This window comes from Schistocerca americana, chromosome 3, assembly GCF_021461395.2.
Source record: "Schistocerca americana isolate TAMUIC-IGC-003095 chromosome 3, iqSchAmer2.1, whole genome shotgun sequence".
Lineage (NCBI taxonomy): Eukaryota > Metazoa > Arthropoda > Insecta > Orthoptera > Acrididae > Schistocerca > Schistocerca americana.
In genome coordinates this window covers 958,608,924-958,852,716 of record NC_060121.1, presented here as the reverse complement: position 1 = coordinate 958,852,716, position 243,793 = coordinate 958,608,924, and the positions used below count along the sequence as shown (strand labels likewise).

The window sequence follows — 243,793 nt, the reverse complement described above, 5'->3', positions numbered from 1 at the left end:
CAAAAAAAAAAAAAAAAAAGTGGTTCAAATGGCTCTGAGCACTATGAGACTTAACATATGAGGTCATCAGTCCCCTAGACTTAGAACTTCTTAAACCTAACTAACCTAAGGACATCACACACATCCATGGCCGAGGCAGGACTCAAACCTGCGACCGTAGCAGGAGCGCAGTTCCGGACTGAAGCCTCAGCGGCCAGCCACTGACAGTCAAGATATACCAAGTAAACAGCACGGGAAATTTACGTCCAACTTGTGACTGATCATGTAGAAAAAATATCTTCAAATAATTTAATTATTAACTGTGCTCTCTTGCTCAACAAGTATCGGTTGGGGCAAGCTGGTTAAACTGCACACACTTCAGCGTCCTCATCGGTGATTGGCTGGCGTTTTGTGAGCGTAACTCTAAAACTGTGCATTTCTGAGTGCAGTTAATTACAAAACTTTGCTGTATCCAAGACAACCTACTCCGTTCTCACCTTATAATTAGGGTGTTTTTCTCGACCCCCAATACTCTGTATGAACTAACAGAAATTTATTGTAATAAGTGATGTGCTACTAATGTAACACGGAGCTGACTGTCATATACACTGATGAAAAAAAATCGCAACACAAAAAAATTTTTACAGTAATGAAATTTCGGGAATGCAGTCAACTAGGTATTATATCCAAGTGATTAACGTTGCAGGGTCACAGGTTAAAGTAAACGTGAGATAAGCCCTTGCAAATGTGAAATGCTGGTACTTTAATAACAGGTGTAGTCGCCAAAATATTGAATGCGAGCATGCAAACGTGAACGCATTGTGTCGTACAGGTGCCGGATGTCAGTTTGTGGGATGAAGTTCCATACCTGCTGCACTTGGTCGGTCAGTACAGGGACGATTAATGCGGTTTGTGGATGACGCTGGAGTTGTCTTTCGATGATGTTCCATACTCGTGTGTGCTCGAATGGGGACAGATCTGGTGATCGAGCAGGCCAAGGCAACATGTCGACACTCTGCAGAGCATGTTAGGTTACAACAGCGGTATGTGGGCGAGCATTATCCTGTTGGAAAACACCCCCTGGACTGATGTTCATTAATGGCAGCACAACAAGTCGAATCACGAGACTGGCGTACAGACTTGCATCAGGGTGCGTGGGATAACCACGAGATTGCTCCTACTCCAGGTGTAGGTCCAGTGTGTTGTAAATAAATAAATAAATACATATATATGTAAATATGATTATTTATATTATATTGTTTTTTTTCATAATTTTTGTTGAACTGAATTGAGATGGATGGAAATATTTAAAAATCAGTTAATATATTTAAACCATGATAAGGTGGCATCGGACATATACTTTGAGAATTTCGTCGCCGTTAGAAGGAGGTTCGTGGGCCACGTTATTTCTGAGCTAAAATGAGATAAATACTGAAAATCCAGTTTACATATAATGTTGAAATTTTAGGATCATGGATTAAACAAATAATGATATCACAATAGCGTCAATCATAACTATAACTACTGAAGTGCACTGTGCTACTTACATTGGAAATACAATGTTAATCACTAGTTGGTTGGTTGGTTGTTTTGGGGAAGGAGACCAGACAGCGTGGTCATCGGTCTCATCGGATTAGGGAAGGATGGGGAAGGAAGTCGGCCGTGCCCTTTCAGAGGAACCATCCCGGCATTTGCCTGGAGTGATTTAGGGAAAAAACGGAAAACCTAAATCAGAATGGCCGGACGCGGGATTGAACCGTCGTCCTCCCGAATGCGAGTCCAGTGTCTAACCACTGCGCCACCTCGCTCGGTCTAATCACTAGTGATATGTTGATTATCCGCACGTTGGTATCTCGTCCGTGCGCAGTGTAAATTTCCTTATATAATTACCAGTATGCGCGAGTATGCGCCCTGCAGTACGCAGTGACTTTTTATAAAATTAAAGAGTTTAAATTAGAGCGGCCAGTCTAACGCGCGGGGCTCTCCCTCGACTCCATTCCAGAACAGATAACAGAAGAAGTAATTAACAAAAGACTAGACATCCTTTCTGTGTGTCACCAGCGATCACATGCGACTGCGCACAAGATAACTTGCATTGGCTTTCATGCTTTATTAAACAGGGTTCTCTGACAAAAAAAAAAAAAAAATAGATTTACATGCTATGGCTAAAAATGTGCCTTTAAAGTGTCTAGCATGCAGACCAACACAGGGGTATCACTAGCACCGAGGCAGAACCCGTTTTCATCAGAAAACACAACAGGCCTCCACCCTGCCCTGAAATGAGCTCTCGCTTGACACTAGTGAAGTTACAGATGGCTGTGTTTGGGGTCGGTGGAAAACACGCTACAGTGCGTCTGGCTCTGAGCTGACCTTGAAGTAACGGATTTGTAACAGTTCGTTGTGTCACTGTGGTGCCAAGTACTGCTCGAATTGCTGCTATAAGTTCAGTACGATGCGCTAGAGCCATACGCCGAACACGATGGTCTTCCCTCTCGGTAGTTCCATATGGCCGTCCGGAGCCCAGTCTTCTTGCGACCGTACATTCTCGAAACCACCGCTGCCAACAATCATGTACAGTGGCTACACTCCTGCCAAGCCTTTGTGCAGTATCGCAAAAGGAATATCCAGCTTTTCGTAACCCTATTACAAGACCTCGTTCAAACTGGTGAAGTGTCGATAGTGTTGTGTCTTTGCCACCTTAAAAGCATTCTTGACTAACACCAACTCACCACGACTAGTCTCAAAGGTAACATGCTCACGACCGTTACGACGTGTATTTAAAGCAAACCTGATACGCATCCTCATAGTGGCGCGAAATTTTAATGATCATCTTTCAAATGTGGAAACACGCCTACAGACGTTTGTTTATATCTCGCAGCTCCTTCCTGGTGTTGTTATTTTTTCCGTCAGTGTGCGTATACCAAATGCCAATAAAATTAAATAAAAGTGTTAAATAAATGTCAGACTGTGGGCTTGAGCTTTCCGTTGGAATCATCCATCCCTGTGAGCCTCTCGCCTTGGGTCACTGGCGGCCAGCGGGTTATCGACCGCAGGGTCAGGGTCGTCTCAGCTGGACACACAGATAATGTCGAATCCTGCATTCGCCGTGTTGTGTCACACGCGATCAGTGCTCTGTGGGTTGTCGAGTGTCTCTTATTGTGTCTACCATAGAGTCTCTGTAAGTACTGCGATTTTTCACGCGTTTATTTTCCGTGATTTTTATTTAAAACTCGTGATTACATTTGGAGATAAGAGCTAGCGACAGTGGAGTGTGTCCACTTGCATTCAAATATGCACACAGTGTCTAGACGAAAGTATACAACAACAAGGCGTAAATGAAAAATATGAAAGAGTTAGAAAAAGGTGTCGAATATTTTGAGAGATGGTAGTAACAATCAAAACAAGAAAAGAGTCCAGTAAACGTGGGCTCTAAAAGAGATATGAGAACTTATTTATCTTCGGTGCTGTGAAACAATCTCTCTCTCCGTTAGCACTTTGTTTTTCAAAACTTGGGAGGGGGTAGTATGGACCAAAATAAGAAAAAATGTCCAGCAAACATAGGTTCCAAAATGCATACCTTAAGAGCTATGAGCAGTTGTTCATCTTCGCTAGTGTGAAACACACCTCTTCCATAGCTTTCTTCTTCTTTCGATGGTTACTACCACGTCTCAAAATACTCGACTATTTTTTTGACACCCTGTGTTTCAGTGCGAAATCGATGCATTTGACAGTCGGAGAACGAACTAAAGTACTGCTTTATTTTTTTTCGAATGGATGGAAGGAGCGGTTAGAAGCTACGTGCAAGAGTACCATCGTGCTGAATTAGGCAAACAAAGCTTAGCTGTTTGGAGTATGTTACGGCATAATCTTGCTATTTCCGTCAGTGTCGTGACGTTATATAGGGTGTCCCAGGAGGAGTGGTCAATATTCAGGAATATGATAGGAGCAATGATTTGAAGCAAAAAACTTCATATGGACATATACCCCATTCCGAATGGTTTCCGAAATAGGACACATTTAATGTATATTATTATTTATTTTCTGTATTATTCAATACATTGTCAGGTTTACGGAAGCACACATGTGCAGTAGTTAGTAAACATTACAATATGCGTTCTACAAAATCTCAATTGACAAATATGCTTTTTAACACATTCACTTCTAAGCATCATCATACACCATGACGTTACAGCTCTTGTACAATTCACAATCAATGTTCGAATATCCCACCGTCAACTTGTAACGCCCACGCTCTCGCGTACGTTAACTCTTTAAAGCCTGTTCTATGATAAGTTGACGGGCTTCACCTTTTTAAGAAAGGATTTTAGTACATATGTTGACCACGTGTACCTAAATGGAAGCAAAATCAGACTTATACCCAGTCAGTAACAACAATGATACGTCAAGCAAGTATAAGCGCAATTACACATTAGGACAGGTAAGAAACGTACACTGCAGATGCTACTAATAGTTAATAATATGGTCGCCAGCCTAATTAGGCATTGAGTGAGTTTTTCCCTTGTACAAGTAGATGTACGTACAAGCATAACCACACGTAGTAATACTGTATTATATGGTGGATTTTAGTGCCAGAAAAATCTACTGAATTAAGATTTTCCCTTTTTTTACTAGTTTGAACAAGCTATAAATACACAACATTACACTACAATGATTACTACGCACTGCGTTTTGTCTATTGATCCGACTGAAATCGGACATAGGTCACCCTAGAAATAGCACTTTTGACACGCACACATACAATGTCAATTTTAATAATAGTAAAACACTGATAAATTTTGGTTTTATCTTGACTTTAACTTTGCTGGTCAAATCAGTGCAATCACTTCAGAATTTAAATGAATAGAAAAGAAAAGAGTGAAAGAGGGGGGGACCCTGAAACTGTTATGATCACAATGTTGAAACCATTAACTATTGGAAGCATTAATTACTCAAGATTTAAAAAATATGAATTATTACTCTTATTGTCCAATTACTTCCTCATTTAACTACCATTATTTGTGTCTCAAATCAATTAAACTTCCTTACTAAGTCAATTCCAAATTTATCTTAGTACTCTGTCAGACCTTTGCTCTTTACTCATATTTTCATTAACAATAAAGCTCATTAAGATTCATTCTAGCATAAATAGGTCTGCAGTTAATCCTAATTAACATAAACTTTAAATCTTCATTTCGGGACACTCGGATTGCACAACATGTGGAAAGAACCCTGTCTAGGTTAGTGATTAGGATAATTCATTGAGAGAACAAATCTGGTAAAAGTTAAGTTATTATTGAACAGTCAGGAACAAAATTAACACTGGTCCACACGAATACAATTCTAAAGATTCAACCTGTGCGAGTCGATGCGGCGGTTGGCGGGCGGCGAGATGGCGAGACGCATAGCACACATACAATCACAGCTATGGCTTTTGCTGTAGCGGCACTTTGCTTCTTCTTGGCGTCGTAATCCTTTTCAATCCAGTGCCATTAGAATATAGCCATGCTGTATAGTCGTCGGACACGGCACATCCGAGGCTCAATGGAACCACTTTTTCCAGGATAGCCTCCTCCCGGTACGTGTTCCTCAGACCGATGCCCAACTCCGACTAGTACCGCTGCTGAGCCCGTTAAGCCGTGCCGCGCCCGTGTGCATTTTCCCGCGCTCACCTGCCATCCACCTTTTTCCGCTCCCCTACAGATAGGGTATTCACTAAACGTTTTACATTCCACATATCTTAATACATTGCCTACGCATGGACCAGGCGCACAATTATAATTTCAAACATGTTACAATAGATTCAACAGGGATTACAGTTCAATTTTGTTATAGTATTGCTTGAAATCTGACATAAATACTACTATTCACATCTAAAGTTGCTTACATTTTCTTTAACATAATTACACGAAAATAAAAGGAAATGAAATTAAAACATTACGTACGTAAATTCATCGAAATTGCAAAGAAAAAATTTATTATATGTTCAGTAGTTGTTGTTACAAACTTCGATGCATTTGTGCACTCTTGGGAGAACATGTTGTGTTGCTTGTGTGAGTGCATCTGCACGTTCTCTAATGGGGACAGCAGCACCCATCATGCGCTCCACTAGGCCTGATAACTGTAAATGTCGTGTGAATAGGGCCTCCCGCCAGGTAGACCGCTCGCCGGGTGCAAGTCTCTCGATTTGACGCCACTTCGGCAACTTGCTTGTTGATGGGGATGAAATGCTGATGATTAAGACAACACAACACCCAGTATCCGAGGGAGAAAATCTCCGACCGAGCCGGGAATCGAACCCGGGCCCTTAGGATTGACATTCTGTCGCGCTGACCACTCAATTACCGGGGGCGGACACTAGCCCAGATCAAATGTACATTAAATGTGTTCTGTCTCGGAAAACATTCGGAAAAGGGTATATTTCAAATGAGCGTTGCTGTCATATCCCTGAATGTTAATGGGACGCCGGCCGGTGTGGCCGAGCGGTTCTAGGCGCTACAGTCTGGAACCACGCGACCGCTACTGTCGCAGGTTCGAATCTTGCCTCGGGCATGGATGTGTGTGATGTCCTCAGGTTGGTTAGGCTTAAGTAGTCCTAAGTTCTAGGGGACTGATGACCTCAGAAGTTAAGTCCCATAGTGCTCAGAGCCATTTGAACCATTTTTTGTTAATGGGACAAGATGTATAGTCAGTGCCACAGGAAGACGACGAATAAGGTCTGCCTTTCACTTTGGTGTTGTTTTCCATCTGCAGTCGGTTGTGGTACACTATACTGGGTTTTCTTGTTGTACAGTGTTTCTGGTGAGTAGCTGTAGCCAGAAAGTGTTCCGGATCGAACGGCTAAAAGCGATTAAAAACGGTTTTAGAATAAGGAGGCGTGTCTGTTCTGCCGCCCAACACTTATCAGTAAAACCCTGCATTTGTGTACAACCGATGTCTGAAGGTTAACCAATCTGACGACTGCATAAGCACAGGCATGTGGTCAATATATCATCATCCGTCTTAACTCTGTTATCTACAAGCAGCTTTCTGTACTGAAATACATATCTAGCTACGAAGCTGATATTTCTGCTGGGTCATTTGATAGTGTCGTCACTGTGGTCTTTGATATTTTATTACTCCAAAAAAAAAAAAAATGTTCAAATGTGTGTGAAATCTTATGGGACTTAACTGATAAGGTCATCAGTCCCTAAGCCTACGCAGTACTTAACATAAATTATCCTAAGGACAAACACACACACCCATGCCCGAGGGAGGACTCGAACCTCCGCCGGGATCAGCCGCACTGTCCATGACTCGCAGCGCCCTAGACCGCTCGGCTAATCCCGCGCGACTTACTGCTGCAGTAGGGACAGATCGGAAATGGCGTAACACTACCAGATGTTGCTCTTCTCAAGTGTGTATACTGTTATGATCCACTGTGTTTCAATCACTTTGCTGAAACTCCACATTAATACTCAGATTACGAACAAAGTAAGAACGAACGACAACACAGCATATTATGTTTTGGAAAATATGACTCTGTAAATATTGTTTTTGTTAACTTAAGAAGGACGTTCACAAGTAATGCAACATTCTTTTCTGAAAGCAGGTCGGTTTTAATCAGGCTTCCAACACACCATATCATTCCCCACTCTTTTGTCCACAAAACTCTGTTTTTCAACATAAACGCCGTTCTGTGCGACGGTCTTAAGATACCTTAATGGGAGGGCTTCTATGCCCGCATGGCACCACTCTTCTGGCTGACATTAGAGCCAACGACTTGCTGCATCAAGAACCTCCGCATTACCCAGGTACTGCTTCCCGGAGAGCATTGGACCAAATAGATGGAAGGTGAGAGGGGAGAGGTGGTTTGGCGCCACTCTGTGGATTGCCGTTACTTTTCGATTCGAAGTGATGAACCCATGTTTCAACGTTTGTGACGATGTTCGGGAAAAAAATTGTCGATATCAGCCTCGTAACACTCAAGCAATTCTGCACAAACGATCCTTCGCTGGCTCTGTGGCCGAGTGGTTCTAGGCGCTTCAGTCCGGAAACGCGCTGCTGCTACGGTCGCAGATTCGAATCCTGCCTCGGCCATGGATGTGTGTGATGTCCTTAGGTTAGTTAGGTTTAAGTAGTTCTAAGTCTAGGGGACTGATGATTGCCCGCATCTCGTGGTCGTGCGGTAGCGTTCTCGCTTTCCACGCCCGGGTTCCCGGGTTCGATTCCCGCGGCGGGGTCAGGGATTTTCTCTGCCTCGTGATGGCTGGGTGTTGTGTGCTGTTCTTAGGTTAGTTAGGTTTAAGTAGTTCTAAGTTCTAGGGGACTGATGACCATAGATGTTAAGTCCCATAGTGCTCAGAGCAATTTGAATTTGAATTTGGACTGATGACCTCAGAAGTTAAGTCCCATAGTGCTCAGAGCCATTTGAACCATTTGAACTATCCTTCGTTGTTCTTCCTAGTCTTCTGTTACGTGGCGAGGAACCCAGGGAGCACACACCTTTGAGTACCCCAACTGATGGTCGAGTGCGTCAGCATTACCAACAGAGACGTCCAGTTGAGAAGCGAGGTGTTTGATTGTGATCCGTCGATCACCTCGAATGAGAGTGTTCTCACGTTCCAACAACGCAGGAGTCACACAGATGTGTGTGGCCTGCAAGCCCAGAAGAGCATGGGAGGTCTGCACGCGTAGTGTAGGTGTGGCGTCTTTAATTAGTAATCAAAACGTCCTCAGTCTTTGGTTCGAAACTCGACACTGCTTGAGTTTTGATTAATAATCAGCATAGCGGCCGAAGATCGGCGTAAGAAATCACCCTCATTCTGCCAATGGCCTTGTCAAAAAGGTTCAGAGCACTCTTTAGAGCTTTGGATAGGAAACTGCCCCTAAAGGCGGAAGAATGAGCAATGATCAACGGCATGAGGATGCAGAAGGCAATGGAAACAACTGCATTAAAGACACATAACGAGTATCCACAGGACATGTGGCCTGTAGCTGAAAAAAGTGTCATGATGATCTCTCCATTGGCAAAAGATTCCGTAACAGTCGCCCGTTCGGATCTCCGGGAGGGGACTGTCAAGGAGGAGGTGCCCATTACAAAAAAATTGAATAACCACGGAAAGGATAACATTATATGAGTCAGGGCGTGGAATGTCAGAAGCTTGAATGTGGTAGGGAAGATAGAAAATTTGAAAAGGGAAATGCAAAAGCTCAGTCTACATGTAGTAAGGGTCAGTGAAGTGAAATGGAAAGAAGACGAGGATTTCTGGTCAGATAAGTATAGGGTAGTATCAACAGCAGCAGAAAATGGTATAACGGGAGTAGGATTCGATATGAAAAGAAAGCTAGGGCAAAGGCTGTTCTTGTCAGAATCGACAGCAAACCAACGCCGACAACTATAGTTCAGGTATACATGCCGACGTCGCAAGGTGAAGATGAAAGGTATATGACGATGCTGAAAGGGTAATACAGTACATAAAGGGAGATGAAAATCTAGTAGTCGTGGGGGACTGGAATGCAGTTGTAGGGGAGGGAGTAGAAGAAAAACGTCACGGGGGACTATGGGCTTTGGACAAGGAATGAGAGAGGGCAAATCCTAATTGAGTTCTGTAATAAATTTCCGCTAGTAAAGCGAATACTCTGTTCAGGAATCACAAGAGGAGGAGGTATACTTGGAAAAGAGCAGGTGATACAGGAAGATATCAGTTAGATTACGTAATGGTCAGATAGAGATTCCGAAATAAGATACTGGATTTTAAGACGTACCCAGGACCAGATATTGACTCAGATCACAATGTAGTAGTAATGAACATTAGGCTGAAGTTTAAGAGATTAGTCACGCAGAATCAACACGCAAAGAAGTGGGATACCGAATTGCTAAGGAATGACAAGATACGCCTGAAGTTCTCTAAAACAGCAATGACAAATATCTCATTAGGCAGTATAGTAGAAGAGGAATGGACATCTCTAAAAAGGGCAATCACAGAAGTTGGAAAGGAAAACATAGGTACAAAGGAGGTAACGGCAAAGAAAGGAGGAGTAACAGAAGAAATACTTAAGTTGATCGATGAAAGAAGTAAGTACAAAAATGTTCAGGGAAATTCGGGAATACAGAAATACAAGTCGCTGAGGAATTAAATAAATATTCTACAGCGAACCTAAGATGAAATGGCTGCTTAAAAAATGTGAAGAAATCTAAAAAGAAATGATTGTTGGAAGAACTGACTCAGCATGCACGAAAGTCAAAACAACTTTCTCTGACATAAAAAGCAAGGGTGGTAACATTAATAGCGCAACAGGAATTCCACTGCTAAATGCAGAGGAGAGCGCGGATAGGTGGAAAGGGCACACTGAAGGCCTCCATGAAGGGGAAGATTTGTCTGATGTGATAGAATAAGGAACAGGAGTCGATTTAGAAGAGATAGGGGATCCAGTATTAGAATCAGAAATTAAGGAGCTTTGGTGGACTTAAGATCAAATGAGGGAGTAGGGATAGATAACATTCCATCAGAATTTCTAAAATCATTGGGAGGAGTGGCAACAAAGCGGCTATTCACGTTGGTGTGTAGAATGTATGAGTCTGGGGTCACACCATCTGACTTCTGGAAAATATCATCCACACAATTCCGAAGACTGAAAGAGCTGACAATTGCGGGAATTATCGCACAATCAGCTTAACAGCTCATGCATCCAAATCTCTGACAAGAAGAATATCCAGGGTGGTCCATTGATAGTGACCGGGCCAAATATCTCACAAATAAGCGTCAAACGAAAAAACTACAAAGAACGAAACTCGTCTAGCTTGAAGGGAGAAACCAGATGGCGCTATGGTTGGCCCGCTAGATGACGCTGCCATAGGTCAAACGGATATCAACTGCGTTTTTTAAATAGGAACCCCCATTTTTATTACATATTCGTGTAGTACGTAAAGAAATATGAATGCTTTAGTTGTACCACTTTTTTCGCTTTTTGACAGATGGTGCTGTAATAGTCACAAACATATGGCTCACAATTGAAGACGAACGCCTGGTAACAGGTAGGTTTTTTTAAATTAAAATACAGAACGTAGGTACGTTTGAACATTTTATTTCGGTTGTTCCAATGTGATACATGTACCTTTGTGAACTTATCATTTCTGAGAACGCATGCTGTTACAGCGTGATTACCTGTAACTACCACATTAATGCAATAAATGCTGAAAATGATGTCCGTCAACCTTTCCCCCTTCAAGCTAGACAAGTTTCGTTCTTTGTAATTTTTTCGTTTGACGCTTATTTCGTGAGATATTTGGCCCGGTCACGATCTATGGACCACCCTGTATATAAAAATGAGGATGTGCTAGATGACGATCAGTTTGGCCTTAGAAAAGGTAAAGGCACCAGGAGGCTATTCTGACGTTGCAGTTGATAATGGAAGCAAGACTATAGAAAAAAACAAGACACGTTTATAGGATCTATCGACCTGGAAAAAGTGTTTGACAATGTAAAATGGTGCAATATGTTCGAAATTCTGAGAAAAATAGGGGTAAGCTATAGGGAGAGAAGGGTAATATACAATAAGCACGAAAGACAAGTGGGAATTTGAGTGACGACCAAGAACGAAGCGTTCCGATCAAAAAGGGTGTACGACATGGATGTAGTCCATCCCTTCTTCTGTTCAATCTGTTCAGCGAAGAAGCAATGATGCAATTAAAAGTAAGGTTCTGGAATGAAATTGCAAATCATAGTGAAATCAATGATGGGATTCGCTGCTGACATTGCTATCCTGAGTAAAAGTGAAGAAGAATTACATGATCTGCTGAATGGAATGAACGATCCAATGAGTACAGAATATGGACTGAGTGTAAATCGAAGAAAGACGAAAGTAATGAGAAGTATCAGAACTGAGGAAAGCGAAAAACTTAACATCAGTATTCATGGTCATTAAGTAGATGAAGTTAAGGAATTCTGCTATCTAGGCAGCAAAGTAACCAATGACGGACGAGCAAGGAGGATATCAAAAGCAAACTAGCCCTGACAAAAAGAGCATTTTCGTGCAACAGAAGTCTACTAGTATCAAACATAGGCCTTAATTTGAGGAAGAAATTTCTGAGAATGTACGTCTGGAGCACGGCGTTGTATGGTAGTGAAACATGGACTTGGAAAAACCGGAACAGAAGGGAATCGAAGCATTTGAGATGTGGTGCCACAGGCATAAGTTGAAAATGAGGTGGACTGATAAGGAGAGGAATGAGGAAGTTCTGCGTAGAGTCGGATAGGAAAGGAATATGTGGAAAACACTGACAAGAAGAAGGGACAGGATTGTAGAACATCTGTTAAGACATCAGGGAATTACTTCCATGGTACTAGAGGGAGTTATAGAGGGCAAAAACTGTAGAGGAAGACAGAGATTGGAATACACCCGGCAAATAACTGAGGACGTAGGTTGCAAGTGCTACTAATCTGTGATGAAGAGGTTGGCACAGGAGAGGAATTGGTGGTGGGCTGCATCAAACCAGTCAGAAGACTGATGACGCGGAAAAAAGAAAGAAATTGCGATGATGACAGACGCCTCGCCCAACGGTCACTGTTCTTTTCACTGCCAGGTCTCTGTAGACATTCTGTAAGCGCCTATGAATATCTACGATACTCTGTTTTTTCGTCAAAGGAAACTTAATGACAGCTCTCTGTCTGGAATGCATCTTCTTTACAGACGCCATTTTGAAGGTGCATAATAGCGCCACCACTTACCGGAATTTAATGTAACTATAGGGGCTGAAGCGGGGATATTCCACGATGTTCGATAGCAAATTTCGCATTTCTGCAACCGAAACTGTCCGAGAAAGAAATGTTTTACGTTTCTTATTGAACGCCCCTCGTATATTGTTTCAAGCAAATGTTTTGCTTCTTTCCAAATGATACGTCATCTGTGACTTGTAAATCAGCTAGTTGCAGTTGTTACACTGAGTGCTTTCTTCAACGACATGTTCTTTTCTAGCCTTTAGGGTTATTTGCAGAGATTTGTTTCCTTCTAAAGAAAATTTCCTTATAGTCAGGGCGCATTACATTATCCTGGATGGAGAGACATCCAAAACACTGAAATAATGTCTGGTGTACCCTAAGGGAACGTAAGGGGGACGTTGCTAATTCATGTCATACATTATTCACTTAGCGGATTTTATTAGTCCCAATCTGAGGATTTCCGCAGATAATTCTGTTGTACACGACAATCAGGCAGGTGCAAAGACTGACACTTGCTCTTAATATGAGGAAGGGCGAAGCTGAGTTCTTCACGAAACTTTTCCGCCTCATCTTTAGACTACTGGAATGATGAGGCACAACAGGAGTCAGACATGTCAAATAAATACTGTATTTGGGAGTAACAATACGTAGATATGTGGAGTGGGACGACGATGCGCGCTCAAGTGCGCGCTGAAACAAATGACAGTCCTTCGTTCATTGGTAGAATGCTGCGAAACTACAGTATACCAACAAAAGGTGTTGCATAAAAACGTGAGCAGTCCATACTTGAATTATGATGAAGTATATGGCTACCGTATCATACCAGACTAACAGTGGGAATCGAAAGAGTACGTAGAAAGCAGTTGTGAATAGTCACAACTAGTTTGACTGGTGAGACAGTGTAACACAAATGTTGAAAAATGTTAACTGTCAGACACTCGAAGAAAGTCGCAGTATATCCCGTGTGAACCTACTTAGAAAACTTCGTGGACCGACCCTCAGCGTCGAACTATGATTATTTATAGTCCTCAGTTCCCCTCCCAGCTCTGTACAATGCAGTGCGTTTAGTCTCAGAAACTTCTTCCGCGCGGTCTAGGCGCCTTGTCACGGTCCATGTGGCTGCCCCCGTCGGAGGTTCGAGTCCTCCCTCGGGCATGGGTGTGTGTGTTGTCCATAGAGTAAGTTAGTTTAATTAAGTATTGTGTTAGATTAGGGACCGATGACCTCAGCAGTTTGGTCCTATAAGACCGTCCCACAAATTTCCAATTTCCAAACTTCTTCCTTGATACCATCTTAACATTGGTCACCAGTGGAGCTTTTTCATTGTTGGAATGTTTTCCTCGCTTCTGCCATCTGGGGTACTCTCACTTCTCAGATACCAGAAGTATCTGATTTCTTCTACTGTGACTTCTCAAATTTTGAAGTTTACCAATTCCCCTTCTCCTTTCTCCTTCTCTTCGCCATTCTTGACTTTATTTTGTTTTTCGTTAACTCACATCTTGTCCTGACTGCTGTGCCAACCTTATGGATGTTGTGATTTTAGTTAATGAAAGCTAACAACGGGATGGTAAGAAGAAGAAAGGGTTTGTGAACAATGGCTGAGTGGATCAGCTATCACGAAGCAGCAGTAGCTGTCCTCTCTTGTAGTTCTTTCATTTATTTAATTTTTTTATCCGTACAGTACATCAAAGGAACCCGTATTTTCAGCGAGGCGAGCACATCGCTCGTATTGTGTCAGAATGGTCTGAGGACATTTCGTGGCCATGAGAGAGCTTATGTGCCAGGCAGATCAGCTGACCTCAGTTCTCGTACACCACTGTCGACAACGTGTGCGCCTTAGACTCACCAACGACTAACATCAGTAATTTGAGGGAATGGATCAGTGGTCGTGGATGAGGAGGCTACTTCAACTCTTTTGTTGCCTCGTAGAGTCCATGCTAACTGCACTTCTCCACATGATCTCTTCTTCTCTGGATTTTTGCTGAAGGTTCAGCTCTACGGGCTGTTGCCTTAGAGGTTTGATCTTCATTTCAGTTCTTCTTTTCTCTTCGACGGACCTTTTTGGGGTCTATTTGAAACACAAGGAAAAATTCTACGTTAATATTTTACAAGGATGTACGAGGGCCGTTCAGAAAGTAACCTCCGGTTGATTTAAAAAAATACACCAAGTTAAATAAAAATATTTTAATATATACATCTTACAACTACATCTTTGCACTATTTTTCTACGTAGTCTCCATAGCGATTGAGGCACTTATCGTATCTCTTCACAAGCTTTGAAATTCCTTCTGCATAAAAATCACCCGCTTGTGCCTGGAGCCAGCCTGTGACCGCATCTTTGAGCTCTTCGTCGTCATCAAACCGCTGTGACCCGAGCCATTTCTTCAAATGCATGAAGAGGTGATAATCACTTGGCGCCAGGTCTGGGCTGTAAGGTGGATGGTTGATAACGTCCCACTTGAAGGACTCAAGAAGGGCCGTTGTTCTGCGAGCAGAGTGAGGACGGGCGTTATCGTGCAAAAAAACGATACCGGAAGTCAGCATACCACGGCGTTTGTTCTGTATAGCCCGTCGTAACTTTTTTATTGTTTCACAGTACACGTCTTGATTAATGGTCGTACCACGTTCCATGAATTCAACCAACAACACCCCTTTGGCATCCCAAAACACCGTTGCCATCAGTTTTCTGGCAGAAAAATCTTGCGAGGCTTTTCTTGGTTTGGTAGGCGAATTTGAATGTGCCCACATCTTTGATTGTTCATTTGTCTCAGGGTTCACGTACTTAATCCAGGTTTCGTCACCGGTCACGATTCTGTTTAACAATGGTTCTCCTTCGTCCTCATAACGTGACAGAAAGTCTAATGCAGAGGCCATTCTTTGAGTTTTGTGGTGGTCGGTAAGAATTTTGGGCACCCATCGTGTACAGAACTTACGGTAACCCAATCTTGCTGTCACTATCTCGTACAAGAGAGTCTTAGAAATCTGTGGAAAACCAGTAGGCAACTCCGACATTGAGAAACGTCGATTTTCACGAACTTTTGCATCAACTGTCTGAACGAGTTCGTCAGTCACCAATGATGGTCTACCACTCCTCTCTTCATCATGAACGTTTTCTCGTCCACTTTTAAATAAACGTACCCATTCACGGACAACCCCTTCACTCATAACTCTTGGTCCGTACACGGCACAAAGCTCACGATGAATAGCTGCTGCAGAATATCCTTTGGCTGTAAAAAACCTTATGACAGCATGCACTTCACATTTGGAGGGGTTTTCTATTGCAGCACACATTTCAAACTGCCACAAAAACTAAACTAGTGCAGGTACGACGTTCACTCGACCACGCCTTGATGCCGACTGACCTGTTGAGTGCGTGAACGCACAGATGGCGTCGCTACTCCCCCCACAACCCGCACTGTGACCAATCGGAGGTTACTTTCTGAACCGCCCTCGTATATTCCGTTAATAAGTGTGGCAGCTGGTGGCGTTACGGCGCTGCACCCTGATGCCCACGTCGGGGGTGTGTCGGTTCTGAGACGTCCTATATTTCTCGCAGCAGTCACCGGACGATCACCTAAACGTCTTCTAGAGGTAAGGTATTCCGACTACATCTACATCCATACTCCGCAAGCCACCTGACGGTGTGTGGCGGAGGGTACCTTGAGTACCTCTATCGGTTCTCCCTTCTATTCCAGTCTCGTACTGTTCGTGGAAAGAAGGATTGTCGGTATGCCTCTGTGTGGGCTCTAATCTCTCTGATTTTATCCTCATGGTCTCTTCGCGAGATATACGTAGGAGGGAGCAATATACTGCTTGACTCGTCGGTGAAGATATGTTCTCGAAACTTTGACAAAAGCCCGTACCGAGCTACTGAGCGTCTCTCCTGCAGAGTCTTCCACTGGAGTTTATGTATCATCTCCGTAACGCTTTCGCGATTACTAAATGATCCTGTAACGAAGCGCGCTGCTCTCCGTTGGATCTTCTCTATATCTTCTATCAACCCTATCTGGTACGGATCCCACACCGCTGAGCAGTATTCAAGCAGTGGGCGAACAAGCGTACTGTATCCTACTTCCTTTGTTTTCGGATTGCATTTCCTTAGGATTCTTCCAATGAATCTCAGTCTGGCATCTGCTTTACCGACTATCAACCTTATATGATCATTCCATTTTAAATCACTCCTAATGCGTACTCCCAGATAATTTATGGTATTAACTGCTTCCAGTTGCTGACCTGCTATTTTGTAGCTAAATGATAAAGGATCTATCTTTCTGTGTATTCACAGCACATAACACTTGTCTACATTGAGATTCAATTGCCATTCCCTGGACCATGCGTCAATTCGCTGCAGATCCTCCTGCATTTCAGTACAATTTTCCATTGTTACAGCCTCTCGATATACTACAGCATCGTCCGCAAAAAGCCGCAGTGAACTTCCGATGTCATCCACAAGGTCATTTACGTATATTGTGAACGGCAACGGTCCCATGACACTCCCCTGCGGCACACCTGAAATCAGTCTTACTTCGGAAGACTTCTCTCCATTGAGAATGACATGCTGCGTCCTGTTATCTAGGAACTCCTCAATCCAATCACACAATTGGTCTGATAGTCCATATGCTCTTACTTTGTTCATTAAACGACTGTGGGGAACTGTATCGAACGCCTTGCGGAAGTCAAGAAACACGGCATCTACATGTGAACCCGTGTCTATGGCCCTCTGAGTCTCGTGGACGAATAGCGCGAGCTGGGTTTCACATGACCGTCTTTTTCGAAACCCATGCTGATTCCTACAGAGTAGTTTTCTTGTCTCCAGAAAAGTCATTATACTCGAACACAATACGTGTTCCAAAATTCTACAACTGATCGACGTTAGAGATATAGGTCTATAGTTCTGCACATCTGCTCGACGTCCCTTTTTGAAAACGGGGATGACCTATGCCCTTTTCCAATCCTTTGGAACGCTACGCTCTTTTAGAGACCTACAGTACACCGCTGCAAGAAGGGGGGCAAGTTCCTTCGCGTACTCTGTGTAAAATTGAACTGGTATCCCATCAGGTCCAGAGGCCTTTCCTCTTTTGAGCGATTTTAATTGTTTCTCTATCCCTCTGTCGTCTATTTCGATATCTACCATTTTGTCATCTGTGCGACAATCTAGAGAAGGAACTACAGTGCAATCTTCCTCTGTGAAACAACTTTGCAAAAAGACATTTTGTATTTCGGTCTTTAGTCTGTCATCCTCTGTTTCAGTACCATTTTGATCACAGAGTGTCTGGACATTTTGTTTTGACCCACCTACCGCTTTGACATAAGACCAAAATTTCTTAAGATTTTCTGCCAAGTCAGTACATAGAACTTTACTTTCGAATTCATTGAACGCCTCTCGCATAGCCCTCCTCACACTACATTTCGCTTCGCGTAATTTTTGTTTGTCTGCAAGGCTTTGGCTATGTTTATGTTTGCTGTGAAGTTCCCTTTGCTTCCGCAGCAGTTTTCTAACTCGGTTGTTGTACCACGGTGGCTCTTTTCCATCTCTTACGATCTTGCTTGGCTAACTGAGGGAATTCCGCCATCGGGGAATGCCGAGGTAGGTGCAAGATGAGCGTGATAGCTCCATTTTGCCCCTTCTGTAAGCGATAGATATGAGCATAGGCCGCATTCTCCCAGACAACAGCTGCGTACTCCAGAACTGGGTGCAGTAGCGTCTAGTACAGAACAACCCCATGGTCCTGTTGGAGTGTGGACGTCGAGTTTAATAAGGAATATAGATTGTGCAGTCGGTAGTCTGACGACAAAAAACTTGTGACCATAGGCGCGAAGCAAAGGAAATTTATTCTATATTCGGGTCACTGTGCAATACGAGACTACGTCGCAGCTCGTGAAAGTTTTTAGTTCTTGTCGTACACATTTAGCCTTTAAGATGGCAAGGTAACTCTGAGACTCATAGTTCTGTCTGTAGGAATCGGTTTTAAAAATGTGCTACGATAAAAGTTGCATCCAATGTGAATGAGATGACAAAGTTTAATGAAAAGCACATTACATTAGATTTTACGAAAAAATGAAGCGTCAGCGTTAAAATGAGCAGTGGTTTATTCACGTTATTAACAGGAAGCGTGTATTATTTCGTGTTACATTATGTATAAATATTGTTCACCGTCATAGTATATGAGGTGTATTGCCAAAAACAGGAACCAGTCAATGTTCACTTATACCATGTAGAACAATGGCGTGCCCACACTCCACTTGAAAGAACACGGGTTGTGTACGCTATTACTGCCTTTCCTCCCTATTTATTGCGTGTCAGCGCAACAGTGTTGGCCAGATCTACAATTTTCTTTGCTCAGTAATACGTGGACGGTCGTGGTAGATGCGCGAAGCAGCTGTGAAGGGCAACACCATATCTATGTGGCTTTTGTAAAGCCCACTAGGAGCAGCACGCCGGATATCATAAGACAGAGAAAACAACCACCAATGACACCACCACCTCTTGATGGCTTTGGCAAAACCCACTGGGGGATGCCTACAGTAGATCAAAAGACGCAGGAAGGAACCGCAAAAGACATCACCTCTAGATGGAGGAATACACCGCCGTTTGACTGTACATTTCTGTATATTTCCTGGGTACACTTTAGATTTCGGCTTCCAAGCCAAAATCGAGTATGATGATTTTAGACTATTGATGTATTTTGGTGTGTACTGTACACTATGAAATATTATTTCAGACCATTATCGAGTACAACGTTCTTAGACCGTCAACATCATTTTGCTGTGTACTGTGCCGTATGACATATACATAATACAACACATTTGCTTAACGTGATATGAATGGTACAAAATAAACATCTTGTAGGAATGCAGCACATTATTATACAAGCACATCATATCTGGGAAAATCAGTCCAAATCAGGCACACATAAGAATAGCACATGCCTAACGAACTAACATAACTACGAAAGTGATGTCAAAGAATGAAATATTCGGAGGTAAGAAAGACTTTTATATTACAGTGGTGAATATATTGGACATAACTTAAGCAATGAAGTATTTTATCCACTGTATTCAAAGTTTTCTAGCATGACATGAAAGTCTGTAGGATCCTATCTTGCAGGGAGCATGTGTGCAACGGCGATATAGATTGTATCAAGTGTCACCTTCACAAAATGCATTAATCGCATTAGTCATTCTCAAGATATTCGGAAATCAGCATGAGTCTCAAAGCTCTTTGTAGCTTAGATCTACCTTATTCTTGCTGTAATGTCGGTGCAAAGAAATAACTGTATAATATGCTGATGGGAGCTTGTACCCAATTCCACTGAAGGCAGTATGGATTCAACTAAATGTGCTCACATCGGTTATCACTCTGGACAAAGAGTAAATGAACACTTGGGAGCTGACTAACAAAGCATAATGAATTATGTTTTTGGAATGAGAAGTAATTAAAGAGAAATAAGTATAACTGTTATAATAATGGATCACATATTGTCACAAGAGATCCAGCAACTCTTCAGATTTTTTATAATGATTATTACTAGCCTCCTCTCTATGACTTCACTTGCTTGTTAGTTCGATGCACACACATCCTCCTCTCCCTCTCTGTCCCCCTCTCCTCCTTCTCAGTCTCTCTGTCCATCTCATCCTCCCCCTTCCTCTCTGTTCATTCCCTACTTCCCCATCCCTGCTCATCTCCTTGTCCCACCTCTCTATTCATCTCTGCCTCACCTGCTCTTTCCCACCTCCTCTTCACCCTCTTTCTGTCCATATCCTCTTCCTTCCCCTTGTCTCTTTGTTCATCTTCTTCTCCTCCCATTCTCTGTCTATCTCCTCTTGTCCCCTCACCCTATCCATGTCCTCCTGCCTCCCTCTCTCTGTCCATCTCCTCCTTCCAATCTCTCACTTTTCATCTCATCCTGCCTCCTCTCTCTGTCTGCCTCCTTCTCCCCACATCTGCCTATTCATCTCCTCTGACCCCCCCTCTCTACCCATCTCTTCCTGCACTCTCTCCGTATCCATACCATCCAGCCCCTCTCTGCGTTCCTCCCTTCATTCCCTCTCTCTCTCTCTATCCATCCCCTTCTGCCACAACTCTCTTCATCGACTCTTCTATCTATCTCCCACTTTCACCCATCCACAGGTGTAGGCTGTCCTGCAAACCAGGTCAATAAGCCGAGCTGATTCTACTTCCACACAACATGCTAGTTGTGCAGGGCAGTCTACATATCAGAAGATGAAAAAACCTTTATTTGCCTATTTCTCTGCTCCTATGGGATCTAGGAGGTTCTTACCCCATAGTGCTGACTCTCGTGTAAAGAGCAGTATGTCTGTCAAAATTGGTTGAAAATGATGCAATGGTTTGGGAGGAGATGCTGCACCCACTTACATGTTTGACATGTTACACGCATCTCTTCCTCTCCATTCTCTTGACCCATCTCCTTATCTACTCTCTGTCCATCTCCTCCTCTCTCCATTTCTCAGCCAATCTCCTCTTCCTACTTCTCCCTGTCCATCTCCTCATCCCCCCTTTCTTCATTCATCTCCTCCTGCCCTGAGCTCTCTGTCCATCTGCTGCTGTCCTCTCTCCCTATCCATCTCCTTCTGACCCCCCTCTGCCTATCGGGTTCATCCCCTCCTCCCCATACTTGCCTCCACCTGCCCCCTTCCCCTTTTAAAGAATTTAAAGAATTTTCACTTCTCAGAAGTGGTGATTAATCATATCTGAAGGTAATCATTAAATGTTATTGAAACTAGTCATCAAGTATAATATTTGCTGCTGACACTGTTACGATAAATATTTTAAAGAGGGAATAATGTTTTTTTTTATTATTCAAGAAAAGCAACACGATAACTCCGCAACAAAATTACAGAAGTTCTCCGTGGGACCACATGGAATACAATGACCATAAGTCATCAAAATCAGAGAAAAAGAAACCCCCCATAGCTTCTATTCTCCGTAGTAATATTAAATGAGGAGGGTTATTACGTGAGCCATAGCCTACATTCAGGGATTAGTTAATGAAAGACCGATATGTATCGTTGAACATGATACAAAGTGTTTTACTCTGAATAACGGATTTAGCCTTAGTCACGAAGAAAGCACACCTATAAATCTCAAATATATGTAGAACATTACGCAAAGTGCACGAGCAGGGAACGCTATAAACACAGATTCTTGTAATTGACCACATAGAAATGGTCATCAATGCGAAAAATTAGGCAAAGTCGTCGAATATGAACCAGTGGAAATGGAAATGAGCGTTTGGCGTCAGTGGCCGGGAGGCCCCTCGCGGGGCAGGTCCGGCCGCCATATCGCAGGTCTTATTACATTCGGCGCCACATTGGGCGACCTGCACGCCGGATGGGGATGAAATGATGATGAACACAACACAACACCCAGTCCCTGAGCGGAGAAAATCTCCGATCCAGCCGGGAATCGAACCCGGGCCCAGAGGACGGCAATCCGTCACGCTGACCACTCAGCTACTGGGGCGGACTATATGAACCAGTAGAACCATGAAACACTTTTCAACACGCTCTCGCATATGGAAGAGTCATTAAAAATTAGAGTAAATCATTGCTTCATTCACATCAATATAATTTCCACGTCCAGTTTCGGCCACGTGTTCAGAGAGCATTTAAAGCAACAGGCATTGTGAGTTCACCAGTGTTCGGGACACACTTGTGTTCACAACTAAACTTCAGCTGTGTTACAGGGTTCCTGAAAGCTTGAGAAGATGGTTGTGGCGAAAAGCATACATTGCTGGCCATTGTAAGTGAGATGTCAAAACGATGATTAAATTTGTGGGTGCTTTTGGTTATGTAGAGGGTGAGAAGTTAATATACCAGCTGGCCCCTCTGAATGCAAGAGTGGTTCTAATCCCGCTGGACATCGAGTCAAGCTAAGACTGGATGTCAGGTAAGAGTACGTTATCTCATGCTGCTGCAACTCAATGCCAGAGCTCATCAGTAATAGTGACTGGTAAGTGGTGGCATGTCAGTCTCTCGGCAACCCATGATCGGACGTTTTCAGTCGGTGAGAGGTATGGAGAACGTGCTGGGCAAGGAAACAGTCGAACACCATCTGTATCGAGGTAGGTCAGGGCAGTTCAAGAACATGAGGTTTAGCTTTGTCTTCTGGGAAGATGACGTAATTGAGGTGTCGAAGATAGATTTCGGCCTTAACACGTGAAGAATATAATGTAAACAAAATCATGCTCCGTGTCCTGGCCCAGTTGGGCAAATCTGGACCGACCGATCGCCGTGTCATCCTCTGCCAACGGCGTCATTGGATGCGGCATGGAGAGGTGTAGGGGGGCACACGGCTCCTCCAGCCGTTCTCGGCTTTTTGGACCAAGGAACCCCTACATCGCACTCAATTAGTTCCTCTGTTGGCATAACTAGCGTGAGTGCACGCCTTACAGTCCTACTACCAAGGAAAAAACCCTGACGTTACCACGAATCAAACCCCGATCCTCCTCACAGCAAGCAGACACGCTCACCATTGAGTTACAGCGGTGGGCAGGATTGTAACAGCAGTTGTCGAAAATACCGGCTGTTCTTACCAGAGGTGATCATGTTGTGTACCCAAAGACGCTCCATACCATGGTGCTAGGTCTGGTCCTGTATGATGAAGGCAGTCTGGCAACCCTCGTTCTTCTTCACCCCTCCACTCTTGGGTAAGCCCGCTGTGGTGGTGTACGTATACGAGGCGTTCAAAAAATTTCCGTTCGAGGACGTTGCTGCGGCTCATGTACAACGTAGAGCAACTCCGAAGCGTGCATATAAGTACCGATATGTGCGCAAGGAGGTAGTGTGGCATTCGTGTCTTTCCGACGTGCGAGCGGTAAATGCAGAAATGTGAGCTATGGTCACGTTATCACCAAATGCACCCAAACAGGACCAACGTGCTGTTATTATTCTTTTGACGTAGACATCCATCGGGGAACGAAGAATGTGTAAGGAGCAGCATTTCTATTGAAAACCATCTTTGTGGAATGGTGCGCCAAATTTTGTGTTGGTTGCAATCCTACACAAGATGCCGATCGATCTTGGAGGCCAGACTCGTCCATTGTTATCGATTTCAAGGAATCTGGTGTCTCCATCACTGGAGTACGAAAGTGCACAACGCAGGAGAAATTACGGCGCGCAGTCAAGGAGAAGCGTCCAGAAAAACTGCGAGAGGGAGTGCTGCTGCTTCATGATAACGCACGTCCCAATAGAAGTAGATGTTCTCAGAGTAGTGAAGCAACTAAAATCACTTGATAAAAGCAAGCCATCCGGTCCAGACTGTATGAGTATGCTTATGCAATAGCTCCATACTAAAAAATCATATACAACCTCTCACTCGAAGAAAGATCCATACCCAAAGACCGGAAAGCTGGACAGATCACACCAATATTCAGCCAAGGTAGTAGGAGTAATCCATTAATTTACGAGCCCATGTCATTAATGTCGATATGCAACAGGATTTTGGAACGTATATTGTGTTCAAACATTTTGAATTACCTCGAAGGAAACGGTCTGTTGACACACAGTCAACAACGGTTTAGAAAACGTCGTTCTTGTGAAACACCACTAGCTCTTTATAGCTCTTTACTCACATTATGTGTTGAGTGCTATTGATAAGGGATTCCCTATTTCTGGATTTCCAGAAGATTTTTGACACTGTGCCACACAAGCAGCTTGTAATCAAATTGTGGGCTTATGGAATATCGTCTCAGTTATGCGATCGGCTTCGTGATTTCTTGTCAGAGAGGTCACACAGTAACTGATGGAATGTCATCGAGTAAAACAGAAGTGGTTTCTGGCGTCCCCCATGGTAGTATTATAGGCCCTCTGCTGTTCCTTACCTACATAAACGATTTAGGAGGCAATCAGAGCAGCCGTCTTAGGTTGTATGCAGATTATGCTGTCCTTTATCGTCATCGGAAGATCAAAACAAATTACAAAGCGATTTAGAAAAAATATCTGTAAGGTGCAAAAAGTGGTAGTTGACCCTAAATAACGAAAAGTGTGAGGTCGTCCACATGAGTGCTAAAAGGAAGGCACGACAAATCAGTCAAATCTAAAGAGCGTAAATTGGACTGAATACCTAGGAAGTACAGTTACGAACAACTTAAATTAGAAGTAACACATAGAAAATGTTATGAGAAAGACGAACAAAGACTGAGTTTTATTGGCAGAACACTTATAAAATGTAATAGGTCTATTAAAGAGACTGCCTACACTATGTTTGTCCGTCCTCTTTTCGAATACTGCTGCGCAGTGTGGTACCACCTTACCAGATAGGATTAACGGAGTACATCGAGAAAGTTCAAAGAAGGGCAGCACGTTTTGTACTATCGCGAGAGAGGGGAGAGAATGTCACTGACATGATACAGGATTTGTGGTGGACATCATTAAAACAAAAACGGTTTTCGTTGCTGCGGAATCTTCTTACAAAATTTCAATCATCATCTTTCTCCTCCGAATGCGAAAATATTTTTTTGACGCCGACCTGTGCAAAGAGGAACGGTCGTCATTATAAAATAAGGGAAATCAGAGCTCTCACGGGAAGATATAGGTGTTCGTTTTTCCTCTCGTTGTTCGAGAGTGGGTCGCGCGGGATTAGCCGAGCGGTCTGAGGCGCTGCAGTCATGGACTGCGCGGCTGGTCCCGGCGGAGGTTCGAGTCCTCTCTCGGGCGTGGGTGTGTGTGTTTGTCCTTAGGATGATTTAGGTTATGTAGTGTGTAAGCTTAAGGACTGATGACCTTAGCAGTTACGTCCCATAAGATTTCGTACAGATTTGCAAACTTTTTTTTTTGTTCGAGAGTAGAATAATAGGGAATTATTGTGGATGATCCCTCTGCCAGGCACTTAAGTGTGATTTGCAGAGTATTCATGTAGCTGTAGATGTAGGTCGCAAATGTCACGGAGAAGTTACGCCAACTCAAGTGGGAGTGACTCGAGAATCATCCGCCCTATAGCCCAGATCATCTCCCTATGCAATTATCACTCCTTCGGTACCTTAAAAAATACCTCGAAGGGCCGACGATTCCTGTCGGACCAGGATGTGCAGCAGGCATTTACGGACTTCTTCACACAGCAGGACACGGGTTTTAACTAAACGGCTCTCTTCAATCCGGTGCGTCAGTGCTCGCGGCAATTTTTCCTGAGTGGCTTACCGATTCTGGAGTGTGCGGCCTTCGAACGGAGACTTTTTGTTTTCCCATTATACACTCCTGGAAATGGAAAAAAGAACACATTGACACCGGTGTGTCAGACCCACCATACTTGCTCCGGACACTGCGAGAGGGCTGTACAAGCAATGATCACACGCACGGCACAGCGGACACACCAGGAACCGCGGTGTCGGCCGTCGAATGGCGCTAGCTGCGCAGCATTTGTGCACCGCCGCCGTCAGTGTCAGCCAGTTTGCCGTGGCATACGGAGCTCCATCGCAGTCTTTAACACTGGTAGCATGCCGCGACAGCGTGGACGTGAACCGTATGTGCAGTTGACGGACTTTGAGCGAGGGCATATAGTGGGCATGCCGGAGGCCGGGTGGACGTACCGCCGAATTGCTCAACACGTGGGGCGTGAGGTCTCCACAGTACATCGACGTTGTCGCCAGTGGTCGGCGGAAGGTGCACGTGCCCGTCGACCTGGGACCGGACCGCAGCGACACACGGATGCACGCCAAGACCGTAGGATCCTACGCAGTGCCGTAGGGGACCGCACCGCCACTTCCCAGCAAATTAGGGACACTGTTGCTCCTGGGGTATCGGCGAGGACCATTCGCAACCGTCTCCATGAAGCTGGGCTACGGTCCCGCACACCGTTAGGCCGTCTTCCGCTCACGCCCCAACATCGTGCAGCCCGCCTCCAGTGGTGACGCGACAGGCGTGAATGGAGGGACGAATGGAGACGTGTCGTCTTCAGCGATGAGAGTCGCTTCTGCCTTGGTGCCAATGATGGTCGTATGCGTGTTTGGCGCCGTGCAGGTGAGCGCCACAATCAGGACTGCATACGACCGAGGCACACAGGGCCAACACCCGGCATCATGGTGTAGGGAGCGATCTCCTACACTGGCCGTACACCACTGGTGATCGTCGAGGGGACACCGAATAGTGCACGGTACATCCAAACCGTCATCGAACCCATCGTTCTACCATTCCTAGACCGGCAAGGGAACGTGCTGTTCCAACAGGACAATGCACGTCCGCATGTATCCCGTGCCACCCAACGTGCTCTAGAAGGTGTAAGTCAACTACCCTGGCCAGCAAGATCTCCGGATCTGTCCCCCATTTAGCATGTTTGGGACTGGATGAAGCGTCGTCTCACGTGGTCTGCACGTCCAGCACGAACGCTGGTCCAACTGAGGCGCCAGGTGGAAATGGCATGGCAAGCCGTTCCACAGGACTACATCCAGCATCTCTACGATCGTCTCCATGGGAGAATAGCAGCCTGCATTGCTGCGAAAGGTGGATATACACTGTACTAGTGCCGACATTGTGCATGCTCTGTTGCCTGTGTCTATGTGCCTGTGGTTCTGTCAGTGTGATCATGTGATGTATCTGACCCCAGGAATGTGTCAATAAAGTTTCCCCTTCCTGGGACAACGAATTCACGGTGTTCTTATTTCAACTTCCAGGAGTGTAGAATTGGTACTCGTCTGAAAAGACTACGTGCTGGCACTCGTGTGCCCGGTGTGGATACGTCATTGTCGACGCGCCTCTCTCTGCAATGCAAGCTGCAACAGCAGTCGTCATGCTGAGGGTCCGTGATAATTCAAATGTTGGCGCACCGCCCAGGTGGATACTTGTATTGCGCTAACAGCCATTTTTTCTGGCTCAAGGCAGGTGATGTCGCTGTGCTAGCCTAAACGGTCGTTTCTCTCGGGCGCTACCCACGTTGGCCGTTTAGGACCAGCATGGCGTTGAGTATGAACCTGCTAAACGCATAGACTGCAAATTCGCACTACAATCATGGAATCCCGGTCAACACGAACAGCGTTGTTACAGAACGATAAATCGCAGTGTTGTTGCGAATTGGGAACCGAGCAACTTCATTCTACACTATTGGCCATTAAAATTGCTACACCACGCGGATGACGTGCTACAGACGCGAAATTTAACCGACAGGAAGAAGATGCTGTGATATGCTAATGATTAGCTTTTCAGAGCATTCACACAAGGTTACCGCCGGTGGCGACACCTACAACGTGCTGACATGAGGAAAGTTTCCAACCGATTTCTCATACACAAACAGCAGTTGACCGGCGTAGCCTGTTGTTGTGATGCCTCGTGTAAGGAGGAGAAATGCGTACCATCACGTTCCCGATTTTGATAAAGGTCGGATTGTAGCCTATCGCGATTGCGCTTGATCGTATCGCGACATTGCTGCTCGCTTTGGTCGAGATCCAATGACTGTCAGCAGAATATGGAATTGGTGGGTTCAGGAGAGTAATACGGAACGCCGTGCTGGATCCCAACGGCCTCGTATCACTAGCAACCGGGGTGACAAGGCATCTTATCCGCATGGCTGTAACGGATCGTGCAGCCACGTCTCGATCCCTGAGTCAACAGATGGGGACGTTTGCAAGACAACAACCATCTGCACCGACAGTTCGATGACGTTTGCAGCAGCATGGACTATCAGTTCGGAGACCATGGCTCCGGTTACCCTTGACGCTCCATCACAGACAGGAGCGTCTGCGATGGTATACTCAACGACGAACCTGGGTGCACGAATGGCAAAACATTTTTTCGGATGAATGCAGGTTCTGTTTACAGCATCATAATGGTCGCATCCTAGTTTGGCGACATTGCGGTGAACGCACATTGGAAGCGTGTATTCGTCATCGCCATACTGGCGTATCACCTGGCGTGATGGTATGGGGTGCCATTGGTTACACGTCTCGGTCACCTCTTGTTCGCATTGACGGCACTTTGAACAGTGGACGTTACATTTCAGATGTGTTACGACCCGTGGCTCTACCCTTCATTCGATCCCTGCGAAACCCTACATTTCAGCAGCATAATGCACGACCGCATGTTGCAGGTATGTGCGGGCCTTTCTGGATACAGAAAATGTTCGCCTGCTGCCCTGGCCAGCACATTCTCCAGATCTCTCACCAGCTGAAAACGTCTGGTCAATGGTGCCCGAGCAACTGGTTCGTCACAATACGCCAGTCACTACTCTTGATGATCTGTGGTATCGTGTTGAAGGTACATGGGCAGCTGTACCTGTACACGTCATCCAAGCTCTGTTTGACTCAATGCCCAGGCGTATGAAGGCCGTTATTACGGCAAGAGGTGATTGTTCTGGGTACTGATTTCTCAGGATCTATGCTCCCAAATTGCGTGAAAATGTAATCACATGTCAGTTCTGGTATAGTATATTTGTCCAATGAATAGCCGTTTATCATCTGCATTTCTTCTTGGTGTAGCAATTTTAATGGCCAGTAGTGTACATTATATTTACGATGTCTAAATATGTGCCTTTGTGTTCTGTTCGTTGACGTTGATTTCAGACTTTACTCGAGCTCTACAAATGTAATTTTACAGTACAAACAATATTGCTACACACTGAAATTTCAGCTACGAATATGGTAATGTAGTTTTCTGATCAACACGGATTTGATTGTGGTGAGTCGCCAAACCATCGGAATGCTTCATTTCGGTGGCCACCCTCGAACCTCACCATGAGCGTGACGCATCGATGTGTGTTTTTCCATCCAACCGCCGTAACTCTGGCGCTGGCAGCTACGCGGTAACCGGAGGAATACAAACCACAGCCACTGTAATAAGAAAAAATGTAAATGAAGTGATTGTGACAATGCACGTGTCATAGATACTCACCGACATCAAGCACCCTAGTGGTGAGAGCCAAGTGGACTCACTGAAATCAAGTACCGCAGTGATGAACGGGAAGGGGACTTTCTGATATCAAGCACCCAGACGGGAACAGAAAACTACACTCCTGGAAATTGAAATAAGAACACCGTGAATTCATTGTCCCAGGAAGGGGAAACTTTATTGACACATTCCTGGGGTCAGATACATCACATGATCACACTGACAGAACCACAGGCACATAGACACAGGCAACAGAGCATGCACAATGTCGGCACTAGTACAGTGTATATCCACCTTTCGCAGCAATGCAGGCTGCTATTCTCCCATGGAGACGATCGTAGAGATGCTGGATGTAGTCCTGTGGAACGGCTTGCCATGCCATTTCCACCTGGCGCCTCAGTTGGACCAGCGTTCGTGCTGGACGTGCAGACCGCGTGAGACGACGCTTCATCCAGTCCCAAACATGCTAAATGGGGGACAGATCCGGAGATCTTGCTGGCCAGGGTAGTTGACTTACACCTTCTAGAGCACGTTGGGTGGCACGGGATACATGCGGACGTGCATTGTCCTGTTGGAACAGCAAGTTCTCTTGCCGGTCTAGGAATGGTAGAACGATGGGTTCGATGACGGTTTGGATGTACCGTGCACCATTCAGTGTCCCCTCGACGATCACCAGTGGTGTACGGCCAGTGTAGGAGATCGCTCCCCACACCATGATGCCGGGTGTTGGCCCTGTGTGCCTCGGTCGTATGCAGTCCTGATTGTGGCGCTCACCTGCACGGCGCCAAACACGCATACGACCATCATTGGCACCAAGGTAGAAGCGACTCTCATCGCTGAAGACGACACGTCTCCAGTCGTCCCTCCATTCACGCCTGTCGCGACACCACTGGAGGCGGGCTGCACGATGTTGGGGCGTGAGCGGAAGACGGCCTAACGGTGTGCGGGACCGTAGCCCAGCTTCATGGAGACGGTTGCGAATGGTCCTCGCCGATACCCCAGGAGCAACAGTGTCCCTAATTTGCTGGGAAGTGGCGGTGCGGTCCCCTACGGCACTGCGTAGGATCCTACGGTCTTGGCGTGCATCCGTGCGTCGCTGCGGTCCGGTCCCAGGTCGACGGGCGCGTGCACCTTCCGCCGACCACTGGCGACAACATCGATGTACTGTGGAGACCTCACGCCCCACGTGTTGAGCAATTCGGCGGTACGTCCACCCGGCCTCCCGCATGCCCACTATACGCCCTCGCTCAAAGTCCGTCAACTGCACATACGGTTCACGTCAACGCTGTCGCGGCATGCTACCAGTGTTAAAGACTGCGATGGAGCTCCGTATGCCACGGCAAACTGGCTGACACTGACGGCGGCGGTGCACAAATGCTGCGCAGCTAGCGCCATTCGACGGCCAACACCGCGGTTCCTGGTGTGTCCGCTGTGCCGTGCGTGTGATCATTGCTTGTACAGCCCTCTCGCAGTGTCCGGAGCAAGTATGGTGGGTCTGACACACCGGTGTCAATGTGTTATTTTTTCCATTTCCAGGAGTGTATTACATCTATGTCGTGGTTCCTGGATCACGTGAAAAGTACACTACTCGTCATTAAAATTGCTACACAAAGAAGAAATGCAGATGATAAGCGGGTATTCACTGGACAAGTATATTATACTGGAACTGACATGTGATTACATTTTCACGCAATTTGGGTGCATAGATCCTGAGAAATCAGTACCCAGAACAACCACCTCTGGCTGTAATAACGGCCTTGATACGCCTGGGCATTGAGTCAAACAGAGCTTGGATGGCGTGTACAGGTACAGCTGCCCATGCACCTTCAACACGATACCACAGTTCATCACGAGTAGTGACTGGCGTATTGTGACGAACCAGTTGCTCGGCCACCATTGACCAGACGTTTTCAATTGGTGAGGGATCAGGAAAATGTGCTGGCCACGGCAGCAGGCGAACATTTTCTGTATCCAGAAAGGCCTGTACAGGCAGCATGCGGTCGTGCATTATGCTGCTGAAATGTAGGGTTTCGCAGGGATCGAATGAAGGGTAGAGCCACGGGTCGTAACACATCTGAAATGTAACGTCCACTGTTCAAAGTGCCGTCAATGCGAACAAGAGGTGACCGAGATGTGTAACCAGTGGCACCCCATACCATCGCGCCAGGTGATACGCCAGTGTGGCGATGACGAATACACGCTTCCAATGTGCGTTCACCGCGATGTCGCCAAACGCGGATGCGACCATGATGATGCTGTAAACAGAACCCGGATTCATCCGAAAAAATGACGTTCTGCCATTCGTGCACCCAGGTTCGTCGTTGAGTACACCATCGCAGGCGCTCCTGTATGTGATGCCGGTCTCTAGTGGCCGACCGGTTCTAGGTGCTACAGTCTGGAACCGCGCGACCGCTACGGTCGCAGGTTCGAATCCTGCCTCGGGCATGGATGTGTGTGATGTCCTTAGGCTAGTTAGGTTTAAGTAGTTCTAAGTTCTAGGGGACTGATGACCTGAGATGTTAAGTCCCATAGTGCTCAGAGCCATTTTGTCTGTGATGCAGCGTCAAGGGTAACTGCAGCCATGGTCTCCGAGCTGATAGTCCATGCTGCTGCAAACGTCATCGAACTGTTCGTGCAGATGGTTGTTGTCTTGCAAACGTCCCCATCTGTTGACTCAGGGATCGAGACGTGGCTGCACGATCCTTTACAGCCATGCGGATAAGATGCCTGTCATCTCGACTGTTAGTGATACGAGGCCGTTGGGATCCAGCACGTCGTTCCGTACTAACCTCCTGAACCCACCAATTCCATATTCTACTAACAGTCATTGGATGTCGACCAACACGAGCAGCAATGTCGCGATACGATAAACCGCGATCGAGATAAGCTACAATCCGACCTTTATCAAAGTCGGAAACGTGATGGTACGCATTTCTTCTCCTTACACGAGGCATCACAACTACGTTTCACCAGGTAACGCCGGTCAACTGTTTGTGTATGAGAAATCGGATGGAAGCTTTGCTCATGTCAGCAGTTGTAGGTGTCACCACCGGCGCCAACCTTGTGTGAATGATCTGAAAAGCTAATCATTTGCATATCACAGCATCTTCTTCCTGTCGGTTAAATTTCGCGTCTGTAGCACGTCATCTTCGTGGTGTAGCAATTTTAATGGCCAGTAGTGTAGTTTCTAACCGGACGTTGAAACAACTATACAGTCAAATGTACAACACTACAGTAAATTTCGAACATAAAATCAATCGTTAGAGCACAAAGGTTTACATTTACGTTTTAAATGAAATGTAGAACAAAATGCGTCGGTTCTTGATTGCAAAAAAAAAGGGCACATTTTCTATTGGTCAATTACAACTATAGAAAACAATGGCTTAAGTAAACCGTACCTATTTTTTGGCGTAGAATCCTAATGTTCAAATAATATGGGAGCGGGGTTCCCATTTGAAAATACAAAGTTGAACCCTCCCCCGCAGTAGGAATGGTAGCACAGACAGATGTCCCCTTTACTAATATTAACTTTTCACTTAGAACATTTTTTTCGTGCGATGCGTCTTTTTTGAGGTATTTCGTTGTCTCAGTTTAAAACAGACACGCTGCATATAGAAAGTAGATGCAGGGAAATGCTAAACTTTTGCAGTTACAAACGTGTAGTACATTTTATGTCAATTTAACGTTGGATGCACACCGATTTCATGGTGTTGCAAATTTAATCGCCAGCAATGTACTTATGCAAGTGCTCCTTAGATTTGTTCCCATAAAGAGGATTCATCTGAGCTGTGCAGTTATCAGTGCAACGCATAAGAGGCGTAGTCATGATTATTTGATTACCAGCTCGGAGAAGCAAAATTACATATTTATTTTGTTATTGTTTGTACTTCATTACCCGTCTGGATTGGCCTGACCCAGCTGCACGATTTCTGCTACTGCCGCAAGCAAATTACCGCACGATATTCCACTCTGTAAACAGGCAATAACATTTTGTTTCAACCTCACTAGTGGCACGCCACGGTACTGTGGCGCAGGTATTCGAACGTGTACCTCCATACTTTCAAAAATTATTTATGAGGATATAACTGGAACTTCATCAGCATTAGTCATTTTCGTCAGTAACTGGGGTCATATTCCCTTTCCGGCTGTATCGATTTTGATGCTACACAGTTTTCCAATGTCACTTAAGTTCAAATTAACCGCGTGGTTAGTATAAAAGGCCCTCACCAATTTTGCGCCACATCCTTGTACAACCTGTGTTCGTGTGGTGACAGGGACTGGAATATGTACACCGCTTACAGTTCCTACACCACCTTCTGCTAGCCTCTAAGAAATTCCACCGGTAATCTCCACATAAGAATACATTTCGACATCAATAAGAGAAGAGTCGCACAAAAATATCGCTTATAAATTGCCACTGGTAGTAATATAATTTACTGGATTCTAAAAGAACGTAGTATATCTTTCACTAAAACACCTCTGTCCATTTAGGTATTTGCTCCATGATTGGCGATCTGGTACATGGAGTCTGTCTGACAGGCACACGCACGCTCACTTCAAGGGCAACATTCGCCTAGGAAATTGGAATGTACCTAAGCAGAATTCGAAATTGTCTCACGGGAACATATTGAAAAAGAAGTTGACCACTCAGGATCACCAACTACTGACTTCGGTTTTGAACACCAGGTCTACTCCAGAGGCCCACTCTACCACAAACACCTGGGAGGGCTGCTAGTCGATGCCCAGATTTGTTGAGCTCCAGTCCGCTTCACGAAGTTGTTTAACATGTAGCCATCCCAACCACTCAGAACCAGGAGCATAATGTAAGCGGTTCCTGCTCCCATTTATAATGCTTCTGCAAGGTGCTGCTTCCTGCTGGGACTTCTTGTAAGTTTCTCTGCAACCGGTTGGGACCTGGCAATGATCTGCTATTTCACTGACCAAGTCTTCTTAAGTTTTGCAGTCAAGACAGTCGATTAATATAAGGAAGAAAGGTGGAGCATAAACTGTATGTTTGTTTTCCTTTATTTAAGATTGATTGCTGCAAACCGCCTCGTGATCCGACCTTTGAATAACGAGATATTTAAATTTTAATCAAACGCTGAAATCAGAATTCTCTGTAGCATGTGATGGCTGAATGCGAACATTATCTTGCGGTGGGCAGCTGTGTACCCAGTGACTTGCAAGTTACCGTGGTGGAGGCTGGTAGTAGGGTGTCGCTAAGTTCGTGGAACATTGGCACAAGGATGCAATAGGAAAGAAGTAAAAGTTAGATGCAGTTTGGAGGGGCAGACCCATTAGCAGCTAGCGGATGTATCTACATCTACATCTACATCCATACTCCGCAAGCCACCTGACGGTGTGTGGCGGAGGGTACATTGAGTACCTCTATCGGTTCTCCCTTCTATTCCAGTCTCGTATTGTTCGTGGAAAGGAGGATTGTCGGTATGCCTCTGTGTGGGCTCTAATCTCTCGGATTTTATCCCTGCTTGACTCCTCGGTGAAGGTATGTTCTCGAAACTTCAACAAAAGCCCGTACCGAGCTATTGAGCGTCTCTCCTGCAAAGTCTTCCACTGGAGTTTATCTATCATCTCCGTAACGCTTTCGCGATTTCTAAATGATCCTGTAACGAAGCGCGCTGCTCTCCGCTGGACCTTCTCTATCTCTTCTATCAACCCCATCTGGTACGGATCCCACACTGGTGAGCAGTACTCAAGCAGTGGGCGAACAAGTGTACTGTAACCTACTTCCTTTGTTTTCGGATTGCATTTCCTTAGGATTCTTCCAATGAATCTCAGTCTGGCATCTGCTTTACCGATGATCAACTTTATATGATCATTCCATTTTAATTCACTCCTAAAGCCTACTCCCAGATAATTTATGGAATTAACTGCTTCCAGTTGCTGACCTGCTATATTGTAGATAAATGATAAAGGATCTTTCTTTCTATGTATTCGCAGCACATTACACCTGTCTACATTGAGGTTCAGTTGCCATTCCCTGCACCATGCGTCAATTCGTTGCAGGTCCTCCTGCATTTCAGTACAATCATCCATTGTTACAACCTCTCGATATACCACAACATCATCCGCAAAAAGCCTCAGTGAACTTCCGATGTTATCCACAAGGTCATTTATGTATATTGTGAACAGCAACGGTCCTACGACACTCCCCTGCGGCACTCCTGAAGTCACTCTTACTTCGGAAGACTTCTCTCCATTGAGAATGACATGCTGCATTCTGTTATCTAGGAACTCTTCAATCCGATCACACAATTGGTCTGATAGTCCATATACTCTTACTTTGTTCATTAAACGACTGTGGGGAACTGTATCGAACGCCTTGCGGAAGTCAAGAAACACGGCATCTACCTGTGAACCCGTGTCTATGGCCCTCTGAGTCTCGTGGACGAATAGCGCGAGCTGGGTTTCACACGATCGTCTTTTTCGAAACCCATGCTGATTCCTACAGAGTATATGTCTCCAGAACAGTCATAATACGTGTTCCAAAATTCTACAACTGATCGACGTTAGAGATATAGGTCTATAGTTCTGCACATCTGTTCGACGTCCCTTCTTGAAAACGGGGATGACCTGTGCCCTTTTCCAAGCCTTTAGAACGCTACGCTCTTCTAGAGCGTACTCCTTCTAACACCTGCAGCCAGGGAGAAACAAAACAGTCCAGCCAAAATATACATTTTAAGGCTATAGCATAATTATTTCAATGAGTGCTTCGAAAGAGTCTTCACTAGAAGAAACAGTTGGTACAAAGTCGAGTTACATTAATGTGATCAGCTTCGAAACGCGTGAATAACCACCTTTTGCAGCACAGATGTGGAAGAAGAGAGTCAGTGAGGTTCTGGAAGGTGCCGACAGGGATGTGCAGCCGTGTCGACTCCAGTGCCGTGGTCAGGTTTCTCGGTTGAGTATCTACGGCACGGGTAGCCCAGTCGCCATGTTCCCGCAGATTCTCGATTGGGTTTGAATCCGGTGAGTCTGGTGGCCAGGGGAACACAGTAAAGTCATCCTGGTGCTCTTCGAACCACACTCGTACACTGTGAACTGTGTGACGTGTGGCATTGACCTGCTGGTAGATGCCATTGTGCCGAGGAAAAACAAACAGCATGTAAGGGTGGACACTGTCCCCAACCATAGATGCTTACTTTTGTTGATGCATTGTGCCTTCCAGAACGACGAGATCACCCACGGAATGCCACGAAAACATTCCACAGACCATAACGCTCCCTGCTCTGGTCTGGACCCTTCCAACGATTGTTGCCAGACCGGACACGCCAACGGCCACCTGTCCAATGAAGCATAAAACGTGACTAATCTGAAAAGGCCATCTGTCGCTACTGAGTGGACGACCAATAGCGATACTGGCGTGCAGATACCACCCTTCGTTGACGATGAACAGCCGTCGGCATGGGAGCATGTACCAGGCCCATACACAGTAACTTTGCGGAACAGCCGTTAAGCAGACTCTGCTGGTTGCCCCTTGGTCCATCTGGGCAGTCAGTTGCTCAACAGCTGAACATCTAGAGACGAGGTACTGGCGGAATTAAAAACTGCGAGGACGGGGCGTGAGTCGTGCTTGGGGAGCTCAATTGGTAGAGCGCTTGCCCGCGAAAGGCAAAGGTCCCGAGTTCGAGTCTCGGTCCGGCACACAGTTTTAATCTGCCAGGAAGTTTCAGCTGAACATCTATTCGTCTGTGCATATCTTCGCAACTGTCGTTGAACCCTCTCATCTATAGCCCATAGTGCACCGCAGTTGCCCTGGCAATGGTTTTCTGGTGTCATATTTCCATAACTGCCTTAGCGATTGTTTTGGATGGCATCACATTTCCATGCCTGGTATACCTCAACCACGTCAGCATGCGAATAGTATACAAATGTACCCGCTTCAGAAATACTTCCACCCTTAGCAAAAAAGTCAATGATTATGCAAGTTTGAACATCAATAAGAGAAAAGTCACATAAAAATATCACTTACAAATTTCCATTGGAAGAAATATAATTTCCTGGTTTCTAAAAGAACTTAGTATCTCTTCCAAATGTGTGTGAAGTCTTATGGGACTTAACTGCTAAGGTCGTCAGTCCCTAAGCTTACACACTACTTAACCTAAATTATCCTAAGGACAAACACACACACCCATGCCCGAGGTATCTCTTCCACTAAAACACCTCTGCCCCTTTAGGTATTTGCTCCATGATTGGTGATCTGGTACAAGGAGTCTGCCTGACGGCCACAAACATTCGCCTAGGAAATCGGAATGTGCCTAAGCAGAATTCGAAATTGTCTCACTGGAACACGCTTTTGATTACCAGTAGATTTTCCATACTGGAAAAGAAGTTGGCCACTCAAGATCACCAACTACTAACTTCAGTTTTAATCACCAAGTCTACTCCAGAGGCCCCACTACATCACATACACGTGGGAGGGCTGCTAGCCGATGCCCAGATTTCTTGAGCTCCAGTCCGCTTCACGAAGTTGTTTAACATGTAGCCCTCCCAACCACTCAGAACCAGGAGCATAATGTAGGCGGTTCCTGCTCCCATTTATAATGCTTCTGCAAGGTGCTCCTTCCTGATTTCTCTATTTCCTCCACTGCTAGTGCTGCCACCTGCCATCTGTGAGTGGTTATTGCACGTTGACATCAACACAGGTGGTGGTCACATTAATATGACTGGACAGTGCAGCATCAAGAGTGTAAATATTAGCAAAATGTCTATCTGATGTCATAGACAATTACAAACAATAGCGACATAAATTGCGTGTGGGAGAACGCGTCGGGTGTTTGCTGAGGCAGGACCTGTGCCCAAATAGCCTTTCCATCTCAGTTGCACAGTAAGCTTTGTAAGCGTACATTTGATGTTGATAATATCTGGATACGAGTAATAGCGTAGGCAGTGTTTTCAGTTAGTGTTTTGAAGTTGTATTTTTATTGTGAAAATAGCTACAGACTTAGACATTGGGAATGTAAATGAACAATGCTTGCGCAAAATCATTACATCTCTCACCCTGTTGTTTCTTAAGCGGGATGACGCTTATTATGTAGCTGTCCGTTTTCTCAGTGGTGTAATTAGATCGTCGCTCATGATCTGGTAGCGATTGTGGGGTAGACTGTTTTTCATCGTGGAGAATATAGTGAGACTTATTCCCAAGCAGATCCAGAACTACCTGGAATTGCGTTTCCAAGTTCCGTGTAGCAGCAGCAGTGTTCTTGTAATTTCATATTGGAGTCGCTATTTAGATGAAGGTAGATATGTCTTGTCTGTTGGAATTAGAATCTCCCGTATAAGATCCTCGAATTCTGATGAATGTCACTTGTAGCTTTGAGCATTAGTTGTAACTAATGTACACCAAACACACTGGAGGGTATAGGGCCGCAAAAATATAATTTTACTAGATTAGCTCGTTACTAGGAAACTTCCTCCTTCCCTCTCCCCACCAGCAAGTTTTTAAGGAATCGAGCTGCCATGTGTAAAACAGCTTGAATGCCTGATTACTTTACAAATGAGTTAATGATCGAAAATACACGTCTGATATAAACTACTATATGTTTCCGAGAGTTTAAAATGGGAGAAAATTCTTCTCTTGCAAACAGACTGTACGAAAAATATTCTTTCTTGGATACAGATGATCATCCCTGTTCCAGATTTTTCTTATATATTTACATTGTGTTTCATCCATATGTCGTACAATGACATAATTTTCCAGTTATCTTCCGTGGTATATGGGCATATTGTGTGCAAAGTGAATAGCAAAAACAGTTAGTAGTAAAGAAATGATGAATTAAAAAGCCATTCTTGATGCTGAAGTTTTACCAGATGAGCAAGGAACATTTAGCAAGGATTAAATATTTTGTTTTCATTATTTTGCGGTGCTGTAGCCGAGAGAAAGTTTAGAGAATATTTGAAATTTTGTTTGAAGTTTATTGGAAGTTGCTAAGTGCTCTCATTATCAAACACGACTTTTTCCTAGGGAATTTGCGCTCCATTGGAAGAAAAGCTTAAGTTTTATGCAATTCAGTGTTTATGACATCGTATCTCTTGAACTATATGTCATACAAAGATATAATTTTGTAAGTACATTCCGTGGTATATGAGGATACTGGCTCCAAACAATTTTGCAAATAGACTTCATAGTAAAGAAGCAATAAATTTAAATGTTATGCCTGAAGCCTAAGTTTTACTGCATGAATATCTATAATGTATACTGTAGTAACAGGTAAACATTTTTCCGTTCATCATTTTGTGGCGGGCTGTCAGCGATAAAAGGTTTCGAAAAGGCTTGAAACGGTGTGCAACCTTTGTTGGAAGTCGCCAGTAATGGGGCAAAGTTTGTCTCAGGACAGTCTGCATTTTTGCAAACTTATTCAAGATGGTGGCTGTGCCTGGGTTGTTCTTCCACCATCTCTCCAAGGGGGTAGCATTATTGATATCACCACCACAACTTCTCCCCCTCCTTCTCCCCCTCACCCCTTTCCCTGTACCTACTACCAATTCACTCTTCCCCCTATTTCCCCCCTCTCCTCCACTAAATGTGCTGGAGTTGTTCATGATTTTTGAAATAGTCAGTCAATCCACAATGCAGAAGACAACCTTCATCCTATTCCACTACACCTGACTGAATGTACCAGAGGTGCTCCCCTTGGTGTATGGGGCTCGACTGAAGACGCTTGAAGCGGGTTTTGTTCCCATTTACAATGCCACATCTGACACCTTGCTGTGTGCCCTAGTCCACCACAATATCACTCGACATTGGGGGGGGAACTGTCCTACAATTACTGCCAGAGCAATTGCCACTACCCTACCTATCTACACGTGTATAGCTGTTGAGGAACTTGTACATAGATATACAGTAAGAAAGGATAGGACAGAGAACTATTAATGATTTGTAGGAAGAGTTGCCATCTACCGACCTACAAGTGAAACAGCTGCTGGGGAACTCGTGCATACATACAAGGTAAGAAGTGTTAGGACAGCTATCTGTCTCACTGAAGTGTAGGAAGAGTAGCCTCCTACCGATCTACAACTGAAGTAGCTACTGTGAAACTTGTCATAGTTACGTGGTAAGAAGGGATGGGAAGGAAACTATTACTGAAGTGTAGGAAGAGTTGCTTCCTACCGATCTACAACTGCTGAGGAACTTGTACATAAATGCATGGTAAAAGGGACAGGGCAGCACTTAGATATAGGAAGGCCAATACGTGCTACCTACAACTGATGGAAAATGCTTCACTGCTCTAATTAGACATTGAAAGTGTCATGAAAAACAGTGGAATGGATCATAATGCAACACAAGCACTGGAAATTAAGAAAAATCATTTTAGTAAGACAACTACAACAAAAACAGACTCCAAAAGATCACCTCAGGAGAGAATGATGGTAGCTGCATGTGTTCACCTCGGTGTGTGGATACAGACTAAGCGCCTTAGAACCAGTCTTACCTCACCTCCTACATCTCTTCCTTCCTCCCTCTCCTCCCCCATTACATAGGGATACTGGTTTTCCAGGCCTGACCTGTTGCTCATGGCACACAAAGATGTCCATCCACTGCAGTTGCCCTGCTTTGGTCTATGTTGGGTTGACAATGATATACTGTTTCCAGTCTGCAGCTGGACCTTCCCACTGATAGTGATTGTGCTTTGCCAGGCTAACCTCTCGCTGACTATCCATCGCGGATGAAGAACTGAATGGTCAACAGCAGCGTGCTTTCAAAAGTTCTGGATAGGCAAGCACTCTCTGAAAGCGGTCCTCGACTAAGTAAAATCAGTTTCATGTAGGAAAACTATTGTTTATTATGTCCCGTGTACAAGAGATACACACGGATCTTTACACTAGTCATCTCACTGTGTGCACACGCTAGGCCCGGCGGCTGCGTGCAGTTATAACCCGTCATTGCTCGCATTTATTCTACTTCTGCAGGTACACTCACTGAGGACTGTCTGGTAGAGGTATCAGACACTCCACTGTACCAAAGAACAGCTTTGTGTGTTTGTGCCTGTGTGTGTGTGTGTGTGTGTGTGTGTGTGTGTGTGTGTGTGGTTATTCTCAGTTCTGTGGAAGGAAGAGATTGTTGCTGTACAGACTTCAGAGTCAGTGGAGGAATTTCAGACAGGTCAGTTGCTTCTCGTAGAGTGACACACTGCAGCTCTGCCTAAAGTATTCCCGTTCAGATGTGTGTGAAATCTTATGGGACTTAACTACCAAGGTCACCAGTTCCTAAGCTTACACACTACGTAACCTGAATTATCCTAAGGACAAACACACACACCCATGCCCGAGGGAGGACTCGAACCTCCGCCGGGACGAGCCACAAAGTCCATGACTGCAGCGCATCAGACCGCTCGGCTAATCCCGCGCGCGCAAAGTGTTTCCGTTCTTGACAGTTCAACTGCTGTAATGTCAGCTCATTTATTTAAAGAAAGTGACTGAATAAACACAATACTCATTTGCTGCACAAAGTATTACCAGTGTGTATTTTCCAGGTGTGATTCTTATGCTTGCTACAACGAATATTGTACCAACAGATCTCACCTCACATCATGTAACGGGTGTATCTTAAGCTTGAATGCTGTGACAGTGCAAATAGTCAATGTAGTGCTAAAATCAATGAAATTTCCAGCTAAATAAGTGTAAACACACTCTCCAGGTGTGATTCTTGCGGTTGATACAACGAATATCGTACAGGCAGATATGAACTCACATGGACTGTGACGCCAACAGTGCAAATAGCGGATATAGTACTATAATCAATGAAATCTCCAGCTAAATAAACGTAAACTCACTCTCATGGTATGAACTTGTGCTTGGTACAATGAATGTTGCTCCGAGAACATTGAATCTTGTGTTGAATATACTACAAAATTAGCACTTAAAACCATCCAAAACTCCTTAAACATACATCCAGCTAGCAAATTTCACACACTATGGTGAGTAGAAGACTTCGCCGATAACATAATGCTGGTGGGACCAAACAACAAAACGGTAACCAATATTGAGCGAATTTTCCAGAATGGATAGACGCGTTTTTCTTGTGACTGGTACCAGTGAGTCTTAGGGGGAGAGAGATGTAATCCTCTTATACATGAGTAACTATTAAAAAAAAGAACACACACACACACACACACACACACACACACAGTAGCAATGACTATATTACGCTATGTGCGCATCCTGGCCTTGTTCCTACAGGAAGACAAAACACTGTAGTAACATCACACAACTACCGGAAAAAAACCTTACAGCAGAACAATGCATGTGTCTTTACCTCGAAGTGTGGCTGCAACTACGCAGTTTAGAACCAGTCCTACCTCCCTCCTACCTCTCCTCTTCCCTCTCTGTTCTACTCCTATACATAGGGATTCTGGTTTTCAAGGCTTGTTCTGATCTGTCGCTGATGGTATACAAAGAGGTCCATCCACTACAGGTGTTCTGCTTTGGCAGGTGCTGGGGTTGACAGAGATGTATTATTTCAGGTCTGCAGAGATCAAACGTATTTCTAGGAAATGCCAATCTCAGGAACAATAGTGTAATACTTGACTATTCATCACCTCCCCCTGCTGCTGACAGCCTCAGGTGTCAGTGGAATGAGGGAGAGAGGGTGTGAGAAGTCCCAGCTTCGGGACCCAACACACGAACTAGCGTAACTGTGATCTGCTATCTGTCAACAGAATAAGGTCAGCGCCCTGTCTCACCACAGTAAAAATGAAGTGATATCAGGTGTTCCCCAGGGAAGCGTCCTGGGACCTCTGCTGTTCCTGATCTATATAAATGACCTGGGTGACAATCTGAGCAGTTCTCTTAGGTTGTTCGCAGATGATGCTGTAATTTACCGTCTAGTAAGGTCGTCCGAAGACCAGTATCAGTTGCAAAGCGATTTAGAAAAGATTCCTGTATGGTGTGGCAGGTGGCAGTTGACGCTAAATAACGAAAAGTGTGAGGTGATCTACATGAGTTCCAAGAGAAATCCGTTGGAATTCGATTACTCGATAAATAGTACAATTCTCAAGGCTGTCAATTCAACTAAGTACCTGGGTGTTAAAATTACGAACAACTTCAGTTGGAAAGACCACATAGATAATATTGTGGGGAAGGCGAGCCAAAGGTTGCGTTTCATTGGCAGGACACTTAGAAGATGCAACAAGTCCACTAAAGAGACAGCTTACACTACACCTTACCAGGTAGGATTGATGAAGGACATCGAAAGGGTGCAAAAAAGGGCAACTCGTTTTATATTATCACGTAATAGGGGAGAGAGTGTGGCAGATACGATACGCGAGTTGGGATGGAAGTCATTAAAGCAAAAACGTTTTTCGTCGCGGCGAGATCTATTTACGAAATTTCAGTCACCAACTTTCTCTTCCGAATGCGAAAATATTTTGTTGAGCCCGACCTACATAGGTAGGAATGATCATCAAAATAAAATAAGAGAAATCAGAGCTCGAACAAAAAGGTTTAGGTGTTCATTTTTCCCGCGCGCTGTTCGGGAGTGGAATGATAGAGAGACAGTATGATTGTGGTTCGATGAACCCTCTGCCAAGCACTTAAATGTGAATTGCAGAGTAATCATGTAGATGTAGATGTAGATAGGTGAGGAACTGAACAGCCAACAGCATGCTATGGCCCTCGGCTACGTCTTGTGGTGCGAAGAGGCAGCTCCAACGGCTGCACTCACCAGGGGGTCAGACACTGCGACCAGAGACAATTGTGATCACTGCAGGTGGTCGCTATTCAATATGCTGGAGCCGATCACCTCCCCCTGCTGCTGACAGCCTCAGGTGTCAGTGGAGTGAGGGAGAGAGGGTGTGAGAAGTCCCAGCTTCGGCACCCAGCACACGAACTAGCGTAACTATGATCTGCTATCTGTGTATTTACAACAGAATAAGGTCGGCGCCCTGTCTCACCATAGAAATCCATTTGTGTGTGTGTGGAATTTTTTGATTGTTTGTAGATATCATGTCTGGGTTACTGGGTTACATATTGGAGGTGGATGGTATAATTAGAAATAGCAAGCTACATCCAGTAAGCAATAAGTGTATATACATATCGATAAATATCGAAAGTAAGGAAAAATGTCATAAAATCAGTAAAATTCTGCCACGACATATTCTTGCTGGATATCTGTATTTACATTTAGAGTTTAGTGGAAATGCATCAGTTCACAGAATAACTGCCTGGGATTTTAGCTACGTTCTGCATGTCTGTGATTGAAGTCGTTTCCATAGACATATCGAAGACCTGTGTTACATTTCATCACATGTACTGGAGAAAAACCAATTTAGTAAGGGGCGTTCTTGTGTGGTGGAGGAACTGAGAGTTGTCATGATGGATGTTGTAGTTTTGGAAACAGGTTATTGCAGTTTGGATATATTTGGTAGAAGTTTTGACGGGGTTTGGGAGCATTTTAACATAGTGTCAACCTCTCAGACACTTAAGGCAGAGAAAAGCTTATAAATTATGCTCCTTTGCATTTAGTTTTAATTATCAACCTGTAAAATGCCTGGAAATTCGTAACAGCGACTCCAGAAAATCTTTATTTTAAAGAAGGAGAAACATATTTTCCCCAATCTAGGACAGTGTTCTCCACCATACCATCGGATACAGATATTACTGAATTAGAGTTGGTTCTCGCAAACGATGTTTTTCCCACAGGTATTAAGAAAAAGAACCAATGTATCGAACAGACTTAAACCATTCCTTATTAAGGAAATTACTCCTCTAAGTATAGTTAATGTATTATGTGTTCAGAATGAAGCTACACAACATCAGGGTAACGAAAGGAGAACGCGGCTATATGGTAAAGACAACTGTAACTAGAAAAAGAGGCAAATGCAGATGTGCTAGCAGGGTTTATGTATGACTTTAAACATTGTGTGTGGGGGAAATTTTATATTGGGGGACTATTAGCATTTACAGTAAACAGTAACAGAAACTGGGCATATATTGGAGTACTGGTGGAAATGAATAAAACTGCTTGTTCTGGGGTGAGAGTGGACTGATTTATATACGAGGGTTGGAACTTAAATAGTGGCAACCATTTATTCACAACCGATACAAAAGAGTTAAATGTTTGCACCTGTTACTGTCCTTCAAAGTAGTCACCAGCGTTGTGTAGATCCCGTTGCCAGCGATGTGGAAGGCGTAGTATACCGTTAGCAGAGCCTGTTCTGTTGATGGTGCGAAGACCAGTAAGGAAGTCATCTGTATTATTTACTCGTAATGCTGTCTGCCCCTCTTCTTTTATGTTTCCACCTGTCTCCTCCTTCACCATGCCCCATATTGTGTTTATTTTGTTATCTGATGTGATTATTTTTCTCGCGTAGTACATTTCCTATGATGTCCGTATTACTATCATCAATATTTTGCAGCGTGTCTTGTAATGTGCTATAGTGTCAACAACAGATTTGTTTCTAACTGACAGATGCAGTTTACTTTTTATTTTACAAGAAACCTTTCTTCCATGATTAGTCCATGGCTTTGTAGACTGGTCCCATCTGTGCTAGTTTTGAGGGCTGTACAAGCAATGATCACACGCACGGCACAGCGGACACACCAGGAACCGCGGTGTTGGCCGTCGAATGGCGCTAGCTGCGCAGCATTTGTGCACCGCCGCCGTCAGTGTCAGCCAGTTTGCCGTGGCATACGGAGCTCCATCGCAGTCTTTAACACTGGTAGCATGCCGCGACAGCGTGGACGTGAATCGTATGTGCAGTTGACGGACTTTGAGCGAGGGCGTATAGTGGGCATGCGGGAGGCCGGGTGGACGTACCGCCGAATTGCTCAACACGTGGGGCGTGAGGTCTCCACAGTACATCGATGTTGTCGCCAGTGGTCGGCGGAAGGTGCACGCGCCCGTCGACCTGGGACCGGACCGCAGCGACGCACGGATGCACGCCAAGACCGTAGGATCCTACGCAGTACCGTAGGGGACCGCACCGCCACTTCCCAGCAAATTAGGGACACTGTTGCTCCTGGGGTATCGGCGAGGACCATTCGCAACCGTCTCCATGAAGCTGGGCTAGGGTCCCGCACACCGTTAGGCCGTCTTCCGCTCATGCCCCAACATCGTGCACCCCGCCTCCAGTGGTGTCGCGACAGGCGTGAATGGAGGGACGAATGGAGACGTGTCGTCTTCAGCGATGAGAGTCGCTTCTGCCTTGGTGCCAATGATGGTCGTATGCGTGTTTGGCGCCGTGCAGGTGAGCGCCACAATCAGGACTGCATACGACCGAGGCACACAGGGCCAACACCCGGCATCAGGGTGTGGGGAGCGATCTCCTACACTGGCCGTACACCACTGGTGATCGTCGAGGGGACACTGAATAGTGCACGGTACATCCAAACCGTCATCGAACTCATCGTTCTACCATTCCTAGACCGGCAAGGGAACTTGCTGTTCCAACAGGACAATGCACGTCCGCATGTATCCCGTGCCACCCAACGTGCTCTAGAAGGTGTAAGTCAACTACCCTGGCCAGCAAGATCTCCGGATCTGTCCCCCATTTAGCATGTTTGGGACTGGATGAAGCGTCGTCTCACGCGGTCTGCACGTCCAGCACGAACGCTGGTCCAACTGAGGCGCCAGGTGGAAATGGCATGGCAAGCCGTTCCACAGGACTACATCCAGCATCTCTACGATCGTCTCCATGGGAGAATAGCAGCCTGCATTGCTGCGAAAGGTGGATATACACTGTACTAGTGCCGACATTGTGCATGCTCTGTTGCCTGCGTCTATGTGCCTGTGGTTCTGTCAGTGTGATCATGTGATGTATCTGACCCCAGGAATGTGTCAATAAAGTTTCCCCTTCCTGGGACAATGAATTCACGGTGTTCTTATTTCAATTTCCAGGAGTGTATAATAAGGTAAGTACTTTATTAACAAAAGTGTTATATTTTTCATTCACGCTACGAGCACTGTGTACATCACTGCTGTTCATGTCTTTGAGGAGTGTCTTAAAACACTCCTTTTTTGGCTTCACTGACTAGCCTATTGAATTAAGATTTTATAGGTTTTATATACTTTTCCGTATCAACGTTTAACAAAAAGAACTGCATGTCATAGTCTGGGAGGCCTTGACTTCTGGTTATCAGACGTCTACAAGGAGTTACAGAAACTGGTAATTGGCAGGAAGTCCTACTGCTGCTTGATAGTCATAGGTGATTCTGACGCAAAAATACGAGGAAAGCCAAAGAAATATTTTTCAGTGGAGAACTTCAGATATAACACCAGAAATGACAGAGCGCATACGTTAATAGAAGTAGGTGAGAACAATATGCTCGTTCTTAAAATATCCTTCCAAAAGAAAAATAAGACACAATAAAAAATAGGCAGAATACTACGGTCCTACGTTTCTGATGTAATTTAACCATCTTCTTCTATGTGTTTTCTTATCGATATGAATCAACCGAAGAACTTTCTTGGCCAATCTTCAATCTATTACCCTGGCAACATGTCTCACCCATCTCAATTTCATTGTCATTATAGTCATAATTCCGTCTTCCACTCCGTGCTGCCTTCTGTTCTACTTGTCCGTTTCCCTGTCTCTTCTACTAACTCGTCTCTCTATCGCTCGTTGAGTCACTGTCATATTTAGAATGGTTTTTGCTTGGGAAAACTACGGATCTCCACCTCAAGTCAAAACTGGTAATAAACAATTATCGCAGATGTTCCCTTTAAGACAGGTAGGAAAGGTACCCAGGAACAGATATAGACTCAGATCACAATATGGTAGTGATGAAGATTAAGCTGAAGTTTAAGAGTTTAGTCGGGAAGAACCTACATGCAAAGAAGTGAGATACGAAAGTGCTGAGAAATGACGGGACACGCTTGAAGTTCTCTAAGGCTGCGGAAACAGCAATAAGGAATAGCTCAGTAAACAGTGGAGTTGAGGAGGAATGGACATATCTAAAAAGGGCAATCACAGAAGTTGTAAAGAAAAACATAGGTACAAAGAAGGTAACTGCGAAGAAACCATGGGTAACAGAAGAAGTACTTCAGTTCATTGATGAAAGAAGGAAGTAGAAAAATGTTAAGGGGTGTTCACGAATACAGAAATACAAGCCTCTGAGAAATGAAATAAATAGGAAGAGCAGGTAAGCTAAGACGAAATGTCTGTATGAAAAATGCGAAGAAACCGGAAAAGATATGATTGTAAGAAGAACTGACTCAGCATATAAAAAGTCAAAACGACCTTCGGTGTAATTAAAAGAAAGGGTGATAACATTAAAAGTGGAACGAGAATTCCACTGTCAAATACAGAGGAGAGAGCGAATAGGTGGAAAGAGTACATTGACGACCTCTATAAGGGGGAAGATTTGTCAGATCTGATAGAAGAAGAAACAAGAGTCGATTTAGGTGAGACAGAGGATCGAGTTTTGGAATAAGAATTTCAAAGAACTTTGCAGGGCTTAAGATCCAATAAGGCAGAAGGGATGGATATCATTCCATCAGAATTTCTAAAAACATTGGGGAAGTAGCAACAAAACGACTATTCACGTTGGTGTGTAGAATGTATGAGTCTGGCGACATACCATCTGACTTCCGGAAAAATATCATCCACATTCCGATGATTGCAATAGCTGACAAGTGCGCCAATTATCGCACAATCAGCTTAACAGCTCATGCATCCAAGTTGCTGACAAGACTAATGTTCAGAAAAATGAGGATGTGCTAGATTACGATCAGAATGGCTTTAGGAAAGGTAAAGGCATCTGAGAGGCAATTATAAAGTTGTGGTTATTAATGGAAGCAAGACTAAAGAAAAATCAAGACACTTTCATCGGATTTGTCGACATGGAAAAAACGTTCGACAATGTAAAGGTGCAAGATGTTCGAAATTCTGAGGAAAATAGCGGTATGCTATAGGGAGAGAGGGATAGTAAGAGTGGACGACAAAAGAACGAAGTGCTCGGATTAAAAAGGGTATAAGACGGGGATGTAATCTTTCCCCCCTACTGTTCAATCTATACGTCGAAGACGCGTTAATGGAAATAAAAGAGCCGGCCGCGGTGGTCTAGCGGTTCTAGACGCGCAGTCCGGAACCGCACGACTGCTACGGTCGCAGGTTCGAATCCTGCCTCGGGCATGGATGTGTGTGATGTCCTTAGGTTAGTTAGGTTTAAGTAGTTCTAAGTTCTAGGGGACTGATGACCACAGTAGTTAAGTCCCGTAGTGCTCAGAGCCATTTGAACCATTTTGAAATAAAAGAAAGGTTCGGAAGTGGAATTACAATTCGAGGGGAAATGATATCAATGATATGATTCGGTGCTGACATTGCTATCCTGAGTGAAAGTGAAGAATAATTACATGACCTGCTGAATGGAATGAACGATCCAATGAGTACAGAATATGGACTGAGTGTAAATCGAAGAAAGACGAAAGTAATGAGAAGTATCAGAAATGAGGACAGCGAAAAAACTTAACATCAGGATTCATGGTCACGAAGTAAATGAAGTTAAGGAATTCTGCTACCTAGGTAGCAAAACACCCAATGATGCACAGAGCAAGGAGGACAACAAAGGCAGACTAGCACTGGCAAAAAGGCCATTTCTGGCCAAGAGAAGTCTACTAGTATCAAACATAGACCTTAATTTGAGGAAGAAATTTCTAATAATGTACGTCTGGAGTACAGGATTGTACGGTTGTGAAACATGGACTGCGGGAAAACCGCAACAGAAGAGAATCGAAGCATTTGGGACTTGGTGCTACAGACGAAAGTGGACTGATATGGTGAGAAATGGAGAGGTTCCGAGCAGAATCGGAGAAGGAAGGAATATGTGGAAAACACTGAAAAGGAGAAGGGACAGGATGGTACGACATCTGTTAAGACATGAGGGAATGACTTCCATGGTGCTAGAAGCAGCTGTAGAGGGCAAAAACTGTAGAGGAAGACAGAGATTGGGATACATCCAGCAAATAATTGAGGACGTAGGTCGCGAGAGCTATTCTGAGATGAAGAGGTTGGCACAGGAGAGGAATTGTGGCGTACGGCCTCAATTTGGTTAACGCGTTTATTTGTTTACGTTCTGAAGTAATCATGCGTTCCTGTGTCAGTTGGAAAATATGAAAATAATCTAATCTCTCAAACAGGGATAGTGGCCAAGTTCCATGAAAAGCATATCAAGGAAATTCGGCTAAGGCTTCAAGCTGCAAGAAAATGCTATAATTTTGTATGTAATTTATAGTTTTCTCAGTAATAGCGGAGCACGGAAAAGGTAATGTTCGTATTGCAGACTCTTTGGACATGCAAGCCATAGCGGAGACGTTGTCGCCTCCAAAGGGTGCATCGATGAGGCCGTGACCTGAGTGGAACGAGGCGGTCAGAGTTGAACGATGTTTCCTCCGCAGAGTGCGACATAAACCTATTAGACGATAGGGAAGTGTCCTGGTGGCAGACGTTTCGGCAGGCGACAGCAGTAGGCGGTAACAGCATCAGCCAAGCGCACAAGTGAGGCATAAACCAGTTTATGTTCCTCGAGCGTACAGCGAGCGGCGAGCCATGGCATTTGAGGAAACTATCACAGCGGTACACGAAACGCCAGAAATTTAGAAATCTAGTCATTCTTAGTATAAAAACAGGTCGATTGGAAAGGAGGATATGGAGTGAAATAGTCGGCCAGTGTGGCCGAGCGGTTCTAGGCGCTACAGTCTGGAACCGCGCGACCGCTACGGTCGCAGGTTCGAATCCTGCCTCGGTCATGGCTGTGTGTGATGTCCTTAGGTTAGTTAGGTTTAAGTAGTTCTAAGTTCTAGGGGACTGATGACCTCAGAAGTTAAGTCCCACAGTGCTCAGAGCCATTTGGAGCGAAATAGCAAAGAAGCGTAACGTTGTTCTGGCAACACTAATTTACAAGCGTGTCTCGCAAATTTCTTGGCACTAGTGATGTTAGATGGAATTGTTTGAATTGTATAATACTATTTTCGTTTATATAAAATTTAAAAAAATGACCTGACTTTTACTTAAATCAAGGTCACTGTAAGTTTTCCCTCTTGCGATATACTTGAATGGAAATTGATTCAGGGCACTCTCGAGCGTGCATCGATCTTTTTAAGAACGTAATCAAATGTAGACACACACATTTTAGTGCATTCATGGGATTTACTAGGATCTTATCGTAAAGTCTTGTGCGATTCTCTCCGTTTCAATAGAATACTTGGATAATTCCTTATACCGAATAAATCGACTTTCAGAAACGTATTTCCTTCTAGTATCAAATCGGGTAACAAAACTTCCGTTTGTGTGTCTCTGCAGAGCGCCATTACGCACCGCTGTACAAAGAACTGCTACTCAGGACACTACTGCGTCGGCTCACATTCTGACGTCATCGGGAAGCCAGTTGCTCCGACGTCGTCGGGAAGTAAGTTACTCTTTAGGTATTGATACGTGGGTTTGCAGTTATCAAAATGTGTGACATAAATAGCCGTACCTTTTTATTTTACTGACTTAGAAGTTAACGTTTATTATACCGTCAAGGGACCATCGACATTAGTATGTCACGCAGATTTCATCTTGATAACGTCTACCCCTTCCTGACTAAAACAGGTCTTAAAAGAGGGATGCACAACAGACAGATAGCAAATGAAAAACTTTTTTTGTGACATATACTCACAAATTTAGAGTTTTCTCATTTTTTTCCTTTGGTTTTACCGTAAAACTTCGCTTCTTGCCAAATTTCATGAGTCTAGTCCAACGGGAAGTATCCTACAGGGTTTAATGAGTGAGTTTGCGAGTATCAAAATGTGTGACGTAATTGCCCGTGTCTTTTGACTGCATTGACGTAGGATTTCAATTTTTCAAAATGCCAGTGGACCTTAGGCTTTAGTACGTGACATAAATCTCAACTCCATACATATACCAGGTCCTAAGAAAAAGGAGTCTTAACAGACGAACAGACAGACAGACGTACAACAAGAAGTGATCCTATTAGATCCTGTAAGTGTTCCGTTTTTACCGACTGAGGCACGGAACCATAATTAATTATGTAACATAATTTCTTGGAGGTGTTAATTAAACTTTTTGACTACGTCTTTCGCAGTTCAAGAGTCTAATGAAAGGTCAACGCCTACCAATTGATGCCGGACGTCACCTCAGTTCTATGCGAGTTGCTAGGGCTTTGTAGCAGCCTTAAATCAAACTAATAGTTTCAGAACGAGAGCACATATTCAAAGCCGGACGCCGACCTCTCCTACAGCTTTCCACTTTGGCGCGCCCAAAACGAACCGGCTCAGCCCACTACCCACCGTATGCCAGCCGTCCTTTATTACAGAACAGAGACAGACCCTTTGTCTGGAATGCTATATTTTACGCGAAACGGCATCGGGGTTCCGCACATTTCCTATCGTCTCGACTGAAGTGGCCTGTTCTTTTCAGGTAGGAAGGGCTTGTCGCACAAAGGAAATTCACTCTACAGTTCCGCAATTCCTGCCAGGGGCGTAGTTAGAGGGCTTCCCCGGCACCATTCGCCAGCTCACGGTTGCTCCTTTTCAAGGCGATAGCGTCTCAGTCCAAGGCTTGCATGTTCGAAAAGTCGGGAACACGAAAATTACCATTTCCATCCGCGGCTGTTATTGAGAAAACTATAAATAATAATACAGTATTATTATTTTCTTTGGTAGCCAAATGTCCGTGTTATACTTTTCACGAAACTTGGATACTACACCTGTTCACTGGAGTTGATTAAATTCACACGTACCAGCTGGCACAAGAGCGCACAGTTAGTTAAGGCTGTAAACAGAGAAATATGTTAACCAAATTAACCTTTCGTCGCAGTGGATTTTTAAAGAAGTAAACAGCAGTGTAAAAATGGACCTGAGCACACTTTAAAACAAAATAGGCATTTCAAAGCCAGGCTTCCTACGGGTGTGAAAAAGAACGCTTCCAATGAGTGTTTACTACTAGTTTTGTCTGAGGATGGAGATCCATGATGTTTACCAACAAAACTATTCGAAATCAGACAATGACTCAACGAGCGATAGACTATGAGTTAGTATTGGACTCAGGAAGACAGACAATTAGATCAGAGTGCAGAATGGAGTGAAAGATAGAATTATGACTAATAAAAATGAAATGGAGATGGTTGGGACATATAACCAGTAAACAGATGTGAGGATGGAAGATGGGCAAGGAATTTCTTCGCTTGATTACGATCGGCAAGAAAAGACCTATAAGATGACGTAATGGAAGATGGATTAATAGCATTAGAAACAGAGGATCTTCATGCCTTGTTCAATTTTTATTCTTTCCATTTTCTATATACATTCTCTTGGAACGGTGAGTGAGGACAAAAGTACCGTTTCCGACAAACTGTGGTACTGTATGTCCTCTGTCATTTCTGGTGTTCAAGTTCTCCACTGAAAAATCTTTATTTGGTTTTCATATTACTTGTCTGACAGAAACCTCCAATATTATCAAGCGGTAGGAGGACTTTGTGCCAGTTATCAGTTCCTGTAACCCTTCTTAGAGATCTTCTGTTTTCCCATACTAATGTAAGCCCATTGGTGCACAGACTTGTATGATTACCACGTAATATATTTAGTTCCTTTTTTTAAGCATGTGTTGTTGTTCAGCCTGAGATTCCGTCAGTTAATATTCTTGTATTTTTTTTGTTTCTAATAAAATTTATAGTATAGTTTCCTCCCTACTCTTTAGTTCTGTAATAAAAACATTTGACCAAATTTTGTTTAATTTAATCTTCATTTTATCGTCGCACGTATAACACATTTTACATCACTTCTGTTAAATTCTTTTAACCTGTGTCTGCGTGAAACAATGTGAGATTGTTCGTCCACCTTGATGGAAACACTTTTTGTTTATTTTTATTTTGTTTTATTATATCCCATTTCTTCTTTTTTAATTACTTTTCCTAATCCATTAACCTAATTTTGGACCATAAAGTCATGCAATTTACTGTCAGAAAATAAAATTTAGAAATAGTTTGCAATAGGTGACCCTACTGAGAAAACCGAGCGAGATTGCGCAGTGGTTAGCATACTGGACTCGCATTCGGGAGGACGACGGTTCAATCCCACGTCTGCCCATCCTTATGTAGGTTTACCGTGATTTCGCTAAATCGCTTCAGGCAAATGCCGGGATTGTTTCTTTGAAAGGGTACGGCCGACTTCCTTCCCCATCCTTCCCTAATCCGAAGAGACCGATGACCTCGCAGTTTGGTCTCCTCCCCCAAATCAACCAACCACCCTACTGAGAAATATAAGGATAGGTGCCAATGGGCTGGGGAGTGGGAGGAGGGTGTGATCCGACTAGAGTAATTCCAGTGACAAATACGGAAATCCAAGCTTCGCATCTGGTGATACCCACGTGGTAACCATCAGAAAGAAGTACACGCAGCCTGATCACTACTCCCTGCACTGCTAAAAGCTTGGAGAGTGTAGGTTTGTTACGCTCAGGACTTCGTGGATGTTACTGAAGCTGGCAGGTTACTGAATGACAACACAAACACGAAATATCTTCTGGGACGTAAATAGGAAACAATCTGGTAACGACGATTCAAGGTTCTGAGATTTAGAAATACTGAGACCTGGACTGAGACAGCAATGTGCACAGCTCTTCATAAGTTCAGTACAGTTCAAGTATTACTGCGAGCTGAAAAAGAGAGAGTGATGAGAGGGAGAGAGGGGGTGACTATGGTAAACCTCTTCCCTCCAAAATACACTCCTGGAAATTGAAATAAGAACACCGTGAATTCATTGTCCCAGGAAGGGGAAACTTTATTGACACATTCCTGGGGTCAGATACATCACATGATCACACTGACAGAACCACAGGCACATAGACACAGGCAACAGAGCATGCACAATGTCGGCACTAGTACAGTGTATATCCACCTTTCGCAGCAATGCAGGCTGCTATTCTCCCATGGAGACGATCGTAGAGATGCTGGATGTAGTCCTGTGGAACGGCTTGCCATGCCATTTCCACCTGGCGCCTCAGTTGGACCAGCGTTCGTGCTGGACGTGCAGACCGCGTGAGACGACGCTTCATCCAGTCCCAAACATGCTCAATGGGGGACAGATCCGGAGATCTTGCTGGCCAGGGTAGTTGACTTACACCTTCTAGAGCACGTTGGGTGGCACGGGATACATGCGGACGTGCATTGTCCTGTTGGAACAGCAAGTTCCCTTGCCGGTCTAGGAATGGTAGAACGATGGGTTCGATGACGGTTTGGATGTACCGTGCACTATTCAGTGTCCCCTCGACGATCACCAATGGTGTACGGCCAGTGTAGGAGATCGCTCCCCACACCATGATGCCGGGTGTTGGCCCTGTGTGCCTCGGTCGTATGCAATCCTGATTGTGGGGCTCACCTGCACGGCGCCAAACACGCATACGACCATCATTGGCACCAAGGCAGAAGCGACTCTCATCGCTGAAGACGACACGTCTCCATTCGTCCCTCCATTCACGCCTGTCGCGACACCACTGGAGGCGGGCTGCACGATGTTGGGGCGTGAGCGGAAGACGGCCTAACGGTGTGCGGGACCGTAGCCCAGCTTCATGGAGACGGTTGCGAATGGTCCTCGCCGATACCCCAGGAGCAACAGTGTCCCTAATTTGCTGGGAAGTGGCGGTGCGGTCCCCTACGGCACTGCATAGGATCCTACGGTCTTGGCGTGCATCCGTGCGTCGCTGCGGTCCGGTCCCAGGTCGACGGGCACGTGCACCTTCCGCCGACCACTGGCGACAACATCGATGTACTGTGGAGACCTCATGCCCCACGTGTTGAGCAATTCGGCGGTACGTCCACCCGGCCTCCCGCATACCCACTATACGCCCTCGCTCAAAGTCCGTCAACTGCACATACGGTTCACGTCCACGCTGTCGCGGCATGCTACCAGTGTTAAAGACTGCGATGGAGGTCCGTATGCCACGGCAAACTGGCCGACACTGACGGCGGCGGTGCACAAATGCTGCGCAGCTAGCGCCATTCGACGGCCAACACCGCGGTTCCTGGTGTGTCCGCTGTGCCGTGCGTGTGATCATTGCTTGTACAGCCCTCTCGCAGTGTCCGGAGCAAGTATGGTGGGTCTGACACACCGGTGTCAATGTGTTCTTTTTTCCATTTCCAGGAGTGTATTTCTCTTCTTCATACCCCATCTGTATTACCACAGATGACGTTTCACTGATCTCAGCCGGCCGTTGTGGCCGAGTGGTTCTAGGCGCTACCGTCTGGAGCCGCGCGACCGCTACGGTCTCAGGTTCGAATCCTGCCTCGGGCATGGGTGTGTGTGATGTCCTTAGGTTAGTTAGGTTTAAGTAGTTCTAAGTTCTAGGGAACTGATGACCTCAGAAGTTAAGTCCCATAGTGCTCAGAGCCATTTGAACCATTTTGAACTGATCTCATTTGTACTAAGATTGCAGTACAGGCGAGGTGCCTATTTGCTTCCTCCACCCTTAGCGGAATGGACAAGTTCTAATGAATCTTCACCAACCTATAATCTTCTATAGTTGTTGTCCCCTGCACAGAAAACAGCACGTAGGTCGTGGATCCGTTATCTTGAGGCTGCAAGAACTTTTTAGCGAGGAACCGTTATTTTAGAAATAAATAAATTTCTAATCAGTTTGTTTATGCAGGATGCGACTCGCTTTTTATTGGCAGAACAAAAGAAACTGCACGTTACATTCCACTTTAGTGTCACAAATAATTCCTATTCTTCAACAAACGAATTATCTGCGCATTTCCGCAATTACTATCACACTGCCCTCCACTATATGTTTCAAATAACCATACATTGCTAATAAAGTCTTAACTAACACTGACCGCGGTAGACAACACGTCTGTCCTCCGTTGCTTCCCAACCAGCTCTGATCTTATAGCCGAACCTCTTCGCCCGCCATCCAAATTGGGCACGATCCGAAGATCACCGAAGTGCTTCGTCTGCGTCTGCGTAGCAGTTGTTTATTATTCTGCTGATTGTTAATGCTTGTGAAATAATGGAGTGATAACACGCTGTGGAGAGATGCTTTAATTGGAAATTGAAGGAAATACGCAGTTTAATTTGTCTAATATTAATAAAGGAAAATTATAATTTGGCGCGCAACTTCCGAATACAGCAGCCAATCGCCGAGATGGACCACGATTTAGGCGGTGTTTCTCACTATACCCATACGAACAAACTATCTGTCATTGGTACCTCACACTACATTACGTCATCTTGCCACTTCTGACCTCTCAATTGCTCTAAGAAGAGCTTCTTGTAGCTGAATATGATGGCTGCAAAGCCAGAAATATTACAGTACCTCATCAAATTTCTGCAAGTATTCAATGTTGACTGGCGTTGGTGTGATACTGAGACAAATGCTTTTCGGAAGTTAATAAATACTGCATCTACCTGGCTGCTTTGATCCATGGATTCAAGGTGTCACGTGAGAAAAGCACGAGTTCGGTTTTGCATGACTGATGTTTCTGGAATGCATATTCTTTGGAGTAGAGGAAGTCATTCTGTTCTAGAAAGTTTATTACGTTTGAGCTCACAATATATTCTAAGTTTATACAGCAGATGGATGAAACAGACATTGGACGGCAGTTTGTGGATCACTTATACTACGCTTCATGTAAACGAGTGTGACATAAGTATTCTTCCAACTACTGGAAACATTTTTTCTTTGGGGTTGATATTCATACCAGTATGCTGTAAATTTTTAGGCAGTGTCAATTTGAATAACGTCTTTGGAGTGTAAGGAAGTATCATTTCAAACGCTGAAACAACCACACCAACGACGTATCGACCGTCTTTGCAGCGGTTATCTGTGGAGTGACCGACTGCTAGGTTCTGGCGATGGTCAGTTGTCAGGTGACTTTCGACGTCGCATTCTTGGATGCCATTAGAGAGTGTATTGGGAAGACCATCCTCCAGAATCTAGTAGTTAGTCGCTCTGCTAATGAGCTCTACGAGGACGGTCAGAAATCAGTAAAATAATCGTACTAGTGTGAGACCTTACCTTTCCCGGCGAATTGAATGTTCAAGTAACTTACGGGTTTGCTGCCGGGCGACGTCGTCGACCACCGCCGATATTTCGACAGGAGCTCACCCCGCCATTCTCAAGGCACAAATGCAAGGAGGAAGAAATGTGCAAGGGAATTTAACATCTCGGTTCACAGAGGAGAAACAAGGAAGATACCACACACAGAACAAGTGTCAACACAAACAAAGATAACCAATATAAAAAATATCGATAGTGACTATTAATAAACAGGTGAGGTAGCACTAATTCTGTCCCTCTGTTTTTTGATGAGAGACAGAGCCGGATTCCAAGCAGCATTTAAACAACATCCACCATCTCTGTTTATAAGGTTGCTTGATAGTTTGATTCCAACACCTTCCTTAATAACACTAACCCAATAGCTGGACGTGCAAGCCAGTTCTCCCTGTTGTTGTATTCCATAGGATAACCAGTGTCAAGGCAATGTTCTGCAATAGCTGATTTGCTCGGCTGTTGTAAGCGTGTGTGACGCTTAAGTTCAATACACCGGTCTTCCACAGTTCTGATTGTCTGACCAATATATGACATGCCACAACTGCAAGGAATACGATAGACACGAGTCTTACGCAAACCAAGGTCATCTTTTACGGACGCCAACAGGGCCTTAATCTTAGAAGGTGGTCGAAAAACACATTTCACATCATATTTCCGCAAAATACGGCCAATCCTGTTGGAAATGATTCCTGCGTAAGGCAAAAAGGCCGTAGACTTAGGTGCCACTTCGTTGCTATCGTCACCCACCCGTTGCACAGAAGGCTGATAGCGCAAAGTACGTTTGATCTGCCTCTCACTATAACCATTCTGACGAAAGGTGATTGCAGGGATTGCGTTGAATGACTCTGATATTTTAGTCAGGTTTGATGTGGTTTCTCTTTTCACTCGCGTTACTCTCTCTGATTCGATGCAGCTAATTGAGGTTAAGTTTGGTGTCGAATTAAGAAATTTGTTTCGACATGTGCTGACTTCCCCTTACTTTTTATTAAATGGTCAGTACTACGAACAGACTGATGGAATTGCAATGGGAAGCCCGTTGTCACCTATTGTGGCCAATTTGTTTATGAAGGACTTTGAGGAACGTGCATTGGAGTCAGCGACATTGAATCCTGCGTGTTTTTTCAGATATTTAGACGATACTTTTGTTGTTTGGCCTCATGGTAGTGAGAATTTCAACCGGTTTGTGGAACACCTGAATTCAATGCACCCGAATATTCAATTCAGTATGGAGGTGGAAAAGAATGGATGCCTTCCCTTCCTTGATGTGTTGGTCAGAAGGAAGACTGATGGTACGTTGGGACATTCTGTTTATAGGAAGCCTACTCACACTGACTTGTATCTGCGAGCTGATAGTCGTCACCATCCAGCTCAGCGCGAAGGAGTACTTCGTACCTTAGTTCACAGGGCCCACGTTATCTCAGACCCTGAAACAGTGTTCGATTTGTGCTTTTACGAGTGGGGAGGGGGGGGGGGGATGTCTTAGGGGGTTAGTATAATTACATATGTTACTAGCTTGGACCGTGGCATTACCCATGGTTAAACAGTTATTTATAAATAGATGTTAATGTCGAAACTCACTATTCACGCGTATGCACTATCAGAAAAGCCATCCCTTGTTATATCTTTAAAAGTACATTACAGGTAAAGCTTTGTTACGAAATCATCTACATACAGGTATACGACGGGAATTCAAAAAGTAAAGGCACATCTGTAAAAAGCTGCACTTATTCTGATGATAGAAAACTGAAACATGCGTTATTTTTCTACGTAACCTCTCTGGACTTCAATGCAGTTTTCCCGACGTTTTACGAGTTCTTTTTTATTTTATCAGAAAATACGTTTATTGGTTGCATCTGTAACCAATTTTGCACCGCAGCAATGACGTCTTCATCACTTTCAAACCTTCTTCCCTGTAGTGCTTCCGTTAAGGGTCCAAACATGTGAAAATCACTTGGAGCCAGGTCTGTACTGTATGGTGGATTTTCCACCATCACGAATCTCAACTCCTTTATTGCGTCAGCTGTCCGTTTGGCAGAATGTGGGCGAGCGTTATCTTGCTGCAGGATGACACCTCTTCAGAGTTTTCCACGACGTTTGGATCTGATTGCAGGTTTTAGTTTCGCAAGCAACACGTCACATCCACCATACAATACAGACCTGGCTCTAAAGCCTCGTTTACGCTGGGGCGCCGTCTTGCAACATTGTGGCAAGCTACGGAAATGTGGCGTGCGTCGTCTTGTAGCATGCTACAACAGGAAACATCTTGCGGCGTATGTTGCATGCGGCAGGTTAATTTATACCGGAGCAACAGAATTTGTGCCACATGTGTGTCGGTCTTGCAGTATAAAGGATGATAAAGTATCGCAGCGGCGGCCTACTTGGTACTTGCACATGCAGCTAACAACGGAAATGAAAACCGAAGGAAAAGAAACCGATGGTGGAAGAGAAGAGTATTTAAAGAAGGTCCACGAAATAGTATCCTAGGAACTAGAAGCACACGATGGTGCGTTATCTAGTAAGGTGTGCTTTCGTCCCAGGCACGTTAGTCCGCGCCATACCGTTGCCAAAAGGTAGCCTAACGGTAAATGTTCGCTCAGGTACCTGGCCGGTCGCCACCCTGTGTCAGGGCCCGGGGTGGGACTTTCAGCCCCCAGCTCACCCAACTCTGCGGTACGACTGCTGCGGCTTGACTGCCACACTACTTCCCTCGTAAACTCGCAAGTAAACGGATGACGCACCTTAGACGAAAGCAACAATGACAACATGAGAATGATGATTTAGTTCTAAATGTTTTGAAATGCTTAACTACTACATAACACTTTTTCAAAATTGATAAGCAAACATATTAATGGTATTAATAGTAAGACTATATTAAAAACTTTCAGTGTTCGGCTCCACAAATTTAAATTATATGTAAAGTTTTACTCCAGTGCGTGGGAAATAAACATCCCAGGTAGGGATGCATAAACTAAAGCCAGAGGAGGGGATGGTCTGATGCAGAGTGGGGGAAATCTCCCCCATCCCCCCTGAAAATCGCACACTGCCCTGAAAGATCGGCAGCTGAGCTATTACATCTCGAAGTCACCTTTCGTCAGACTGGTTACAGTGAGAGGCAGATCAAACGTGCGTTGCGCTATCAGCCTTCTGTGCAACGGGTGAGTGACGATAGAAACGAAGTGGCACCTAAGTCTACGGCCTTTTTGCCTTACGCAGGAAGCATTTCCGACAGGATTGGCCGTATTTTGAGGAAATATGATGTGAAATGTGTTTTTTGACCACCTTCTAAAATTAAGGCCCTGTTGGAGTCCGTAAAAGATGACCTTGGTTTGCATAAGGCTAGTGTCTGTCGTATTCTTTGCAGTTGTGGCATGTCATATATTGGTCAGACAATGAGGATTGTGGAAGGCCGGTGTATTGAACATAAGCGTCACACACGCTTACAACAGCCGAGAAAATCCACTGTTGCAGAACATTGGCTTGACACCGGTCATCCTATGGAATACAACACGGAGATTCTGGCTTGCACGTCCAGCTATTGGGATAGTGTTATTAAGGAAGCTGTTGAAATCAAAATATCAAGCAACCTTATAAACAGAGATGGTGGATTTTGTTTAAATGCTGCTTGGAATCTGGCTCTGGCTCTGATAAAAAAAAACAGAGGGACAGAATTAGTGCTACCTCACCTGTTGATTAATAGTCACTATCGATACATCTACATCTACATCTACACACATACTCCGCAATCCACCATACGGTGCGTGGCGGAGGGTACCTCGTACCACAACTAGCATCTTATCTCCCTGTTCCACTCCCAAACAGAACGAGGGAAAAATGACTGCCTATATGCCTTTGTACGAGCCCTAATCTCTCTTATCTTATCTTTGTGGTCTTTCCGCGAAATATAAGTTGGCGGCAGTAAAATTGTACTGCAGTCAGCCTCAAATGCTGGTTCTCTAAATAACTTCAGCAGCGATTCACGAAAAGAACGCCTCCTTTCCTCTAGAGACTCCCACCCGAGTTCCTGAAGCATTTCCGTTAACACTCGCGTGATGATCAAACCTACCAGTAACAAATCTAGCAGCCCACCTCTGAATTGCTTCTATGTCCTCCCTCAATCCGACCTGATAGGGATCCCAAACGTTCGAGCAGTACTCAAGAATAGGTCGCACCAGCGTTCTATAAGCGGTCTCCTTTGCAGATGAACCACATCTTCCCAAAATTCTACCAATGAACCGAAGACGACTATCCGCCTTCCCCACAACTGCCATTACATGCTTGTCCCACTTCATATCGCTCTGAAATGTTACGCCCAAATATTTAATCAACATGACTGTATCTAGCGCTACACTACTAATGGAGTATTCAAACATTACAGGATTCTTTTTCCTATTCATCTGCATTAATTTACATTTATCCATATTTAGAGTTAGCTGCCATTCTTTACACCAATAATAAGTCCTGTCCAAGTCATCTTGTATCCTCCTACAGTCACTCAACGACGACACCTTCCCGTACACCACAGCATCATCAGCAAACAGCCGCACATTGCTATCCACCCTATCCAAAAGATAATTTATGTAGATAGAAAACAACAGCGGACCACACTTCCCTGGGGCACTCCAGATGATACCCTCACCTCCGATGAACACTCACCATCGAGGACAACGTACTGGGTTCTATTACTTAATAAGTCTTCGAGCTACTCACATATTTGGGAACCAATCGTATATGCTCGTACCTTAGTTAGGAGTCTGCAGTGGGGCACCGAGTCAAACGCTTTCCGGAAGTCAAGGAATATGGCATCTGGCTGATACCTTTAATCCATGGTTCGCAGGATATCATGTGAAAAAAGGGTGAGCTGCGTTTCGCAGGAGCGATGCTTTCTAAAGCCGTGCTGATGCATGGACAGCAACTTCTCCGTCTCAAGGAACTTCATTATATTGGAACTGAGAATATGTTCTAGAATCCTGCAACAAAGCGATGTTAAGGATATTGGTCTGTAATTTTGAGGATCCGTCCTTCTACCCTTCTTATATACAGGCGTCACCTACGCTTTTTTTCCAATCGCTCGGAACTTTACGTTAGGCAAGAGATTCGCGATAAATGCAAGCTAAGTAAGGAGCCAATGCAGTAGAGTACTCTCTGTAAAACGGAATTGGAATCCCATCAGTACCTGGCGATTTATTTATTTTCAACCCATTCAGCTGCTTCACAACCCTAGAGATGTCTATCACTATGTCCTCCACACGGGAATCTGTACGAGACTCAAACGGCGGTATGCTCGTACGATCCTCCTGCGTGAAAGATTTCTCAAATGCTAAATTTAAAATTTCAGCTTTCGTTCTGCTGTCTTCCGTTGCCAGGCCAGACTGGTCAGTGAGTGACTGGATGGAAGCCTTCGACCCGCTTACCGATTTTACGTAAGACCAGAATTTCCTTGGGTTTTCAGCAAGATCTTTTGCTAAGGTATGACGGTGGTAGTGGTTGAATGCATTGCGCATCGCTCTTTTTACAGCAGCACGAATCTCTACTAACTTTTGACTGTCCGCATTCTCCCGATCTTTCTTGTAACGCGAGTGCAACTGTCTTTGCTTCCTGAGAATTCTCCGAATTGCACTGTTAAACCACGTGGGTCTTTTCCGTCCGTAACCCACTTTTTCGGCACATACTTCTCCTATGCGTGATTTACAATGTGTTTAAAATTTACACATATTTCTTCCACGTCCATCGTACCGGAAGTAAATGAGGTCGATTCATTTACTAAGTGGGATGCTAACAACTGCTTATCTGCTCTTAATAGTAAGAATACTCTCCTTGCCTTCTTGACCGACTTTTTAACTTTCGTAACCATACTCGTAATGACAACATCATGATCACTAATCCCTGTCTCAACACTGACACCGTCGATGAGGTCTGGTCTGTTCGTGGCTACCAGATCTAGAATATTTCCATTACGCGTTGGCTGTCGATTTAGCTGCTCAAGACAGTTTTCGGATAATGTGTTCAAAAGTAATTCACACGACGGCTTGTCTGTACCACCTGTAATGAATCCATAGATATCCCCGTCTATACTAGGTAGGTTGAAGTCGCCTCCGACTAATACAGCATGATCCGGGTACTTGTCCGATACCGAGTGTAGACTCCCTTTGAATGATTCTAGAACTGTTACGGTGGAACCTGGTGGCCGGTAATAACACCCCACAATTAACGTTATTTCCCCTAGCCCTGTTAAACGCGTCCAGATAACTTCACAATCACACTCTACTTCGACCTCAGTAGACACAACTTTTTGTCAAGTGCACTGAAGACACCACCTCCTACGGTGTCTAATCTGTCTTTCCGATATACGTTCCAACCCTCACTAAATATTTGAGAACTTCCTATCTCAGGGTTCAGCCAGATCTCAGTCCCGAGAATAATTTGCGTGCCACACGCTTCCTGGAGGGCAGTAAATTCAGGAACTTCCGAACACTCTGAAAATTTGCTGCTAATATCTTGACAGCTGAAGTGTCTTTACACTGAGTGCGTCCTGATTTCCCTGCCTGCACGTCGACTGGTGAGTGTTCATCAGGACATCTCGCACTACTGCCTAGCCTAAAAAACCCACATGTGCACGCCACAAGTACTCTGCTACCCGAGTAGCCGCTTCCTTTGTGTAGTGCACCCCTGCCCTATTTAGGGGCGTCCTACAACTCCCTACCTAATAGCGAAAGTCTAGAAATCTGCAGCCAAGACCGTCACAGAGTTCCCTTGCACATTTTTCCTCCTTGCATTTGTTCCTTGAGAATGGCAGGCTGTGCTCATGTCGAAATATCGGCGGTGGTATACGACATCACCCGGCAGCAAACCCGTAAGTTATTTGAACAGTCGTATTAGTGTTTATACAGGGTGTTACAAAAAGGTACGACGAAACTTTCAGAAACATTCCTCACACACAAAGAAAGAAAATATGTTATGTGGACATGTGTCCGGAAACGCTTACTTTCCATGTTAAAGCTCATTTTATTATTTCTCTTCAAATCACATTAATCATGGAGTGGAAACACACAGCAACGGAACGTACCAGCGTGACTTCAAACTCTTTGTTACAGGAAATGTTCAAAATGTCCTCCGTTAGCGAGGATACATGCATCCACCCTCCGTCGCAAGGAATCTCTTATGCGCTGCTGCAGCCCTGGAGAATAGCGTATTGTATCACAACCGTCCACAATACGAGCACGAAGAGTCTCTACATTTGGTACCGGGGTTGCGTAGACAAGAGCTTTCAAATGCCCCCATAAATGAGAGTCAAGAGGGTTGAGGTCAGGAGAGCGTGGAGCCCATGGAATTGGTCCGCCTCTACCAATCCATCGGTCACCGAATCTGTTGTTGAGAAGCATACGAACACTTCGACTGAAATGTGCAGGAGCTCCATCGTGCATGAACCACATGTTGTGTCGTACTTGTAAAGCCACATGTTCTAGCAGCACAGGTAGAGTATCCCGAATGAAATCATGATAACGTGCTCCATTGAGCGTAGGTGGAAGAACATGGGGCCCAATCAAGACATCATCAACAATGCCTGCCCAAACGTTCACAGAAAATCTGTGCTCATGACGTGATTGCACAATTGCGTGCGGATTCTCGTCAGCCCACGCATGTTGATTGTGAAAATTTACAATTTGATCACGTTGGAATGAAGTCTCATCCGTAAAGAGAACATTTGCACTGAAATGAGAATTGACACATTGTTGGATGAACCATTCGCAGAAGTGTACCCGTGGAGGCCAATCAGCTGCTGATAGTGCCTGCACACGCTGTACATGCTACGGAAACAACTGGTTCTCCCGTAGCACTCTCCATACAGTGACGTGGTCAACGTTATCTTGTACAGCAGCAACTTCTCTGACGCTGACATTAGGCTTATCGTCAACTGCACGAAGAATTGCCTCGTCCATTGCAGGTGTCCTCGTCGTTCTAGGTCTTCCCCAGTGGCGAGTCATAGGCTGGAATGTTCCGTGCTCCCTAAGACGCCGATCAATTGCTTCGAACGTCTTCCTGTCGGGACACCTTCGTTCTGGAAGTCTGTCTCGATACAAACGTACCGCGTCACTTCTATTGCCTCGTGCTAATCCATACATCAAATGGTCATCTGCCAACTCCGCATTTGTAAACATTGCACTGACTGCAAAACCACGTTCGTGATGAACACTAACCTGATGATGCTACGTACTGATGTGCTTGATGCTAGTACTGTAGAGCAATGAGTCGCATGTCAACACAAGCAGTGAAGTCAACATTAACTTCCTTGAATTGGGCCAACTGGCGGTGAATCGAAAAAATGAGCTCTAACATGGAAATTAAGCGTTTCCGGACACATGTCCACATAACATCTTTTCTTTATTTGTGTGTGAGGAATGTTTCCTGAAAGTTTGGCCGTACCTTTTTGTAACACCCTGTATTGACACGGACTAACATCCCAATTGATGATTTTCAAGTACGCTGTGAGCTTCTAACCAGATACGCGAACCTCCTCGTGTACAGGGAGGATGCCCCCACGCTGGCCTCCGCTGTGCCTCCAGCTGCTGGTGCTGGTTTCGCTGTCCTCTGCTGGCGCCGCCATCAGGTGCCCGGAGGCTTGCCGCTGCATCCAGTCTCGCACGCGCAACGCCGCCGACTGCTCCAGTTCGTCGCTGAGCAGCGCCCCGGCCGGCCTGGACTCCGCCACCACCATCCTGGACCTGTCCTACAACCGGCTTGCGGCGCTGCGCAACGGCTCCCTCACTCGGGTGGCTTCCAGCCTCCAGAAGCTGGTGCTGCTGGAGAACGTCATAGCCGAGGTCGAGTCGGGCGCCTTCCAGGGTTTCTCGCAGCTGTGGTGGCTCAGCCTGGAGAACAATGCCCTGCACAGTCTGCACCCTTACACGTTTTCGGGCGCACCGAAGCTGTGGAAGCTGATCCTCAGTGGGAACCCTCTGCACCTCCCACTGGATGGTGAGCGACATGTCTGCTTTCATTACACATTTGCTAAATCTTGCTACACACTGAAAACATCACTGTTTTATGGCATTTGCATTCAGGCTGTTTATACAACCCGCATAATCATTTTATCTGATCAAAAGTATCTGGCCGTTACAGCTACATGTACAACTACATGGATACTCTGCAAATCACATTTAAGTGCCTGGCAGAGGGTTCATCGAACCACCTCTGAAACCTTCCCTTAGAAAAATTTATGAATTATTGTGCTGATAAATCCCTTACGTTAATTGATTTTCAAACAGCTGAGCAGAACTGAAAGTACTCAGACATTTCACTAAACTGACACACAATATTTTTAGCGCAACGCAATCTGACTTTCAATAATCTCTACAAAAGAATGGCCCTGACTAACAATAACCTATACCTTTCATGAATCACTTACCTCACGAAAATCTTCGTTACTCGAACTACTGCAATACAGCGAGCGCCAATACTGCCAGCTAAATAAAAGATTCTAACTACTGAAGGCATTAACTACTGATAGGCATAGTTAGTAAATGAAAGATTTTGATAGAGAACAAACAATGTATTTACTTTAATAGTGTTCAAAAGTCATAATATATATAACAGTTCATGACATCCAGGCTTACAAATTTACTGTCTCTGGTGGACACACGTCCAGATCATCCGCTCTCAAAACTCCGCCATCGCTCTCCCCACATCCACCACGGCTGGCGGCTCACCTCCAACTGCGCAACGCTACGCACTGTTAACAGCCAACTGCCCAAATTCCAACAATGCAAACCAGCCACACACTGCACACAGCACAGTCAGTGATTTTCATATAGAGCGCTACGTGGCGTTACCAACATAAAAACCTAAACAGGCTACTTACACTTTCACAATTCTCTATTATTCCAATCTCGTATAGCGAGCGGGAAGAATGAACACCTATATCTTTCCGTACGAGCACTGATTTTCCTTATTTGATAGTGGTGATCGTTTCTCCCAATGTAGGTCGGTGTCAACAAAATATTTTCGCATTCGGAGGAGAAAGTTCGTGATTGGAATTTCGTGAGAAGATTCCGTCGCAACGAAAAACGCTTTTCCTTTAATGATTTCCAGCCCAAATCCTGTATCATTTCTCTGACACTCTCTCCCATATTTCGCGATAATACAAAACGTGTTGACTTTCTTTGAACTTTTTCGATGTACTCCGTCAGTCCTATCTGGTAAGGATCCCACACCGCGCAGCAGTATTCTAAAAGAGGGCGGGCAAGCGTCGTGTAGGCAGTCTCCTTAGTAGATCTGTTACGTTTTCTAAGTGTCCTGCCAATAAAACGCAGCCTTTGGTTAGCCTTCCACACAACATTTTCCATCTGTTCTTTCCAATTTAAGTTGTTCGTAATTGTAATACCTAGGTATTTAGTTGAATTTACGTCTTTTAGATGAGACTGATTTATCGTGTAACCGAAGTTTAACGAGTTCCTTTTAGCACTCATGTGGATGACCTCACACTTTTCGTTATTTAGGGTCAACTGCCACTTTTCGAACCATTCAGATATTTTTTCTAAATCGTTTTGCAGTTTGTTTTGATCTTCTGATGACTTTATTAGTCGATAAACCACAGCGTCATCTGCAAACAACCGAAGATGGCTGTTCAGATTGTCTCCCAAATCGTTTATATAGATAAGGAACAACAAAGGGCCTATAACACTACCTTGGGGAACGTCTGAAATCACTTAGTGTTACTTAAACATTGATAGTTGGCACATCCAATATTATGGATAGTATTTGTGAAAGCTATCGACGCATCGATTAAATATCGATTGTTTTGGTCAGGCATTAAAAATGAAAAATAACTTTCCAAAATTTTTATTGCTTAAAATACAAAAATACAAGATTTGTGAGTTTTGTTTTATATAAAGTCAGGTAAAGTATATTCTTGTCCTTTAGTCTGTTGTTTAAAATACAACATTAAAAGATACACGTAAGGTGTTTAAATTCTGCTCCTTTAGTCTGTTGCGTTTTTAAGCAACTATTTATCGTGCCTTGGAGAATACCTCCTCTGCAAGAACTCAAGTCGCTGGACACCACAAAACTTTAAATACGAATATGAAGCTGGTCCCTGTACAGATACCATTGCAGCGCTCGAAGAATGAAATAATTATGAAATCCGGACCTATGTCCTTTACACGAAACATACTATTAGATTTTGCACATTATTCTGATACACAAACATGCTTGTCTATTACAGGTTTTTCAAAATATTGATGTAGGTCAATTATAGAATCACCGACTGGCGTAACGTGTAAGGGATCCGTGATTCCACGAACATATATGTTAGTGCCCAACACCCACGTCGATAGCAGACAGGAGTCAATTGTCGAGCGCTGCAGGAGGCTGTAAGATGAGTATCGCGTGAAAGCAGTTGTGGGAAGACGGGCATGAATGGCAGTCAAGCTGAGTACGGTGTCAATGGCAGATGTGCCGGGTGAGGAGTAAATTGCAAATTCACCGGAGTGTGACAAATGAGCGCGTCCCCCTTATCGTCGTGGGGCTGACCTTCATCAATACCGATTCGCGAGTGATACAAAACCAGAAGTGATCAGTGCCGAATTACGTGTTTCGTGTCAACCGCGTCGCCCAGCAACAACCACAGATTGCAGTGATGATTGTTGTGAATGTTAACAATCATAGTTGCATGTGACGAAGTACTTAAAACCAGCAACCAAATAAAGATATAATCGTAATTAAACGTGTAAGGCGAAGGCAGCAATTGCCACATCAGTTTGTATATCGCAGCCTTTGTGACCTATAATAACAGAAAAACTTTCAATCATCAACTATTCCGTCTCAGAACAGCCGCACTCGGTTGAAATACCTCCGAAACCACAGCAGAAAAGCCGATGGCCTTTCATCCATTAAGCACACGGTCATATAATCATAATAATTAACTGTTTGGCGGCTTCGGTAAATCACACAAAACCCAATAAATGACATAACGGGGGTGTTTCAAACGACATCGACGTTACGCTGTTTCTAATTCGGCAAAAAAAAGTAGATAATCGGATTTCAAACTGTTAGACTATCGACGTATTTGCACTGCTCATGGAGGTTCCTGTTTCAGATATCATTCTAGTAGCTTATGTGATGATAGCAGCATATTCTTTCTGAAGTCCTTGTGCAGCGTTTTCTGCCTTCTGGAATGTCCTGAAACAAATTTTTAAGACCTACGATCTAATAATGGCACAAGAATATTAGCAGTCAATGTGTTAAATGGTTTCACTCTTTCATTGACTAATTTAATCATGGAATCCAGAACACTTCGTCCTTCATCAGTTTTTAAGGTGCTTTACTAGTCTGAAAACTTTGCAGCAATACCACGTATAAGAAGTATAATTTTGGAAACAGTGATGTATTATTTCCCTGAGATTGTTGTTGTTGCTAGTTCAAAAGGTTCAAGAAGATCTATTTTCTCCTGTATAGCCAAGTAATTTTCTGCTCTGAGGGTAGGCAGTGCTTTTGAACTTTCACTGCTCGCAATCTCAAGCTCACTTCGTACTTCCAAAATTCTTTTGAGCTGTTCCATCGAGTCGGCACCTCTTGTCCCCCTCTCAGTTCTTTTTTGTTTGATCTTTTTTGAACATTGCGCAGCTTGTCACTGGCTAGTGTAGACTTATGAAAGAAACTCAAAAAAATGACTCTGAGCACTATGGGACTTAACATCTATGGTCACCAGTCCCCTAGAACTTAGAACTACTTAAACCTAACTAACCTAAGGACATTACACAACACCCAGTCATCACGAGGCAGAGAAAATCCCAGACCCCGCCGGGTATCGAACTCGGGAACCCGGGCGCGGGAAGCGAGAATGCTACCGCACAACCACGAGCTGCGGACGAAAGAAACTCACAAATGAGCTTTGTTTTCAAAGAAATTTTGGAAAATATTTTTGCTTTGAAACAATCTTGTACTGTTAAATTAATCCAGTGGGTAAAACAGGGTGAATTTCGAATCCTTAAGATTTAGGCAGCTCTTTCGTAACTGCAGCGTTGTCTGTAACCACTACTATTGTCTTATCATAGATATTGTATTCTAATAAGATTCGATTGCTGACCTGAAAAAAATTAATGTTTAAGTAACCTGCCAGTATCTCCGAAATTTGGTGTAATATTGTCAAAAAAAAATTTTTTTTCAACGTTTTGTTATCTGAAAAGTTGCTCTCATATGTATATAAATAATTCTCATGAAAATTGGTGTGTGGGTTACAAACGCAAGTACAAGAATAGGGACAAGAAAGGAGGCATGAAGGGCGCCAAAACAGAAATAACAATCATTCTTTTATTGCACCATTACACACGCACATCATGATATATGAGACATTATGACAAACAGTGTGCATAATGAAGCCCGCACAATTTTACCAATGTAAGAAATTAAAATAATACTAGCATAAAATGAACTAAAAAATGGTTCAAATGGCTCTGAGCACTATGGGACTCAACTGCTGTGGTCATAAGTCCCCTAGAACTTAGAACTACTTAAACCTAACTAACCTAAGGACATCACACACATCCATGCCCGAGGCAGGATTCGAACCTGCGACCGTAGCGGTCGTGCGGTTCCAGACTGTAGCGCCTTTAACCGCTCGGCCACTCCGGCCGGCAAAATTAACTAGAGTGCCTTGAAGGAAATGTTTATGAGAAGAACAAGACAGGGCCGCAAGGGAGGAGGTAACACAATAGTTAACCCAGGTGCACCAAAACAAACAACGGACACCAGCCGCGCCAACAACGGACACGTAAGGCACGCAACTACCCTCTCCGTTGCGGTTCCGCGCGTTCCACCCAAGTAATAGCTACCTGAAACATTTTAATACTTGGAACAGTACACCAGTGATCAGCAAATTTAAAAAACAATAACATGACATAAAAATACAATAATTTAAGAAAATCACATCATATGACTATGAGCTTAAGGTCTTTCGGTAATTAACAGATTACGAAAGGTAAAGCGGCATGTGCCACTATTAAATCTTGCGTAATTACACTACTAAATTTCTCAGTGCCCAAATTGCAATTGACGCAACAAGAATTAAATCATTTAAGTGATAATGTTACTTTAAAATAATAATAAAATTATTTCATACAAAAGAGGATCAAGAATGGCCCGATCAGTACTCCCCAGCGAAGCAGTTCGCACAAATGGTACTCCACGGCTCCGAGCACACAGCCCCATACAAAATGCAACACAACCACAGCCACCCGGCGTACCACCAGAACCACCAGGCAGTAAACCAAAATCGTACTAAGCCAAAACAAGGACCGACTCTTAAAATAACGAGACCTGGCCCGGGCCGGACAACAGACCAAATGCCGGGAAATCCATAAGAAACCTCAGCCAACTTAATACCAAAACAACAATTTATGAACAATATGCAAAACACTAGACCTCTCAGTCTAAAGGCTTCCGTTTAGTCGCGAAGGTGGCTCCGACCCGCCTGCTGAGGTGCCAAGCGTCGTACGGAGTGCCGAATCAAGCTTAACCTTCGTTAACGGAAAGCGGAAGCATCACAAGACAAAATAAACTCCAATCTAACTGCGCAAGGCAAACTCTAAGGAGTGCCACTCGAAGACTATGCACTTGAAGATCAAACATAAAGCACCCAGACTAATGTGCCGCTGAACGACGCACTTCCATCACCAGCGCCTAGTAGGGTACGGAGAGCAGCTTAGCCCCTCGATATACATCCATGGTACGGTAAACGAGGATAGCAATCCCAGCGACGGAGAGACAGGAGGACGAAATGACATCCCGCCGCACATAGAAGCTATTTCAAACTCAGGCTCGACAAACTACAACTGGCGAGATTTTGCTCCCCTTGCGAATCAAGTTAAACGGCACACCACGCCGCTGTCCACACCATTAACCGTAAAATCACGGTTCGGTCTTCCCATCGGGCCCCACTCGGCGTCCAGACGCAAACAACCCCAGCCGATCCGAACTGTCTTCACGCCAAGGCAGTACCCTCTTTCCTCCTCACACCCCTCCAGCTAAGCCCCGGCCAGCGATCAAACACGGAAACAACCGCCTAACGCCAAAGCGCCATCTGAGTGAAAACTCAGCACTAAGATCGATACGGACTTGGAAATAAGCAAGCACCGTAACAATTTTGCGAGTCGGTGTTACGTTGAGCTTCAACGTCTTAGAAGCACGGGGAAAGGAGGAAGACGAAGGAGAAGATGGTCACAGTAAGGAATAGGGACGCGAGAGGGGAAGTGTTTACTGGTCTGCCATGCAGTGCTGCTACTTTAGGTGTACATGCATGCTGATGAACTGAAGCAGATACGGTATAAACTGCACACGCGAATAATAAAATTGAAACTGCGTTGAAGAGATCAAGGGTGGCTTCTTGGCTCTCAGCACTATGGGACTTAACTTCTGAGGTCATCAGTCCCCTAGAACTTAGAACTACTTAAACCTAATTAACCTAAGGACATCACACACATCCATGCCCGAGGCAGGATTCGAACCTGCGATCGAAGCGGTCGCGCGGTTCCAGACTGTAGCGCCTAGAACCGCTCGGCCACCCCGGCCGGCAAGGGTGGCTTCTTCATTCATGTTTTTTCTCAGTTGAGTTGACACTCAGTACAAGCACCGAGTGAGGTGGCGCAGAGGTTAGCACACTGGAATGGCATTCGGGAGGACGACGTTTCAATCCCGCCTCCGGCCATCCTGATTTAGGTTTTCCGTGATTTCCCTAAAACGCTCCAGGCAAATGCCGGGATGGTTCCTGTGAAAGGGCACGGCCGACTTCCTTCCACGTCCTTCCCTAATCCGATGAGACCGATGACCTCGATGTTTGGTCGCTTCCTCCTAACAACCCAACCCAACTCAGTACAAAACAAAAGGGCCATGACTCTACTGCAGTGCTACAGCTGCTGCATCGCTGAGATCGGCAGCACGTGTGATCTTCGTGCAGTCGACATAAAGTGTGTAGCTTGTAGAAGTTTTGTTGGGTGTTTCACCTTCTTTCAGGGCAAGCGCGCGGAATGGTACGAGTATAAAGAGCACAATACGGTATTAATGAAGCATAAGGAAAGGTGTGGCGAGAGACTGCAGTGCTGGCACCTTCACCCATCATACCGACGTATTCCTATAATAAACCCCCGCCGCTCAAAGTCTGCACGTGACAGAACATGACAGATAACTTCTCGTCGGCTTCACTGTAGTGGCGATACAGCAGCTTTCATTACACAGCAGCTAGAGTTTTCTATTACCATTGTTTACAACTTGCCAGGTTTATCTCTTTTTGGTAAATATATGCATTAATATTGACGCTGTTTTATAAGCCCCGAAAGTTTTAACTCTGTTCCGATTCGCTATAACAATGGAAGCACTTCCGCATAAATCGCCACAAGAGCGAGTTGTTTATATACTCGGAAGTCAGCATCACAATAATTGTAACGCCACTGCCAGCTGATTTTGCTAAGCTGTATTAATTTTAGTTCAGGCGGTGTTTGGGTTCGTTTCTCACTTGTTAGCCTGCTATCGCACAAACTCACAAGAGAAAACTTTAGGCGCGGAAGTAACGATGTTTTGAGAAAGCGCATTATAGAGTCATCTATGTCCAAATGTGTTCCTTATATGTAGTAATGAATAGGAAAATATATTAAGCCTGTAGTAGCGCGGTTATTCAATGATTTCTTACAGTTGGCAGTGTCCGTAAACAGAACATAAATGACACGATGGTTTCAGGTTTCTATCGACAACAGGGGTGAGGGTATGTGTGGGGCCGGCCGAAGATGGGAGGTCTCAAACTGCCAAGAAATACCTTACAAGTTACGTCGGGGTGACTTACACCGACATGTACCAATCACAAGAATGAAACGAAACTCAGTACGACACTGACGAGTTAAAAAAAGAAACATTTTAGAAAAATGTTAGTTACATGTGCACAGATTCTGCGTTGCAGTTTTTGTCAGTTTTAATATGGTCGAAACTAATTTTTCGTCTATAATAAAATGGCAAGTCAATGGCAGTATGCCTTCATTCGCGTTGATTCTCCACAAGTCCGTTGTAACGCTAAAAAATTTACATATTGTAAGCACTGAAAGACCTGAGTCGAAACAAGGCCCCGGTAGTAGACAACATTCCATTAGAACTACTGATGGCCTTGGGATAGCCAGTCCTGACAAAACACTACCATCTGGTGAGCAAGATGCATGAGACAGGCGAAATACCCTCAGACTTCAAGAAGAATATAATAATTCCAATCCCGAAGAAAGCAGGTGTTGACAGATGCGAACATTACCGAACTATCAGTTTAATAAGTCACAGCTGCAAAATACTAACGCTAATTCTTTGCAGACGAATGGAAAAACTGGTAGAAGCCGACCTCGGGGAAGATCAGTTTGGATTCCGTAGAAATATTGGAACACGTGAGGCAATACTGACCCTACGACTTATCTTAGAAGAAAGATTAAGGAAAGGCAAACCTACGTTTCTAGCATTTGTAGACTTACAGAAAGCTTTTGACAATGTTGACTGGAATACTCTCTTTCAAATTCTAAAGGTGGCAGGGGTAAAAGATAGGGAGCGAAAGGCTATTTACAATTTGTACAGAAACCAGATGGCAGTTATAAGAGTCGAGGGGCATGAAAGGGAAGCAGTGGTTGGGAAGGGAGTGAGACAGGGTTGTAGCCTATCCCCGATGTTATTCAATCTGTATATTGAGCAAGCAGTAAAGGAAACAAAAGAAAAATTCGGAGTAGGTATTAAAATCCATGGAGAAGAAATAACAACTTTGAGGTTCGCCGATGACATTGTAATTCTATCAGAGACAGCAAAGGACTTGGAAGAGCAGTTGAACGGAATGGACAGTGTCTTGAAAGGAGGATATAAGATGAACATCAACAAAAGCAAAACGAGGATAATGGAATGTAGTCGAATTAAGTCGGGTGATGCTGAGGGAATTAGATTAGGAAATGAGACACTTAAAGTAGTAAAGGAGTTTTGCTATTTGGGGAGCAAAATAACTGATGATGGTCGAAGTAGAGAGGATATAAAATGTAGACTGGCAATAGCAAGGAAAGAGTTTCTGGAGAAGACAAATTTGTTAACCTCGAGTACAGATTTAAGTGTCAGGAAGTCGTTTCTGAAAGTATTTGTATGGAGTGTAGCCATGTATGGAAGTGAAACGTGGACGATAAATAGTTTGGACAAGAAGAGAATAGAAGCTTTCGAAATGTGGTGCTACAGAAGAATGCTGAAGATAATGTGGGTAGATCACATAACTAATGATGAAGTATTGAATAGGATTGGGGAGAAGAGGAGTTTGTGGCACAATTTGACAAAAAGAAGGGACCGGTTAGTAGGGCATGTTCTGAGGCATCAAGGGATCACCAATTTAGTGTTGGAGGGCAGCGTGGAGGGTAAAAATCGTAGAGGGAGAACAAGAGATGAATACACTAAGCAGATTCAGAAGGACGTGGGTTGCAGTAACTATTGGGAGATGAAGAAGCTTGCGCAGGATAGGGTAGCATGGAGAGGTGCATCGAACCAGTCTCAGGACTGAAGACCACAACAAGGGCTTCTTCTAATTTATTTTTAACTCTTCCTACAGTTTCGAGATCAGTAAACATTTAAGTGTGGTTTTATCTGGCAACTCATATCTGCTGTGTAAGGCATTAACAATTTTTTTCAAACCTTGATGGTCGGAAGATCTGTACGGCAGCATACCGATAGCAATCATTTATGCATAAAGAGAATCAAGTTCTTTTTTTACTTTTGGAGTGCCATCGTATAACTGACTTCTGTTAAAATAATCTTTCATAGAGCTTGTCGATTCTTTTGGTTACACCTCTTGCACTTGGTCTAGCTCACAAGTCGATCCCTCACGTTTCAGTTCTATGAATTCCTAGTTTTTCACCATGCTTTCTTTGTAGTGGCCTCTTACATTAGTCCTATTGTCTGATAATGTTTATAGTCTTTAATGCAATGGTACAGTTTACAAACTATTATCGCCTACATTCCACACTTTCTTAAAAATTCCACACAGATGATTGATTTTTACGGTTCTTTTCATAATAATAACAAAAAACTCTATTTACTCATCTCTTGCAATGGTACAGTTTACAAACTATTATCGCCTACATTCCACACTTTCTTAAAAATTCCACACAGATGATTGATTTTTACGGTTCTTTTCATAATAATAACAAAAAACTCTATTTACTCATCTCTTACGTAAGCAAGATAATCTTGGAAGCGCGGAATTTCCTCAGCCAACAGAGACTACCGGTGGCGTGCGAAAAGCACTGATCGTTTCATGTCGTCTCCATTCGGAACACTTCTTCGCTGCTGTGCTCTTTGTCTCACTGCTGCCAATGACAGAGAGATTCGGCAGTTGTGGCACTATAGTTGTGTGATGAAGAATAATCGTGTTGTTGTGTGGCGTTTAAATAACGAAATGAGTGACGAAGAAGTCATTGTTGGCACATTGAAGTCACCTCCTACGATATCCCGTAGAGCTAGATGATTTTGGGGCAGACTCGAAAAATTGCAGAATGATGTAATCTCGAAAAAATGAAAAAAAAAATTAATGTTGTGCTTATTCGCCTGTTGCACAAGTTTCAAACAAGTGGAATCAGCATTAACGGGCAACAGCAGGAACAATTTAGGATACTCCTGGGGTTTTTGCCCGTGTCAGACAGAACATGCTCTAACAGTGTAACCTTTCTTTACATGTCAATGGAGGCATTTTTGAAAATCTACTGTAATTGAAATTGGGCTGTGTTAATGTGTTGTCTCATGGTCATAAAAAAATGGAAAAGTGCTTGTTGGTTTAATTAATTTGCCACCAGAGAAATCTTCCTCTACCGGTTTAAATACTCCTGATTGGAAAAAATGACATGGGGAAAAATATTTGTTTTGATGTTACCTACAACCTCCCAGAGCTTGTCGGTTTAAATACTTTTCACCCTGTATTTGTGCTCCTGCAAAAGCAAAAGTGACGCAGGGGCATTAGGATTACGTCAGCATTTTGTATTTTCGAAACACTTTACATATTAACATGTACAACTGAAAACACTTGTAAGTACAATGAGGACTCAGAAACAGAAGAGGACAGTTGCAGGTGTGTTTAATTAAAAACGACAATAATTGTATTTATTTTAAAATGCATTATACAGTAAAATCAGAAACAAATCTTTAAAATGTCGCTGGCCGCTGTGGCCGAGCGTTTCTAGGCACTTCAGTCAGGAACCACGCTGCTCCTACGGTCGCAGGTTCGAATCCTGCCTTGGCCATGGATGTGTGCGATGTCCTTAGATTCATTAGGTTTAACTAGTTCTAAGTCTAGGGGACTGATGACCTCAGATGTTAAGTTAGCGCTTAGAGCCATCTGCCTTGGCCATGGATGTGTGCGATGTCCTTAGGTTCATTAGGTTTAACTAGTTCTACGTCTAGGGGACTGATGACCTCAGATGTTAAGTTAGCGCTTAGAGCCATCTGAACCATTTTAAAATGTCATTTTTTCTCTACTACCTGCGTTGTACTACAACAACCTTATTTACATTTGCATTCTTTGTTACAAGCAAGCAAGCTCAAACATTTGAAGGTGAAAATCAGTATAAAGTGCATTCACTGATCCATGTTATTTACGTGTGTAGTTTCTACCATAAGCACATATCCGGTAGGAGATGCGCACGACCGTGAGTTGCCATCACTGGAAGACAAACGAGAAAATTCTCTTTTTCATGACCCCTCTCCCACAGCGACCAATCTATTAACAACACAGTTTGTAAACAAATTAGACTGGCTTAAGCGCCACCATATTTGTTGTTGATTAAATACCTCCACACAATTTACTTTCCCTCTGCGCTCCAAACGCCATAGAAGTAATAAGAAGCGACCATTTTTCAGGTGCCATTTTAAAAAGAATTACATTAAAAACGACAGGACTATCGATAGTTAAGTCAGCCTACCAATTGTGAAGATAGTGGAGGTACTATCGATTAATCGGTAGTTAATCGATGTTTAAGTAACACTACTGGACGTCTAGTAGTGGAAATTAATGTAGGATGTGTCCACCCTTCACATTTCTGTTGGCTTGAACTCTGCTGGGGACACTTTGAGCCTCTGAATGTCTATGGAGGAATGGCAGCCCATACTTCTTCGAGAGGCGAAACTAGAAAAGTAGTGATGTTGGACCCTTGGGTCTGCAGTAAGGTCGATGTTCTGACTCATTCCAAAGGTGTTTCATGGTGTTCAGGTCGTGACTCTGGGCAGGCAAATCTATTTCAGAAAAAGTCATGATTAATTGAAACCCTCAGCTGCCGACAGGTTTTGTTGATATGCCTCGATGGGGACAGCTGGAGATGTATGCCCCGACCGGGTCTCGAACCCGGAATCTCCTTCTTACATGGCAGACGCTCTATCCATCTTCATTTTAAATCTGATTTTGTTCGTTGCATCTGCTCGGGGCGGATGTCGTAAGACATCTGTTTAAGTTCGTCGTTGATCCTTTAACTCAGGTCTTTTATTACAGAGAGCAGCTCACCCTCTGACCGAAAACGCTGAGCTACAGTGCCGGCGTCCTCTATCCACCTGAGCCACCGAGGACACAGATGAATAGCGCGATTGCAGGGACTTATCCCTTGTGCGCCTCCTGTGAGACCCACTTTCCCAACTGTCCACAATATACATACGTAATGTTCCTAATAAATATTTGCCCATCCACTCATTACTCGCGCCAACTAAGGCGGCATTTCCCGTGAGAGTTCGGGCAACCTGTGCGCATTTGCACAGACGAAGCTCAATGGCCGGTTAGCCTTTAACTATATATGAAGATAGTAACTGTTCTTGAATCATGAAAGAAGGTTGTATACCTGGAAGGGTCCTGGAGATACTAAAAGGTATCAGATAGATTACATAATGGTAAGACAGAGATTTAGGAACCAGGTTTTAAATTGTAAGACATTTCCAGGGGCAGATGTGGATTCTGACCACTATCTATTGGTTATGAAATGCAGATTGAAACTGAAGAAACTGCAAAAAGGCGGGAATTTAAGGAGATGGGACCTGGATAAACTGAAAGAACCAGAGGTTGTACAGAGTTTCAGGAAGAGCATAAGGGAACAATTGACAGGAATGGGGGAAAGAAATACAGTAGAAGAAGAATGGGTAGCTCTGAGGGATGAAGTAGTGAAGGCAGCAGACGATCAAGTAGGTAAAAAGACGAGGGCTAATAGAAATCCTTGGGTAACAGAAGAAATATTGAATTTAATTGATGAAAGGAGAAAACATAAAAATGCAGTAAATGAAGCAGGCAAAAAGGAATACAAACGTCTCAAAAATGAGATCGAGAGGAAGTGCAAAATGGCTAAGCAGGGATGGCTAGAGGACAAATGTAAGGATGTAGAGGCTTGTCTCACTAGGGGTAAGATAGATACTGCCTACAGGAAAATTAAAGAGACCTTTGGAGAAAAGAGAACCACTTGTATGAATATCAAGAGCTCAGATAGCAACCCAGTTCTAAGCAAAGAAGGGAAGGCAGAAAGGTGGAAGGAGTATATAGAGGGTTTATACAAGGGCGATGTACTTGAGGACAATATTATGGAAATGGAAGAGGATGTAGATGAAGATGAAATGGGAGTTAAGATACTGCGTAAAGAGTTTGACAGAGCACTGAAAGACCTGAGTCGAAACAAGGCCTCGGGAGTAGACAACATTCCATTAGATCTACTGATGGCCTTGGGAGAGCCAGTCATGACAAAACTCTACCATCTGGTGAGCAAGATGTATGAGACAGGCGAAATACTCTCAGACTTCAAGAAGAATATAATAATTCCAATCCCAAAGAAAGCAGGTGTTGACAGATGTGAAAATTACCGAACTATCAGTTTAATAAGTCACAGCTGCAAAATACTAACGCGAATTCTTTACAGACGAATGGAAAAACTGGTAGAGGCGGACCTTGGGGAAGGTTAGTTTGGATTCCGCAGAAATGTTGAAACACGTGAGGCAATACTGACCTTACGACTTATCTTAGAAGAAAGATTAAGAAAAGGTAAACCTACGTTTCTAGCATTTGTAGACTTAGAGAAAGCTTTTGACAATGTTGACTGGAATACTCTCTTTCAAATTCTGAAGGTGGCAGGGGTAAAACACAGGGAGCGAAAGGCTATTTACAATTTGTACAGAAACCAGATGGCAGTTATAAGAGTCGAGGGACATGAAAGGGAAGCAGTGGTTGGGAAAGGAGTGAGACAGGGTTGTAGCCTCTCTCCGATGTTATTCAAAAAAATGGTTCAAATGGCTCTGAGCACTATGGGACTCAACTGCTGAGGTCATTAGTCCCCTAGAACTTAGAACTAATTAAACCTAACTAACCTAAGGACATCACAAACATCCATGCCCGAGGCAGGATTCGAACCTGCGACCGTAGCGGTCTTGCGGTTCCAGACTGCAGCGCCTTTAACCGCACGGCCACTTCGGCCGGCTCCGATGTTATTCAATCTGTATATTGAGCAAGCAGTAAAGGAAACAAAAGAAAAATTCGGAGTAGGTATTAAAATCCATGGAGAAGAAATAAAAACTTTGAGGTTCGCCGATGACATTGTAATTCTGTCAGAGACAGCAAAGGACTTGGAAGAGCAGTTGAACGGAATGGACAGTGTCTTGAAAGGAGGATATAAGATGAACTTCAACAAAAGCAAAACGAGGATAATGGAATGTAGTCAAATTAAATCGGGTGATGCTGAGGGGATTAGATTAGGAAATGAGACACTTAAAGTAGTAAAGGAGTTTTGCTATTTAGGGAGTAAAATAACTGATGACGGTCGAAGTAGAAAGGATATAAAATGTAGACTGGCCATGGCAAGGAAATCGTTTCTGAAGAAGAGAAATTTGTTAACATCGAGTATAGATTTAAGTGTCAGGAAGTCATTTCTGAAAGTATTTGTATGGAGTGTAGCCATGTATGGAAGTGAAACATGGACGATAACCAGTTTGGACAAGAAGAGAATAGAAGCTTTCGAAATGTGGTGCTACAGAAGAATGCTGAAGATAATGTGGGTAGATCACGTAACTAATGAGGAGGTATAGAATAGGATTGGGGAGAAGAGAAGTTTGTGCCACAACTTGACTAGAAGAAGGGATCGGTTGGTAGGACATGTTTTGAGGCATCAAGGGATCAGAAATTTATCATTTTAGGGCAGCGTGGAGGGTAAAAATCGTAGAGGGAGACCAAGAGATGAATACACTAAGCAGATTCAGAAGGATGTAGGTTGCAGTAGGTACTGGGAGATGAAGAAGCTTGCACAGGATAGAGTAGCATGAAGAGCTGCATCAAACCAGTCTCAGGACTGAAGACCACAACAACAACAACAACAACAACAACTGTTCTTGTAAGAACAGGTACGTATGTAGCTTGTGGACAGTTGGGAATGTGGGTCTCACGGGAGGCGTGCAAGGGATAAGTCCCTGCAGTCGCGCTATTTATCTGTGTCCTCGGTGGCACAGATGGATAGACCGTCTCCCATGTAAACACGAGATCCCGGGTTCGAGAATCTGTCGGGGCACACATTTTCAGCTGTCCCTATCGAAGTATATCAACAAAACCTGTCGGCAGCTGAGGGTTTCAATTAATTATGGTTTATTCTAGAGAAGCTGCAGGGTCATCAATGGTATCTGTTCTTTCGAGAACAGTTACTATCTTCAAAGATTTTAGAAAAGTTATTTTCCACAGTCCATACCCTCACAATTTCTTCTTTATGACGTGTTGGATAGCCATGATGACACAATCGTCGTCTCCGAACTGTTCTTGTACTATATGCGGTACACGTTGCTGTAAAAAGTTTAATGTCTTTCCGTATTTCGCGTTTTCTTAAGCGCGATAACGGGGTCACACCCTAACCGCGAAAAACACTCTCATACGATAACACTGTCTCCTCCACACTCCACTGTTGCCAGTACACGTGATGACAGGTACCGTTCTCCAGGTATTCACCAAGCCCAGAGCCTTCCCTTAGACTGCCAAGACTGCCACAGGAATCAGCGTGACCCATCATTCCAAATCACTTGCCCCAGTGGTGGCGTGTTTGTCGCTGTTAGTAGTAGTTTATCCTGTAGTGAAGTAGAAGTGGATACTTCCTGTGAATTATTATGGGTGGAGGTTAACCGAGCTAGGTTAATAATTGGCTCCTTTTACCGACCTCCCGACTCAACGGCATTAAAGGCAGAACAACTGAGAGAAAGTCTGGATTACATTTCACATAAAGTTTCTTACAAGGGAACCTCCCCATCGCACCCCCCTCAGATTTAGTTATAAATCGGCACAGTGGATAGGCCTTGATAAACTGAACACAGATCAATTGAGAAAACAGGAAGAAGTTGTGTGGAACTGTGAAAAAAAAGCAAAATATACAAACTGAGTAGTCCATGGGCCACATAAGCAACATCATGGACAACGTCTGTTTAGAAGCGCCGTGGTCCCGTGGTAGCGTGAGCAGCTGCTGATTGAAAGATCCTTGGTTCAAGTCTTCCCTCGACTGAAAATTTTACTTTCTTTATTTTTGCATAGTTATTATCTGTCCGTTCGTTCATTGACATCTCTGTTCACTGTAATAAGTTTAGTGTCGGTGTTTTGCGACCGCACTGCAAAACCGTGCGATTAGTAGACGAAAGGACGTGCCTCTCCAATGGGAACAGAAAACATTTGATCGTAAGGCCATAGGTCAACCGATTCCTCCACAGGAAAACACATCTGATATATTCTATACGACACTGGTGACGGCATGTGCGTCACATGAAAGGAATATGCTGTCGACCCACCTAACATGTACACTTGGCGAATGGGTAAAAAGATTCTTCTACCTTGCCCGATTTAGGTTTTCTTGTGGATGTGATAATCACTCCCAAAAAAGTGATGAAAACATAAGAGTTTGTCACATAAACTGAAAATAAAAAATTAAAATTCACACTTGATGGAAGAATTGAACCCAGGACCATTCGTTCCGCAGCTGCTCACGTTACCACGAGACCACGGCGCTCCTGCGTTCCTATCTTTCTTATTGTTGCTTATCTTCACTTGAACTACTCAGTTTGTATATTTTGCTTATTTTTTCACAGTTCTACACAACTTCTTCCTGTTTTCTCAATTGATCTGTGTTTAGTTTTTCAAGGCCTATCCACTGTGCCAACTTATAACTAAATCTGAGGGGGGTGCGATGGTGAGGTTCCCTTGTTAGCACGCTATAGTCTTAGGTGGAGATTTCAATTTACCAGATATAGACTGGGACACTCAGACGTTTACGACGGGTGGTACGGACAGAGCATCGAGTGACATTATACTGAGTGCACTATCCGAAAATTACCTCGAGCAACTAAACAGAGAACCGACTCGTGGAGATAACATCTTGGACCTACTGATAACAAACAGACCCGATCATTTCGACTCTGTAAGCGCAGAACAGAGAATCAGTGATCATAAGGCCGTTGCAGCATCCCTGAATATGGAAATTAATAGGAATATAAAAAAAAGGGAGGAAGGTTTATCTGCAAGAGTAATAGAAGGCAGATTTCAGACTACCTAACAGATCAAAACGAAAATTTCTGTTCCGACACTGACAATGTTGAGTGTTTATGGAAAAAGTTCAAGGCAATCGTAAAATGCGTTTTAGAAAGGTAGGTGCCGAGTAAAACTGTGAGGGACGGGAAAAACCCACCGTGGTTCAACAACAAAGTTAGGAAACTACTGCGAAAGCAAAGAGAGCTTCACTGAAAGTTTAAACGCAGCCAAAACCTCTCAGACAAACACAAGCTAAACGATGTCAAAGTTAGCGTAAGGAGGGCTATGCGTTAAGCGTTGAGTGAATTCGAAAGTAAAATTCTATGTACCGACTTGACAGAAAATCCTAGGAAGTTCTGGTCTTACGTTAAATCAGTAAGTGGCTCGAAACAGCATATCCAGACACTTCGGGATGATGATGGCATTGAAACAGAGGATGACACGCGTAAAGCTGAAATACTAAACACCTTTTTCCAAAGCTGTTTCACAGAGGAAGACCGCACTGCAGTTCCTTCTCTAAATCCTTGCACAAACGAAAAAATGGCTGACATAGAAATAAGTGTCCAAGGAATAGAAAAGCAACTGGAATCACTCAACAGAGGAAAGTCCACTGGACCTGACGGGATACCACTTCGACGTATATCTCTGACGTCGATCTGTTGTAGAATTTTAGAACATGTTTTTTACTTGCGTATCATGTCGTTTCTGGAAACCCAGAATCTACTCTGTAGGAATCAACATGGATTCCGGAAACAGCCATCGTCTGAGACCCAACTCGCTTTATTTGTTCATGAGACCTAGAAAATATTAGATACAGGCTCCCAGGTAGATACCATTTTCCTTGACTTCCGGAAGGCGTTCGATACAGTTCCGCACTGTCGCCTGACAAACAAAAAAGAGTCTATGGAATATCAGTCCAGCTGTGTGGTTGGATTGAAGAGCTTTTAGCAAACAGAACACAGCATGTTGTCCTCAATGGAGAGACGTCTACAGACGTTAAAGTAACCTCTGGCGTGCCACAGGGGAGTGTTGCTTTTCACAATGTATACAAATGACCTAGTAGATAGTGTCGGAAGTTCCATGCGGCTTTTCGCGGATGATGCTGTAGTATACAGAGAAGTTGCAGCATTAGAAAATTGTAGCGAAATGCAGGAAGAGCTGCAGCGGATAGGCAGTTGGTGCAGGGAGTGGCAACTGACCCTTAACATAGACAAATGTAATGTATTGCGAATACATAGAAAGAAGGATCCTTTATTGTATGATTATATGATATCGGAACAAACACTGGTAGCAGTTACTTCTGTAAAATATCTGGGAGTATGGGTGCGAAACGATTTGAAGTGGAATGATCATATAAAATTAATTGTTGGTAAGGCGGGTTCCAGTTTGAGATTCATTAGAAGAGTCCTTAGAAAATGTAGTCCATCTACAAAGGAGGTGGCTTACAAAACACTCGGTCGACCTATACTTGAGTATTGCTCATCAGTGTGGGATCCGTACCAGGCCGGGTTGACAGAGGAGATAGAGAAGATCCAACGAAGAGCGGCGCGTTTCGTCACAGGGTTATCTGGTAAGCGTGATAGCGTTACGGAGATGTTTAGCAAACTGAAGTGGCAGACTCTGCAAGAGAGGCGCTCTGCATCGCGGTGTAGCTTGCTGTTCAGGTTTCGAGAGGGTGCGTTTCTAGATAAGGCATCGAATATATTGCTTCTCCCTACTTATACCTCCCGCGGAGATCACGTATGTAAAATTAGAGATATTCGAGCGCGCACGGAGCCTTTCCGGCAGTCGCTCTTCCCGCGAACCATACCGGACTGGAACCAGAAAGGGAGGTAATGATAGTGGCACGTAAAGTGCCCTCCGCCACACACCGTTGGGTGGCTTGCGGAGTATAAATGTAGATGTTGATGTAGCTCTTTACACAACCTCAAGAGTCGCTCAGCATTGACTACAGAAATGGGAGGCTTACAAGGAGCTGCTCGATCACTATACTCCATTATCCCTACAGCCCATGTACTATCTGGACTGCTGGTAGCCCTCTGGAACTCCTTCCGCTGATTTAAGGCAATTATTTACAGCCACTCTTCGCAATGTTCGACGGTTCCCGTTCCTCGTGCGAGAGGTCTCCCTGGTCTCGTTTCTCTCTGGTCGTTTCTTCCGTTCTCCACTTCATAGTCACTTTACTAAACAGTCGACATGGGTAGCCTTAGAACCGTTGAAATGTCTATGATGGATGTGTTACTCAGGTGACATCCAGTGACTAGTCCAAATTAGAAGTCACTGAGCTCTCGCGACCTACCACTTTTGCTTTTACTGCTTCTCTTCTGACAACACAATATTCCCCACATCCTTTTATAACAGGAGATCCACGTCTCCTGACATCTAGCGATCAGTTCCGCAGTACCTATTGCTGTGCCGTTACTTTTGATCAAATAGTGTATTTTTCTTGGCCAAACCTCTTTCATCACCATTGTGCCATCATCAGTGGGGTTCAAATCTGTTGCATATCATGTGAATATCGTTACTGTGTAACGGGTACCCGACGAGAATCAAAGTACCGTTTCGTCACTGTCCAAAACGTTTAGTTACTTGTTTGTAATACGCAGAAGTTGAAATAAGCAGTTCACATAATGTGCAAAAAACTGGTGATTTCTCAAACTGGGGAACAATCAAGAACGGGGTATAGCAAGGTTCGGTCTTGGGTTCTTTGCTGCTCTTAATATATATTAATGACTTGCCATTCTATATTCACGAAGAAGTAAAGCTTGTACTTTTTGCTGATAATACAAGTATATCTATCACACTCAACAGACAAGAATTAACTGATGAAATTGTAAACGAGGTTTTTCAGAAAATCATTAAGTGGTTCTCTGCAAATGGGCTCTCATTAAACTTTGACAAAACACAGTATATATAGTTCCACACAGTAAATGGAATGACACCATTAGTAAATATAGACTTCGATCAGAAATCGGTAGCTAAGGTAGAATATTCAAAATTTCTAGGTGTATGCATTGATGAGGGGTTGAACTGGAAAAAACACACGAAACGTTTGAATTCAGCTACTTATGCTATTCTAATTTTGGCGATATACATCTCAGTAAATTAGCTTACCACGCCTATTTTCATTCTCTGCTTTCGTGTGACATCATATTCTGGGGTAACGTATCAATGAGTAAAAGAGTGTTCATTGCACAAAAGCGTGTAATCAGAATTATTGCTGGAGCTCATCCAAGATCATCCTGCAGACACTTATTTAAAGAGCTAGGGATCTTCACTGTAGCCTCACAATATATATATTCACTCATGAAATTTGTTATTCACAATCCGAACGAATTCAAAATTAATAGCAATGTACATGCCTACAATCACGCTTGCAACTGGAGCATCAAACAAATGCCGCGCGCGGTAGCCGCTCGGTCTGAGGCGCCTTGTCACGGTCCGTGCGGCTCCCCCCGTCGGACTTTCGAATCCTTCCTCGGGCATAGTGCGTGTGTTGTTCATAGCGTAAGTTAGTTTAAGTTAGATTAAGTAGTGTGCAGGCTTAGGGATCGATGACCTCAGCAGTTTGGTCCCACAAGACCTTACCACAAATTTCCAAAAAGAATCAAACAACCAAAGGATGACCTTCTGTATTGTAGTTGAAACTGTTGAATGTTGACTAGTGTACTGGACGAAGCTCAGTGTTATCTCAGCGCACCAGGATCGAGGCCTGCAAAATTAAATCGTATAGCTGTAAGACGAGCCCTTTTTAAGGATTTAAAATTTGAGGAAAATTAATAGACGACAGTCCGCGGTGGCATAGCCCGTTTTGAAATAACTGGCTATAAGCCTACATTTTGTTTACCTCTAAAGCACAAAATATGATCTAAACTACAACACGCAGCGCTCTAACTGACCCGAATTTTCAATATTCGTCCACTACACCAGGACCCGTTAGACGAATTGTGATTTATTATTAATTTTAAATTTTATGAAACAATAGTAAGTGATGAGACTTGAATCACTGGAAGATTTTGTTTGAAACATCTCTGTTACTTCCTCTTGTGTTTGAGGTTGATTTGATTAAGCCTTTTTGGTGATAAAACTAAACAAATCGGTTTACAACCAACAAGATACCATGAACAAACTGCCTATAACAGGAATCGGAAGTCTAACAGGGGTCAGTGATTCAATTTAATCTCGGGTCTACCTGTTGGTACTTCGTCTTTGAAGACCATCCACACATCCTCCACCTGTTCATCTTACCTGCCCTCACCTGCAGTGCAACTGCTAGTAGGTTGTGCTCCAAAATACGAACTCTGATAATAGGAGGGGTTGGTACATCCACAAGTGCGTAGTAGACAAATCTGGTAAAGTCTGATTATACAGTCAAGATCCAGTGTCTTACGGCTTTTGCAATTTTTAAACGGCATCGGTACTTAATCCGTTCAGAATTCATACACAATCAATTCTTATACTCATCACATTTTCTTTGTACGCGGCAGCGATGACCATCGTTGAGAAAACACGGCTTCCCTTTCGCTGTTGTAGTTATTTCCGGTACTCATGGTGTATAGAACGGAAGTATGGAACAGCATGGGAACGACGCTGTCGAGGTGAGCACTACCTGACCGACGGTGAAAAAACGTCCGCTGCTGTTGAACGGCTGACGAAAATCAGCAGTGGGGGGGGGGGGGGGGGGGGGAAGCCTCTTGTAAGTCCCACAGTACCTGAGCGCTTACAGCAGGGTCGAAACGCCTCGGCCGCAGCTCCTAGTTCATCAAGCAATACCAACTGTGACCTGAAGTCATTACCCAGTGGCTCCCCACACTATGACTGTAGGAATAGCACCATTGTGCCTCTCTCCGAGGTCGCCACCATTCTCGCCGACAATGGTCATGCGAGGTAGTGCAGAATCACAACTTATTACTGAAGAAAATGTGACACCATCATCGGCAGTCCATGCTTCCCGATTACAGCACCTCTGCAAATGCAGCCGTTTGTGGTGCGGTTTTGACGGCAGCCTATGCATAGACTAGTAACTCCGTAGTCCAGCTGGTCCTAGTCTCTGACCAATGGTGCGGGATGACGCAGAAAGTGACCCACTGTCCATTACTTGTTCTCGAATGGCAGGCGCAGATGTGAGGTGGTTACGATGTGCTTGGTGCACAACATGGCCATCCTCCCTTGCAGTGGTCATACAGTATCGACTGGAATCTGTATGATGAGTATGCGTGCCCACTCGTCCCCATGCTACCCATTGGGCCACTGGCACATTTGAGTACCACACAAATTTGGATATCGACAGCCTTCATTTCTGTGCAGTTTTGTACGCTACTTGCATCCTGCACACTGTGAGTACGGGAAATACACTGAAGCTCCAAAGAAACTGGTATAGACATGCGTATTAAAATACAGAGATATGTAAACAGGCACAGCCTGTGTCTGGCGCAGTTGGTTGATCAGTTACTGCTGCTACAATGGCAGGTTATCAAGATCTAAGAGAGTTTGAACGTGATGTTAAATAGGCGCACGAGCGATGGAACACAACATCTCCAGCGATGAAGTGGGGATTTTCTCTCGTACGACCTTTTCACGAGTGTACCATGAATATCAGGAATCCGGTAAAACATCAAATCACCGACACCGCTGCGGCCGGAAAAAAAATATCCTGCAAGAACGGGACCAACAACGACTGAAGAGAATCGTTCAACGTGACAGGAGTGAAACCCTTTCGCAAATTTCTGCAGATTTCAGTGCTGGGCCATCACCAAGTGTCAGTGTACGAACCATTCAACGGAACATCATCAATATGGTCTTTCGGAGCCGAAGGCCCACTCGTGTACCCTTGATGACTGCACGACACAAAGCTTTAAGCTTCGCCTGGAACCGTCAATACCGACATTGGACTGTTGATGATTGGAAATATGTTGCCTAGTCGGACGAGTCTCGTTTCAGATTGTGTCGAGCGGATGGACGTGTGCGGGTATAGAGACAAACTCATGAATACATGGACCCTGCATATCAGCAAGGGACTGTTCAAGCCGGTGGAGACCGTATAATGGTGCGGGTCGTGTGTAGTTGGAGTGATATGGAACCCTGATACATCTAGATACGAGTCTGACAGGTGACACGTACGTAAGGATCCTGTCTGATCACCTGCATCCATTCATGTCCATTGTGCATTCCGACGGACCTGGGCGATTCCAGCAGGACAATGCGACATCCACACGTCCAGAATTGCTACAGAGTGGCTGCAGAAATACTCTTCTGACTTTAAACACTTCCGCTGGCCACCAAACTCTCTAGACATGAACATTATTGAGCATATATGGGATGCTTTGCAACGTGTTTTTCAGAAGAGATCTCCACCATCTCGTACTGTTACTGATTTATGGACAGCCCTGCAGGATTCATGGTGTCAGTTCCCTCCAGCACTACTTCAGACATTAGTCGAGTCGGCGTCACGTCATGTTGTGGCATTTCTACGTGCTCGTGGGGACCCTACAAGATATTATGCAGGTGTACTAGTTTCTTTGGATCTTCAGTGTAACCACAACAAGAAAAGGGAAGCCATGTTTTCTCGAGGATGGTCATCGCTGCCTTGTGTAAGGAAAATGCGATGAGTACAAGAACTGACTGTGCATGAATTCCGAATAGAGTAAGTGCTGAAACCGTTTAAAAATTACGAAAGTCAGAATCATGGCTGAACAGCAAGCAACCTGTCTGCCAAATGGAAATCCACAATGAGGTCCCTTTCAAACTCTGCCAGATGCTGATAGCACTGTCTGACACATGGCATCTCCGTCACCTTCACAGTGATTAGTCAGCTCCTGACCCTCTCACACCCCTTCTATACCGAGGCCTGGTAACAAACACTAAACACGAGCAATACTTAAGCACTATGGAGGCTATTGTACCAGGCACAGAAATTTGCAACTCTAATCATTTATAGAGCCACCAGTGGAGTGTACGTGTACGGAGTTACATTCACATCCGACCAAGTCTTCTGGGTGCTTCACTTTTTTTAACAGGCAGTGCACATCCTACTGTTATAATAACAACCTTTCACAAACTTGAAATAATCTCAAATACCAAACAGAAATCTACTACTTAAAAGGCAAACCGTCTTGCCGGAGGAACATCCTCAACTGAGCATTATAGGAGAGTTTGAAAATACCGCTTCAGTTGTACCGGTTTTTTTTTCCAATACTTAGACCACGACCGGTTTCGGGCTATTACATGACTATCATCATGTGTGATACATGTACAGGGTTATTACAAATTACTGAAGCGATTTCACAGCTCTACAATAACTTTATTATTTGAGATATTTTCACAATGCTTTGCACACACATACAAAAACTCAAAAAGTATTTTTAGGCATTCACAAATGTTCGATATGTGCCCCTTTAGTGATTCGGCAGACATCAAGCCGATAATCAAGTTCCTCCCACACTCGGCGCAGCATGTCCCCATCAATGAGTTCGAAAGCATCGTTGACGCGAGCTCGCAGTTCTGGCACGTTTCTTGGTAGAGGAGGTTTAAACACTGAATCTTTCACATAACCCCACAAAAAGAAATCGCATGGGGTTAAGTCGGGAGAGCGTGGAGGCCATGACATGAATTGCTGATCATGATCTCCACCACGACCGATCCATCGGTTTTCCAATATCCTGTTTAAGAAATGCCGAACATCATGATGGAAGTGCGGTGGAGCACCATCCTGTTGAAAGATGAAGTCGGCGCTGTCGGTCTCCAGTTGTGGCATGCGCCAATTTTCCAGCATGTCCAGATACACGTGTCCTGTAACGTTTTTTTCGCAGAAGAAAAAGGGGCCGTAAACCTTCAACCGTGAGGCATCCAGAAGCTTTAAACTGCGCATACCATCGCCGAATGGAGTTAGCAGTTGGTGGATCTTTGTTGAACTTCGTCCTGAAGTGTCGTTGCACTATTATGACTGACTGATGTGAGTGCATTTCAAGAGCGACATACTCTTTCTCGGCTCCTGTCGCCATTTTGTCTCACTGCGCTCTCGAGCGCTCTGGCGGCAGAAACCTGAAGTGCGGCTTCAGCCGAACAAAATTTTATGAGTTTTTCTACGTATCTGTAGTGTGTCGTGACCATATGTCAATGAATGGAGCTACAGTGAATTTATGAAATCGCTTCAATCATTTGTAATAGCCCTGTATATGTTCATTTAGTTCATGACTGCAACACGTTATTCTACGTCACCTTATGCGTCTCCACTTAATAAAAATCTGCATGCCACTCAAGGAAAAGGGGAAAACATTAATTTAGTTTTACGTTTTTTGCATAAGCTTTAAGCTGCTGGCTCCCAGTTAGATTTAAAATGGTTCTGTACTGCCCCTGTTTCAATATCTTTCTTTACCTCTCATAATGCACTCTAAACACTTTCCAGCAACATTTTTGTAATGTTTTTCCGTTTTGTATGTAAATCACCAATTCAAATTGTGAACAGCCGGGTTAGTTGGACCCGTGTTCTGCTTCCCGTCAACAGCCGGCAGTGCTAATGCCAATCTAGTTCACCAGTTTACTTCCTCCATTGTGTACACCACGCTCTGCGCTCGCTGGTGGTACTTATCGTAGTATACTCCCCATTGCGGCTGTCCGGGTCGCAGCACAGAATGTGAGTGTGCTGGTGTTCATTCCATAATTCTTTACCTACGAAATCGTCCATCGTATTGTCTGGTGTCGCTTTGGCACTGACTTACGTTTTACCGCACCTACCCAGACCGATGTTTTCTAAAATGTTATATGGAGCTCCTTTTTTGTTTTCTCATGTGTGCTAACGCATGTGAAAATTATCATTGGGTTCGGTCTCTTGTTTATTTCCCATCTCACACCTGACGATGGGCGTGGAAAATAGCCCGAAATCGGTCGTGGTCTAAGCACTGAAAAAATAAAAAACCTTACAACTGAAGCGGTATTTCCATCACTTAGAAGAACATACAGATTTCTTTTGGAGCTCTGTAAACTGTGAAGAACTGGTACAACTCGAGCACTCACGTAAATGTGGCAGTGAAGTGGTGTGTGTGTGTGTCAACTTTAAGGGGACCAGCGCGGTAAGATGGCTCGAAGTGGCGACGTATCACAGTGACAGAAAGGAACTATCGTGTTTGGACTTGCCCATACTCACACCGTCAATGAAGATTTCAGATTAGTTGATGAAGCAGCACCGCAGTCCAATTTTTCGACAATTACTGGTGTACTACTCGCGACGGTGTAACATGGACTAAGAACGTTGACCGTAAAAATATCCTAACAGCCAGGGAGCAGAGACGAATGTGTCAGTGACAATGAGTTTCAAACCCGACAGTAATCGCTGCTGTCAGTGAATTCAGATCCATCTCAACAAGTTTCCAACCGAACATTGCTTGCAGTGGACGTTCGGTTGTCGTTGTTGTTGTTGTGGTCTTCAGTCCTGAGACTGGTTTGATGCAGCTCTCCATGCTACTCTATCCTGTGCAAGCTTTTTCATCTCCCAGTACCTACTGCAACCTACAGCCTTCTGAATCTGCTTAGTGTATTCATCTCTTGGTCTCCCCCTACGATTTTTACCCTCCACGCTGCCCTCCAATACTAAATTGGTGATCCCTTGATGCCGCAGAACATGTCCTACCAACCGATCCCTTCTTCTGGTCAAGTTGTGCCACAAACTTCTCTTCTCCCCAATCCTATTCGATACTTCCTCATTAGTTATGTGATCTACCCATCTAATCTTCAGCATTCTTCTGTAGCACCACATTTCGAGAGCTTCTATTCTCTTCTTGTCCAAACTATTTATCATCCATGTTTCACTTCCATACATGGCTACACTCCATACGAATACTTTCAGAAATGACTTCCTGACACTTAAATCAATACTGGATGTTAACAAATTTCTCTTCTTCAGACACGCTTTCCTTGCCATTGCCAGCCTACATTTTATATCCTCTCTACTTCGACCATCATCAGTTATTTCGCTCCCCAAATAGCAAAACTCCTTTACTACTTTAAGTGCCTCATTTCCTAATCTAATTCCCTCAGCATCACCCGACTTAATTAGACTACATTCCATTATCCTTGTTTTGCTTTTGTTGATGTTCATCTTATATCCTCCTTTCAAGACACTGTCCATTCCATTCAACTGCTCTTCCAAGTCCTTTGCTGTCTCTGACAGAATTACAATGTCATCGGCGAACCTCAAAGTTTTTATTTCTTCTCCATGAATTTTAATACCTACTCCGAATTTTTCTTTTGTTTCCTTTACTGCTTGCTCAATATACAGATTGAACAACATCGGGGAGAGGCTACAACCCTGTCTTACTCCTTTCCCAACCACTGCTTCCCTTTCATGTCCCTCGACTCTTATAACTGCCATCTGGTTTCTGTACAAATTGTAAATAGCCTTTCGCTCCCTGTATTTTACCCCTGCCACCTTTAGAATTTGAAAGAGAGTATTCCAGTCAACATTGTCAAAAGCTTTCTCTAAGTATACAAATGCTAGAAACGTAGGTTTGCCTTTCCTTAATCTTTCTTCTAAGATAAGTCGTAAGGTCAGTATTGCCTCACGTGTTCCAGTGTTTCTACGGAATCCAAACTGATCTTTCCCGAGGTTGGCTTCTACTAGTTTTTCCATTCGTCTGTAAAGAATTCGTGTTAGTATTTTGCAGCTGTGACTTATTAAACTGATAGTTCGGTAATTTTCACATCTGTCAACACCTGCTTTCTTTGGGATTGGAATTATTATATTCTTCTTGAAGTCTGAGGGTATTTCGCCTGTTTCATACATCTTGCTCACCAGATGGTAGAGTTTTGTCAGGACTGGCTCTCCCACGGCCGTCAGTAGTTCCAATGGAATATTGTCTACTCCGGGGGCCTTGTTTCGACTCAGGTCTTTCAGTGCTCTGTCAAACTCTTCACGCAGTATCGTATCTCCCATTTCATCTTCATCTACATCCTCTTCCATTTCCATAATATTTCGGTTGTCGGTTACCTCGTAAAAAGCTAATGCTGATAGTAATGCTATTGCTGACAGTAACGCCTAAAGCTGTACGTCTTCAATGGGACATGCATTATGGAAACTAGACAGTAGATGGCATCCAACGAGTCGCACTTTTGCGTCTTTTCAAACAATGTGAAACGTCGAGTGTACTGACGACACCACGGGACGTTTAATCCACAGTGTGTGGATGGTATAGTTAAGGCCGGAGCTGGAGCTGTGATACTTTGGGAGTCTTGGACTCACTCATTTACGTAACCGTAAATACGAAACGGGATGTGAAACCTGAGCTTATCATGGCCACTACGATGTTCAAATAACTTACGGTTATGCAGCCGGGTGACGTCGTCGAAAATCACCGATATTTCGACAGGTGACCATCCAGTCATTTTCGAGGCAAAACTGTTGCAAGTAAGGGTTGCGCAAGGGATTTGAAACCTACATTTTTTTCAGATACCCTCAGAAAAAATATGGTCATATACAGACAAAGAAATGATTACAGTTTCAGAAAAAAATTGGATGGTTTATTCAAGAGAAAGGGCATCACAAATTCAGCAAGTCAATAATGAATTGGTCCACCACTGGTCCTTATGCAAGCAGTTATTCGGCTTTGCATTGGTTGACGGAGTTATTGCATGTTCTCCTGAGGAATGTTGTGATTCTGTCCAGTTGGAGCGTTAGCTCTGCAAAATCCCGAGACAATTGGACGGCCCTGCCTACAGTGCTCCAAACATTCTCGACTGGGGAGTGATCCAGCGACCTTGTTGGCTAAGGTAGGATTGGACAATAACGAAGACAAGCAGTATAAATCCTCAACGTATGCGGGCGAGCTTATTTTGCTGAAATATATCCCCAGAATGAGTTGCCGTGAAGGGCAACAAAATGGGGCCCAGAATATCGTCGACGTACTGCAGTTCTGCAAGGGTGACACGGGTGACAACAGAGGGGCTCCTGCCGTGAAAAATAATGGCACCCCAGAACATCATGCCTGGTTGTTGCTCCGTATAGTGGACGGAAGTCAAGTTGGTATCCTATCGCTGTCCGGGGAGTATTCAAACACAATTCGGCCTGAAATGTGATTGACTAGAGTAGAATTGTCTTCAGTGATCAGTCCCGCTTCGGACTGAGCCCTAAAGACTAGCGAAGACGTGTCTTGGAGGCGCCCCAGACAGTGATGGGATCAACCTGACTGTCGCTGGTCATATGGCCCAACAACTAGGAATGATGGTCTGGGGTACCATTTCTTTTCACAGCATGACCCCTTAATTGTCATTCGCGCCACCCTTAAGAGCAGCGTTACGTCGACGACGTTATAAGCCCCATTTCGTTGCCCTTAATGGCAAGTCATCGTCGACTTACCTTTCAGCAAGAAAATGCCTGCCCGCACATGGTGAGTGTTTCTATTGCTTGTCTTTGTGCTTGCCACTCCATACCTTGGTCACCAAGGTCACCGGATCTCTCCAAAATTGAGAATGTCTTGAGCATTACGTGCAGGGCCCTCGAACCATCTCGGGATCTGACGATCTAATGCGCCATTTGTAGATTCTGGCACTATATTCCTCAGGAGGATATCCAACTGGTCTATGAATCAATGCGAAGTCGAATAACTGCTTGCATAAGGACCCGACGTGGAGCAAAGATTTATTGACTTGCGCAATTTGTGAAACTTTTTCTCTTGAATAAATTATCCAATATTTCTGAAATTGTAATCATTTGTTTTTCTCTACATGTAAATAACATCTACTGATTTCCGTCCCTTACAGATAATTACTTCGTGGTGCGTCGTTTTTACTGCTTTACAGTCTGTTTAGACGATTCTTTTGTTGTTTGGTCTCCTGACAGTGAGAAATTGAATGTCTTTTTAGAGCATCTGGATGCAATGGACCCGATTATTCGTTTCATGTTGGAGGTCGATGTGCTGGGCAGGAAGAAGGCTGTTTACAGGAAGCCTACTCACAATGACTTGCATCTGTGGGCTGATAGTTGTCATCATCCGGCTCAGTGTGAAGAGGTAGTTTGCACTATTGTTCACAGGGCCCACGTCATTTCAGACCCTGAGAGCTTGTCAGCGAAGTTAACACATCTTCAGGGCAACTTTCGTCAGAATGCATATAGTAAAAGATAGATTAGACGAACGTTGCGTTCTCGACCAAAGGCGCACAGGGTGAGTGACGATAATACCGAGTCGGTACCAAGGTCTATGTACTTTGTACCTTACTGGGGGAACATTTCCAACAAGACTGGTCGTATTTTGCGGCAATATGATGTGAAATGTGTTTTCCGCCTCCATCTAAGATTAGCGTCCTTTTAGGTTCAGTTAAAGATGATTTTGGTTTGCGTAAGGGAAGGTATGTATCGTATTCCTTGCAGTTGTGGCGTGTCATATGATGGTCTGATTATCATGACAGTGGAGGACCGGTGTACTGAACACAAGTACAACAGCCAAGCCAATCGGTTATTGCAGAACATTGTCGTGGCTTCGGTAATCCTATGGAATACAACAACAAGGAGATTCTGCCATGCACTTTCAGCTATTGGAATAGTGTTATTAAGAAAGCAATTAGATAAAATTACCAAGCCTCCTTGTAAATAGAGATGGAGATATTTCCTTAAACACTGCGTGGAATCTATCTTTCTTTTCAAAAATAGAAGTACAGAGTTAATTCCCACGTCAGTAATTTTCATTATAAATAACTTTTAGCGCTGGGTACCTTTGGTTATGATGGTGCTAGTGTTTGTAGTTTGTGTGTGTGTGTGTGTGTGTGTGTGTGTGTGTGTTGTCTTTCCGGAACTGCTCTGCAAACCGAGGTTTTTGAATTCTCTCGCACAGCGCTTACTTGTTGCAGATTCGCCCTGAAAACGACAGGGTGGTCACCTGTCGAAATATCTAAGGTTATCGACGACTTCACCCGACTGCATTCCTGTAATTAGTTGAATATGAACTAGAAGGTTTATTTCAACATTCTCGATGACCAAATTGGATATTTGTAGTAAGGACTATAGGACCAAACTGCTGAGGTCATCAGTCTCTAGGCTTATGCACTGCTTACTCTAGCTTGAACTAACTTACACTAAGGACAACACACACAACCATGCCCGAGGGAGGACTCGAACCTCCGACGGGGTCAGCCGCACGAACCGTAACAGGCCGCCCGAGACCGCACGGCTACCCTGCGTGGTCTTGATGACCAAGTGTTGCTCTTTCTTCTACATCTTATGATGAGTGTGCTGTGGACACTTCAAGCCAGCTGCCAACAAACCCGCGCCTATCTCCTTCTTGATGCCACTACGCCGGCATCGCTAACTATTTTAAGTCTGCAGCGGGGCAACGAGCGACACACGGGTAACATCACAGACGCCTACCGTACTGTCCTCCAACTTGGTGGCGGGTTCACCTTTCTATACCCGTCATCCCAGAGTGTGGTCACTTGTTTGAACCATACCATATTTGGCCATCATCATTTTGAGTGTGCCGGTCGCTGTGGCCGAGCGGTTCAAGGCCCTTCAGTCTGGAACGGCGCTGATGCTACGGTCGCAGGTTCGAATCCTGCCTCGGGCATGAAGGTGTGTGATGTCCTTAGGTTAATTAGGTTTAAGCAGTTCTAAGTCTAGGGGACTGATGACCTCAGATGTTAAGTCCTATAGTACTTAGAGCCATTTGAACGATATGAATCTCCTGGGGTAACTAACAAACATTTATATTGTCATTGACAATAGGGACTATTTTCCGCATCAAAGAAAAGAAAAAAAATCATACATGTCGTGTTTGCTTAGGAGTGTGTTACATGTGTCACAGGTGGGCCATTTCTGGTGGCCCCAGAACTGAGGATTCTGGAACTCAGCCGATGTGGCATCTCTACTGTGCCGCCTGCTACCTTCCGGAACCTCACCGGCCTGTGGACACTGCGTCTCAAGGAGAACCGCCTGCGTGCAGTGGACGGCCTGACGGACCTTCAGGAGCTGGAAGTTCTCGATCTCCACGGGAATGAGATCGTCTCCATCCGACCGGACGCGTTCGTCACTGTGCCCAAGCTGAAGCAGCTGAATGTGAGCAGCAACCCACTGCTGGTGCTGTCCAGTGGAACATTTCTGAACGCGGCCCACCTGTCCTTTCTGGATCTGAGTCAAACTAACGTGACGCGTCTGGGTCCCGATGTCTTCAGTGGAATGCCAGCACTCACTGTCCTCAGGTCTGTACTCTCACTCGAATCACTGGTTGAAGTGGCCAGCTTGGCAAGACAGGGTCACGTCTGTCTTGCGTGGCATCACCCAGTTAATCACAGTAGTAATACCAACAGTTTAAATTTAATCACTATTTATGTGTTTTGTAAGATCGTGTTTATCCACAGCGCATTTACGACGGCGGCTGAGTTTAGGTTCGTTCTGCGCATCTGACGTCACAAAACACAGTCAGCCAATGAACAGAGAACGGCGTTGCCAGAGCTCCGCTGTAGTGCAGAGCACGGACGAGTGTCTTCAGTTTTAGAAACTTTCAGTCATAGATAGAGTAATTGAACAAAAGCAATGTCTTGATAGCAGACTTTATATAAAAGAAAGTTTGGAAAAAGCATTCTTTATACCAACTGCTTCATATTCTATTAATTAATTAAACCAAACAAGCAATAAGCCTCCTAATTCAGGCGATAGCAAGGAAATTCATTCTCACTAACCGCTTTTTCGCAATAAAGAACAGTGGTAATTGTTTATTTCCTATTGCACTTCGACGAAACGTGAGAAATTCATTCCAACAGTGTTTGTCGGTCGTTTGCGTGATGCTGTATACTACTCCAGGAATTCTATTGCAAGGTGAGCTGTGTTAGGTTAATGGTTAAGGTGTTTGTCTGCTTAGTGAAAGGTTCCAAGTTCAAAACTTGACCAGTGCTTAATACTTTCTTTATTTAAAAACAATATCGAAGTGTTTTAATTCATGAATTTTATTCGTTTGAATGTAATTTTTTGAAATTTCTAGTGGCAACTAAAATCGACCATACGGAAAGTATACGCTGTGGACTTTTTCCTCTGCAAAGTCTTCAAAATTTCGTGCAATGGTTTACTACATTTAATGCTGCACAATAACTGCGTTAAACATCGAAACAAAATTAAGTCATTTATGGGGGGAAGGTATCAGTCAACAAAATGTGTAAAAATCAAATTTTTGGACCAAATAGTTTTTGTGAAATCGAATGATAAGTGTGTCAAAGCAGTGGGAACACCATGTGTCTGCACAGGCGAGCAGTGCAGTGATGACAAAATCGCGCACAGCGCGGAATGCGGGGAGCACGTCTCTGAAGCAGCGAAAGGGTTAATGCGGCCGTGGTGGCTTTACTTCATAAACTGCGCGCTCCCCCCTAAACGTAAGTTTGGCAACTATACTATGGCGCTGCTTCTCTTGGCGCGTGCAACTGGCAACACAGCAATCTCCTGCGTCTGGGCGGGCATGCGCGAGCTGCCAAGATAAAATAATTGAACTATAGTGTCACCAAGCGTCCAGAAAGTCGAGGATATGCGCGCAAGATTGGAACGTTCCTCCCAGCGGCGCCTAAGGAATTTAAGAATAATCTTTGATGTCACCGATTTTGAGGAATTTTATTATGATTATTCTTCCTGCCATTAATGTTATTGCAACCTTGAAACAGAATTGAATACTTATTACAATATGTTATGGTCATTCTACGTTCAGAACAAGTATATAGCCGTGTATATACCATTCCCTGTGATGACGCAGCTCTCTTTACTGAAAGTTGGGAGCCTTTCAGTGCCTCGAGAGTAGTAGGACGGGAAATCACTTGAAATCTGCTCGAAGAGTGAAAAAAAGGTCGGAAATCGGTAGATGAGACGTACATGTACAGACAAATGATTACAATTCCAGAAATATTGGATGATTTGTTCAAGAGAAAGCACTACACAAATTGAGCAAGTAAATAAAGCTTCGCTCCACCTCTGCCCCTTATGCAAGCAGCTATTCGTTTTGGCATTGATACATAGTCTTGTTGGATATGCTCCTGAGGGATGCAGTGCCAAATTCTATCCAACTGGCGCGTTAGACAGTCAAATCCAGAGACGTTTATAGGGCCCTGCCAATAATGCTCCAAACGTTCTCAGTTGGGAAGAGATCATGCGTCATTACTGGCCAATGTTGGGTTTGGCAAGCACGAAGACAAGTAATAGAAACTCTAGCTGTTTGCGGGTAAGCATTATTTTGCTGGAATGTAAGCCTATGATGAACTGTCATGAAGGGCAACAAAACGGGGCTTAGAATATCGCCGACGTACCGTTGGCTGTAAGCGTACTTCAGATGACAATGAAAGGTGTCCTGCTATGAAAAGAAATGGCATCCCGGACCAACATTCCTGGTTGTCGGGCTTTATGGCAGGCGACATTCAGGTTGATATCCTACAGCAGTCCATCGCGTCTTCAGACACGTCTCCGGACTGGAATCTCATTGACTGGAATAGAATTGTCTTTAGTGATGAGTCCCGCTTCGAACTGAGCCCCAATGACCAATAGAGACCAATTTTCGAAGCTTTTTCTCTCGAAAAAATAGTCAAACTTTTCTGAAATTGTAATAGTTTGTCTGTATGTGTACATCACATCTATCGATTTCCGTACCTTTCGCATAATTCCCTCGTAGTGCGTAGTTTTTTTTTTTTTTTTTTTTTGTCTTAAAGTGTGTGTGGTAATTCTGGAGCACTTCATTCCCAGTCAGCGTGCTAAAATTCTGAAGAGAAAATTAGTGTTGGAGATGTTCCATCTTCAAAGTGCTTCAAACAAGAAGAAACGAACTTGAAGGCCAATTATAATTTAACCTGTGAAGACATAAGTTTCGAAATTGTAGTTATATTGATAAATGTGTGCGATATTTCAGCGTCAGAAAGCATAAAAATTTCTGGAAACTGCTGGAAACGTTTGCGTTCTTTCGACGGCTGATGCAGATGCTGAACGTATTTTTCACTAATTTTGGCATAGTGGATAAATGAAAGAAACAGTTTAAAGAATGGAACTTGCTCAGAATTTTATTATTATCCTATCTGGCAAACCCGTCAGTGTTCGAGTATTCATTTTGGCAATTTTCTACGAGAAACGAAAACTTAAAATGAAGTGTGTTTGTAGCGCAATATAGAAAAAAATTAATTTCCATGTATTTGTGAAAACACCTTTGAAATTATGAAATAGTTTCTGCACGATAGGCGCATCTACATCGCCTGTCCACAACGAAATTTTTGTAAACGTTTCCATGGCAACGTCTCTTCATTGCTCTATAGACAGCTATTGTTTTCGCCTACAGTCCTTTGCGGTTCGCAGCTGAAAACCGTCAAAAGCGCTGTCAGGTGTCAAGGATTTATTTAAACTGACTCGATTGTAGGAGTGTCTTGGTAGTAAAGAATAAATGATGTACAGAAAGTTTATGCATGATGTGACATTTTTTCACGCATCTCAGTGCTCACTTCATGTCTCTTGAACTATGTAGCGTACATTGACATACTTGTGCAGCTAAATTCAGCGAGATATGTAGATACTGTCTGCGAAATGAATAGAGTTTGCAGCAAAGAAGTAATAAATTTAAACGTCATTAACAATGCAGCACTTCTTCATTCTCAATGTTTGCTATGTTATAACTCCTGAATTGTGTGTGGTAGCTATGGTATAATTTTGTTGGTGCATTTAGCGACATATGTGAATACTGTCTGCGAAATTTGTTGCGAATAGTCAGTAGCAGGGAAGCAATAAATTTAAACGTCATGAAAGTTGCGGCAGTTTATCACGCAGATAGTTGTTTATGACGTCATATCTCCTGAACTCTGATAGGTGGGTAGTTCCTACCCCGCAGCGAGTGTTTCAGACAGTTAAGCGATATGTATACCAAGTTTGGTTTACGTCGGTTCACTCGTTTGGGAGGAGGAGGTATTGAACATATACGTACAACCATTTTTATGATATGTATGGCTTTCAGAGCTAGCAGAGATTTTAAATAAGGTTCGCTGATAAATAAAACTCGAAGGAAATTATCAACGTCCTCATATACGGTATACAAAGTACTTACATAATAAAATAATTTTAGCTTCCAACATTTGATCATCTGCTGCGTATCGGCGTTCTACATTATGTTCAACATTTTGTCTTCATGTTCTAGATATCATTAAAGCGATCTTCCAACCTTATCAGCCACTTATTAATGTAAGTAAATCACTTGAACGTTTCAAAAAATGTAAAAATACGACCAGTTCTATTTTAAGTTACACGTAAAAGGTGCAATGATTGATCTCAATTCTTCAGATTTTTCTTCTTCTACATGTCATGGGTTAGGCATTGAGCTTTTTTTGCCTTCTGAAATTGTCTATCCATCTTTCCGTACGACTCCCAACATTTATTTCTGCTGGTTTGTAAGCTACGATGAGTTTGGAAAGCTTTTTACTCTCCATCCGTTGTACGTGTTCGTACCAGATATTGTTGTATTTGGTTAGTCTGCTTTCAATTGGCTCTACTTTTAACACTGTTTCTTTATGTGGTCCCTTCTTGAGTACCATTTTGTCCTCCTTAGAAACTTCATTCCTGCACTCCGCGTTTTACTTACTGTTCCTTTTGCAGGTAAGCAGCAACCGAGAAGTGCTGCAAAGAACATAAGTCTATAAAATTTTACTGTTGTTTCCCGTCTGGACTTATTTTAACATACATTGTCAGTAGAATCACAAATATTCCCAAATGTAGCCAATTTTCCATCTAGATCTTTAATATTGTCTAGGCCCATTTTAACATCCTAAATAAGTGAAAGATGACGCTTGTTCTAAAATCATATTATCTACGATAATTTTTGAATCAGACGGGATCTTTTCCCCAAAAGCCATCACCACAGTATGGTTTTAGAAGTATCAACATCGTACTGTTTACGGAGGTGATTCAGTTGGTAAAGTACACGTTTAAAGTCGTCATCTTTTTCTTGCAATATCATGACAGCAGCCGCACAAAGTAAAAATTTAACAAGGTACGTAATATGCGGCTTTCTCGGCGTATGTACCGCTTCCAAGATTCTCGGATGTACTGCCGGATTCAAACGTCGAAGGTCCACGATATTTCGGCGAGGAAACGTTCCGCCATCTTCAGGTGGTACTGATGGAATGAAGTGCCTACTACGTGCTGGCGGTGTTTATATATCCTGGTCCTTAGGTCGGCCCTAGTTGGCCCCGGAAAAAAAAAAAAAAACATATTTGAGCAACTACCCGCACAATTGAAGATTGATGTACAGAACACGAGCACCACACGCGTTTACTGCGGCCCAACAAAACTGTGAAAGCGGAACATTGTATCGTAAAAGGGACATAAAATGAATTACCTGCAAACGAAAGTCCTGGCTACCACCGATAAATTCTGGGACTGAGTTTTCAAAGAAGCGACCTAAATCCGGGTGTCGGATTATTTAATTAATAGGGAGACGGTCTTCCAACTGAGCAAGGCATGGGGACTAATACTAAGCTCTTACAAAAGAGAACGTGACATCCGGACGCGAAAAGCGATAAAGACAATGGGCAACTGAGACTCTCCCCGAAATTCGCAGCCGCACGCTCTTTCATCACCTATCACGGTGCTGGTCCGGAGAGACCCGAACTCTAGACCGACAGGTATGCACTGAGGTGACAAAAGTCATCAGATACCTCGTCATATCGTGTCGGACCTTCTTTTGCCCGGCGTAGTGCAGCAATTCGGCGTGGGATGGACTCAAAAAGTCGTTGGAAGTTCCCTGCAGAAATATTAAGTCATGCTGCCTCTATAGCCGTCCATAACTGCAAAACTGTTGCCAGTGTAGGATTTTGTGGATGAACTGATCTCTCGATTATGTACCATTAATGTCATATAGAATTCATGTCGGGCGATTTGGGTGGCTAAATCGTTAGCCCGAATTGTCCGGGATGTTCTACAAACCAATCGCCAACAATTGTGGTCCAGTGACATGGTGCAGCATCATCCATAACAATTCCATCGTAGTTTTGGAACATGAAGTCCATGTATGGCTGCAAAAGACCTCCAAGTAACCGAACATAACCGTTTCCAGTCAATGATCGATTCAGCTGGACCAAAGGACCCAGTCCTTTCTATCTAAACAAAACCAGCACAGTTCCGTAATTGCCCAATGCCTTGTTGAGAGCTTGGGTTCGTGGCTTCGTGGGCTCTGCGTGACACTTGAACCCTACCATCAGCTCTTACCAACTGAAATCGGGACTGATTTGACCAGACCACGGTTGTCCAGTTGTATAGTGTCCAACCGATATGGTCAAGAGCCTAGGAGAGGCTCCACAGGCCATGCCATGCTGTTAGCAAAAGCAGTCGTGTCGTTTTCCTGCTGCCATATCCCATTAACACCAAATTTTGCCGTGCTGTCCTAACGGATACGTTCGTTGTACATACCACACTGACTTCTGAGGTTGCTTGTCTGTTAGCACTGACAACAAACGCCGCTGCTCTCGGTCGTTAAGTGAAGGTCGTCAGCGACTGTGTAGTCTGTGGTGTGAGGTAATACCTGAAATTTAGTGTTCTCGGCACACTCTTGACATTGTGGATCTCGGAATGTTGAATTCCCTAACGATTTCCAAAATGGAATGTCCCATACATATAGTTCCAACTACCATTCCTTGTTCAAAGTCTGTTAACACCTACCATAATCACGTCGAAAACCTTTTCACATGAATTACCTGAGTACAAATGACGGCTCCGCCAATGCACTGTCCTTTTGCACCTTGTGTACTCAATACTGCCGCCATCTGTATATATTCAGATCGCTATCCAATGACTTTTGTCACCTCAATGTAAATACCACCTGATGATGGCGGAACGGTCGTTCGCCGAAATATCGTGGACTTTTGATGACTGGCTCCGACAGTACATCCGAGAACCTTGGAAGCATTTTGCACGATGTCTTTTTGTATTGTAAATACCTTTCTGTATGTGCCGCTCCCCATGCAGGATAATGTCATTAAAGTAATTGTTAAAAAGAATGGTTGATATTCGACACTCTTGTCCTAATCCTTTATTTATTAAAAATTTCTTCTGTTGTTATTGTATTATGTGAAGGCTTCTTGTCAATTTTTTTTTTCTTTATTGTATTTCAATTCCCCATCGGGGCCGGCTGGCAGCGGCATATGCGCTGCTCTTCAGCTGAAAGACATAGAACAAAACAATAGAAGACATTTAAAAACAGCAAAGGAGAGAATAAGGTGAACATAGATACAACAAAGGGGGAACATCATGGAAGGCAATAGACAAAAAACGCGGTGACTATAAAATGGAGATAAAAAACTGTTTAAAAGTAGCACACACAAAAAGCCACACACTGCGACGATTAAAAGAACACAAGGCACAGTATGACTGGAGCATAAGGTATCGACGGATGGCGTAGCACATAACGTAACACTGACGGCGGACCTCAAGGCAGTACACAATTAAAATCACACCTCTTGACGCACAGGAGAAACAGCACTAAACACAACACTGACGTGGGACACTGACGATGATCTAAACGGAGGATCTGCCAGGCGCAAGGAGATGAGGGAGACTGGAAGAAGGGAGGGAGGGGATGAGATGGGGGAGATGAGTGGGGGTCGCGCTGAGGGGGGCCAGGTAGGGAGGGATGTGGGAAGGAAAGAGGCAAGTATGGGGTGCAGGGCCTCAGGGGATGGGGGAATGGAGGGCTTCTTGTCAAATACGGACAATGTATTTATTCTGAAACAAGTAATAGAGAAAAGACGAGAACAGAACCTACAACACACATAGCAATTAAGATTTGGTCAAAGTATTTGACAATGTGAACAGAAACAAGATTTGAGGGTGCAAACAGGGTCGATTTACGGCACAAGCGGCACAAGCCGCCACTTGGGGCGCCAAGGGAAGAGGGGCGTAAGACGCGTCACAAATCGTAACATGTCCCTAACCAGTTTTCCGATATATGCTAAGACAGAAGTTAAAGTTTTGCATAAAGTTGTGACTATTAAGAGACGAGATCTTTTATTAATTTTATTACACACGTTCTCACGTTACGACGTTCTTTCATTTTATTTTGTTCCTATAATTCGTTTGCAACTATACTTTTAAGTTTGTTGGAAATTGGAAATTTGTGGGAAGATCTTATGGGACCAAACTGCTGAGGTCATCGGTCCCTAAGCTTACACACTATTTACTCTAACGTAAACTGACTTATGCTAAGGACAACATACACACACCCATGCCGAGAGAGGACTCGAACCTCCGACGGAGGGAGCCGCGCGGACCGTGACAAGGCGGCTAAGACCACACGGCTACCCAGCGCAGCTAAGTTTGTTGGAATTGTCGCAGAGCATTTCTGAAGATGTCCCGTAGTATTCTCGGAGTCTCAGCAATGCTACTGCAACTTTGTTTAGAATCTATAGACTGAAAAATGAAATGAAATGATCGAATGGCGTTGTTGGCTGGGAGGCCCCATTCGGGGGAGTTCGGCCGCTGTGTTGCAAGTCCTTTTTAGGTGACGCCACATCGGCGTCTTGCGAGTCACTGATGATGAAAATGATGAAGAAAGACACAGAACACCAAGTCCCCTGCCGGGAATCGAACCCGGGCCCCCTGCGTGGTATGCGACAACGCTACCGTTACGCTACGGAGGCGGACTATAGACTACAAGAATGCGTTGATGGATCTTCATAGACCACCCGGAATCCGCCTGCGCTCTAGTACGGCATTTTCGATGGAAAGTGGTCGATAGTCGTCTAATTGTCGTAGATAATAAAATGTTCGTAAAGATAAACATATTTTCCAAAGAACGATGATTGCAAGTTTAAACTCTACATCCATTCTTTATAGATCCAAGTGATCTGTGAATCGCCGAACGACATGCCACCCGTGAATAAGTAAAACACCAACGTATGTTATGAATACTAAGCGAACTATATTCTCAAATGAGCTTTACACTTCTTCCATACATGATTTTCCTCTTACGTAGTAAAATCGTCATTTCTAGGAGTAAACGCCGCAGTCCAAAGGCTACTTAGCTCTCTTGCAGGCGTATTGTTAAAGCTCACTTTTTATATGTTACGGCATAAGTGAAAGGCACGATAGACTACTTGGCAATGGAATCAAGATATCACGCTTGTAAACGCTAACTGCATCAATACTTTCGTGATATAGGAGTATGTTTTCTCTCCGCACCTTACTATTTGTTTGGCAAACAGTGAAAACAATGACACAGGCAATATTCCAAGAATACTTTAAAGGATTTGAGAAGATGTAGCAGACTGATATGTTTAAAACAAATTATGAGCAATGCTCAGTCAACTCCCACAGAAAAGACAATGTTCTCTACATCGACCAGATTTTCATCTTCTACAGAAGACGAATATTTTGTACATCAACAAAATTCCAAGATCGCGACATAACGTCATCAAGACCACTGAATAATGTGAAGATATATAAACCGAACTGCAGGCAATCAACCCCAGCTGCAGTTTTTCCGACCAAGATGCTGTTCTCTCAACCGTAAGGCAAATGGCGGGATTTGGAATGAAGGAAACAGTGAACAACATCTTCCTCCCGACTATGAATTTATATGAAATTAAAGACCGAACAAAATGAAATAAGCATCCACTTGTCATGAATAATTGGTGTCACAACAGCACAAACTACAACTATTGGCTGAAAAGGGCTGTGCTTTCATTCAGCCCACTGTCTTCTTCAGAGGTAGAGTGAAAGATTTACAAAAAATGTTATTGGTAAATACCCCTCAGAATGGGGGGAACAATACAAATATCAATCGCATTACACACTTTGCCACTCTCGTAAGATGTTTATGCAGGGTGTATCATAATTTGTAGTTGTCTCGCTGAGAGGGGCGCCTAAGTGCTGGAATGTATAAATGTATACAGTACATGCCACAATTAACACTGAAAACTGAAACCGATGAAAATGTTCTAGGGATAAAGGGGGAAGAGGGCGCTAAAAGATACTTCGCTTCTGTTAAAACAAAAAATCGGATCGGTCCTGGGTATAATGGAAAGCAACGGATATCGAGCAAATTAGTAACTCCTCGATTTTGGAAATAATTAAAAGATAGAGCAAAAAATCATTCACGCAATTAAAATACACCTAGTCGTCTCTATATCAATGTTTTTAAGCACTATGTTACCTAGTGAGATCCCCAATTGCTGATGTGGTTGTCGAGTTCCTCTCGGATGTTTTCCATACCACCGCTAGTCATTTTGGGCGGAGTAAGGCCACTTCCCCATCTTCAGAAATGTGACTGTTTGGGCTGATTAGTTAATCGGTAAACAATGGGTACAATATCAAGGGAAATCATTGAAAGTACCTGGTCTGGTCAAGGAGACAACGCATTTCGTTTTTGTACTGAGGCAATATTGCTGCATCCAAAATTAAAAGTTATGCAATTAATACTTTTCCATACTTTTAGGGAAGATTTCTAAAATCAAAATAAGGAAAAATGTCCATATTAATTTAGGTCCGAATATCCGAGATGAGCAAGGAGCGTGGATTTTTCGCCTGTGCAGATCTGACTGCTGCGGCAGTTGAAAAGCATCATCACGATGAACCATAACAACCGTAATAAGTCCAGCACTGCGTAATCCATTGATAGAAGGGGGCCGTGAGTTCAAAGTTATTTGGCTAATATGCTTGCACACAAGGTTTACAGTATGTGTATAACTGCCACTCCACTTGAACTCTTCAAACTATATCCAGTCTTTTCTGAGTTCTTATTGAAGTAAACAATTACGATATTCTGAAGTCAGAAACTCATTACAGATGTTCAAAATGTTTGGAATAACTCCATTCAGAACACTGTCCCAGATTTATAACAGGATATGGCCTCGCTAATAAAAGGCGTATTTCTTTTTTTTTCATATTAGGTCTCCTGCACTATTTGAGTCACAATGTTCGGTGGACATCGGATGGTATCTTATGTGTCGCACTCGTGGGTAAGGAAGGACCATTTCTATGGCTCACACGTCCAGCCAATCTCATTCCTACGACTTTTTATGTGTACGGCAAGTTGAAACAACTGATTTATACAGCATACATTCGCAATACAGAGACATTTCATTAGGCATAATTTCACAGAAGCTGGTGAAATTCTTCGACACCGTCTACATCTTCATTACCGTCCCACTTTCGAACAACACTTGGGAGAAATGAACACCTAAATCTTTCCGTGCGAGTCTGCTTTACCCTATTTTATCGCAATGGTCGTATCTCTCCAGAACTGAGAACTTTTGGAGCATATTGTGCAGTGTCCTCGAACCAGCTCGGAATTTTGACGATCTAACACACCAACTGGACAGAATTTGGCACGATATCCCTCAGGAGGACATCCAGTAACTCTATCAATATCCAGCCAAATAACTTCTTCCATAAGGGCCAAGGGTGGGCCAATGCATAACTGACTTGCTGAATTTATGAAGCGCTTTCTCTTGGATAAATCATGCGAATTTTCTGCAACTGTAATCGTTTGTTTGTCTGTACATGTACGTCACATACCGATTTCTGTCCCACTGTGTGTGGTCATTTGCAAACACTCCAACTGTAGCTTACGGGTTACATAAGATACACGTTCGTGCATAGGCTTCCACTGCCTATTTGCAAGTGGGCGGTGATCGTTCACAACAGATACCCCACCACTACGTTATCGCCTCCTCTACCACGCCATCTCCGTAAACACAGGCCAGGTTACAAAGCCTGAGAAAAAAAGTGAAGCATGCAGGAGGGGAGGAAGAAACGAAACGGAACTTTACGGGTTGAGAGGGTACGTGATGTTAGTTCAGCGACTGCAAATTCGAGTAAGTTTTACGAAGAGCCTGGCAGTGTAAGTCCACTTATTACTATGATACTGGGCCACTTCTTGCGTGGATGCATATACTGATTCAATTGCAAAACTTGTCGTAAGGCCACTGTATCTTCTTGCGAGGCAGCCCAACCCACAACTGTCATAACTGATCATTAATGTTCTGGATACTGCGTTGGGACAACTGCCCCACACATACGATGGGCGTTTGAGAAGTCCGTGCATAGTCCGAGAGATGGCACCACCGGCGCGTATCGAGGTCATGTTTAGTTAGTAGCATCTTTGGAAAGAACGCACACCAAGTTTCAGCCATATGTGTCTACTTCTTTGTGTTTGGCATCCGTGTGAATCAAGGAAGTCGAATGATTGTCAAACAATGGACGAAAAAGAATTTCGTGTTGTGATTAAACATTACTTTATGCAAGGCAAAGCGCCTCAGGAGACTAAAGAGAAGCTATATAAACATTACAGTGACTCTGCACCTTCGATTAGAACAGTTTATAAGTGGTTTCAAAATCTTCGGAGTGGCCATATGGGCACAAGTGATGCTGAACTTTCTGGACGCCCTGTGGAGGTTACGACTCCAGAAATCATTGATAAAATCCATGATATAGTGATGGATGATAATATTTTGCATAAACATTTGGAAATGAGAAAGCTATACGCAAGATAGGTTCCGCTATTGCTCACGCTTGACCAAAAACGGAATCGCGTGAAGTGTTGCTAGGATGGTTTGCAGCTGTTCTGGAAGAATCCGCAGGACTTTAAGCGTCGTTTCGTCACTGTGGATGAAACATGGATACATTATTATACGCCTGAAACCAAATAACAATCTAAACAATGGGTTACCAAGGGAGAATCTGCACCAAAAAAAGCGAAGACCATTCCTTCGGCCGGAGAGGTTTGGCGACTGTGTTTTGGGATTCGCAAGGGATAATCCTCATCGACTATCTGGGAAAGGGTAAAACTATTAAAGGTGACTATTATTCACGGTTATTGAACTGTTTGAAAACCGAGCTTCAAGGAAAACGCCGGCGATTCGACCGCAAAAAGTCCTTTTCCATTATGACAATGCGCCAGCACACACACACCTCAGCAGTTGTGGTCGCAAAATTAATGGAAGTAGGATTCCAACTCGTTTCACATACTCCTTATCTCCAGATTTGGCTCCTGCGGACTGCTATTTGTTCCCCAATTTGAAGAAATGGCTGGTGGGACAAAGATTTTATTCAAACGAGGAAGTGATTGCAGCAACTAATAGCTATTTTACAGACTTGGACAATTCCTATTATTCGGAAGGGATCAACAAATTAGAACAGAGTTGGACGAATGTATAAGTCTAAAAGCAGACTAAGTCGAAAAATAAAAAAGGTTTACCCCAAGAACATAAGTAGTTTTTATTTTTGCACGGACTTTTCAAACGCCCTTCATATTCTGTGGGGGGATAGATATGAGGATGTTGCTGGCCACAGCAGTACGGCATCACGCAGATAGTTCACGGAGACACGTGACATATGTGACCGAGCATTGTCCTGTCGAAAAATGGCACCAAAAACTGTCCCATGAGGGGTAAAACGTGGGAACGTAGGGTGTCTCTGACATTTTATTACGTAATGGCAACCTAAGTATTGGACAGTAATTCCCTGGCCTCACTGCTGTTGGTTTCTGACTGTGGTGGGAGATGACACCGAATGTTGCACCAAGTCCATTACCTGTTCTCAGATGACAGTCGGATATGTAAAGTGGTTACAATGTGCTTGCTGCACAATACATCGATTCTCCCTTGTGATTAGATATGGGCGACTGGAACCTTTACAATGCGTATGCCTGCCACCACATTCCCATGCAGTCCAACACTAGGCCATTGTCACATCTGAACACACCAAAAACCTGATTGTCACGGATTCCACCAGACAGCCAAATGGAAACCAAAAATGAAGCTCCATCCAACATCTACATCTACATCTACACTTATACTTCGCAAGCCACCCAATGGTGTGTGGCGGAGGGCACTTTACGTGCCACTGTCATTACCTTCCTTTCCTGTTCCAGTCGCGTATGCTTCGCGGGAAGAACGACTGCCGGAAAGCCTCCGTGCGCGCTCGAATCTCTCTAATTTTACATTCATGATCTCCTAGGGAGGTATAAGTAGGGAGAAGCAATATATACGATACCTCATCCAGAAACGCACCCTCTCGAAACCTGGACAGCAAGCTACACTGCGATGCAGAGCGCCTCTCTTGCAGAGTCTGCCACTTCAGTTTGCTAAACATCTCCGTAACGCTGTCACGCTTACCAGATAACCCTGTGACGAAACGCGCCGCTCTTCTTTGGATCTTCTCTATCTCCTCTGTCAACCCGACCTGGTACGGATCCCACACTGATCAGCAATACTTAAGTATAGGTCGAACGAGCGTTTTGTAAGTCACCTCCTTTGTTGATGGACTACATTTTTCTAAGGACTCTCCCAATGAATCTCAACCTGGCACCCGCCTTACCTACAACTAATTTTAAATCATCATTCCACTTCAAATCGTTCCGTACGCATACTGCCAGATAATTTATAGAAGTAACCGCTGCCAGTGTTTGTTCCGCTATCATATAATTATACACTAAAGGATCCTCCTTTCTATGTATTCGCAATACATTACATTTGTCCATGTTAAGGGCCAGTTGCCACTCTCTGCATCAAGTGCCTATCCGCTGCAGATCTTCCTGCATTTCGCTGCAATTTTCTAATGCTGAAACTTCTCTGTATACTACAGCATCATTCGCGAAAAGCCGCATGGGACTTCCGAATCTATCTACTAGGTCATTTATATACAGGGTGTTACAAAAAGGTACGGCCAAATTTTCAGGAAACATTCCTCACACACAAAGAAAGAAAATATGTTATGTGGACATGTGTCCGGAAACGCTTACTTTCCATGTTAGAGCTCATTTTATTACTTCTCTTCAAATCACATTAATCGTGGAATGGAAACACACAGCAACAGAACGTACCAGCGTGACTTCAAACACTTTGTTATAGGAAATGTTCAAAAGTCCTCCGTTACCGAGGATACATGCATCCACCCTCCGTCGCGTGGAATCCCTGATGCGCTGATGCAGCCCTGGAGAATGGCGTATTGTATCACAGCCGTCCACAATACGAGCACGAAGAGTCTCTACATTTGGTACCGGGGTTGCGTAGACAAGAGCTTTCAAATGCCCCCATAAATGAAAGTCGAGAGATTGAGGTCAGGAGAGCGTGGAGGCCATGGAATTGGTCCCCCTCTACCAATCCATCGGTCACCGAATCTGTTGTTGAGAAGCGTAGGAACACTTGGACCGAAATGTGCAGGAGCTCCATCGTGCATGAACCACATGTTCCAGCAGTATCCCGTATGAAATCATGATAACGTGCTCCATTGAGCGTAAGTGGAAGAAACTAAAATGAGCTCTAACATGGAAATTAAGCGTTTCCGGACACATGTCCACATAACATCTTTTCTTTATTTGTGTGTGAGGAATGTTTCCTGAAAGTTTGGCCGTACCTTTTTGTAACACCCTGTATATTGTAAAAAGCAATGGTCGCATAACACTTCCCTGTGGCACGCCAGAGGTTACTTTAACGTCTGTAGACGTCTCTCCATTGAGAACAAAATGCTGTGTTCTGTTTGCTAAAACTCTTCAATCCAGCCACACAGACGGTCTGATATTCCGTAGGCTCCTAATTTGTTTATCAGGCAACAGTGCGGAACTGTATCGAACGCCTTCCAGAAGTCAAGGAAAATGGCATCTACCTGGGAGCCTGTATCTAATATTTTCTGGGTCCCATGAACAAATAAAGCGAGATGGGTCTCACACGATCGCTGTTTCCGGAATCCACGTTGATTCCTACATAGTAGATTCTGCGTTTCCAGAAATGACATGATACGCGAGCAAAAAACATGTTCTAAAATTCTACAACAGATCGATGTCTGAGATATAGGCCTATAGTTTTGCGCATCTGTTCGGTGACCCTTCTTGAAAACTGCGACTACCTGTGGTCTTTTCCAATCGTTTGGAACCTCCCGTTCCTCTAGAGACTTGCGGTACACGGCTGTTAGAAGGGGGGCGAGTTCTTTTGCGCACTCTGTGTAGAATCGAATTGGTATCCCGTCAGGTCCAGTGGACTTTCCTCTGTTGAGTAATTTCAGTTGCTTTTCTATTCCTTGAACACTTATTTCGATGTCAGCCATTTTTTCGTTTGTGCGAGGTTTTAGAGAAGGAACTGCAGTGCGGTATTCCTCTGTGAAACAGCTTTGGAAAAAGGTGTTTAGTATTTCAGCTTTACGCGTGTCATCCTCTGTTTCAATGCCATCAGCATCCCAGAGTGTCTGGATATGCTGTTTCGAGCCACTTACTGATTTAACGTAAGACCAGAACTTCCTAGGATTTTCTGTCAAGTCGGTACATAGAATTTTACTTTCGAATTCACTGAACGCTTCACGCATAGCCCTCCTTACTCTAACTTTGACATCGTTTAGCTTCTGTTTGTCTGAGAGGTTTTGGCTGCGTTTAAATTTGCAATGAAGCTCTCTATGCTTTCGCAGTAGTTTCCTAACTTTGTTGTTGAACCACGGTGGGTTTTCCCCGTCCCTCACAGTTTTACTCGGCACATACCTGTCAAAAACGCATTTTACGATTGCCTTGAATTATTTCCATAAACACTCAACATTGTCAGTGTCGGAACAGAAATTTTCGTTTTGATCTGTTAGATAGTCTGAAATCTGCCTTCTATTACTCTTGCTGAACAGATAAACCTTCCTCCCTTTTATATATTCCTATTAACTTCCATATTCAGGGATGCTGCAACGGCCTTATGATCACCGATTCCCTGTTCTGCGCTTACAGAGTCGAAAAGTTCGGGTCTGTTATCGTTAGGTCCAAGATGTTATCTCCACGAGTCGGTTCTCTGTTTAATTGCTCGAGGTAATTTTCGGATAGTGCACTCAGTATAATGTCTCTCGATGCACTCTGTCTCTACCACTCGTCCTAAACATCTGAGTGTCCCAGTCTATATTATTCTTTTTATTGATTTTTATCACTATAATGCCTTTTATACGTTATAACCTTATTACAGACTTCAATTATTACATCCTCCTTTATTTTCGCTGTTTTAATTAATTATTGAAAACTAGTGTATGCTGCCATTAGCGACATCTGGTGAACTTACAACACAAACATCTTGTGGCTACTGTACGGCAGCTTGTTTTAAACAGTAGTACTACTGACAACATGGCTCATGCACGTGATGTTATTTATATGGATTTGACGATGCTTCTGCTGATTCCGCATTTAACATTCGACGATGCCACTATGGCTGCAGTACATTAGGACTTTGTTTTAATGAAACAGGTATGCCTCTTCATATTTAAAGCGCACAAATGTAAACTTTGTCAGAACTACTTTTCATTATGTTCTATGTATTGTTCTTAAGCTGTAGACAGTTTGCGGGTGTATTTATGTTTTTCTTATTTTTACTGCAGATCTGATGTTGTTGTTGTTGTGGTCTTCAGTCCTGAGACTGGTTTGATGCAACTCTCCATGCTACTCTATCCTGTGCAAGCTTCTTCATCTCCCAGTACCTACTGCAACCTACATCCTTCTGAATCTGCTTAGTGTATTCATCTCTTGGTCTCCCTCTACGATTTTTACCCTCCACGCTGCCCTCCAATACTAAATTGGTGATCCCTTGATGCCTCAGAACATGTCCTACCAACCGATCCCTTCATCTAGTCAAGTTGTGCCACTAACTTCTCTGCTCCCCAATCCTATTCAATACTTCCTCATTAGTTATGTGATCTACCCATCTAATCTTCAGCATTCTTCTGTAGCACCACATTTCGAGAGCTTCTATTCTCTTCTTGTCTGAACTATTTATCGTCCAAGTTTCACTTCAATAGACGGTTACACTCCATACAAATACTTTCAGAAACAACTTCCTGATACTTAAATCAATACTCGATGTTAACAAATTTCTCTTCTTCAGAAAGGCTTTCCTTGCCATTGCCAGTCTACGTTTTATATCCTCTCTAATTCGATTATAATCAGTTATTTTGCTCCCCAAGTAGCAAAACTCCTTTACTACTTTAAGTGTCTCATTTCCTAATCTAATTCCCTCAGCATCACCCGACTTAATTCGACTACATTCCATTATCTTCGTTTTGCTTTTGTTGATGTTCATCTGATATCCTCCTTTCAACACACTATCCATTCCGTTCAACTGCTCTTCCAAGTCCTTTGCTGTCTCTGACGGAATTACAATGTCATCGGCGAACCTTAAAGTTTTTATTTCTTCTCCTTGGATTTTAATTCCTACTCCGAAATTTTCTTTTGTTACCTTCACTGCTTGCTCAATATACAGATTGAATAACATTGGTGATAGGCTGCAACCCTGTCTCACTCCCTTCCCAACCACTGCTTCATGTCCCTCGACTCTTATAACTGCCATCTGGTTTCTGTACAAATTGTAAATAGCCTTTCGCTCCCTGTATTTTACCCCTGCCACCTTCAGAATTTGAAAGAGAGTATTCCAGTCAACATTGTCAAAAGCTTTCTCTAAGCCTACAAATGCTAGAAACGTAGGTTTGCCTTTCCTTAATCTAGCTTCTAAGATTCTTCTTCTTCCGTGTCCGGATGCACCAATTTTGGTGCTCCGGTGTTTGCAGGATTGGCCGACTAGGTCGTTTCCAGGGGACGCCCGATTGCTTGTTGTTCGAGTGGTGAACGCAATCTTCGTGGAGGCTCCTGCAGTGTCCCGCTTCTAAGATAAGTCGTAGGGTCAGTATTGCCTCAAGTGTTCCAATATTTTTATGGAATCCAAACTGATCTTCCCCGAGGTCGGCTACTACTAGTTTTGCCATTCGTCTGTAAAGAATTCGCGTTAGTATTTCGCAGCCGTGACTTATTAAACTGATAGTTCGGTAATTTTCACATCTGCCAACACCTGCTTTCTTTGGGATTGGATTTATTATATTCTTCTTGAATTCTGAGGGTATTTCGCCTGTCTCATACATCTTGCTCACCAGATAGTAGAGTTTCCTCAGGACTGGCTCTCCCAAGGCTGTCAGTAGTTCTAAGGGAATGTTGTCTACTCCTGGGGCCTTGTTTCGACTAAGGTCTTTCAACGCTCTGTCAAACTCCACACAGAATCATATATCCCATTTCATCTTCACCTACATCCTCTTCCATTTCCATAATATTTTCCTCAAGTACACCGCCGTTGTATAGACCCCCTATATACTCCTACCACCTTTCTGTTTTCTCTTCTTTGCTTAGAACTGGGTTTCCATCTGAGCTTTTGATATCCATACAAGTGGTTCCCTTTTCTCCAAAGGTCTCTTTAATTTTCCTGTAGGCAGTATATATCTTACCCCTAGTGCGATAAGCCTCTACATCCTTACATTTGTCCTCTAGCCATCCCTGCTTAGCCATTTTGCACTTCCTGTCGATCTCATTTTTGAGACGTTTATATTCCTTTTTGCCTGCTTCATTTACTGCATTTTTATATTTTCTCCTTTCATCAATTAAATTCAATATTTTTTCTGTTACCCAAGGAGTTCTACTAGCCCTCGTCTTTTTACCTACTTGATCCTCTGCTGCCTTCACTACTATATCGCTCAAAGCTGCCCATTGTTCTTCTACTGTATTTCTTTCCCCCATTCCTGTCAATTGTTCCCTTATGCTCTCCCTGAAACTCTGTACAACCTCTGGTTTAGTTAGTTTTTCCAGGTCCCATCTTCTTAAATTGATGATGGTCATTAAAGATCGAAACCGGTAATCTGTTAACAAAAAGTTTGTGACCATAGACCTAAATTAAAGGAAAATTATTACAAATACGGGTCTCTGGTTTCTGGCGACAATGTCGCAGCTTGTGAAAGTTCCTACATTTTTTGGTTTCAGGATAAGCAAGACGCCGCTGAGCTGGATCGACTCACGAGCGTTCTCCAACCTGTCCCAGTTGGAGAGGGCCGCTCTCGACAACAACGCCATCTCGACGCTGGACGCGAGTACTTTCTCGAGCAACGGCCAGCTGCTCGAGCTGGACTTGAGCGGCAACGGGCTGGAGGTGGAGGCGCAGAGGGTGCTGCTGCGGGCGGCGGCGCTGACGCGGCTGGAGGTGGGCGGCGCGCGCATGCCCGCGCTGGGGGCCGACACCTTCCGGGGACTCCCCGCGCTCAGCGTGCTGGGCGCGCCCGCCTGCGGGTTGGCCAGCCTCGAGGACGACGCCTTCGCCGCCCTGCCCGACCTGTACGAGCTGCACCTGCAGGACAACCTGCTCACCGCGCTGCCGGACGCCGCCTTCAGCCGCTGCCACCGGCTCGCCGAGGTAGGCCGGCTGACGGCAACGAATGCCGGACATTTGCCACTCTTGCCCCTTCACCAGGTAGCGATCCCTCAGGCAAGGGACGCCCTTCCTTGTACTTCTTCCGTCCGCTTTCAAACCGCCGTCTCCACATCTTACTCGGTACAACCAGTAGGTAAGGGACCTTCTTCTTCGACATCTTGGCCAAATACAGAGCTTCTTTCCCGAAATCGAATTATTTATAACTTTTGGGAAACGAAAACAATACCGACGATTATGTCAGTATGTAATTAGTTCTGCCAAGTATACTCACTGGTCATACCGGACTCGAGAGTCCATTACCGCGGCAACGTATTTTCGCCACCTGCCCCTGTCTTGGGCTATTTCCTTCCATTCACCTTCAATACCTAGGCTCCTCAAATCAGCCTTCACATTGTACTCCCATCTACGCCTCGGTCTCCCCACGGGACGTTTTCCCTCTAGGTGCCCTACCAGTACTCTGCGCGCTGCCCCGCCCTCATCCATTCGAGCCACGTGACCCGCCCATCGCAGCCTACGTGATTTCATAATACTGATTATGTCAGGGCTTTAATAGAGTTCGTGAACCACTTCGTTATGCAGTTTTCGCCACTCTCCGCTAATGTCATCCCTTTTTGCTCCGAAAATTTTCCTCAAAATTTTGTTTCAAATACTGGAAACGGCTTTTCATTTTGCACAGTGAGAGACCAAGTCTCACACCCATACAGCATAACTGGTAGAATAATAGTTTTGTATATTCCAATATTTAAATTCCTAGACAATATCCGTGATGAAAGTAATCTATTCAGTGAGAAGTAGCACGCATTTCCCACCCGAAATCTCTTCTTCAGTTCGGATTCAATCTCATTTCTCGAAGTGATGTCCACGCCTAGATACTTAAATGTGTTCACTTTTTCAAACTGCAAGTCTCCAACTCTTAACTTTTCCTGATCTACTGCTGTTGGCATTCTAGTAGTAACCAGGTATTTAGTTTTGTCTTCACTTATCCTTAGACCTACATCTTCATTAGCCTTGATTAACGCATTCACATTTGCTGTTACAGATTCTTTCTTATCGCTAATGATGTTTAGATCATCTGCATACCCTAATATCTTAATATTTCCATTTAACTCCACACCCTCTGAATTATCTGCTGCCATTCGTACAATATATTCTAGGACTAAATTAAAAAGTAGCGGAGACAGGGCATCTCCTTGCTTAAGTCCGTTCTTTATTACAAATTCTTCTGACTCCAATTTCCCCACGCGCACTCTACCTTTTGTGTTTTTCAAACTCACTTCTATAAGTCTGACATACTTCTTTGGTATTCCAAGTTCCAAAAGAATTCTGCACTATTTTGATTGCAATACTGAATCATATGCTTTTGTAAAATCTATGAAAAGACTATGAACTGGCTTATTGTATTCCCATTTCTTTTCCAAAATTTGACGCAGGGTGAATATTTGGTCTATAGTTGATCTGTTCCTCCGAAAGCCGGCTTGGTAATCCCCCACAATTTCAACTGCGTATGGTGTAAGCCTGCTTAGCAGAATATTCGAGAAAATTTTGGAACATACTGGTAATAGCGATATCCCTCTATAATTGCTACAACCCATTTTGTCGCCTTTCTTAAAAATTGGGATCAGAATCGTCCTGCCACTCTAGATATAGATTCCTCTGTCTGTACGGTAGCTTCCTTTCACGTTTACTGATTGCGATAGAAACAGTCCATCGCCATGGGAGCAACAAGAAGGAACGATGTAAAGAGAATGCGAATGTACACTGATCATTTCTTTTTGATCACTGCATTTGTGCCTACTTTAATTACTACAACTGCATGCCCAAAAGACAACAAGGAAAGAAGAAATGGGTATGTGAATGTTTGAAAAGAAGAACGACGTACTCTATATTAATTTACTCTCTAGAATGCGATATCCCTTGCTGCGAAACATTAGTTAATAAAGTGTAGCAGGACAATGTTCAAAACATGACCGAAAATACGTTCACTAAATAGAGATAAGAACATCTATGATTGACATGTCATCTAAAGTCGACGTACAATTTTAAAATGTTAGAAATAAGGAAATGAAGTAATACAGAATGCTATGCTTGTAACGTACGTTGTTGTTCTACATTGTTTAGCTCTGGCATTTACAGGGTCACACAGAAAGTATCCTAGGTTTTGGAGGGAAAAGCTGTAATTGTAATGATCTGCACTACAGCAGAAACAGGAAACATACATAACTTAAGGAAAAATAGTGTAATGTGTGTTCCAGCTCACAAGCGACATTGAAGCAGATAGTTCCTGCGGCTTACTATGGGTAGAGGTTATATTCGACAACCGGAATAAATTAATAACTGACTCCTTTTACCGACCCCCGGTCTCAGATGAAACAGTTGCTGAACAGTTCAAAGAAAACTTGAGTCTCACAAATAGGTACCCTTATAGTTGGCAGTGACTTTAATCTATCTTACGTATGTTGACAAAAATATATTTTCAGACCATATTGTAGATAGAAAACAACTTCCGTAATTCTTCTAAATGCTTTTTATAAAATTATTTTGAAAAATTAGTTCACGAGGCCATTCAAATTGTAAATGGTTACGAAAACACACTTGACCTCTTAGCCACAGATAATTCTGAGCATCACCACGGATCCAGGGATTAGTGAACACACAGTCGCAGTGAGGCTCAATTCCGTATCAAAGAAATTCATCGCCGGCCGCGGTGGTCGTGCGGTTCTAGGCGCTCCAGTCCGGAGCCGCGCTGCTGCTACGGTCGCAGGTTCGAATCCTGCCTCCGGCATGGATGTGTGTGATGTCCTTAGGTTAGTTAGGTTTAATTAGTTCTAAGTTCTAGGGGACTGATGACCACAGCAGTTGAGTCCCATAGTGCTCAGAGCCATTTGCACCATTTGCAAAGAAATTCATCAAAACTAAACGCGAAATATATCTATTTATAAAAGCAACTAAAAATTCGGTTGACATCTTTCTAAGAGACAGTCTCCAACCCTTATAAACTATGTAAGTGAAGACCATATGTAGCTTAAGTTCAAAGAAATAGTATCAACAGCACTCGAGAGATTCATACCAAATAAATTAACAAGAGACAGAACTGATCCCCCATGGTACACAAAACACGACAGAAAGCTGCTGCAGGAGCACCGAAAAAGGCACGTATCATTTAGACGAACGCAAAACTCCAAGATTGGCAAAGTTTTACTGAAGCTCGAAATTTAGAGCGGATTACAATGCGAGATGCATTTAATAGTTTCCACAAGGAAACTCTCTCTAGACATGTGGCGGAAAATCTAGAGAGATTCTGGTTCTACGTTACGTAAACTAGCGGAAAGGCTCAGTAAGCGATGGGGAGGAGGAGGAGGAGGGGGAGATAAGGGACCCAACCCTTAGGAGCAGGTAAAAGAGTGGCAAATGTTCGGCGTGGCAAATGTCCGCACACCGACGGCAGCGGGGGAACTCGAGCAGTGCAGAATCGAGAACGTGCTACTTTGTTAGTTACATCTTCCAGAGATCATTTGAACCATTCTTTTACCGAAACGATATGAAACGAGACAGTTTACAGCATTAATGTTGACATTAATCAATACATTATGATGTTTAGCCCTACTTATGCAGCTACACTTATTTTGTATCCAAGTTTCTCGGCTGTCTAGCCGGATCTGATCGTCGAAGTTCCACGATATTTCTGCGAATAACCGTTCCGCCATCATCAGGTGGCGCTGATGGAATGATCTGTCTGCTGCTCTCATCTGTTACTTTCCCCTCTTTGGGGAAGTGTGAGGGGGAGTTTGTAGCCTTTCGGCTTTTACTCCCCTCTGTACGTGTGTGTGTGTGTGATTATATCTTCAGTTTTTTGGTGTCTGTGAAATGTGATGACTGTTCTGTTTGTGTCTGGTATTTGCCTGAGGTTGGCGAGATGTTTGGTGTTATATGGGAAGGAGCAGAATTAGGGATTGGATATTTGGGATTTTCTCTTCGACTTAATCGTCGAAGATCGTCACGGGGCGCTTGTGCTTGTCGTGGGACATATCATGCCGACCTAGCGAGTGGATGAGGGCGTTCCCTGATTTGGAAGAGCCCTCATAGAAGGCCCTTGCCAGATCTTGGAAACGCTCTCTCAGCAGTGGGATTTCAGCTGCGGCGTGCAGATCATCTGTGGGGAATCGAAGAGGTAAATGCAATGCCCTCCTGAGGGCGCGGTTCTGCAGCCTCTGGAGTTTGTCCAGGTGCTGTTTTGCTGTGTATCCCCAGACAGGGCACGCATATTCCAATACTGGCCGGATCAGGGCCTGGTACACATTTACTCCTATTGGACAGGGAAGGGAGCTGGTTGAGTTCAGGATAGGGTATAGGATGGACGTTCTGGCGCAGGTCTTCCTGTGTACCTCGTCTATGTAGGGTTTCCAAGTAAGACGAGAGTCCAGATTACGCCAAGGTACTTGGCGGTTCTGCGACAGGGGAGTTTGGTTCCGGTTAGGTGAAGGTGAAGGGGGAGGGGGGACGTTGAGGAGGCTCGCGCCTTCCGAGCCTGCGGGTAATCACCATAGCCTGCGTCTTTTCAGAGTTGATGGTGATGCGCCAGCGACGGGCCCAAGTTTCTTTGTCGTCTAAAGCCCTTTGTAGCCTACGAATGACCAGGTCCTTGTTGGCATTTCTCGTGTAGCAGGCTGTGTCGTCCGCATACTGTGCAGTGTGCACCAGGGGGAGATCTGTCTGCGCTGTGTCCGTGGTATTTATGTCCGCGGGGTCCCGAGTCGTACCCCGGCGCGGGCGGCCGGCGGGGCGCCACGTGGTGGGAGGGGTGGGGGTAGCTGCAGCCACGCCCGGTGGTAGGCGCAGTACATCTCCGTCCGCCGTGGCGGAAGGATCTCGCGTGCGCTCGCTCCGTTGCTCTTTGATGGTGTTTAATAATGGTTTCCTGGCCTTGCTAAGTTGAAACACGGTGTCCCTGTTGATGAGGTTATTTGTTAGACGAATTTCTATGGCCTCCTTATAGATACTGTCCCAGTAGGCACTTGTGCCCGTCAGGATTTTTGCCTCTTCGAATTTCGCTGTGTGTCCGGTTTCAATGCAGTGTTCTGCTAGTGCCGAATGGCTGGGTTGGCGTAAGCGGGTGTGATGTTCGTGTTCCTTGCATCGGTCCTCGACCGTGCGAACTGTTTGGCCGATGTAGGATTTGCCACAGCCGCAGGATTTTGTATACGCCCGCTTTGTTGAGGCCTTCGTCATCTTTTGCCGTTCCTAGTAGGTCACGAATCTTTGCTGGTGGTCGGAAGACTGTGTCAATTTTGTGTCGCCTTAACAGTCTCACTATTTTTGACGACACGTTGCCAGCAAACGGCAGAAATGCCAGAGCTTGCTTTTCTTCTTCGGGTTGTTCTTCATCTCGGTTCTTGCTGCACTTCTGTTGTCGGAAGGCCCTTTGGATTTGGCGGTTGCCATACCCATTCTTGCGGAACACGGTCTCCAGGTGTTTGAGTTACGTTGGCATGTTCTGTTCATCAACTTATTCGCCGAAATATCGTGGAACGTCGACGATCGGATCCGGCTGGACACCCGAGAACCTTGGATACAGCACATTCGCCGGAAAAGCCTGAGATCTCATACACTTATTTTACTTTTGGTAATCTCCAAGAATGTTTGCGTATCGAAGCCGGGGGCTCCAAAAGATAGATATCGAACGTGCGACGATAAATATCGAACTTGCGGTTCTAATTGAATCACGCGACAGTGGTGGCGGGCGTCATGATAAATTATTTGTGAGTTGCTAGGGAAACCTAAGCGATTTATGTCGGCAGTGAGTGGGATGTCTAGGGTAATTTCCAAGAATGATTGCCTATCGAAATCGCGGGGTACAAACGATACATATCGAAAGTGCGATCGTAAATCGATCATGCGATTCTGCTGACGGGCGTTATGAGTATGTTTACGGTGGTCTCTACAGCAACGATAAAAGAAGAGCGTTACAAAAATACTTGTAATTGCAAAGGAGACGACTTACGTTATTTGTCATCGGTGTCGTCGTCATATGAAAGTCCCCTACGTGGTTGGATGGATAATTTGGATGAGTCGAACCATGTATTCTTCCTGATACTCGTTCGCTTCCCGCACTGTTTGCAATGAAATTGTAACGGTATTTCAGCATCGAAACTGTTCTTACCAAGTTTTACACACTTCGCACCACCACAGTCTACACTGTCCCTTCTTTCCTCGTGCGGTGGTACTCCATATTTGCTACAAAAAGTCGAACAATTTTCTACGCTGGATGTGCATGGAATTAGATTTTTCCATGTGAGAGAATGCGCTTAGTAACGTCAAGAACACCAGACATCCCACTCACTAACGACATAAATCGTCTAGGATTCCCCAGCAACTCACAAATAATTCGCGGAATTATGTGATTTAGAGCAACTAAGGGAACGACGGAAAACAGATGAAAATGACGATCACAAATAATTGACCACAATGCCCGCCACCAGAGTCGCATGATCGATTTACGATCCCACGTTCGATATGTATCGTTTGGACCCCGCAACTTCGATACGCAGTCATTCTTGGGAATTACCATGTCTAGCACTGTAGACGTTTCTTCGGCCGATTGCCTCACGTGGAAGAATCTAGTTCCATGCTTGTGAAATGTAGAAAATTGTTAGAATTTTTGTCGGAAATATGGACTAATAGCGAATGACGGAAGGAGGGGATGTGTGGAATGCGATGGGGCGAAGTCTGTAAAAGTTCGTAAGAAGAGTTCTGATAGTGAAATACCTCTACAATTTCATTGCTAAAACTGTGGTAAACGAACGACTATTCCAAATTATCGATCCAGATCAGCATAATTCTTGTATCTTGCTGGATTATGGACTACACCCTGCAAGCAACAGCATCGGAAACTGACTTATCTACCAATACCGTGTACTATTATTTCGGGTTTTGTAGAGAAATGTGTTATGTAATAGTGACGATCGACAGTGTACCGATCGGTGGACCAAATAAAGTTGTTGAAGTGGGCGAATCGCACATAGCAAGAAGGAAACTACACTTATGTGTGAAATCAAACGTATTTGGGTATTCGGTGGTATAGAAAGAGAGTGCAGAAAGTGCTTTTTGGTAAGAGTGTTCTCCAGAGACAAGGTAACTTTAATCGGTTTGATAAAGCACATTATACTGCCCGGTTGGAAAGTGATTACAGACGGTTTTCAGTGCTACAAGACACTGAAAGCAGAAGGATTCAATCACGAATTCGTCAACCACTCTGTAGAGTTCGTGTCTTCCGATGATCCCAGTGTGCACTTGCAGAACATCGAGAGGCTGTGGAAATCAGTGAAATCTTCCATTGAAAGAGTAGAGCGCCCAGGAGAAAGAGACGAACTCTACTTTTTTCAGTATCTGTATTTCCATAACTTGCGGTTGCAAGGAAAAGTTAACGCATGTGACACTCTACCCACAATTTTGCGTGACATTGGCACAGTATACACAGGTTACGGCAAAAAGCGAATGCTTCCCGTAGCATACATATAAAATGGACTTTCTCATGACGACAACGTCAACGACGAGTGAGGTAAGTTGTTTCCTTTGCAATTTCAAATATGTTAGTAACGCTATTCTTTTGTCGTTCCTGTTGTGACCACTATAAACATGCTCATAACGCCCGCCACCACAGTCGCGTGATCGAGTTAGAATCGCACGTTCGATAATCATCATTTGGAGCCCATGGCTTCGATAGTCAAACATTTTTGGAAATTACCTTCATTTTGTACAATGATTACGCTTATCCACAGCAGACAACCCATTTATTATCTACGGTTCGAAAGTAAACACATAGTATCTATGGGTAAGCTATGACGTCATTGGCAAAAGCCGAAGGGTTGTATCCCGTGCTTCAGTAGACCCTAACTTACTCATAGTCACTATGTGTTTACTTTCGAGCCATAGATAATAAATGGGTTACCTGCTGTGGACAAGTGTAATCATTGTGATTCTTGAGTTTCTCCCGGCGTATTTGATAATCAAAATATCCACGGGTGTACTGCCGGTCTACAGTGTCCAACGGGCACAATATTTCGGCGATCATACATGTCGCCATCATCAGGTGAACTGACGGACTGAGCTCCTGTGAACGTGCCGGCACGGAGATCCGTACACTATGGCTGCTCAGGGGGAACTGGGTTCGGTCGCGGCGGCGGCCGATTTAAATACCCTCCGCCCGCGGCGCGCTCACTCCGCCGTCCGCGCCCCGCGCCACGGTCGCGCGGTGGAACAGATTGCGACGGCGTCTGAGATGACGTCGGTGTGATGGCTCTGTCCGCCGTGGTCGTCATAACTATACATTTGGTCGATTTACTCTTGATTAACCCAATCGCTGGTTCCCAAGCCTTGCTAAGATTATAGCCACAGTCACGGTTTATGAGGTCGTCATTGGTGCGAATTTCGATGGCCTCTCTAACAACGCTGTCCCAGTATCTCGACGTCTGTACCAGAATCCTCGTGCGTTTATACTCCATAGCGTGATTTTCCGACAAACAATGTTCAGCGACCGCCGACTTGCTCGGATACATCAGTCGAGTGTGCCTCTGGTGTTCACGGCATCGATCCTCGACGGTACACATCGTCTGACCAATATACGACTTGCCACATTGACACGGAATCTGGTACACGCCGGCCTTCCTCAAACCGAGGTCATCTTTGGCGCTCCCCACCAGTGCACAAGTTTTATTCGGAGGACAAAACACAGTTCCGACCCGGTGTTTCTTCAAACTGCGGGCGATTTTCCCCGAGAGTGCGCCTGTGTATGGGATAAACGCAGTGCCTACCTCCTTCCTCGTGATTTCATCCATCTCCACAGGTTGTGCTGTAGTGGGTGGGCGGAGAGCACGTTGAATCTGCCACTCTGAGTACCCATTTTTTCCGAAATACAGTTCTCAGATGTTCCAATTCCTGGGGTAGACTATCTGCGTCAGAGATAGTGCGCGCCCTATGTACTAGAGTTTTAAGCACCCCATTCCTCTGTGAAGGGTGGTGGCAGCTGTCTGCGTGCAAATACAGATCAGTGTGCGTTGTCTTCCGATACACCACATGGCCTAGGGTGCCGTCAGGCCTTCTCTTGACCAAGACGTCAAGGAAAGGTAGTTTACCCTCCGTTTCAGTCTTCATAGTGAATTTGATGTTGGGGTGTATGGAGTTTAGATGTGTAATTAAGTCAAGGAGTTTATCCATACCATGTGGCCAGATGACGAACGTGTCGTCCACGTAACGGAAAAAGCAAGTAGGTTTCCATTCGGATGACGACAGGGCTTCCTCCTCGAAGTTCTCCATGTACAAATTCGCTACCACCGGTGAGAGTGGGCTACCCATGGCGACTCCCTCCGTTTGTTCGTAGTATTCTCCATTAAAAATAAAATACGTGGAAGTCAAGACATGCCTAAAAAGTTCAGTGGTCTTCTCGTCAGACTTCTGACTAATCAATCCTAGTGACTCTCGCAGGGGTACCCTCGTGAACAAGGAAACGACGTCAAAACTCACCATGATATCTGACTCACCCAACGTGAAGCTATCAAGGCGTTTAACAAAATCCACGGAATTACGGATGTGATGAGGACGTTTACCCACATAAGGACTTAATATTCCCGTCAGGTATTTGGCCAACAAATATGTAGGTGCCCTGATGCTGCTGACAATGGGGCGTAGTGGTACCCCCTCTTTGGGAACCTTCGGGAGTCCATATAGTCTAGGCGGTACCGGACCTTGGGGTAACAATTTCTTAGCGTCACCCTCCGGTAAATCTGCGTCCTTGAGAAACGACCTCGTCTTGTTGTCCACCTTCTAAGTAGGGTCAACGCTGATCTTCCGGTAGGAATCGTCATTTAGCAGGCTGTGCATCTTATCAGTGTAGTCCTTATGGGAGACACCAACTGTAGCATTGCCTTTGTCAGCCGGTAAGACAACTATTTCAGAGCACTCCCTCAGATCACGAATGGCCGCCCTCTCTTTACTAGTGATATTTGACTTCATCGGCTTGGCTTTCGTCAACGCACGACAAGTTTCACGACGTATTTCCTCAGCTGATTCAGGCGGAAGTCGAGCTGCAACCTGTTCAACAGCACTAACAATTTCTGCGACCGGAGTGAACTTGGGGGTGGGAGCGAAGTTGAGACCTTTCTGCAAAACCGAGACGGCATCATCACTTAACACCATGCCACTCAAATTGGTGACAGTCTTGCCCGGAACCTGCAGAGATGGTTTGTCAAGGAGACGTGAGAACTTAGCTTTTGACGTCCCGTTGCCTTCTTATGGGCGGAATCAGCTGACACCCAAGTGACACCATCAATCCAATCCCAGGAACAAGAAGTGAACTTACTAGCCAGTTGCAAATGTAGTTTGAGTAATTCCTGTGAGATAAACTCAAGGCTCCGGCGGGTTATGCATCACATCGATTCTGCAGCAGCTAAGAGAATCAAGAAACGAGCCAGCCTCGCATTGGTACGTGAGAGAGTGCAATTCACCCGCCGGAGCCTTGAGTTTATCTCACAGGAATTACTCAAACTACATTTGCAACTGGCTAGTAAGTTCACTTCTTTTTCCTGGCATTGGATTGATGGTGTCACCTGGGTTGCAGCTGATTCCGGCCATAAGAAGGCAACGGGACGTCAAAAGCTAAGTTCTCACGTCTCCTTGACAAACCATCTCTGCAGGCTCCGGGCAAGACTGTCATCAATTTGAGTGGCATGGTATTAAGTGATGATGCCGTCTCGGTTTTGCAGAAAGGTCTCAAATTCGCTCCCACCCCCAAGTTCACTCCGGTCGCAGAAATTGTTAGTACTGTTGAACAGGTTGCAGCTCGACTCCCGCCTGAATCAGCTGAGGAAATACGTCGTGAAACTTGTCGTGCATTGACGAAATCCAAGCCGATGAAGTCAAATATCACTAGTAAAGAGAGGGCGGCCATTCGTGATCTGAGGGAGCGCTCTGAAATTGTTGTCTTACCGGCTGACAAAGGCAATGCTACAGTTGGTGTCTCCCATAAGGACTACACTGATAAGATGCACAGCCTGCTAAATGACGATTCCTACCGGAAGATCAGCGTTGACCCTACAAAGAAGGTGGACAACAAGACGAGGTCGCTTCTCAAGGACGCAGATTTACCGGAGGGTGACGCTAAGAAATTGTTACCCCAAGGTCCGGTACCGCCTAGACTATATGGACTCCCGAAGGTTCACAAAGAGGGGGTACCATTACGCCCCATTGTCAGCAACATCAGGGCACCTACATATTTGTTGGCCAAATACCTGACGGGAATATTAAGTCCTTATGTGGGTCAATGTCCTCATCACATCCGTAATTCCGTGGATTTTGTTAAACGCCTTGATAGCTTCACGTTGGGTGAGTCAGATATCATGGTGAGTTTTGACGTCGTTTCCTTGTTCACGAGGGTACCCCTGCGAGAGTCACTAGAATTGATTAGTCAGAAGTCTGACGAGAAGACCACTGAACTTTTTAGCCATGTCTTGACTTCCACGTATTTTATTTTTAATGGAGAATTCTACGAACAAACGGAGGGAGTCGCCATGGGTAGCCCACTCTCACCGGTGGTAGCGAATTTGTACATGGAGAACTTCGAGGAGGAAGCCCTGTCGTCATCCGAATGGAAACCTACTTGCTTTTTCCGTTACGTGGACGACACGTTCGTCATCTGGCCACATGGTATGGATAAACTCCTTGACTTCCTTACACATCTAAACTCCATACACCCCAACATCAAATTCACTATGAAGACTGAAACGGAGGGTAAACTACCTTTCCTTGACGTCTTGGTCAAGAGAAGGCCTGACGGCACCCTAGGCCATGGGTGCTTTTTCCGTTACGTGGACGACACGTTCGTCATCTGGCCACTTGGTATGGATAAACTCCTTGACTTAATTACACATCTAAACTCCATACACCCCAACATCAAATTCACTATGAAGACTGAAACGGAGGGTAAACTACCTTTCCTTGACGTCTTGGTCAAGAGAAGGCCTGACGGCACCCTAGGCCATGGGGTGTATCGGAAGACAACGCACACTGATCTGTATTTGCACGCAGACAGCTGCCACCACCCTTCACAGAGGAATGGGGTGCTTAAAACTCTAGTACATAGGGCGCGCACTATCTCTGACGCAGAGAGTCTACCCCAGGAATTGGAACATCTGAGAACTGTATTTCGGAAAAGATGGGTACTCAGAGTGGCAGATTCAACGTGCTCTCCACCCACCCACTACAGCACAACCTGTGGAGATGGATGAAATCACGAGGGAGGAGGTAGGCACTGCGTTTCTCCCATGTACAGGCGCACTCTCGGGGAAAATCGCCCGCAGTTTGAAGAAACACCGGGTCGGAACTGTGTTTTGTCCTCCGAATAAAACTTGTGCACTGGTGGGGAGCGCCAAAGATGACCTCGGTTTGAGGAAGGCCGGCGTGTACCAGATTCCGTGTCAATGTGGCAAGTCGTATATTGGTCAGACGATGCGTACCGTCGAGGATCGATGCCGTGAACACCAGAGGCACACTCGACTGATGTATCCAAGCAAGTCGGCGGTCGCTGAACGTTGTTTGTCGGAAAATCACGCTATGGTGTATGACCGCACGAGGATTCTGGTACAGACGTCGAGATACTTGGACAGCGTTGTTAGAGAGGCCATCGAAATTCGCACCAATGACGACCTCATAAACCGTGACTGTGGCTATAATCTTAGCAATGCTTGGGAACCAGCGATTGGGTTAATCAAGAGTAAATCGAGCAAATGTATAGTTGTGACGACCACGACGGACAGAGTCATCACACCGACGTCATCTCAGACGCCGTCGCAATCTGTTCCACCGCGCGACCGTGGCGCGGGGCGCGGACGGCGGAGTGAGCGCGCCGCGGGCGGAGGATATTTAAGTCGGCCGCCGCCGCGACCGAACCCAGTTCCCCCTGAGCAGCCATAGTGTACGGATCTCCGTGCCGGCACGTTCACAGGAGCTCAGTCCGTCAGTTCACCTGATGATGGCGACATGTATGATCGCCGAAATATTGTGCCCGTTGGACACTGTAGACCGGCAGTACACCCGTGGATATTTTGATTAAGTGTAATCATTGTACATTGAAAAAAAATGAATGTGGTTTTAAAAGACAGCGTTAGACAACGTGTAAATTTTTTTTCGTGTGCATTGATTTAAATAATTGCTTGTTTCCAATTCATTCGGTACTTAATTTCATTCTTAGTGAGTTCGAGATAATTTGGGCGAATAGGTTTTTTTTTTTATTTTAGAAGAATTTTTAGTTTTTCATTTTTGTTTGTAGGTATGGATTTATCTGTTACAATGAATATGGATAACTTAAAGGAGGCTATGGCGTAGACATGATGGCAACCACTCGATTTTCACAAATGTCTGGTCTTGTTGCCGATTACGTTTGATGTGAGTGCGACGAGCATATGTGCCTGATAAGTATGGCTGCTCGTCATACTCACGACTTATTCGTATGGAGGTTTAGCAAGTATCGGCTATGGCGCTCAATTAGACGAGGAACATGCTACCAAAAATCTAAGCTCGCCTTGAGGAATGTTATAAAAATTACATACTGTTGGTGTTTGAGGTGTCCTGTGTGTCTGTGTGTGCATGAATGTCGTGTGAGTGAGCGTACCGTTATAGACTGGTATTATGTTTGTAGGGAAGTTTGTGGGGAATATATAAAGTATAGGGGGCCTTTGGGTCGGGGGTTGTGTTATAGTCGAAATCGATGAGTCTCATTTTGGCAAAAGGAAGTACAACAGAGACAAACCTGCAGTAGGTTTATGGGTTTGGGGGGCTGTAATTCCAGGTCCAGAATGTGGCGATGTAGTTTTTAAAGTAGTTCCTAATTGAAAGAAGGAAGTTTTGGTGAAATTAGTTGAAGATCATGTTGCAGAGGGTTCCATAGTTATTTCCGATGATTTTTCTTCATATAGAGATTTTGGGAATAGGGGTTTTCAGCATCTTGTTATTAATCATAATATGGAATTCAGATCTTCATCAACTGAGGCTTGTACCAATAGCATATAAGGTTATTGGTCAGCCATAAAGTCTGTTGTAGTGAGGGGGAAACGACGGACTTCTACACTATAGAGTCACTTAGATGAATATTCATGGAGGCGTGGTGTACCCGATACATATTGCCCGTTTAAATGTTTCCTTAAACGGCAAATGTATCGTACAAAATTTGTTAGTTAATTTCAGACTGGGATGGGGGGTGGAGGGTAACATAAATAAGGAGAAGGGTGGGGTTGGTCTAGACGGTTAAAATATTGATATGGATTTTTTGTGGTTTATCCATCATTCTTCATTTTCTTATTTTACACGTTAATCTTCTTCTGTGGATTTTTTTACTTCATTTCGTTGATGTGAATGTGTGTGTGTGTGTGTGTGTGTATGTGTTTTTTCTTAATGCTGTGTTTCTTGTGTATGCGGGTATGTGATTTTTGTTGATGTCTTTTTAGGCGAGCTTCGGCTATTTGCGAGGGAGTTTGCGTGTGATAAGTTTATTTTTTTACTTTTTTGTTGTACTGATTTGGTCCATTTTGATGTATTTCATTCTTGTGTTACAATGGTTTGCGTTCGTCAGGTGCAGTACGTAATACAACTTTTACAGCTGTTGCTCTTTTTCCCTTCCCCAGCACTAGTATCACTATGATTTTTTCGAGTCTATACTAGCACTACTAAAGGCGAAAAGACGACACACGTAAAATTTGTATCCCGTACTTCAGTTGACGTATACAGTTCAACTGAAGTACTGGAGACTGGTGGTAGCTAGACAAAAAAAAAGCGATATTTGTAACATTGATGTGATTTATCTACATAGGTCAACTGAAGAGCAGGATACAAATGTTACATACGGCGCTATTTTTCGCCTTCGATAGCACTAGTATCCTGTTCTTCAGCTGACGTACATAGGTCAGTTTAAATACAGAATACGCACGTTATAAATGTTGTTATTTCCCATTCAGTAGTATTAGTATTCTATTCTTCAGTTGATCTCTATAGCTCAACTGAAGAATGGGATACAGATTTCACTGCTGTTGGTTTTCTTGTCGTCGCTAGCAAGACTATGATAACTTTCAGTCGATACTATTAGTATCGAAGGCAAAAAAATAAAATTGTATCCCATACTTCAGTTGACCCATATAGGTCCAATGAAGTACGGGATACAAATTTTATGTGTGTCGTCTTCTTCCACCTTCGCGTAGTTGAAGTGAGGTACAGGTTGCCAATGTAACGTACGTCCATTTCCTCGTCTTCCTTAGCAGTATTATCCTATTCTTCAGTTGACCTATATAGGTCAACTGCAGTATGGGGTACAAATATCATGTATGTAGATCTTTCCGCTTTCGGTGGTAATACTATTTACGTAAGAACAGTTTATTAGAGGTAGCGCAGGGGAAAGAAACAACACCTGCAAAATTTGTGTCCCGTACTTCAGTTGACCTGTATATAGTTCAACTGAACAATAGAATGCTAATGCTAACGAAAACGAAGAAATCTACGTCCGTTAAATTTGTATCCTACTGCAGCTAACCTATACAGCTCGACTGAGGTTCGAGATACAACTCATATATACGTCATGTGATGTATTCTATGCTACTGCAACTTCTATCCGTTTTTTCCCTTTATTCTTCACAGAAGTACTAGTACTCTAACAAGCGACGTCCTTAACTTTATGGTAGAAATATTTCTGGCCGTGATGTCTTTCTACCATCTGTTTCCTCTCCTGCATTCCTTTGTTTACGGACGCTCGTCTTTGCTGTTTAATCTGTGTAACAAATGATCTCTGGCAAATTCTGACGTCATTGGTCAAAGCCGATGGGTTGTATCCCGTTCTTCAGTATTCCCTAATATTCTTCTGACATCCAGTTTTTCATTAGAAATTCGTCACTGGAATAGAAGCAGTTGACCAGGATAAATGATTTTAAATTAGATTTAAAACTTACTTCGCTATCTGGTCAGATATTTTGTGTTTTTGGGCAAATGATCAAAAATTTTTGTTGTTGCGTATTGAACTCCTTTCTGAGCCACTGATAGCTTCAACAATGGGTAATAAAGATCATTTTTCCCTCTAGTTTTGGATGTATCTACATCACTGTTCTACTCAAATTGTGATGGATTATTTATGACGAATTTCATTTGCAAATATATGTATTGCGGCGGCGCTCTTAAAATGCCTAGCTCCTTGAAGCGGAACCTAGATGAAGTACATGGGTGAACATATATTATTCTTATCGCCCATTTTCATGCAATCAACACTTTCTTTCTAAGTGATGAGGTGCCCCAGTAAATTATTCTGTAAGATGTTGTTAAGTGGAAACAGGCAAAAATTTCAGGACACTGGTACATTTCTTTCCAAGATTAGCAATTATATGAAGAGTAAAAACAGATGATCTTAATTGTTTGAGATGCTCAGTTGAAGTTTTCATCAATGTGTACACCTGAAAATTTGGGGCATTCTATCCTATTTACTGACTCTTACACATGTGCTACTTCAATTATTGGTTTGGCTCTATGTGTTGTTCAGAACTATATATAGTGTGTTTTTTTTCAAAATTTAGGAAGACTCCATTTCCAGAGAACCTCTTCATACTTCTTAGGAAAATATCGTTAACCATCAATATAACACTAGTATCGTCTACAAAATGCACCAATTTTTCTTGTTGCTAAGTGTAAAGTAATTCACATATGTAACGAATAAGAGTGGACCCAAAATTGAGCCCTGTGGAGGTCCATTTGTGATTTTTTTTTTTTCCTCAGTCACTAAAATGTTCTAACTTTCTGACATTGTCTGACTTATTCAGCATAGCTTTTTATATTCTGTAGGGTAATCTGGATGATCGAACGGGGATTTGAACCCTCTTCGGCTCGAATGCAAGACCAGTGTGCTAAGCACTGCGCCACCTCCATTACAAGTCGAATAGTTATCTTCAGAAGGCTGCTGCCTGAATATCTTGGAACAAGGTTCTACAATACGTTAAAATATTAATAAAAAGATACTCTGAGCTTCTACAAGTGATGCAAAGCTGCAAGTATAGCTGTGGCTTCTATAAAAAAATACACATTTCAAAGGGAAGCGAAATCAGTTCCCTGTAACCTGTGCATGGACACAGGAGCTTGCAACCTACTCTGCCATTACCTGCCGTTTTGGAGTTGTCAGTTTACTTCTCGAAATACTCTGGGAAATAATCACCAATACAGTTTTTTACTAATTGATCTGTTCAGTAGATCTTCTTCTGCCGCTAACTTGCTGATGATTTTTAAGTGCTTTAAAAATTTATCACTGTCGTGTTTACTGTTCATCTCCTTCCCATTTCCTAGTGCAACACACACACACACACACACACACACACACACACACAGTAATCAGTTTGCCTGTGATAAATAGACTTCACAACACAGGTCGGTAAGGTACATATGCTATGAGTAGTCTATCAAAAGTTCGCAAGTGATCTTTCACAATTACAGAGTTGACAGACTAATAAGCAAATATACAGTGTCATAACTCGATGCAAACATAATTTAAGTACTCAAACTAACTAACGAATTAACTACTATTTTTGGATGCTAGCTTACGACAGACTTGTAACTGTACATTTTGAATACTGAATACATATTGGTTTAACAGTTTCCTTCCGCTGACTGTGGCTTTGCGCGTAATTATCGTTACTATTTAAAGACGCACGTGGGACTGATATTACAATATGTTAAAATACACACTAATTAAATATTTAAAATTAAAATAAAACATTGAAAAATGGTAATGCATGTACAGATTAGGCAATGGAATAATTCTCAAATAGGAGATGTAGCCCATCGAACTGGTAAAAACTCTGATTCTGTTTTATGAGGCGGAGTTTTGGCACTACGCACTTGGATTTAGAAAGGCCCTCTATAAATCTTCTAGGAAGTTAAAATTTCGGATTTGATAATTTGTTTACTTAAGATATTATATTGTGATTCTTGAGTTTCTCCCGGCGTATTTGATAGTCAAAATATCCACGGGTGTGCTGCCGGTCTACAGTGTCCAACGGGCACAATATTTCGGCGATCATACATGTCGCCATCATCAGGTGAACTGACGGACTGAGCTCCTGTGAACGTGCCGGCACGGAGATCCGTACGCTATGGCTGCTCAGAGGGAACTGGGTTCGGTCGCGGCGGCGGCTGATTTAAATACCCTCCGCCCGCGGCGCGCTCACTCCGCCGTCCGCGCCCCGCGCCACGGTCGCGCGGTGGAACAGATTGCGACGGCGTCTGAGATGACGTCGGAGTGATGGCTCTGTCCGCCGTGGTCGTCACAACTATACGTTTGCTCGATTTACTCTTGATCAACCCAATCGCTGGTTCCCAAGCCTTGCTAAGATTATAGCCACAGTCACGGTTTATGAGGTCGTCATTGGTGCGAATTTCGATGGCCTCTCTAACAACGCTCTCCCAAGATCTCGACGTCTGTACCAGAATCCTCGTGCGGTCATATTCCATGGCGTGATTTTCCGACAAACAATGTTCAGCGACAGCCGACTTGCTCGGATACATCAGTCGAGTGTGCCTCTGGTGTTCACGGCATCGATCTTCGACGGTACGCATCGTCTGACCAATATACGACTTGCCACATTGACACGGAATCTGGTACACGCCGGCCTTCCTCAAACCGATGTCATCTTTGGCACTCCCCACCAGTGCACGAGTTTTATTTGGAGGACAAAACACAGTTCCGACCCGGTGTTTCTTCAGAATGCGAGCGATTTTCCCCGAGAGTGCGTCTGTGTAAGGAATAAATGCAGTGCCTACCTCCTCCCTCGTGACTTCATCCATCTCAAGAGGTTGTGCTGCAGTGGTTGGGCGGAGAGAACGTTGAATCTGCCACTCTGAGTACCCATTTTTTCCGAAATACAGTTCTCAGATGTTCCAATTCCTGGGGTAGACTCTCTGCGTCAGAGATAGTGCGCGCCCTATGTACTAGAGTTTTAAGTACCCCATTCCTCTGTGAAGGGTGGTGGCAGCTGTCTGCGTGCAAATACAGATCAGTGTGCGTTGTCTTCCGATACACCCCATGACCTAGGGTGCCGTCAGCCCTTCTCTTGACCAAGACGTCAAGGAAAGGTAATTTACCCTCCGTTTCAGTCTCCATAGTGAATTTGATGTTGGGGTGTATGGAGTTTAGATGTGTAAGGAAGTCAAGGAGTTTATCCATACCATGTGGCCAGATGACGAACGTGTCGTCCACGTAACGGAAAAAGCAAGTAGGTTTCCATACGGATGACGACAGGGCTTCCTCCTCGAAGTTCTCCATGTACAAATTCGCTACCACCGGTGAGAGTGGGCTACCCATGGCGACTCCCTCCGTTTGTTCGTAGTATTCTCCATTAAAATGAAAATACATGGAAGTCAAGACATGCCTAAAAACTTCAGTGGTCTTCTCGTCAAACTTCTGACTAATCAATTCTAGTGACTCTCGCAGGGGTACCCTCGTAAACAAGGAAGTGGATTTCGTTAAACGCCTTGACAGCTTCAGGTTGGATGAGTCAGATATCATGGTGAGTTTTGACGTCGTTTCCTTGTTTACGAGGGTACCCCTGCGAGAGTCACTAGAATTGATTAGTCAGAAGTTTGACGAGAAGACCACTGAACTTTTTAGGCATGTCTTGACTTCCACGTATTTTCTTTTTAATTGAGAATACTACGAACAAACGGAGGGAGTCGCCATGGGTAGCCCACTCTCACCGGTGGTAGCGAATTTGTACATGGAGAACTTCGAGGAGGAAGCCCTGTCGTCATCCGTATGGAAACCTACTTGCTTTTTCCGTTACGTGGACGACACGTTCGTCATCTGGCCACATGGTATGGATAAACTCCTTGACTTCCTTACACATCTAAACTCCATACACCCCAACATCCAATTCACTATGGAGACTGAAACGGAGGGTAAATTACCTTTCCTTGACGTCTTGGTCAAGAGAAGGGCTGACGGCACCCTAGGTCATGGGGTGTATCGGAAGACTACGCACACTGATCTGTATTTGCACGCAGACAGCTGCCACCACCCTTCACAGAGGAATGGGGTACTTAAAACTCTAGTACATAGGGCGCGCACTATCTCTGACGCAGAGAGTCTACCCCAGGAATTGGAACATCTGAGAACTGTATTTCGAAAAAATGGGTACTCAGAGTGGCAGATTCAACGTGCTCTCCGCCCAACCACTGCAGCACAACCTCTTGAGATGGATGAAGTCACGAGGGAGGAGGTAGGCACTGCATTTATTCCTTACACAGACGCACTCTCGGGGAAAATCGCTCGCATTCTGAAGAAACACCGGGTCGGAACTGTGTTTTGTCCTCCAAATAAAACTCGTGCACTGGTGGGGAGTGCCAAAGATGACCTCGGTTTGAGGAAGGCCGGCGTGTACCAGATTCCGTGTCAATGTGGCAAGTCGTATATTGGTCAGACGATGCGTACCGTCGAAGATCGATGCCGTGAACACCAGAGGCACACTCGTCTGATGTATACGAGCAAGTCGGCTGTCGCTGAACATTGTTTGTCGGAAAATCACGCCATGGAATATGACCGGAGTGGCCGAGCGGTTAAAGGCGCTACAGTCTGGAACCGCACGACAGCTACGGTCGCTGGTTCGAATCCTGCCTCGGGCATGGATGTGTGTGATGTCCTTAAGTTAGTTAGGTTTAAGTAGTTCTAAGTTCTAGGGGACTTATGACCACAGCAGTTGAGTCCCATAGTGCTCAGAGCCATTTGAACCATTTTTTTTTTGAGTAATAAGTTTTAGTGAAATACAGTGCGGACAAGAATTTAGAGTTTTAATTAGTCATGATAGACTGCCTCTGTGGTTGAATGGTTGCTGGTACGGGTGTTCAACGTTTTTGGGCAAGAGTCTGTCGATTGTCTGTAATAAAGCTGAGTAAGGTTTTCATCGTTGGAAACTGTGAGATGTCAGGCGATATCTGCACAGAACTGCAGAAGAGCAACGACGAAGAAAGATAGAAAAGAAAAATGGAAAGTGACTAGCATCGCTGCATTTGATGCAGAAGGACCCGGTTCGACTCTTGGCACCTCCACAAATTTTTGGCTGAGGTAATGAGGTCTGGTGTGGGCCATATGAGGAGCTGATTCAATAAAGCAGTGCGGTCATCAGGATACATTTCTAGAGGGACTAGCGATATGCTGATCACACATGTCCCATGATCTTAGATCCCTCCTCGTACTGCCTTGGAGGCAGGAGGAAGCCAATCGGAACTGGCTTAAGGGCTTATACACTACCTGCCATTAAAACTGCTACACCAAGAAGAAATGCAGATGATAAACAGGTATTCGTTGGACAAATATATTTTACTGAAACTGACATGTGATTACATTTTCACCCAATTTGGGTGCATAGATCCTGAGAAATCAGTACCCAGAACAACCAACTCTGGCCGTAATAACGGCCTTGATACGCCTGGGCATTGAGTCAAACAGAGCTTGGATGGTGTGTACAGATACAGTTGCCCATGCAGCTTCAACATGATATCACAGTTTATCAAGAGTAGTGACTGGCGTATTGTGACGAGTCAGTTGCTCGGCCACCATTGACCAGACGTTTTCAATTGGTGAGACATCTGGAGAATGTGCTGGCTAAGGCAGCAGTCTAACATTTTCTGTATCCAGAAAGGCCCGTACAGGACCTGCAACATGCGGTCGTGCATTATCCTGCTGAAATTTAGGGTTTCGCAGGGATCGAATGAAGGGTACAGCCACGTAGCGTCCACTGTTCAAGGTTCCATCAATGCGAACAAGAGGTGACCGAGACATGTAGCCAATGGCACCCCATACCATCACCCGGGTGATACACCAGTATGGCGCTGACGAATACACGCTTCCAATGTGCGTTCACCGCTATGTCGCCAAACTAGGATGCGACCATCATGATGCTGTAAACAGAACCTGGATTCATCCGAAAAAATGTCGTTTTGCCATTCGGGCACCCAGGTTCGTCGTTGAGTACACCACCGCAGGCGCTCTTGTCTGTGATGCAGCGTCAAGGGTAACTGCAGCCATGGTCTCCGAGCTGATAGTCCATGCTGCTGCAAACGTCGGTCGAACTGTTCGTGCAGATGGTTGTTGTCTTGCAAACGTCCCCATCTGTTGACTCAGGGATCGAGACGTGGCTGCACGATCCGTTACACCTATGCGGATAAGATGTCTGTCATCTCGACTGCTAGTGATACGAGGCCGTTTGGGATCCAGGACGGCGTTCCGTATTACCCTCCTGAACGCACCGATTCCATATTCTGCTAACAGTCATTGGATATTGACCAACGCAAGCAGCAATGTAGCGATACGATAAACCGCAATCGCGATAGGCCACAATCCGACCTTTATCAAAGTCAGAAACGTGATGGTACGCATTTCCCCACCTCACACGAGGCATCACAACAACGTTTCACCAGGCAACGCCGGTCAAATGCTGTTCGAGAAATCGGTTGGAAACTTTCCTCATGTCAGCACGCTGTAGGTGACGCCACGGGCGCCAACCTTTCGTGAATGCTCTGAAAAGCTAATCATTTGCATATCACAGCATATTCTTCCTGTCGGTTAAATTTCGCGACTGTAGCACGTCATCTTGGAGGTGTAGCAATTTTAAAGGCCAGTAGTGTACCTGAACGGTGTTTACGTTTACGCAATCGTAGTATATGGCTTTGTTTTTAATCATCAGTCCTCTGTCTGGCCAATGGCCTTGCCGCAGTGGCAGCACCACCGGTTCCAGTCAGATCACCGAAATTAAGCGCTGTCGGGCTGGGCTAGCACTTGGCTGGGTGACCATCCGGTCTGCCGAGCGCTGTTGGCAAGCGGGGTGCACTCAGCCCTTGTGAGGCAAACTGAGGAGCTACTTGATGGAGAAGTAGCGGGTCTGGTCTCGTAAACTGACATACGGCCGAGATAGCGGTCTGCTGACCAAATGCTCCTTCATATCGGCATCTAGTGACGCCTGTGGACTGAGGATGACACGGCGGTCGGTCGGTCCTGTTGGGCCTTTATGGCCCCTTCGGACGGAGATTTTCTTTTAGTCTTTTGCCTGATTTTATGCGGCCCACCACAAATTCCTCTCCTGTCCCAACCTTCTTATCTCATCGTACGCCGCGCGGGATTCGGTCTAAGGTGCTGCAGTCATGGACTGTGCGGCTGGTCCCGGCGGAGGTTCGAGTCCTCCCTCGGGCATTAGTGTGTGTGTTTGTCCTTAAGATAATTTAGATTGAGTAGTATGTAAGCTTAGGGACTGATGACCTTAGCAGTTAAGTCCCATAAGATATCACACACATTTGAACATGTATCTCATCGTACCAATTGCAACCTATGTCCTCAATTAATTGGTGTATATATTTCAATCTATGTCTTCCTCTACAGTTTTTCCCTTCTACAGCTCCATACAGTACCATGGAAGTCATTCGCTGATATCTGGTCCTTCTTTCTATCAATGTTTTCCATATATTTCTTTCCACACCATTCTGCCGAGAACCCAATCATTCCTTACTTTATCAGTCCAGCTCATTTCAACATTTGTCTGTAGCACATCACAAATGTTTCGATTCTCTTCCGTTCAGGTTTTCTCACAGTCCATGTTTCACTATTATACAATGCTGTGCTCCAAACGTACATCCTCAAAAATATATTCCTCAGTTTAAGGTCTACGTTTGATACTAGTAGACTTCTCTTGGCTAGGAACGCCCTTTTTGCCAATGCTAGTCTTCTTTTTATATTATCCTTGCTCCGTCTGTCATGAGTTATTTTGCTGCCTAGGTAGCACAATTCCTTAATTTCCTCTACTTCGTGATCATCAATTGTGATGTTAAGTTCCTAACTGTTCTCATTTCTGCTACTTCTAATTACTCTCGTCTTTCTTTGATTTACTCTCAGTCCATATTCTGTACTCATTAGACTGTTCATTCCATTCAGCAGATCATGTAATTCTTCTTCACTTTGACTCAGGATAGCAATGCCATCAGCGAATCGTATCATTGATATCATTTCACCCTGAATTTTAATCCCACTTCTGAACCTTTCTTTTATTTCCATCATTACTTCTTCGATGTACAGATTGAACAGTAGGGGCGAAAGACTGCATCCCTGTCTTACATCCATTTTAATCCGAGAACTTCGTTCTTTGTCGTCCACTCTTAGTATTCGCTCTTGTCTCTTGTATATATTGTATATTACACGTCTCCCCCTATAGCTTACCCCTATTTTTCTCAGAATTTCGAACATCTTGCACCATTTTAATTGTCGAACGCTTTTTCCAGGTCGACAAATCCTACGAACGTGTCTGGATTTTTCTTTAGTCTTGCTTCCATTATCAACCGCAACGTTAGAACTTGCCTTATTTTTGGAAATGAAATATTGAGGAGTGGGGTTATAGGAAGTGAATCTATTCAACTACGCTTCAAATCCAAGCATTTGCATTTGGATTTATTTTACCTGGCAAGTTATGAGCCTTCAGGTCCTTTCTTACATCTAAGCTGACGTATGTAGTGAGTCAACATTATAGTTTGTATAGTACAGGAGTAATATATAATAATAATAATAATAATAATACTATAATAAGAATAATGAACATTCGTAGAGTAATGTATACTATGGAAATTAAGAAATGTCAGTCTTAATAACATCGTATTAAGAGCTATTTATTCATCATATTCGTGTGGAATGTGAGTAATGACATATAAGGAAAACGTGGGGCAACGGACAGAAGGAATCAAAGTGGGACAAGACGTTGATTGCTCAGAGAAAGAGTGAGAAGCATTGGGTTAACCTTAGCACACAGATAATTTACGGTGTGAGAGAAATTACAGATTCGCCGTTGGACAGAGAGAAAACTGTTGGGATGTGTTGAGAAGGAAGCTATACCGATGATAACAAATTAAGATTTAATTATCTCTTGAATGCAGAGTGGTTTTGGATAAACCGAGGGTTAGAGTGTAATTTGTTCCACGATAAAGAGATGAAGGAAGATTTAGTGTTTTACAAAGGTGCAGCCAAGATGCTGGGCGTCACCGATCTGGTATTGCACTTAAGGAATGACAAGAGGCATTTAATACGCGAAGACAAGTACTGAGGGGACCAGTGACTAAGGAACCAATGAGATAAACAGAGCGTGTGAAAATCACGTCACCCATGCTTTTGCATTCAACATAATTGAGAGCTGGAAGAGCTGATGTAATTATACAACCGAATGTTGGACGCATGTCTCAAGCAAGCATTCGTAGCTACCTCAAGTCGTCTGGAGTTTTCACTGTTTGTACCGTTTTGAACTACACTGTCGAACAAAATATAGGGATGAAAGTAACTTCCGCATGGTGTGTCACTGGCAGTAACATAGCCAGATGAAACTTGGACCGTACATTCGAGGGTTAGATCTTAAATAGTGGTAACTATTTATTCACAACCGATCAAAAGAGATACATGTTTGCACCTGTTATTGTCCTTCAAAGTAGTCGCCAGCGTTGTGTAGAACCCGTTTCCGGCGATGTGGAAGGCGTAGTAATATCGTTAGCAGAGCCTGTTCTGTTGATGGTGCGAATGGAGCGGTCTACTGCCTGTCGAATCTCTGGAACAGTTCTGAAGCGAATGCCACGAAGTGGTTCCTCCATCTTCGGAATCAAATCAAAGTCACAAGGACGTAAGTCCGGGGAGTATGGTGGATGGTACAGTACTTCCCAGTCCCATCGACCGAACAGAGCAGCCACAGCTTGCGCTGTATGTGCCCACATATTTTCGTGCAAAATGATGGGTGGGTTGCGCAGAAAGTGATGCCACTTCTTTCGTAAAGGTGATACTCGAAAAACGAACAATAATACTGTGCATTGACGGTCTGTGCATTGGCGGTCTGCCGCGGAGGAACGCAATGCGTTAGGAAACACCATCACAGTAGCACACGAGAATCACTATACTGGGGCTCTGACGCACTTTCGACTTTCGCGGCGACCCATAATGACGCCACTCGTTGGACTGATGTTTCAGATTTGCCTCGTACGATGTGGCCCATGCCTCATCCAGTGATGCGATACGGCGTAAGGAAGCCTCTCCCTCGCTCTCGTAGCACTCCAAGTGCGTCTGAGCAGCGTCGTAACGCATCCATTTCTGCATTTCCGTCAAGTCATGCGGAACCCATCGTGATGCCCAGGCTTTCCTTCAGGATGCGAAGGACAGTCGTATGCGCTAATCCGGTTTCGTGGGCGAGCTCACGAATCGTATGGCGTCGATCACTGTCCACTAACGCGGTAACAGCATGCACTTTTTCTTCAAAGACGCTAGGACGACCTGCCCGATGCATTTCTGCCACAGTTTGCCGACCTTCGTTGAAGGCTTTTACCCAACGTGCCTCTGTTCTGTACGGCAATGCCGATTCCCCGCACGCCTCTTGATGACCCTGATGACACTGTCGTGCTGTACGGCCTCTGGCACATTCAATCTTGATCCAACTCCGTTGTTCCTGTTTCGAAAACATAGTGACACCGTTACGTTAGACCGGTCGCTCACAAGTGACTGTGTTTCCCTCGACTGTGCGCACGCCTGCGACGTGGGACGGGCGAGTCCATTTGCTCGGAGGTAAGGTAGGTACGTCAACAACGTGTGCTATCAGCGACAATAGTAGATTCAATGGCATAGTGTATCCACAGCAGTGTTGCCACTATTTAAGTTCCAACGCATGTAGAAATAAATGGTACAGTATAGCACAGTGCAGTACAGAAATTAACTGAAAGAAATACGAAATGAGAGGAACAAAACTGACACTATTATTCAATGACCATAATTACACCGAAGGCTCAGAGATTTCTGCTGGTTCCCTGAACATTACAAAAGGCGGGACGTGGTTCTTAGTAGGTGTGTGTCCACCGCAGACAGCAGTGCGTGCTGCGCAACGTGCCCCCATACTGGCCACAATGTTGGTAAGTTCTCGAGGCAGCGCTTTCCATTCCTCCAAAAGCGCTGTTGACAACCGATGAATGGTCTGTGGTGAATGTGAACGTGCTGCAGTACTGTCTCTAATGCATCCCACAAGCGCATGATGGGACTAAAGTCGGTGGAACGGGCAGTTCAGTCCTTTCGCCGAATAGCCTCTCGCTCCAAGTGTTCCCAACAGCACTGTTCGAAGCGGTCGCACGTTGTCATCCGTAAAAAAAAGTCTGGGCCGAACGTACCCCGAAAAAACGCATGTGAGGGAGGAGTACAGTCTGACAAAACGGTTGACAGGTGAGTCTACCGTGTTCAGAGGTTTGAAGGTCAGTGTTCCCGTGCAACATTATGCCTTCCCACACCATAACACATGGACCACCAAAATGATCATGTTCGACAATGTTCCTCGGAGCATTATGTGTTCCCATCTCTCGCCATGTGAGGGTACGTTCAGTAATACTAGTCGGACCGCACCGCTCTCATTCGAGAAGAGGACGCGGTTCCCACTCCTCGTTGGTCCAGTCTCTACCCTCTTGGCATCGTCGCAGATGGTGCCGCTGATGTACGGTTGTAAACGGAACAGAACGAACAGGTCGTCCGACAAAGATACTATCCAGATACAGTCGCTGTGCCATTCTGGAGCGTGAGATTGCTTGCTTTGCAGTCCTGTTAAATGTGGTTGCAAATGACTCGCTGTTTGACTTGGGTACCTCCTTGCCTGTTGTACGAGTAGCGGTCATCTGCTGTTGCAGTTGACCGTGGTTGACGATGTCCTTTCTTTCCCAAATCAGTGCCTCTGTTTCGGAATGCCTGTGTTTCGGAACACTCCCCATGCACGTGAAACAACGCTGAGAGGAATGCCAAACTCCTGGGCTACACTCGCCACACTAAGTTCTTATTCCAGTATCCAGATGATTCTTCCCCGTGTTATGTTATCCAGATGTTGTCTCTGAGTCATGTTGGAAGGAACACCACCACAATACACCGTGCCTGCTCGCTGATTGATACACGCTGTCTTTTCCTGTTCCTCCAACTACCTCGTGTTGCTGGGCCAACCCTACTCGACGCTTCATCGTAGGTCTTCAGCCATCAGATTGGTTAGCAGCGGTTCGCATTCGTTTCTTTCTTCAGCCTTCCTCTTGAGTGCAATATACAGGGTGTAAATTTTTAGTTGACAAACCAGAATAACTCAAAAAATAAGCTTCACACGAAATAATGTGTAGAATCCAAAGTTGATTACTTTCGAGGGGAAATCTGCTGGTGCTAAAATTAGCCCGCCACCCCAGCCCCCTGGGGGTCGGGCGGGAGCCAACTTTAAGATTTCAAATGGGAACCCCCAATTTTTATTGCAGATTCAGATACTACATAAAAACTACGTATATTTTATATTAAACATTTGTTTCGATTCTTGGTAGTTGGCGCTGTAATTCAAGAAAATCCATGTTCTCATTTTTCCGTGGAAAATGGTTACGGATAAATAAAAAATAATTATTTACTTTGTAAATTTTGATTCGCTAAAACTAAAACTCTCCCTCTCCCCCCATAGGGTGGGGTTTTAGAGAAAAGAATTAGAGTTTTACAACTGTTGACCCAAATATTAATTTTTCCGCAGATCTGGATAAGTTTCGTTTGTTTCGTGGGTATAACGCCACACAACTCTCTCAAAGAGAGAGAGTTTTAGTTTTAGCGAATCAAAATTTACGAAGTAAATAAGTATTTTTTATTTATCCATAACCATTTTCCACGCAAAAAGAAGAGCATGGATTTTCTTTAATTACAGCGCCAACTACCAAGAATCAAAACAAATCTTTAAGACCAAATGTACGTAGTTTTTTTATGCAGAATCTGATTCTGCAATAAAAAATGAGGGTTCCCATTTGAAATTTTAAAGTTGCCTCCCGCTTCACCCCCAGGGGGTGGCGGGCTAACTTTAGCACCAGCAGATGTCCCCCTCGAAAATAATTAACTTTGGATTCTACACATTTTTTCCTGTAAAGCTTACTTTTCGAGTTATTCTGGTTTATCAACTTAAAATTTACACCCTCTAGGTGGTGCAACTGGTATGCTCCATGATCTGGTTAATGTATTCTAGTTTCGGTGTGCCTCTTGTATTTTTCCTTTCTACTGTCCCTTCGATGATTTTTTTAATGATACCGTCATGTCTCAGTAGACGGCCAACCTATGTTTTCCTCCTGTGTTCGATTATCTTAGGGAGACAAAGCTTCTTTTCCTCCGCTCTGTGGAGCTCCTCTCCGTTTGGTGTCTTGTCTACCAAAGAAATATTGAGCATTATGCGGTAATACCACATCTCTAAGGCTGTTATTTTATGATTTTCTGCTTCCCCGAGTGCCCATGTTTCATTTCCTTACAGCAGCACACTCCAAGCAAACGTCTTTATGAGCTTTTGTTAAAAAAAAAACGCCTTTCTTGCTGCACTGTATTTTATTTCTCCCAGACTTGTTTAGCCTTTTTCCCTTTAAAGGCATCTTCAGTGGGATCTACAATGATTCATTTTTGTTTTGATATGTATTATTTATTGATTATAAATCAGTTTACCTCTCACTTTTTACCTAAATAAGTAATTACTTACACTTCTTCGCGTTTTAGGTTGGCGTCTGCGTTTTATCTCATCTGGTCGCATGCCGGAGGTGCGCTATAACTTCATTTATGAGACATAAGCACGTAAGAACGTAAATGAAATTATAGTGCGATCTCCAGAACGTGATTGGATGAGAGAAAACGCAGATGCCGACCAAAAACGTGAATAACTGCAAGCAATCACTTATTCACATAAAAACGACACGTGACCTGTTTTATGATCTACAAATAAGTCACATCTAAACAAAACTGTATCGTTCTAGAAACCATTGAAGATGCCTTAAAGTGAAAAAGGCGAAGTACAGCGCAGCAAGAAGAGGCGGTTTTTATTTACAAAACAAATATTTCTGTGCGCACGATGGCCGCTCAAACAAGCTTGTCTTTGTGAGGTTTTTCCTGAGATGTTTGTCTATGCTGCTGGATGTGAAAAGATTTCTTTTCTCGTTAATAGCAGCTTTTGCCTGGTGGCTTCGGCTTATGATTCCTTCCTCGACCTTCCTTCTGACGTAACTTTACTCCCCAGGGAGGCGGACTCCAGTCGCTAGATGTTTTGTCTGCTCACTCTTACCATGAATTTTAATTCTTCCTATGTATCGTAGTTTCTCCCTAACTTCATCCATTGCCCTCTGAATGTATCCATTGAACAAGACTGGAGAGAGTGAGCAGCCCTGTCGTACACCTTGCTTAATAGTAACTTCTTCTTTATGTCCTTCACGCCTTATCACAGCCACCTCTTCTCTTTGGGGCAAATGATCCGGACTCCTGATAGATAACAAAGCAAAAAAATTCTTTTGGGCAACCATTTGTACATCACAGATGGATTGTTATTTAGAAATTTATTACTTTCTTCCATTACTAAATAATTTTTTTACTGGCTTTACCCTCAAAACTGGATAATACTGTAAATGTTCAGCTTCACTAAAAAAGACGACAGATAAGACACAAAAACATTATAAACTTCTCTTATTCGGTAAAACTACGAATACCCAGAAAGTGTTAGATATAATTAAGCAAAAGCACTAAGGATTATTTATAAGCCGTCAAAGAAATTGTAAAATGGAGCAATGACTATGAATTACTCCTTACGGGTTTTTATAGATTTTGAGAAAGCTTTTGGCTGAGATTCAACAATCTTTGATAATCAAGACATTTATTTAACTTATATTTGCGAAGTCAAGAATATATACGTCAATGGTGAATGTTTCCTTAGATCTGTGTAGTGAAAATTCAGAAGTGAATTGGCAGTCAGGCAAGGAGATACCCCCGTCACCTAGACTATTCTCAGCGGCCCGTGAGAAAGTTTTCAGATCCTGAAATTAGAAAAACGGTAAAAGAATATTCGCTAATGGAACGTTCGTTTCGCTGTTGACGTCGTACTGTTTGCCTCTACTGCTAATAAGCTACGACAACGAGTGGATGAGCTCAATCGTGCAAGTTTTAAAAAAAAAAACTTGAAAATCAATATAATACGCGTAAACATGCCTACTCGATGCATTTAAAAAGAAATAGCATGCATGATCAATGCAGTCACAAAAAGAGTTAATGAGTTTTAGTTTTTGTGTTTAAAGCAGCTATGAAAAGTGGCTGGATGGACGATGAAAGAACAGAAAAATGGCCTTTAGTGTTTTTCATAAACGTAATAGGGTTTTCAAAAGGAAGATTCAGATATGGATGAAACGAGTGCGTGTCATCAGTAGCCACTTATGGCTATGAGACATCGACTTTTTAATACGAAAACGATTAAAATCCGAGGGCTGCTCAGCCGGTAAAGGAGAGATGGTAACTGCTGTCGTAGGTTAACCACAGATATTATTTGCTGGGATCCTAAACATAAAAACAAGACGTGTAAGGGGATATTGGAATACTTAACGTCATCTAGAGTTTTCACTGAACAGTTGCTTAATATCTCTGTACATAGCTGTATCCCGCAAAATTCCTCTTTTACTGACAATAAGTTACTTGAAACTGAACTGTGATGCAGAAAAAGGAAAAAGAGAAAAAAAAAAGAAAAGGTTCTGTATAGTGTGAGTGCCAAGGCTGGAGTCAGTACTACCACACCAAGGTTCAGAATATCGTAATTACTGCAACTGTTATGTGTTCATTGCTGTGTAAGTGCTGGTGCTGAATTAAGACTGTATTACATTATTTCCGATATGAGAAGATTGAAAGAGGTTTGTACAGTGGCACTGAAATCTCATACATAGTATTTATTTGTACCAAGTTCTGTATTAAATTAAATTTTTCGTGAAAGTTAATTGTGTTTTAAATGTAATTATGTGAAATTGATTTGCAAAATACTGGCTTCACTAACGTAAGCGGTAAATCTTGACCTTGTCAGAAATGTACGTATTCTGCATTAAATTTTCTGGTACTGTTACATATTGTTATTTGTTCTGGCACTGTGGTATGAAGGATGGTGACGTTGGTAAGAGAAATATCTCAAGTAAGAATAAAAATGAACAGTTATAAGGGAATGAATTATATGCTGGTAAATGTGCAGGCAGTAAATAAAAGGAAGAAACTGTTTAATTCTGTGTAAAAATTACAGTGTTAATGTTAACTGAGTTTAGGTTGTGAGAGAAATGTCGCAGGAAGCAGGGTACGTATTACTGTTTCATAGATCCAATACTCTGCAGGCTGCTGGTAAGATGAAAGTGAAACTATGTTGTAGGAAGATGGAAAATGAATGCTGTTTCAGGTGAGCTTGGTGTCAGTTGTATCAAAGTGGATGTTCTTGGCAGCCCCCCAGTAAATAATCTCCTGTTTCTCTTACGTGTGTTACGTACAGCGAGCATTAAACGACTTCTTAGTTAAATGGTCTAATCTGTAAAACATACTAAATTATGTTATTTATAGAATAATTAATCCAATACCAACAGGCTGATTAAGCAAGATGCCTACTACAGCTAGACAAACCATTTGTGAAGGAATTCATCAATATTCCTTTCAGTTGTACCAACCTGACATTGCCATGGAGGGGCACCTTAGAAAACCATCAGGATGATTGGATAGGTATTTGAAATTTGGTCCTCTGGAATGCGAATCCAATTTCTTGAACACTGTGTCACCTTTTTACGTCTCACTTGCTGTTTTTGTTTACATTTCTTGTGCGTTTGAGCTCTTACTCTATCTCTAACATCCTTAAGATTTACGAGATGTTAAACTTCTATCTTTCTACCTTTTAAGTGGAGATTATTTCATCTTTGAATTATACCACACTTATCGCCATTGATAATCTGATCTACATGCTCTTATTTGTGTCTACTCTTGCAATTTATGCCTTCTGTCAACTATTCCGGAGCCAAGTTGTGGTTTTGTATCCCTTAGGTATCCAGTAGCATGTCCCTCTTTGTGGAAAGGGTTTCCCACGAAGCTGTTACTGAGACTGCCACGACTTGGCTGACAGGTGAACCTACGTGGCAACAGGCTGCTGCAGCTGTCGTCGTTCCCAGCTGCTCCAGCACTGGAGCGCCTGGACTTGGGACACTGCGGCCTGGAGGGTGAGCTGCCTTCGTTTGGGGCCGCGCCCAGGCTGCGCCGCCTGCTGGTCGACGGCAACCGGCTGACCAGCCTGGACGCTGAAGGCCTGACGGCTGCACTGCCCCAGCTGCGGCGACTGGACGTGCAGAGCAACCCCTGGAGCTGCGACTGCAGGCTCAGGCCTCTGTGGCGCTGGTGCCACGCTGCGGCTGCAGTCAGGAGCCCAGCTGTGCAAGTCTTGGGGAGGCCCGTCGACATTGGAGAAGGTATGTAGCTGGCGATACCCGACTGCTGTCAACCGACAGACTGTCTAAGCCTTAGACGGCCCACAGAAATAGAGAAGGTATATTATCTGATCAACGGTATCTGGACACCTATTATTGGATTTTAATATGGGTTGTGTCCTCCGTTCACCTTCGCGACGAACCCTTTTGGAGGCACTTTCTGTGAAGTGTCTGAATGTCTGTGAAGGAAAGGTAACCAATTCTTCTTCATGGGCCGAAATGAGGGAAGATAGTGCGTCTTGGACGCTAGGGTGTCATACGAACCAGACATTCTAACTCTTCCCAAAGGGCTTAGGTCCGGACTGTGGGCTGGCCAGTCCATTTCAGGAGTGCATTGCCCTACTGATACAACCATCGTCTCTGAACCCTCCCCTACTGTACGCAGCACACAATGCTGTAAAATGTGTTCATATCATTCCAGATTCCATTTTCCCTTAAGCACAATAAGGGAATCATACTCCAGCCACCCACGTACCATAACACTACCTCCTCCGTACTTCACTACACCCGATGAAAGGTAACATTCTTCAGGCATTTGCCAAACACAAACCTTTCCTTTGGATTGCCATAGAGTAAAGTATGATTCATCAGTCCAAATCTCTCTGCATCTACATCTAGATTTACATCTACATCACATCTACCTGACTGTGTGTGGCGGAGTGTACCTTGAGTACCTCTATCGGTTCTCCCTTCTATTCCAGTCTCGTATTGTCCGTGGAAAGAAAGATTGTCGGTACGCCTCTGTGTGGGCTCAAATCTCTCTGATTTTATCCTCACGGTCTCTTCGTAAGATATACGTAGGAGGGAGCAATATACTGCTTGACTCCTCGGTGAAGGCATGTTCTCGAGCTACTGAGCGACTCTCTTGCTAAGTTTTCCACTGGAGTTTCTCTGCCATTTCCGTAACGCTTTCGCGATTACTAAATGATCCTGTAACGAAGCGCTCTGCTCTCCGCTGGTTCTTCTCTATCTTTCTATCAACTCTATTTGGTATGGATCTCACACCGATGAGCAGTATTCAAGCAGTGGGGGAACAAGTGTACTGTAACCTACTTCCTTTGTTTTCGGATTGCATTTCCTTAGGATTCTTCCAATGAATCTCAGTCTGGCATCTGCTTTACCGACAATTAATTTTATATGGTCATTCCATTTTAAATCATTCCTAATGCCTTCTCCCAGATAGTTTATGGAATTAACTGCTTCCAGTTGCTGACCTGCTGTATTGTAGCTAAATGATAACGGATTTTTCTTTCTGTTTATTTGCAGCACATTACACTTGTCTACATTGAGATTCAATTGCCATTCCCTGCACCATGCGTCAATTCGTCGCAGATCCTCCTGAATTTCAGTACAATTTTCCATTGTTACAATGTCTCGATATACTACAGCATCATCCTCAAAAAGGCTCAGTGAACTTCCGATGTTATCCACAAGGTCATTTATATATATTGTGAATAGCAACGGTCCCACGACACTCTCCTGCGGCACACCTGAAATCAGTCTTACTTCGGAAGACTTCACTCCATTGAGAACGACATGCTGCGTTCTGTTACCTAGGAACTCTTCAATCCAATCACACAATTGGTCTGATAGTCCATATGCTCGTGCTTTGTTCATTAAACAACTGTGGGGAACTGTATCAAACCCCTTTCGGAAGTCAAGAAACACGGCATCTACCTGGGAACCCGTTTCTATGGCCCTCTGAGTCTCGTGGACGAATAGCGCGAGCTGGGTTTCACACGATCGTCTTTTTCGAAACCGATGCTCATTCCTACAGAGTAGATTTCTAGTCTCCAGAAAAGTCATTATACTCGAACATAATACGTGTTCCAAAATTCTACAACTGATCGACATTAGAGATATAGGTCTATAGTTCTGCACATCTGTTCGACGTCCCTTCTTGAAAACTGGGATGACCTGTGCCATTTTTCTATCTTTTGGAACGCTACGCTCTTCTAGAGACCTCGTTACCAGTCATCCACAGTACGATACAACTGACACCAAGCACACATGAAAAGCATTCCTTTTGCCTCTTTCTACAGTATAGATTCACTTTCATCCACTGTTCACCTTTATGACAGCCCTCTTCTTGGGACACTTTCAATGAAGTGTCTGAATGTCCGTCGAGGAACAGCAGCCGATTCTTCCTCAAGAGCCAAAATCAGATTTTCGTTACCACTTCTATGTAGAATTTATACCTGCTCTGACTTGGTGTAATTGGAGCTGTATTACTGCAGATGCCCTCCAAGTGTGTTAGAAGCAATCATACAGCAGTTGGTCTCCCAGCGGCCTAGTATTGTATCGAAACACATCATTTGATTTACCTATAACCAAGTTTATGTGATCAACCAACTTTATTTCACCCTATGTTGTTACTACCTGACTTCTGGGAATTTGGTAAATTACAGATGGAAATAAATGCAAGAATTTTCTCATATGATGGTATGAATAACTCAGAAACTTCTCCGTTTTCTGCGCAGCAGATATCACCACTTTATCGTTGTGTGTTACTAAGGTTTCTACTAATGCTGGCAGGGCATTGTATACCTTTAGTTAGGAATGAAATGATAATGAAATCAATCCCCTAAGCTGTCGACAGGTGTTGATTTACATCAACGGGGACGGTTGAAAATGTGTGCCCCCGACCGGGACTCGAAGATTGTGTAACGGGCAGGGGAGCTACGAATGTAGTGTGTGGACATTGACTTGGGAATGAAGGTATCACGGGATCGTGCAAGGGATAAATCCCTGCAGTCGCACTATCCTCTGTGCCCTTGGTGGCTCAGATGGATAGAGCATCTGCCATGTAAGCAGGAGATCCCGGGTTCGAGTCCAGATCGGGGCACACATTTTCGACTGTCCCCTTTGATGTATATCAACGCCTGACGACAGATTAGGGTCTTGAATTCATTATCATTTCATTCTAAGAGAGCTGCATGGTCACCGATGGTATCTGTTCTCTCGGACATGTCCGGAAGAACCGATCCCATCTTCATATATTTAATAAGGGAGGTGTATGTTCTGAGGTTGCGTGTGGGTCTTCACAGACGCAACTCGCTGTCCAGAGGACGTGATGTGCGGACAAGCACAGCGCGAGCACTGGGACCTGCTGGAGACTCTGCGCTGCCCAGGAGACCCAGAGTCTGGAGAGGCCGTCGCTGAACACGACCCTAACCTGGACGTGGAGATGATCAGCATGTCAGGGCGACAGCGCTCTGCAAGGCGCGCCTGAGCTCCCAAGGGATGCTGTTTGGGTTTCTGTAAATGCCATTTGTGGGAATCCCAAGTTACACTGTGCAGCTACCCTATGCTCTGGCTGGCTGTACTGAAATTGATGTCATGCATAATGTACCAAGCTATTGCTCTGAGAATTACAGAGGAATGGACAGGGATTTTAATCTCTACTCTACAGTTCAGTTCACCGAAGTTCTAAGGGCCAAGATGAGAGACAGACCAAGCGGTAGTTCTAACGATGATTGCCATAGATCACGATCTTCTGGCTTGCTGTGGTCTTGAGGGACGCCCTGTCTGCCCTAAGAACTAGTTAATCTGAGGTCGATGGGTATAATGCGATGGGGTGGGTATATAAATCTCCACTCTGTTGGAAGACCCAAGGACTCTGATGCTCATATAACAAATTTTATCTCTAGTTATGTTGAACTTGCTATGCTGGAACAGGTATCTCTACCCCTTCGATGTGTGATTTCCTCAGGGAAATGATGCATTACATTCCAAGAAGAGTATGTCGAGGCGATGGAAAACTGTGCTGTATCAGAGTTGCTCCTCCTGTGGGAACAGTGACTCACATTGAAAGGAAATCTTTTTATTGTCGGTCACATCAGTAACAGAAAATAATACCGTTTTAGCCACGAAGATGGACTGTTGACACGACCGCTCACGATAAATGCTTTCTGATACCTGAAAGAGCGTTGTAAACACCAGTTCGTAAGAAAACTACTTTCATATATGGTAGGAAGCCAAGGTTGAAACTCCTCGACTTAGCAAAGGAAGAATTTCTTCATTATGAAGAAAATGCTCTTTTCTGTTTAAATGTAGGCCACTTTTCAATCAACCCACATTATGCGTAATTTTTCCAGTCAGCAGATTCCATTACTGAAATGCAGTTTTGGAAGGGATTGCAAAAAAACACTATGTATGTACCCTAATCGCTTCGTTAAAATAATACAGACAAAGGTTTTTCTTTTTATAGATTTGATACAGGTGTAAATGAGGGTATCATACATGTTAGAGTGAATGTTTCAAAGTTTCATAATTCAGGTCACTCAGTTTTCCAACTGCCAAAGAACAATGCAGGAAAGAATATCTGTTGTGGTGAAAGACGATTTTTTTTTGCAGCCCAGGTCTCCTGTCATCATTTTTTCTTACATTTAATCTAGGAAACTTAGGTATTTTGAAACTTGAAAGTTGTCTTTTTAACCTCTACAAGGCTCCCTTTTGAATTCTAAACCATAACCTTCCTGACATCGACTCTGCACTGGGATTCATTCACTACTTTGATTTGTGTTATGTTTCTTGCTTCAAGTGTTGGACCTCTCTCTACCACAGTAGCATATTTGAATACGAAATCAGGTGAAATATTGTTAACATTGCTGAGATATTCGTTCTTACTTTTGCTTTTGGCTAGCGTTCTATTGCATAATGCATAAATCTTTCTCATAGTTAATTATCCAATTCAAATGTACTGTACAGTTTTTTCGGATATTACTTTGCTGAAAGCTGTGACAATAGATTAATCTCTGCAGCCTGTCTCGTAATATTATTAGTTCACATGCTTTTATTGGTCGTATGAGCACAGGATTTATCGTCTGCGTCTGCTTAATATATATATATATATATATATATATATATATGTGTGTGTGTGTGTGTGTGTGTGTGTGTATAAATTAAATAAGATCTATCCTAAACTAATGCATCGCAGCAATCTGTTTGCTGTTGCTTTTCTGTTTCCCTGCGTCTGCATTGCTACAGCTGATGCTTCTGAGGCGTTTGGGTATCAGCCACAAGGAATCTCATATGATGACATGCCATAGGGCTGTAGAAACCTGTGGTTGATGAAATACGCCGCTAGAGATTCGTTTCTGTCTGACGGGGTTTACAAGAATGGTCACGATTTGAGCGTCTAGTAGATGTGTCTGAGTGAAGCAAAGAGAGCTCAAAGTACTACGATGCTGCTGGATTCATATCGCTACTTTTGTAGACAGCTTCCACTAAGGAACTTGTTGTTTTTCAGCCGCCATGTCTCTGAACTTGCCTTGGTTGTAAACGATTTTTACGCAGATACTAGTTCATTAAACTCAAAAAAAGCTTTATAAAAGAGGACTTTGTATGGCGTGACGTACTTGTGAAAGAAAAGATTGTGACAATGGCTGAATGTTCGCAATTCCTTTGTAAATTAATTTATTATGCTTCAAATTAACCATTGCAAATGAATTGTTTATTAATACGAAATAAAAACTCTCCACTCATCTTTTCATTCATTCATGTTCTACACATTCTATCATGAAAGAAAACTGTCAAAAAAGTGGAATATGTTATTCGTTTATCACGTTCTGTAGATTACATCAAGAAGAGAACCTTAAGCTATGCAGAACTAGTTAACATACATTAAAAAAGTGTCTGTATTAACAATAAACTATTACTGTACGGGTTAATATCATTTTTGTTTACGCTAGCTAAATGTAACTTACTTACTAAGCTGGCAGGAAATTTGCTACTTTGAAAAAAGAAACGTTGCTCTATCCTCAGTTGGCATACACAATAACATCACTCTGAACACTGGATGCAATGGTAAAGTACGCAAGAAAATTGTTGTTCTGTTTGGTATTGTGATTCTGATAATCGCACTTCACGTAAAAATAATGTTGATTGCCAGCAATAAAAATAGTTAAGCAGTTTGCCTACTTTACTCAATATTATTACATCTTGCTTGTGCTGACTAAACACTTCATTTACTCTAGTTGCGTTATTTATAAGATATTTCATAAGATGATAGAGAGAGGAAATATGCAGAATAAGTCAAAACCCTTGTCCCTATGTTAGCACAAAGAAATATGTTGCTAAATGCAAAACCTGCCGAACTTAGCTTCCTGATTATTTATATGCGGACACCATTTTTAACTTTTAATGCAGAAAGACAAGAAAGAATTTAACACAAATATTTGATTAATATATTGAAATTACCGTCTTGGTTGGCTGCTTATTTACGGTTCTGTGTAGAGTTCAGTATTTTGATGCAAATGTCTTCAACAAACTCCCATCTGGCATTAATTTAGAAACTGGGAATCGTATTCATATCGCTACAAATTCTAAAGAAAATTAGGAACTTTACTGTTCATGACACATACATAACTGTTTTTCTATGCCCTACACTAAATAGCAGTGTGCATATCAGAAAAACAAAAGCTAAATAATGTAATTAACAAAGTTGTATCGCTTTTCAAATTGGGTGATTGTAGTGTTCTAGCAGTAGTGTACACCAGAAAATCCTGAGGAAGATCCCAACAGAGGCGTCGAAACGTCGATCATTTTAGTAGAAATATGACGCGGCTTAATAACCCATAAGATTTTAACTTCAGTTACAACGGCCTCGAAAGCCTGCAGAATTACGTACATACATTTTTTACAGTCATTTCTAAGGGTCTAGGTCATTTTGAATACCCATGTGTTAGGAAATGAGATATTAAAAGTACTAGATCAGTTTTGTTATTTGGTCAGCAAAATAACTGACGTTGGCCAAGGTGGAGAGGATATAAAATGCTAACTGACAATACCGAGTAAAGCATTTCTAACAAATGGACCTTATTGTTTGTTATAAATGTAAGTGTTAGGAAGCCTTTTCTGTGGGGATTTGTCTGACGGGTACCTTGCACATGAATGAAACATGAACGATAAGCAGTTCGGACAGGAAGAGAATACAAGGGTTTGAAATGTGGTACTAGAGAAGACTACTGTAGGTTATGTGCGCAAATCGCATAACAGATGAGGAGGTACGACAGCGGCGCGTAACGTGCTACGCTATATAGCTACAATTTCACTGGCAGTTGCCAGATTTATGTCAGTTTCGGTGTCTTTAATATTATGTGGTTTTAGTATTAACATCTTAATTAATATTTTTTATGACGTCAGCATTATTTCTCTTAAATTTGTTAGACTGTTATTAAATGTAATTGTGAATTTTCTGATATTCGGGGTCGAAATATGGTAAAAGTAAAATTTTGTTGCAACCTGTTGGCTGTTTTATACCCTCCACATTTGTAGGTGTCTACATAATTTTGAATAATCCTTTGTTACGAAATGAGGTACAAAAAGTACTATATGAGTTTTGTTATTTTGGCAACAAAATAAAGGGTATTGGCCGAAGTAGAGTAATGTGGAATGTATAAATGCTTTATAAAGTTAAATCTTAAGAAGCCTTTGGTGAGTATTTGTCTGTCATGTACCTTGTACGCAAGCGAAATATGAAAGACGAGCGGTTCACATAGGGAGGAAATACAGGGTTTTGAAATGTGGAACTAGAGACGAATACTGAGGATTACATGGATAGGTCGAATAACGCATGAGTAAGTACTTAACCGAATAGGGGTAAAAATATCTTTGGGTCCCAACTTGACTGAAAGAAGGGATCGTTTGATAGGATACATCCTGAGACATCAAGGAATAATCAGCTTCGTAATGAAAAGAAGCGTGAGCGATAGAAGTGTAGAGAGAACCACAGCATGAATGTATCAATCACTTCAAATGGACAACGGGTGCAGTAGTTATTCAGAGATGAAAAGGATCGCTCAGGTTAAAGAGGATGAAGAGCTGTATCAAACCAGTCTTCAGACTGTCAGACTGAAGGCTACCACTACCACCACCACCACCACCACCAGAACGACAACAACAACAATGAATATTTACTTTACGCCATCTGCAAACAGCATAGAGTATTTTGAGAATATTAAATAAAGAAGGGTTTTATATTGTGGGCAGAAGAATACATCTGCTGCAAAAATGGGATGTTTTTCTTGTCGGGCTTAAATAGTTACAGATTTGGCATTAAAAGACGGAAGTGCAAGCAAGGTAGGATAATTTCATTAACATAAGTACAAACGTTTTTATATAGTACATCAAACACTTTATTTTTATGATCTGTTGCTATTACAGCCGTTCTTCCTCTTCTTTATTTATGACAACGAGAATGCCCTCCTGTTTTGCATTTGTATATATCGTTTTTTTTTCTCAGCTTGTGTCTTAAGAATTTTTAAGTTAGATGTAGGTCTTTGTAATAGACAACAGGATTACAGTATAGTTAATGGTTTTATTTTCATGTGCTTTTGGATTTCAGAGAGAAAATTGATCAAGATTCGAAGCTTTATTTTCTAATATGAATGTAGGCCTACTGTTACCATTTCAGTTTATCGGTGCAGCTACACTTGTATGCTATGGCATTGTATTCAATGCAAATGTCAACCTGTGTAGAATTTAGATACACTCAGAGTGGGCCATTCTTTAGTCAGCATTCCATTATGAAAATACTAATGAAATTATAATTGAAGCAGCTACACAATTATATTATTTGCATTTCTGCATTTTATATTCAGTTTATTGCGTTTGAAGTGAAGCTGTTTTGATTAACGTAATTCTTGACTACACACGAAGTTAGTAACGCATTCAGCGCATTTCTTTAAAGAACCATGAAATTAAAAAAAAGTAAAAATGTAATAACGTATTCTGAAAAGACGTTGCCACTTACGAAAATGTGCTTCTTTTAATATTATTTTATCAGTTTAATTATTATATTGATCTCTATCAAAGCTAAATAAGGCAATAATAATTTCTCTTAGCATCAAAGCCCAGAATTACAATGTGCAACAGAACCGCCACAGTTTAACCAGAAGCGTTAAGACTTCATTTTAAATTTGAATTAAGACTTCGTTTTAAATTTTAAATAAGTAAAACAAGGGCGCTAACTGGAATATCAGCAGCACTTAATTTATATTCAAACAAAAAGCTACGAGAGCCTACAACCGACGTTACGATGTAGAGTATATATTGTAATAACTGTTGACAGAGCTCATATCTCAGATTACATGGAATGCATGGCAAACAGCGAAAATGCGTAAAACGAACCATCGTTCGAAAATACAAAAATTCATTAGAACTAATAGGAATAAGAATTCTCTCTCCAGCTTTCATATCGGTTCACCGATATAAATTCATCTGATAGTTAATAAATTTAACACTGCAGTTACGCTGGCTATGTAATCTCTGATTCCCCTAACGCATATCAGATACCGGTTAAATATAATCGCAGGGTCATAACGAGAGAGCAGTAAATAGTCCTGTCTCTATTAAATATGCAGCCAGTAGACTTAAGCTAATAAAATGGGATCTTATACCAGTAAATTTCATGGAAAAGTGCTTCAATATTAAACTGCAACGAGCAGTTACAGTACTTCTTTCTTATGAAGCAATAACGGCAATCTGGGCTTAAAAGACTATCCTTTCAGTACATATTAGTGGCAGTTAAAGTCAACTCCTAGTGTTTACTTCACTTTTCTGAGTATGTGATTGCAATTTTTTTGAGCGTATTGTTTGCTTGGTGTACTATCTTGTGTGTTTGAGTCAGTGTAGTCCACGTAACGAGCAAATAGTATGAATAAACAATAATGAAATGAGTAAATTTATTCATCGAACCTTCTATGAGTAAACGTTACTGAGAAATGACGCGTTTCCATTGTTAAAATGAATGCCCCACACATCACTATTTTGAAAGCTAATTATCACAAAATTTCATCTGTAGTAGTTTGTGATATAAATGTTTTTCAGCTAAAAGCAAATGTCTTCTAAATTTTTGTGATTTGTTGACCTATTGTATTGCATCGATTAAGCTTGCTGCACGTATTTACAAATGCTGAGTATGCCGATATGATATTTATTTTATTTTATGTGATGGAAACCCCGACGATTCTTGTATGCTTGTAGAGAATGCGATAAAGTATTTCCTAACCGCAGAGTACTAGACTGATGTGTATCTACTCGTGTTTTCAGTAAACTGCGTGAGAATGGTGCTGGGCTTAGCAGTCATATTCCATCTGAATGTGCAAATGAAAAGAGTGTGGATAGGGCAGAAGTCGTTTAGCTAGTAGGTTCCTTAGGCGCCGAGGGAAGTATGTTCTTCCAGCGCAATTGGGCTCTGCACATTCTGGCTGCCAGATGACACATCATGTAAACTTAACAGTCTCCGAAACAGGGATTGGCAGAAAGAGCCACGTTTCCTGGCCACCAGGGTCCGGGTCTCCGAGAGTGGTTGAAACTCAAAATCTAGAAAGAAAAAAATAAACCCAAGGGACGAATTGATCGAATGGATTATGAATACTGTCGCCCCCCAAAGGAGAACCCCAAGGCGACCATAGAAAACATGGTGTTGCCAAGAGAATTCGAGAGTACATTGAAGTAGGAAATGCAAGTTACAATAATTGACTTTCAACTTAATAATTTGCTTTCGCTTAAGAATTTCTGTGTGTATTTGTTTGGGTTACATTCTTTGTCTCTGTGCTAATTTTGATGTCTTCAGTTTGAAGACTGGTTTGATGCAGCTCTCCATGCCGCTCTGTCTTATGCGAGGGTCTTCACCTCCGAGTAACTACTGCAACCTCCATACTTCTGAATCTGCCTACTGTATTCAATCGCTCCCTTCTACGATTTTACCCCCCCCCCCCCCCGCCCCGCACACTTTCCTCCAATACTAAACTGATGATACCTTGATGTCCTATCAACCGACTCCTACTTTCACTCAAGTTGAGCCACAAATTTCTTCTCTCACTAGTTCTATTTAGTGTCTCCCCATTACTTATGTGACCTACCCATCTAATCTTCAGCATTATTCTGTAGTACCACATTTCAAAACCTTCTATGCTCTTTTTGTCTAAACTGTTTATCGCCCATGTTTCACTTCCATAAATGGCTACACTCCATACAAATACTTTCAGAAAAGACGTCCTGACACTTAAATCCATTCTCGATGTTAACAAATTCCTCTTCTTTAGAAATGTCTTTCTTGCCACTGCCAGTCTCCATTTTATGTCCTCTTTACTTCGGACATCATCACTTAATTTGATTAGAAAAACTCATCTGCTACTTAAAGTGTCTCGTTTCCTAGTCTAATTCCTTCAGCATCACCTGATTTATTTCGACTACATTCCATTATCAATTTTTTGCTTTTGTTGATATTCATCTTGCGTCCTCCTTTCAAGACAGTGTCATTCCGTTCAACTGCTGTTCTGTGTCCTTTGCTGTCTCTCACAAAATTACAATGCCATCGGCAATTCTCAAAGTTTTTAGTTCTTCTCCTTGAACTTTTACTGCAAATTTTTCTTTTCTTTTCTTACTGCTTGCTCAAAGTACAGATTGAATAACATTGGCGATAGGCTACAACACTGTCTCACTCTCTTCTCTATCACTACTTCTCTTTCATGCCTCTCGATTCTTAGAACTGCCGTTTGGTTTCTGTACAAGTTGTAAATAGCTTCTCTGTCCCTTTATTTTACTCCAGCTGCCTTCAGAATCTCTGTAACAAATAAAATTTAGATATATGTTATGAGGAATGTTTCATTTGAATTAGGGTATACTACAACTCCAGAAAATATTTACTATTCCTCCTGGAATTCCCTTTATATGAAATCATAATGTTGCTAGTGGTAATCAATGATCTGCATTAACTCTATGTGTGCAGATACGGTAATGTCGTAACTTAGTGAAATATAGAAGGACAGCTATTTTCAGTGGTGTCATGAACCAATATTTTGTACAGCTTCTTGCTAACAAACGTGTTCATTTGTATAATGTTCGACTTGCTGAATGTCACAAAGCTAGAAACTGTCGCAGTTTCTTTATTTTAGCACTACTGTATGCCACCAAATATTGTAGGAATAACGTATCTGATGGTAATGATCGTCTCATCTTTAACATCATTATAGCCATTACCATATACTGCCTTCATTCTTCGATCAATTACGACTGGAGCCACTTTGTGTTTTTTCTACTGCAACCGTGAGCTAGTAGTGGCTCTATAAACAATGTTAACTGGTAAATGTTGCTAAAATCGGATACCTTCAGATGGTATATGTGGTATATTGTTCTTACAAGAGACCCTCCCCATGGCACCCCCCTCAGATTTAGTTATAAGTGGGCACAGTGGACAGGCCTTGAAATACTGAACACAGATCAATCGAGAAAACAGGAAGAAGTTGTGTGGAACTATGAAAAAAATAAGCAAAATATACAAACTGAGTAGTCCATATGCAAGATAGGCAACATCAAGGACAGTATAAGCGCAGGAGCGCCGTGGTCCCGTGGTTAGTGTGAGCAGCTGCGGAACGAGAGGTCCTTGGTTCAAGTCTTCCCTCGAGTGAAAAGTCTACTTTCTTTATTTTCGCAAAGTTATGATCTGTCCGTTCGTTCATGGACGTCTCTGTTCACTGTAATAAGTTTAGTGTCTGTGTTTTGCACCCGCACCGCAAAACCGTGCGATTAGTAGACGAAAGGACGTGCCTCTCCAATGGGAACCGAAAACATTTGATCGCAAGGTCATAGGTCAACCGATTTCTCCACAGGAAAACACGTCTGATATATTCTATACGACACTGGTGACGGCACGTGCGTCACATGACAGGAATATGTTGCCGACCCACCTAACTTGTACACTTGGCGAATGGGTAAAAAGATTCTTCTACCTTGCCCGATTTAGGTTTTCTTGTGGATGTGATAATCACTCCCAAAAAAGTGATGAAAACATAAGAGTTTGTCACATAAACTGCAACAAATGAATGCAACAGTTTCACAGTCGCACAGTTTTCGCTGTGCTCTGCCAAAACATATGTTTTTAACGTTTTCAAATTTTTCCGCGTGTAGACCGTCAAATCCTGCATATGTCCAAGCAAATCTGAACATGTCCTGGAATTTTGGAGAGCGAAGTTGATTATGTGTGAGTGCCTGAACTTTGATAATTGACACACGATCACGTAAACAATACTGCTCTGTGTACCTGTGCAGCTTCACAAAATCATAGAATCTTTTCACAAAGTATTTCACTTGCCGAAAACAAAATACATCTAACGGTTGCACAAGAGGTGTACAACCTAGAGGAATGGTAGTCACGTCTACTCCCACACTAAAATTGTCTGAAAATAAAAAAATTAATCTTTTCACACGAGGGAAGACTTGAACCAAGGACCTCTCGTTCCGCAGCTGCTCACGCTAACCACGGGACCACGGCACTCTTGTGCTCACATTCTCCTTGATGTTGCCTATCATGCTCATGGACTACTCAGTTTGTGTTGTGTTGGCAGAAGAGCCAACACTGTATTACTAGAGGAGGCCGAAATGCACGCGTTTTAGCTCACGCAGGCTGGCGTGAGGAGGGAAGGACTATACTGACGTGAGGTCTGGAACATGACAAGGTATTAGAATTCAGAAAGCGGACGTAATTTGTTTGATACTTAACTTTAAGCCATTAATGATGAACGTCGCTCTTGACGGTACATGAGTCACAATATTATCTGTTCAGATTATAGTAACTGAACATGGCGCCTTGCTAGGTCGTAGCAAATGACCTAGCTGAAGGCTATGCTAAACTGTAGTCTCTGCAAATGAGACCGTATGTAGACAGTGAACCATCGCTAGCGAAGTCGGCTGTACAACTGGGGCGAATGCTAGGGAGTCTCTCTAGACTAGACCTGCCGTGTGGCGGTGTCCGGTCTGCAATCACTGATAGTGGCGACACGCGGGTCCGACGTATACTAACAGACCGCGGCCGATTTAAAGGCTACCACCTAGCAAGTGTGGTGTCTGGTTTTATTTTGCTTATTTTTTTCATAGTTCCACACAACTTCTTCCTGTTTTCTCGATTGATCTGTGTTCAGTTTTTCAAGGCTTATCCACTGTGCCAACTTATAATTAAATCTGAGGGGGGTGCGAAGGGGAGGTTCCCTTGTTAGTACTACACCTTGCTTTCCTGTATAGTTCATAGATATTGAATAGAATTAAATTCTCATTAAACTAGTGGTGTAAGACTATGATTTTCGCGAACAAAATTCGCTATGTTTCTTACGATACCATGAAACTACGAAATAATTGGCATCAGCGTATCGAAACGACAGTATTCCCATCATTAATATAGTAAAGTTCTTACCTACAGGTAACAGAATTTGCAGCAGAGACTCCATAGAAGGTGTTGAAATCAGAGAGCCACTGAAAAAATAATTCTTATATTACCAGTATACTCAAATATTTAAATATTATAACTATATGAATGTATAAGCCACATAATACATATAGATTTAATATTTGAATGTACTTTAACATAAGATTTATTGGTCCATAGTCTTTTTGTGCTTTGTTTCGATACAGTCACGTATCTTTGCTCAACAGTCTTTGTACGGCTATGAACTCTCCTTGGTGTTGTGTGGACTATCTGTTCAATATTATCTGATGATTCCCTGAGAAGCCGAAAGCCAGTTCACAACAAACTATTAAATAAATATTATTGTGGAACATTATTTATTTTTATTTATTTACACGTCAAGTTCCGTAGGACCAAATTGAGGAGCAAATCTCCAAGGTCATAGAACGTGTCAGTACATGAAATTACAACATAAAAGTAATAGCAGATAAAAATAAATGAATATGAACCCGAGAAAAGACAATCCATAAGTTAAAGTAAACGCAATCAACAATACAACAAGAATCAGCTTACTTTTTCAAGGAAGCCCTCGACAGAGTGGAAGAAGTGACCCATGAGAAAACACTTCAGTTTCGATTTGAAAGTGCATGGGTTACTGCTAAGATTTTTGAATTCTAGTGGTATCTTATTGAAAATTGATGCAGCAGTATACTGCACACCTTTTTACACAAGACTTATGGAAGTCGCATCCAAATGTAGGTTTGATTTCTGCCGAGTTCGGTATCAACTGAGTGAAAGCTGCTTATTCTTGGGAATAAGCTAATAATGTTAACAAGAAATGACAGTAAGGTATATATATATATTGGGAGGCCAATGCCAAAATACCCAGATTCGTGAACGGGGGACGACAAGAGGTTCGTGTACTTATACAACTTATTGCCCGAACCGCCCGTTTCTGAGCCAAAAAGCCGGCCTCTGTGGACGAGTGGTTCTAGGCGCTTCAGTCCGGAGCCGCGTTACTGCTACGGTCGCAGGTTCGAATCCTGCCTCGGGCATGGGTGTGTGTGATGTCCTTAGGTTAGTTAGGTTTAGGTAGTTCTAAGTCTAGGGGACTGGTGACCTCAGATGTTAAGCCTCATAGTCCTTAGAGCCATTTGAACCAGTTTCTAAGCCAAAAATATCCTTTTAGAATAGGAAGAGTTACCCCAAAATATAATACCATACGACATAGACGAATGAAAATAAGCAAAGTAGACTAATTTTCGTGTCGAAGACCACTCACTTCAGATATCATTCGAATAGTAAAAATGGCAACATTAAATCTTTGTACAAGATCCTGAACGTGGGCTTTCCACGATAGCTTACTATCTATCTGAACACCTAGAAATTAGAACTATTCAGTTTCACTCGTCATATGCCCATTCTGTGAAATTAAAACGTCAGGTTTTGTTGAATTGTATGTTAGAAACTGTAAAAAGTGAGTCTTACTGTAATTTAGCAATAGTTTATGTTCTACAAGCCATGAACTTAGGTCATGAACTGCACTATTTGAAACGGAGCCAATGTTGCACACAACATACCTTACTTCCAAGCTAGTGTCAACAGCAAAAATAAATATTTTAGAATTAAGAAGGCATATCATTTATATAAATAAGGAACAGGAGTGGCCCCACCACTGATTCCTGGGGTACTCCCCACTTGACCGTAACCCACTCAGACCCCACATCAATGCCATTCTCAACATTGTAAATAATGACCTTTTGCTGTCTGTTGCTAAAGCAAGAGGTGAAGCAACTGTGAGCTACTCCCCGTATTCTATAATGGTCCAACTTCTGGAGCAATATTTTGTGATCAACACAATGAAATGCCTAGCGTTCTAGACCAACCAGTACCTCACAGAGAAAAGATAATATAGTATTTTTAATTGTTAAACAACTTCTAAAGCCGAACTGTACATTTGATAGCAAACCATGTGATATAAAATGATCAATTATCCTTACATACACAGCCTTTCCAATAACTTTAGCAAACACTGATGGCACAGAAGCAGGTCTAAAATTATCTACATTATCCCTTTCTTACTTTTTATAAAGCGGCTTTACTACCGACTATTTTAATTGTTCAGGAAACGGTCCATCCCTAAAGGAAAAATTACAAATATGGCTAAATACAGGGCTAACATTTGCAGCAAAGTACTTTATTATTCTGCTAGGCACTCCATCATAGCCATGAGAGTCCTTAGTCTTCAATGATTTAATTATTGATTCAATCTCCCTCTTGTCTGTATCACAGAGGAGTATTTCAGACATTAATCTCGAAAAGGCATTTGCCAAGAAAACCCTGTGGAAACTAAATTATTATTTAATTCACCAGCAATGCTCAGAAAATGATTGTTAAACGCTGTACGTATACCCGGTTTTTCAATAACAAAAATATTTTTACTGTGAACTGACTTTATGTTGTCGACCTTGTGCTGTTGACCAGACACTTACTTGACAACTGATCATGTGGTTTTAATTTTGTCCTGTGAATTAGCTATTCTATTTGCTACCACATGCTCTATGCCCTCCTAATAACATTTATAAGCACCTTACAATACAGTGTGATCTGAGGTTTTCCCGGCGTACAGAAATCTTGAAAATTTCTCGGGTATTTAGCCGTGTAGCGTCGTCCAAAAGGCGTGATATTTCGGCAAGGCGACTTTTTGCCATCTTCAGGAGTTCTTGGAGTCTGATTGCTCTCTTATGGATGCCGACTTGATATAATCTCCACCCCTCTCCCGCAGCCTCCGTCTGGGTGCTTCCGAGCGGTCTGCGGCCTGTGGTGGGGGAAGGGCGGTGCTGGGTGGTGGGGGAAGCCCGCAGTCCTTCCGCAGCCACGGCCGTTTGCAGAACTCTGCCGTCGTGGTGACAACGCTTCTTCTTCTTCTTCTTCTTCTTCTTCAGGTGTCCTGATAGGAGTGGATTTCCGTGTAGACTGTCATTGTGTTTTAATCATACTCAAAGCTGGATCCCAGGCTTTGCTTAACTGGAAACCGCTGCCTTTATTTATTTGTTCATCATGAAGCCCATTATCCACAGCCTCTTTAAGGATACAATCGAACACCTTCTGGGATTGTATCCTTAAGAGGCAGTGGATATCCGGCTGCATGACGAACTAATAAATAAAGACAGTGGTTTCCAGTTAAGCAAAGCCTGGGTTCCAGCTTTGAGTGTGATTAAAACACAATGACAGTCTACACGGAAATCCACTCCTATCAGGACACCTGAAGAAGAAGAAGAAGAAGAAGAAGAAGCGTTGTCACCACGACGGCAGAGTTCTGCAAACGGCCGTGGCTGCGGAAGGACTGCGGGCTTCCCCCAACACCCAGCACCGCCCTTCCCCCACCACAGGCCGCAGACCACTCGGAAGCACCCAGACGGAGGCTGCGGGAGAGGGGTGGAGATTTTATAAAGTCGGTATCTATCAGAGGTCAATCAGACTCCAAGAACGCCTGAAGATGGCAAAAAGTCGCCTTGCCGGAATATCGCCCCTTTTGGACGACGCTACCCGGCTGAATCCTCGAGAAATTTTCAACACCTTACAATACTGTTTGTAATGGGCTACTTTTGACATAATTCACACTTTGTTCTACATGATATCCTTATCCCACTAGCCTATTACTGCTAGTACCCTGTCTAGAACGTTGTAATGGGAACCAACTTTCAAAGAGCATGAGAAATGTGTTAAGGAAAGCAGTGTATTTATTATCTACGTTATCGGCACTATAAACGTCCTGCCACTCTTCTTCCTTGTCAAAGTTTAAAAAACTCTCTATTGTTGTTGGATTACTTTTCCTATATAGTTTGTAATTAAATGTGACATTTTTTGAGTACTAAAGCCTTTTCGTGTTAAAATTTGTGAATCATGGTCTGAAAGGCCCCTTTTACTAACAGAATGCCCATCTAGAAATGTAGAATGAATAAAAATATTGTCTATGGCTGTGCTAATGTTCCCCTGCACCCTAGTTGGAAAAAACACAGTCTGCATCAGATCATATGAATTTAGGAGATCTACCAACATTATTTTTCTTGTACCACCATACTCAAAATATAACTAATATCTGGTACTTACTCCATTTTGAATCAAGAACCTCTCTAGCTTGAGCATAAAGGCTCTGAAGTCAGAGTTAGGGGACCTAAAAACAACGACAATTAGTAGTTTAGTTTCACTAAATTCAACTGCCCCTGCACAACATTCAAATATCTGTTCAGTGGACATTAACATTGTTTTTTGTTGTGGTCTTCAGTCCAGAGACTGGTTTGATGCAGCTCTCCATGCTACTCTAACCTGTGCAAGCTTCTTCATCTCACCGGTACCTACTGCAACCTACATCTTTCTGAATCTGCTTAGTGTATTCATCTCTTGGTCTCCCTCTACGATTTTTACCCTCCACACTGCCCTCCAATACCAAACTGGTGATCCCTTGATGCCCCAGAATATGCCCTACCAACCGATCCCTTCTTCTGGTCAAGTTGTGCCACAAACTTCTCTTCTCCCCAATCCTATTCAATACTTCCTCATTAGTTATGTGATCGACCCATCTAATCTTCAGCATTCTTCTGTAGCACCACATTTCGAAAGCTTCTATTCTCTTCTTGTCCAAACTATTTATCGTCCATGTTTCACTTCCATACATGGCTACACTCCATACAAATACTTTCAGAAATGACTTCCTGACACTTAAATCTATACTCGATGTTAACAAATTTCTCTTCTTCAGAAACGCTTCCCTTGCCATTGCCAGTCTACATTTTATATCCTCTCTACTTCGACCATCATCAGTTATTTTGCTCCCCAAATAGCAAAACTCCTTTACTACTTCAAGTGTCTCATTTCCTAATCTAATTCCCTCTGCATCACCCGACTTAATTCGACTACATTCCATTATCCTCGTTTTGCTTTTGTTGATGTTCACCTTATACCTCCTTTCAAGACACTGTCCATTCCATTCAACTGCTCTTCCAAGTCCTTTGCTGTCTCTGACAGAATTACAATGTCATCGGCGAACCTCAAAGTTTTTATTTCTTCTCCATGGATTTTAATACCTACTCCGAATTTTTCTTTTGTTTCCTTTACTGCTTGCTCAATATACAGATTGAACAACATCGGGGAGAGGCTACAACCCTGTCTTACTCCCTTCCCAACCACTGCTTCCCTTTCATGTCCCTCGACTCTTATAACTGCCATCTGGTTTCTGTACAAATTGTAAATAGCCTTTCGCTCCCTGTATTTTACCCCTGCCACCTTCAGAATTTGAAAGAGAGTATTCCAGTCAACATTGTCAAAAGCTTTCTCTTAGTCTACAAGCCCTACATACGTAGGTTTGCCTTTCCTTAATCTATTTTCTAAGATATGTCATAGGGTCAGTATTGCCTCACGTGTTCCAACATTTCTATGGAATCTAAACTGATCTTCCCCGAGGTCGGCTTCTACCAGTTTTTCCATTCGTCTGTAAAGAATTAGTGTTAGTATTTTGCAGCCGTGGCTCAATAAACTGATAGTTCGGTAATTTTCACATCGGTCAACACCTGCTTTCTTTGGGACTGGAATTATTATATTCTTCTTGAAGTCTGAGGGTATTTCGTCTGTCTCATACATCTTGCTCACTAGATGGTAGAGTTTTGGTAGGTCTGACTCTCCCAGGGCTGTCAGCAGTTCTAATGGAATGTTGTCTACTCCCAGGGACTTGTTCCGACTTAGGTCTTTCAGTGCTCTGTCAAACTCTTCACGCAGTATCATATCTCCTATTTCATCTTCATCTACATCCTCTTCTATTTCTATAATAGTGTCCTCAAGAATATCGTCCTTGTATACACCCTCACATCAACACTATGTATTCAAGTTTTTAATCATTTGCATGATCAATCGTCTTAGTCGTTTCTACTCCTATTACTATGACTTTTTTGTCGATTATTTTCACAAAATTAGTGTAGAAAACCGTTACTGAGAAAAATTACAATCTCTTTAAATGGTGCATGCTAATAAATATCGGCTCTAGGGGCAAGACATTGTTTCACATCACACTCTCGACAGGGTTTGCGACGGTAGGAGAGCGCCATATTGCGCCGCTAGCGCGCCGATGATATGCAGGTCGAGTCTCTGGAGTGCATCGAGCGGTACAGTGCTCACGTGTCAGGGCGAGCGCTCATTTCTGTCTGATTGCGTCCCTCGTTTATCGCTCGCTGCTCACGCCGCAGTACACCGCCAGTTGGCACTGCCTGTTCCCGTCGCTCACTTGTTCCCGCGGGCCTTGTCCGGAAACTACCCAGCCCGTCTGTCTCTTCGCAAAATGACGGTTGTGCCAGGTCTAGTTTTGTTGCAGGTGGGACGGCAGTTAAATGGGGCAGTTAGATGCGGCAGCTCCCTCGTGTCGCGAATGATGTCACTCTGCAGTTGCTGGCAAGAACAGGTTTCAGGGAGACACCAGAATTCTCCAGTATCATCCTCTGCACTACGCTTCTAAACTAGCAGACGAAATGGTTTTTGATACTGTCAGATGCAGAAAGTGTATTGTAATCGGTTGAATAATAAAACTAAATGAAACGTACCTGTAGATATTTGGAAGGATAAATGGGTTTATTACACAGAACTAAAAAGAATAATTTCTTTTGTTCATGTCACAGTACATAGAGGAATAGACAACAATTAAATTGTGAATGAGTTGACAACGAGAGGCTATTAGCCTATATTGTAACCACTCGCTCATTTCGGTGGGTAGTTAACAGACAGTTTTAATCATCCCTTCTTCTGACAAAATGTTTCAGAAAGGTGAAGAATAATATTTCAATAAAAATTATTCAAAAGGAGAAGTATAGCAACTAGAAGAAAAGGTGCTATAACAAATTGAAGCTTAGCGCCATAGCTCGTTTTATGTCATACAGCCAGAAACGTTCACCGTATGCTCTTTTAACCGACTACAGCTTATTTCTGTTTGCAAAGAGATCCAACGAAGTAGTCAGGTAGTAGCTTTTTATTTCTAAAAGCTTGAACACCAATCAACACAAAAATCTAAGTAAATATAAAGAATACTCATAAAAACCAAAGAGTATAGCAGATTGTCCGTGCACTCGTTGCTACAGAATGGTTCTGCGCTCGCTGTGCGTTCACAGATGAACTTCTGGCAACTACCACACTCTATGTGTTTTCAGTTCTGATCTGTAAGAACCTTTTCCATCAGCACTAGCGGCTTCGATGTGATGTGTAATTGTGAATTGGAAGTTGAAACTATTTATTCCAAAAAGTGAATTCGCCGTATGGTCGGCACTGATTTCAAAGGTCACCCTTTTTTCCCAAGTCGGACAAATGAGTCAAAGAAATAGAAAGACTGTTTTTCAGAGATAGTTTTAGAGAATGCAATTATTACCATATAAAGAATATGGACAGAGAACAGTATTGAACTGATGATACTTGATATTCACTTCTCGAAATTTTAACGTAGCGAACGTTGTGCTAACCGGTAGTCAGTTGCCTGAGTGATTCTCGAAGGGAATTACAGCTAGAATCTCAGGCGTCTCTGTCGTTCTAGCTAGCTGGGGTGCACGTTATTACATTTCATACGATCATTAATCATCCTGGCTTCATGCCGAGGACGTGGATGGTCTCAAATAAAGTCACATTACTCGTGCAGTACTTGCACACATAATCGTTGTTACACCTTTTCCCTATTTTAGTAATGTCATTTATTACATTTTTGGTGCCCAATGTGGTGCCATATTATTACACTTGAATACTCCTTATTTACTATAGCATTCATACTATTTTATCATTGAATGACACATGCATGTTCTTCTTTTTACAAGCCCAGTTCAATCAATTAATTATAAATGCTGAATCCAAACCAAGTGCCACATGACGCAGAGAAATAAAGTCAAATGAAATTAACCAAGAAAAGATGATTAGGCCCAAATCATCAATAAGAAATACAAATCATAACAAGACACTTAGATTAATCCACGAAAAAAGACGACATAAAAAAGGAACAAATAGAAATAAAACAAAAATCAGTGTATTTCCAAGACATTTACTGATTTCTTTCTTCTTTTTCTTTACGACTTCCGAGAGAAATTTTCTTGAGTGCCCTAATGATGCAGCTGCGAGGAGGATGAGTAGCAGTGGCGGCATTTTACAGAGTAAAAACATCACATGTCTTGCTGTGCTTTAGGTTTGTTACCGATTATAGTGAGAAAGAGTGGGAATGTGTGATTAGTGAACTGTCCTTATGACTTGAGTGCACTGCTAAGATGGCCAAACATGGCACCGTTTGCATGATAGCTATCATATCAGCTCTTTTTCTAGAGCAGCATGCTCGATATTCTTAGGAAAAATTCATGTACTCACTTGCACAAATAACACAGGTTTATAAGTACTTCCGTGAACTGTCATGGATGCAGCGTTCCCCATCAAAGGCACACAGAGACGTAATCGAACGAAAAATAGCAGAAAATGAACATTCACACTTCAGTCTCATTACAGTTCTCTACAAAGTTGACATAAACAACCTCTGACAAATGTTGAACATGTTAATGGTAACTTCAGCTGGTGCAATAAGTATATAACCTGTGTACAACTTAAATAGGGCGTAACAGTGTTCATATTCAAGGTATCTAAAATCTTTAGCGTCGAAAGTATATGGGTACATTGTAAAGGTTCTCATACTGAGTACTTTGAGATAGAGTCTGATGGTCGGAAATGAATAATTAGTGTATGCAAAGAACTTGCACCTTGTGACAACAACTCAGTCTAACAGCAACTATTCAAAGTGTCGCTCACCTATTCCAATGCACGAATTTTAGCTGCATGTAAAATTTTGATGCTCGCTTCCAAATACGCACGTTGTCTGTTGTAAAACGAAGCAGTCTTGTACGACTTTTTTCACTGGTTTTAACCTGCAACCAAAAATTGTTTCCTCGATGCAGGATCTGATTTATCGGGTTTCAAACAATACAAAAGAGTGTAACTTCCCTGAGTCAAAGGGCATTTCGGACTCAAAGACAACAAAACAGTCCACCAATTAGCAATGAGAAGTATAACAGAGGTGATATTTTCCCTTTTGCATCTATTTTATACAGGCTTTGGGACCACCGTAACGTTGGTGATACTCGGCGACCAGTACCACTTCTTGGAAACCTCTCATATGACGAAAGAACTATGCACTGCAATGATTCGAGGTTCCACTATTTACTAAAGAATAGTGTCATGGAAGGGATGTATATCTTTTTACATCCACTTACACAGGCTGTAACATTCGATGCATGGCACCTTTTTGGGAAAAGTACGAAACTTTGCAAGGATAGAACTGGTTATTCCTAAAATAACAGGCTATTCGGAGTTCACGTTTGCATGATGTCATATAACATCAATAATAAGAACGAAAATGGGTGGCCTGTTACCCTACATATTTCCACACAGAGTTTGAACCTGTCCATACTGCAAAGACAATCGTTCAGAATCGACAGATGTGAATTAATTTCTACTCATCTGTTTCCGTTCACTGAGGGGTCTAAACACCACACAACTGTCGTCGAGGGACTTACTCTACCTGTAAGGGCCACTAAACATGCTTGATAGCCGGAATGCTATGTACACATCGCAATGCAGTTTCAAGGAACCGACACTCTTCTCTAAACCCCAAGACAGGAGCAAACGGAGGCACAGCTGCTGCATTATTTGACTGATCCTGAAGTATTCACCGGTCACCTGATGGCGGAGGATGGAACTGTCTGAAGACATTTATCTGTTAACTAGTTACTTTGTTCTCAGTATAAACCCCTAATCTCTATTAGCTACATTTCTTTATTCTTTATTCTCTATTAGCTACATTTCTCTAAACGTCACGACGTCAAGACGACTGTCGATTGTTAACACGTTCAGCACCAGAGTACTATGGCAACTGTTAAAAAAGGAAAAAATGTAGCTTTGAGTTTTTTCGAGAGAAAGAACTATGTCTCGAAACCTCACTGCATACATATAAAGTAATTACTTTATTTGTAAACGCGTTACATAACAAAACTTAAAGACAGTATTATCTGAGAGAAATGATACTTTATAAGATCTTGACAGAGCAATGAAAGACCTACTTTGAAATAAGGCTCACGGAGTAGACGATATATTTCATTACAACAGTATTCCACCTACTGTGCACGATATAAGAGACAGGCAAAATACACTCACGTTTGAAGAAGAATGTAGTAATCCTAATTCCAAAGAAGACAGGTGCTGGCAGGTGTGAATACTTCCGAACCCTCAGTTTAATGCATCACGCTTGCAAAATACTGACACGAGTTATGTACAGAAGAATGAAAAACAGAAAAAAAGCTACAGATAGTGGCCGACCTCATTGATCATTTTGGGTCTGGGAGAAATGCAGAAACAAGCAGGGTAATTCTGTCCCTGTGACTTATCCTACAAGACAGGCAAACATATGGTTATAGCATTTTCATATTTACAGAATGCTTTTGAAACTGTTGACAGAAATACACACGAAACTCCCAAGGTTGCGGGGAAAATACCAAGAACGAGATGTTATCAATAACTTGCACAAAGAACGAAATTGCATTTACAAGCGTCGAAACAAGTGAAAGGGAAGCAGAATCTGAGAGAAGATAGTAATGATTGCAACATAACCCCATGTTATTCAGTCTGCACACTGAACAACCATTAAAGGAAACCAAGGAGAAATTTGCAGATGGAAAGTTTAGGGTGAATAAATAAAGACTTTGAGGTTCGTCGATGACATTGTAATTCTTTCGGATGCAGCAAAGGACTTGGAAGAGCAATTGCACGGAATGGATAAGGTGTTGAAAAAAGGCTATAAGATACACACAAAGAAAAGTAAATTCTATGGAATATAGTCATATTATATCAGCCGATGCTGAGGGCATTAGATTAGGAAATAAGACAGTAAAGTAAAGGATGAGCACTGAACAACAAAATCCGTGATGATGGCCGCAGAAAGTATAATATATAAAGTTGCAATACCATGAAAAGCGTCGTCTGGAGTGTAGTCTTACGTTGAAGCGAAACGGTGACGATAAACAGTTAAAAAAAGTGTATAGAAGGTTATGAAGTACCGTAGAAAAACAAGGATGAAGATTAAATGGGTAGATCGGATAACTAATGAGCAGCCAATGACTCGAACTGAGGAAAAACCAAATTTTAGACCAGCTTAACTAAAAGAAGGGATCGGATGATAGACCACGTCCTGATGCATCAACGAAAGGAAGCTGGTAATAGAGGGAAGCGTGCAGGGGCAAAAATTGTACAGGGAAACCAAAACTTGAATGTAGTAAGCACAGAAATAAAGAGGATCGCGCAGCTACCTCTTCATGGAGAGCAGCCTGAAAGGAGTCATCGGACTGAAGTCCATAGGAACAATGGCGTCCTCTAAACAGCAGGGCTGCTAGAACCTACGGAAAACAAATGTTTAAGAACTAATTCTACTAACTTTTCAGATTATTTTATGTTCCTATTTTATTATATTTTAATTTAATTAATTAATTTATTTAAGCAATTTGCTTAAGAAAATTCTTTGTTTCTTATTTATTTTTGGTATTTTTAGTTATGATTTCCAGTGGCTTTATTTAGGTTTTAGCTTCAATCTTTTAGAAGCTGAAGAATAAAAGTCTTTGGTTTTAAATACAACAGGAGAGCTAGATGTATGTCCCGCAGCGTCTGTCTCACTGATACTCCTCGTCGGATCTGCTCCAGCTGAAATCTCTAATATGTTTATTTCGCTACGAAAATCGTTCAGCACAACTAGGTGCTATGTTGTATGATGGGTATGGATTGACGTGTCTATCAATGAAAAGTTTATTGCTTCTGAGATATTCAGTCGAAGAATATTGACCACGAAAAGAAGCAGGCTCGCACTATTATTCCACAGTGCAACTCCGATCGATCTACGTCACGTGATATCTAAAGAATGTTTGTCAAATCTTTTATAAATTGATAAATACACACCCTGACTGCGTATTATTTTCTTGAATTTGTTTATTGTGCCATCGACTAACTAAACATTCATAATGGAGCTTAATAGCGTAGCACAACAATAGAAAAATCTCTCCAACATAAAACACATCCGATCTCTGTAATAGCTTCACACCGAGTCCTCAAATATACAGCTTTGGTTACTTATTCCAGTGAGATGCGTCCGTAGCATGGAACATTCAATTCTCGCAGGCAGTTTATTTTACTCTCGGCATTAATTATTCACCGCATTCAATCAAGCTGTTCGCTATTTACAATCCATTACACTGCAACTCAGTGTAGTTTTAAAGGAGAGCACGACGAGAAATTAACAGTTAAAATGCCTTCAGGATGATTATTTGCAATATATGCAACTTGACCACTGAGAGAGAAAGACGGTAATATAGTATTATAGAGTCTGTAATTAATAGCAGGACACTAATACAACTCTTTGACTTAATTAAGATCACCCTACCGCACACGCCTATGACTCATTCCATCACCAGTTAGTCACTACGATAAGCTACTACCAACTATCTATAGAACTATATACACACATCAAAAAAAGTTTTTCATCACCTCGGTTACGAGAGTTCCGGAGCCCCTATAGAAAATTGGAATAGATATCAACATAAACATCATTTCCGCCCCTTTTATTGCTCACGAAAACCACACATTGCATGTTGTACCACCATACAGAGAGACCTTCAAAGATGGTGGTCCAGATTGCTGTACACACCGGTACCTCTAATACCCAGTAGCATATCTTCTGGCATTGATGCATGCCTGTATTCGTCGTGGCATATTATCCACAAGTTCATCAAGGTCCAGATTGTCCCACTGCTCAACGGCGATTCGGCGTAGATCTCTCAGAGTGGTTGGCGGGTCACGTCGTCCATAAGCAGCCCTTTTCAATCTATCCCAGACATGTTCGATAGGGTTCATGTCTGGAGAACATGCTGGCCACTGTACTCGAGCGATGTTATCCTGAAGGAAGTAATTCACAAGATGTGCACGATGGGGCGCGAAATGTCGTCCATGAAGACGAATGGCTCGCCAATATGCTGCCGATATTGTTGTACTATCGGTCGGAGGATGGCATTCACGTATCGTACAGCCATTGCGGCGCCTTCCATGACCACTAGCGGCGTACGTCGGCCCCACATAATGTTACCCCAAAACGCCACGGAATCTCCACTTTGCTGCCTTCGCTGGGCAACTCGGGTTGCTTCCTAACACGTCTCCGACGATTGTCTTGTTGAAGGCATATGCGACACTCATCTGGGAAGAGAACGTGATGAGAATCGTGAGCGGTCCATTCGGCATGTTGTTGGGCCCCGCTGCATGGTGTCGTGGTTGCAAAGGTGGACCTCGCCATGGACGTCGGGTGTGAAGTTGCGCATCATGCAGCCTACTGCTCACAGTTTGAGTCGTAATACTACGTCCTGTGGCAGCACGAAAAGCATTATTCAACGTGGTGGCGTTGCTGTCAGGTTTCCTCCGAGCCATAATCTGTAGGTAGCGGTCACCCACTGCAGTAGTAGCCCTAGGGCGGCCTGAGCGAGGTACGCCTGTCTCTCTGTATCTCCTCTATGTCCGAACAGCATCGCTTTGGTTCGCTCCGAGATGCCTGGACACTTCCCTTGTTGAGGGCCCTTTCTGGCAAAAAAATAACAACGCAGACGCGATCGAACCGCGGTATTGACCGTCTAGGCAAGGTTGAGCTACAGACAACACGAGCCGTGTACCTGCTTCTTGGTAGAGTGACTAAAACTGATCGGCTGCCGGACCCCCTCCATCTAATAGACGCTGCTCATGCATGGTTGTTTACATCTTTGGGCGGGTTTAGTGACATCTCTGAACAGTCAAAGGGACTGTGTCTGCGATACAATATCCATAGTCAACGTCTATCTGCAGGAGTTGTGGGAGCCGGGGTGACGCAAAACGTTTTTGATGTGTGTATATCAGCAGTCTTTTGTATAATGAAACGTTTTAATGAATCACTTTCACAGAATAAAATAACAAGGTAAACTTCTGTACAGAAATGGCGTACTCACAGCGTAAGGAAAAGATCACTTCCTTTACAAAACAAACATACAAATTAGTCGCTCTCAGGCGTGTAATTAACAAATTAAAAATGGCTCTTGTCTTTACAGAACACATTTTCATACTCCACGTGCCATCACACAACAACCATCATACTTCACACTCTGTGCACAGTCTTTCTGCGCGTAATATTTTAGTCAACCAATATACTTAAGGAACTATATGGATCACTTAACCACATAGTTTCAACCTTCAGCTACTAGAGCACGTATGTAGCCTCCCTCTTGAAATGAAGCCTTTTTCTCTGCCTCCACTGGAATCTCAGTTCTTTGACCCTGCAAAAGACATCAAGAACTCTGCAGGGTTGTTTGTGTTCTCATGCTGGCCATATCCTACACTGACATTTAGAGATTTCCTATAGCTAGTTCCTCAACATACCACCTTGGAGAAGGCTTCTTGTTCTTGGCCGTGCAATAGAAGGCTTCTTGTTCTTGGCCATGCAACAACTGACCTATAGGCCCAGCCAGCCATTGCAGACACCTCAGCCTCTGGGCCAGTCCGGCTCCTGGCGTCGCGCCACGGGTTTCTCCGCCCGTTACACCTCGGCGATCGTGCTGGCCCCCAGATGATGTTGGTTCCTCTTGCTGCCTGACCTCCCCTCGTCTGTTCTGCTCCACCACAGCAGTTCTAGAGGCAATCACCTGCATGTAAGGCCCTTCATATCACAGCGCCAACACAACATGCCGCCAAACATAACAATCTGGCTGCGGGAAGACAAAATGTCGCTCGACACGGCACAGGCGTAATACCTTGACATGACAAAAGTCATGGCAAACTTTCTAATATCGTGTCGGACTCTTTTTTCTCGGCGTAGTGCAGCAACTCGAAGAGGCATGGAATCTGCAACTCGTTGGAAGTCCCCTGGATAACTATTGAGCCATGATACCTCTATAACCATCCATAATTTCGAAAGTGTTGCCGGTGCAACATTTTGTGCAAGAACTGACCTCTCGATTATGTCTCATAAATTTTCGATGGGATACATCTTGGGCGATCTGATTGAGCCATGATACCTCTGTAACCGTCCATAATTTCGAAAGTGTTGCCGGTGCAACATTTTGTGCAAGAACTGACCTCTCGATTATGTTTCATAAATGTTCGATGGGATACATCTAGGGGCAATCTGGGTAACTAAATTTTTAGCTCGAACTGTCCACAATGTTCTTCAAACCCGTCGTGGACAACTGCAGCCTTGTGACATGTTGCAATGTCATCCATAAAAATTCCGTCGTTGTTTGGGAACAAGAAGTCCATGACTGCCTACATTGGTCTCCAAGTAACCAAACATAACCATTTCCAGTCAATGATCGATTAAGATGGATCAGAGAACCCAGTCAATTGTACTAAAATACAGCTCACACCACTATGGAGCAAACACCAGCTGGCACAATACCTTAATGACAACTTATGTCAAATCGGGACTTATTCTGACCAGGTCACGGTTTTCCAGTCGTCTAGAGTCCAACCAATACGGTCACGAGCCCAGGAGAGGCACTCGCATCGGTCGTCTTCTACCATAGCCCATTAACGCCGAATTTCGCGGCGCTATCCTAATGGACAAGTGCGTCACACATTGATTTCTGTGGTTATTTGACGACGTGATCCTTCTATTGTAAGTAGGCTGTTTAGGTTTTTATATTGGTAACGTCACCTGGCGCTCTGTATGAAAATCACTGGCTGTGCTGTGTACAGTCTGTGGCTGGTTGGCATTGTTGGAGTATTCGCCATTGCAGTGTTGGGCAGTTGGATGTTAACAGACAGCGTGTAGCGCTGCGCAGTTGGAGGTGAGCCGCCAGCAGTGGTAGATGTGGGGAGAGAGATGGCAGAATTTTGAGAGCGGACGATCTGGGCGTGTGTCCATCAGAAAGAGGAAATTTGTAATATTGGATACCACGAACTGATATATATATATAAGATGACTTTGGAACATTATTAAGGTAAATACATTGTTTGTTCTCTATCAAAATCTTTCATTTGCTAACTATGCCTATCAGTAGTTAGTGCCTTCAGTAGCTAGAATCTTTTATTTAGCTGGCAGTAGTGGCGCTCGCTGTATTGCAGTAGTTCGAGTAACGAAGATTTTTGTGAGGTAAGTGATTCATGAACGGTATAGGTTATTGTTAGTCAGGGCCATTCTTTTGTAGGGATTTTTGAAAGTCAGATTGTGTTGCGCTAAAAATGTTGTGTGTCAGTTTAGTGTTGATCAGCATAGGTAAAGAGCGAAATGTCTGAGTACGTTCAGGTCTGCTCAGCTGTTTGAAAATCAAATAACGTAAGAGGTTTATCAGCAGAGTAATTCATAAATTTTTCTAAGGGGACGTTTCATTATGCTAGCACTGACAACTTTATGAAAAGGCCACTTTTCACGGTGGTGAAGTGAATGCCGTCGGATACTGCTTTGTCCATGGTGAGACATAATGCCTGAAATTAGGTGATCTCCGCACGCTCTTGACGCTGTGGTTTTCTAAACGTAGAATTTCCCAAAGATTCTAAAATGGAATGTCCAACGTATCTCTACCTACCATACAGTGTTAAAATCTGTTGATTCATGTCGCGCGACCATAATTCCATCAGAAATCGTTTCACATTACTCACCTGAGCGCAAATGGCACTTCCACCGCTGCTCTGCCCTTTTATACACTGAAGAGCCACAAGAAGTGGGACACCTGTCCAGCCGCGCGGGATTAGCCGAGCGGTCTATGCGCTGCAGTCATGGACTGTGCGGCTGATCCCGGCGGAGGTTCGAGCCCTCCCTCGGGCATGGGTGTGTGTGTTTGTCCTTACGATAATTTAGGTTAAGTAGTGTGTAAGTTTATGGACTGATGACCTTAGTAGTTAAGTCCCATAAGATTTCACACAACCTGTCTAATGTCGTGTGGGGTCCCGTGAGCCCGCAGAAGTGCAGCAACACGACGTGGCATGGAGTCGACTAATGTCTGAAGTAGTGCTGGAGGGAGCTGACACAAAGAATCCTGCAGAGCTGTCCATAAATCTTCAAGAGTACGAGAGGGTGGAGATCTCTTCTGATCAGCACGTTGCAAGGCATCCCATATATGCTCAGTAATGTTCATGCCTGGGGAGTTTGGTGGCCAGCGGAAATGTTTAAACTCAGAAGAGTGTTCCTGGAGCCACTCTGTAGCAATTCTGGGCATGTGGGGTGCCGCATTGCCCTGCTGGAAATGTCCAAGTCCGTCGGAATGCACAAATGGACATGAATGAATGCAGCTGATCAGACAGGATGCTTACGTACGTGACACCTGTCAGAGTCGTATCTAGACGTATCAGGGGTCCCATATCACCCCAACTGCTGACACCCCACAGCATTACAGGGTCTCCACCGGCATGAACAGTCTCCCTGACATGCAGGTACATGCAATAACGAGGTTGTCTCCATAGCCGTACACGTCTATCCGCTCGATACAATTTGAAACTAGACTTGTAAGGCCAGCAACATGTTTCCAGCCATCAACAAATGTTCAAATGTGTGTGAAATCTTACGGGACTTAATTGCTAAGGTCATCAGTCCCTAAGCTTACACACTACTTAACCTAAATTATCCTAAGGACAAACACACACACCCATGCCCGAGGGAGGACTCGAACCTCCGCCGGGATCAGCCCCACAGTCCATGACTGCAGCGCCCAAGACCGCTCGGCTAATCCCGCGCGGCAGCCATCAACAGTCCAGCGTTGGTGATGACTGGCTCGGAGGCGTAAAGCTTTGCGTCAGGCAATCATCGAGGGTGCACGAGTGGGCCTACGGATCCAAAAGCCCATATCGATGATGTTTCGTTGAACGGTTCGCACGCTGACACTTCTTATGGCCCAGCATTGAAATCTGCAGCAGTTTGCGTAAGGATTGCACTTCTGTCACGTTGAACGATTCTCTCGAGTTGTCGTTGGTCCCGTTCTTGAAGGATCTTTTTCCGTCCGCAGCGATGTCGGAGATTTGATGTATTACGGGGTTCCTGATGTTTACGGTACACTGCTGAAATGGTCGTACGGGAAAATCGCGACTTCATCGCTATCTCGAAACTGCTGTGTCCCATCGTTCGTGCGCTGACTATAACACCACGTTAAGACTCACTTAAATCTTGATAGCCTGCCATTGTAGCACGAGACACTTTTTGTCTTAAATAGGCGTTGCCGACCGCAGCGCCGTATTCTGTCCTATTACGTAACTATATTTGAATACCCATGCCTATACCAGTTTCTTTGGCGCTTCAGTGTAGCTTGCTTTGCAAGTTACAAGGTGAAAACCGATAAAAAACGTTTTTTATGGTTTCTTGATGTTTTCTGTTATTTGAGGGGAAAATTTTTGTTAGACAGCTTCAGATTCGTGTTCAGCACCGCAAAAAACATGAGACATATCACTAAAAACAATTACATCAAAATTTTCCACTTCAAGTCCATTTTGTGCACCATTTGACTGGACTATCATGGGATCACAACCAACGGGAGCAGCAAAACCGCAGAACGATAATCCACAGTAGAGGTAGGCAATGTTGCTGCACTTTTTAATACTGTCACATGCAGGTGGGATTTTCTTCTTCTTACGTGAGACATAACAAAATCTTCTCACGAGTTAAAAAAATGGTTCAAATGGCTCTGAGCACTATGGGAGTTAACATCTGTGGTCATCAGTCTCCTAGAACTTAGAACTACTTAAACCTAACTAAGGACATCACACACATCCATGCCCGAGGCAGGATTCGAACCTGCGACCGTAGCAGACGCGCGGTTCCGGACTGAGCGCCTAGAACCGCTAGACCACAGCGGCCGGCTTCTCACGAGTTACCGACATTCGAATTCAATTTCTGCATGAGAATCCGACTGCGTAATGTTTACTTATGCAAGATGTATCAAAATTAATGGCGTAATCTCATAGATTTGCAAGTATACGATACTAGAAGCAAAAACGTCGGAGAAAACATGGACTTGCAGCCCTCAATGTATGGTTGTAAGGTGTTTTAGCGTGTCTATTTGCGCTATACTGACCGTACATGAGTGGGTACTGTCTAGATGAGTGCAAGACCATCACCCTTAGCACACAGCGTCACTACGTAAGTTCCTAGATAGAATCTTCTATAGATTTTCGTCCCTCCATCGCAGCAGATAGCGCAGGTCGCTGGCTCATGGCGCTGATTCTGCTGCAAGTTGTAAAAAGTTGTACCAGAAGGAATCTGGCAAGTAACTAAATATTCTTTGATCAATAACGTCACCCAGTAACTTTTGGAGTGCCACACATTTATTGCTGAGTACTAATCCAAGTGTACGCCAGACTTGACTGTATACATACGTTGCAAAATACGCAGTAATCTATCACTTGGGTTAAAAAGCAAATTACAGCCAAATAATTATCAATGTACACTCGCGACTTATTCTCCCGACATTATCGCTAATCAAGTGCATTATATCGCAGATTATTTTAGTATTTAACTGTAATTTAGCATCATTTCTTACGTATGTAACGACCGCGTTCGACAAACGTCCCTTTGAATTTGAGGTCACCACTCGACTGCCTCCACCTCCCAACTGAGTTCTAAGAGTTTCCCGACGCTAAAAATTCTTTCGATTAAGTCTTCGGTTCGCTTTCCGCGCGACATATCCTATGTGATCGTTCCAGTTTAAGTTATTCGTTATTGTAATCCCTAAATACTTCGTTGAATTCACACATTTTGATGTGATTTATGGTAAAACTAAAAATAAATACTTATGTCCATGACTTCACTCTTTTCATTATTTAGAGTCCTGTGCCACTTTTCGTACCATACAGATATATGGTCTAAATAATTTTGCAATTGGTTTTGATCATCTGATGGCTTTACAAGGTAAATGACAGCATCATTTGCAAAGAATCTAAGTGAGTTGAACAGATTGTCTCCTAAATCGTTTATATAGATCAGGAACAGCAGAAGAGCTATAATGCTTCCTTAGGGAACGCCAGATATTACTTCTGTTTGACTGTTAGCGATAAGAAGGACATCAGCAAATGGTAACGTTGTTCTTTTGGCATTCTTGCTCTTACATGAGGGATAACGACGACCTTCTCACAAATAACCAACAGTCGAATTCGTTTTTTGCACGAGAATTTCGCTGTGTAATATTTCATTATACAGGGTGGTCCATTGACAGTGACCGGGCCAAACATCTCACGAAATAAGCATCAAACGAAAAAACTACAAAGAACGAAACTCTTCTAGCTTGAAGGGGGAAACCAGATGGCGCTATTGTTGGCCCGCTAGATGGCGCTGCCATAGGTCAAACGGATATCAACTGCGTTTTTTTAAATAGGAACCCCCATTTTTTATTACATAATCGTGTAGTACGTAAAGAAATATGAATGTTTTAGTTGGACTATTTTCGCTTTGTGATAGATGGCGCTATAATAGTCACAAACGTATAAGTACGTGGTTTCACGTAACATTCCGCCAGTGCGGACGGTATTTGCTTCGTGATACATTGCCCGTGTTAAAATGGACCGTTTACCAATTGCGGAAAAGGTCGATATCGTGTTGATGTGTCGCTATTGTGATCAAAATGCCCAACGGGCGTGTGCTATGTATGCTGCTCGGTATCCTGGACGACATCATCCAAGTGTCCGGACCGTTCGCCGGATAGTTACGTTATTTAAGGAAACAGGAAGTGTTCAGCCACATGTGAAACGTCAACCACGACCTGCAACAAATCATGATACCCAAGTAGGTGTTTTAGCTGCTGTCGCGGCTAATCCGCACATCAGTAGCAGATAAATTGCGCGAGAATCCGGAATCTCAAAAACGTCGGTATTGAGAACGCTACATCAACATCGATTGCACCCGTACCATATTTCTATGCACCAGGAATTGCATTGCGACGACTTTGAACGTCGTGTACAGTCCTGCCACTGGGCACAAGAGAAATTACGGGTCGATGACAGATTTTTTGCACGCGTTCTGTTTAGCGACGATGCATCATTCACCAACAGCGGTAACGTAAACCGGCTTAGTATGCACTATTGGGCAACGGAAAATCCACGATGGCTGCGACAAGTGAAACATCAGAAACCTTGGCGGGTTAATGTATGGTGCTGCATTATAGGAGGAAGGATAATTGGCCCCCATTTTATCGATGGCAATCTAAATGGTGCAATGTATGCTGATTTCCTACGTAATATTCTACCGATGTTACTATAAGATGTTTCACTGCATGACAGAATGGCGATGTACTTCCAACATGATGGATGTCCGGCACATAGCTCGCGTGCGGTTGAAGCGGTATTGAATCGCATATTTCCTGACAGGTGGATTGGTCGTCGAAGCACCATACCATGGCCCGCACGTTCACCGGATCTGACGTCCCCGGGTTTCTTTCTGTGGAGAAAGTTGAAGGATATTTGCTATCGTGATCCACCGACAACGCCTGACAACATGCGTCAGTGCATTGTCAATGCATGTGCGAACATTACGGAAGGCGAACTACTCGCTGTTTAGAGGAATGTCGTTACACGTATTGCCAAATTCACTGAGGTTGACGGACATCATTTCGAACATTTATTGCATTAAAGTGGTATTTACGGGTAATCACGCAGTAACAGCATTCGTTCTCAGAAATGAGAGGTTCACAAAGGTGCATGTATCACATTGGAACAACCGAAATAAAATGTTCAAACGTACCTACGATCTGTATTTTCATTTAAAAAACCTACCTGTTACCAACTGTTCGTCTACAATTGTGAGCCATATGTTTGTGACTATTACAGCGCCATCTGTCAGAAAGCGAAAAAAGTAGTCCAACTAAAACATTAATATTTCTTTACGTACTACACGAGTATGTAATAAAAAATGGGGATTCCTATTTTAAAAAAACGCAGTTGCTATCCGTTTGACCTATGGCAACTCCATCTAGCGGGCCAACCATAGCGCCATCTGGTTTCCCCCTTCAAGCTAGACAAGTTTCGTTCTTTGTAGTTTCTTGGCTTGACGCTTATTTAGTGAGATATTTGGCCCGGTCACGATCAATGGACCACCCTGTATACAGTATGTAAAGGGAATGTACAAATGCAGGGTAGGAAACCTGTTGGGATTCAAAACAGCTCCCAGTTGTCTTGAAGTGGATAGCTGGAGGTCCTGTATGGTTTTCAAGGGAATCTTACACCAGTCTCCCTGTGAAATAGTGATAAACTCAGGTAATGATGATCGAAGTGGACAGCGATCACGCGCCCTTCTTTCCAGAGTGGACCAGCAGTTTGAGATCTGGTGCCTGTGGTGGCCACTGGCCATGCACAACACATTCTCGTACTCACGAGACCAGTCATGGATGACTGAGCTGTGTGAACGGCAGTCATGTCGCCTTAGAGCACAGGATCAGCACGGGCGAAAAAAGTTTTACCGTGGTGTTGTATCATACTTTTCATACAACCACGGACGGAGATTCTACTCACGAACATCCTCAGCTATTTATAGTGCACTGCGGGAAACACTATTAGATGTGGACAAGGAGAACTCGGAAACAATGATAATGATTAGTGACAAAACACACAAATTTATTGAAGAATACCCAACTTTGTACATGAGCCGTGCACGGCTTGTGTTTATCCCATTTATTGTTTGTTATCTTCTATTATGGTACTGCCGCCTCGTTTTCTTATTCCATTAACTGGGGTCACTAACTTCCTGCCTTGCTTGTCCGTGAGCGTCAGAGCAGCGCGTATCGGTAAGTGCACTATTGTGCCATCTCTGAAGCGACCGATAGTATTTCCGGCTCGTCCTGTGTCTGGCACTCAGTTCGCGATGGACCTGCAGCTAATGGACCGTGCGGTTGGTCCCGGCAGAGGTTCGAATCCTCCCTCGGGCATGGGTGTCTGTGTTTGTCCTTGGGATAATTTAGGTTAAGTAGTGTGTAAGTGTGTGTGTTGGTGGGGAGGCTTGCGTGCCTCAGCGATACAGATAGCCGTACCGTAGGTGCAACCACAACGGAGGGGTATCTGTTGAGAGGCCAGACAAACGTGTGGTTCCTGAAGAGGGGCAGCAGCCTTTTCAGTAGTTGCAAGGGCAACAGTCTGGATGATTGACTGATCTGGCCTTGTAACAATAACCAAAACGGCCTTGCTGTGCTGGTACTGCGAACGGCTGAAAGCAAGGGGAAACTACAGCCGTAATTTTTCCCGAGGGCATGCAGCTTTACTGTATGATTACATGATGATGGCGTCCTCTTGGGTAAAATATTCCGGAGGTAAAATAGTCCCCCATTCGGATCTCCGGGCGGGGACTACTCAAGAGGATGTCGTTATCAGGAGAAAGAAAACTGGCGTTCTACGGATCGGAGCGTGGAATGTCAGATCCCTTAATCGGGCAGGTAGGTTAGAAAATTTAAGAAGGGAAATGGATAGGTTGAAGTTAGATATAGTGGGAATTAGTGAAGTTCGGTGGCAGGAGGAACAAGACTTCTGGTCAGGTGACTACAGGGTTATAAACACAAAATCAAATAGGGGTAATGCAGGAGTAGGTTTAATAATGAATAGGAAAATAGGAATGCGGGTAAGCTACTACAAACAGCATAGTGAACGCATTATTGTGGCCAAGATAGATACGAAGCCCACGCCTACTACAGTAGTACAAGTTTATATGCCAACTAGCTCTGCAGATGACGAAGAAATTGAAGAAATGTATGATGAAATAAAAGAAATTATTCAGATTGTGAAGGGAGACGAAAATTTAATAGTCATGGGTGACTGGAATTCGAGTGTAGGAAAAGGGAGAGAAGGAAACGTAGTAGGTGAATATGGATTGGGGGACAGAAATGAAAGAGGAAGCCGCCTGGTCGAATTTTGCACAGAGCACAACATAATCATAACTAACACTTGGTTTAAGAATCATGAAAGAAGGTTGTATACATGGAAGAACCCTGGAGATACTAAAAGGTATCAGATAGATTATATAATGGTAAGACAGAGATTTAGGAACCAGGTTTTAAATTGTAAGACATTTCCAGGGGCAGATGTGGACTCTGACCACAATCTATTGGTTATGACCTGTAGATTAAAACTGAAGAAACTGCAAAAAGGTGGGAATTTAAGGAGATGGGACCTGGATAAACTAAAAGAACCAGAGGTTGTACAGAGATTCAGGGAGAGCATAAGGGAGCAATTGACAGGAATGGGGGAAATAAATACAGTAGAAGAAGAATGGGTAGCTTTGAGGGATGAAGTAGTGAAGGCAGCAGAGGATCAAGTAGGTAAAAAGACTAGGGCTAGTAGAAATGCTTGGGTAACAGAAGAAATATTGAATTTAATTGATGAAAGGAGAAAATATAAACATGCAGTAAATGAAACAGGCAAAAAGGAATACAAACGTCTCAAAAATGAGATCGACAGGAAGTGCAAAATGGCTAAGCAGGGATGGCTAGAGGACAAATGTAAGGATGTAGAGGCCTATCTCACTAGGGGTAAGATAGATACCGCCTACAGGAAAATTAAAGAGACCTTTGGAGATAAGAGAACGACTTGTATGAATATCAAGAGCTCAGATGGAAACCCAGTTCTAAGCAAAGAAGGGAAAGCAGAAAGGTGGAAGGAGTATATAGAGGGTCTATACAAGGGCGATGTACTTGAGGACAATATTATGGAAATGGAAGAGGATGTAGATGAAGATGAAATGGGAGATATGATACTGCGTGAAGAGTTTGACAGAGCACTGAAAGACCTGAGTCGAAACAAGGCCCCCGGAGTAGACAATATTCCATTGGAACTACTGACGGCCGTGGGAGAGCCAGTCCTGACAAAACTCTACCATCTGGTGAGCAAGATGTATGAAACAGGCGAAATACCCTCAGACTTCAAGAAGAATATAATAATTCCAATCCCAAAGAAAGCAGGTGTTGACAGATGTGAAAATTACCGAACTATCAGCTTAATAAGTCACAGCTGCAAAATACTAACACGAATTCTTTACAGACGAATGGAAAAACTAGTAGAAGCCAACCTCGGGGAAGATCAGTTTGGATTCCGTAGAAACACTGGAACACGTGAGGCAATACTGACCTTACGACTTATCTTAGAAGAAAGATTAAGGAAAGGCAAACCTACGTTTCTAGCATTTGTAGACTTAGAGAAAGCTTTTGACAATGTTGACTGGAATACTCTCTTTCAAATTCTAAAGGTGGCAGGGGTAAAATACAGGGAGCGAAAGGCTATTTACAATTTGTACAGAAACCAGATGGCAGTTATAAGAGTCGAGGGACATGAAAGGGAAGCAGTGGTTGGGAAGGGAGTAAGACAGGGCTGTAGCCTCTCCCCGATGTTGTTCAATCTGTATATTGAGCAAGCAGTAAAGGAAACAAAAGAAAAATTCGGAGTAGGTATTAAAATTCATGGAGAAGAAATAAAAACTTTGAGGTTCGCCGATGACATTGTAATTCTGTCAGAGACAGCAAAGGACTTGGAAGAGCAGTAGAATGGAATGGACAGTGTCTTCAAAGGAGGATATAAGATGAACATCAACAAAAGCAAAACAAGGATAATGGAATGTAGTCTAATCAAGTCGGGTGATGCTGAGGGAATTAGATTAGGAAATGAGGCACTTAAAGTAGTAAAGGAGTTTTGCTATTTGGGGAGCAAAATAACTGATGATGGTCGAAGTAGAGAGGATATAAAATGTAGGCTGGCAATGGCAAGGAAAGCGTTTCTGAAGAAGAGAAATTTGTTAACATCGAGTATAGATTTAAGTGTCAGGAAGTCATTTCTGAAAGTATTCGTATGGAGTGTAGCCATGTATGGAAGTGAAACATGGACGATAAATAGTTTGGACAAGAAGAGAATAGAAGCTTTCGAAATGTGGTGCTACAGAAGAATGCTGAAGATTAGATGGGTAGATCACATAACTAATGAGGAAGTATTGAATAGGATTGGGGAGAAGAGAAGTTTGTGGCACAACTTGACCAGAAGAAGGGATCGGTTGGTAGGACATGTTCTGAGGCATCAAGGGATCACCAATTTAGTATTGGAGGGCAGTGTGGAGGGTAAAAATCGTAGAGGGAGACCAAGAGATGAATACACTAAGCAGATTCAGAAGGATGTAGGTTGCAGTAGGTACTGGGAGATGAAAAAGCTTGCACAGGATAGAGTTGCATGGAGAGCTGCATCAAACCAGTCTCAGGACTGAAGACCACAACAACAACAACAGTGTGTAAGCTTAGGGACTGATGACCTCAGCAGTTAAGACCCATAAGATTTCACACACATTTGAACATTTTGAACCAGCAGTTCAGTCGAGACGTAGCAGCAGTGAAGTCGGCGACGGAGCGCCTGGAAGCGCCGACAGCCTGTGCTCGCCGACCGCTGGTGACACACATGAACTGTCCGATGGAGGGAGATTGGAGTGGGACGACCTTTGGTTGCCCGTTCGGTTGGTTGTCTCATCGGCTGACGTATATTAGGTCCTTTCACCGTTTCCGGGCCTGGGCAGTTGGTCGGTTGGCGTGGAGCAGCGAGGAAGTCTCCACGGCGTGTAGTTTGGCCAGACCTGCTGGCGGCCTCTATGCTGTGTCGGAGTGTGTGGTGCTAATCCCATTGCTACGTGGCTCACCGATCCTGGACATGAAAGTTGAGCTTTGACTTAATCTATCAGCAAGTCGTGACTGTTCACATTGTGTCGTTTGGAGTTCGTTGTCGGCTGTTGGGATATTACTGCGACTAACAATGAGTGTTTTCAAGTTGGCAAATTTTAGCCACCCTCTTGTGGAGTTTAACTGTACTTGGTTATTTAAACTGGAGTGCACCAGCGGAATCTTCTGCCTTGTGACTGATAACGTAAATTCAGGCAATGTATTTTCCTCATCTGTTGTCGCTGTCCAGTACGGTGTGTAGTTTGACAACTCAATATATAGTCGGTTGTGGGCGGCAATACCTTCTACGTAGTTCCATTGAAAGCCCTGTTGTGTGCTGGAAGGGTGAAGCGGAGGTTATATTGTTGGTGGGTCCGTTCACTGTCTGTCAGTTGGGCTGTCGTCGGATCGACAATGGTTTGGCCGACTGCCTCTCTCACCTAAGCGAGCGTTAGTGTTTGAATTTCAGGCCGACCCTCGGAACTTCTGAGCGCCCTTGGGTGTACTGCCTTTACTTGTTTGTTCTTGTTGTTTGAACTTGTATGGCTTCTAGCCGATTTTTAGATTAAGGTTGTTTTGCCCTTACGGCGTCAGATGGTTTGAGCCTTCAGCCTAATTTAAGAACTGTTTTACGTAAAGCCGTTGGCATTTTTAAAATTAATGTTATTGAGTCTTAAGTGTTGGGCCTTCAACTGATTTAGAATTTAAGTTGTTTGCTCTTAAAGTGTCAGAATCTTTGGGCCTTCAGCCTAATTGAAGAACTGTTTTAAGATAAGGCTTTGCTTTTTAAATTTCTGATTTTGACTGAGGTTTAAGTTATTGGCTTTCAGCCGTTTTTTCCCAGATGGATAGATCACATAACTAAGGTATTGAATAGAGTTGGAGAGAAGAGAAATTTGTGGCACAACTTGAAGAAGGGATCGGTTGGTAGGGCATATTCTGAGGCATCAAGGGATCACCAATTTGGTATTGGAGGGCAGTGTGGAGGGTAAAAATCGTAGAGGGAGACCAAGAGATGAATACACTAAACAGATTCAGAAGTATGTAGGTTGCAGTAGGTACCGGGTGATGAAGAAGCTTGCACAGGATAGAGTAGCGTGGAGAGCTGCATCAAACCAGTCTCTGGACTCAAGACCACAACAACAACAGACCATAAGGCATGAGATGGTACAGCGCATTCAGCCGCTAATTAAGTTCCAAAACTAAAGCTGCATTTTTTTTTAAAATTTGCCTGGCTTTTGTAATGTTTGATCAAATAAAAGCTTGCATGTTCGAGAGTAACTGACAGCCGCTTATTTTGGCCCCTTTCCACAACTTAAACTACCTGACCCGTCCTGCGGGTTTAGCAGGGCGTCTCAGTACAAATTGACCCTGGCAGCAGATCCTGAAGTTCAACTACTATTACGGAAGCTAATGGCTGTATAGTAAACAGTTCCTGTTCCTGTTCACTGAAAACGGGCTGGTGTGGCTCGCCAGAAGCAGACGACGCAGCGCTAAGTACATAAGCAGAAGGCGGCCTTCTCGGTAGTCGAGCTGACTTGGGGAACTGGTCACTCTGCTGTGGCGACGGCGCTTATCACTTCTCTGGCGGCGCCAACGCTGAGACATCTTGTTGCGGCAACCGCAGGGCTATACACTGTCTCTGGAGTGAGTTGTCGACCTGTCGACGCCTGTGGTGCTGCTTGGTGGTGTGTGCTCTGCTTGCGACACTACGCATGGGACGTACCCGATCAGTCAAACTAGTCACATAATCCTTGGCAGCATTCGATCTTGCAGTGAAAGCATGTGGTCCATGGAGTGCTCAAATCGTCACCTTCTCCGGCCAACTTTCATTCATTAGACGTAAATTCGGCTAGGAGTTAATGTGAAACAGAAGTCATCTGATGGAATAACTTTCTTCCTTCGTTCCTTAGTCGACGTTTTACGAATTCGTCAACATGTTTCCCTATTATGGGTATTTGCATCACCGATGAGTGGTTTTGCAATTCCAGCTTGCTCTGCAGTCCCCTGCATATAGAACTCTTTTCGTGTTGTTTGCGAGTGTGTCATTCATTTCTGTAGTGGGTTTTGCAACTGTCATCCTCTTCCTTTTCGTCACAATCCTCTTCAATGATCGAATGCCACGAACACTCAACACCCACTTTCTTCTGCATTGTCCTTTACTGAATAATGTTTCTCTCCTTTCCCTGTATGCGAGATAAATTTTTAATAATGTGCACCTTGAAACACCAAAGACTTCTGTTACCTTGGCTGCAGAAGCACTCACCTTACGAGCACCAACAATTTGCCCACATCGAAGTCACTCAGCTCCGACATAATGGACTCAAAACCACACAAAACATAGCATACTTACAACATATTGAGGAAAATGTGCAGGTGTTGCTCGTGTTCAAGCACAACAGCACAATCTGCAGGCTTGGCTAGTATCTGCATTTATGTTCAACCATGCATTTCATATGATGTTTCTACATTTTTTCTGAAGCCCCTGTAAATACCACCACTCCTACGTCCGTTGTACGGTTACGGTGAAATGATAATCATTTGCATATTGCAGCGCGTAGTTCATATCTTGACAATTTGACTTCTGCTGGCCGGAGTGGCCGAGCGGTTAAAGGCGCTACAGTCTGGAACCGCACGACCGCTACGGTCGCAGGTTCGAATCCTGCCTCGGGCATGGATGTGTGTGATGTCCTTAGGGTAGTTAGGTTTAAGTAGTTCTAAGTTCTAGGGGACTTACGACCACAGCAGTTGAGTCCCATAGTGCTCAGAGCCATTTTTTGACTTCTGCTGTATTCTACGTTGATAGTGTTGGAATTTTAAAAGCTACACTATGGGCATTAAAATTGGTACACCAAGAAGAAATGCAGATGATAAACGGGTATTCATTGCACAAATATATTATACTAGAAATGACATGTGATTACATTTTCACGCCATTTGGGTGCATAGATCCTGAGAAATCAGTACCCAGAACAACCACCTCTGGCTGTAATAACGGCCTTGATACGGCTGGGCATTGTCTCAAACAGAGCTTGGATCGCGTGTACGGGTACAGCTGCCCATGCAGTTCATCAAGAGTAATGACTGGCGTATTGTGACGAGCCAGTTGCTCGGCCACCATTGACCAGACGTTTTCAGTTGGTGAGAGATCTGGAGAATGTACTGGCCAGGACAGCAGTCTAATATTTTCTGTATCCAGAAAGGCCCGTGCAGGACCTCCAACATGCGGTCGTGCACTATCCTGCTGAAATGTAGGGTTTCGCTGGGATCGAATGAAGGGTAGTGCCACAGGTCCTAACACATCTGAAATGTAACGTCCACTGTTCAAAGTGCCGTCAGTGCGAACAAGAGGTGACCGAGACGTGTAACCAATGGCACCTCATACCATCACGCCAGGTGATATGCCAGTATGGCGATGACGAATGCACGCTTCCAATGTGCGTTCACCGCGATGTCGCCAAACACGGATGCGACCATCGTGATGCTGTAAACAGAACCTGGATTCATCCGAAAAAATGACGTTTTGCCATTCGTGCACCCAGGTTCGTCGTTGAGTACCACCGCAGGCGCTCCTGTCTGTGGTGCAGGGTAACCGCAGCCATGGTCTCCGAGCTGCTGCAAACTGTTCGTGCAGATGGTTGTTGTCTTGCAAACGTCCCCATCTGTTGACTCAGGGATCGAGACGTGGTTGCACGATCCGTTACAGCCATGTGTTAAGATGCCTGTCATCTCGACTGCTAATGATACGACGCCGTTGAGATGAGCACGGCGTCCCCTGTTACCCTCCTGAACCCACTGGTTCCACATTCTGCTAACAGTCATTGGATCTCGACCAACGTGAGCAGCAATGTCGCAATACGATAAACCTCAATCGCGATAGGCTACAATCCGACCTCTATCAAAGAGGGAAACGTGATGGTACACATTTCTCCTCCTTACACGAGGCATCACAACAACGTTTCACCAGGCAACGCCGGTCAACTGCTGTTTGTGTATGAGAAACCGGTTGGAAACTTTGCTCATGTCAGAACGTTGTAGGTGTCGCCAGCGGCGCCAACCCTGTGTGAATGCTCTGTAAAGCTAATCACAGCATCTCCTTCCTGTCGGTTAAATTTCGTGTCTGTAGCACGTCATCTTCGTGGTGTAGCAATTTTAATGCCAGCAATTTTAATGGCCGCAACTTTCCGTAGTGAGAGTACAGTGGACAGCACACAGCGTTGTCTGTTGCTGTGATTTCTGTGGCTTCAGTGTGACAGGTCAGGTGCCCGGGCTGCTGACAGTCGGCAGTATTTTCCTCTCCTCCCCCTCCCAGACCCCCACCCCCCTCTCCCCTCCCCTCTCCGCCATAAACCAAGAGGCGGCGGGCTTTACGGCCGCCAGCTACTCCGGCCCCGGGCAGCGCTACGTTTACTGCCACCAGTTGCCCAACCCCGCCTAAGCAGCTCCAGTGGGCTCGCGGTCGCAGCTAAACCACACCCGCACACAGTCTCTCCCGCTCTGCTGCTTTCATTTTCGAGAGAAAATGCGGGGCAACTTAGTCCAGAAGTGAGTCCCGCTCTTTCGAACCGAGCAGGTCAACTACAGAGGAAAGCTATAGAGAGTGTAACAGAACGATAAATAAAACTGATGTAGTACCAGTAGCCCTTTATTTTCCATCTTATGCAACAAGTCTTATGCAGGATTTGTCGAAAAAACGGGAGGTTAAGACTGTTTTCGCCTTCAACAACAATACCCACCAATCAAGCCCAGTCGTCTGTAACGGACACGAAAGCCCACATAATTGTAGCACACTGCTGCCCATTAGAAGTACACCAACATGAAGTCGGCACACAACGAACGTCAAATTGGCATGAAGCGTACTACGTACTTGAATATGCAAATGACTAGCTAATCAGCGTAGCTCCACAAAGCAGACAGCAGTCACGTCTTCTAAATAATGTGTACAGGATGTACACCTTAGAAGGTATGAGCTCATTTTCATCTCGTCCACTGTGAAACAAATCTCTTCTACTGTAAGCTCTATGTTTCCCATTGGAAATGGACGAAAAAAGTCCCGTAAACATGGGCCCTAAAGAGCATACCTTAAGAGCTATGAGCACTTTATATTATCCCTTCCTTTCTGTGGTTATTTATTATTATTATTAAGGGAAACACAAGAAAGGGATATATATATATATATATATATATGTTCCCTACAAATTATTTCAAATGCTTTCGGCGAAATGTAATGCAGGCTAAGTTCACTGACCTAGAATAAATCGTATCTTTTTTTACGAAATAAAACTAGTGAAGCTTTGCACTTTAGTTAATTGAATAACTTGACATGATTCTTTCTGCTCCGGCTGTGGTGATATGTTACACAGAAAAATAAATCTAAATACGCCACGTAATGGCGGCCAATTGTTGCCAGTCAAAGATCACCGCTGCTCGCTTCGTAGAGACTGAAAAAATGCTACATAACTTCTTGCAGTTATTAATTCAGGAAGAACTGTTTGCATGGGTTCTTTAAGTAACACAATACCCTCACTTTTTGTGAATATATTTCCACGAAGCACAGAATACACACTTGAATTATTCGCTACGTACGAGAACAAAAAAGAACAAAAGCTACCGCAAGCGTACCTTAACATACAGCAGAAGAAATGATCTGACTCGAAGTGATTTTAAATATCATTTTTATCTTACATATAATGACAAAGATAATAATGCTAGTTTCGAGAACGTTATGCACTACGATCTCATCTAATATAAATAATGTCTTTTTATCACATTGCAATCGATATAGTCTTTCTTTGAAGCTAATTTAATACATTTTCATAATTAATTTGCCGTTTATGTCCATATAATATTATTCAGAGTCCTTTTAGTATTTACCTCAAATATATCGGCTTGAATATTTCAAAAGGGACACTATAACTTGTTCGTCTTCGCTATTGTGAAACACATTTCTTCTACTAAACAAGTGCTCATAGTTCTTAAGGTATACGTTTTAGAGGCCTGTAGTAGAAGTATGCTAGATTCCATATTCAGTGTTCAATATTTAATTCAGTAGATTTCATGATGATGTGCTATAATATTCAACTCTGGGCGGGGGAGGAGTGGCTGATGTAATTTTCAGTGATGTGGCACTGGCCTTGTAGCAGTTAGGTGACGTGGAGCTGTGTGTTTCTCATTGGCTGCGAGGAGTCATGGCATATGCGGAAACGAACCGAATTCTGGCACCGCATTTGTTGAGAAGAGTTTTGGTGTCAGGAAACTCCAAGAGCTGAACTGTGCAGAGGGGGCAGTCAAATTCAAGCGGAGGTGTATCAGCCGCGGCCGTCACATATGTTAAAAATGCGACTAAGCTGCAGTCAAATGTTAAAAGACGCCACGACAAAACGCACTTGAATCGCGATACCGTCGGGAAAAGCGGTCGCGCGTGTGCATTAGTGCTTATAGGGTTGTATTCTCAATTTGCTATTTACACTGTAACGTCCTTCGGATCTTCGGTCTTGGCTAACACTCAGCGGTAGAGCAATGAGATTGTTATTTCTTAGGTATCGGTATCGACGTTACAGAAATAACATTGATGAACTTAACTCGCGACTTGTGCGTGATATTTACTTCACCAAATGTCGTAATTAAATCGTTTATAATCGATGGTTTATCAGTTGCTATTTAAATATTAATAATTAATTCAAATTAGTTCCAGCGACACCAAATTCCCGACAGACTGGTTGTAATCTCAAATCTATAATCAGTCGTAACAGTGTTATTAATTCCTAACGTCAAGGAGAGTCTATATAAGTGCCGATCGTGCTAATATCGCAGCACGTTATCTCTATAAATAATAATCTAAAACTGGAATGATAAAAGCGTGAACTGACACGATATGCTGGTTTATTACACAATATTAGTCACTTCCCAACAGAGCCGTAAGGAAGAAGCTTTCCCATGTGTTGGAGGAATTATAAATTATATGCTTCGTAACTATCGACAAGTTCCATAGTCCAATAGTTATTACGAACGAAATTGTCTATGTGTGTTCACTTCCTAAATAGTGTTAACTTCAGGTTATCTAATTAAAAGTCACTTCTGTCTAAGATATGCAAGTCCTCTATCTGAATTCTAAATAACGTAATATTTGAAGTCAAAGTATCGTTTCACTGCGTCATAGTAGATCGCAATAATCAATTCTGAAAAAACAATCTAATTGCGCCAACATATACGAGCATTCTCACGGAGTATTCTTTGGGAACTTTGGTTCTACTTTGCGAATTTTAATTGTAATTATTTTGCGATTTACAATGATTTTGAATTTTGAGTTTGATTTTACTGGAATACTATCTTCCTTTCGTATGTTAATAAATTACTAAGTATTAGCTTCCTGATTCAATTACTGTTTAATATCCAAATAATAGTGTTAACTGGAAATTTGTTTGCTTGTTCATTTTTCATGGAATTTGGAACTTGTGTTGGGGAAATCTTTGGGAATTTTGGACCTAATTTTTGATTTTCATTTTTCGTCAGAGGAAGTGGCATTACAACACTCCCATATCTTGTGCCACATATGTGTGCAGCGAAGTCTGGCGTACCTAGCAATAAACATGCTCCATTGAAAATGTTAATTGGTGATATTATTCATCAAAGAATATTTACTTACATGCCAGATTCCTCCTGGTACGACTTTTTACAACTTCCAGCAGAATCAGTATCATGTTCCAGCGACCTGCGGTATCTACTGTGACGGAGAGACGAAAATGTATAGAATATTCCAGGTAGAATCTTAAATAGAGCCAATGTACCCAAAGTGTGGCGGACTTGCATACTTTCAGGCAGCGACCTCGCATGTACTGTCAGTCTAACACATATAGACATCCCATAATATCTTACAAACGTATGATGCTGCAAGCCCATATTTAATCAGACCTTTTTGCTTCTCCTATCGTATACTGGCAAATGTATGGGTTTACGCAATTAATTGTGGTACACAATGTATGAGGAAGTATTACGCCATCAGATTCTCATTCAGAAACTGAATTCGAATGTTGGTTATTTGCGAGAAGACTGTGTTATTCCCCACGATCCCCCGCACGAGAAGATGAAAAGCGCACCAGCATGCGACAGTGTCGTGGCCTCCTGCGACTGTGGTTTATCGCGTTGCGATATTGCAGCTCACGTTGGTTGCGACCCCACGACTGTTGTACGAATGTGGAATTAATGCGCTCAGAAAGGCTACACTCAGTGTCCTGCGGGATCTAAATGGCGACACAGAGGCAGATATACTGTTCGTTCAGATCGCATTGTACAGCTATGTCACATACCCTGAGTTAGAAAATGTTCGAGGTGCCAGGGTGGGGAACCATAAAGTTCATCTTATTTCGAAAGAAACTATATCAGAATACTACCTCCATTGAGCTACCACTTTTCCTATCACGTAACAGGTAAAACCTAATGCAGGAAAACTATTTGGCCTTCCTGGTACTGTTCAACAGTTGCTAGTGTGTCATAATTTAATGATGAGATGAATAATTAATATCTGTCAACAGTATCTGATAAAGTACCAGAGATTAAATGTGAGTGTTGAAGTATGGAATTGATATAGCGATTTAGTATATCAATTACAGTTATTTATTTAGCATATGACCCAATAATTAAATACAAAATACAGGCACAGGGCTATAACAGAATGAGCTGTTGGCTAAGTGAAAATTGAATTCTACGATGTACGAGGTGCAACAATAAAGTATTGAGACTGATTTTCTTTGCAAGATGTGGCAACCCTGCAGGCCTGTGTAGGCACAATATCTTTGACCTTGGTCTATAAGCTGCTTCTAGTCCAAGTGGCACACTGATGCCACTGCTCAGTCGTGAGTTATGCTGTAATAAGTTAACACGTGTTTGTGTCTCGTCACGGAAATGGAACCGCATAATATTACGCAATGGTATGCCATTTTTTTGCGTTAAATTGGGTGAAAACGTGACGACAACTTACGCTAAGCTTCAGAACGCTTTTGGAGAGGAGGTTATGCCAAGAGCTTAAGTTTTTCATTCGCATAAAATGTTTAGTGAAGGCAGAACGAATGTTGAAGATGAAGACCACAGTGGACGGCCATCAACCTCACGGACGGATGTCAACTTGGCCAGGGTGCGTGAACTCGTACGGCCTGATCGAAGATTATCCGTGAAAATGATCGCAGAAGACTGAACATCAATCGAGAAACGGTTCGTCTAATAATAACTGAAGATCTTGGTATGAGAAAGATTTGTGCAAAAATGGTTCCCAAAAATCTCATACCACAACAGCGAGAAACACCGAAAAATGTGGCAGCCGATCTGTTAGAGAAAACGGAAATAAATCCGGAATTGTTGAACCGTGTTATCACTGGTGATGAAAGTTTGTTTTTTCAGTACGATCCAGAGACAAAACGCTAAAGTTCGCAATGGTGCCAAAGGGATCACTCAGACCAAAAAAAAAAATCGCATATTAAAGTCAAAAGTGAAATGCATGCTTGTGTTCTTCTTTGATTCCAAGGGAATTGTTCATAAAGAGTGGGTGCCTCCTGGACGAACAGTTAACCAGTATTACTACAAATAAGTTTTAGAAAGACTTCGTAAAAGAGTTCTTCGTGTCCATGCCAACATTGCTGATAATTGAATTCTGTATCACAACAATGCGCCATCCCATACTGCTCTGTCAGTACAGCAATTTTTAACCTCAAAACAAATTTCAGTACTACCATAGCCACCTTATTCACCAGATATTGCTCTATGCGACTTTTTTCTATTTCCAAGAGTCAAAACCGCGGTCAAGGGTCAAACAACACAAGATGTCCAAAAAGCTGTGACGAGGGTCTTGGAGGATATTACAGAAGATGAGTTCCAGAAATGTCACCATCAATAGCACAAGCGCTGGAAAAAGTGTGTGCAATCAGAAGGGAACTACTTTGAAGGAGACAACACTAAACTTGACCAAAAAGGGTAACCAATATTCTTTTTCACATCAGTCTCACTACTTGATTGTCGCACCTCATATTTACGGCACCCAATGAACTATGTGAGTGCTAGAGAATTTACAGAGACAATTAACAATGATTCCATTGCACAACAATGGAAAACCGTGATGCAAATGTCTGCTGCGGCGGCGAAGCGAGTAAATGTGTTGTTGAGAGCTTCAGAACAAATAAACAAGTCCATGGTGCAGTGAATACTTTACCAACCGTGAGATTGGGTCGTGGGTAGACAGCTTTCTGGACAGAATGTACTAAACGCTGGGCTTTGTAATGCTGACCTCTGTGATGACTTCCTCCCATGATTGTGCCCTATGAAACGCTAAATAGATAAGAAAATACTTCCGAACTTCGATTCCGAATGGAATCTGTCATTCTCTGTTCAAACTACCTAATCATACCACTACCTTGCTGGCTGGTGGTCCAGAGGAGACTATCAAACCTCTCTCTCTCCCTCTCTCTCTCTCTCTCTCTCTCTCTGGCGGACCAGATGAGACTCCTCGAAAAACTCTGCTCTGTGCACTGTGCTAGTGGGACTCGGTTAGAACTTTGGAATTTGTGCAGCGCAGGGATAGAAACAAGTCAGAGGATGAGATGGTATATTTTCACATCGAAAATACCAAATATACTACACACATCAAAAAAAGTTTTGCGTCACCTCGGCTCCGACATTTCCGGAACCTGTACAGATAACTGGAATAGAGATCAACATAAACATCATTTCCGCCCTTTTTATTGCTCATGAAAGCCACACATTGCATAATATACCACCATACAGCGAGACCTTCAGAGGTGGTACCTCTAATACCCAGTAGCCACGTTTTCCTGCACTGATGCATGCCTGTATTCGTCGTGGCATACTATCCACAAGTTCATCGAGGAACTGTTGGTCCAGATTGTCCCACTCCTCAATGGCGATTCGGCGTACATCCCTCAGAGTGGTTGGTGGGTCACGTCGTCCAGAAACAGCCCTTTTCAATCTATTCCAGGCATGTTCGATAGGGTTCATGTCTGGAGAACATCCCCCCCTGCGGGTTCGGGGGTTAGAATATGCCCACGGTATTCCTGCTTGTCGCAAGAGGCGACTAAAAGGAGTCTCAAACGTGTCGGCACTTATGTGATGGTCCCCTGTCGGGTTTGACCTCCATATCTCAAAATTCTTCCGAAGAGCGAGCCGACTGGGGAAGGGCGCCTTACACTGTGCATTTTGTCCAACGTGCATTGAGACCTCTAGCCAGCTTTACCGTCGTCGCATTGCCGTCACGCTCGTTCTCCATCTATTGGGCGAGGATGCGTTCCTCAGTATAATTTCCACTATGTACTGTGCAGTGTTACTTTTTGCGGAGGCAACGACCTTGGACTTTCTTGCAACTAATATCCAGCACGGTAGCCAGTGCGTTGTGGTGGGGCCACCATGTACTCTGTTGGTCGTAGCCCCCTGATAACACAGGGATCGCTCTACTGATGCCTGCGCCGTTTACTCCCCATGTATGGCAAGTAGTAGATGCCCATCTCCCTGGGGCATCAGGACTCCCGACAATGGCCATCCTGCCAGGTGGCCATTGCTGTGGCTGGGTGGCGCCCATGGGGAGGGCCCTTGGTCAGAGTAGGTGGCATCAGAGTGGATGACACGCAATGAAGCGTGGCACATCATCTCTTGCTGGTGGCCAGTCACCAGCAGTCTCTAAGTGTACGAGGTCTCATTTTAAAGCTAACGTGTATGATCTCAAATCGTTCCCCTTCCTGGCCACACCATGAGAGGAACGTAAGGCTATGAATGACAGAGAAACATATTCGCCCCAGTATCTCGCCTGTACCAGAGCTGATGGGGAATCCTTTGTATTTGTGAAGCCTCAGTTCTTTGTAGAGCATTTAGAGGACAAGTTTGAGGAGGTGGAGGGCTTGTCAAAAATGTGGTCCGGTTCAGTCTTGATAAAAACAGCATCCTCTGCGCAGTCACAGGCCTTGGTCGCTTGTAAGAAGCTGGGGGACGTTTCAGTTACTATCACGTCCCATAAAACCTTAAATATGTCCAGGGCATTATTTTTCACAGGGATCTCCTTTTACAGTCCGATGACGAGCTGCGCGCCAACTTAGAGCGACGAGGTGTCCATTTCGTCCGGCGCGTCCACTGGGGTCTGGGGGATCATCAAGTTGCCACCGGTGCCTTCATCTTGGCCTTTGAGGGTGACACATTACCTGAGAAGGTCAAGGTGATGGTCTACCGCTGTGATGTAAAGCAATATATCCCTCCCCTGATGTGGTGCTTCAAGTGTTGGAAGTTCAGCCATATGTCTTCACGCTGTGCTTCCAGCCTGAGTGTCACGATTGTGGTCATCCATCCCATCCTGGTGCTCCATGTGCCCCGCCTACCATCTGTCTCAACTGTGGAGAGCACCATCCCCCTTGCTCGCCGGAGTGTCCGATTCTGCAGAAAGAAAGGAAAATAATGGAAATCAAGACCCTGGACAGAGTGACCTACACAGAGGCTAAGTGGAAATTTGAACGGCTTCATCCCATGCGCATGACGTCTTCTTATGCGGCCACTGTCACTCCTGTTACAGTTCCATCAGCTGCAACACATCCAGTCAGCTCTCAGAGTCGAAGAACCACACCTGCCCCCTTGATGTTGGGGGGCACTTTGTAACGCCGGAAATGCGTATCCTCCTATTTTCATCTATTGTACTATTATTTTTTTTTCCTTGTTTTGTTACCTCAAGATATGACATTTCTGTCTCTTTATATATTGTAATTGTTTTACTGTTTGTATATATATATTTATGCACTTATGTCGATGTATAATTGGTTTGTTTCGTAAATATTATTTGTATTTTTACGCTGGGTCTTGCCTAGGGAAAACTGCTATCGAACGATTACATCGATGGGTCGTGTGAAGAATCAAAGTGTGTAGGATCTTTGGTAGTGTTAACTCTGCCGCGTGGAGCGCGGGCGGAACAGTGAGGGTCTGGCGGGAGTAGCGAGTGGAGAGGTGTTGTGTGACGCTCCCGCGAGTTGCCGCGCTTTCGGGGTTTGGCAGCATGTAATTGCGCTCGACTCGCGATGATAGTTTCTGACATGGTGTCGCGGACGGGAAGTATTAGCTGGCGCACATCAAAAGCCTGTTTCGCCTGGTGACCGTGTCGAGAAGAAGGCGCGCCAACATCCAGCTTCTGCAACAGCGACGGCCGACAATGAGTGACTGTCGCCACCTCCTCGATCGACGGCTTCAAACCTTCAATCAACCAACAAGGAAGACTAAAAGCACGTAAAGTTTCAGAACTGTATGGCAGACCTCAGCTTTTCAAATTGTTCCATTTGCCTCGCAAAATTACAGCAACTTAGCATGAACCCTTGTTGCTCATTGTCCCAATTGCATTGCCAAGCAGGGTCCCTTCCTTTTCCGAAATGAGCCCGAGGGTCGTTGAAATTCAAACGCCAGCATCATTCGATTTCACTGCTTTAATTTCAAAGTTCAGCTGGCTACAATATTTAGATTGCACAAGCACAAATTAAGAGTGCGAGTTTTGTTACAGTATTTTAGTTACCTGTGACTGCAGCTCAGCTTGGTACGTACTAAATTTTACTATTGTTAATTGTTCAGAATCATTTAATTCAAGTTCAAAGTTAATCCTCTAAATTGCGTAGATTCAAGTAGCTTTTGAAATGATTGTTGAGGTAGTCCAAGACTAACCGTATTTTACTGGATTTCGATGTGCTTCAGAAAGGAAGCTCACTATTAACTTCAGTCACTAAATTAACTTTCGATTTTCCGGTTTTATTAATTCTTTTGCTAAATTAAGTCAGAGTGTAGCGAAATTTATTACTTCTGACAAACTTTCAGTTTTCACACTACACGTGTCAACCTTCAGTTGCCACGCTTCTAGTGTTAATTATATGTGTAATAACCTTTCTTTTTCAGTTACTATAGTAATTGTCCTTAGGACTGGCGACCGTGATTTCCCCCAAATCTCAAATATCTAATTACCGCTAGTTAATTGTTAACGTAACGGCCGCACATTTACTTTCTTTATTAACTTTATCCCTTTTCAAAATTAATTTCCACCAGTTTCATTTGCATTTTTCCTTTCATTTAGATGTAACCCTTTCCTCCCTCTTTATCGATAGATTAACTTCGGTGACGATTGCTTTTCCCAAATTTCCATTAGGTACACGCGGTTTAATTTTTCACTGTCATTAAGGTCGATAAGTGAGGGGGGAGGTTACACGTGGCGACCTGGTGCCAGGACAATCTTCAAATCTGAGGTTGTTCTGGATACGAATTTTGCATTGTGCAAATCTCGTAACAAAGTACTGGTTACGAAATGGTCGATACGGCAGCGAGAATATTCGTGTGAGGAATCCTAATTAGAGTTGAGATTTTGCATTTATATTGAAAATTATTAAAATGAGTGAAGGCAACAATTACCAAAATTTGGTAGACTTAGATACGGAACAACCGGTCGAACAGTGGGAAACGCGCACAGCGGTACCCATTGTTCCGGGGCAGGCGGCGAACATGAAAGACGCGACCGCCGAAACGCAACAAAGAGCAGAAATGGAATTCCAGACTTTAGAAAATGTTTCGGAATCGGAAGTGAAAATCAAATCTGAATCCCTTGATGACGAATACGGGGGGACAATGAAAGAGGAAGCCGCTACGGAAGTAAAACCGGTGGTTTCCGGGAATTTAACTGATTTATTGAATGTTTTGATTAACGAAATCAAGAGTCAATCGGCAGAAATTAAAGATCAGGCTGCCAAGCAAGAAGCTCAGGCTGCCGAGCAAGCAGCTCTGGCTGCCAAGCAAGTAGCTCAGTCTGAAAATATTGAACGAATGCTAGACAATCAGAACAAAGCTATTAATGTTGTTAACAACAATGTTGAAGTTGTTAACACAAAAGTTGATAAAATCAAAGACGATATTGTCGTGATTAATACCGAAATCGGTAACCTTAAACAGGAAATGATAGGCGTTCAGGCGGAAATTGCGAGCATAAATACTCGTTTTGATTCCGAAATTAGCAGAATCGAGAAAAGTGTAGGAGACGCAGTTGCTCCGATCATCGAGAATAAGGTGACGGAACAAATTCAATTAGTGAGAAAAGAGGATCAACAGAAGGTGGAAACTTTAAAGGCTTTAGTATCCGAAGTAGATACCAAAGTGACGAAGCAGGCTAACACCTGCGAAGAGAAAAAGAGGGAAGTGGAAACGCTTGCGACAACCACTTGCCAAGTGATTACGAGGGTGTCGGAATTAGAAAGGAAACTTGACGAAAAACAGAGCTATGTGGCAATCTGTGCACATAGTTCGGAGTTGTTGACGAAAGAGGAGCGGTTCGACCCCTTGAAAAAAGGCGGTATACACCCGACGGATTTCATTAAAAATTGTGAAAGAGTTTTACCCAGATCATGGACTAATGAGAGAAAAATTAATACGGTTATTGATGTGTTGGCTGGTGATGCCAAGCGTTGGGGCTTAAACCTTAACATTACGAACCTGACTTTTGACGAGTTTAAAAATTTGTTTCTGGCTGAATACTGGTCAGAGCAAAAACAGCAAAGTGTCTGGCGCGAATTTGTCGTATTGAGGCCTTTCGATGCGAATCCGCACGGCTCGATGAAGGAGTTTTGTGAGGGCTGGATCCGCAAGTTGGAATATTTGCGTGATCGCCGCACGGAATCCGAAATAGTCTGGGAACTCTACAAGAAGCTTCCAGATGATACAAAACGCTTCATAGGAAGCAGTTACAAGACAATCAATGATTTCCTAGAAAGAGTTGAGGACGAGGACAATTGGCGCAATAATCGCGACAGTGGTAGAGGCCGTGGTAACAACAACGGGAACCACAACAATGATAATCATGGGAATAATGCATACCGCAATCTTGGCAGCAATAACAATAATGGTTCGGGCCGTAATGACAATCGGTACAATGCAAATAATAACCGGAATGACGGAAACCAGTATCATACTAGCGTGATACGGGCTGCGCAGAATAGTAATAACGCCAGAGGGTGTGACCAGCCGCCTCAGCAGTATCCGGGGAGCGTCTCTGCTGGGACGAGACAGGGAAACCATTAGCCGCGCCGGTGAGGGGCCGCCCGGGCGTGGAGAAATTTTGGCGGCCCAATAACAGGAGAAAACCCAGGTGTCGTCGTTATGAAAATTCCGTATGGAATAATCAACGGCGGGAGAGTGTGCCAGTATTAGGAGAGAGGAGTGCGCCCACTAGTAGTAGATCAGCTGTAGACACGGCAGTAGAAAATACATTCACTGTCAGTGAGAACAATTTAAGTAGTGTTCCGGAAATCGACTATAAAGTGGCAGCTGTAATACCCACAGCGGAACTGGAGATTGAGTTTAAGAATGATTCGCAAGTGTTGAAAGAAGATCAGATGTCGGATAAAACGTCCGTCATCGAGCGAGGGGATGCAGAGAGGGATGAGGTCTGGTTAAGGCAGTTCGGTCGCTTATACGACGAACTAAGAGATTATAGGGGCCTGTACGGGAGAAGTGTTTATGGGGAGCGCGGGTAGGATTTGCCGCGTCTCGTCCCGCAGGAAGATAGTGATTGTGAAGTGATGGAAAGTTCTGGCCCTAACCGGCAGACCTTACTAGAAATAGTTGATGTTAAGGGGGAGCACGAGCAAGATGCGTCGTGTTTCGTCCCGCAGGAGTTGAATGTTGAAGTAGTAACGGAAAGCTCTGGCCCTAACCGACAGACTTTACCGAAAGTTGTAGTGGTAGAAGTAGCCGACCCATCCGACGCGAACATCCAGTTTAAACATTGCGAGAGTATTAAGGAGAAAGATTACGAAAATTTTAGTGATAGCCGGACACGATTGGTAGAAAAGCACGTAGATTACAGCGTGTATGAGGTTAGAGCTGACATTATACGGTCAGAAGATAACAGTGTGGGTTGCGCAGATCTAGAGGAAGTAATTGCAGATACTACTGGGCACATGTCTCCAGGTAGATTGGCAGATGAGATCAATCTGATTAAAGAGGAATCAACGAATGTGACAATTAGTGAATTGATAGCAAAGCAACACTCACTAGTTGACGAGTTACAGGTATTGGAGGCGACGCTACAGACTAAGCCTCAGGACAAACGTGTTGAAATTAAAACTGTATGTGAACAGAGGCTGAAAAAGCCGCCAGATAAACCGGATTTAGGATCAAAGCCGGATGGTTTTTTCTGGAATGACCTGGATATAGACAAAGGATTTACTGTGGGAAAATAAAGAAACAGTCGAGGACAAGTGTAGACAGATAGTAGTGTCTGTTAATATGCACGACCTACAACTAAACGTGTTGATTGACACCGGTGCAGAATTGAGTGCTGTATCTGGGAAAATATTTGAGTTACTGAAAGACAGACCTGGCATCGTAGTTATGCCAGTAACAGGAGTGAAAATTATCGGTGCTGCTGGGAAGGCCAGTAAACCGGTCACAAAGCAGATTTTTGTCAACTTCGAGATATGTGGGGCACGATTTGAACAAGAGTTTGTCGTCGTGCCAGACTTAGCTACGGAAGTAATTATCAGGTTAGATTGGCTATTAAAGTACCGTGCAGTGATTAACTGCGAAAGCAAAACTTTGACATGTATGTCACTAGATAAAACAATGGTAGTTGGTTTTGACGAGGCAGGAGACGGTGTGCATAGGCAATACCAGCCTATACACATTGTTAACTGGCCGGATGACATTGGCGTAGGAATGAGTTTGAACTACTGTAATGTGAGGAATTTCGGCATTGACAAAAGTGTAGAAAGTGAATTGGAAGAGATAATCAAATTCCCTCCACGCATTGACATTAGTATTGGTGTGAAAAATGATCGTTTGCGAGAAGTAATGAAGCTAAAAGCCGATGCTCGCATACGTCGTCATGACGCTAAAGCGCGTTTTGCTAAGTTTGCAATCGGAGACGTAGTACTTGTAAAAGCTCATGAGAAATCGAGCGAGATAGACCATGAAATCTCTAAATTTAAGTTTGTTTATAATGGACCATATAAAGTCATTGGTATACCTCACACAAATGCTTATTGCTTAGAGTATCCAAGCTCTGGAAAACGATTAGGTATACGGAATATAGTAGACTTGAAATTGTACCAACCTAGGATCGATTAATACCACACAATGCGTAATTTGTACAATATGTAAATATAGAGTGTAAGATTTAAGATTTGCTAGATTGCCATGCTTTTGACTGACCAAGATCATTAAAGAAGTTGTAATTAATAAGTAATTAATTTTGATTAATCAATTTAATTTTAATCAATTTAATCATGATCTAATCAACTGAAAAATCCAAGCTGCTAGTTTAAGTTTTCAGCTGAGTCACAGTAGATTAAGGAATGTAAATATGATTTTGTAAATAGCTGTAAGATTCCATGAATATGTGTTCTACTAGTCATTGCCGATGTACTTAGACGCTGTTTTAAGTTTCAGGCTAGTACATGGGTGTGATGATGGACAGTGTTGAGTTATCCACTGTGATAGTGTTTATGGACTCCTTGAGATTACTCGGGAGTGAGTTTTACCGAAAGAATTCAGTGAAACGGACGTTCTGGAAATGCCGTTACAAGGGCGAGAGAGATCAAGCGTGCCGGACAGGCGGGCGCAACAATACTGGCGGGGCGGAACCGCTGTCGGCTCTTGTGCCGCTGTCGGCTCTCGTGCCGCTCTCGGCATTCTTTGTACTTGCGAGTACGAAAGGCGGAATAGTTTTTCTTCCCGGACAGCTGATGTGAAAGAATTCTGCTGTCAATATTTATGTTTTTCTCGATCTACTGAATATTATTTTCTTGTTTAGCGTTAAGTAGATTCTCGTGACGAGAATATTAATTATGAAAAGGTTATATAAAATGTGTAGTCTATTTAATGATTTATTTGCGTATTTTGATCTACCTGTTTTTATGACCATGCAATCTAACTAATTTTGCAAATAGTATTCCATTTCACATAGTGTTACGAATTTTAATGATTTTGGAATAGCTAAACCATTTTCTATATTTTCTATGAATTTTAATATGTTGTCGACCTGTTTTATTTTGTGCAAGGTGACAGAGTGGAATAAGATTAGGAGTGTCTCCACTCAATTATTATGGTCTAAAAATTGATTTACGGTTAATTAGACGAATGCTAACTTTTGTTGATGTTTTGAACATATGCATTTCCGCTGTTTCTTTTTTGGGACATTTTCTGAGTCTCTTTACGTTACACGAACATCCTCAGACAATGTGGGGCACGTGTAACGCCGGAAATGCGTATCCTCCTATTTTCATCTATTGTACTATTATTTTTTTTCCTTGTTTTGTTACCTCAAGATATGACATTTCTGTCTCTTTATATATTGTAATTGTTTTACTGTTTGTATATATATATTTATGCACTTATGTCGATGTATAATTGGTTTGTTTCGTAAATATTATTTGTATTTTTACGCTGGGTCTTGCCTAGGGAAAACTGCTATCGAACGATTACATCGATGGGTCGTGTGAAGAATCAAAGTGTGTAGGATCTTTGGTAGTGTTAACTCTGCCGCGTGGAGCGCGGGCGGAACAGTGAGGGTCTGGCGGGAGTAGCGAGTGGAGAGGTGGTGTGTGACGCTCCCGCGAGTTGCCGCGCTTTCGGGGTTTGGCAGCATGTAATTGCGCTCGACTCGCGATGATAGTTTCTGACATGGTGTCGCGGACGGGAAGTATTAGCTGGCGCACATCAAGAGCCCGTTTCGCCTGGTGACCGTGTCGAGAAGAAGGCGCGCCAACATCCAGCTTCTGCAACAGCGACGGCCGACAATGAGTGACTGTCGCCACCTCCTCGATCGACGGCTTCAAACCTTCAATCAACCAACAAGGAAGACTAAAAGCACGTAAAGTTTCAGAACTGTATGGCAGACCTCAGCTTTTCAAATTGTTCCATTTGCCTCGCAAAATTACAGCAACTTAGCATGAACCCTTGTTGCTCATTGTCCCAATTGCATTGCCAAGCAGGGTCCCTTCCTTTTCCGAAATGAGCCCGAGGGTCGTTGAAATTCAAACGCCAGCATCATTCGATTTCACTGCTTTAATTTCAAAGTTCAGCTGGCTACAATATTTAGATTGCACAAGCACAAATTAAGAGTGCGAGTTTTGTTACAGTATTTTAGTTACCTGTGACTGCAGCTCAGCTTGGTACGTACTAAATTTTACTATTGTTAATTGTTCAGAATCATTTAATTCAAGTTCAAAGTTAATCCTCTAAATTGCGTAGATTCGAGTAGCTTTTGAAATGATTGTTGAGGTAGTCCAAGACTAACCGTATTTTACTGGATTTCGATGTGCTTCAGAAAGGAAGCTCACTATTAACTTCAGTCACTAAATTAACTTTCGATTTTCCGGTTTTATTAATTCTTTTGCTAAATTAAGTCAGAGTGTAGCGAAATTTATTACTTCTGACAAACTTTCAGTTTTCACACTACACGTGTCAACCTTCAGTTGCCACGCTTCTAGTGTTAATTATATGTGTAATAACCTTTCTTTTTCAGTTACTATAGTAATTGTCCTTAGGACTGGCGACCGTGATTTCCCCCAAATCTCAAATATCTAATTACCGCTAGTTAATTGTTAACGTAACGGCCGCACATTTACTTTCTTTATTAACTTTATCCCTTTTCAAAATTAATTTCCACCAGTTTCATTTGCATTTTTCCTTTCATTTAGATGTAACCCTTTCCTCCCTCTTTACCGATAGATTAACTTCGGTGACGATTGCTTTTCCCAAATTTCCATTAGGTACACGCGGTTTAACTTTTCACTGTCATTAAGGTCGATAAGTGAGGGGGGAGGTTACAACTTCACTCCCTGTTGCTCCTGCTTCATCTACTTCAGGAGCAACGCCCCCCAACCATCGGGGACATCAATTCCCACTTCCCAGCCACAGAAGCATAAGACTTCTTCGGCTCCTCTCGTCAAGAAGGGATCCCTCAGGGACCTTCCTTCGCAAGTTCAGACCAGTGGAAAAGCGGATATCCGCAAGTGGCTGAAACAACCATCAGTCGCTGGTCGCAGGGCCCCACAGTCGTCGTCCATCCCTGAGACTGACCCAGGGAAGCCCTCCCAGGCAGAACCACCGAAGGCACAGTGCGACAAGCAGAAGAAGAAAAAGGTTCCCAAGAATCCCGACATTGCGGTGGCACCCATCCCACCGCTTCCTACAAGCTCAGTGTCTGAGGATGAGGTCGAGATTCTGGCGTCTGCTGAAGACCTGGATCTCGCCGGTCCTTCACATGCAATGGATGTCACTCACGCGGTTACTGAATCAGTGGCAGCAAGTGACCCAGCGGCGTAAATTGTCTCCCCAGTCCCTTCACGCCTTTCTCAGCCATGGGCAATATCATCCTCCAGTGGAACTGCAGCGGTTTCTTCCATCATCTTGCTGAGCTCCAACAACTTATCAGCCTTCACCCTTTCCTCTGCATTGCTCTTCAAGAAACTTGGTTTCCGGCAATGTGAACCCCAGCCCTCCGTGGCTATCGGCGTTATTGTAGGAACCGAGCCGCTTATGAAAGGGTATCTGGTGGTGTCTACATCTACGTCCTTCACTCCCTTCACAGAGAGTCTGTCCCTCTACAAACACCTTTAGAGGCTGAAGCTTGTTGGGTGTGGACGCCACAGGCTGTTACTATCTGCAGTCTTTATCTTGCACCAGATGGTGATGTCCCACAGCATGTCCTGGCTGCACTGATAGCCCAATTGCCGCCACATTTCCTGTTACTGCGCGACTTCAACGCCCATAACCCTCTGTGGGGTGGGTCAGTGGCAACAGGTCGAGGCGCCACCGTTGAGCATGTACTGACACAGCTCGACCTTTCCATTTTAAATGATGGTGCCTTCACACATTTCAGTGTGGCGCATGGCACATACTCACCCATCGACCTTTCGATCTGCAGCCCTAGCCTCTTAGCGTCTGTCCAATGGAGTGTGCATGACGACCTGTGTAGTAGTGACCACTTTCCGATCATTCTGTCACTGCCACAGCGTCACTCTTCTGGGCGCCCTTGCTGATGGGCTATGAATAAGGCTGACTGGGACTTGTTCTCCTCCGCGGCCGCTATTGCGCCTCTTTCTAATGAAGCCATTGATGCAGTGGTTCACTCGGTCACCACCGTCATCGTTACTGCCGCAGAATCTGCCATTCCCCGTTCTTCTGGTACCCCTCGGCGGAGGTCTGTGCCTTGGTGGTCGCCTGAGATCGCTGAGGCGATTAAAGATCGCCGGCGGGCGCTCCAGCGTCACAAGTGACATCCCTCAATAGAACACCTCATCGCCTTCAAACGGCTGCGTGCGCGGGCCCGCCGCCTTATTCGCCAACGCAAGAACGAGTGCTGGGAACGGTATGTCTCCACCATTGATCTCCACATCTCTCCATCGTAGGTTTGGGCCGAGATTAGGCACCTCTATGTCTATCGGACCCCTGTCTGCGTCCCTGCGCTGTCACTGAATGGAACAGTTTGTACTGACCTCGACATCATTGCAAACCGCTTGGCAGACCATTTTGCTCTCAGTTCCGCTTCTGTGAATTACCCGCTGGCCTTCTGCTCCATTAAAGAGCGGGTGGAACGTCGGAGCCTTTCATTTCACACCTGCCATCTTGAATCCTACAATGTTTCATTCAGTGAGTGGGAATTTCACAGTGCCCTAGCCGCTTGCCCTGATACAGCTCCTGGGCCAGATCGCATCCACTGTCAGATGCTGAAACACCTCCAGTGGACTGCCAGCGACGCCTCCTCGACCTTTACAACCGTATTTGGGTCGAGGGTGAGTTTCCGTCGCAATGGCGGGAAAGCATTGTTATCCCCGTTTTGAAACCTGGCAAGAACCCATTGGAGGCGGACAGCTACCGCCCAATTAGCCTCACCAACGTTCTTTGCAAGTTGCTCGAACGCATGGTGAGCCGGCAGTTGAGTTGAGTACTCGAGTCTCGGGGCCTTCTGGCTCCGTCTCAGGGTGGGTTCCGTAAAGGCCGCTCTGCCACCGACAATTTGGTGAGCCTGGAGTCAGCCATCCGTACGGCCTTTGCCCGCCGTCAGCACCTCGTCGCCGTCTTTTTTGACATGCAGAAGGCGTACGATACGACATGACGCCATCACATCCTCTCTACGCTTCATGGATGGGGTCTTCGCGGTCCACTACCGATTTTCCTACGAAATTTTCTGTCACATCGTACCTTCAGCGTGAAAGTCACGGCCTCCCATAGTTCCTCCCGAGTTCAGGAGGTACCACAGGTACCAGTCCTCAGTGTGTGCCTGTTTTTAATTGCAATTAACGGGCTCGCTGCAACGGTGGGAACGTCCGTCTCAGCTTCCTTGTATGCTGACGACTTCTGCCTCTACTATAGCTCCATTGGCATTGCAGCTGCTGAACGTCAGCTGCAGAGCTCTATCCGCAAGGCGTAGTCTTGGGCTGTAGCGCGTGGCTTCCAGTTTTCGGCTGCCAAGACCTGCGTTATGCATTTCTGCCGGCGACAAACAATTCACCCTGAGCCGCGGCTTTACCTTGCCGGCGAACTTCTTGCTGTGGTGGAGACACGTCGGTTTTTGGATGTGGTTTCTGATGCCCGGGGGACTTGGCTCCCACATATTCAGCAGCTTAAACAGATGTGTTGGCGGCATCTTAATGCTCTGCGATGCTTGAGCCACACCACCTGGGGCGCCGACACATCTACCCTCTTACGGCTCTACCAGGCGTTAATCCGTCTGTATTATGGGAGCCTGGCTTATGGTTCAACATCCCCTTCTGCGTTGCGGGTACTGGACCCAATCCTTCACAGCGGGAAACCATTTGCCACTGATGCTTTCCGGACAAGCCCTGTGAACAGCTTACTTGTGGAGGCAGGTGTCCCTCCACTGCAGATACGGTGCCAACGTTTACTGGCCGCTTATGCAGCACATGTTTTTAGCTTGCCTGGGCATCCTAATTATCGTCTCCTGTTCCCTCAGTCAGTCGTCCATCTCCCAGAATGTCGGCCCCGGTCGGGTTGTACGATCGCGGTCCGAGTCAGAGAGCTTCTCTCAGGGCTTGAGGTTTTCCCTCCTCCAACTCCTTTACGGGCCCCTCTGCGTACACCCCCGTGGTGCGTGCCCCGCCCTTGCCTTCAGCTCGAATTTGCCGCGTTCATGGAGCGCAAGGGAATCCTTGTTGCGCTATTGAGCGAGACTAAACTTAAACCGCACAAACAATTAAACTTTCCTGGCTACTGTGTCTATCGTACCGACCGACCGGGCGACGCCGTGGCAGGTGGAGATGCAATCGTCATACACAAAGACATTGAGCACACAAACATAGAGCTCCCTGAACTGGAAAAAATCGAGGCTACGGCCGTCAGAGTCAAGTTCAACGGAGCCTACACCACACTGATATCGGTATAAAATAGCCCTGTAGGCATTTCAACACGCGATATCAGCACATTACTCAACATTTCGCCGCGAGTAATAGTCGCTGGAGATCTGAACGCAAAACACCCAGAATGGAATTCACGCATACGAAATCCCAACGGCAAAAAACTATACGAACATTCACTAGGCAGAAACTACATTATACTAGCGCCGACTGAACAGACGCACATTCCCTCTCAGAGGGGACACAGGCCAGACGTGATAGACATGGCCCTCATCAAGGGCATTACAGCGACACTCAACGTTGCCGTTGAAAACGATCTGCCCTCAAACCACCAACCTGTAATACTATACATTGAGGAAACACTGCAGCACATGGAACAACGCAAGATGTTGGACTATGGGCGTGCGAATTGGACATTGTTCAAGCAAATGCTCGATAGCCACATCCCACCTATACACGAAATTAATGAAACAGCACAAATTGACGAGGCAGTAGAAACCCTCACTAACGCCGTCCAGGACGCAATGGCTGGCACCATACCTGATCGCACCTCACAACAACGCAGTGCGGCCCTGCCCCAGGAAATCCTGGGCCAAATCTCAATAAGGAATCGTCTCAGGAGACAATGGCAGCGCACCAGGGGTCCGTACATCAAACGGCACATTAACAGATTACAGGGCATCATACACGATAAAATACAAACACATAGAACACAACAGTGGAACCAAAAACTCGAAGGGCTGGACACCGCAAGACCTGGCGTGTGGCAACCAGCCCGACACTTCACCAGGGAGAAAATATACACCCCAACGCTTCAAGGGCCTGACGGACCTGCATACTCAGCAGAAGAGGAAGCAGAACTAATGGCCCGAACACTCGCAGCGTCATTCACACCGAACCTGGTACCATCAGATCTAGTGTTCACACTTGCTACTGACCAAGAGGTTACACGCATTCTAGCCCAAACATCGCGCGACGACATTCGACATGCTAGCACAGCCGAAGTCTCCTGGGCTATAATGCATTCCGCTGCTAGGAAAGCCCCTGGTCATGATGGCATTCAAAACCGTGTCCTCCAGGAGTTCACGGATAAAGCAACTGAGTACCTAACACACATAACGAATGCCATACTAAAACACCAACACTTCCCCGCCTTTTGGAAGACGGCCAAGTTCCTGATGTTCAGGAAGCCGGGGAAAGACCACAGCCTCCCACAAAATTACCGACCCATCAGCCTTCTGAGCTCTCTCAGTAAGGTTGTTGAGAAGGTGATTCTCAAACGCATCACTAGGCACTGCATAACAAATGACATCCTGAGACCGGAGCAATTCGGCTTCAGGAATCACTACTCCACAACACAACAACTCCTACGGGTCGTTGAACATATAACACATGGCTTCAACATAAAGCTACAGGGGCAGTGTTCCTGGACATCGAAAAGGCTTTCGACCGTCTATGGCACAACGGCCTCATCCGCAAACTCAGCGACGTAGGATTCCCCGACGGGCTGCTGCGTCTAATACACTCATACCTCACAGACAGGAGTTTCAACACTGACGTGCAGGGAAAACAATCAACACGACACGGTATACACGCGGGAGTACCCCAGGGAAGCATCCTAGGGCCCCTACTGTTTAACCTCTACATAAACGATCTCCCAAGCACACACAACACAATGATGGCAATCTACGCGGATGACACAGCCATCCTTGCGCAAGATTGGAAACCATCAAACATTACGTCACGCCTACAGACTGCACTCAGAGTGACCGAGCCTTGGTTGGAGAAATGGCGTGTTAGAGTAAACGTCGACAAGTGCGAAGCCGTTCTGTTCACTAGAAGACCGAATCAACTGCGCAAACACCGCTACTGCAGACCAATAACTCTTCATGCACGCCCAATACGTTTCCGCGAGAAAGTCAAATACCTCGGTGTCTGGCTGGACTACTCTGGGGGGACCACATACAACACATGACCAACCGAGCTAGCGCGTGGCTCGAACAGCTCTATCCTATGCTCAACAGGCGTAGCACACTGAACAGAAGGGTGTCGAGGTCCATGTACATGACACTTATCCGACCCCTGATGACGTACGCAGCTCCTGTCTGGGGACACGCTGCGCCTACACGCCTGCGCCGTCTGCAGCTCATACAAAACAAAGTACTCAAAAATCATAGGCAATGCTCCACGATACACACGCATCGCGGACCTTCACCGGGAATACCGACTTGAGACTCTCACGGAGATAATCCACAAACTCACCACAAGACTATACAGAAACTCCAGACATTCGCAGAACCCGTTTATTCTGAATCTGGGGAACTACGACCACAACCATAGATGGAAACATAAAAGACCAAAAGACATACTTGTAAGGACATAACATCTATGGCCAAGCATACGCAAACATAACAGCACAGGCGAGCCCCTGTTAATCAGACGCCATTACTGGATATCCAGCTGAAATACACTGCCGAATAACTGGCACCACACAGGGAAGCCGTACCGTACACTGCATGCAAACAAGCTCCACACATCCCCCACACAGTGAGATGATCTATGGCCGATCTCCCACTACTGTATAACGATCTTGATTGTTCCAGGAATGTAGCAGCTGCAGCAACTGGGACACATCGCCATCGCTTGTCACGGTAATGATGCATGATACCTATACTAACAAATCCAACCTTGCATGAGCTATCGCAGCTAGTAAGCCACTACTGCTCTTACTACCCATCCCACTGTCGCAGAGGTTTTTTTCCCACGGCGCGAGCCATGGCACTTTTTTTCCTCTGCTCTTCAAATCGCTACCCTCACTCTCGTTTCGTCCACTATCTATCACCTGATGGACCGTGTTAATGCGTAGTCTTACCCAGACGCACGGACAACATCACAGCCCAGCATCCTGTGATCCACTTACTAGATAACTAACAGTGATCCACTTACTAGATAACTGACAGTAGAACTTTTGGTTTGGTGCGGGCGTGGAGGGGCCCCATCTCTATCCAGGGCCCAAAGGACTCAGTCCCTCCGGAGGCCTTCCGCGCCACTTTCTTTCCCTCCTTGGCACGTATCAGGGCTCTGGCGTTGTTTACACGGACGGTTCGATGGTTGCTGGTCATGTCGGTTATGCTCTGACTCTAGGGAACCATTACGAACAATATTCATTGCTGGCTGGCTGGAGCGTTTTCATTGCTGAGCTGGTCGCCATCTTTCATGCCCTAGAGTATATCCCCTCCTGCTCAGTTGAGTTCTTTATCTGTAGCGACTCCCTGATCAGTTTACGAGCTATCGACCAGTGCTTCCCTCACTCTCGTCTGGTGATGGCTGTCCAGGAGTCCCTCCATACTCTTGCCTGTTGCGGCCGCTCTGTGGTCTTTGTGTGGACCCCAGGCCATGTTGGGATACCCGGCAATGAACATGTTGACAGCCTGGCCAAACAGGCCACCAGTTAACCATCTCTGGAAATTGGCCTCCCGGAGACTGATTTGCGTGCGATCTTACGCCGCAAAGTTTTCCAACTTTGGGACACTGAATGGCGCAACCTGCCCACGCCAAACAAACTCCGTCCTATCAAGGAGACGACGACTGTGTGGTGGTCATCCATGCGGGTCTCTCGCAAGGAGACTGTTGTCCTCTGCTGACTGCGCATTGGGCACACACGGATGACACACGGCCACTTATTGAGCTGTGAGAACCCACCTCTATGTCGCTGCGGGTCCGTTTTGACGGTGGTCCACATTTTGTTGGAGTGCTCCCTTTTAGCTGTGCTCAGGCAGACGTTCGCGCTGCCTGACATGCTCCCTGCCCTTTTAACAAATGACACTGCCATGGCAGGCTTAGTTTTGCGTTTTATTTGGGCAGGGGTTTTTTATCACGTAATCTGAGTGTTAGTTATGTTTTTTTTTGTTTTGAGTCTGGCCTTTGGCCTAAGATTTTAGACAGAGTTTTAGTGTGTTTCTTGGTGGTTGGCTTTTCCTTTTTTATCTCTATGGTCGGCCAACCACTGTTACTCTCTGTGAGATTTTAATTCGTTTTGTCTGATCTCTGTCTGCGTCTTTTTTGTCCTGTGTCGTCTGTTGTCGTCTCCAATCTTCGTTTTTATTCTGTGTTGGTGTTTGCAGTTCTGGAAAAAGGGACCGATGACCATCGCAGTCTGGTCCCTTAAATCTCACAAACCTGGAGAACATGCTGACCACTAGTCGAACGATGTCGTTATACTGAAGGAAGTTATTCCCAAGATGTGCCACGATGGTGACGCGAATTGTCGCCCGTGAAGACGAATGCCTCACCAATATGCTGCCGATATGGTTGCACTATCGGTCGGCGGATGTCATTCACGAATCGTACATCTGTTATGACACCTTCCATGACCACCAGTGGCGTACGTCGGGCCCACACAATGCCACCCCAAAAACAGCAGGGAACCTCACTGCGCTTGCTGGACAGTGTGTCTAAGGCCTTCAGCCTATCGGGTTACCTCCAAACACGTCTCCGACGATTGTCTGGTTGAAGGCATATGCGACACTCATCGGTGAACAGAACGTGATGCCAATCCTGAGCGGTCCATTCGGCATGTTGTTGGGCTCCGCTGCATGGTGTCGTAGTCGCAAAGATGGACCTCGCCATGGACATCGGGTGTGAAGTTGCGCATCATGCAGCCTACTGCTCACAGTTTGAGTCGTAACACTACGTCCTGTGGCATGTTGTTGGGCCCATCTGTACTGTGCTGCCTGGTGTCGTGGCTGCAAAGATGGACCTCGCCATGGACATAGTAGTACTGAACCCGTGGTCTAGGGGTAGCGTCTTTGATTCATAATCAAAACGTCTTCAGTCCCGGGTTCGATCCCTGCCACTGCCTAAATTTTGATAAATAATCAGCATTGGCAGCCGAAGATTTCCGGCATAAGAAGTCAGCCTCATTCTGCCAACGGCCTTGTCAAAGAGGGCGGAGGAGCAGATAGAGGTTCAGGGCACTCTCTTGTCCTAGGGGTGGGAAATTGCCCCTAAAGGCGGAAGAATCAGCAATAATCAACGACATGAGGATGCAGAAGGCAATGGAAACCACTGCATTAAAGACACGTAACATGTATCCACAGGACATGTGGCCTGTAATTGAAGAAGTGTCATGATGATCTCTCCATTGGCAAAAGATTCCAGAACAGTCCCCCATTCGGATCTCCGGGAGGGGACTGCCAAGAGGGAGGTTACCATGAGAAAAAGATTGAATAATCAACGAAAGGATAACGTTCTACGAGTCGGGGCGTGGAATGTCAGAAGCTTGTACGTGGTAGGGAAACTAGAAAATCTGAAAAGGGAAATGCAAAGGCTCAATCTAGATATAGTAGGGGTCAGTGAAGTGAAGTGGAAGGAAGACGAGGATTTCTGGTCAGATAAGTATCAGGTAATATCAACAGCAGCAGAAAATGGTATAACAGGTGTAGGATTCGTTATGAATAGGAAGGTAGGGCAGAGGGTGTGTTACTGTGAATAGTTGAGTGACCGGATTGTTCTAATCAGAATCGACAGCAGACCAACACCGACAACGATAGTTCAGGTAAAGATGCCGACGTCACAAGCTGAAGATGAGCAGATAGAGAAAGTGTATGAGGATATTGAAAGGGTAATGCAGTATGTAAAGGGGGACGAAAATCTAATAGTCATGGGCGACTGGAATGCAGTTGTAGGGGAAGGAGTAGAAGAAAAGATTACGGGAGAATATGGCCTTGGGACAAGGAATGAAAGAGGAGAAAGACTAATTGAGTTCTGTAACAAGTTTCAGCTAGTAATAGCGAATACCCTGTTCAAGAATCACAAGAGGAGGAGGTATACTTGGAAAAGGCCGGGAGATACGGGAAGATTTCAATTAGATTACATCATGGTCAGACAGAGATTCCGAAATCAGATACTGGATTGTAAGGCGTACCCAGGAGCAGATATAGACTCAGATCACAATATAGTAGTGACGAAGAGTAGGCTGAAGTTCAAGACAATAGTCAGGAAGAATCAATACGCAAAGAAGTGGGAGACGGGAGTACTAAGGAATGACGAGATACGTTTGAAGTTCTCTAACGCTATAGATACAGCAATAAGGAACAGGGCAGTAGGCAGTACAGTTGAAGAGGAATGGACATCTCTAAAAAGGGCCATCACAGAAGTTGGGAAGGAAAACATAGGTACAAAGAAGGTAGCTGCGAAGAAACCATGGGTAACAGAAGAAATACTTCAGTTGATTGATGAAAGGAGGAAGTACAAACATGTTCCGGGAAAATCAGGAATACAGAAATACAAGTCGCTGAGGAATGAAATAAATAGGAAGTGCAGGGAAGCTAAGACGAAATGGCTGCAGGAAAAATGTGAAGACATCGAAAAAGATATGATTGTCGGAAGAACAGACTCAGCATACAGGAAAGTCAAAACAACCTTTGGTAACATTAAAAGCAACGGTGGTAACATTAAGAGTGCAACGGGAATTCCACTGTTAAATGCAGAGGAGAGAGCAGATAGGTGGAAAGAATACATTGAAAGCCTCTATGAGGGTGAAGATTTGTCTGATGTGATAGAAGAGGAAACAGGACTCGATTTAGAAGAGATAGGGGATCCAGTATTACAATCGGAATTTAAAAGAGCTTTGGAGGACTTACGGTCAAATAAGGCAGAAGGGATAAATAACATTCCATCAGAATTTCCAAAATCATTGGGGGAAGTGGCAACAAAACGACTATTCACATTGGTGTGTACAATATATGAGTCTGGCGACATACCATCTGACTTTCGGAAAAGCATCATCCACACAATTCCGAAGACGGCAAGAGCTGACAAGTGCGAGAATTATCGCACAATCAGCTTAACAGCTCATGCATCGAAGCTGCTTCCAAGAATAATATACAGAAGAATGGAAAAGAAAAATGAGAATGCGCTAGGTGACGATCAGTTTGGCTTTAAGAAAAATAAAGGGACGAGAGAGGCAATTCTGACGTTACGGCTTATAATGGAAGCAAGGCTAAAGAAAAATCGAGACACTTTCATAGGATTTGTCGACCTGGAAAAAGCATTCGACAATATAAAATGGTGCAAGCTGTTCGAGATTCTGAAAAAAGTAGGGGTAAGCTATAGGGAGAGACGGGTCATATACAGTATGTACAACAACCAAGAGGGAATAATAAGAGTGGACGATCAAGAACGAAGTGCTCGCATTAAGAAGGGTGTAAGACAAGGCTGTAGCCTTTCGCCCCTACTCTTCAATCTGTACATCGAGGAAGCAATGATGGAAATAAAAGAAAGGTTCAGGAGTGGAATTAAAATACAAGGTGAAAGGATATCAGTGATACGATTCGCTGATGACATTGCTATCCTGAGTGAAAGTGAAGAAGAATTAAATGTACTGCTGAACGGAATGAACAGTCTAATGAGTACACAGTATGGTTTGAGAGTAAATCGGAGAAAGACGAAGGTAATGAGAAGTAGTAGAAATGAGAACAGCAAGAAACTTAACATCAGGATTGATGGTCACGAAGTCAATGAAGTTAAGGAATTCTGCTATCTAGGCAGTAAAATAACCAATGACGGACGGAACAAGGAGGACATCAAAAGCAGACTCGCTATGGCAAAAAAGGCATTTCTGGCCAAGAGAAGTCTACTAATATCAAATACCGGCCTTAATTTGAGGACGAAATTTCCGAGGATGTACGTCTGGAGTACAGCATTGTATGGTAGTGAAACATGGACTGTGGGAAAACCGGAACAGAAGAGAATCGAAGCATTTGAGATGTGGTGCTATAGACGAATGTTGAAAATTAGGTGGACTGATAAGGTAAGGAATGAGGAGGTTCTACGCAGAATCGGAGAGGAAAGGAATATGTGGAAAACACTGATAAGGAGAAGGGACAGGATGATAGGACATCTGCTAAGACATGAGGGAATGACTTCTATGGTACTAGAGGGAGCTGTAGAGGGCAAAAACTGTAGAGGAAGACAGAGATTGGAATACGTCAAGCAAATAATTGAGGATGTAGGTTGCAAGTGCTACTCTGAGATGAAGAGGTTAGCACAGGAAAGGAATTCGTGGCGGGCCGCATCAAACCAGTCCGTAGACTGATGACAAAAAAAAAAAAATGGACGTTGGGAGTGCAGTTGCGTATCATGCAGCCTATTGCGCGCAATCTGAGCCGTAATACGACGTCCTGTGGCTGCTCGAAAAGCATTATTCAACATAGTGGCGTTGCTGTCAGAGTTCCTCTGAGCCATAATCCGTAGGTACCGGTCATCCATTGCAGTAGTAGCGCTTGGGCGGCCTGAGCGAGGCATGTCATCGACAGTTCCTGTCTCTCTGTATCTCCTTCATGTTAGAAAAACATCGCTATGGTTCACCCTGAGACACCTGGACATTACCCTTGTTGAGAGCCCTTGCTGGCACAAAGTAACAATGCGGACGCGATCGAACCGCGGTATTGACCGTCTAGGCATGGTTGAACTACGGACAACACGAGCCGTGTACCTCCTTTCTGGTGGAGTGAATGGAACTCATCGGCTGTCGGACCCCCTACGTCTAATAGGGGCTGCTCATGAAAGGTTATTTACATATTTGGGCGGGTTTAATGACATCTCTGAACAGTCAGAGGGACTGTGTCTATGATACAATATCTACAGTCAATGTCTATCTTCAGGAGTTTTGGGAACTGAGGTGATGCAAAAGTTTTTTTGATCTGTTTATATTTTCCCATGGAACAGGAAACTATGAATAGCAGAGAAAAAAGGATCCAGTTGCAGATCGTGGTGGATAGGAGAAAATACACAATATGAGTGGGAAAGAGGACATGGTCGAACAATAAAGACATGCACATCCACACCAGTAACGAGAATGACAAAAGAGAATATAGGACAATTGTGCCATGTCGTTGCAGTAGCGCACGTGAATCGCATCTGTGTCACCAGTTGGAGAGACACAGCACGAGCAGGAGACGAATTTACTCTTTCAAATTCTGAAAGGAATGAAGGAAGCTGAAAGAAACAGAAAGTAGGATACACAGGAATTAGAAAGTAAACTTGAACAGGAAATGCAGGAATTAGAAAGGAAATGCGGGCAGGAAATGTCCAAATTATAAAAGAAACGTGAGTAGGGAGAAAAGAAACATGAGCAGGAAATGCAGGAATCAGAAAGGAAACGTGAGGAGGTAGAAAGGAAACATGAGCAGGAAATGCAAAAATTAGAAAGGAAACGACAAGAGGAAGAACAGAAGAGGAAAAGAGATGCTAAGGAACATGCACAACTTCCAATTGCCATTGTATGTGGGATCCTATTCCAATCAAATTTCGTGCAGTAAATCACGGCCAACACTATAAAATCAAATTGAACAGTTCTGCTCCAATAGCGGGCCTAGTCGCCAAATTTTAGCAGCGTTCTTTTATGTCAGCTAGTAACTTATTTGGTTCTCCAATCAGCTTGCATCTTTAAGGCGTGTGCAGGAAGACAGAGGCGTCATAACTGCACCCAAGACATGCAAAAATGGCGTGTGTACGCGGGAACCGGACTGCCGGAGCTCCCAGAGAGAGAAACTTCTAAATCAGGGATAACCATCCACACAATGCAACGACCAGTGGCCGAACTAGCGGCCGGCGAATTGTTCCCAGTAGTAAAGCCATTGTGCGAGAGGGCAGCCAGTCGCTCTAACTTGTGCCCACTGTGAGTAATCTCCTTACTGCCAGATACAGAGGCATGCCACGGGATGGACCCGAGGGACTGCCTTTGTCGGCGACTCGTTTTCACATTGTCCGGTCCTTCCAGGAACGCACTACCTGATCTGCCGTGACCCACATTAGCGCGCCTCTACCCACAGAGTCACCACAAACAGCCTCAGACGAAAATATAGAAAAGAAACCAGTGTCATCACCCAAGTAATTTAATCAGAGCAAAGTAAACTAGAGCTCTAATTATCTGATCACAAGTTATTGTGTGACCTTACAACACCCGCTCCCAGCGAGAACATTTCGAATGGCTGTCAAATTGAAAAAAAAATGAAGGCGAAAAGCCAATGAGGCATGGCCTCTTAAAGGGGCTCATTTGCAACGAGGAAGAAAATGGTTCAAATGGCTCTGAGCACTATGGGACTTAACTTCCGAGGTCATCAGTCCCCTAGAACTTACAACTACTTAAACATAACTAACCTAAGGACATTACACACATCCATGCCCGAGGCAGGATTCGAACCTGGGACCATAGCGGTCGCGCGGTTCCAGACTGTAGCGTCTAGAACCGCTCGGCCACCGCGGCCGGCCGCAACGAGGAAGAACCTACACTATGACGTGTGGAACACCACAGACTCAGCATGGCGATCATTGCTTCCTTTGACGAGGCAACATCGAGATGTGTGCCAACATTGGTGCGATACTGAACACATGCGTGGGACAACAACGCCTTTTCAGATGAGTCCTGGTTCTGTTCACATCACCGCGTTGGATGTACATGTGTGCGGAGGCTCTAACAGAATGGATCTCTGTATTCGTAAGTCTAGAGTACTGTTCCACTGTGTGTAGGTGCCCATGTGTGCATTAATAAAAATGGGGAACGAGAAACGCCGACCTAACAGAGTGGGCGCGAACGAACCATTTTCTTTGATGTACTGACACTACAGAAGTCGTTCACTGTTGCTCAGTGAGGCGCGGTTTGACGTCCACACAGGTGACATCACAGTACGCCGAACCTCTTTCCTTGATTAGGCGTGCTGCGCTGGTATGGAGTTCCACAGAGTACACAACATGATCATCTGTGTTTCGCACAGCTGGTAATTTGTGCATGACGTTAGCTTTTAATAAGATAACGCAAGACCACACGTTGCCCTGTTGCCCGTGCTCTCGTGACCTATCTCGGTAAGTCGGCTGAATGACTGTTTCCCTGACCTGCATGTTTCCAGGATGTGTAATTCACTGAAATCTTCTGCTCAAGTGTTGTAGAGACACTTGCATACCATCATTCGCCGGCTATTACGACTGAAGAGCTCTGGTATACAGTTGAAGCAGCATCGAATGATGTACCTGTATCCGTCAACGAAGCTCAGTTTTCCGCGCGGTGTGGCCAAGCGGTTTGAGGCGCCACGACACGGACTGCGCGACTACTCCCGCCGGAAGTTCCGAGTCCTCCCTCGGGCGTGAGTGTGTGTGTTGTTCTCAGCATAAGTTAGTTTAAGTTAGTATAAGTAGTGTGTAAGTCTAGGATCTGTTGACCTCATCGGTTTGGTCCCTTAGGTATTCACACACATTTTTGAAGCTCAGTTTGCCTAAGCTCAGTTAGAGCTGTTATTGCTGCCAGAGATGGCAGACTACAATTTTTTGCATTCTATGTATCAAATCATCTACATTTTTGTCATGTATTATTAGAGCTACTCTGTGTGTGCACGAGAAGTAAAATTCCATGATATAACCGTTAATTAGCAAACTGGAATACGATCAAAGACTGTCGCATGACTTTCAAGATGGTAAAGAGCAGCAATTGCTCGTCGTTTTCGTTCTAGCTTACTAGAAATGATACGGAGTTCAGCTAGTAAATAGCCATTATCCGTGCTAAAAAGCAAGAGGTACACAGTCAGAAGACAATATACAAAAATTACAACTGATGACATAACTTATATTGCTTGTTTATTAAATTACTTATCAGTATTTCAGAGTTGTTACACATTGCATAGTACGTCTACACCTGTAGTTCAGGCCCCTGTCACAGTTCGTTAATGATTATTGTGTAATGAAGGCAGCTTTTGGAGAGAACACATCGGTTGGCTGTATGGCGCCCGCTCTATGAACAATGTAATACAGGTGGGCAAATTAAAGTGACCTACACAAGTGGATATGATTGGATGTGAATATACGCATATAACCACACCCAACAGGATGGAGCAACTGCCCATACAGCTGGCCGAACATTCGAGCACATTTACGAAATTTTCACTCCTGACGGATTCGTTAGCAGAGGTCTGTCTGGAAGTGGCCCTAGCTAGCAACCCAGGTCACCTGATCTGCCAGTGTGCTATTACTCTGTGAGGACAGCCCTCAAGTTTAAGGTGCATTGCAACAACTCTCATAGACTTCAAGAACTGCAGCAGAACATTCATGATGAGACTGCAGCAATTCCAGCTGTCCAGCTTCGATACGCCTTCAGCCACTTGCTGACAAGAGCCAAAAAGTGCCAAGACGTGAATGGCGGTCACTGTCAATGTCAGCTATAGTCAGGTTAGTACTGTGTTTCCTGTCCTCCTGTGTTTCTTTGGATCCTGGAACTCTGTTATCCAGGCCACTTTTATTTATCCCATCCTGTACATAACCTTCATAAAAAGCAATGGTGCTCTTTAACAAAATTTAAAATCTGCATAGGAATTATGTGAGAACTGCTTGCTTGGAAGCAGCGAAAAATGAAAGCCATGTAGGTTGGGGTAGGAGGTTCAAGATACCTCCTGACTTCTTGCCTATATGCTGCAGCCACTGACGTTATACTGTACAAGTACTATGGTTATTAAAAAGTGTAAAAGAAAAAATATTCATATAAATTCCAATAGCCAGAGCATACGTCACGTGCCTCTGAGCTGTTTGTAAATTTGGTGAAACTGATGTTACCTATGCTTTTAAAGATTCAAAATAATTGTCTCACAAGGAGTGCATCTGGCATTTTTTATATTTTCTAATGTAGGGGTCTACGGGTTTGCACGTAGCCGTACAGTACGTAACACGTGCTTGCCAGCTGACCTGTCTTGAAATGCTGACAATTTGCTTGGTCAGCAGTTTTGCGTCCGGCCACAGTGCGCCACAGGGAGTAAGCCACTGGCCGGCGTCGGCAGCGCCTCGGGCGTGAATATGTCTCTTTTCTTAGCTCACAATGGAGCCTTTCGATAATACAGTAATTAGCTGGTGTTAGGATGTCAGACACAGTGCTGATGGGTGCATGTAGTGTGCATGATTTATAATCAATCTTTTATTAATAAACTGTTTAAACATATTTCTCGGTGTTTGCGTGTTCTGTACCTCAAGGACCCACTGCTTACGAGTCCTGACAAATATTTCGTGTAAATTATCATCTGGGGGCAGCAACACAAACAACCTCCTTATAGAAGTGGTGTCAGGATGGGGGTAATTATAGAAAACCTACAGTCCTGAAGAGGTGCAGCACAACGTGAACTTCGAGCAGCAACAGCATGAACATCTTCCGACTACACGGGACATGCAACACTGGCATTCAGGTTGGTCTACTCCAGTTTGGCTAGAATAGGAAAGGCAGTGATAGATTTTTATTCTACACTTGAGTGAGTCATTGGCGTTAAAGCAGACGAAATGCCGCAATCCATTCAGAGTAACGTTGTCGGTCTACAAACTGTTATTAATGAATTGCAAGAAGAGATTCGGCAGTTAAAAGCAGAAACAAGCGAGCGTAACATTCCGAAAGACTTATCAAATGATAGTTCATGCAGTACAAGTGCAACTACAATAAAGAATTTTTCGTTATTGCCATCAGTACCAGAGTTTAGCGGGAAACCCGAAGATGATGTGAAAGTGTTTTTTCGTAAACTTGAAGGTGACGCCCTGTTAGGAACATGGACAGATTCCGATAAGCTAGTGGTTGCCAAATTGAGAATTGAGGGAGCAGCACAAGATTCCATTAGCGCGGAGCCCACTTGGGTGAGAACAGAAAATTGCAACGAGTTTAGAACGGTTGTTGTTCAGAGATTTAAACGGAAAAACGCGATCAGATTTTACAGAGAACAGCTTTACAGTTTGCGAATGCAAGGAGACGAATCTATTGAGCAGTTTGCCGACAGAATTCGAAACATCAACGCTCAAACGAACGATTTAGTAGAACATGAAAATGAAAACCGCATTCAGTTGTTCGAAGCCGACCAGAGAGCCTTGGACACATTTAGTCATTGGTTGTACGAAGAGGAAATAAGCAAAGCTGTTAGATTGGCACGATGTAAAACGTTTCAGGAAGCAGCAGAATCAGCTGTTGGTTTCGATGAAGCACTAAGACGACCGAATGAGATGCAGAAACAAGAACGCAGAGTTTTCAACACAACAGTACAATGCTACAGATGCAATAAGCTGGTCACAAGCGTAAGGATTGTAAAGAGAATCGGATGTCCTATCATCGCGGGATGCAGGGTCATGTTTCGAGAATTGTCGCGACAAGAAGAAAGGTAATGCGAATAACAGACAATCTTCCAGATCTTTAAACAAGTACGGGGGCGTACGGGTCACCAATCCGTCCGCCCCTTGCCAGGGACAGTGATTCCTGCTAGTTCCAGCGAAAGTCAGACCGAAAATGACTTCGTTACAGGCGCTGTATATCGTGGGAGAAACATCAAACCACTTATTTACACAGGAGCATAGACCTCATTTATGTGATGTTGCACAGGTAAACGGGATAAATTGAAACCGCTGCTATTAAAAATGCGAGGGTTAAATGGAGGAAAACTACGTAACTGTGGAGAAGTTGACGTAGAACTAAATTTTGGTCAAGGCCAAGAAGGTGAAAATAAAGATAAATACACAGCAAGGGTGCAAGTAGTTTCAAATAACGAAAAGCGTTACAACGGTGTGCTTGGATTTGATCTCTTGTCCGCTAACGAGGCAGAGATATTTGTCGCAGAAAGAAAGATCAGACAAGGCCTTAGCAACTACAACCTAGGAAATCGTTCTTCAGATCGTACTCAAAGGAGCAGCAATACTGAAGTAGCGGGAATGGACCGCCCAAACGATGCATCAGTTCAAACCGTCCGAGTCGATGTTCAAATTGACGAGCCTCAGTAGATTCCCAAGGGAGCAGGAAAGACAATCTAAGTTAAGTCACCCCGATGCAAGGAAGGAGCTTTGTTATTAGTTGAACGATCCGAGAAAAGTGAGTTACTAGATACGATGCATTGTTATGTTGCTAGAAGTGTAGGTGTCGCTACAATGCTGAGACAGAATGTTGCAAAAGTCCCGGTTACAGTAACGAATAAGAGCAATGAGAATGTTGTTTTGCCATGAGGAACGAAAGTTACTGAAGCGTAAGTAAAAGTGACGTAATACAGATTCCAGATGAGATAACAAATGCTAAGTTATAAACATAGATTTTTGTAACAGTACCGGAAAATTGCAACGAGGAGACGAAGTTAATAATGAACTGAAGCACAAGATTTGTCAGCTGACAAACAGAAGATTTTAGCGCCTGTTTTGTTGGAGTATGCAGATTTATTCCGAGAATGTGCAAATTTACCTGTCTCTCACTTAGTTCAGCATCGTATTCTTACAGGGAACGCAGCCCCAATCACACAGTAACCTTACCGGAGAGATACTTCAGACCCACCGTGGTGTTCGCCTGTTGTAATTGTAAAGAAGAAATCAATTTCTCGAGAATTACAGTTCCGTTTTTTGTGTTGATTACCGATCTTTGAATGCTGTGACCACACCCGACATTTACCCCTTACCAAATTTAGTGGAAACCTTGGATTACTTGGGCAGATAGTCGAATTTTTTCAGTATGTGATTTAACAAGTGGTTATCATAAGTTAACAGTGCATCCAGATGATGAAGCAAAAACTTCATTTGTAACTGTAACAGGAGTATACAAGAATGTCCGTATGCCATTTGGACTTTGTCATGCTTCAGCTACATTTCAACGCCTGATGGATTAAGTTTTACGAGGGCTCACCCCAACACAAGCACTTGTCTACCTTGATGATGTAATAATTTTTGGTGAAAACATGAAGCAACATACTGAGAGACTATAGGCTGTTTTTGAGTAAATAAGAAGTGTAAACCTTTCTTTATCAACAGATAAATGTCATTTTTCACAAAGTTAAGTTAACTACCTTGGTCATGATATAGCCAGTGAAGGTGTTCGACCTGATCCAAAATTAATTGAAGATGTAAAGAATTTTCCTGAACCACAGAATTTGAAAGAACTACATTCTTGGGACTGTCAAATTTCTACAGACGATTTATAGCCGGTTATGTGAATATAACACGTCCAGTGACATGGCTAATGAAGAAAGGAGGCGCATTTAATTGGTCAACAGAATGCAAAAGGGCAATGGAAGAACTTAAAACTGCTCTAACCACAGCCCCAGTGTTAACCTACCCGGATTTCAGTACACCTTTTATTCTTTCAACAGATGCATCCAATTTTGCCATAGGTGCAACCTTGTCTCAAGAAGTTGATGGTCATGAACACCCAATCTCATTTGCTTCCAGACAATTAAACAAAGCAGAATGTAATTATACTATTACTAAGAAGGAGGTTTGTGCTTTGGTTTTTAGTATAACACATAACAGATGTTTCTTAACAGGAAGAGAATTTACAGTTATTTCAGATCATGCCGCACTTAAATGGTTACTGAGCTTAAAGGATCCAAGTTACAAATTAACAACATGGGCATTAAGACGAGTGAGTACCAATTTAAAGTTATTCACCTACCTGGTAAACAACATGTGAATGCTGATACAAGGAGTCGAAAAGTCAATGTTTGTGTTACCATAAGTCGAGAAGAAGAGCTAAAGGCAGCTCAAGAAGAAGATCCACAATGCAAATAATGGGAAAATGATCAATATTTGGTCGAAATAGATGGATTATTGTACTAAACCATTTGAAAGAGTAGTACTAGATGTTGCAGGACTGTTGCCTAAGACTAAAGATGGAAAAAAATACATATCGACAATGTTAGATCATTTCTCTGGATACCTTCTCATGATACTAATACCTGATCAGAGTGCTGAGACTGTAGCTAAAGTTTTTGTAAAAGAATGGATTCTTAAGTTCGGATCACCATTAAGTATAATTAGCGATCAAGAAACGAATTTCATGAGTGAATTACTTAAACAGACTTGTAAGCTCATGCAAATAACTCACCACACCCTGAAGGAAATGGAAGAGTCGAGAAAGTCCACAGAACAATTATTAAAGTGGTTAGCCTTTATGTGAGCAACAAACACGACAATTGGGATGTCTGTTTACCATACTTGATAAGTCGTTACAGTGCCAAAATGCACAGCTCAACTGGCCTAAGTCCATATGAGATATTCCACGGAAGAAGAATGCATTCACACTTGGACATTGCACGATTGACTGCCGGAATCAGTAATGAACATGTAAGGGATCTAGCACACAAACTAAAGAAAGCATGGAGGGGAATGAAACAGCGAAATTATCAATCCTTTCTTGAGCAAGCAAGACAACACGACCACCAGGCAGCAATGCCACAGTATCGAGTTGGAGATCTTGTGTATCTGAGCAATGTGGTGTTAAAGAAGAGTCAAGTCAAAAAGTTTAAGAAGTTTTGGAAGGGACCATAATCAATCTTTTAGGTGTTGTCGCCAGTCACTCTTAAGCTCCAACAGCCCTTTCGTTCGACTGTTGTTCATGTCAATCGTGTAAAGCCATTTCTGGGTAAATTTCTTGTAGCACTGCAAGACGACGAGGACCGACCGAGAGGCAGACCTGCAGTTCTCAAACCCAGGAAGCGAGAATCGCGAGGTCGCAGTCCCGACTTCGAGGCCGAGGCATCGCCACGTCCCGAGCGATCTTGTTCCAGACACCCCTACAATCTGCGTAAACGTGTGTTGTGTGTGAGAGTGCAATGCGTGTGTTTATTTTTGCCTTGTGCTTATGCGAATGTGTTGTGAAAATTTAATACTGAAGCTATTACACGAGTGCATAACTGAAACTAAACCTTTTATTCTACAGGTTACCACAAGAAACTCATTTATTTTATGTTCAACATTAACTCTAGTATTTAGAACTAATTAACCATGTGCATTTTTATTCTAATGTTTGCTATGATATCGTATTCTACTAATGCTGTAATAATAGTATCACAGAGTACAAGTGTTTTGTTTGAACCACGATCAGACATGGTAGTTTCAACAAATAACGCAAACCTTGTACTCAAGCACAATCTAAGTGAAATCCAGCAACGGTTCAATTCTGTTATGAAGCAAATTGATCTAATTCGTTCTGTTAAGGGTAATGATACAATTTTGGAAATGGGTACGTCGTGGTATAATAACTGGATCACAGCCAAAATGCAGGTAGAGTCTACATTTGCTAATTATGGACAAGAGATTTACTGTTTTCAAAGCTTTTGCCACACAAAACTTTAATTAGGCGTAAACATGCCTGGTTTGACTTTGGAGGGAGTTTCCTTAGTACTGTATTTGGTACTTTATCTAGTCGAGATCTACTGGAAGTTAAAGGCAAAATATTAGTTCTTGAAGAACAGTCGAGTACAAACTCAACCAACCTCTCTAATGAAATTATCGTATTAAAGAATATGCAAAGAACCATTACTAACCACACAGTTTTCATTGAACAGATTGTAAAGCAATTAATCTCACATTTCCACATAATTCGTAATGAAATGAACGTAAATATCCAAGAACCATTCCAAGGATTAAATGCTGTGAGTGCACACTTAGGCTTAAACACTCTTTTGTTAAGGATTACTGATAGTTTATCAAATGCTGGAAGTGATGACCTTAAGAATAGTCTTAGAAAGTAGTTCAAATGATTGTTTGAGCAGTGTACTACTACATCCAGAACAATTTCTACAGATCCTACTATCAATTGAACGAAAGCTAGATGCAACATGTTGTTGTTGTCGTCTTCAGTCCAGAGACTGCTTTCATGCAGCTCTCCATGCTACTCTATCCTGTGCAAGCTTCTTCATCTCACAGTACTTACTGCAACCGACATCCTTCTGAATCTGCTTAGTGTATTCCTCTCTTGGTCTCCCTCTACGATTTTTACCCTCCACGCTGCCCTCCAATGCTAAATTTGTGATCCCTTAATGCCTCAGAACATGCCCTACCAACCGGTCCCTTCTTCTTGTTAAGTTGTGCCACAAACTCCACTTCTCCCCTATTCTATTCAATACCTCCTCATTAGTTACGTGATCTACCCACCTAACCTTTAGAATTATTCTGTAGCTCCACACTTCGAAGGCTTCTATTCTCTTCTTGTCCGAACTATTTATCATCCATGTTTCACTTCCATACATGGCTACACTCCATATAAATACTTTCAGAAACGACTTCCAGACACTTAAATCTATGCTCGATGTTAACAAATTCCTCTTCTTCAGAAACGCTTTCCTTGCCATTGCCGGTCTATATTTTATATCCTCTCTACTTCGACCATCATCAGTTATTTTGCTCCCCAAATAGCAAAACTCCTTCACTACTTTAAGTGTCTTATTTCCTAATCTAATTACCTCAGCATCATCCGACTTAATTCGACTACATTCCATGATCCTCGCTTTGCTTTTGTTGATGTTCATCATATATCCTCCTCTCAACACACTGGCCATTCCGTTCAACTGCTCTTCCAACTCCTTTGCTGTCTCTTGACAGAATTACAATGACATCGGCGAACCTCAAAGTTTCTATTTCTTCCCCATGGATTTTAATACCTACTCCGAATTTTTCTTTTGTTTCCTTTACTGCTTGCTCAATATACAGATTGAATAACATCGGGGAGAGGCTATAAGCCTGTCTCACTCGCTTCCCAAGCATTGCTTCCCTTTCATGCCCCTCGACTCTTATAACTGCCATCTGGTTTCTGCACAAATTGTAAATAGCCTTTCGGTCCCTGTATTTTACCCCTGCCACCTTTAGAATTTGAAAGAGAGTATTCCAGTCAATATTGTCAAAAGCTTTCTCTAAGTCTACAAATGTTAGAAACGTAGGTTTGCCTTTCCTTAATCTTTCTTCTAAGATAAGGCGTAAGGTCAGTATTGCCTCACGTGTTCCAATATTTCTACGGAATCCAAACTGATCTTCCCCGAGGTCGGCTTCTACCAGTTTTTCCATTCGTCTGTAATTAGTATTTTGAGGCGGTGACTTATTAAACTGATAGTTCGGTAATTTTCACATCTGTCAACACCTGCTTTCTTTGGGATTGGAATTATTATATTCTTCTTGAAGTCTGAGGGTATTTCACCTGTCCCATACATCTTGCTCACCAGATGGTAGAGTTTTGTCATGACTGGCTCTCCCAAGGCAGTAAGTATTTCTAATGGAATGTTGTCTACTCCCGGGGCCTTGTTTCGACTCAGGTCTTTCAGTACTCTGTCAAACTCTTCACGGAGTATCGTATATCCCATTTCATCTTCATCTACATCCTCTTCCATTTCCATGATATTATCCTCAAGTACGTCGCCCTTGTATAGACCCTCTAAATACTCCTTCCAACTTTCTGCTTTTCCTTCTTTGCTTAGAACTGGGTTTCCATCTGAGCTCTTGATATTCATACAAGTGGTTCTTTTTTCTCCAAAGGTCTCTTTAATTTTCCAGTAGGCAGTATCGATCTTACCCCTAGTGAGATAAGCCTCTACATTCTTACATTTGTCCTCTAGCAATCCCTGCTTATCAGTTTTGCACTTCCTGTCGATCTCATTTTTGAGACGTTTGTATTCCTTTTTGCCTGCTTCATTTACTGCATTTTTATATTTTCTCCTTTCAACAATTAAATTCACTCTTTCTTCTGTTACCCAAGCATTTCTACTAGCCCTCGTCGTTTTACCTACTGCCTTTACCTGCTGCCTTCACTACTTCATCTCTTAAAGCTACCCATTCTTCTTCTACTGTGTTTCTTTCCCCCATTTTTGTCAATTGTTCCCTAATGCTCTTCCTGAAACTCTGTACAACCTCTGGTTTAGTCAGTTTATCCAGGTCCTATCTCCTTAAATTCCCACCTTTTTGCAGTTTCTTCAGTTTTAATCTACAGTTCATAAGCAATAGATTGTGGTCAGTGTCCACATCTGCCCCCGGAAATGTCTTACAATTTAAAACCTGGTTCCTATATCTCTGTCATATTATATAATCTATCTGATACCTTCTAGTATCTCCAGACTTCTTCCATGTATACAATCTTTCATGATTCTTGAACCAAATGTTAGCTATGATTATGTTGTGCTTTGTGCAAAACTCTACCAGGCGGCTTCCTCTTTCATTTCTTAGCCCCAATCCATATTCACCTACTATGTTTCCTTCTCTCCCTTTCCCTACTGTCGAATTCCAGTCACCCATGACTATTAAATTTTCGTCTCCCCTCACTATCTGAATGATTTCTTTTCTCTCATCGTACATTTCTTCAATGTGTACATCATCTGCAGGCTAGTTGGCATATAAACTTGTACTACTGGCTAGGCGTGGGCTTCGTCCCTATCTTGGCTAAAATAATGCATTCACTATGCTGTTCATAGTAGCTTACCCAAGCTCCTATTTTTTATTCATTATTAAACCTACTCCTGCATTACCCCTGTTTGATTTTGTATTTATAACCCTGTATTCACGTGACCAAAAGTCTTGTTCCTCCTGCCACCGAACTTCACTAATTCCCACTATATCTAACTTTAACCTATCCATTTCCTTTTTCAAATTTTCTAACCTACCTGCCCGATTAAGGGATCTGTCATTCCACGCTCCGATCCGTAGAACGCCAGTTTTCTTTCTCGTCATATCGACGTCCTCTTCAGTAGTCCCCGCCCGGAGATCCGAATGGGGAATATTTTACCTCAGGAATATTTTACCCAAGAGGACGCCATCATCATTTAACCATACAGTAAAGCTGTATGCCCTCGGGAAAAATTGCGGCTGTAGTTTCCCCTTGCTTTCAGCCGTTCGCAGTACCAGCACAGCAAGGCCGTTTTGGTTATTGTTACAAGGTCAGATCAGCCAATCATCCAGACTGTTGCCCCTGTAACTTCTGAAAAGGCTGCTGGCCCTCTTCAGGATTTACTCTGTTAACTCTTACAATTTATATCCTTACTACAAGTTAACGACCACACATTCTTTAATGACTGAGGATGAATTAACTGTTATTGTTTCTATACCCATTGCTAGAGCAGAGTATAATTTTGAAACGGTTAAGATCTATATGTACCCTGTGAAATGGAGACAAGCAGCTATTTATGTAAAGTACGTACTAAATGATTATCTACTGATCAGCAAGGATCAAAGATATTTTGTGACCCTAAATAAAAATAATTTGCATGTGTGTAAACGTAGTCATAAGTTAATTTGCCTTGAATTGGCAGTATTCTTAGATAGTAGAGTGTACAGCTGTGAGAAAGAATTGTTTATGAATCATCGCCCAAGAGATGATTTCCCTAGAATTTTAATGCATCTTTGTCATCCGTTTCTTAAACGAAGTTCTGAAGGTATAATGTCCTCATTTAACTTCACCCTTGATGTCACATTTACATGTAAAAATTATGATACACCTGAGCTACCCTGAATTGAATAATAGTGGATTAATTCTGAATGCCACACATTGTGATTTATCATGTGAACTATCTGATATGCCTAGTGTATTGCCAACCACATTTCATACAACTGGACGTTTGCCACTAACGAGAATGTTATCTGTTTATTACAATGATTCATACACATTAACATATGGAATGTAATCTGTTGAAATAACGAGTTAAACTTCACTGAAGTAGCATATAGAATTAAGTCCTTCGATTCATCCAGTAATGTTAATGCATACTTGATTGTCAGTATTGTGTTTTTATTGCTTTTATTAATTTGTCTTTTGTCGACAGCATTTGTCATGTATGGAATTGTCATCCTGAAAGCTCTCTTCTCTGTACCGAACGTTACTGTGGCTGCAAATTAAACTCATGTTGCAGCGCCTTCTGATGCCACAAATGGCGAAATAGATTCATAACGCCCAGGAGGTCGATTTGCGCCACCTACGGTTGCTCTTTTCCTCTGGGGAGAGTGCTGTAAGGGTCTACGGGTTTGCACGTAGCCGTACAGTACGTAACACGCGCTTGCCAGCCATTCTATTTTGGAATGCTGACAATTTGCTTGGTCAGTAGACGTGCGTCCGGATGCAGTGCGCCACAGGGAGTAAGCCACTGGCTGGCGTCGGCAGTGCGCGGTATAACTAGCGCGCGGCCTCGTGCGTGAATATGTCTCTTTTCCTAGCTGACCATGGGGCCTTTCGATACGACCGTAATTAGCCGGTGTTAGGATGTCAGACACAGTGATGATGGGTGTGCGTGGCGTGCTTGTTTTATACTGTCTTTTATTAGTAAACTGTTTAAACTTACCTCTCAGTGTTCACGTATTTTGTACCTCTAGGACCCACTGCTTACGAATCCTGACAAATATCTCGTGTAAACTATCATTCGGGGGCAACAACACAAACAACCTCCTTACACTAACGTTAATTGTTAAATGTGGCAGCAAGTGAGTACAGCAGTGTCACTAATTTCACTTGCATTTTGCTTTATTTTATTCCTGTGCAAATTTCAAATTTTATTAGCGACAGTAACTGGTTTATTACGAGGGTTATGCATTACGCAGTTCATTTAGAGGGCACCACACAGCCAACTGATGTGTTCTCTACAAAACCTAGCTTCATCTCCCAGTATTTTCCGAAAACCTATGATCGGAGACTGGACAACAGGTGTAGACATACAAGGGCATGTATAACAACTCTGAAATACTGGTATGTAATTTAATGTAAAAGTGACGTAGGTTCTAACATGAGTTGCAATTTTTGTATACTATGCTCTCACTATGTACTTCCTGTACTTTTAGCATTAATAATGGCTGGTTACTAGCCGGAATCTCCATCTGCTCCAATAAAGCATCAATACTGGCCATTAGAATTGCTACACCAAGAAGAAATGCAGGTGATAAACGGGTATTCATTGCACAAATATATTATACTAGAACTGACAAGTGATTACATTTTCACGCAATTTGGGTGCACAGATCCTGAGAAATCAGTAACCAGAACAACCACCTCTGGCCGTAATAACGGCCTTGATACGCCTGGGCATTGAGTCAAACAGAGCTTGGATGGCGTGTACAGGTACAGTTGCCCATGCAGCTTCAACACGATACCACAGTTCATCAAGCTTAGTGACTGGCGTAGTGTGACGAGCCAGTTGCTGATTGACCAGACGTTTTCAGTTAGTGAGAGATCGGGAGAATGTGCTGGCCAGGGCAGCAGTCGAACATTTTCTGTATCCAGAAACGACCGTACAGGACCTGCAACGTGCGGTCGTGCATTATCCTGCTGAAATGTAGGGTTTCACAGGGACTGAATGAAGGGTAGAGCCACGGGTCGTAACACATCTGAAATGTAACGTCCACTGTTCAAAGTGCCGTCAATGCGAACAAGAGGTGACCGAGACGTGTAACCAATGGCATCCCATACCATCACGCAGGGTGATACGCCAGTATGGCGATGACGAATACAGGCTTCCAATGTGCGTTTACCGCGATGTCGCCAAACACGGATCCGACCATCATGATGCTGGGTACAGAACCTGGATTCATCCGAAAAAATGACGTTTTGCTATTCGTGCACCCAGGTTCGTCATTGAGTACACCATCGCAGGCGCTCCTGTCTGTGATGCAGCGTCAAGGGTAACCGCAGCCATTGTCTCCGAGCTGATAGTCCATGCTGCTGCAAACATCGTCGAACTGTCCGTGCAGATGGTTGTTGTCTTCCAAACGTCCCCATCTGTTGACTCAAGGATCGAGACGTGGTTGCACGATCCGTTACAGCCATGCGGATACGACGCCTGTCATCTCGACTGCTAGTGATACGAGTCCGTTGGAATCCAGCAATGCTTTCCGTATTACCCTCCTGAACCCACCGATTCCATATTCTGCTAACGGTCATTGGATCTCGACCAACGCGAGCAGCAATGTCGCGATACGATAAACCACAATTGCGATAGGCTACAATCCGACCTTTATCAAAGTCGGAAACGTCATGGTACGCATTTCTCTTCCTTACACGAGGCATCACAACAACGTTTCACCAGGCAACGCCGGTCAACTGCTGTTTGTGTGTGAGAAATCATTTGGATACTTTCCACATGTCAGCACGTTGTAGGTGTCGCCACCGGCGCCAGCGTTGTGTGAATACTCTGAAAAGCTTATCATTTGCATATCACAGCATCTTCTTCCTGTCGGTTAAATGTCGCATCTGTAGCACGTCATCTT

At 43.7% G+C, this 243,793-nt stretch overlaps 1 protein-coding gene across 1 annotated transcript; it reads left to right on the top strand.

The window, feature by feature from the left end:
- The first annotated feature begins 3,102 nt into the window (after positions 1-3,102).
- On the top strand, positions 3,103-158,381 carry LOC124605850 (insulin-like growth factor-binding protein complex acid labile subunit). The gene is made up of 7 exons (XM_047137783.1): positions 3,103-3,157; positions 51,770-51,875; positions 67,037-67,486; positions 99,833-100,226; positions 119,771-120,197; positions 153,197-153,536; positions 156,602-158,381. The coding sequence occupies exons 3-7, from the start codon at positions 67,042-67,044 to the stop codon at positions 156,784-156,786; spliced, it is 1,791 nt and encodes a 596-aa protein (XP_046993739.1). The 5' UTR covers positions 3,103-3,157; positions 51,770-51,875; positions 67,037-67,041; the 3' UTR covers positions 156,787-158,381.
- The last annotated feature ends 85,412 nt before the right edge of the window (positions 158,382-243,793 follow it).

Excerpts from the sequence above, each read along its gene's own strand:
- LOC124605850 (XM_047137783.1), top strand. The coding sequence starts at position 67,042 with ATGCCCCCACGCTGGCCTCCGCTGTGCCTCCAGCTGCTGGTGCTGGTT. Across the intron at positions 67,487-99,832 it reads TCTGCACCTCCCACTGGATG|GTGGGCCATTTCTGGTGGCC; the intron begins GTGAGCGACATG and ends CATGTGTCACAG. Across the intron at positions 153,537-156,601 it reads GCCCGTCGACATTGGAGAAG|ACGCAACTCGCTGTCCAGAG; the intron begins GTATGTAGCTGG and ends GGGTCTTCACAG.